Source organism: Carica papaya, chromosome 9 (assembly GCF_054855325.1).
Source record: "Carica papaya isolate Zhongbai chromosome 9, ASM5485532v1, whole genome shotgun sequence".
Classification (NCBI taxonomy): Eukaryota; Viridiplantae; Streptophyta; class Magnoliopsida; order Brassicales; family Caricaceae; genus Carica; species Carica papaya.
Window position 1 is genome coordinate 30,539,250 of NC_142317.1, and position 250,566 is coordinate 30,789,815.

General features: G+C 35.6%; 10 protein-coding genes and 1 long non-coding RNA gene across 27 annotated transcripts; 6 read left to right on the forward strand and 5 right to left on the reverse strand.

The window, feature by feature from the left end:
- Positions 1 to 21,346: 21,346 nt before the first annotated feature.
- Positions 21,347 to 30,963, forward strand: AGO1 (Stabilizer of iron transporter SufD / Polynucleotidyl transferase). Of its 3 annotated transcripts, none has more exons than XM_088211440.1 (22): positions 21,347 to 21,534; positions 22,227 to 22,299; positions 22,471 to 23,129; positions 23,221 to 23,429; positions 23,522 to 23,671; positions 23,756 to 23,889; positions 24,004 to 24,113; positions 24,372 to 24,478; positions 24,573 to 24,711; positions 24,776 to 24,892; positions 26,169 to 26,276; positions 26,383 to 26,454; positions 28,270 to 28,392; positions 28,472 to 28,637; positions 28,722 to 28,981; positions 29,080 to 29,222; positions 29,312 to 29,519; positions 29,628 to 29,763; positions 29,861 to 29,934; positions 30,038 to 30,132; positions 30,358 to 30,389; positions 30,502 to 30,963. In XM_088211440.1, exons 3-22 carry the CDS (start codon positions 22,479 to 22,481, stop codon positions 30,726 to 30,728), a joined length of 3,261 nt encoding a protein of 1,086 aa, XP_088067566.1. In that variant the 5' UTR covers positions 21,347 to 21,534; positions 22,227 to 22,299; positions 22,471 to 22,478; the 3' UTR covers positions 30,729 to 30,963. The 3 variants fall into 3 exon arrangements, with proteins under 3 accessions (XP_088067566.1, XP_088067567.1, XP_088067565.1); XM_088211441.1 differs by lacking the exon at positions 22,227 to 22,299 and having other exon boundaries at positions 29,312 to 29,374; positions 29,456 to 29,519; XM_088211439.1 differs by lacking the exon at positions 22,227 to 22,299.
- Positions 30,964 to 32,101: 1,138 nt separating this feature from the next.
- Positions 32,102 to 37,697, reverse strand: LOC110825587 (sucrose synthase 7-like). Its single transcript, XM_088211442.1, has 14 exons — positions 37,501 to 37,697; positions 36,675 to 36,807; positions 36,434 to 36,588; positions 35,752 to 35,932; positions 35,504 to 35,622; positions 35,211 to 35,427; positions 35,038 to 35,133; positions 34,660 to 34,950; positions 34,400 to 34,566; positions 34,085 to 34,309; positions 33,439 to 34,005; positions 33,180 to 33,318; positions 32,878 to 33,095; positions 32,102 to 32,528 (listed from the first exon to the last, which is right to left on the reverse strand). The coding sequence occupies exons 1-14, from the start codon at positions 37,596 to 37,598 to the stop codon at positions 32,393 to 32,395; spliced, it is 2,742 nt and encodes a 913-aa protein (XP_088067568.1). The 5' UTR covers positions 37,599 to 37,697; the 3' UTR covers positions 32,102 to 32,392.
- A 22,245-nt stretch (positions 37,698 to 59,942) lies between these two features.
- Positions 59,943 to 122,448, forward strand: CSTF77 (Tetratricopeptide repeat (TPR)-like superfamily protein). Of its 4 annotated transcripts, none has more exons than XM_022036151.2 (23): positions 59,952 to 60,444; positions 61,371 to 61,521; positions 61,622 to 61,684; positions 66,949 to 67,058; positions 69,354 to 69,454; positions 79,266 to 79,327; positions 79,456 to 79,596; positions 79,756 to 79,884; positions 80,687 to 80,733; positions 84,616 to 84,679; positions 84,924 to 85,044; positions 85,245 to 85,303; positions 85,815 to 85,883; positions 87,391 to 87,531; positions 87,938 to 88,002; positions 91,611 to 91,707; positions 101,101 to 101,160; positions 101,504 to 101,656; positions 102,723 to 102,789; positions 102,881 to 102,982; positions 119,917 to 120,087; positions 121,005 to 121,226; positions 122,138 to 122,448. In XM_022036151.2, the coding sequence occupies exons 2-23, from the start codon at positions 61,468 to 61,470 to the stop codon at positions 122,299 to 122,301; spliced, it is 2,262 nt and encodes a 753-aa protein (XP_021891843.1). In that variant the 5' UTR covers positions 59,952 to 60,444; positions 61,371 to 61,467; the 3' UTR covers positions 122,302 to 122,448. The 4 variants fall into 4 exon arrangements, with proteins under 4 accessions (XP_021891844.1, XP_021891843.1, XP_021891842.1 ...); XM_022036150.2 differs by having other exon boundaries at positions 59,953 to 60,444; positions 61,376 to 61,521; XM_022036152.2 differs by lacking the exon at positions 119,917 to 120,087 and having other exon boundaries at positions 59,943 to 60,444; positions 61,376 to 61,521.
- A 2,255-nt stretch (positions 122,449 to 124,703) lies between these two features.
- Positions 124,704 to 125,938, reverse strand: LOC110810086 (kinase-interacting family protein-like). The gene has a single exon (XM_022036153.2). The coding sequence runs from the start codon at positions 125,854 to 125,856 to the stop codon at positions 124,987 to 124,989; it is 870 nt and encodes a 289-aa protein (XP_021891845.2). The 5' UTR covers positions 125,857 to 125,938; the 3' UTR covers positions 124,704 to 124,986.
- Positions 125,939 to 142,094: 16,156 nt separating this feature from the next.
- Positions 142,095 to 170,904, reverse strand: LOC110810079 (nucleoporin protein Ndc1-Nup protein). Of its 9 annotated transcripts, none has more exons than XR_015816251.1 (8): positions 170,278 to 170,902; positions 169,920 to 170,144; positions 168,521 to 168,901; positions 149,995 to 150,044; positions 149,750 to 149,837; positions 149,164 to 149,280; positions 148,092 to 148,225; positions 142,095 to 142,502 (listed from the first exon to the last, which is right to left on the reverse strand). XR_015816251.1 is itself a non-coding variant. In XM_088211194.1 (8 exons), the coding sequence occupies exons 1-7, from the start codon at positions 170,797 to 170,799 to the stop codon at positions 148,175 to 148,177; spliced, it is 1,434 nt and encodes a 477-aa protein (XP_088067320.1). In that variant the 5' UTR covers positions 170,800 to 170,902; the 3' UTR covers positions 142,095 to 142,502; position 148,174. The 9 variants fall into 9 exon arrangements, 7 of the variants coding, with proteins under 7 accessions (XP_088067320.1, XP_088067321.1, XP_088067319.1 ...); XR_015816250.1 differs by having other exon boundaries at positions 148,019 to 148,225; XM_088211194.1 differs by having other exon boundaries at positions 148,174 to 148,225.
- On the forward strand, positions 142,315 to 143,370 carry LOC110810077 (Cupredoxin superfamily protein). The gene is made up of 2 exons (XM_022036139.2): positions 142,315 to 142,495; positions 142,941 to 143,370. Exons 1-2 carry the CDS (start codon positions 142,315 to 142,317, stop codon positions 143,156 to 143,158), a joined length of 399 nt encoding a protein of 132 aa, XP_021891831.1. The 3' UTR covers positions 143,159 to 143,370.
- A 12,791-nt stretch (positions 170,905 to 183,695) lies between the features above and the next one.
- Positions 183,696 to 204,234, forward strand: LOC110810073 (Rhodanese/Cell cycle control phosphatase superfamily protein). 3 transcript variants are annotated; one of them, XM_088210706.1, is made up of 9 exons: positions 183,696 to 184,159; positions 184,318 to 184,371; positions 193,914 to 194,063; positions 197,717 to 197,879; positions 200,423 to 200,514; positions 201,348 to 201,451; positions 202,864 to 203,130; positions 203,266 to 203,296; positions 203,915 to 204,234. In XM_088210706.1, exons 1-9 carry the CDS (start codon positions 183,833 to 183,835, stop codon positions 203,933 to 203,935), a joined length of 1,209 nt encoding a protein of 402 aa, XP_088066832.1. In that variant the 5' UTR covers positions 183,696 to 183,832; the 3' UTR covers positions 203,936 to 204,234. The 3 variants fall into 3 exon arrangements, with proteins under 3 accessions (XP_088066832.1, XP_088066831.1, XP_088066833.1); XM_088210707.1 differs by lacking the exon at positions 203,266 to 203,296 and adding an exon at positions 192,248 to 192,693 and having other exon boundaries at positions 184,073 to 184,159; XM_088210705.1 differs by lacking the exon at positions 203,266 to 203,296 and having other exon boundaries at positions 183,701 to 184,159.
- Positions 204,235 to 206,121: 1,887 nt separating this feature from the next.
- Positions 206,122 to 208,329, reverse strand: LOC148240252 (uncharacterized). The gene is made up of 3 exons (XR_015816300.1): positions 207,923 to 208,329; positions 207,642 to 207,712; positions 206,122 to 207,419 (listed from the first exon to the last, which is right to left on the reverse strand). It is a non-coding gene; the product is annotated as an uncharacterized LOC148240252 (long non-coding RNA).
- Positions 208,330 to 215,779: 7,450 nt separating this feature from the next.
- Positions 215,780 to 219,273, forward strand: OCT1 (organic cation/carnitine transporter1). Its single transcript, XM_022036160.2, has 3 exons — positions 215,780 to 216,424; positions 217,058 to 217,771; positions 218,500 to 219,273. Exons 1-3 carry the CDS (start codon positions 215,986 to 215,988, stop codon positions 219,021 to 219,023), a joined length of 1,677 nt encoding a protein of 558 aa, XP_021891852.1. The 5' UTR covers positions 215,780 to 215,985; the 3' UTR covers positions 219,024 to 219,273.
- Positions 219,274 to 219,825: 552 nt separating this feature from the next.
- On the reverse strand, positions 219,826 to 224,867 carry LOC110810091 (arginosuccinate synthase family). Of its 2 annotated transcripts, none has more exons than XM_088211038.1 (11): positions 224,708 to 224,867; positions 223,606 to 223,706; positions 223,208 to 223,266; positions 222,938 to 223,019; positions 222,486 to 222,627; positions 221,729 to 221,777; positions 221,447 to 221,629; positions 221,078 to 221,152; positions 220,793 to 220,978; positions 220,577 to 220,665; positions 219,826 to 220,478 (listed from the first exon to the last, which is right to left on the reverse strand). In XM_088211038.1, the coding sequence occupies exons 2-11, from the start codon at positions 223,670 to 223,672 to the stop codon at positions 219,926 to 219,928; spliced, it is 1,485 nt and encodes a 494-aa protein (XP_088067164.1). In that variant the 5' UTR covers positions 223,673 to 223,706; positions 224,708 to 224,867; the 3' UTR covers positions 219,826 to 219,925. The 2 variants fall into 2 exon arrangements, with proteins under 2 accessions (XP_088067164.1, XP_088067165.1); XM_088211039.1 differs by having other exon boundaries at positions 223,606 to 223,720; positions 224,708 to 224,846.
- A 21,167-nt stretch (positions 224,868 to 246,034) lies between these two features.
- On the forward strand, positions 246,035 to 247,640 carry LOC110810071 (uncharacterized). Its single transcript, XM_022036129.2, has one exon. The coding sequence runs from the start codon at positions 246,584 to 246,586 to the stop codon at positions 247,436 to 247,438; it is 855 nt and encodes a 284-aa protein (XP_021891821.2). The 5' UTR covers positions 246,035 to 246,583; the 3' UTR covers positions 247,439 to 247,640.
- Positions 247,641 to 250,566: the final 2,926 nt, after the last annotated feature.

Below are 250,566 nucleotides of genomic sequence, written 5' to 3' on the forward strand. Positions count from 1 at the left end.
CAAACATCGTAGGAGAGATTTGAGCTTTGAAGTAGGGGATCATGTGTTCCTGAAAGTATCTCCCATAAAGGGTTTATTGAGGTTTGGGAAGAAAGGGAAGTTAAGTCCCCGTTTCATAGGGCCGTTTGAGATTTTGGAGAAGGTGGGGGTGGTTGCGTACAGGGTAGCGCTCCCTCCTCGGTATAGTGGGGTTCACAATGTATTTCACATATCCCTAATACGAAAATATCACTCAAATCCGAATTATATTCTAAGGTATGAATCGTTACCATTGGAGAAGGACTTGTCTTATGAAGAGGAACTAATCCGGGTTCTCGAGCGATAAGAAAGGAAGTTGAGAAGTACGGTGATACCTATGGTGAAAATACAATGGAGACATCATGCGACTGAGGAGGCAACATGGGAACAGGGGGACGAGATGAGACGAAATTATTTGAGACTGTTTGGAGGTAAGATAACAAAATTTGAGGGACCAAATTTTTTTTAGGGGGGAAGTATATGTAGTAACTGAAGAAAGAAAAAAAAGGAAAAAAAAAAGAGGGGGGGGGGGGGGAACGACATCGTTTTGAAAGGGAGAAAATGACGTTGTTTTGATGAGGCAGGTGAGGTATAAATAGGAGACAGGAAAGAAAAGAAAAGAGGAAGGAAAAAAAAGAAAAAAAAGAAAAAAAAGAGAAAACAGAGAAGGGAGAGAGCGGGAAGAAGAAAGAAAGAGAAAAAAAGGTTCGAGAAATAGAGAGAAGGGAGTCGGAGCAGAGAGGAATGAGAAGGGAGAGAAAAGAAGAAAGAGGGCGGTGACAGTGCGATTCGCGGGAGGAAGGAAGATAGAAATGGAAGGTACGGTAATTTTAAGTTTTCTGTTAGTTGATGTGGATTTGAGATTTTGCTGTAGGTGGAGGAGCTGTGGAAACGTGAATAGAGGCGTATGGAGGAGGTTAGACCGCAGAAGGAGAGAGAGGAAAAAATGTGGCGTAGAAGGGAGGTCTGTGAGGGAGAGGTGAGGTCGTGCGTGAGAGAGGGCGTATAGAAGAGGTTAGGCCGCGGGAGGAGAGAAAGGAAGGAGTGCGGTGTGTGTGAGCGCGGTCTGTGAGGGAGAGGAGTTATTATGTGTGTGTGAGGGTGAATGAAGGAGGTTAGGCCGCGGGAGGATGAAAAGAAAGGAGTGTGGTGTGTGTGAGTACGGTATGTGAGGGAGAGGAGTTGTTGTGTATGTGTAAGAGTGAATGGAGGAGGTTAGGCCGTGGGAGGAGGAAAAGGAAGGAGTGCAGTGTGTGTGAGTGCGGTCTGTGAGGGAGAGGAGCTATTGTGGGTGAGTGAGGGTGTATGGAGGAGTTTAGGCCACGAGAGGAGAGAAAGGAAGGAGTGCGGTATGTGTGAGTGCGATCTGTGAGGGAGAGGAGTTGTTGTGTGTGAGTGAGGGTGTATGGAGGAGGCTAGGCCGCGGGAGAAAGGAAAGGAAGATGTGTAGGGTGCGAGTGAGGTGATTTCGGGATTTGAGGGTGGAGTATTTAGAATAGGCCGTGGAGGGGGAGAGAATGAGAGATTTGGGAAGTGAGGTTAATATGTGTAAGGGAGGAAGTAGGGCGTGTGGACGTAGAAAGTTTCGAAAGAGAAAAGAGAGGTCGTAAACCGTGGAAATGAAGTGTCGGTATGGAGGTGTAGGGGTGTCTCTGTGTAGGACGAGGGGATGTGTGGGGTAATTGTGTGGTGTGAGGGTATGGGTCGTGTATAGGTTGGTATAAGTGCTGTAAATTTGGTAGTTGGGAAGGGAACGTTACATGTGTAGATATGTTGAGTGTTAGTGCGTGCTTTATGGGGAGATGGATGTAGTTTAGGTACACAGGATAAAAGTATAAGAAAGTTTCAAGATAAGGTGGGGGAGTAAGGACAGGATGATGTTGTGTTGGGTCGGTAGCATCGGGGGACGCCGATATTGGTTATCGCTATCTAGGAAAAGTAAGTTGATCACCGATGGTGGTAATGGTCGGGAGACTCCGACGAGAATGGATTTGGTCGCTGATATTGGTGACGATAAAAGATGGTATTTTTGTGTGTGTGAGTGGCCTATTAGGGGTCGAGAGATAGGCGGTTTATTGGTGGTCGCCAATATTGGTGACGTGTGTGAATATTTGTACGTTTGGGGTGACGTTTGGGGTGGTGACACATGGTATACATGGTATTTAGGATACTGGGGCACGTTTTAGTCCTGCGTAGTCCTATAGTGATGACAAGGTAGGCTTAGGTTGGGTGATGGGGTACATATAGAAATACTGAATTTCATATTTGATGTATATCATAATTGTAACTTAATTTTTACTTATATTAACTCACCCTATATTGTTCACATATGATGTAGGAATGGAGTCGGGATCGGAGTTGCTGGTTTCTGAGCCTAGCGTATAGAACAACAGAATAAGGATCTTTATGGATAGATTGAATGTGTAAAATTTGGTAGTAGAATTGATAGTATGTCTGTTGATAGTGTATACGGCTGTATTTCACGTGATGTTATATGTGTGATTGCCGATCTATCTTAATTATGAACAATAGATTGTGATGGTGTTTCTATGTGCATGCCTGATTTGAAACGAAATTTCTGTATTTGATCATGAATTTGTTGTAAACTACGCCATTAGAAATAAAAAAAAAACGGGGTGTTACACTTTTCTTCTTCTCACTGGCAATAAAATAAGGGTTCAGAGTAAGATTAAGAGGGAGAGGAGAGGAAGCTCGAGTGGAAGAAGGGAGCAATGACCTAAGGAGTAGGCGAAATAAAGAGAGAGTAGGCAAAGTAAATCGAGGAGGATTTGAGGGAGGCATTTTTCTCAGAGGTTCGGAGAAAGGAGAATGTCTGAAGGAGGACCACCACTGAACTGACACGAAGCTGAAAGCAAGAGGTAAGATATATTTATATTCTAAACCTTGAATTTGAGACCTGTACATTCAAATTCTTTCATCATTATCTTAAATGTTTGTCAAGAAGTGAAAAGATATTAAAGAGAAAGTATTTTGAAATAAGAGAGACAGAAAGAGAGAGGGATTAAAACAACCTAGATGATATACGGTGAATCCGTAAGCATCGGGTGAATTGGGCTTGAAGTAGTGAGAGTTAGGTGGTTGTACTAAGTTATATGAATGAATCTGATGTAAATCCTATCTAATCAAGGTTAGGATGGGAGAAATAAAAAATGCAAGAAGAAATAGGACAATGGCACTAAAATTGGAGAGAAAACAACACAACCTGGAGTATTAGTAAGATTATGACAGCTTGAAAAGAGAAGAGGTCAGCGGCAAGAACAGGATATAGAAAACTATTGGTAGTGAGAAAAATGTAGAGAGGGGAGTAAAGGGATTCTAAACAAAATGATTAAGTAAATACCCAAAAAAAATGGGAAGGTGAATAACAAAAAGAATATACATGAGGATAGGTGGGGAAGAAAAGGGATAAAATAGGAAAAAGGCTAATGAACGAAAATAAACCTGGTGCTGAGGAACTAAAGCAGAGAAATATGGGGAGTGGCCACTCGGTGGTCGCGTTGAACATAATAAACCTATGTTTTTACATATGCACTATTTGTGATCATCTATGTATATGTACCTACAGGAATGATGGGCTCTAGTAAGAACTGTGTGTGACCTGTTATCGGGTCGTGAGGTGTGTATGTATTGTGTGGTAATTTATTGATAACAATAATTACAGAATCTATGTGGCCTATAATTAGGTCGTTGAGCAATTGTGTTGGTTTAATACTTGTTTGATGAATTAATATAAAAAAAATTATGTGTGGTTGTTGAGCTTATTGAGTAGCATAAATTTGGGATTATCTATGAAAGAGTTTCTGATATGAACAAGGGATAAACAGAACTTGTGTGAGGGAAATGGAAACGGGAGTTGTAGCTAAATGGAGCTATTGTGATGGGGGAGTGAAGCCGATAATTAGGGAAGCCATAACTTGCAGATGAGGAAGGTGTTAATTGGGTATAAGGGAAATCAGGGGCTGTGTGAGTGATGAGGAAATATGGTATATAGTTGTAAGTAAATGGAACTGCTGTGATGGGAGTGTGAGCTAAAAATTAGGCAAACTAAATCTTGCAGATGAGGGGGTTATAAATTGAGTATACAAGAAACCAAGGGCGGTGTGAGTGAGGAGAAAATCTGGTATGTGGGAAGAGCATATTCTGTCTTATTTTAAAAAACTGCAGTTTGGGAATGATAAAGCAGGTGGACAATTAGAGATTAGGGGTGATCATTTGGGAAACAAAAACAGAATTGAGCATATTGGTAGAGGGATGAGACTTGTCAAGAGATTGGTAGAATAAGAGTCAAGTCATAGGCTTAGCTGAAGGTTATGTGAACTCTGTTAATAGAGAATGAAGTTAAAGAAATATTACTGGAAATGTATTTCCTAAACTGGGAAAAGAGGGAGGGGAAAGTGTAAGAATACTAGGAGTATTTCAAGGATGCGGGTGATACCAAGCTTCAACTCGTTGGTTTCAAATTTTAAATTTGACTTACACGGCATGTTAGCTCATTACTACTTTATTTACACGTACGGTGAAACAAGAACAAGTTCAAGAACCTCCAATAGCGAACCACATTTCCTAGAGGATACAGAAAGTGTCGATAGGAGTGGTGCAAGATATGACATTTACCCACTTACATATATACATATAAATTGGATTTGAGATATTTATACTTTAGAACGCTTTCTTTTCCTTTTGTTGTGATGGAATATGAGGACTATGCCCTGCATGGGATGATAATGTACATATAAATGGATAACTGTTAACATGTGTATGGATGATTATATCTTGGAATGAGAAGAATTATGTTGTGTTACATTGATTGGTAGTGTAAAGGAACATTTTATATGAGAATGTGCGTACGACTTGACTATTAAGGGTACAAGGTGTTACACGGAAAATCAAAGGTTGGTAGAAATCCTAAAACAACCAATGAAGCTTACTTTTTTTTTAAGTAAATTTATTTTACTTGAAAACATTTATTTCTTACTTACCTTTAAGTTTCCAGATACCATTTATGAAGGAGAAAAAACAGAATAGTAATGTACATCATCCACTATAAGATACCAACAATAATCAACTTATCCATTTACTTATTTACTGGTGTTGCTGGGGGTCCAAAGGGATTCTCACTACACGTGAACCCAATATCCATTCTACTAATTAATTGGTCATCCCCATACCCCGTCCGGTAATGAGTGCCAAACGTACCACCGCCACAATATCCCGTATGGTATGAGCGTGAACAAAACACTTCTCAATCCCTTCCATTATGGGACTTCTCAGCTCTGTTCGACTGAGGGTAACGTCCACGGTAGGGTTTGTTCTATGTACCGGGTCCGTATACCATTTCTCATGACACTCGGTAAGCCTTTTAATTTGATAACATTAACTAACACATATATGTCCACATCATCATCTAGCCACAAAATACATACAACAATCTCATTTCATAATTACAGGGAAATAAAACAATAATTTAGTAAGAAATATAGCTTAATACTCAATAATTAAGGAAATATAATCAAGACATTCATTCCAAACCAATTGACTGATAGGGAAAAAATAATTGAGTAAACTAACAAACGAGAAGACAGTTAAAACCAATGAATTAAAGTGCATGAAGTAGCAGTAAGCAAATCGAGCAGTATAGCAATAAATAAGCAACACAAATAAGCTATGATAATTATACACTGACCGATTACTGGCTCCATCGGTGGCCTGTATTTAATTAATTTGGGGTTGTCAATATTTAAAATTTTTCGTTTATTGTTTATTAGACTTTAATTAACCGTAACAGGAGAAAAGATGATGGATTCTTACACTGGGTCGGTGTTCGAAACACTACATTTTTTATTGCACTTCTTGGTGATTTTCGGTTCCTGGATTTATTGAGTTTTCCTGCAAAAACATAAAACATGCGTCAATTATCATGAAAATACGTGAAAAAAGCCAAAAAAGGGGGTTAACATTCTCACAGGGCCGGTTTAGGGTTCTGGACGGTGGCGCTGCCATGCTCGGGCGCTTGCTCTACCGCCTACAATGGTGCCTACGACAACTGGCTAACGTGGCAGTCCTACGTGGGTATTTTTTTATTTTTTCACGTTTGCCCTAATTTTTCAATTTTATTTTTAAATTGGTCATTCTTTATTTTCAATTTGATCTTAACTTTTGAAAATTATTTTCAAATACACTGAAAATGTATATTTCTTCAAAATTCTCAAAAAAATTATAATAAATACAAAATTTAATTTTATTATTACTATAATTTTAATCATCCTGAACGTAAATCCCATATTCAGGGTGTTAAAGTTAATGTAAAAAAAATATAATTAAAATTATAATATTATGATATAAGGTAGAAACTAAAATAATATTTAAATATTTGTATATTTATAATTGATAAAATAAATAACCATAACTATTTATCATGTTTATAGAGCAAAATTTATAAAATGAGCGGTAATTTATCTAATATTAATAGACAATTAATTTTTTTTTCATTATTTTTTAAATATTAAGCTAAATCATAATCAAATTTTTCTCTCATCCATTCAAAATCTAATTCTCTTACTTGAATCAAAATTTAAACATCTATACTAATTTATTATATGTAATACATGGGCCCAGAATTTGGCCCGGGATTAATTTTAAGTTTAAAAAAATGTATAAAAATATAATTTTTAAATTTATAAATTTTGCTTAATGTAAAATTAGGAAAACAAATAGGTTGAGGATGAAATTAAAAATAATTTTAGAAAAAATTGGTGAAAATTTGGGTTCGGAGAGTATTTTTAAAAGAAAAATAAAAAATTAGGGGTCAAAACGCAATTAAAAAAATTGCATCACGTAGAACCGTCCAGTCAGCAGCCCCGACGAACCGGACCGCGCCGCGTGGTAAGGCATGCTGATTCGGTGCCAGGTGGAAGGCCACGCTGGCAATCCGTATGCTCGCGATCAGACGGCCCGAATGCGCTCCCGCACGCGTGGACGGTCCGGATCCGTTCCCTCCTCAAGCGTGATTGGATAGTCGTGATTAAACGTGATGAACACTCCAGATTCATTTCCTCTTACGATCGTATGGTCAAGATCAAATCGCGATGAACGGTTCAGATTTATTTTTTATTTAAACGCGATCAAACGATCGAGATCAAATGCAATGAACGGTACAGATTTAAGCGAGACGGGTATAAATGTCTCGCATCACACTGAACCCAAATACTAGCTGCCAGCCTCCCGCTGGAAAAAAAGAACCAATCACTGGAGAAGGGAGCCGACTGCTGCTGCATCAGAGCCACCTCCCATTGCCAAAAAAGTAAAAATTCTTTTATCCGCTTGAAATTCGATTCCGAACACCCCCATGGCCAACTCAGAGCAAAAAAATGGCAGATGAGCCAGAAATTGCCGGTAAAGTCCGGTGGCACTGCCGCGGGCAAAACCTGAAATCGCCTCCGATGAGTCCATTTCCCGTTCCCCGTTTCCCGTTTCATGCGATTTTTCCACTATTGTGTTCACCATTCTATTTTCTATAAGTTGACCGAAGAAAAATGCTCATCCATGAAGGTGAGCTGGCGGAGCTGCCGCACCAGAAAATTTTGTCGCCGGTAAATTTTAATTTTTTAACTTTTTTTTGGTCAACCAAGACCCCTTAACGTGTTTTCTTGTAGGGAAAGATATAAAACCGATTGAAACCGACCAAAACTGGTCGAAAACTGTCAGACCGAGGCAAACCACTGTCGCGGGCTGCAGTGCCGTCACCAGAGCACGGCAGTGCCGCCGTGCTGAAATTTTAAAATTCGCCGAAAAAATTTTTTAACACCGATTTTGGATTTTTTTGGGTTTTTTTATATACTTGAAATGTGTTTTAATCTCCACATAAAAATTCAAAAAATCCGAAGACCGCTAGTAAGCGCAGTAAAAAGTTCCATGTCTCGAACACCAATTCGGATAAGAATCCCTCACTTTATTCTCTATTATAAAATTAAAATTTAATTATCAATAATACGGTATTTTGCGCAATTTAGAAAACTTCAGGAATTAATTACAGGTTACTAATGGAGGCAGAACCGGTTATTTATTATTGTTTGTCCTATTTAACTGATTATTTGATTGTACAGCTTTAAATGCATGATAATATACTAGAATTAGTAAAATGATTCAGTTATGTTTTCTTGATGCATGTATTGTTTGTCTTGCATTGATTTACGGTTAAATTGTGAAACTGAAAATTAAATGTAAATAAAAAATTGATTGGTTAAGTGAATGAATGAATGATAGCCTTACTAAATATCTTGGGAGATGGTGAACGGATCGAGTACATAGGGAACCCTACCGTAAACGTCACCTCATACTGGACGGGATATCGAAGATTGGTATTTTTGGCGCTCATACCGGACGAGGTATGAGGACGGTCCGTTTCACCTTCATACTGGACGAGGTATTGAGGGATGGTATTCTTGGTGCTCATACCGGACGGGGTATGGAGACGGTCGATTAGTTGACAATATTGAATAATGGTTCACGCATAGTGGGATATTTCTATGAGTCCCCAGGGATACCAGTAAGCAAATAAAGAAAGAAAGTTACTATTTTTGCTCACTTAAATATAAGATTAGAATGTTATTTAAATTATTGTCTCTATATGTCAATTTTGAAAATTTCGTAAATTGTAAATATATGCAATAAATGATTTTCTTTATGATAAATGAATTTATTTAAATCAAGAGCTCCATTGGTTATTTTTATGATTTTTACCAACCTTTAGTTTCTGTATAGGTGAGTAGTGTGATATTCTTATTGGGCTAGTGTAACTCACCCTTTCATTAAGTATTTCAGATCAAGATGATCAAGATCCAAATACCGATCAATAAGAGGGTTGGGAATAGTTCACCACCCAGACTCCTTCAAAAGCTAGTGAAGGTCGTCCTAATATACTCAGTTGTTTACTTTTCATTTATTTTTTTTATTTTCGTTTGTTCTTTTAGAAAGGAGATTCCCGAAACCTTATTGGGCATTCTTAATTATTGTGTAAGGAATGTAAACCCTAAACTCTATTATTTCGCTTCCGCACTTAAATTCATGTCTTTATTTCTTTTTAACTTCTGAGTCTTTATATTATATTATTTTAACATAATAATGATAAAAATTATCTAATTCATATATATATATCACTTATATTAATATCAAGAGATATAAAAAAATTAATATTTTATTTAATAATTAAAATTGACTACTTTTTAATAATTATTTTTTGAATTCAAGAACATATTATAATATTGAATATATTTAAATATTTTCATATAACTAATTATGACACATGTTCCTCACCTGTTAGAAATTCATAGATTAACATATAATAATTTACATATAAACATTAATTACTTAATTTTTCAAGATCAATATGCATACATATACAATTATATGAACAAATAATGAATTGTATGAAAATATTTACGACATAAATATCTTTTGTAGAAATTTAAACTTTCGAAAAGAAATCAACCAAAAATTTCTTCTCCTTCTTCTTCTTCTTCTTCTTCACCGAAAAAGAACTTTTGTGAGAAAGAGAGAGAGAGAGAGAGAGTCTCTTATCTGTATGTTGTGTCCATTTTTTGTTTTTTTTTTATAGAAGACTAAGAATATAACTTCCTATTTTTTTTGGATGTGGTAACTAACCACAATCTTTTTATTTTGAAATTTAAGTGGTAACTGTTAGGCAGTTTACCATTAATCTGAATAGCATCGGGTTCCATTATGGGTAACCCACTCGATTAAATTCAATATCACCAATGGATTACAGATGTTAAATTTATTTGCAAAAAATTTATAATGCCTCATTTATATTATATTTTAATAATTATTATAATGCCTGGACCTGAAAAGTCGTCCGAGATAATTTTTTCTTATTAAAATATTTTATTAAAATAATTATTTAATTTAATTTATTTTTATTTAATTGAAATTTTGAGAAAAAATAAATTATGGATAAGATTTAAAATAATTTTGAAAAAAATTAGTGAAAATTTGAGTTGGTGAGTGTTTTTTTATTAAATTAGAAACAGGGGATCAAAGTACAAAAAAAAAATTTAGCAATGTAGGATTGCTCAGTCAGCAGTCCCAACGAATTAGAGCACACTGTGTGTCAAAACACGCTAACATCGGTGCCACGCGGGAGGCCTCGTGGACGATCCACGTGCCCAATGATCCGACGGCCTAGGTTCAATCCCGTGCGCATGAACGACTCAGATTCGTTCCCTTATTAGACGCGATCGGATGGACGAGATCAATCACGATGAACAGCTCATATTCGTTTCCTCATTAGACACGATCGGGCGGACACGATCTGTAACACCCATTAATTTTATCATTTTTATTATTATTATTATTATTAATTTTTAATTTATTTAATTTAGTTTATTTAGTAATTATTGAATTTTAATTGATTTATTTAATTTAATTTGATTTAATTTAATAAAAATAATAATAATAATAATGATAAAATTTGGTAAAAATATTATTTGGATTTAATTGAAATTGATTTTGGGAAAAAGGGGTGAAAATTTGGATTCTGGGAGTATTTTTGAAAAGAAAATAGGAAACCGGGGGTCAAAACGTAATTTAAAAAAATTGCACCCCGTCAGCGCCACGTCAGCAGCCACGCCAGCGGCCCAGTCAGCAGCCCTGGCCAACCAGGACCTGCCGCGTGGCAAGGCCACGTCGACCCGGGAACGGGCCACGTGGGCGATCCGCGTGCGCGCGATCGGACGACCCAGATGCGTCCCCGAGCGCACGGACGGCCCAGATCAAGCGTGCGCACAGAGGGCCCAGATGCACGCGCACGGACGACCTAGATTTAATCGCGATGGACGGCCCAGATTTAATCCAAAATTAAATCGCGATCGAACGGTCCAGATTAAATCAAGATGGACGGCTGTGATTAAAAAGCAAAGGGTATAAATAAACCCCCCACAACTGACCATAAAAACCCTAGCCGCCAGCCCTCGCCGGAGAAGACGAACCAGACGTCGGAGGAGCCGGCCGCCGCCACCCGCCGCCGCACCGGGGAGTTTTCCGACCGTCGATCGAGGTAAATTTCATACCCCCGGCTCATTTTTTAATGTTGAGTTTCCATGTGGCCAAATCAGAGCCAAACTCCAGGCCAAACGGCCGGAAAAAATGGCCGAAACTCAGCGGCGCCGCCGCGCCCCTCCTCGGTTTTTGCCTCCGATGAGGCCCTTCCCGGCCTCCGTTTGATACAATTTTTATATCACCGTGATCACCATTTTTTTCTCTACATGTTGATCAGAGCCAAATCACCAAAACACGAACCTCGCCGGAGAGCCGCCGCACCCGAGAGCACTGTCGCCGGTAAGCTTCGATTTTTCGTATTTTTCTGGCCCCCCGAGGGCCCTAGGGTTGTTTTATCGCAGGGACCGATGTAAGTGTGGTCGAAAACGGCCAACCCGAGTTTCTCTTTTAGTTAGTTTGTTCTTTTATACTTTGAGCACGTTTTTGGTTTTAGTGTAAGGGAAGTTAATCAAAATTTTTATTACGCTTCCGCATTTGACCTTTTTAATACACATATTTCATTTTAAAATTCCGGGGCCGTTACAGTTGGTATCAGAGCCAGGTTTCCTTGGACCCATCCCTTACACAATAGTGCCTTAGAGAAATACTCACCGATAGATCATTACTCAACCATTCCTTGTGAATGCAGGTACACGAAAATGAGGAGAGGAAGGCCCCCACTAAACCGAGCGACCCAAGATAATTCGCTTCGGGAGGATTTAGACAAACTATTTGAGATGGTGGAAGCTCTCGTAGCTGCCCAGCAAAGGCGAGAGGAGAGAAGGGAGTTACCCGGACCTCCTCCGCTATCGCAGGTTGAGCCCCCGCTACAGCAGGCTGATCCCGAGCCACCCCGGCAGGAGCCTGCTCCTCCACAGTACCACCCGGCACCACAGTCGCGGTACGACCTGCTACCACAGCCACGGTACCACCAGGCACTGCCACAGCACATTCCAGTACCCCCACCACATCAGCAGGTGCCACCACAGGGCCCCCCAGTTCACCCTCAGCCAGCCCCAGTCCCTCTACCTCGGGACTCCGCTCCTTCCTTGATCGACCCCAGCTTCATAGAGAGGTACAGAAGACTGAACCCTTCTACTTTTGCAGGGGGATCCTCTTTTGAAGAGGCCCAATACTGGCTGGCAGAGACTGAGAGAGCTTTCGAGACCTTGGGAGTAGTTCCTGAGCAGATGGTTGCCATTGCCTCCTACATGCTGGTAGGGGAAGCAGTACGCTGGTGGGAGCTCAAGCGGACCACCCTGCCTACACCAGCTACTTGGGAGCAGTTCTTAGCGGCCTTCCACGCGGGGTATCTCCCTAAACACATCCGACACCTAAAGGAAATGGAGTTTGCTCAATTGGTCCAGGGAAACATGACAGTGTCGGAGTATGCCCGTAAGTTCCTGGAGTTGGGCCGATATGCCCCGGAGACATTGATGGATGAGGGCCGAAAGGCCAGGAAATTCCAGTGGGGTCTCCGCCCGGAGATCAGACAGCACTTACTAGTAATGGAGCTCGAGACATATTCAGCAGTCCTAGCAAAGGTGCAGATCATAGAAAGGAGCTTCGACACCCACCCTCAGCTAGCGGGGAGTTCCCGACCCTCAGCCCCGCTCCGCAGGCCAGCACCTACTGCGCCTGTCCAACCCAGTAAGAGGCCCAGACCCGCCATCCAGGCCCCTCCTCAAGCTACGGGGGCAGCACGTGGGAAGATCTGTCAGCACTGCGGCAGGGATCACGGGGACCGACCCTGCTACCGCCTCAGCAACACCTGTCGCATATGCGACAGTGCCCAGCACTATGCAAGGGAATGCCCGAGGAACCAGAATCAAAGAAGGCCTCCAATCCAGGGCAGAGTTTATAACCTTACCCAGAAGGATGCCGACGTAGACCCGAACGTGGTACATGGTATGTATACTATATCTGGCCACATTGCTCATGTTTTGTTTGACACTGGTGCATCACATTCTTTTGTTTCACATGTTCTTGCTTCCAAAATTTGTGTATCACCTGATAGACTTGATTCATTGTTGCTTGTATCTACTGCTGGGGGGGAGACATTGCTAGGAGAGGTTATCTACAGGGCATGTGCCATGGAGATAGCAGATAGAAAACTGAGGGTAGACCTGATAGGGTTAGACACGGGAGATTTTGATGTAATCTTAGGAATGGATTGGCTAGTGGCGTATCACACTACCATAGACTGCTTTAACAAAAAGGTTGTATTTAATCCTCCCAACGAGGAACCATTTACAAGTTAATAAAATCATTCACTACTGATTTTCCCTGATGGCAAGTTTTCTTAATCCCCAGTGCCTTAATCTTGTATTTTCTCTAACTAGGTAAACCCAAAAAAGAAGTTTGTATCCAAGAGATTCCAGTAGTCCGAGACTTTCCAGACGTATTTTCGGATGAACTGCCCGGTCTACCAGTGGACAGAGAGGTCGAGTTCACCATAGACTTACAGCCAGGTACCCAGTCCATCTCGGTTGCTCCTTACCGAATGAGCCGCATTAAGATGGAAGAACTAAGGAAACAGATCACTGAGTTACAAGACAGTGGTTTCATTAGACACAACGTTTCCCCTTGGGGTACCGGAGTTACTTTTGCAAGGAAGGGAGATGGAACGTTGAGACTGTGCATTGATTACAGAGGGATAAACAAGGTAACAATTAAGAACAAATATATTCTTCCCCGGATTGATGACCTTTTTCGATCATTTACAGGGTGCACAAGTCTTTTCTAAAATAGATCTACGATCAGGTTACCATCAGGTGAAGATAAGAACAGAAGACATCCCCAAGACGGCATTCCGAACCAGTTACGGACACTATGAGTTCCTGGTCATGCCGTTTGGGCTAACCAACGCCCCAACCATCTTTATGGATCTAATGAACAGGATCTTCAGAGAGTTCTTGGATCAATTTGTCATCGTGTTCATCGATGATATCTTAGTCTACTCAAAAAGTAGAGAAGAACATGCTCATCATCTTGCCCAAGTCCTACAGGTCTTCAAGGAAAAGAAGTTGTATGCAAAGTTGAGCAAATGTGGATTCTGGCTTGAGCAAACCGCCTTCCTGGGACATGTTATATCGAAGGAAGGGGTATCAGTGAACCCCGAAAAGGTTGAAGCGGTACTTGGTTGGGAAAAGCTGACAACAGTTAAGGAAATTCGCAGCTTTCTGGGGATGGCAGGTTATTACTGCCGGTTCGTCGAAGGGTTCTCTAGCCTAGCAGCTCCTCTAACCCGACTCACAAAGAATAATGCAAAGTTTGAATGGAATGAGGACTGCGAAAAGAGTTTTTCAGAATTGAAGAAGCGACTGACTACTGCACCCGTGCTGGCTCTACCGAGTGGATCAGGAGGGTATACAGTTTATAGTGATGCCTCCTATCTGGGCCTGGGTTGTGTCCTGATGCAGCATGAAAAAGTTATAGCATATGGGTCCAGACAGCTAAAGAATCATGAGAAGAACTATCATACCCATGACTTGGAGCTTGCCGCAATCATACACACCTTGAAAACCTGGCGCCATTATTTGTATGGAGAGACCTTTCAGATCTATACTGATCATAAGAGTTTGAAGCACATCTTCACTCAAAAGGATCTCAACATGCGTCAGAGAAGGTGGATGGAACTCCTCAAGGACTATGATTGTGATATCTTATACCATCCAGGTAAGGGCAACGTGGTAGCCGATGCCCTCAGCAGGAAAAGTGCAGGCACCCTAGCCCATTTGATGGTTTCAGAATGCAAGTCAATTGGGGCCACGCAACAGGTTCGACTGCGAGATCTGAAGAGGGCCACATATTTGGGCCACCTAGCAGTCCAACCCGAGTTAATCCAAAGAATAAAAGAAGCCCAGTCAGTCGACCCCGCCCTAGTAACCCGCAATAAGGATGCAGAACAGGGAGTGAGTTTAGAATTCCAGATCTCTGCCGACGGATTGATTCGTTTCAAGGACAGAGTGTGTGTCCCAGACGACAGTGAGTTAAAAAGAGACATCATGACGGAGTCCCATAGTTCAAAGTTTGCCATGCATCCAGGAAGTACCAAAATGTACCAAACTATGCGACCTCGGTTCTGGTGGAATGGGATGAAGAGAGATATAGCTGACTTTGTATCTAAGTGCTTAGTATGTCAGCAGGTCAAAGCAGAACATCAACGCCCAGGTGGGTTACTTCGGCCTTTACCGATTCTAGAGTGGAAGTGGGAACATATCACCATGGACTTCGTATCGGGACTACCCAAGGCACGATCAGGACATGATGCTATATGGGTAATTGTTGACCGACTCACTAAGTCTTCCCACTTCCTAGCCATCAGAATGACTGATTCTTTGGACAAGTTGGCAAGAATGTATATCCGGGAGATAGTCAGATTGCATGGAGTCCCAGTGACAGTGGTATCCGACAGGGACCCCAGATTCACTTTTCGGTTTTGGAATAGCTTCCAGCAAGCCATGGGAACAAAGCTGTCCCTCAACACTATTTTCCATCCTCAGACCGAGGGACAATCAGAAAGAACAATTCGTACACTGGAAGATATGCTCCGAGCTTGTGCCCTTGACTCTAGGGGCCATTGGGACGACCATTTACCCCTGATAGAGTTTGCCTACAACAACAGCTATCAAGCGAGTATTGACATGGCTCCGTATGAGGCGTTATGTGGACGCCCATGCAGGTCACCGATTTGTTGGGAGGAAGTGGGCGACAGAAGATTGTTCGGTCCGGAGTTGGTAGAGGAGACCACTTCAAAGATAGCTAAAATTAGAAAGAACATTCAGACAGCCCAGAGTAGACAGAAGAGTTATGCAGACACCCAGAGGAAGGATCTAGCGTTTGAAAAAGTTGACCGAGTGTTTCTTAAGGTCACTCCTTTTAAGGGGATCAGTAGGTTCGGCAGGAGGGGAAAACTGAACCCCCGATTTATTGGACCGTTTGAAATCCTAGACAGGGTTGGTACTGTTGCCTACAGACTAGCACTGCCTCCAGAGCTCTCCAGAGTCCACAACATGTTCCACGTATCCATGCTACGTAAGTACAACCCTGACCCTTCTGATTTTTTGACTCATGAACTGCTTCCACTCCAAGAGGACTTGTCTTATGAAGAAGTACCCGTTGGTATCACGGACCGACAGAGCAGGATACTCCGCAACAGGAAAATATCATTTGTAAAGGTCATGTGGCAGAACCACACGCCCAGAGAGGCTACCTGGGAGCTAGAATCAGACTTTAGAGCCCAATATCTTCATTTGTTCGACCAAGAGTAAGAGGCAAATTTGGGGGACCAAATTTCTTTAAGGGGGGGAGAGTTGTAACACCCATTAATTTTATCATTTTTATTATTATTATTATTAATTTTTAATTTAATTTATTTAGTTTATTTAGTAATTATTGAATTTTAATTGATTTATTTAATTTAATTTGATTTAATTTAATAAAAATAAAAATAATAATAATGATAAAATTGGGTAAAAATATTATTTGGATTTAATTGAAATTGATTTTGGAAAAAATGGGTGAAAATTTGGATTTTGATGATATTTTTAAAAAGAAAATTGGAAACCGGGGGTCAAAATGCAATTTAGAAAAATTGCACCCCGTCAGCGCCACGTCAGCAGCCCAATCAGCAGCCCTGGCCAACCAGGACCTGCCGCGTGGCAAGGCCACGTCGACTCGGGAACGGGCCACGTGGGCGATCCGCGTGCGCGCGATCGGACGGTCCAGATGCGTCCCCGCGCGCACGGACGGCCTAGATGCACACGCACGGATGGCCCAAATTCAATCAAGTACGGACGGCCCAAATTCAATCAAGTACGGACGGCCCAGATTTAATCGCGATGGACGGCCTAGATTTAATCTAAAATTAAATCACGATCGAACAGCCCAAATTAAATCAAGATGGACGGCTGTGATTAAAAGGCAAAGGGTATAAATAAACCCCCCCACACCTGACCACAAAAACCCTAGCCGCCAGCCCTCGCCGGAGAAGACGAACCAGACGTTGGAGGAGCCGACCGCCGTCGCACCGGGGAGTTTTTCGACCGCAGATCGAGGTAAATTTCATACCCCCGGCTTATTTTTCAATGCTGAGTTCCCCTACGGCCAAATCGGAGCCAAACTCCCAGCCAAACGGCCGAAACTCAGCGGCACCGCCGCGCCCCTCCTCGATTTTTGCCTCCGATGAGGCCCTTCCCGGCCTTCATTTGATACAATTTTTATATCACCGTGATCACCATTCTTTTATCTACAGGTTGATCGGAGCCAAATTACCAAAACACGAACCTCACCGGAGAGCCGCCGTACCCGAGAGCACCGCCGCCGGTAAGTTTCGGTTTTTCGTAATTTTCTAGGCCCTGGAGGGCCCTAGGGTTGTTTTATCGCAGGGACCGATGTAAGTGTGGCCGAAAATGGTCAACCCGAGGTGAATCGCCGCCGCTTGCGGCGGAGCCGCCGTGCCGGAATTGCAATATTGGCCGAAAGGGGCCCTGGGTCTAATTTGGGATTTTTTGGGACACGTGCAGATACCAGTAGTGCGCTTCAGTTCCTCGGAAAAAATTTAGGGAAAGTTAGGGACAGCCTGTAGGCGCACTGTAGAGCCGTATTCAGACCTCGAAAACAAGTAAGGATTCCTCACCCTATTTCCTATCACGGTATTAAAGTTCAATAAATGATAAAACGGTATTTCATGAATCAATAGATGTGTGAAATTGTTTAAGGTTGCTAGTGGAGCCCGAGTCTGGTGTATTTATCAGTCAATTGTTGTTTGTTCTATTTTACAGTTTTAAATGCAGTATGATATCTGATATTTTCATTTCATAGTTTCGTGTACAAATATCACTGTTTTATTGATTATGGGTTGAATGACTGAGAACCATATGTTGTGTGTTGTTCTGTGTTGACATAAATTACTAGTTTGCTGGTTTGTGTGTGATTTGATGATGCTGACTGAGGAAAAAGGGAATAAAAGGTAATGTAAATTGATAATTGTATAATGTGGTCAGCCTGACTAGATATCCTGGGAGATGGTGGACGGACCGGGTCCGTAGGGAACCCTACCGGGATTGTGGTCTCTCATACCGGACGGGGTATGGGGACGGCCCTAGAATAAGGTTATAAATGTTAAGGGTTCACGGGTAGCGGGACCCCTATGGATCCCCATGGATACTAGTACGCTGGTAAATGAGGAAAATGTATTGTTTAATGATTGAGATGCAAAGGCGTGGTAAGTATTCTGTTATACAGTTCATATGATTTCATGATGATGACAACGTTATTGCTTTCGTATGTTGTTTTATGAACTTCACCGAGGTAAGTGGACAGTAAAAGATTTTATTATTGATAAAAGAATTTGTTGTAAATTATGCTCAATTGGTCTTTTTGTGTTTTCTACCCACCTTTACCTCCGTGGCGGTGAGATAGTGTGATGTCTTTACTGGGCTGGTGTAGCTCATTCCTTATTTAACCATTTCATATCAGGAAGACATTGTTCCCGAGCCCGTTCCGTAGGAAGACGGTGAAGGGGACGCCTAAAGACTCCGTAGCGATATTTACAGTTTTTGTTTTCGAGTTTCTCTTTTAGTTAGTTTGTTCTTTTATACTTTGAGCACGTTTTTGGTTTTAGTGTAAAGGATGTTAATCAAAATTTTTATTATGCTTCCGCATTTGACCTTTTTAATGCACATATTTCATTTTAAAATTCTGGGCCGTTACACGATCAATCACGATGAATGACTCATATCGATGCGGAATGAGTATAAATACCTCGTGTCGCAGGGGAACCCAAACCCTAGCCACCAACCCCCGTCGGAGAAGAAGAATCAAGCGCCAAATAAGGAGGCTGACTGTCGACCACCGACGCACTAGAGCCACCGCTGACCACTAAAAAAGGTAAAATTTTCTCTTACCCGCCTAAAATTTTATTTTGAGTATCCCTATGGTCAAATAAGAGTAAAAGGGACAACATGTGAGCCAAAAATTGTGGCCAAAGTCTAGCGGAGCCGTCGCAGCCAAAATCCAAAAATTCCTCCGATGAGCTCCTTCCCGCTTCTCGTTTCACGCAATTTTCTGATCATTGTGTTCACTGTCTTTTTTTTATGTAGCTTAGCCAAAGAAGGAACCCAAGTCACAAAGGAGAACCGGTGGAGCCACCGCACCCGGAGACCCCCTCCCCCTTGCCCGCTGGTAGATTCAATTTCTCTGTGATTTTTCGGCTAACTGAGACCTGTAACATTTTATTTTGTAGGGATATGTGTAAAACCAACTAAAATCGGTCAAGTCGAGGTGAACTACAACCGATGATAGCAGAGCCGGCGCCGAAGCACGGCGACGATGTCATGACAGAACTCTTAAAATTGGTTTAAAAGAGTTTTGGACACCGATTTTGAATTTTTGGGGTATTTTTAGGTACGTGACGAGTGTTTTAGATTCTATAGAAAAAATTCAAGAAATTTAGTACCTGTTAAGAGGTGTGTTAGACAGCGCGACGTCTTGAAACACCGATTCGGATAAAGATCTCTCACTCTATTCCTTGTTATGGTATATTGAGGCTTAACGATGTAAAATTTTTTATTTTTATGAAAAGTAAGAAAATCATAAAAATAATTACAGGTCACTAATGGAGTTAGAACTGATTAGTTCACAATTATCGTGATTTTCTATTTATTTTCCTGTACTATCATACTTGCTTGTTATCGTATCGTGCATATTCTTAATTTATAGTTTTAATTGTCTTATCGATTTATCTAGTTTATTCGGTTATCTGATTACTCGATCCCTTGTTATGATAAACTATGTCATCTGCATAAATGTTGTCTAATTAATCTACAAATATAATATGAGATATCGGTATGCATTTGTTGGTTATTTTACTTGATGAGAATCTTTATATGAAAGACTTATTGGGTACCCAGAGAAAAGGCAGACGGGCCCAGTACATAAAGAAACATATCATGAACGTCACTTACGCAGACGTGGGCTAGGAAGTTCCATACCATAAATGTTTGGGAGATATGGTTCACATTTATACCAGACAAGGTATCGAGGCAATGAAATATTTGGCTTCCATTACCGGACAGGGTATGGGGACAACCGGTTAATTGTTAAAATTAGATATTGGGTTCACGAATAGGGGGATATCCCTATGGACCCCCAGAGGTTCCAGTAAGCAAGTAAGAGAGGAAAATTGCCGTCACTTGTTCTCTTATGTGTAAAAATGAAAAATGGTATAGATATGAGTTTTCATAGGTTATTTTTATAAAACTTGTAACGGTATGTATCAAACAAATGTATTATTGTTAAATGTATTTAATTAAAACAAAAGTTTCGTTAGTTATTTTTCTTATTTTTACCAATATTTAATTTTTCGTATATGTGATTAATGTGATGCTCTTATTGGGGTAGTATAACTCACAGTTTTATTAACAATTTCAGATCAAGAAGATGAGTATTTAGATCCCGATCAGTAAGAGGGTTGTGAGTAGTTCACCATTCGGAGTCTCTTCAAGTGCTAGTGAAGGTTGTTATAGAATGCTTATTTATTCATTTTTTTAATTAATGTTTGATTTTTAAAAGAGATATTCTCGTAATCCTATTAGACATTTTAAATTATTGTATAAGAAATATAAACTCTAACTATATTATTCGCTTTCACATTTAAATTATAAATTTATTTTCTTTAATGTTAATGACCTTTATAATTATTATGTTATAAGATATGTGTAATAATATTTAGTGCCACTGCATGTAATTACCTTTTATGAGTTACACTAATTTAAAATAGTATTTAACATCTCTTTTCCGTAAATTATAGTTTCAAACGTTATACTAATTTCAAATAGTGTTTAACGTCTATTTTCCGTCTACCGTCTCCTTTTTGTAAATTATGGTTTAAGACATTATACTAATTTGAAATGATCTCTAACATCTCTTTTCCATAAATTAGAATTTTGGAGGTTACACTTAATATAAGATTGAAATATTTTAAAAAAAATAAAAACATAATAATTATTATAATCTTAGGATATAAGATAGAAATATACAATAATGTATGTCGGATAATATTTAAAAATAGGTAAAAATAATAAATAAAAATCTCTTTGTACACAGAGAAAGAGGATGGGCAACACCTCAGCATCCATATGGCAGTAAAAGACATAAATAAAGGGTAGGCTCGCGGTGACTGAGAGGAGAGAAAGGGTAGGGACGGAGTTGTCATTTTCGTGCACCTACCCCTCCTTTATAAAGAGACTCTGTGAATGGTGAGTTTTTTAGGGATTACAGTTTTCTCTCTCTCCGGGGCAGTAAAGCTGTTGCAGTACTCTTCCCTATTCACTTGCTTTTTCTTTGAGGGCGAGAGAGAGTTTTGTACGCTTGGCCTTTTCCTTTTCCTTTTCAGTTTTACAGTGGACGAGAAAGTGGTTTCCCGATACCGGGTTTGAGGTAAAACTAGTGGTTTTCTTGTATCTGTGGTTGTTTTGATCGTCATTTCTCTCGATTTCACTTGTTTGTTTTGTTTTCTTTTGACGTTTGTGGATCGATCTAGGTTTTCTTCTGAGATTTTGGCTCATTTTTTTGGTGATTACGGACTGTATTTGGTGGATCTGTATTAGTTTTGTTTAGTTGCATGGATTCCTCTATTTGTTTTTCCCGAAAACCTCTTCACCGGCTATCGACAATTTTTCTTTCAAGAACTTTTGTTTTCTGTTGTTGAATATCTTGATCTCGATCTTTCACTGTGTATGTTAACCACCAAATGGTGGTTATTTTATGCTATTTCGCAAGTTTGATGTTGGGGTTTTGGCAATGATAATATAACATGTGCATCACTTAGGGTTTCTGAACTAGTTTATTTATTCGCCCTTGAAATTGGCTTCCCAATGTTTTGGGTTTGCTTGTATTCTTTTCCTTATTAATTTTACGGTGTTCTGTAATTTGTTATATTTTTTCAACAGCAAATACACCAGTGCTTTTCATGTAGTTGATTTTTGCAGATGGTGAAAATTATTATCTGTTTCTGCATATATTCTGCTATTGGATATTTGGTTTCTGTCCTACTTAAACTTGTTCATCAGAGCGAATAATCTTTTATAACCTTCAATCAAACATTTTCTGAAATTGTCTGTGTTTTTTAGGAGTTATGAGAAGCGGTAATTGCTGTGCTATTTCAATCTACATTCCTTGTTCCAACTCCCAGAATTTGTTAGGGTGCTATTCTATGTCTATTTGGTTTTCATCTTTTTGACACCTCTGTTGGTCCTTATGGTGTCGAAGTGTCACCTGAGGCAGTCTTGTATTTTTGGCGCCTATTTTAGTGGTATTGAGCTATTGGCGTCTAATATTGTCTCATTAAGTTTTCTTCATCCATTTCCTGTGCAGACATCACTATGGTGAGGAAGAGGAGAACTGAACTTCCTTCTGGCGCTGGGGAGAGCTCCGAGTCTCATGAAGCAGGGGCAGAACGAAGTGGTCGTGGATCTCAACGACCCACAGAGAGGAGTGCCGGGCAGCAATATGGAGGAGGATACCAGGGTGGAAGGGGGTGGGTTCCCCAGTCTCAGCAAGGAGCACGTGGAGGTTATGGTGGAGGCCGTGGCCGCGGAGTGCCCCAACAGTATAGTGGACCTCCTGAATATCAAAGTAGGGGAAGAGGAGGGCCACCTCAACAAGGAGGAGGTCGTGGAGGATATGGTAGTGGCCGTGGAGGCACACCTGGTTCTGGTGGACCCTCCAGACCACCTGCTCCCGAGCTGCACCAAGCAACCATGCCTGTGTATCAAGCAGTGGTGACTTCTCAGGTTACTCCAGCAGATGTGGGTTCTTCTGGTCTGCCTGATCCTTCTATAACACAGCAATTTCAGCAATTTTCTGTCCAACAGGAAGGTGCTTCCAGCCAGGCTATTCAACCTGTGCCACCCTCTAGCAAATCTATGAGGTTTCCTTCCCGGCCTGGAAAGGGTGTTACTGGCACAAGGTGTATTGTCAAGGCTAACCATTTCTTTGCTGAGTTACCCAACAAAGACCTGCATCAGTATGATGTAAGTTCTATTATCCTTGAGGTCCATGCCTGAAAATGTTCCTACTCCAATTAAATCCAATCTAATGGCTATTGGTCTTAATGCTGATTAGGTGACCATAACACCGGAGGTCACATCCAGAGGAGTCAACCGTGCTGTTATGCAGCAGCTGGTTAGGTTATACAGAGAATCCCATCTTGGAAAGCGTCTTCCTGCCTACGATGGCCGAAAAAGTCTGTATACTGCTGGGGCGCTTCCTTTCACATCAAAGGAGTTTCGAATAACTCTCATTGATGAAGATGATGGATCGGGCAACCAGAGGTTCAGACTAAGTTCTTGTTTTTTTCATTTGTTTTATAATTTTAATAGCTTTAAAATTAATATTAATCATTATATGTTTCCTCTTTAAACAGAAGAGAACGAGAATTCAAAGTTGTAATAAAATTTGCGGCACGTGCAGACCTACATCATTTAGGACTCTTCTTGCAGGGCCGGCAGGCTGATGCCCCTCAGGAAGCTCTGCAAGTTCTTGATATTGTTCTGCGTGAATTGCCTACGACTCGGTATTTGTTGTGTTTCTTCAATTCCCTTGGCATTTATGCCTTCACTTGAGGGTTGTTGCTAACTAGATAATACTGTTGTAATAGTTACTGTCCTGTGGGCCGATCATTTTATTCTCCTGATCTTGGGAGGAGGCAAACACTTGGCGAAGGGTTGGAAAGCTGGCGTGGTTTTTACCAGAGTATTCGTCCTACTCAGATGGGACTCTCCCTGAATATTGGTACAGTATTTTTTCCCTTCACTTTTTGTCATTGGTCTACACAAATGATCATATGTAAGATTGCCTCTCCACAAGTTCCTTAATCTAGACTTGTGGTGTCAACCCATGTTATAGATATGTCCTCCACTGCTTTCATTGAGCCGTTGCCTGTTATTGAGTTCGTAACCCAGCTGCTGAATCGTGATGTTTCTTCTCGACCATTATCTGATGCTGATCGTGTAAAGGTAGGTTTGTCTTTCTCCTTCTTTGTTAAGAATACATAACTTGTTCTCATGTCAGCTTGTTATGTTTCCATTCTTTTGCACTGGCATTTTTTATCTTCAATTTTCTTTTGTTGCTAGTCAGATGATCATTGCAATGCCACTGTTTGTGTCCTTTGCTATGTGAAACCTAATGCATGGAATGCAGCTCATTGGAATAAATACTGTGGATTATAATTTATAGATGCTTTTTGTTGAGTGCCCTACATTCTGTATGAACAGATCAAGAAAGCACTTAGAGGAGTCAAGGTTGAAGTTACACACCGAGGAAATATGCGGAGAAAATACCGTATATCTGGTTTAACATCACAGGCTACACGGGAATTGACGTGAGTATTAGTGACATGTATCGCAAGCTTCTTTTTGCCATTCAAATTCATATGTTGCTTGGGCTTGACATCTATTCCCGAACCATTGTCTTAGGTTTCCAGTTGATGAAAGGGGTACCATGAAATCTGTGGTTGAGTATTTCTATGAAACATACGGGTTCAGGATTCAACATACTCAATGGCCATGCTTGCAAGTTGGAAATCAACAGAGGCCAAATTATTTACCTATGGAGGTAACCATAGAGACATACTCAATGGGCATGTTTTATATGCTTTATAATGAGTTATTTACTGTAGGTTTGCAAGATAGTTGAGGGTCAGAGGTACTCCAAGAGATTAAATGAGAAACAGATCACTGCTTTGCTGAAGGTGACCTGTCAACGTCCTAAAGAAAGAGAACTCGATATCATGCAGGTGTGTTACTTGGGTAGATATTTTTATTTACGGTAATTTTTATAATTTAGTTACAAGATTTTCCTGTTTGTTTATTTAAAAAAAAAATATTTTCCTGTTTGTGTTAGCAAAAGAGTTCACACAACTTTGAAAACAATGTCAAATTGTGCTAATTTTGTGATTTTTAATTTTAATATATCTTTTTGCTTCTTAGTATATTGGACTATGGGAATACTGTGCTTTGGATTAATTACTATTTTTGCCCTATCATGGAAGAATGTCGTTCCGCTTGCCTGTTGGCTTTTAGCATGCTATCAAATGCTTTAATGTTGTCCTTTTCTTTCAGTTATATGTCTGTAGTAGTGATGTGGCTTTCTGGAGTTTGTAGCTTTTGTGGTTTATGCAAGAGGCAATTAGTAGCAAACCTCTCATTTGCCATCACCAAAACCATAAGATTGGGCATCATTAAAGATGGATAGTACAGAACAAAAGCTACAAACTAATTGTACAGAACAATTATAAGATTGGACATCATTTACTGTTATATGTTTGGTTAGACAAAAAGATGGGTAGTACAGAGCAAAAAAAAATCTTCAAGGAACTAATTGGTTCCTTCATTTTCGTGGGACAAAGTTGTTGCCAATATGTTAGGAACTCATTTTTTTTTTTTTGAAATTTCCAAAATTATTATTACATGTATAGTTCGATTCCTAAAGTCTGTCTACTCTTGTATAAATAGCAAATTTCTTAACTTCATTTATTTTTGAGCTTGCACTTATTACAGTCTCGATATAACTATGTGATAATGAAATTTAGTATTTCTTGAGTAATAATTTCAATTATTTTGTAAATATTTCAAAACTTTCAAATAAATCAATTTTGCTAGATTGAAAATCATTTACAGTTATTACTGTGATTATCAATATCGAAAAACTATTTAATATATTAATATATGCAGTATTATTACATTCAATTTCATAAAAGAGTTACAACTAAACATGCAGATGGTGTAAACGGGCACTTAAGCAATAACCATTCATTACTCTTTGTACTTCTGACTGGCCATAAACAGAAACAGTACAAATTTGTTCAGACTTTCCATGTTCACTGGAATACTACCATTGCATTACATGAGTTGGTCATCTCGATTCTCTTCATATACTTCTGTTATGTTTGGATAAAATTTATGTATTTGTTCATGAAGAGTTAAATGCTTATTAAGATGTGCCCATACATATGGTTGAAAGTTTGAGTAGTCATTTATTATTTTTCTAATATGGTTGTTTTAATTGTTTAGACGGTTCGTCATAATGCATACCATGAAGACCCTTATGCGAAGGAGTTTGGAATAAAAATCAGTGAGAAGCTTGCTTCAGTTGAAGCTCGCATTCTGCCTGCACCATGGGTAAATCATCATTTTCTGTTGGTGATTTCATCCAGTTTGATTTCTTTTTCCTTTTTGGATTTTAGTTGCAACTGTTTAAATACTGATCAGATCCTTCTGTTAGTAGCTTAAATACCATGATACAGGTAGAGAAAAGGATTGCCTGCCTCAAGTTGGACAATGGAACATGATGAATAAGGTATCTTCTGCTACAGAATTTGTCTTTGCATTCCTTGGTGCTGCTTCCTAGTGACCAATTCATGTTTATCTTGTACTGAGTTGGATAGAAATATATTCAGTCATTGGTGGTCTGTATTAAATACTTGGAATTACTACTGTGTAGGAAGGACCTTAGTTACTGATAATGTTGATATTGCTGCGCAATCTTTCAACGGGGAATTTGTTGATTTTGTTCTAAACTAGTTTTTAGAGTATGAATCCTTGATAAAGTTGATGTTCATTGCTCAAACCTGGTTCTAACTGGCTTTGAACCTGTAGCACCAAGCTGAGAATGAGCCTTGCCTTGGTAGTGTTTGTTTCTTACAGATAATTAGCACTGATTATTATTGTTATTATTGTTGTCATTGTTATTTTTATTATTATTGTGGTAATTATTATTATTATTATGATGTCAACTTTACAAATAGATGTATGTCAGTGGAGCTGAAAAATATGAATATCTCATGTTACCTTAGATTTAGTTATTGTATGTGACTAGATACATACTATGGTGATGTGCTTGCTTTCAGTATTTAAAAAACCAAATATCTACCATCCTTCCTTGATGACAAAGATTGAGCCTACTTTCATTTTTTATGTCCCTAGCAATGGCTTCATCATCATCAATAAATGGGAATGTGAATATATCTTGCATTTTGTAATGAAATAAAGTGGGTAGCATGGTGGTATGGATATGCTTCCTAAATAAGTAGTTTGTTGTTGGATGTAGAAACATGATTGAGGAAAAAAGCCACAGCGAAAGATGGTGGAATGGGAGAAGTATTTTGTTGTTGGATGTAGAATGCAGTTTGAGGGGAAAAAAGCCACAACAAAAGCTAGTGAATGGGATCTCAATTCTTATTGATTAAGAGGGTCTCTGAGATCACAGTTCAATAATATTGGATTATAGAAATTCTTAACATTGTGAAGTATAGGATATACCTCAAATTTATAGGGACTAAATTACGTATCTCTAAATTGTAAGTTTTGAATGAAAAATGAAATAGAAGCCTGAATTTCCACTGTGTATCATAGTTGGAAAACGGGGAATGGAGTCTCATATGTCTTAATGTCAAAGAACTTTGGAGGGCTCTTGGGGCTTTAATTTGTTCAAAAGCCTAGGATGTAGAATGCAGTTTGAGGGGAAAAAAGCCACAACAAAAGCTAGTGAATGAGATCTCAATTTCCATTGATTAAGAGGGTCTCTGACATCAGTTCAAGAATATTAGATTATCGAAATTCTTAACATTGTGAAGTATAGGATATACCTCAGATTTATAGGGACTAAAATATTTATCTCTAAATTGTAAGTTTTGGATGAAAAATGAAATAGAAGCCTGAATTCCCACTGTCTATCATAGTTGGAAAATGGGAAATGGAGTCTCATATGTCTTAAAATCAAAGAAATTTAGAGGGCTCTTGGGGCGTTAATTTGTTCAAAAGCCTAGAGGTTAGATTCTCCACTACGAGCTTACTGTCCCACATAAATTGCATACAGTGTGGTTCTTTGTGCAGATCCCTTTTCCTTTTATATGATAATTGTTTTGTGGGTTCCCCCAACCCCCCATCCCCCACCTCTATAGCTTGGTTTATTTATTACTATTACTATTATTGTTATTATTATTATTATTATTTATTTCTTTTGGTGGGGGTCTTAGTTACGTGATGTGTAAATGAGTTTACTTTTGGATGGTTATCTCATCTTTGAAAGTTACAAATATTGTCTTGTAAATGATTCTCGTTGTCATCATATTTTTAGTATTATTGCTGATACCATTCTATTGTATCATCGCAGAAAATGGTTAATGGGGGGACAGTGAATACTTGGATCTGCATAAACTTTTCTCGGCTAGTTCAGGAAAGTGTGGCCCGTGGATTTTGTCAGGAACTTGCACAGATGTGCCACATATCGGGCATGGTACGAGACTTGCGGTTATCCTATAATCATTACTAATTAGTGGTTTTCTGGTTCCTGATGGGGTAGTTGTTATGCATAGGCATTTAATCCTGAACCAGTACTTCCACCTATTAGTGCTCGGCCTGAACAAGTGGAAAAAGTGTTGAAAACTCGGTATCATGATGCCATGACCAAACTGCAACCCCAGGGAAAGGAACTTGACCTACTAATTGTCATCCTGCCTGACAATAATGGTTCTCTTTATGGTAGAGGCTACATTCCATAAAGTGCATTATGCAAAAATATGTATATGAAGCATATACACGACAGTTTGTTGTGAAAATTTGCAGGTGATCTCAAACGGATTTGTGAGACGGATCTTGGACTTGTTTCTCAGTGTTGTTTGACTAAACATGTCTTCAGAATGAGTAAACAATATTTGGCCAATGTGGCCTTGAAGATAAATGTGAAGGTTGGAGGAAGAAATACAGTGCTTGTTGATGCAATATCAAGGAGAATTCCACTTGTTAGTGATCAACCTACCATTATCTTTGGTGCTGATGTTACCCATCCTCACCCTGGCGAGGATTCAAGTCCATCTATTGCAGCTGTATGTTCTTTAATACTTCTTTCAGATCTGCACTTTCTGTATCTTGTTAGTTGGGTTATGCATTTTTTCTTAACAAAAGAATTATAATTGAGTTCCAGGTGGTGGCTTCTCAAGATTGGCCAGAAGTCACAAAGTATGCTGGGCTAGTTTGTGCTCAAGCTCATAGGCAGGAGCTCATTCAAGATTTATTCAAACAATGGCAGGATCCTGTAAGAGGGACAGTGTCTGGTGGAATGATCAAGTATGTCTGGATTTACTATTGTAGTTCAATTTGCGGAGCACAACTTGACTAGCTAACGATCTCTTTTGTTTTGGATTTTTGTGGTTCAGAGAACTTCTCATATCCTTCCGTAGAGCAACTGGGCATAAGCCACAGCGCATTATATTTTACAGGTATTGCCATATTCTTATTCTACTACTCGTTGTTTTACTATATTCTTTGCTGCCTTTTAATGAATTAATTTATATTTTCAGGGATGGGGTTAGCGAAGGCCAGTTCTATCAGGTGCTTCTGTATGAACTTGATGCTATTCGGAAGGTGAAACAACTTTTCTGCATAAAGTTTCCCTAACTCCAAAGTTATATGTTGTTGCTCATCTGCATCTGTTGCTCAAATTTATGAGCTGTGCACTTCCCTTTTTTTCAGGCATGTGCCTCTTTGGAACCAAACTATCAGCCCCCTGTTACTTTTGTTGTGGTTCAGAAGCGTCATCACACAAGATTGTTTGCCAATAACCATTCTGACCGCAATGCGGTTGACAAGAGTGGGAATATTTTGCCTGGTAACAAACTCGGTTGGATGATTTAAGAGTGTTTGATGTTGTATATCTGTTTTGCTGAGGTGACACATGTTAATATATCATCCTTCTATATGTGCAGGTACAGTAGTGGATTCCAAAATATGTCATCCAACTGAATTTGACTTTTACCTATGCAGCCATGCTGGCATTCAGGTTGAACCCTGATCTTTTCTTCTAATAATTTGATAATATAAATATAAATTGTAGTTTTGACTATTGCTAAGCATCTTCTTATTAATGCAAAACTTGATCATAGGGCACAAGTCGGCCTGCTCACTATCATGTGCTATGGGATGAGAATGAGTTCACAGCGGATGCATTGCAGTCCCTCACAAACAATCTGTGCTACACGTAAGTCTCCATCTGTCTGATACAATTTGAATATTTGATTTGTCTTATTGCATACCGAAATTATTAAATAAGCAGTTTTAGATGTGCTGATACACTAATGCTGGATGGGATATTCATTATACTTTCACATATGATTTTGCTACGGATTATCTTCAGATGAAAAAATTGGTCCTGATGTTCTTTTAACTGAAGAATCAGGATGCTAATGCTTCTATATACTTGCAGGTATGCAAGATGCACTCGATCTGTTTCAATTGGTTAGTTAATTCTCCCTTGAAATAATTTTTGTAAACATTTTTTTTATTTGGTGTATAAATTTATAATGCAAGTAAAGTTCCTTTTCTCAACCTTCATTTTTCAAATGGACAGTGCCTCCTGCATACTATGCCCATCTAGCTGCATTTCGAGCTCGTTTCTATATGGAACCGGAGACATCGGACAGTGGTTCAATGACAAGTGGCACTATTGCTGCACGAGGTGCAGGTGCAGGTGCAGGTGCAGGTGCAAGAAGCATGCGGGGACCCAGTTCCAGTGCTGCTGTGAGACCCCTACCCGCCCTCAAGGAGAACGTCAAGCGAGTCATGTTCTACTGTTAAAGGAGTCATGAAACCTGAACTCTTTAACTTAAACTATTATCGCAATCGCTTTTGCTCTAATTGGTTGGTTGTGAAAGAATATTTGTGTATCTCATAACATTACAATTGCTTCAAAAAAACTCCCTTGTGTGTGTGAGATTGGGATTTGTATCCTGTCCTGATCCCTTGTGATCTTGAAACTCATGGAACAGCGAACCTTTAAACCTTTAATTGAATTTGGAAGGTTTCAGATGAATCTGTTGGGGAATAGCTGCTTAAGAGTAAATGTTGGCTTTTGGTTTCTTCCTCGGCTAGCTGAAAGGTCAAGGCTGAGCTGAGTTACCACTAAAGCAAGCTAATAAATGGTGCTATTGTCATTGAGAAGGGTATACAGCAAGAGGAGATGGCTATCCAGGTAAGTCCACCGTGATCTTACTTATTTATATCATGATGTGGTTTTATAGACAATGCAGCAATGATGTGTGAGCAATATACAAATTATTGACCATATCATGTCAGCCGCGTGTGTATGTATATATGTATACATATATACATATGAAGAAAAGAATGTCAAAGGAGAGATGATAAAGCGGCATTATATAATGTATTAGTTAATGTGGTACATCTTATCTTTTTAACTTAAATTTATGTAAATAATTAAAGTAGTCTTTTTGAAATCCTATTAAAATTTTTTACTAATTTAGTGACTGCTGAATTGGTGATTAAAAAGACTAAATACATAATTTAAATAATTTTCATTTTAATTTTTGGAGCAATGTGATAAATTTTTTTTTTTTTTTTTTGTAAGTCTTCAGTTTAAATTAAAATTAAATAACATTTTTTTGAAGTTCCTATAATTTTTTTACCAATTTTAACGAATGCTATTTAAATTATTTTTCATTTAACTCAGAATTATTATCGTATAGTATTTTATATAACAAAATTCTTTAAATATATGTGCAAATTACTAAAAAGAAAAATATTGATTATATAATGTTTTTAAACATATTGTTTTATTAAGTGATTATTTTTACTCGCAGAGAGTTTATTGTAAATAATAAATATCAGAATTTGTTGATTCAATAGAATGAGACTAAATAAATTATAAACTACATACATATACTGTGGTCCGCGATTGTGCAGGCTGTAGAGTTTTTGAATCTTCACCCTAAAATTATGGTAATATTGAATATTAAACAGTTTTCTTAATAAAATTTTATAAGTGAAATATAGCAAATATTTTATATATTCTAACACTAAATAAATATGATTTAAATGTATAAAGATCTTAGGATGGGTTGGGTAAGATATTTGAATAATTTTGAATACATAATAAACACATTACTGTTTTGGGGTGAATTCAAATTTTATCTTTTTTATAGTTAAAAGAGTGGTTTTCTTGCATTTTCTTTTTTTTTTTTTATTTGAATTTAGATTATAAACTGAGTTTTTTTTTTCTAACTTGTGGAAGTTGAATGAACAAAAATAAAATAACTTTGCAGTCGGTGAAGCGTAATTGTGATCATCATGAGAAGATATTGGAGGGTTAAAAAGAAAAATTCAATCCTCCAAGAAGGATTTAAGTTTCACTATATGGGCTGCTGATTACATTATTCTCCTACAAGAAGGATGCATGAAGAAATTTATTACCACAATACAGAAATAGGTACAAGATAGAAAAGAAATCAAACCATGGATGACCAAAATAGCTTTGTTAATATGTACAGAAAGTAGAGAATAAAGATGACGAAGCACCAAGAACTGAAAAGCAAGCATAAGCCTCGTAGTGGAAACGCAGGTTCCAGCTGCTCTAAATTCTCACTGTAGAAGAAATTCTAAGTTATTTAAGAGTTAGAAAATAATAACTAATATGTATTTGAGTTTTTATAGATAATTAATGAATTATACTTAATTTTTGGAACCACCACAAATTGAGTATTTCTATTACTCTCTCACTTTTCTTTTTCCCATTTCCAATCAAGTCTTACTTAAAACTAATCTATCTCTTAAAATTTTTCCCAACATATTTGCAAGTTTTAGCCAGCAAGATTAAAAAATGTTAGCATCTGGATTAAATAAAAGTGATTAAAGAAAAAGAAGATGAAAGAAAAGGAGAAATATATATGCACTTTGTTTTCTTAATGAGCTGGTTTTGGGTTTGGCTACATGCCTTGTTGATTGTTGGTTTGGAGATTCAGTTGTCTCTCTTGCTATTTGTTTAATTCCTTCTGCTGGACCTTTAGGTTCTTCTGTGTAAACTGATGCTGGTTTAGGTGTCACCAATGGTGTTTCTTGTTGTGGTTCAGTTGGTTTCGGGAGTTGAGATTCCGTCATCATCTCTGATACCTGTTGTTGGGATTCATTTGTTGTGATCGGTACCTTCTTTGCCTGCGATATGATTACCAAAGATTACGCAAATCAATATTCCGGAACATCTTGATTCAACAATGATTTGTCGAATTATTTTCTCACCAATTCTCTGAATTGAAGATTGTAAATCATTTGATTGTAACGATCTTTGGCTGCCTTCTGATCAAGATTCAACTCCCTCCAAAATCCATACATACCTCCCATGGTTAACACTTTCTTTGCATATATTTTCCATGTATAACTGCAAAGCAACAAAATCACTACATCACTCAAGTTTCTTGTCATGTTAGTGATCAAGTTTAAGCTTTTTATATTTGGTTATCACATGTAAATATAGACATTAATACAGGTATATACATACCATTCGTTGATTCGCTCAAGGCCTGCTGTTGATATGTTGTTCCAATATGAAGCATTCGTCTTGCACTTGTCGAAGAAATCTGCTATCTTATTGCTTGATTCATCGCCATTGTTCGGGTCAATATGGAAACCTGATATGCCATCAACAATAATTTCTGCTGGACCGCCTTTGTTAGTGGCAAAAGTGGGTAATCCGCAGTTCATTGCCTCAATAACTGTCAGGCCAAAAGCCTCATATAACGCAGGTTGAATGAATGCTCCTTTCGTATCTGCAATGCAACGGTAGAGTTCTCCATTTCGGTATCTGTCAGTTTGTGCTGCTATCCATCTGAACTGACCCTTAAGTTGATATTTCTGAATCGAAGCATGCATCTTTTTTATTTCTGCAATTTCCTCTCTGTCATTTGATTTGGATGGATCAAAGAATCCAGCTACAACAACAAGATTCACCAAATCTCTCAACCTTTTGTTCTTCCCATACCATTCGGTTAGTCCTGTAATGTTCTTTACTGTATCAAGTCTTGCCATTGAGAAGATAATTGGTTTTCTTCTGTCTGCAAGATATCCACTGTTGCAAAACCATAATTTTTCTCTTTAGTTAAACAATTGATTCTATGTTATCTGCAAGTAATTGAGACTGTACTTACATGTGCTCATTGTTGTCTTCTCTACTATAGAGTAACTCTTCAATGGCAGGATGGAAGGAGGTTAAACGCTTTTGTTTCTTGGTGTAAGGGAAATAGACAGATTGATCAGCACCTGGAGCAACAATGTTGAACTTTGGATCAAACACGTTGATGCCTGAGGCCACTCGGCAAAGACCAGGCATCGTAAATGCTGTATGGCTTTCATATTGTCCTGGCTTGTCCTTACTGAGCAATACAACAGATAGTTGTTGCATATATTAGGCCTATACGAAAAGGTGGTTGGTTAACTAATTTCGGTGAATTGAAAAAACAAACCTTCCGGCAATTTCTTGGTATGTGCTGGTTATGACGAAGTCAGCTGCATTCATGGCGAGTAAATCAGCATTGAATTGACATGAAAAGTGGTATTTCGTGTCTAATTCCTTCCATTTCACATCTGAGTTTTCGTACTTTGTCTTCTCCAAAGCATGAGCTATAGTTCCCTGGATTCAAATCCACAGATGGTGATGAATGTAAAGCTGAGTGTTACTAAAGTAGAAATACTATACTAAAGTGAAGAAGATAATTGACAGAACCTGAGTTATTCCAAGCTTGGAAGCCACTAGAGATGCCACGAGATTTCCATCACTGTAGTTTCCAATTACGAGATTAGGTTTACATTCCATGTATTCAAGCACCTTACTAATTGTATCGTGAGCAAATCTCTCAAGATATGGGTAAATATCGAAACGGGAAACCCATTGGCGAACAATTCCTTTATCTGTCCTGAATGGAATCCTAAGAATGTGAGAATGCTTAGTGTTGGCAATAGGTTCCAACTCTTGATTGCACTTTGTCCCTCTAGCATCTGGTATAAGCCTTGTTATCTGATCATACAAAATTTACATATAATTCTTTGATATATATTCTTTTCTGGTATAAGTCTTAATTCTTCTATCCTCAAAACAGCTTACCACAAGAATATGAGGCTTCACACTCAAACCTTGCTGCTTAATTCTGAGAACCAGTTCTTCCTCTAATGCTCTTACTTGATCAAGAATGTAAACTACCTGCATACATGTAATGAACATGTAATAAACTGAAACAAGAAAGAAAAAAGGAAAAAGTAAATCGTTCATGCACTAACTTGGCCTCCGGTATCGGGTAATCCAAGTACATCTGCCTGACCAAAGTAGCCATGAGGAGAGAAGATTACAATGTTGAAAATGGTGGGAAGCCTGGCAATTAGATTAGCTAGCTTTGCAGGGTCTGGCGCTTGTAATACATCAGAAAGTATATTCATTGTTTCTTTTGTTCTTTCTGCAGTATCTCCCCATCCTTTCTCAAACCCTAGCTCTTTTAACCTAAAACCAACCTCTTAGTCAATCTTAATCCCCAAGTAATTAAAACCCACATAAGAAAAATTCAATGACTCATTACCTGTGCTCAAAATCCTGATATACTGCGTCTTTCGGCTGAGCTGACACAATCCCTTCAGCCATTACTAGTGCTTTTTGGAGCTTTTTTAGGCTGTTTATATTTTCTTTGATCATCAAATTCTGTCATACAAAAGTATTCTTGATTACTTGCCAACCAAGATTTTGTGATTTATGAGTAGTGACAGATTCAGAAATTAGTATATTGAGAAGAATATAATGTAATGTATAGATGAATGTGATAAAGCTGACCTCCCCTTGATGATTAAGGCCCTGTAAATAGTTGAACAGAGACACAGCAGTGTGAAGGTTTGTGGAAATGACCTTTGAGATGAAATTAAGTCCATCTCCAATGGAAGAAGGTAGAGTGAGTTTAGGAGTAGAGAAGTCAATGCTTCCAAAATCTATTTCCAAACAATTCTCATCATTTGCCCTGCATTCATAAACACTGACCAATTATAATTTGTCTTGTTTTTTTTTTTTTTTTTTATATAAAATAAACCATCTGGGTTGACAGTGAACAGAGCTGGAAGAGATGATTTTTGGCTGACCAAATTTGGAACTTCAGAAATCAAGTAGAATATCTGAATCATGAACACAATCATACAAAATAAAGAGTAAAAGAAGAAAATACAGAAGATTTATGTGGTTCGACAATAACACCTACTTCCACGGACAAGATCTAGAAAAAATTTTTCATTATGATGAAAAATAAAAATACAACTACTAATAAAATTGCAAATTTTAATATACCAAAAAATACTATAGTTTTTTTAAACACTACTAAACTAGTATTCAGAATACTAGTCAAAACAAAAATTAAACAACAACAACAAAAACTTATAAGCGAATCTTTTGTTTATTCACGTTATATTTTTATGCAAACAATCATGCTTATATATTAATTTGAAGAGAAATTTGAGGATATAGATACCAGTTTTCATCAAAAATCATGTCCTTGAACTTCAAATATTGGGAAGAAGTGATGGAATCAACAGCTAAATCTTCAGTGTTAACTTTAACGAATTCCCAGTAACCAGGACTTGGTCTAACAGCAAATGCAACTAACGGCGGTACTACGGCTGCCTCCTGCAAACCCAATTGTTTTCATATGAAAAAAAATGGAGAAGGAAAAAAAAAAAAAAAGAAGAAGAGAAAAAATTTGAGAAAGAAACCTGAGTGCATGATAATACGTAACCAAACAGTCCCTCAAGGATCTTCTCTCTTTCATGTTTGTCATCAATGCATTTCTTCAATTCAATCATCAAATCTTGACGTTTCATTAATCTTTTCCCTTCTGCAACAAATCTTTTTGGATTTTCCCAATAAAATGTTAGACACCCAGAAGAAAAAACTTTGGCCAAAATACACGTACATACATGTATGTAATATACAATATATAAACTATTAGACATCTTTATATATTATGTTGCACTGTGTGGATAATACCCAGAAAATACTTTCCCTAATGCAATATCTATGCAAGTAGATAAAGGCATAGATAAATACTATCTCACCTCACATGATGCATATGTGAGCACATATAAATAATTAATTAAATAAACTATAAGATAGAAAGACAGAATTGTTATGTTAAGAAGAATTGTTTAGTGATTATATTATTATAAATTTTGTATTTGTTCGACGTAGAATTGTATCCCTTTAATTTCTATGATGTTTGTGTTTGGCGTATAAATTATTAAAAAAAAATTCATTTTTACTTTTGTTGATTAGAAGACCAATTTCTTGTGTATTTATGTTAAATTTTCTACTTGTTTTGCTTGTAATTTCAAAGTTCACATGGGTGAGAAAGAAAATGCATGCTGTTTCTATCAGAAGATTACTACTTAAACCATCTTTTAAGTTTTGATAAGGATATATATATATATATATATATGTATATATAAAGCTCATATGGTTGTCTCATATAATTACTACGTAACTAATATACGTATGCATATGTGTGTGTGTGTGTATATATATATATATATATATATATACCTGGCAAAGCATCTCTTAATATGATAGCGTCCCTGCTTCAAGGCATCAGGCATGCTTTCTGCAATTGTGTCTAATCGTTTGAGAGCAACTGAAGCCATTGAAGCCAAAACTTGAGAATTGAATTATTTACAATTTGACCAAGAAATGGGTTCTGTGTTAGAAATGCGTTCCTTTAATGTATATATATATATATGTATATGTATATGTATATGTATACATATCTGGGAAAATTAGTACAAGATTGAATGAGAGATGATCCAAGAATGAAGAAAATTCCTTGGTAGCATTTGTAGGAAAAGAAAGGAACCTTGGATTGCGAAAAGCAAGTTCAGATATATATATATATATATACATATGTATATGTATTAACCCTTTTTCTCACCTCACAAATACTATAAATTATGAATTACTGTAACGATATAATTTATTAATATGCTACTCTGTTTTCTGCTTCTCTTTGTGCTTTTCTTCACATCTAAACTTACACAGAAACGTGCACAGATATCTTTTACCTCTTCCTTTCTTTTTTGTTTTTTTCCCCCATAATTATACTTGGCAGACATGAACATGGTGGGCTTAGTTTTAGGAATATTTTTTATGTGATTTTTTTTTTTTTTTCTTTGAATAAGAGATGAAGTATGACTCAAACCTAATGAAAATATATACAATACTATCTAAATGCGTTAAACTACTGCAAGAATTTTGAACGATAAATTACAGTTATAAATTATAAATTTTTGGTAATATTTCATAACATAAGTAATAACAAATACACTACTTTGAACTGAAGGTAAGCTGTTTATTGGGTTATCAAATGATACAGTAAAAAAAAAAAAAAAAAGGTATTCTAGTAAGAGGGAGGAATAGATATCTTTTAAACAGGTAAACTCTGTATCCCCATTTTACCAATTAATTGGTTTAGTTTTGTTATTGGATAACAAAACAAGATGATTAGAAATCTTTTGTTTTTCAAATCATTCGCCTGTTTTGATTTTGAAAAGAACTAAACGTTATTGACTCATTTAAAAAATTAATAATCCCCTCGTGAGAAAAGCCCTTCTCCTATTAGGCACTAATTTAGTTTTAACATTAAATTACATTGGGTAATCATTTAAATTATAAACAAAAATTGTAATACTCGGACTCGAAATAAATTTTTTATTTTTTAATTATTAATTTAAAATAATTGATTAATTTATTTTATTTTTATTTAAGTAAAATTTTGAGAAAAAATGAATTAAGAATTAAATTAAAAATAATTTTGAAAAAAAAAAAGTAAAAATTTGAGTTATAGAGGTGTTTTTGAAAGAAAAATTGGAAACAACAGATTAAAGAGCAAATAGAAAGTTCAGCCACGTAGAACTACCAAATCAGTAGTCTCGATGAATCGGAGCGCGCCACATAGCAAGGTGCGCTGACGTCGGTGCCACGCAGGAAGCCACGCTGATGATCAGGGTGCCCCACGATTGAACGGCCCAGGATTGGGCCCGTGTGCATGGACGAACAAGAACTGTTTCCTCTTTTGGCGCAATCGAACGGTCGAAATTAATCGCGATAAATGGTACAGATTCGTTTTCTCCTTATGAGCGATCGGATGGACGAGATCGATCGGATGGACAACTTAGATCAACGCGAGATAGTTATAAATACTTTACCTCACACAGAAACCTAAACCCCAGCCTCCAGCCCCCGCCGGAGAAAAAGAACTAGACGTTAGAGAAAGAGGCTGATTGCCGACCGTCGCCGCACCGGAGTTACCACTGACCACCAAAAAAGGTAAAAATTATCCATACCTGCTCGGAATTCGATTCTAAGTACTTCTGTAACCAAATCGGAGCAAGAAGGATGGCAGATGAGTCAAAAATCGTGGGCAAAGTCTGACGGAGTCGCGGCGGCTAAAACCCTAAAATCCCTCCGATGAGCCCTTTTCCGATTCCTATTTCATGTAATTTTTCGATTATTGTATTCACCGTCTTTTCTGTATAAGGTAGCCGAAGAAAGAACCTCAACCGTAAAGGAGGACCGGTGCAGCCGTCACACCCGAAGGTCTCCTCGGCCGGTAGGTTCGGTTTTTTGCAAATTTTTCGGCCAACCGAAGCCCCTAATGTGTTTTCTTACAGGGATACGACCAAAGTCGGCTAAAACTGGTAAAAATCGGCTAAAATTGACTAGGTCGAGGTGAATCGCTGCTGTGGGCGCTGGAGCATGGCGGCACCGCCATGTCAGAACTCTAAAATTGGCCGGAATGAGTTTTGGACACTGATTTCAGATTTTTTAGAGTATTTTTAGACATGTGACGAGTGTTTTGAATTTCACATAAAAAATTCAAGGAACCTAGTACTGTTAGGAGGCATAGTAGACCACTCAACGTCTTGAAACATTGATCCGGGTAAAGATCTCTCACCATATTCTCCGTTTCAATATATTGAGACTTAACAATGTATAATTTTGTATTTTTATGAAAAATTAGAAAATTCTAAAAATAATTACAGGTTACTAGTGGAGCCAGAACTAGTTAATTCACAATTGTCTTGATTTTCTGTTTATTTTCCTGTACTATCTTACTTGCTTGATTTTCGTGTAGCATATAATTTTAATTTATAGTTCAATAGTCTTATCAACTTGTCTGGTTATTTTGGTAATATACCGTCAGTATAAATGTAGTTTAATTGATATATGAATGTGATATGAGATATTAGTATGAGTTTGTTGGTTGTTTGTTGATTAAAATCTGTACATGAAAGACTTGCTGGTTATCCAGGGACAGGACGGACTGGCCCGGTACATAAGAAACTCTACCGTGAATGTTATCTCAGTCGGACAGGCCTGAGAAGTCCCTTATCAGAATGGTTTGGGAGATATAATTCACTTTCATACCGGACGGGGTATCGAGGTGATGAATATTTAGCGCCCATTACCGGACAGGGTATGGGAATGACCGGTCAATTATAAAATTAGATATTGGGTTCACGTGTAGGGAGAATACCCCTATGGACCCCCAGGAGTACCGGTAAGTAGGTAAGAAAGGAAAGTTATTATTTCTCGTTCTCTTATGCATGAAAATGAAAAGTGATATGGATATGAGTCTTTATAGGTTGTCTTTAGAATACTCGTTATGGTAAGTATTAAACAAATATTTTCAAGTTTAAATGTATTTAAATAAAGCAATGGTTCGATTAGTTATTTTTCTAAATTTTTTACCAATTTTTAGTTTTTCGTACCTGTGATTAGTGTGATATTCTTACTAGACTAGTATAACTTACTCTTTCATTAACTATTTTAGATCAAGAGAACCAAGATCCAGATCCTAATTAGCAAAAGGGTTGTGAGAAGTTCACTATTCGGACTCCCTTTAAGTGCTAGTGAAAGTTGTCCTATGATGGTTAGTTATTCGCTTTTCGTTTTATTTTTTTAATTTCTGTTTGTCTTTTAGAATGGACATTCTCGTAACCCCATTGGACATTCAAAATTATTGTGTAAGGAACGTAAACCCTAACTCTATTAATCGTTTCCGCATTTAATTCATGAATTCATTTTTCTTTAAGTTCTGGGCCTCTACAGTTGGTATCAGAGTCGCGTTCCTCGTAACTATTCCTTACACAAAGACCTAAAAATACCAAATACAAACTATCGCTCAACCTTTTCTTGTGAAATGCAGGCATAAAAAAATGAGAAGAGGAAGACCCCCATTAAATCAAGCAGCTTAGGATGGCTCATTTCGAGAGAATGTTGACCGACTCTTTGAGATGCTGGAGAGACTCATCTCTACCCAGCAGCCCGAAAGGAAAGGAGGGAGCTGTCTGACACTCTCCCGCTTCCATAATTTGAGCCACCCTTACAACGGAAAGATCTGAAGCCACCCCAGTACAACCCTGCTCCTCCACCATACCATCCGGCATGACAGTACAATCTGATGCCTCCATTGCATCATCCAACACCACCACAGTACAACTTGATGCCTCCACCGTAACATTCGATACCACCATAGGACCACCCGATCCCTCCCCAACACGATTCAGTTCCTCTTTCATGGGACCCAGTTCCACCTATGATGAACCCAAACTACATTGAAAGGTACAAAAGACTAAACACATCTACCTTTATAGGTGCATCCTCTTTTGAAGAGGCCGAGTATTGGTTAGCTGAGACAAAAAAGACCTTCGCGACTCTTTGGGTGGTTTCTGAAAAGAAGGTTGTACTTGCCACCTACATGCATGTGGGAGAGGCAGGCCATTGGTGGCAGCTCAAGTAGGCCACCCTACCAGGTCCAGTCACTTAGGAATAGTTCCTGATGACCTTCAATACAGAGTACCTACCAAAGTACCTCCGATATTTGAAGGAGATGAAGTTTGCACACCTAGTACAGAGTGAGATGACTGTGTTGTAGTAGACTCAAAGGTTCCTAAAGTTGGACTGATTTTCCCCTAAGAGCATGATGAATGAGGGCAGGAAGGTAAAGAAGTTCGAGTGGGGCCTCCGCCATGAGATCATACAACAACTGTACGTATTTGAGCTTAGTACCTACTCAGCTGTTCTGGCCAAGGCACAACTAATAGAGAGGAACCTTCGCATCTTTCTTCCAGCAGTGGAGAATCCCAGACCCTTGGTTTTACACCACAGACCAGCACCCACTGTACCGGTTTAATAGAACAAAAAGTCTAGGCCAGTGACTCAGACTCCTCCTCAGGCTCTGCTAACAAGACATTGTAGGATTTGCAGCATTGTAGTAAGAATCATGGAGACAGACCCTGTTATCGTCTCAATAATACTTGTCGTATATATGAGAGTACCCAACATTACGCGGGAGAGTGCCCATAGAATCAGAACCAGGTCTGACCTCCTATTCAAGGCAGAGCTTACAACTTAACTCAGCAAGATGTTAAAGCCAACTAGGATGTGATACAGGGCAAACTTAAGAAAGAAGTTTGCATTCAAGAGATCTCAATTGTTCTAGACTTCTTGGATGTATTTCTTGATGAACTATCCGGACTACTAGTAGACAAGAAAGTTAAGTTCACCATAAATCTTCAGTCTAGCACCCAACCTATTTCTGTTGCCCCTTACCGAATGAGGCGTGTTGAAATAGACGAACTAAGAAAAGATAGTGGGTTCATCCGATATCATGTATCTCTTTGGGGTACTGAAGTCACAGTTGCAAGGAAAGGAGATGAGACGTTATGATTGTGTATTGACTACAAGCGATTGAACCAAGTCACGATTAAGAATAAGTACCCCATCCCCAGAATTGATGACCTTTTTTACTAGTTGGAGGGTGCTCAGGTCTTCTCCAAAATAGATTTGCGTTCGGATTACCACTAGATAAAGATCAGGGCAGAGGACATTCTCAAAACAGTTTTCTGAACCAGGTACAAATGTTATGAGTTCTTAATCATGTCCTTTAAACTAGTCAACGTATCAACCATTTTTATAGACTTGATGAATAGGATTTTGAGACAATTCTTGGATCAGTTCATCATTGTGTTTATCGATGATATCCTATTCTATTTATAGACTCAGGTTTTGCAAGTTTTAAGGGAGAAGAAACTGTATGCAAAATTGAGCAAGTGTGGATTCTAACTTGAATAGTTCTAGGACACATCATATCAAGGGATAGAGTATTAGTGAACACCGAAAAAGTTCAAACAGTGTTTGGATGGGAGAAATTAACTTCAGTTAAGGAGATTCGTAGCTTTTTAGAAATAATAGGTTATTACCGCAAGTTTATAGAAAGATTTTTCAGTCTAACCGCTCATTTGACCCAACTCACAAAGAAGAACATTAAGTTTGAATGGAACGTGGACTACAAAAAAAGCTTTACAAAGCTCAAGAAATGGTTGACTTCTTCACCTGTATTGGCCTTATCGAGTAAGACAGGTAGATATACAGTGTACAGTGATGCCTCACACTTGGGGTTAGGTTGTGTTCTGATGCAGTATGACAAAGTCATAACCTATGGGTGTAGGCAATTGAAGAGTCATGAGAAAAATTAACCCACCCATGACTTGAAACTTGCCACCATTACCCACGTCTTGAAGACCTGGCGCTACTACCTGTATGGGGAGATTTTTAAGATTTTTACTGACCATAAGAACTTGAAGTATATATTCACTTAGAAGGATCTGAACATGTGTAAGAGGTGTTGGATAGAGCTCCTCAAGGATTATGATTGTAATATTTTGTATCACCCGGGTAAGGATAATGTAGTAACTGACGCGTTCAGTAGAAAAAGTGCAGGTATGTTAGCTCACATAATAGTTTTTTAATGTAGGGTAATAGGAGCCACACAACAGATACAATTTTAGGATTTAAAGAGAGTTGTATGTTTGGCCCACCTGGCTGTCCAACCTGAACTGATCCAAAGAATAAGAGAAGCCAAATTAACTGATTCCACCATAGCCACCCTCAAGAAAGATGCAAAATAGGGAGTACATTCAAAATTTCGAGTCTCTACCAATAGATTGCTCAGGTTTTAGGATAAAGTTTGTGTTCCTGATGACAGTGAACTAAAAAGGGACATAATGGCAGAGGCTCACAACTCCAAGTTCGCCATACATCCCGAAAGTATTAAAATGTATCAAAGTATACAACTCTAGTTTTGGTGAAGCAGAATGAAAAGAGAGATAGCCGACTTTGTTTCTAAGTATCTAATGTGCCAACAGGTTAAGGCATAGTATCAACGCCTAGACGGGTTATTTTAGCCTTTACCGATCCTGAAGTAGAAGTATGAACATATCACAATAGATTTCGTAATAGGGTTGCCTAAGGCATGCTCAGGACATGATACTATTTGGGTAATTATCGATCGACTCACCAAGTATTCTCACTTTTTAGTTATCAAGATGACTGACCCTTTGGACAATGTAGTAAGAATGTATATCCGAAAGATAATCGAGTTACATAGAGTTCTAGTGATAATGGTATCCGATAGAGACCCCAGGTTCACATTTCGATTTTGATCTTGTTTTCAGCAATCCATGGGGATGAAACTGTCCCTTAGCACCATATTCTATCCTCAAATCAATAGAAAGTCAGAGAGGATGATTCGGACATTGGGGGATATGCTCCGAGCTTGTGTTCTAGATTTCGAGGGCCATTGGGGTGATCACCAACCTCTGATAGAGTTCGCCTTCAATAACAGCTACCAGAAAAATATCGACATGACTCCGTACGAGGTATTGCATAGTCATCTATGCAGATCGCTAATCTGTTGGGAAGAGGTGGGTGATAAAAAATTATTCGGTCCAAATCTTGTGGAGGAGACTATAGCCAAGATAGTTAAGATCAGGGAGAACGTACAAACAACTCAAAGCAGACAGAAAAGTTATGCGGACTCTTAGAGGAGGGATTTAGAATTTGAGAAAGGTGACCGAGTGTTTCTTAAGGTCATTCCTTTTAAAGAGATCAGTAGGTTTGGTAAAAAGAGAAGATTAAATCCCTGATTCATCAGATCATTTGAGATCTTAGACCGGATTGGTATGATTGCCTACAAACTGGCACTACCTCCAGAGCTATCTAGAATTCATAATGTGTTCCATGTATCTATGCTATGCAAGTACAACATAAACCCTTCACACATCTTGTCCCATGAGCCTTTCTTACTCCATGAGGATCTATCATATGAGGAGGTACCGGTAGGCATTGTACAGTATTTCGTAACTGAGAAATTCCATTCATCAAGATCCTATGGCAGAACCATACATATGAATAGACCACTTGGGTACTGAAATCAAGGTTCAAGGCCCAGTACCCTCAGTTGTTCGACTGAGTGAGAGAGTAGCGAATTTGAGAGGCCAAATTTTCTTAAGAAGATGAAAGTTGTAATACTGGGCCCAAAAAATGATCTGAGATAAATTTTTTATTCTTTAATTATTATTTTAAAATAATTAATTACTTTATTTTATTTTTATTTAAGTAAAATTTTGAGAAAAAATGAATTAAGAACGAGATTGAAAATAATTTTGAAAAAACTGGGTGAAAATTAGAGTTCTTGGGTGTTTTTGAAAGAAAAATTAGAAACAGAGAGTAAAAATATAAATAGAAAGTTCAGCCACGTAGAATCGCTCAGTCAGCGGCCTCGACGAACCAAAATGCGCCGCGTGGCAAAGTTCGTTGACATCGGTACCATGTGGGAGGCCACGCTGGCGATCCGTGTGCCCCCCATCAGATGACCCATGATCGATCCCGCACGCGTCGTCGACCCGAATCTTTTTTTCCACTAAAGGTGATCGGACAGTCGAGATTAATTGTGATGAACAGTCCATATTCATTTCTTACTTAGTCATGATCGTACGGATAAGATCGATCATGATGGACGATTCAGATCAAATTGAGATGGTTATAAATACTTCACATCACATGAAAGCATAAACCTTAGCCGCCAGCCCTCGCCGGAGAAGAAGAACCAGATGTTAGAAAAGGAGGTCGACCGTCGACCGCCAACCACCAGAAAAGGTAAAAATTCTCTCTACCCACTCAAAATTCAATTTTGAGTACCCCTGCGTTCAGATCAGAGCAAGAGGGACGATAAGTGAGCCGAAATTGTGGGCAAAGCCAGAGGGAGTTGCTGCGGCTAAAATTCTAAAATTCCTCCGATAAGCCCATTTCTAAGTTCCCATTTCACAGAATTTTTTGATCATTGTGTTCACCGTTCTTTTTTGTGCAGGATAACCAAAGAAAGAACCTCAGCCGCGAACGAGGACTGACGAAGCCGCTGCACTTGGAGGGTCCCCCCCCCCCCCCCCGCCGGTAGGTTCGGTGTTTTTATGATTTTTTGGCCAACCGAGGCCCCTGACGTATTTTTCTACAGGGATACGGCCAAAACCCACCAAAATCGAACAGACCGAGGCGAATTACTACCGTGGGCGACGGAGTCGACGCTGTGCTAGAACCCCAATTTTGGCCGAAATGAGTTTTGAACATTGATTTTGGATTTTTTGGGATATTTTTAGGCATGTAACGAATATTTTGGATTTCGCAGGAAAAATTCAAGGAATTCAATACCGTTAGGAGGCTTAGTAGATAGTTTAACATCTTGAAATATTGATCCGAGTAAGGATCCATCACCCTATTCTCCGTTATAATAAATTGAGGCTTAACGATATATAATTTTATATTTTTGGAAAAAATTAGAAAATTTTAAAAATAATTTCAGGTTGCTAGTGGAGACAGAACCAGTTAGTTCACAATTGTCTTAATTTTCTCTTTATTTTCCTGTACTGTCCTACTTTCTTGATTTTCGTATAACACATATTCTTAATTTATAGTTCAATAGTCTTATCAATTTATCTGATTATTTTGGTTATATACCGTCAGCATGAATACAATTTAATTGATATGTGAATTTGATATGAGATATTGGTATGAGTTTGTTGGTTGTTTGCTGATGAAAATCTGTATATGAAAGACTTGCTGGTTACCTAAGGAAAGGGCATACGGGCTCAATACATAAAGAACCCTACCGTGAACGTTACCTTAGTCAAATAAAGATAGAAAATGACTTACCAGAAAAGTTTGGAAGATATAATTTACCCTTATACCGGACGGGGTATCGAGGTGACAGAATATTTGGCGCCTAATACCGGACGAGGTATGGGACGACCAGTCAATTTTAAAATTAGATATTGGGTTCATGAGTAGGGGGGACATCCCTATGGACCCTCAGAGGTACCAGTAAATAGGTAAGAAAGAAATGTTATTGTTTCTCATTCTCTTATGTGTGAAAGTGAAAAGTAATATGGATGTGGGTCTTCATAAGCTGTCTTTAGAAAACTCATTATGGTAACTATTAAATAAATGTCTTCAAGTTTAAATGTATTTAAATAAAGCAAGGGCTCCATTAGTTGTTTTTCTGGTTTTTTTACCAATTTTTAATTTTTCGTATCTGTGATTAGTGTGATATTCTTACTGGGTTAGTGTAGTTCATCATTTCATTAATTATTTCATATCAAGATGACTAAAATTTAGATCTTGATCAACAATAGGGTTGTAAGTAGTTCATTATTCGAACTCCCTTCAAATGCTAGTGAAGGTTTTTTTAGGATGGTTAGTTATTCGCTTTTCATTTTATTTTTTTAATTTTCATTTGTCTTTTAAAATTGACATTCTTGTAACTCTATTAGGCATTATTGTGTAAGGAATGTAAACCCTAACTCTATTAATACTTTCGCATTTAATTCATAAATTTATTTTTTTTAAGCTCCGAGCCTTTACAAAAGTTCGTTGTTGTTTGTTTCTCTCTAATTAAGACATATAGGTTTATTCATTTTTTCACGCGATACAACTTTGAATTAAACTTTGAATTCAATTCATTTTTTTCCGCACCGAGAATTCGAACAAGGATTTGTACCCATCCAGAAAAAAATATGTTATCTGAATTCTCTATTGATATGACACACTATTTTTTTCTAAAATATAAATAATTAGTAACATTTAATATAATATAGTGGTAACAAATTATAGATCATTGGTTATATTTCATAACATATGTGGTAACATGCCTTAGAAAATATGATAACAAGTTATAATAATTTGATAGTATATTCTATAGCTAAATATAGATAATTGGTAACATTTCAAAGCATATCACTGTATAGTAAATGTTTTAACAAAAATATAGGCTCTTGATAATATTTTTATAATATACAAAAAAATGAAGTATATTTTTTGATAACATTTTGGACATATCTAATAGTAAAATACAAACTATTAGTAACTAAATTCTTAATCCATTACATGGTGCAAATCAATGAGTCTTAACAATTAAAAATTCTATTACTTCATAAATATATACAATTATATTTTGCAAATTTTATTGGTCAAACATATTTTTTCTTTAGTTTTGATCAGTTCATAAATTTTTTTTGTCTTGTTTTTTATTAGCATGATCACTTCACACCATGAGAAACATGTAAAATATAATTATATATACCGATATATAAGAAAATATAAGCCCTTTGGAGTGTTAAGATATAAATAAATGGTAATGAATATAGACAGTTAGTAACATTGGCCCAAGTTATGGTGACAAATAAGTGGTGCCATTTTACATCATATAGAAAGTTGACAACATTTCATACCAAATGTGGTAACATAAATAAAAACTTGGCACCATTACATATATGATGAACAAATATATAATTTTAGTAACGTTAGACCATAAGTGATAAAAAAAATTATAAATTCTTAATATTAGTGTGATGTATGATATAGAAATATAGACATTTAGTAACATCTCATAGAATATATTTTTTTTCAAGCATAACATTTCATAGGATGTTCAAAAATAATATATTGACACTTTGCATTATTTCATAAAATGTGACATATCATTTAATTGGTTAGTTTAATAATTATAACTAGATTGAATTACGAATTATTTTCATGTTATTATATCTTTGCTATTAGAATTTAATGTATTATACAATATATAATTACCATTTTGCTAAAATTTTGTATTAAAAACTACAATTTTGTGATAAAAAACTACCATATTATTAGAACAGGTCGGTTTATTGTCGATGAAATTGGTATTCATCCATGGTTCTTTATATGAATTTTTAATTAAATATTATAAATCCTACATCCTCTTGTAATAACAAATATTGAAGAACAAACAATGTTAATACTTATGAAAATATAGAAGAAAATAAATAACTTATTATGTGTAGTTTTTTTTTTCTTTTTAATCCCTTTAATTAATGAATACTAGCGTAATACCCGGGCCCGAAAAGCGGCTTGGGATAAACTTTTCTTATGAAATTATTTTATTAAAATAATTAATTAATTTATTTTAGTTTTCTTTTATTGAATTTTTGATAAAAAATGAATTGGGAATGAGATTGAAAATAATTTTAGAGAAAAATGATGAAAATTTGAGTTTGGGGTTGTTTTTAAAAGAAAAATTAGAAAGAAGAGGGTCAAAGTGCAAAAAAAAATTCGGCCACATAGGACGACCTAGTCAGTAGCTCCGACGAACCAGAGGACACCGCATGTCAAAACACGCTGACGTCGGCGCCATGCGGGAGGCCACGTGGGCGATCCACGTGCCCAACAATCTGATGGCCCAGGTTCAACCTCGCATGCGTAAACGACTCAGATGCGTTCCCTCTTGAGGCACGATCAGACAGACGAGATCAATCGCGATGAACAGTGTAGATTCGTTCCTACTTTATGCACGATTAGACGGACGAGATCAATCATGATCAACGGCCCAAATCGATGCGGGATAGGTATAAATACCTCGCGTCGCAGGGGAACCCAAACCCTAGTTGTCAGCCTCCGACGGAGAAGAAAAACCAGGCACCGGATAAGAAGATCGACCGCCGACTGTCGCCGCACTAGAGTCACTGCCGACCACCAAAAAAGGTAAATTTTTTCCTTACCTGCTCGGAATTTGATTATGAGCATTCATGTGGCCATATCGGAGCAAGAGGGTTGGTGGGTGAGCTGAAAATCGCGGGCAAAATCCGACAGAGCCAATGCGGGCAAAACAAAAAAATTTCTCTAATAAGTCCCTTCCCGCTTCTCGTTTCACGCAATTTTTCGATTATCGTGTTTACCCTCCTTTTTTGTGAAGGTTAATAAAAGAAGGAACCCCAATCATGAAGGAGAACCAGTAAAGCCATCGCACCTGGAGAACTCCTTGCTAATAGGTTCGATATTTTGTGATTTTTCGACCAACTGAGGTCCCCTAACATGTTTTTTCATAGAGATACGTGTAAAACTGGTCTAAAATCGACAAGGCGAGGCAAACTGCCATCATGGGTGGTGGAGCTAGCGCCGGAGGATGGCAGCATCGCCGTGCCAGAATCCCAAAATTGACCAAAAAAAGTATTGAACATCAATTTTATATTTTTGGGGTATTTTTAGGTACGTGATGAGTGTTTTGAATTTCGCAGAAAAAATTCAGAAAATCTGGTACTCGTTAGGAGGCGTGATAGACAGCGCAACGTCTTGAAATACCGATCCAGGTAAGAATCCTCCTTATTTTTCGTTACGGTAAATTGAGGCCTAATGATATATAATTTTGTATTTTTGTGAAAAATTAGAAAGCCCTAAAAATAAGTACATATCATTAGTGGAGCCAAAACCGGTTAGTTTACAATTGTACTAATTTTCTCTTTATTGTTTTGTACTATCCTCCTTGCTTGTTATCGTATTGTGCATGTTATTTATTTATAATTTTAATGGTTTTATTAATTTATCTGATTTACTCGGTTATCTGGTTACTCGATCTCTTGTTATGATAAGTTACATCATCTGCATAAACGTAGTCTAATTGATATATAAATATAAGATGAGATATTGGTATGCGTTTATTGGTTGTTTTATTAGTGGAAATCTTTATGGAAAAGACTTACTGGGTACTCAGGGAAAGGGCGGACGGGTCTAATACATATGTAACCCTACCGTGAACATTACCTCAGTCAAACAAGGCTGAGAAGTTCCTTACTGGAAAGATTCGGGAGATATGGCTCACCATCATATCGGACGAGGTATTGAGCTGATGGAATATTTGGCACCCACAACCGGACGGGGTATGAGGATGGCCGGTTAATTATTTAAAATTAAATATTTGATTCACGAGTAGGGGGACATGACATCCCTATGGACCCCTAGGAGTACCAGTAAGCAAGTAAGAAAGAAAAATTTTCATTTATTGTTCTTTTATGCATGAAAATGGAAAGTGTTATGGATATAGGTCTTCATAGGTTATTTTTTTAAAAACTTGTAACAGTAAGTATCAAACAAACGTTTTTAAGTTAAATGTATTTAATTAAAGTAAGAACTCTATTAATTATTTTTCTGATTTTTATCTATCTTCAATTTTTCGTATCTGTTATTAGTATAATATTCTTAGTGGGTTAGTGTAACTCACCCTTTCATTAACTATTTCATATCAAGAAGACTAAGATCCAGATCCCGATCAGTAAGAGAGTTGTGAGTAGTTCACCACCTGGACCCCCTTCAAGTACTAGTGAAGGTTGTTCTATGATACTTATTTATATATTTTTTTCTTTAATTACCGTTTGTCTTTTAGAAGAGACATTCCCGTACTTCGATTGGGCATTCTAAATTGCTGTATAAGGAATGTAAACCCTAACTCTATTATTTACTTTCGTATTTAAATTATAAATTCATTTCCTTTAAGGTTTAGGGTTTTTACAGTTGGTATCAAAGCTACATTCCTCGGAACCATTTCTTATAGAAAGACTTAAAAATACTAAATATAAACTATTGCTCAACCCTCCCTTTTGAAATGTAGGTATAAGGATATGAGGAGAGGAAGACCCCCACTAAATCGAGCAGCCCATGATAGTTCTCTTCGAGATGATGTTGGCTGACTCTTTAAGATGCTGAAGAGGCTCATCTCTGCCCAGCATGCCCGGGAAGAAAGGAGGGAGCTTCCTGAGCCTCCTTCACTGCCACAGTTTGAGCCACCCTTACAGCGGGAAGATTCGGAGCCACCCTGGTACAATTATGCTCCTCCACCGTACCATCCGACACTGCCGCAGTACAATTCGGTGCATCCACTGTATTATCTAGTATCACCACAGTACAATCTAGTGCTTCCACAGTATCATCCAGCACCGCCACAGGGCTGCCTGATCCCTCCCCAGTATAATTCAGTCCCTCTTTCATGGGACTTAGTTCTACCCATGATAGACCCAAGCTACATAGAAAGGTACAAAAGACTAAACTCATATACCTTTATAGGGATGTCCTCTTTTGAAGAGGCCAAGTATTAGTTAGCTGAGATAGAGAAGACCTTCGCGACTCTTGGGGTGGTTTCCGAACAGAAAGTTGTATTTGCCACCTACATGCTTCGAGGAGAGGCAGGTCACTGGTAGTAGCTCAAGTAGGCTACCCTGCCTGTTTTAGTCACTTGGAAATAGTTCTTAATAGTCTTTAATGCAGAGTACATCCCAGAGCACCTTCGATATTTGAAAAAAATGGAGTTTGCATACCTAGTTTAGGGTGATGTGACTATGTCAGAGTATGCTCAAGATTCATAGAGTTGGGTCGGTATTTCCTTAAAAGCATAATGAATGAAGGTAGGAAAGTAAAAAATTTCGAGTGAGGCCTCCGTCTTGAGATTATACCATAGATCTATGTATTGGAGCTTAATAGTTAGCATTCTCGCCAAGGCATAGGTAGTGAAGAGGAACCTTCGCATCTTTCCTCCAGCAGTGGGGAATTCCAAACCCTTGGTTTCATACTGCAGACTAGCACCCACTACACCGGTTCAGTAAAATAAGAGATCTAGCTCAGTGACTCAGGCTTTTCCTTAGGTTCTAGTAACAGGACATGGTAAGATTTGTCACAACTGTAGCAAGGATCATGGGGATCGACCTTACTATCGCACCAATAATACCTGCCACATATGTGTGAGTGCCTAATACTACGCGAGAGAGTGCCCATAAAATTAGAACTAGGTCAGACCCTCTATTTAAGGCAGAGCTTACAATCTTACTCAACTGAAGCCAATCCAAACATGATACAGGGTACGTATACTATCTGTAATCACCTTGTACATATTTTGATTGATACTAATGTCTCACATTTATTTGTCTCACATGTTTTTATAGTAAACTTAAATATATTACTTGAAAGACTTGATTCTCTGTTGTTTGTATATACTTCTAGGAGTAGGACACTACTATGGGAGATTATATACAAAACTTGTATCATAGATATAGTAGATAAAAAATTGATTGTGAACCTAATAGAGATTGACACGAGAGACTTTGATATAATTCTAAAAATGAACTAGTTAATGGCATATCACGCCACCGTAGATTGTTTCCACAAGAAACTTATATTCAAACCTCCTAATGAAGAATTATTTATAAGTTAAAAAAAATTTAAATATTATTTCCTCCTGACAAGTTCCTTATTACATATTGCTTTAACTCAGTTGTTTTCTCTACATTAGGTAAATATAAGAAAGAAATTTGTAATCAAGATATCTCAATAGTCTGAAACTTTCCAGATGTATTTCCTGATGAACTACTCGGACTGCCAGTGGATAGAAAAGTTGAATTCACCATAAATCTTCAGCCTGACACCCAGCCTATCTCAATTGCCCCTTACCGCATGAGTTGTATTGAGATAGAAGAGCTGAGAAAACAGATCAATGAATTGCAGGATAATGAGTTCATTTAACATAGTATATCTACTTGGGGTGCTAGAGTCATATTTGTAAGGAAAGGGGATGAGACGTTAAGATTATGTATTCACTACAGGAGATTGAACAGGGGCATGATCAAGAACAAGTACTCCCTCCCCATGATCGATTACCTTTTTGACTAGTTGTAGGGTGCCTAGGTCTTCTCCAAAATAAACTTGCGTTTGTGTTACCATCAGATAAAGATCAGAACAGAGGACATTCCCAATACAACCTTTAGAACCAGGTACAGACATTATGAGTTCCTGGTCATGTTATTTGGACTAACCAATGCACCATCCATTTTTATAGATTTAATGAACATAGTTTTCAGATAATTTATGGATCATTTCATTATTATGTTTATTGATGATATCTTGATCTATTCAAAAAGTAGAGATGAACACACTTACCACCTGACTCAGGTTTTACAGGTTTTTAGGGAGAAAAAGTTGTATACGAAATTGAGTAAGTGTGGGTTCTGATTCGAGTAGACTACCTTCTTTAGGCACATCATATCAAGTGATAGAGTATTAGTAAAACTTGAAAAAGTTGAGACAGTGCTTGGTTAGGAGAAATTGACATTGGTCAAGGAGATTCGTAATTTTCTAGGAATCTTAAGTTATTACCACAAGTTTGTGGAATGATTTTCTAGCCTAGCCACTCTTTTGATCTGGCTCATAAAGAAGAACGTTAAATTTAAATGGAACGAGAACTATGAAGGAGTTTTACTGAACTCAAGAAGTTGTTGATTACTGCACCTGTGTTAGCTTTACCAAATAAGACAGATGGATATATAGTTTATAGTAATGCCTCCTAATTGGAGTTGGGTTGTGTTTTTATGTAGCATAGGAATGTCATAATTTATGGGTCCAGATAGTTGAAGAGTTATGAGAAAAACTATCACATCCATAACTTATAACTTGCTGTCATTATCCATGCCTTAAAGACCTTGCGCCACTACCTATATGGGGAGACTTTTGAGATTTATACCGACCATAAGAGCTTGAAGCACATATTCACTCAGAAAGATCTCAATATACGTCAGAGGCATTGGATAGACCTCCAAAAGGATTATGATGATAATATTTTGTATCACCCATGCAAGGGCAATACGGTAGTCGATGCGCTTAGCAAAAAAGATGCAGGTATGTTAGCTCACTTAATGGTTTCTGAATGCCGAGTAATAGTGGTTGCACAATAGATATGACTTCAAAACTTGAAGAGAGTTACATGTTTAGCCCATCTAACTGTTTAAACCAAATTTATCCAAAGAATAAAAGAAGTCCAATCAATAGATTCCACCATATAGTTCTCAAGAAGGATGCAGAATAGGGAGTAAATCCAGAATTTTGAGTCTCTACCGACGGGTTGCTCAGGTTTTAAGACAAAGTGTGTGTTCTAAATGACAATGAACTAAAGAAAGATATCATGATAGAGGCTCACAGTTCAAAGTTCGTCATACATCCCATAATTACCAAAATATATTAAAGAATGTGACCCCGATTTTGGTAGAGTGGGATCAAGAGAGAGATAACCAACTTTGTCTCTAAGTGTCTGGTATGTCAATGGGTTAAGACAAAACATCAACACCTAGGCAAACTACTTCAGCCATTACCGATCCCGGAGTGGAAGGGGGAACATATCAAATGGACTTTGTGACTGGGTTGCCTAAGGCTCACTCAGGATATGATGCTATCTAGGTAATTGTTGACCGACTGACTAAGTCCTCCCACTTCTTGGCTATCAAGATGACCGACCCCTTGTACAAGTTAGCAAGAATGTATATATATGAGAGATAATCATGTTACATGGAGTTCCAGTGATAGTGGTATCCGACAGAGACCCTAGGTTCATCTCTCATTTTTTGTCTAGGTTTTAGTAGGCTATGAGAACGAAACTATCCATTAATACCGCATTCTACTCTCAAATCGATGGACAATTAGAGAGGACGATTCACACACTAGAGAATATGCTCTAAGCTTGTGTTCTAGACTTCGGGGGTCATTGAGATGATTATCTACCTTTGATAGAGTTCACCTACAATAACAACTACCAAGTAAGTATCGACATGACCCCGTACGAGGCATTGTATAACTGCCCTTACAGGTCACTAATCTGTTAGGAAGAGATAGGTGATAGAAAATTATTTGTCCCAAATCTTGTGGAGGAGACTACAACTAAGATAGTTAAAATCAGGAAGAATATCTAGATAGGTTAGAGCAAATAAAAAATTTATGCAGACAGCTGGATGAGGGATTTAGAATTTGAAAAAGGTGACCGAATGTTTCTTAAGGTCACTAATTTCAAGAGGATCAGTAGGTTTGGCAAGAGAGAAAAATTAAATCTTCAGTTTATCAAGCCATTTGAGATCTTAGACCGGATTAGTACGACTGCCTACATATTGATACTACCTCTATAGCTATGCAGGATTCGTAATGTGTTCCACATATCTATGCTATGCAAGTACAACACTCGGACCCCTCACATATCCTGTCCCACGAACCCCTTCCTTTCACTCTAAAAAGATCTATCCTATGAGGAGGTATCGGTAAGCATTGTAGACCAAAAAAGTAGAGTACTTCGCAACCAATTTTTTTTTTTTCGTTAAGGTCCTATGGCAGAACTATATGCAGGAAGAGGCCACTTGGAGATTGGAATCAAGCTTCAAGGCACAATACCCCCAACTGTTTGACTTAGTGAGAGAGTGACCAATTTGAGAGACCAAATTTTCTTAAAAGGGGGAGAGTTGTAATACCTGAACCGAAAAACCAACCCGGGATAAATTTTTCTTATGAGATTATTTTATTAAAATAATTAATTAATTTATTTTAGTTTTATTTTATTAAATTTTTGAGAAAAAATGAATTGAGAATGAGATTGAAAATAATTTTAGAAAAAAAGGGTGAAAATTTGAGTTCGGGGAGTGTTTTTTTTTTTAAAAAATAGAAACAAGGGATTAAAGTGCAAAAAAAGAAAATTCGACTATGCGGAAAAATCCAGTTAGCAGCCCCGACGAATCGGAACACCCCATGTATCAAAACATGCTAATGTCAGCGCCACGCAGGTGATCTGCGTGCCTAGCGATCCAACGGCTCAGGTTCAATCTCACGCGCGTGAATAACTCATATTCATTCCTTTTTTAGACGCGATCGGATGGACGAGATCAATCGCGATGAACAGTCCAGATTCGTTCCCTCCTTAGGTGCGATCAGACGGACGTGATCAATCGCGATAAACGCTCCAGATCGATGTGGGATAGGTATAAATACCTCGCATCGCAGGAGAACTTAAATCATAGCCGCTAGCCCCTACTGGAGAAGAAGAACCAGATGCTGGAGAAGAAGGTCACTGCCAACCGCCGACTGCTGCCACACCGTGCCACCACCGACTGCCGCTGCACCGTGCCACCACCGATCGTCAAAAAAGGTAAAATTTCTCCCTACTCGCTCGGAATTCGATTTTGAGCATCCATGTGTCTATATCGAACAAAAAAAGACGGCGGGTGAGTCGAAAATTACAGGTAAAACCCGATAAAGCTGCCACAGCCAAAACAAAAAATTCTTCTGAGGAGGCCTTTTATGCTTTTTGTTTGGCGCAATTTTTCGATCATTGTGTTCACTATCTTTTTTCTGTGCAGGTTAGCTGAAGAATAAACCCTAACTGCGAAGCAGAACTGGCAGAGCCGCCGCATATAGAGACCCTCTGTTGGTATGTTTTGTTTTTTCTAATTTTTCGACCAACCGAGGCCCCCTAAAATATTTTTCCGCAAAGATACATATAAAATCAACCTAAAATCGGCCAAAACTGGCTAAAACCAGCCAGGTTGAGGCGAACTATCGTCGTGGACGGCAAAGCTGGCACCAGAGCACAGCAGCACTGTCATGCCAGAACCAAAAATTGGTCGAAAAGAGTCTTGGACACTAATTTTAGAATTTTAGGTACGTGATAAATATTTTGAATTTCGTAGAAAAAATTCAGGAAATTCGATACCCGTTAGGAGGCATGGTAGATAGCGTGATATCTCGAAATACTAATCCGGGTAAAGATCTCTCACCCTATTTTCCGTTACGATAAATTGAGGGTTAATGATATATAACTTTGTATTTTTGTAAAAAATTAAAAAACTCTAAAAATAAGTATAAGTCTAGTAGTAGAGCTGAAACCAGTTAGTTCACAATTGGTCTAGCTTCCTATTTATTTTTCTATATTGTCCTAGTTGCTTGTTATCATATTGTACATGTTCTTAATTTATAGTTTCAATGGTCTTATTAATTTATCTGGTTTACTCGGTTATCTAGTTACTCGATCCCTTGTTATGATAAGCTACATTGTCTGCATAAATATAGTCTAAATTATATGTAAATATAAGATGAGATATTAGTATGTGTTTGTTGGTTGTTTTGTTGATTGAAATCTTTATGTGAAAGACTTATTGGGTACTCAGAGAAATGGCAGACGGACCCGGTATATAGAAAACTCTACCGTAAACGTTATCTCAGTCAAACGGGGCTGAAAAGTCCCCTACCGAAAATGTTTGAGAGATATAGTTTACGCTCATATCGGATGAGGTATCGAAATGATGAAATGTTTGGCGCCCATTAACGGACGGGGTATGAGAATGGTCGGATAATTGTTAAAATTAGATATTAGGTTCACGAGTAAGGGAACATCTCTATGAACCCCCAGGGGTACTAATAAGTAAGTAAGAAAGAGAAATTATCATCTCTTGTTCTCTTATGTGTGAAAGTAAAAAGTGGTATGAATATGGATCTTCATAGGTTGTTTTTTGAAAAATTCGTAACAGTAAATATCAAACAAACGTATTTAAGTTAAATGTATTTAATTAAAGTAAGTGTTTCATTAATTATTTTTCTAATTTTTACAAATATTCAATTTTTCGTATATGTGATTAGTGTGATATTCTTACTAGGTTAGTGTAGTTCACCATTTCATTAACTATTTCAGATTAAGAAGATTAATATCCAAATTCCGATCAACAATAGGGTTGTGAGTAGTTCACTATCCGAATTTCCTTTAAGTACTAGTAAAGGTTGCCATATAATGCTTATTTATCCATTTTTTTCTTTAATTACCGTTTATCTTTTAGAATGGACACTTATATTACCCTACTGGACATTTTAAATTATTGTGTAAGGAATGTAAACCCTGACTCTATTATCGTTTCTACATTTAAATTATAAATTCATTTTTTTAAGGTTCTAAACCTTTACAACTAGGAAGTAAAAGCTTTACTTAATTTTTTTTAATTGCTATTGACTATCTTTTTGGCAGTGTATTATTATTTTTTTGGTGGTGTATTACTTTTTATTAAATTTTGTGTTTTTTTTAAATAATTGAAAAGAAAATTATTTCTTCAATTAGTGAAACACATGACATTACTATACTAATACTATTTTTAATATTATGTATTTAGAATAATACTAAAAATAATAAAAATAATTTTATAAAATCTTTCAAATGAAATTGAATTAATATATTTTAAATTCTCTTGAATTTTTTAAAAAGATTAAATTTGTTGATTTAATAAATTTTTTGGGGATGATACATTAAAATTTTTTTGTTATTTCTAAAAAAGTTCAAATATATCTACACACTATTTTTCTTAGTCTAAATGCAACTTAAACTTTTAATTTCTTTAAATAGTTTCTTATTATTAACAATGTGTCTAAAACTATTAGATAAATGTTAACGTAAACATCAAATTTAAAATATGTGACTGCCATATTGGTAACTATTTTTTGTCTTTCGTTTCTTTTTTTTTTTTGTATCTAAATATTTATAAATTATATAAAATTATAAAAAAATTAATAAAAAGATATAAAACTAGAAAGACATCCCCAACACTAACGACGTTATAATACTTTTCAATCCTCATTTAAACATTTTCATTCAGTTTAGTGATAATTAAAAATACATCATGAATAAAAAGTATACTAATAATAATAAAACCAGTTATGTAATTATTATACTGATACTATTTTTAAAATTTAATGTACACGTTGTATATATTTTTTATCATATAAATGTTTATTTAGGGACATTAAATATGTGATTAATGATAAAGATTGATTTAAAAAATTCAAAAATATAGATTATGTTTGAGTTGAAAAATAATGTAAAGAGTGATTTGGACTTTTTTTTGCATATATAATTATATTTTGAAGTGTCATCCCAAAATTTTCGCATCCTCTTAACTACATTAAAATTTTGTAAACAAGTTGTACAAATCAAATTCATATGTTAATTATCAAGGTGACCGGCTAGGCCGGCGTAGACCGGCCCAAACCGGCCGGTTTGCCATGTCTGGTCATGCCCTCAAGATCACCGACCGACCATTTCAGCCTCTCTTGCCCTCTCACCTCGCTGGCCTCCTCCTCATTCCTGAGTTAAACCTAAAAGATCTTGTGTTTGTGTTTGTTTTCTTCCCCTTTCTGTCTAACAAACAGAGAGATCGTAGGCATTATTTTTTACGAACTTCATGACCCGCTCCTGATAATTGAAAGGATTCACAGCGACTTCAGTCTATACGGAACGTTTCTGCCGGAGGGGTTTGTCTCCATGGAACAGCTACTCAATACCGCTTACAGTGATTTCTTTCACTTCATTGGAACTGGTTCAGCGGACAAGTGGAGTCGAATGTCTCTCTACAATGTAGCATAGGTAGACTGTCCTTCCATAATAACTCACTCCGCAGCCTATCAAAGCTCGCACTCTCTTTACTCTCACGCCTCAGCCACTAGCACACAATTCTTCAGGTGATTTCACTTCTGCTCTTTCGTTTTCAGTGGATTTTTTTTTTGTTAATTTCGGTTTTCATGCCTCGTACTACTTTCATGAGTTATTTATCTATCTCGTGGTTTCTTGGTCTTAGTAGTTCATGAAGTTGTTGAAGTCTCTCTAAATCCAGGTCTTTGATTTTTATTGTTAGCATGTACCTCGATATGCATATGCTACTGTTTAATTTATGAACCCTGAACATGTTCTCAATTTATTTGGTTCAGTTATGGCTAACGGGTGCTATTTTTGTATGAATGCTGCGGAATCCTGCAACCATCTTCTTCTTTGGTGTCCGGTGACTTATAGTTTATGGTCTATGGTGTATAGTTTATTGGGTATAAATTGGGTGATTGGGGGTTCGGTGAAAGATGAATTGAGTTGTATGGAAAGAGAGGAACAATAGAGTTTCAATGGGTGTGTGAGGCATATTGGTATAATTAGAGATAAATTGCTTCACACTTTTGGGACTGTTATTCTGGGTCATGATGTGCATGGGTGGGATGATTTTGGGAGGGTTATTGATGCACTAACTGATTTGTAAATTTTTTTGTATAGGGACAATACCCCCTTGGTGTCATATACGTAATATACATATTTTTTTTATCTAAAAAAAATAATTGTTTGTATATGTTTTTTTTTTTTTTTTTTTTTTTTTCGTATATGATTGTTTATGATTTTCAGTATAAATGTTAAGGATGCAGATTCTGAATTTTAAGTTTTTTTTGTTCTTCTGTAACTGTGATTTTTGATTCCTAATGGATAATATATGGGCATGGGTAGTAAGCAGATTCTGGTTTTTTGGTTTTAGGATCATGTTTGAACTCTAATTTATTATTATTTTTTATATCATGCTTTGGCTTTGTTCATGGTTGATGAATATTTCTTCTTGGTTACACATGCTTAGTGCAGGAATCTGTTTGATGAAGGTGGAAGAGTGAACATCTTTCTTCCCAACTGTTAACTGGATTCCTACGGCCTGAAGTTCTGTTTCTGTGGAATTCATGGCTGATAAATACAGTGTGGAGGCCGCAGAAATCATTGTCAACAGTGCCCTTGTATCTGCACTTCTCAATTTTGCTTTGTTATTATTCTTTCTGTTTCAAGAAGAAGAAAAATAAGTTTGCTGGTTAACTTGTAATGTTTTTTGTTCTGTAGCATTTACCTATTGCACAGGCAGCACCAATATATGAGCAACTTTTGTCAGTATTTCCCACAGCTGTGAGTTCTTTCTTTCTCCCTTCCATGTAGGCTTTTTAGAACAAAGGGAAGACAAAATGTTTGAATCTTGCTCTAGCATACCTACTGCAATTTTCCTATATTTGGTTACGTCTCCATCCAGGATTTCCAGATTGCAAGAGAACTGTGTTTAGATGCTTTGAGCAAACCAAAATTGTCTACACTTTTTTGATGGTTATGTTTGATAAAATGGAAGCCAGATAACTCCTTCAATGAAGTAGCTATCACAAAATAGTAAATACCATACTAGTTAGCATTTTGATTGCAACTTCGAGTTGTACCTACCGGTTTTTAAATTTCATTGTACCAATTTAGATAAATCTCTTTCTTATCATTTACGTTCATTAAATCTTAATATACATATAAAATTATGCATACAACAACAACAACAACAGTAATGACGACAACAACAACAATAAGAATAACAATAAAAAGAACAACAACAATAATAACAACAACAGTAATAACAACAACAGTAATAATATTAATAAATGTAGAAGAATGAATTGTATAATCTCATTGAATATGGGGATCTTATATATACAAATGAATAATAACAAAAAACATTATTAATTACAAAGGTTACAAATATTCGGGGGATGTTATTATTATACTCTTTATCCTAATGAAACTCTAATTTGTATTCTTAACACTCCTCTTTAAGCTAGTGAATAGATGTCATCTATACCCAGTTTGACAATGATCGTCTGAAATACATGATTACTTAATTCTTTAGTCAAAATATCGGTAAGTTGTGAAGTGGTTGGTATGTACAAAGTACAAATCAGCACACTATCCAACTTCCCTTTGATGATGTGCATGTTTACTTCAATGTGCTTAGTTATGTCATGTTGTACTAGATTAGGAGTGATGCTAACTGCTGACTTGTTATTGCGGTAGAGTCTCATAGGTCCATCCCATTGAATTTTCAAGTCTTCAAATCATCTTCCTATTAAAGCTCAACACCTTTTCAGTCGTAGCCTGAAACTCTGATTCTGCGCTAGACCGGGCTACTATAATAAGCTTCTTACTTATCGAAGTCTCTAGATTTTGTCCAAAAAAGTATAATACATAGAGGTGGATCTCCAGTCAACTGGTGATCTAGCATCGTATGCATTATTGTACGATTTAAGAAGCAATCAATTGTTTCTTTTGGATATAATTCTCTTTTCCAGAGTATCCTTCAAGTAGTGAAGTACTTTGTAGGCTGCTTGTAAATGCACCTCTTTGAGCTTGTGCATGAACTGACTCACAGCACTAGTAGCATATGCAATGTCTAACCTGCTATCTGACAAATATGTTAATTTCTCTACTAGTTATTGTACATTTCCCCATATGAGTCTTCTTCTGCTAGTCATAGTTTATGGTGAGGTTTAATGGGTGTGCTAGCCAGCTTGCATACAAGTTGCTAGTTTCTTTTAGTAGATATGTGACTTATCTTTGGGGAATGAATATTCCTAACTTCGAGTAGACCACTTTTACTTTGAGTAAATATTTTAACATTTCCAATTCTTTAATCTCCTCTCTTAGAGTTACTTTTTCCTCCTCATTGTTTCTTGTAGCAGTTATGCCATCTATGCATGATAGGAAAACAATGACTCTCCCTAACTTTGAGTTCTTAATGAGTCGGGTATGATCTCCTTGACTCTGCCTGTACCCCATGGATAACATTACCTTTATAAATCTACTAAACGATGCTCGAGAAACTACATAAGCCTATGTTTTATTTTTTAGAAAAAAGGGACCTATTTAAGCCCATACTATCCCTTTTCAATTTGCGTACTTTGTTTGTATTTACTCCCTTAGTAAACTTGGAAAAAATCTCCATGTAAATTTCTTCTTTTAATTTTTATGTAGGAAGGTATTCTTGACATCAAATTGTTGTAATCGCCAATTGAAGTTAGTAGCTAAGAACAGTAGGATATGTACTGTATTCATATTTGCAATAAGTGCAAATGTCTCTTGGTTGTCAATCCCGTATGTCTGAGTATATTCTTTGGTCACCAATCTTGTCTTCTGTCTCTCTATCGTTCCATTAGGCTTGTATTTGACAATGAATACCTGTTTGCGACCCACGGGTCTTTTCTCTTTGGGCAAGTATACTACTTCCCATGTCTGATTTTTCACGGGCCTGTATTTCAATATTTATATAATTTTTTCACATTTTATATTTTAAAAAATATTTGTCATTTTTCCTTTTCTCACTGGTTAAAATCTCATATAATGTTTTGAGAATATATATTGTATTCAGGCTCATAAGAAATCTTTTGTTATTTGGAGAACATTTTTCAAGGGATACAAAATTTGAGATATGATAGAAGGATGCTTCATTCATTGTCTCATCCTCTTTTTAAGTGTAATAGGTATATCCCTGTAAGAATAAATAGAGTTCTCAGAGCTTATCTCATTTACAATACTCGACGTAGATTCTTGAATTTGTTTTGGATTTAATTCTAGGTTCTTTGTTCTTAAATACACTTGGGATAATCGTGGGTTTGGCTTGGGCTAAGGTTCAGACTCATTTTCTGGAGGTGTTTGTCATATGGTTAGTAGCTCATGAGTCCATAATCCATGAGATAAAGAAAGGTTTCTTTGAGACATTTAAATCATGAGAAATAGGAAATATATCTGCTGTGCTATGAGTCCTATACCTTTAGGTCTTTCGAGTTGCTGAAACTGGGTCCTTAATCGCTCAATTTCTGCCTTGAAACAAGTCTCCATATTCTTCCCCTTCTGGGCCATATGTGCATGTCCTTTCTTGTATTCCTAATCCTTGCTAGAGGTGGTTGGTCTCCATGAAGCTTTCAACACTTTTTTTTGTATGTCTTGGTTTTTTATTGAAGGTATACCCCAAAGATTTTCTCTATTCTCTCTGCTAGCTACTAAGGTCTCACTATGATTAGATTCCTTTTCCAATTTTCGTGGTTTGGAACTTTTAGTTGTCATTCTGGAACGCTCAGTTGTGTGGGATTCAAGTATAAATCTTCTTGTACTTTCCTCTGTACTGCTTAAAGATATTAACTCATTGAGAGATGACTTTTCCTTTCCCAGGATCTAGACTCTCACCTGAATATATGCTCATTGAGCCCTACTATAAGTTGGTATGCTTTATACTTTTCAGCAAATTTCTTCAAGGCTGCTACATTTTGCTGTTCTCCATAATGATACTAGGTACTAATCAAGCTCCTGCCATAACCTTTTTAGAAGGTTTGAATATTTTTTGACTGTCTTGTTGCATTATTTAGCTGTCCACACATCAATGATCAAATTATACATCTAGGCTGCACCTTTTCCTTGGAATAGGTTTCTAGGATTGAATCTCAAATGTCTTTTGTTGTGGGTAGGCACATAATTTGTTTTTTGATTTCTGTAGCCATAAAGTCTAAGAGCCAGATCATATCATAGAATTTTCCTCATCCCAAGCATCAAAAGCGGGATCTTTCGGCTTTGGTCAAGTGCCAAGGAGATGACTTAGCTTTCTTCCGCTCTTGAGAGTGGTCCGAATCAATTGTGACCAACTTAGATAATCCTTCCCATTGAAGCGGTGTAAAACTTGAATTGGTTGAAATTCACCATTAGTTGTGCAGAATTTCCCTTGTAGGAATTTGTGCCGGTGATTTGAGACATAGCCTCTTACATAATTTACATTTTAGGGTAATTAAATTCAACTAAATAAACCAAAAAAATAATGGTCTTATCAGCTGGACAACAATGATGATGTGGCTTGGCAATGGAGGCTGTGAGGTTAGCGGTTGGCAGTGTGGAGTGCTCGACTATGCAGGAAGGCCTCGAGAGTAGGGAGGCTACTATGCAGGTTGGTGTGTGCGGTTAAGCAGGGAGACGACTGGAGTTGGCATGGTAGGGTAGCGTTGCAATTATGGTGGCAGAAGGAGGAGCCACAACTTGCAACTCTACATTTGCTGCCAACAATAAAGGCTGGTGCTGTTGCTTGTGGTTGGCGGCTATGGTGCTGGCGGCTTGTCTAAAGTGGCCGGTTATGAAGACTGGGTTTGATTGGACATGCTGTTTCCCCGTGGTAATTTCCTTCACTTCCATTGTCTATGAGCATGGTGCTTATGAAGTGGCTGGTTATGAAGTGGTCAGCGGCTATGGTGCTGTTTCCCTGTTTTCCTGGCACCAGTCTTCTATTATCTACAGTGGCACTAATCTATAGCATGGGTGGCACTACTTTGGTGCTTATGAATCAATGAATTATATTATACCCTTTATTTTTTTAAAAAGAGGTGTAATTGCCACAACAGTCATGTGTTTCCTTCTCCCATAATTAAGCATGCTAAAGGAACTTGATCCATTTGCTGTTTGATTGTTTTACAAGATCTCTCCTAGAGAAAATAATAAAAAGCAAATAAGGAGAGAAAAGAAAAATTAGCCACAACATGATAAAGCACCTAGTCTCTTCGTAACATAAATAAGAGACCCCTCCCTCCTCTTGAAAACTCACATGTGCCTTGGTTCAAAAGTAGCTAAAAGCACCCCTCTGCAAAGGTAATTTGGTGTCTGGACATGCTGTTTAAATCCCCTTCCAACTATAAATCACATGCTCATAAGAAGTGCATCTCTCTGTAAAACCTGATGCTCCTTGGCTCTTTTTCTTTTGAAGGGTTAATGGAAGTGAAGGAATCTACAGCGGCAGAGTTACCTAGTTTTCTCCTAACAAAGCAAGGAGTATATTGTATAATCACAACATGACATCATAATGGAGAGACATACCAGTATTCGTGAGCTTGCAATAGCTCATTAGTTTTAATCAGATTGTTTATTGCCAGCTAAACAAAAATTTTAACCTTATGGTGAACCTTGACCTTTAAAGAAATTAGTAAAGGTCAAATTTGCAATTGAAGGGTGATGAAAAACCCAAGAAGTAAACATTCCAAGAGATCTGAGGACCAATTCTATGATTAGTTCTGAAACAAAAGTTAAATGAATCTAATAGAGCATGCGAGGATGTTCAGTCGAAGGGCTTTGAATTGTTAAGGTTATGGAAAAGGGGAAGTTCCAAGAACTTTTGTCCCTTCTATTGTAGTAGCCTTTCCTCTTCCTTATAATAGTTTTTTTAAAAATATTCTCTATCAAAATTTTTTGTATTGTAAAATATTGGTCGGCCTGATGCTATTCATTAAACTAAAGTATAGGGGGACGTGATACGATGAGAGTCTATAGAGAGGACTTTGATTTTTCAGCGTGTTGTCTGATACATTGCTGAACTTATTCTTCTTTTTCAACAGGCAAAGTATTGGAAGCAGTATGTAGAGGCATACATGGCTGTGAATAATGACGATGCTACAAAACAGATATTTAGTCGCTGTTTGTTGAATTGTCTTCATGTTCCTTTGTGGTATGGTTAGCATTGTTGCAATAATTTTTCATCATATTGTTCGTAGTTTCATGTTGGTGCTGATTATACTAAATATTTTAAAGGGAAATTATTATTATTATTATATTATTGTTATTATTATTATTGTTATTTAACTATTGTTGTTCTTGTTGTTATTATTATTATCATCATCATACTGCTTGTATATTGGAAATTTAAGTTTGCTTAGCTTGACAAGTAGGTTTTCAGTCAAAATAAACTTAATTTGGACATCATAGGTTCTTGCTTGAAAGGCCATAAAGCTTGAAAGTAGATCATATAAACAAAAGTTCACAATTAAATGATGTATGACAAATAAGAGTTGATTTGCTTGCTTAGGAATTTGGGGACAAAAACCTAGATATGACACTTGGATTTCTTAGGCATCATAACTAAGAAGTATGAAGTATTAAATTAAGATTTTGATTGCATCTTAGTACTAAAAATTGGTAAAAGTCTCAAAATACTTTTTTGAATAACTAAGTCTTTTGAAAGTTAAATTGTAAAGGTATTCATAATACTTCCTAAATAACCTTTCCCAAATAAGATTAGGCTAAGCATATGAATACGTATAAGGTTAGAAAACACTACTACTAATACAAAATAGAAAAATTAAATACTAAAAAAATAAAATTCTAAAGTTACTAAAATATAAAAATAAGCTCCTAAATAATACAAAAATTTTGTATTAAAAAGTTGAGTTGAGATGCAGCTATAGGAAACATTGGGATTAACAGAGGTAGCAGTTGGGAGAACTTGTGGTGGCAAGTGGTGCATTTTTGGACAGATTTTTGCAGCAAGGCCGTGGGAGGTTGCTGATAGGTGGTGGCTGGTGAATTGACTGACGATAATTTAGGGTTTTTTGTGTTTGCAATTTTATATGTGTGCATTCTGCAGAAGAATAAAATGTTGTCTATATTATTGAATTAGAGAGCCCTAATATACTCATTCTTAGGGTAATAAAAGAAAATATACAATTAATTACATGTATGGGTATTGTACTAGTATGCTCCTTTACCTTGATTATACAAAATATAGGTATTGTACTGGTATACTCCTTTGCCCTGATTATACAAAAATATACTTTCCTATTTTATAAGTAGTTGCCAACGCTTTGCTTCAAGTTGATAAATAGATATTGTCCATTCTCATCTTGAAAATTTTCATATGAAATCCTGGATTACTCAACTCTTTAGTTAGCATATCAACAAGTTGTGAGGTGTTGAGCATGTATAGCGTGTAAGTTACACCACTATCCAGTTTCTCTTTGATAAAGTGTCTGTTGGCTTCCATATGCTTGGTTATGTCATGCTATACCCGGTTGTGCGGTATACTAATTGCTGACTTGTTATCCCAGTAGAGTCTCGTTGGCTATTCCCATTCAATTTCAAATCTTCTAGGATCATTTTCAGCCATAAAAGTTTACTCACCCCGTGGGCCATTTGTCAAAATTCTGATTCTGCATTAGATCAGGTAATCATATTCTGTTTCTTGTTTCTCCGCATGACCAGGTTCCCTCCGAGTAAAGTATGGTAACCAGGGGCAGATCTTCTGTGAACTAATGGTTCTACATAATCTACATCAGTGTAGGCTTCAATTGTCAACTGGTTATTTCTTTTAAACATGTGTACTCTTCAAATACTGGAGTACCCTTTATACTTCAATACAGCTTGCAAGTGCACCTCCTTAGGCTTGTGGATGAATTGGTTTATCATGGCAAATCAAGTATATTAGTTTTCCAACTAGTTTTACGGTACATTTTCTTCTTGACATTTGAGTCGTCTTTCACCAATTCAAAATTGTGGTAAGAATCAATTGGGGTACCAACAGATTACTTGCCAGCTTGCCGGTCTCTTTCAAAAGTTCAGTGACATACTTTTGAGGAAGTATTTTAACTTTCTTAATTCACTGATTTCAAATTCTCAGCTCGGACATTACTTGAGCACTGTTTCTTCTTTTTATAATTACCTGTCACAATTATATCATCCAACATACATTAGGAGGGTTATAACTTTTCACGAACTGGAATGTTTAATAACCATGGCAAATCTCCTAATTAATACACAATAAAATAGGAAATAAAAGATAACAAATTAATTCTATTGTAATTCTATAAATTGTGACCAGCAGTAGGTTGGACTCCATTTCAAAGTTATCACCTATAAATTTTTTTCTTTTTAAATCAATAAACTCCTTTTAGCACATGATCTCTGTCTCTCTCTATCTCTCTTCACTTTGTTTGAAAATTTTAATTTTTTCCTGATGTTGGGTTTGTAGGCGTTGCTATATTCGGTTCATTCGAAAGGTCAATGAGAAGAAGGGTGTGGAAGGTCAAGAGGAGACAAAAAGAGCTTTTGATTTTATGCTCAGTTATATTGGTATATATTTTCTCCTTTTCGGAGTTGTTTATTTTATTTTGATTGAGATGCTAAAATGTCGATTCTCTTAATCATCACTAGAGATTTTCATTAATTAATTGATTGTTTACTAAATTCTTTATACTAATTGCTGTGGTTCAATAGATAATTTTTGACCATTTTGTATAGAGCTTAGGTTTTATTCTTGCCTAACAAGAAACTTTAAAAATATTGTGTTAGTAGTGTTTTGCTATGTAGTTGTACAAGTGATAATTCTCTCTAGTGTTTGGTATGAGAACTGGTTGATTTGTGAACCATGCAATCTCTATCACAAAAAGTAGTCCTGGTGATCAAAAGAAAAAAAGTCCTTTGATGTGGTCATGGAAGCGGATGCTAAAGACGTTCTATGGACACCGGGAATGATGAGAAGCTACGCTTCCATCATCTTTTCTTGAATGGAAAAAGAAACATTATTAGATATCAGGATTTGGCAGGATGAGCGGACTGGCATAGAAACATTATTAGCGAGAATCAGATGAACTGGCATAGATTCCAGGAGTGCATTCATTGGAGGCTGGGCAGAGGTAACATTATCAGGTTTTGGGAGGATGAGTGGATTGATGGGGGGAGTCTCATGAGGCAATTCCTGAGGATATTTGCCATTGCACAATCAAAGAACATGGTGATTGAGGAAGCGTATAGGGACCACAGTGGCATAACGGAATGGTTTGTGAATGTGGATAGAAATTTGAATGATTGGTAAATAAGTATGACTTGCCTTGAAATAGGTTAATTCTAAGAGGGATAAGGTCTTTTGGAAGCTGAAACAAAATGAGTACTTCTCTGGTAAGTCATATTACAACTACCTTGTGAGTGATGAGTTTGGGAGGGTGCCCAATTTCCCGGTTCATCAGATTTGGAAAGCAAACGCGCATCCAAGAATTGCCTTCTTTGTTTGGGAGGCAAGTTGGAAATGCATTTTGACAATTGACAAGTTGATGACAAGATGCAAAATTATGATCAATGGGTGCTATTTCTGCAACAAAGCTGCGGAATCTTGCAACCACATCCTCCTGTAGTGTCCTATGCCACACGAATTATGGACAGTGATATACGGGTTTGTGGGAATTAATTGGGTTATGGCGTGTTCTATTAAAGATGAGATCTGGGTGTGGGAAGGGGTATGCAGTGAAAGAGAGTTTGTGAAGTTGATTCCCTTAACTATACATAGGATTAGAAACAAATAATTTCATTATTTTGAGTCCATTTTATGGGGTTATGACATCATTGGGGATCAGGATTTTAGGAATTTCATTGATACATTAATACAACTGTAAATCTTTTGTAAATGGGTGGTACCCCTTTGCTACCTTGTTAATATATATTTTACACTTTTTATCTGAGAAAAGAAACATTGTTAGGGAGAAGAAAAGAAACTAAACAACTAGATGAACAAGAGATCCTTCTGAACAGAAACTAAGGAAAAGAAAAAGAAAAAACTAATATAAAAAATAACAAGGAAATCCAATCACTTTGCAGGTAGTAAAGAAGCATCTCTAAAAAGATTTAGAGTTCTTGCCCATAAAGTAGCAAAATGGACCAATCTGTCCTACAATAAAGACAAGTGGTTAAATCAATCCTTGAATATCCTCATATTTCACTCCAACTGCAATGCCCACAAATTATCAAAGGGAGCACCTCTCCACACCCGACAAACTCTTTTCGCTTTCCATATGAAAGCTAGAAAGATAACATTCAATGGAAACCCAAGAATAACCAAAAATATTAAAAGAACACACCAAAGTCTTGATGCAACTTTGCAATGCAAAAAGAGGTGATTATAAGAATTTTCTGCCTTAAAGCTCGTCAAACAAGTATTTGGAGAAAGGACACAGATCTGCAGATTTGCAAAAAATATCAGTAAGTTAGTCTCTTTAGAGCAGTTGTCCAGAAGCAAACCTTATTCTTAGAAGGAACTTTAGCCTTCTAGAAAACCTTGGCACAAAAGTCTCATTGAGCATAGAGGGTAAAGGTGTAAGGTGTGGAAAAAGAGTCTTGCAAGAAAACAAATTAGCTGACCCTAAACAGATTTGCTCAAGTTTGATGATCTTGAGCTAGAGGAACTTGAAAGGGATCAAGAATGTTGAGCAAAGAAATACTAAGTAGAGAAATAGAAGAAAATATGAGAGAAGAGAATAGGAGAATAGATGGAGAGAAAGAGGGGGGAATAAAGGTGAAGACTTTAGATAGTGGAAAAAATGGAACATTAGATAGATGAAGAACAAGAAAGATGAAAAATACTAGGTAGGACAAGGCATGCTTTCACTAGAATTATAAATTCCAAGCTTATCATAATTGTTGATTAGAAAGCTTTACATGGGGTTTGATCTTAACTAAAACAACTATAGGGAAACAAATCCAAGTTTTTCAGAAGTTATTAATTTAATAACTCAAATCTAAAAGGTGCTATTTAATAAATAGAAGAATAACAATAAATCTTGCAGGAAGTATTAAATTCAATCTCCTTATTGTTGCTTAGATGGTTTTGCATCTCAGAGCCATTCTTGTTAGAGGTAGACCTTGGCTTGTTTCTTGTCGAATAGACTGCTCTGGCTTCTTGTTAGATGTGCTCCAAAAAAGGCGGGGGGGCGGGGGGTTGGCTTGTTGTTTTCATCTAGTTAGAATCATAGAGATGTCAAATGAAGGAATATGTTGAAGCCCTTAGTAAGTCGGCACAATCTCCCTAAGCCCAATCTTTGAGCCTTGAGAAAAGTAAATGGGTATATTGAGCCAAAAGGCTGGTGAAAGTCCTAAGGTCAAGAACAATAACTTCCTCAGCATGCCTTCTAACCTAGGCATTGATCTCTTGTGAAATAGGCTAGCGAGGCTATAGTTCAGCCTTATTACATTAATTCTTCAACTCCTTTGGTGTCAAAGGTTGTTTTAAATTGGGAGAAGCGAGTGTTTATAATAGAAATGTGGTAGAGGATCTTGATCTGATATTGTATCAGGATTGATCCAAGAGCAGATGAGAATATGATTTTCTGCCTAATCTTTGGTTGAGATTGGGAATGGGCGTTGAGGAGCTTGTTGTGGTTTTATCACACTATCCAGGGACATGGATTCTTCATAGTTTCGTGCTTAATAGTGGTTTTGTTGGATGGTTTCAATGGGTCTGTAGATGCTAGTAGAGCGAGGGTAGCCTCTACATAAAACAGGCTGATATACTTCAAAAGAGAAATTATACCTTTGAAACTCTTGTATTCTTTCACCATCATTCTTTTATGATAGAAGCAAAATTTTTACTGAGAAATGAGAAAAAAAGTACATCACTAGAGAATAAGACATCCTTAAAAAAATTACACAAAAAAAAATGGGAATGAGAAAGCAACACTTCCCTAATGGGAAGAGGAAAAAAGTTGATACAATTTATTGGCCAAAGATAAATGTGTCTTCGTTGTGGTGTAAGTCTGATATGCTTGTGTTAGGGCCTATGTGCTTTACCTATAAAGAAGCCAAAAATGTTACCCTCATCCACAGCTGGCATAAAATGGTATGCCTATTGTTAAAAATTAGAGAGTTGCCAGCTGGCAAAATACTCCATAATCTAGCAAAGATAGCACCTTGTAGGGTTTAGCTTCTTTTCTTAGACAATCTTCTTGGATGCAAGTCTTTAGCAATTTACTTCTTTTTAATTTTAATGAAAATGAAAACCTTAACAAAAGCATCACTGGAAAGAAAAAGGGTTATATCATCGAATGAAAAACAATTTCTTGGATTTGGTTTAGAAAATCCAAATCAAGAAAAATGAGACCCCACATATCTCAAGGGGAGTTTGGATCAGATGAACAAAACAAAGAAAATCTCGGATCAATTCTCTCAAACCAAGAAAAAAATATTGAAGTAGATTATGTAGAATCAGATATTAAAATGTAGAAAGAACAAGCAATACAAAAGCAAAACTTTTTTTTTTTGAAATAAAAGTGTGTAGTCGTCAAAACTATCAAAGTTATACCCTAAAACAGTAGAGTCAAAATAGTGAAAACAATTATTCTTGATGGTATTAAAATCTAGTTCTAACCCCTAAAAAATCCGATTGTTTTTTTCCTTTCCAAATGATCCAAAAAATGGTGAGGAGAATGAGTCTAAGTGCTTTGTTATTGCTGCCCAGCCCCTCCCAAGCCAGAAGTTCAGAGATGACAGTGTCCGCCATTATCCAGGAAATTCTCAAGAGCCGTAGGATCATGCTCCATAGTTTGTAGGGGGTATGGCATTGCAGAAGTAGATGATTGCACGATTCTAGGGAATTTTTATACAAGAAGCACCTATTGACAGTAGTGTGTCCTCTTCTCATCATGTTATCCATAATGAGAATTTTTTCCTTTTTAGTTTCCCAAGTGAAAAATGAAATTCTGGGGGGGAGGGGGGCAGGGAGCGCCATAATTCCAAATGATTTTTGAAGGGAAAACCCTCAGCAAATCAGTGGTGTGTCCGATCAGAAAAGAGTAGAGAGAGCTTACAGTGAAATGACCATTCTTTTTTAAGTTCCAGTTTAGTTTATCATCATGATTTTGCAGCTGGATGTGTGCTAGAGTGTGGAGCATGGATTCATACTCTTCCAGCTTCCAATCTTGTAAGTTCCTGAGTACCGGGATGCTCCAAGAGGTAGGAATAAAGAACCAGCAGCCTCATTGACCATGGCCGATTTATTTCTAGCAATTGCAAAAATGAAGGAATATTTGTCTCTTAATCTTTCAGAACCGTACCAAATGTCATCCCAAAAATGAGTTTTGTTTCCATTGCCAATATTTGATTTAGAATACTGAAAGATAGCATTGTTGAGGGACATGATGTTCTTCCAAAGACTGAAACCATAATTTTTGTTTTTAATATAAGAGAGATTATACGGGTTGCCATTAAACCATTTGCAATCTATAACCATTTTCCAGAAGCTGCCATTTTCATTTCAGTATCTCCAGTTCCATTTCCCAAGTAGTGCCTTGTTTAGTTTTACTAAGGGTCTCAACCCCAAACCCCCCATCTTTCAAAGATTTTTTGACTTCCAACCAGTTGACAAGGTTTATTTCTTGCAATTGTCACTGTCACTCCATAAAAGATTACATTGAATCTTTTCCAATTTTTTAACCACTTTTGTTGGAATATTGAGCACCGATAACTAGTAAATAAAGAGATTGGAAAGGGTGCTTCGGGTATGTCCGGCCAACCAAGCAAAACCAGTGGTTTCTTGGTCACGACCAGTTAAAGCTAAAGTTCCATTAAAGAGCGTTTTCACGTGGTAGAACCTCCTTAGAGAATATAAGGTTTTCAGGAGGCTGATCTTGAGCCGCCATCCAAGCATGAATACTTCGGTTTAAAAGAATAGTTTTGGTGCAGAAAGTCTCAAATTCAGGATCTTTTGCTGCACAGGTTTCCTGGGAAAGGAAGTCATAGGCACATAGGTTCAAAGCCAGACCGACTACTCAAAGAGCACACATTCATAAACTAGTTACTAGCACAAATAACATAAAGAAATGTAATCAGCGTTTATTGGAAAAAGCAACACCAAAGATTTGGGACCAAAAACGTTTAGCAGTGATCATTGAATAAATTTCTTTGACTTGAGTTGGGTTAAAAGCACATAATTTATTTGCACCATCGCCATCCTCAAATAAAGTATTTTTTATGATAGGACCATGAATAACGCATAGCAGAGCAGAGCCCAATACACTGACAACTCCCATTATATGAAATGGGTTCAATGTCCAATTGTGAAACCTTTGGAAAAAGAGGATGAATCGAAATATAGCTGTTACACCAAAACTAGACACAAAGAACCAACTAGATTGACCTAATGGGTAAATCAGGAATACGTAAACAAAAACAACAATTGGACCAGAGAATGCAATTGCATTATAAAGTCGCAATTAATTTTATCAAAGCCAGTTTTGCACCTTTGGACAAATTTTTTTCTTCCAAGTAGATAATCTATTATTGAACAATTCAATCACTGGTTCCCCGCACCTACTTTGTGTTTGGTGGCTAGCGGAACCCCTAGATAAATGATGGGCAGTTGAGCCTCTTTCCAACCCAAAACCAAACTGTGATCTTCCCTTGGGAACTGTTCCACAAATCTACCAACTCAGATTTGTACACAGTGATCCCTTTAATCAGATTCAAAGTTTTTTCTTTCTCAATGAGTTGAAGTGACACAGCTACCATCATGATGATAAATAGAGTGAGAGAAAAGTAATCCCCTTCTCTCAGAGCCCTCTTGAGGCATTGAAAAGAGAGAAAGGCCCACCATTAACAATCACAACAAAACTACTTGAGGTGACACATGTTCTTATTCATCTTCTCCATTTAGTACCAAAACCAAGTCTCAATAGCATGTAATCTAAGAAATCCCAATTAACATAATCAAATACCTTTTCCATATCAAGTTTGCATAGAATACATTTCTTGTTGTATCTAATGGCATCATCCACTGTTTCATTAGCAATCAGAATGGCATCAACAATCTGTCTCCCAGGTATAAAGGCATGTTGACAATTTCCAATAATGTTGTTTAATACATTGGACAATCTTTTGGTCAAAACTTTAGAGAATAATTTGTATATGCACCCAATAAAACTTATAGGTCGAAAGTCATTAATGTTCTTAGGTTGGGTTCTTTTAGAGATCATAATAAGAAAGATAGAGTTAAGTCATTAACGTTCTTAGGTTGGGTTCTTTTAGAGATCATAACAAGAAAGATAGAGTTAAGTGATTCAACAAAGGAGCTGTGATTATGGAAGTCGTTGAAGAACTCTAATATATAGAAGCAAAACTTCATTTCTTCTTAAAAAGATATTTGCATTTTCAATCGAGATGGAATGATTCTTTAAATCAAAGAATTATCAATACTATCAAAGTATATTGTCTCTTACTTAAACTGATAAATCCAAGAGAAATTACTATATCTTCTATTCAAATGAGAGAAATGAGTCTAGATATTGGAGGGGTCACCTAGTTAAGACCAAACATTCTAAGGACCTTTGACCACACTTCTAAACTATATCACATGCAATGACAAGTTTGGATGCATTTCTCATCCCCTAAAAACACGTGACACATAGATATGAGAAAAAGCTCAATAAGGTCGAGCATATAGTTGGTGTTCAACCTTTAATGAATAGCTATTCAAGTAATACCTTAACCTTTAAAGGAATCACAGACTTTAAAATACCTTAGCAATATGGAATTGGCTATTAACGGAGTTTTTGGTCAGCTAATCGAAGAAAGATGGACATGTGTAAAGGCCTGAGGGGTCTGGGTCCAAAATCTTGTGTCAAGTTGGGATGATATGGTAATGGGTTTCAATAGCTCCAACAAAGTAAGGTTGTCAACATTCTCTTTATCGGTGAGATTTTCCATCCTAGGAACTCTAAATTTTCCATTCTAGGTCCTCATATACTTGAATGGTTTCATTTGTAAAAGTATGGACTTTACCTTTGTTACCCATGTTCCAGAAAAGGGTAAGTTTACAAGTCTCATACTATCGTTCAATCAGTTTAGTGATTAGTGTCTAAGATTATCATAGAAGAGCTATCCAATTGACTTAGTGAAATCTTAGATGATACTATCTCACTAAACCAGAGTGCTTTTATGGGAGGTAACAAACCCTTGATGCATCTTTAGTGGCCAATGAGGTGGTGGAATATACTCGGGCATAAAAAAGGAGAGGTTTGGTTTTTAGATTGCGACTTTTAGAAAACTTATGACCTGATCAATTGGAGTTTCCTAGACCAGGTGATGGGTCGATGGGATTTGGTCATCAATTGAGGAAATGGATTAGTGGATATTTGTTCTCATGCTCCCTTGTAGTGATAGTCAATGGAAAATCCCGAGATTGGTTTAGAGCCTTAAGAGGACTTAGACAGGGTGACCTACTTTTGCCTTTCCTCTTTACTTTTGTAGTGTACATAAGGAGTTGGATACTGTCAAGGGCTATAAAGAGGAGCTTAGTAAGGGGCTTAAAAGTGGGTAAATAGAATGGGGAGGTATCTCACTTAAATTTGCGGGTGATACAATTTATTCTTGGAAAATGACCATATTTCCATATCTAATGCTTTTGTCATCCTCCATATGTTTGAACACATGTCTAGATTGAAAATCAATTTGGGAAAACTGGACTTTTTGGGATTAATATGGAAGATGATTCAATTAACCATCTATGGAGATTATAAGTGTTAAGAAGTTATCGTGGTGCATTATGTATCTGGGAGTTCCACTACGTGGAAACTTGAGGAGTAGCATTTTCTGAGACGAGGTAGAGAACAAGGTGGCTAGATGTGTAGAGAGTTGGAAGGATGGGCTCTTCTCCCTTTAGGTTGACTAATGCTTGTTTGTCTAGTATATCAGTTTACTTGCTATCTCTATTTAGGATTCCTACTAGATAGCAGAGAGGATTGAGAGTATAATGAAAAAATTCTTTTGGTTCGGCAAGTGTAAGAAGAGTAGAGATCATTTAGTTCAATGAGAGGTTTGTTGTCAATCTAAAAATTTGCGGAATTTAGGCATTGGGAATCTTATATCAAAAACGTTATCTCTACTTGAAAAATGGCTATGACACTTTCCTTAGTGAGCCAACCTCTCTATGGCACATGATGATAAACAATATCCAAGGAGGTGAGAGGATTGACTGGAATGTTCTTGTTGGGGGATCCACAACTCACTGTAGTCCTTGAAAATCCATTTCCTAGTCCTCCCTTTCTTTACTCGACTCACTTGACTACATGTGGGAAATGGATTTAGAGTCTTGTTTGGGGGACACATGGTTGGGAGATCAAGTGCTCGCCACAAAACTCCCTAGGGTTTACTAGTTATCTACCAGAATACTACTTGTGTCTCTGGCTTTGTTGATAGTTCGGTAGGAAGACCTTATTGGAACTTCCATCTTAATAGTAACCTTTTGATCAGGAGACTTCAAATGTCGTGACCTTACTGAACATGCTAGACAACATTCAAATTACCTTCCAACTTGATTGATGGTCATGGATTCTTGAACCTTCTTGTTTGTTCTCATGTAAATCCTTCTTCACATACCTTATTTCTATACCCACTGACAAACAATTTCATATTGCCAACATATTTTGGAAAGCTACAGTCACTTTGAAGGTGAAGATATTTTTGTGAACCGCTATCAACCAAAGACTTAACTCTACTGATTTGCTTCATGTCCAATGCCCTCACCGTGCTTTGTCCCTAATATATTCATTTTGCACTTCAAAAATGGTGAGATTCATTCCCACTTGTTTTTACATTGTAACATGGCGTGGAAAGTGTGGGCTAATCTGATGAATAAATTTGGCTTCAGCTGGGTGGTGTCTCCTACAGTTCGTATTTTTATGAACTCATGTATTCAGGGGGTTGGAGTTAGAAAGGAAGCTTCAGGTACTTTAGCAAGGTGCTGTTTTTACAGGTCTCTGGGGTATATGGCAAGCAAGGAATCAACAGATTTTCCTTGATTGGGCAATGACGATCCATGAGCTCAATGAGAGAGTCATTTGTGATGTCTCTTTGGGCAAAAGCTCCTGGGCACGTGGCAAACATGAGCATCTTAGAGCTATGTCACAACTGGGATGCTATCACGCACACAGAATAAAGGAGATATCTTTGTACACACTGTTTTGAAATTTTTATTCTTTATTTTTTCTTATTGAGGAGATTAACTGATTCTCATCTTTATATTCTTTTCTCTTTTTCTATGCTTTAATAAAGCTTCTTCTTTTATCAAAAGAGAATAATTTTGGAGTAGACTGATGGTGCCTATTTCTGATGCAAACATTGCCAGGAGCAGACATCGCATCTGGCCCCATATGGATGGAGTACATTTCCTTTTTAAGATCGTTGCCGGTTTGTTAAATATATATTCCTTATGTTTTAAAAACAATATATCATTAGTATTTGATTTTGCTGTTAATGGCTATTCACAATCTTTTTATCATATTGCTGTTTTCGGTTTGTTTGTGATGTTATTGCAGGCCGTAAGTCCGCAAGAAGAGTCACAGCGGATGACTGCAGTTCGGAAAGTGTTCCAAAGAGCTATCATCACCCCGACCCATCATGTTGAGCAGCTTTGGAAGGATTATGAGAATTTTGAAAATTCTGTGAGCCGTCAATTGGTAATGTGTTGGGGTGTGAGCTGCATGTGACTGATCAAGTTTAGTTTCTTGATTGCATATTTGGCTAGCTATTTGCTATTATAACCAATAATTTTCTGTATTTGCATTTGCAATAAATAGTTTGATGGATTGTGAACTTAATGATATTTTACGAAGCAGGCAAAAGGACTTCTATCTGAATATCAACCAAAATATAACAGTGCTAGGGCTGTTTATCGTGAAAGGAAGAAATATGTCGATGAAATTGAGTGGAATATGCTTGCTGTGCCACCAACTGGGTCTTACAAGGTAACTGTGCTTTTTTTTTCCTTTCATTCCCTTATTGTTACAATTGAAGAATTGCTGTTTGGAATATAAGTTGCATGGAGTACGTACAACATAGTCCTTTATTATGGGAATACAAAAAACTAATAGATTCTGACTTTGTATTTTGTGTAAACGTCATTCTGTTCTATATGGAGAACATCTTTGGTAACTGACTGATATTTGCCAGATTATCATTATATTTTTGTTTTTTTTTTTGAGAGTTGTAAATCTCTATATATGGTTGGTACGTTTCGTATCATTCTAATATATCCATTTAGTTTGTATCTGAAAAAACACCAGTGCTATTACATTATTTCTTTTTTATCTTTAGTGACTAAAGACAACACAAGTGCATGTATTGTAGCAAGTTTTGGGCTGTTATATTTTCTTAGATGTAGTATGTCTGTCATGAGAAGTGGTAGGGATGGAGCTAGAACATTATGGTTAAAAAATTGTTATGTTCTCAAATCACATTCGATAATGGCCAACAGGGTGAAAATTACTATTTATTATTACTACTGGGTTAAGAAATTATCAAAAGCTATGAAAAAATCATACTTAATTAAGTACATACAGATATATTATTTTTTTCCCCTCAAAAGCAAGTTGATTCAATTGCCCCCAGTTTCCTTGTGGGAGCCACCCTTGGGAAATGGTTCTTCGACCTGTATTATGTAGTTAACACTTCCATTGGTTGGTTCCCTAAGTTATGCTTCTATGTAGAACATCATTTCTCTTTTACATTTGTTAACACAGCTACACTCTTGTTTTCTTTGGCTCTCAGGAAGAGAAGCAGTGGATGGCATGGAAGAGGTTTCTAGATTTTGAAAAGTAAGTATCAAATGATATGGTTTATTACGGCCTACATATAATGTGCAATTTATTCTTGAAAAGTAAGTAACAAATGAACTCCATGTGTGAGAATTATATGGCTTATTACAACCTGTGTAAGACAACTATTAACATGCAAGGGTATTTGTTACAAGTAAATATGTGAGGTGCAAATTTTGAGATTCATTCTTGAATGAATGGTATTTTTGATTAACAACTCTATTTTTATTTTTGTGTTAGCTTTATTTTTTGGACTTTTTTTTAACAATTAGAGAAGAAAAAACTATTAGCTTTAATGTTTAAGCTTTTGTCAATTCTTAGGAATTGGAGGGGCATGTGTCACGATTGGAGAGTAGGTATTTAAAGCCCCAAAACCCTAGGTGACGAGCCAGTTTTTGAACTATTGAACCGTTTCTTCTTCATGTGATGAACCAGCCCAACTCTTCATCTTTCTCTTTCTGCTCGACGCATCCAATGGGAAGATCTCCTTTGCGGATTTCAGCTTCCACGCGACAATTGATGGTTTGAAAGAAAGAATCATGTACCATTTCATGAATATAAATAATGGATTGTAAACAATAATCTATCATGGTATGTAGTGAAGTTAATATCACAAATCTATCTTCTATCTCTCTATCTTTTTCCTCCCTCAGCCTCTTCTCTCCCTAAACTCTTGGTGTCTTTTCTCTCTCTTTGTTATTTCCTCTCTTCCGAGATTTCTCCCTCGCTCTTTCTCTCTGTTATACTTTCTCCCGATCTCTCTATAACACTCTTTCTCTCTCTGTTTTTCTCTCTCTAAAATCCTTTCTCTCTCTTGGTATCAACTACATTTTTTCCTCTCTCTTGATTTCCTTAACATTTTTTAATTTTCTCGCTTAATTTAAATTCTTTTACCGTTCAAAGTCCTAATAAAGTACATGTCAAGGCTGGATCCTAACAACTTGGTGTCAGAGCAAGTTGATTATGAAGAAACTCCTACAAGTTTCGTGTTTATGGTGAAAAATAAGGGTAAAATCATCGTGTCCGAACCTCAAAAAACTCCCAATTTGGAGGAAAATATGCGTGATGTAGACCAAAAACTCTCGGAATTTAGGTTTGAAATGTATGAATCTTAGCAACAAACCCGAATCATTGAAGACCGAAGATTGACTATGTTCAGCCAACAATTGGAATGATTGAACGAACTCTTGTAAGACAACGCACATATAGATGAAACAACCAAAAGGGTAAATCCTTTTGCTTCTGTTTTAAAAATATTGATAGATGAATTTTACCAAACCCTAAAACCAAAGAAATAGGGGTTAGCAGTTCAGATATGAGGGCTATAATCAAACAGGAAATCGTACCCTGAAAATTGAAATTTCTATCTTCAAAGGAAAAATTCTAGAATATGGATTAAAAGATGCAAGAAATATTTTCATGTTTTCAACATTTTTGAAGAAAGTAAGGTGGAAACAATTTCGATGTTTTTGGGACATAGGGCGGAAATTTGGTTTCATGGGTAAGAAAACCTAGTATGTTTGAATGAGAAATATTTGAGGTAGAATTTTGTAGAAGGTTTGGAGAATTAGCTGGAGTAGACATTACGAAGGAATTCAATAAATTGATCCAAGAAGATATCGATCTCCAATATGAAGAAAAACTTGAAGAAATAAGGTCCCTGTTATTAACAAAAAATCTTGAACTTTTTGAAAAAATTTTTATCTACAGTTTTACAAGTGATTTAATGGAGGAATTTAGACCAACTATGAGGATGCACAAGCCCCGCACCTGACGCATTTGAGTTGGCTGTATGGCAAGAATAAGCAGTAGATATCATCGACCGTCACAATAAATTGAAGTACTCTGCAAATTTTTCCAAAGGAAGTGTTTGCATCATTGAAAATTTCTCTAAAATTTAAAATTTTCAAGAAGTAACACCCCTGAGGGGTCCAAATAATTCAGAATTGAGGGGAAACAATCTTTGTGATAAATGCAGAGCAATATACTTTATGGGGCATCTATGTAAAGAAAAAATAGTTATGGCAATAGAGAACTGTGAAGAAGAGGAAGGAGAAAGTGAAGTGAATAACCTTCTGGAGGACGAGTAGTAGGATAATGCAAAAGGTCTTTGATGTTATCTCTGCAAAACATAGCACAGTATTCTTCGAGTAGCACAATAAAAATAAATAAATAAAATATATTTATATAATTTAAAATAAATAATAACAATTTTCTTTGTCAACGAATATTTGGAAGCTGAATCTCGATCTTGAGAACAAGATTGATGCTCTAGGGGAAGGTATTGTTGCACAAGTAAGAAAATAAATAGAGAATTTGAAAAGTTGGAAGGATGCACGAGGAGAACTGTGGAAGTGTTTGCAAGGAATTGAATTATAGTTGGCCGCACAAGTGGACATTGCTAGAATATGAGAAAACTGGAGGGACACGTGTTACGATCGGAGAGGGGGTATTTAAAACCCTAAAATCCTAGGCGACGAACTGGTTTTTGAACCATTGTCATTTCTTAACGCGGCGAATCAGTTTGACTCTTCATCATTCTCTATCCGCTCGACACGTTCGACAAGAAGATCTCCTCTCGATGGTAGATTTTGACTTCCAGGTGTCAATTGACAATTCGAAAAAAAGAGTTATGTACCATTTCATGTATATAAATAATGGATTATAAACAAAAATTGATCATGGAATGTATTGAAGTTAATCTCACAAATCTATCTTTTATCTCTCTGTGTTCTTCCTCTCTTAGCCTCTTCTCTCTTTGAACTCTTGGCCTCTCTCTTTTTCTCTCTGTTACTTTCTCTCTCCCGAGATTTCTCTCTCTCTCTCTCTTTGTTATTCTCTCTCCCGATATCTAACACTCTTTCTCTCTCTAAAATTCTTTCTCGCTCTCAATCTCAACTATCTTTTTTCTCTCTTTCCATATTTCTTTCTCTTTTTCTTTTAATTTTCTCACTAGTTATTTTAAATTCTTTTATTGTTCAAAGCCCCTGTAAAATACATGTCGAGGCCAGGTCCTAACACACTCCTCGTACTTGATTGAGGGTCGGAGATTGATCTCACATTTTGTTTTGGGAGGATAATTGAATTACTAACTATGATCTCTCAGCAGATGTGCATATGATGTGCTTCAAGAGGGATGAATTCCATTGCCACCTTTTCTTACTATGATGTGTGTTTGATATTTGGACTATACTATTGATATTTTTGGCGTGATGTGGGTATCACGGCTTCTCTCTGATTGTTTTTTTTTTTTAAATTTCTTCACTTAATGGTGTTGGGGCAAAGAAGGGAGCTAGGATCCTTTAGAGAGGTGGTCTTTTTGCTGGCATATGGGTTTTGTAGTTGGAGCCTAATGCTAGAATCTTCAAAATTATTCCTTTCTTCCTATTCCTTTGTAGGCCAAGGCACATGGTCTTCTAGGTATATCCCTTGTCCTTGTTGAAAAGGAATCAGGGTCCAGTTTATGTATGGATTTTTCATTTCTTTGTTCTCCTATTTTTTCTAGGTCTTTCAGAAATTGGTGTTTCTTTTACTTGCATTTTTTCTTCCTCTCTTTTCTAATAATACTTCTTTTGGAATAGAAAAAAAGTGATTGCACCCAACCAATGGTAAGTTGGACAAGATCATCCAGAATTTTATAACTTTATAAATTTATAAATTTAATAATTGTTGTTTCTTTTACTTGTACCAAGGGGGTGGTACCCCCTTGGTACCATTGATTCTTTAATACATTTTTACTATTTTATATTAAAAAAAATTTATAAAAAGTTTTTGTTGTGTTCAAATGCATTACTGTAAGTACATGGATGCTGAATTGAAGACAAAAATATGAGGTAGATCTTTCTGATAGATTTTCGTTTATTGAATATTATTGCATTTCAGGGGAAATCCTCAAAGGATAGACAGCACCTCCTCCAACAAAAGAATAATATTCACTTATGAACAGGTATCTGAAATACTTCTATTGATTAGTATAGTTTTTAGAAGCTTAAATCGCGGTTCTACCCTTTGGATTACTTTCACCATAATTTTTCTTTTTTAAATTGTTACTGTAATCAAGTTAAATAATATATTTTTTTAAAAATTTTCTTTGGCTTGTTTGCCATTGTCTTGTATGAAAAGTTTTTACTTCTCACAGAAAAGCGTTCCTTTGGTGAATTGCTTACCATGTTCTTTCTCTGTTTATCCAGTGTCTGATGTATCTATACCACTATCCTGACGTATGGTATGACTATGCTACATGGCATGCAAAAAGTGGTTCAATAGACGCTGCTATCAAAGTTTTTCAACGAGCTTTGAAGGCTCTTCCAGGTAGTTTGAGTCTTTCTTTTTTCCTTTCATTGAAGAATTTTTTAAGTATGCGTGCAATAGCCTCTCTCTCTGTGTTCTTCCTATATCTGGATAAAATGTTCTTGAAGTGGGTATATACTACTAGGGGTTAGTTGCTTCTTTTTCCAGCTTTTCTTTCTGCAGTTTTAACCTTTTGTTCTTACTACTTTTTTGATTTCCAGATTCAGATCTGCTAAAGTATGCTTATGCAGAGGTGGAGGAATCTCGTGGAGCAGTCCAGGTAGAAAACAAATAATGCATCTCTCCTAGAGTCAATATGGAGCCTGTGAGAGTGTGTTACAAGTTTGTGCCAGTAGCCCACTGGTACATCTTGTGCATTTCATGGTTACTGCAAGTATACCAGCTGTATCATGAGGCCCTGCCTGTTCCTTCGGAATGGCCATCCAATGTCTGTTAAAATGGTTTCTGTGTGCACTGCATGTGCATGCTACTGACGAGTGTGCATATGGTGGTACTAGCTTTAGCTCGAGGGTCAGTGTGTATGCACTTGCTGGGATTGTCAATGGCAACTGCTGGTGCTGCTTCTGCATGCTTGCTGCTATGTATGCATGCTTACTGTTGCTGGTCTGTGCCAGAAATAAATGTTCCTTATGTTGAGTCTGTTTGCATGCATTTTCATGTCAACATGAGCACCTGCTGCTAAGATAATCTTTGATCAGGCACAAGAGCAGGTGTTTTTAAGTTATTAGCTATTGGACTTCTAACCTGCTTCTGTTTTTATTTTCTTGTAGTCTGCAAAAAGTATATATGAAAGCCTTTTGGGAGATGGTGTTAACGCAACTGCATTGGCGCATATACAAGTAAGAAACATGTGGGTTGTTTTTTTAAGTTCCTTTATCCATCTTAGTTACTTGGATTCAGTACAAGGCTCTGATGATGGTATATGTCGAAAGGTCTAGTAATGTATTGCTTAAATCTTTGGCTCCTTGTCATGAGTGTCGAAGTATCAAAAGGGTGTCTGAAAATGTTATAAATGAAGGAATGCATTACCAGATCCGAAAACCGGAATGGGTATTTTATTTTTTTTTAGGATCCGACGTTAAATTCTAACTACACACAAGTTCATGGAGCATCGTCCTTAGCTTTTTTTTTCTTCTTTTTTTTTTCCTGGATCTTGTTTCGCCAACAATCCTCTGGTTACCAACAAATGGTCAATAAAATGATGGAAGATGATGCATATGTATTATTTACTTTTACTTCTTTCTCCTTTTGCTTCAAATACACACCATTCTGATGACAACGGCAGGCCATCTCAGTTACTCATATTTTGATTATATCATGTCTAAACGGGTTCCACAGATAAATGACTGGCAGATTTATTCTGAGTAAAGAGCTCTCAATAAAAATATTTTGTTTAACGACCTTGATGAGCTCATATTTTGTGCCCAAATATAGGGAGACGATATGAAATAGTCATTGTATTATAACCTAACTAAAATATGCAGATATGGAAAACCTGCCTTCCTGGTTCATGAGGTCTCTCACTCATTCTCATGAGGAACATGGCAAGTAGGCCCTGCCTAAAGCTGTTCAAAGGCCGCCAGCCCTTACCAGGCTGCTGGCACTGCTAAATGCTCCAATATGAAGCAAGTTCCGCTGAACACGAAGGATTTAGAAGTGTAGAAAAAACAGTTGAAGCAAGAAAGTGATTGGGTGACTATACACGGGGTGGGTTAGTTTTCTGGAAAAGTTGCGGTTAATAGAAAGAGAGGAAACTCAATACCAACACAAAAATTTGAAGACCATTCTTGGAAAAGTTGGCACTTTGAAATTCTGAACTAAGATAGCAAAGAATAGCAGATAAGAATGAAGCTTTTAGTTCATAAGTATGCACCTTCATATATAATTCTGATGTCAGAACATTTATCAGTAATAAGAAAACTAAGTAAAATTTTAAACCTAGGAAAGGAGAAGATGCATGTGGCCAAGAAAGACTCTATTCAGGTCTTGTGGCTATCCTTCCGGCGCCCAGATTGTTGTTTCAAATTGAGTACAAAAAATATTGATGAGTTCTATCTTTTGAAGATCGTTTATGCTTTTATCATTTTCATGAAAATTTCTTAGAGGCAGTGCCTTGTATTGCTATTGTCTGTTCATTTATCTTCCTTTATTAGCCAATTGATGTATGTAACTGATTTTATTGGACATTATTTTTCTTTTGCATTTTCTTTTATTTTTTGGTTACTAAATTCCCTTTCTCATGAATAGGTTCATTTGATTTGACATCAATTCATAATGTTTTCAACGATGAAAAAGAAATTATTCTATATTCATTTAATCTTTATTTTCATGCTGTCCATTCTACAGTTTATTCGCTTTCTGAGAAGAACAGAGGGTGTTGAGGCAGCTCGCAAGTACTTTCTAGATGCACGAAAATCCCCAAACTGCACATACCATGTATATGTTGCTTATGCCAGAATGGCTTTCTGTCTTGACAAGGATCCTAAGGTACTTTTCTTCAATTTCTAGAAAAACATTGGAATTTTTAGGTTCTTGGGGACAAAGAACATATGGACATTTTTTGTGAATGAGTAAGTAGTGAAGAGGTTAAGACCATCAATTTTTGTCTGCTGCTATCTATGTCTTATTGTCGCAACATCCTTTTTGTTATGGGATATATTGAGATGTGCATCTTATCTACAACTAAGAAAATATGGATTGGGAATTGCTGGAATAATACATTCTTTTGTAGTGTAGTAGTTAAGTTACAAGCCTCTAAGGCTTGAACTAGGGGCTATTCCCATTAAAGTTTAGGTTCCACCAAGTTGAAGGATTGCGATGGATAGCTTACACTGCATATAACCAAGGAAAGTTTCATTCAACATGCTTTTACATTTTTTTCACGTTCGTGCAGATTGCACACAATGTCTTCGAGACCGGATTGAAGCGCTTTATGCATGAGCCAGTTTACATTCTTGAGTGAGTGTAAATTTTTTTTCTTATTATAAAATGTTAATGCTTTGGTTGTATTTCTTCTAGGTCTTTTTTGAATTGGTTCTTGTATAATTGGAAAGTCCTACTTATTCACTATAACTACTTATATTAGTTGACTAGAAATTCCTATCAGTTTTCAAGTGGTATAAGTTGGTCGTGCATTTTTGTGAAACAGCAAGTCTTCATCAGAACTCTAGTTTTTTTTTATTTTTTTATTTTTCTTTTCTGAGTGGGCCTTTTTCATCAGAACTATAGTTTGTGAAGAAAAACCCTGTTTGTAGAAGGTGACTAAATTTTCCTTTTTTCTTTTAGTCACGTACAAACTAGTTGGGACCCTTTCAAATATTTCTTTCATTTAGGAGGTAGGTCGCATGAATATGTTGCAGTTCTCTAGTGGGATGGTGTAATGTCATGCCTTCAAATGTAATGTGGCCTATGAAGTTACTCTGGACATGGCAGCAAGTCGTGCAGGTGCAGTTTAAAGCAGGAAACCAGAAGAGAAAAATAAAATAGAGCAAGAAAGTAGAAAAATCGTGCAGGTGCTGGAGGTTCTGTTGGCTGCGCGGCTAGTTGTCCGCACAGTTGGCTCACGGCAAACAGGGTAAAATGCATGGTGGAGGGCAGCAGGGAGCCGGAATGGTGCTGCTTTATGCGGCTGGGTGTGGTAGGGGCCTGTTGGGATTACTTTGCACGGCTGGGTTTCGGCTATGAAGGCTGGTTGCGGCATGATTGACTATGAAAGCCTGACTAGTTGTTTTTAGGTTTTCTTGTTTTTCGGCAGCGAAGGATAGTTAGGGTTTGAAGAGGAAGAAGAAAGTTCTTCCCTCGAAAAATTTATCCTATAACTCTGATAGCATGTAAAAGAGTGTAGAAGATATGATATTTTTTTATTGAATAATACACCATTATTTTATACATAACCTTTTTTTAAGATAAAATTATTTATGCATAATCTTAATTGCCAGAAGAGGAAATCCTAGGAAAATAAGGAGGCTAATCCAATTAGCCTATTCTCGGAAAAAACTATCTTTACAACTAGGAAACAAGTAATGCAATTAGTTATGCTTTCCAATAGGTGGTAAACTAGAGATTGTCTCCCCATGATCTTTTCTTGGATCATAACAAATAGACAAAGGTACCAGAAGCCTTCTCAAATTCAGCGGGTGATTACGACAATAACAGGAAATTTCATCTGGTTAATTGGAATGAGATTAAGAAACTGATTGCTGATGGTGGTTTGTGGCTGAGATCCATCAAAACTCTTAATGGAGCTCTTCACGGATAATGGATCTCGAGGTATTTCAATGAGCCTAACAACATTTGGAAGGACATCATGAGCTGTAAATGGTTTGGAAACAACCATTTTGATGCCACTATTCTGGAAGCCTCTCTTCATGAGATTATCAAGAGTGAGGATTCTCCCCTTTGCAGCCTCCCATGCAAAAAAAGAAATTCTGGGAGGAGCAAGTGATTTCCAAATCAGTTTGTAAGGGAAATTACTCGAAATTCTGCTCTGGGTACCACCGAGAAATCTGTAGAAGGACTTGATAAAGAATTTACCGTTTCTGTTCAGGGTCCATCTGAGGCAGTCATTATGGAGTTAAGCTTAATGTTGAATAGAAGTTGGAGGAGATTTTCATATTCCTGCAACTCCCAGTCCTGTAAATATCTGGTCACCACCATGTTCCATGTAAAAGGATCAGTGTCCCTGTAAACATCCTTAATGAGAGAATTTTTGTCTTTTGCTATGGCGTAAATGAGAGAGAACCGCGTCTGGAAAGGTTCCTTACCATGCCAAACGTCCTGCCAAAAGTGAATGATGTTGCCCTTACCCACATTCCAGTCAGAACCATCTATGACAAATTTAGGGCTGAGCAACATACTTTTCCACATACTTTTCCCATAGGGATATTTACAGGTGTCCTTTGTGTATGCAAAACAATGAGACTTGCAATCACCTTCTTGGTTGGTGTCCGGTTGCCTTTAAGCTTTGGTCTACAATTTATAACCTTCTGGGCATTCAGTGGGTTATCCCCGGGACTGTTTTCCAAGAACTTCTTGCTTGGGAAGAAATTAGAACGAAACATACAAGTCATAGATTTATCCCATTATCCATTATTTGGGTGATATGGATGAAAGAAACAAAAGAATTTTGGAGGACTTAGTTACCGATTTTGATACTATCAAGGATAGATGGCTACATTTTTTTGGTTCTACTATTCTTGGCCACAACGTAGATAGTTTAGAGGATTTTGGATTTATTATAGATATATTTACAGATCTGTAAATTCTTTTCTTTGTTTTTGTATATGGGTTGCGCCCCCTTGGCGCCTACCGTTAATACAATTTCTCTCACTTTTATTTCAAAAAAAAAAAAAAAATTCAGGGGGTATTGGTGTTGGGGCAGTTGACTTGATAAGAAATTTTAATGCTTGGAGGTAAAAGAATATGCAAACTTAACCTAGTGTGTATCTTAATGGGGAAGACTTTCTAAAGGCTTAGATTCACTGGCTTGGAAACTTAGCCCGAAGTGGACATTTTCAGTAAAGTCTTATTAGTTCCCTCTGGCCAGAAGTAGGACTAATGAAAATTTTGGATGGAAATTTGTCTGGAAGGTCAAAGCATCTTATAGAATAGCCCTTTTGCAAGTTGTATCCTTACTTTGGACAATCTAATCAAAAGGGAGGTCATAGCATACAAATGCTACTTATGTAAGAGAGGTACAAAGCATGTGAATGCATCTTCTCCTTTGTTTTTCTTTTTTCATACTGCCTTTTGTGTTTGTCATATAGTCTTATGGGGGGGGTGAATTGGGTTGTGACATGTTTGACCAAAGAGGAGATATGGGCTTAGAGGGCATATATGGGGATGAAGCTATAATAATAATTTAGGCCTTATCCTTTTCGCTACTTTATGGGTTATGTAGAAAGAGAGGAATGGAAGAGTTTTGATGGTATAGAATGGTCATTTAATAGAATAAAAGATACTTGGTTTGAGGTCCTACTTTTTCTATTAATGGTCATGCTCTTTATACTAGTAAAAATTTGAGGGACTTGATTGATATGTTTTAGAGTTTTTGTATGCAGGTCATACCCCCTTAGTGCTTTATAATACTATACTTTTTTCTTGAAAAAAAGCAAGTTGGAACCAAAGCTAATAATTTTAAGTTATGATATTAAATTGATGTAGTACAGTTGACTAGGTTTAGAGGATTGACAACAACCTTAAACCCCGGTGGTTAGACACTCAATTCAATGAAAGGAAATCAGTAGTTCTTGCTTATAGCAGTCTGTTTAATAATGACGAACCACCCATGTATTTATAGTGTTTAGATAGCCTGTTATGACTAGAATCCTTAAAAGGGAATACAGTAAGAAAATAATACAACTAACTAAAGAAAAACTAAAATCCTAACAAAATATAAAGGAGTTGCTAAACTATAATAATCATTGTAGTAGTCCTAAATTAGTAGAAACTATGCGAGATGATCAAACTTCAAGTTCTCTAGTATTTTTTGTTCATCAAGTTGTGTCTCTTCTATGTTAATACTGTAGCTTCTCATCGTTTTAGTTATTTCCTTTTTAATTCTGCAGATATGTGGATTTTTTGTCTCGATTAAATGATGATAGAAATATCCGTGCTTTATTTGAGCGGGCACTGAGCTTGCTACCACCAGAAGAATCTGTTGAGGTATGCTTCCTAATATCAATATCTATAAGATAAAATGGAGTTATAATTTTATTTCTTGTAAGAATGTTTCTAATCTTGGCATTGAAATTTTTGTACATTGCTGTATAAAATTGTGAGATCAATATTGGATGCTTCGTCGAAAAAGTTGATTTAGTATGATTAAATCTAACTACTTGTCGTAAGTATGAGAGACGTTTATCTTAATATAGGATTAAATTGAAATTTTTTGGACAAATTACCAAATTAATTTTTAAAGTTCCACACTTTTTACAATTTGGTTCATGATGTTTTTGTCATTATAACTTGACCCATGATGTTTTCCATTTATTTTATACACCTAATTTTTTTTCCATTTTTTAACGAAAAAAGGTAAAATATTGAAGACATGTTTGGACACTGAAAAAAATAAATAAAAAGAATGACTTTAACTAATTAATTTAGTTAATAAATTAAAATAATATTGACGTACTTTTGTTCTTATTGCTTTATTAATTTAATGGAAGGAAAATAGGTGTTCGAAACAAATAGAGAACATTGGGAAACAGATTATAACAAAAAGAATATTAAGAACCAAATTAATTGAATAATTTACCAAATTTTTTAGTGGGTAAAGCTTATCTCCTTTGTTGAAAGGTATAGAGGTTCTGGAAGATTGTTTCTTCTCTTTACGGTTGAGTAGGTGTGTCCACCCAACACGGAGATTTTTATTTGTACTACATCTTGGGGAATATAGAAATTCAAAGGGAGCACTAGATGTTGTAGAAAGAGGCAATATTTGCTGGTTTGTGGGTCGTTGGATTTGAAAAATGTTATCGTCCTTATTAGAATCTAATTATGAGATTTTATTGACAGTATGAGCTCGTTAAGAAATAATCTAATGATCTCTTGAGTAGGGCAAGTTCTCAAAACTTGTAATTAATTATTCCTCCATATTCAGTCAATGAAATACAGTTTGGTTTTTTAGTACAAGGAGAAATAGCTATCCTGAAGTTATTCTCAGAACTCATAACTATCCAGATTCCTTATCCTAGCCTTACCCTTTCTTCCCTTTTGCCACACACCCTACTGCTCACGAATACAGCAAACAAGATATAGAGAAGCAGTTATTTCTGGAGTTATTTCCCAGAACAGCATTGACTACCCATTTATTTCTCCCTACTTTTCTCCTGCTAACGCTCACCATACTCCATAAAACTATAACAAGTAAACCTGCACATTTGCACCATTATGCAACACTTGCACCTAGCCAATCAACCCATAAACAAGAGATATAATATTACACATTCAACTGTCTATTAGTTACAGAATTTCTTCTGCCTTCTTTAATACACCTTATAGAAATGTGTTATTTTTCTACTTATGTTCTTTACCCTACTTAAAATGACACTTGTCCTCAAGCACAAATTTCCTGCTGCTACTACATTTTCTGATTTTGGCAGTGCTGGAATTTTAGAATTTTCTCCATTGCAAGAAGTCAGTCTTCCACTTTTAACCAGAACAACCTTTTTACAGTGTTGACCGATTAAAACTTTTTATTACAATTAAAACACAATCCTTGTGCTCGCTGATGATTAATCTCCTGAATGAATAACTTCTTCATTGCGGTGGTGCACGGCTCTGGAGGACATCCAGAGCTGTAATATGGTGGTGGCTGTGGCAAAAAAAAAAAAAAAAAAAAACACAGGGTAGATGCACCAGACAGACTGGTGCACCCTTCATACTTGCGGACCAGACTAATGGTGCTTGTCAAATCACTGGAATTCTATAATTATACTTCCATCACAATGTATCCTTCAAACCACTTAAAAAAAATTCATATTTTTTGTTTAGAAATTAAGAAACTTGCCTGCGCTAAAAGGAGTTTGAATTGGCACTAATATTCTGCCACTCTTTCACGCTGTTTTAATTCGCTTAATTTTCTCATTTTGTTTGGACCGAATCAAAGATGACATAAATTTTTGAATTATGTTCAGGACAAAAAGGTTTATCTCTTTCCAATTTAAGGAATGGCAATTGTGCCTCACTCTCTAAATAAAATGAAGCCAATGAAACTTTTCTATTTGCTGTAGTTTTTTTATGTTTGAAAAAATGTTCACATCTATCTACCAAAGAAAGAGGTTAAACGGAACTACCAAAGCATGGAAAATCAAGTTTGCTATAGTGTGGTAGGAAGGGTTTGTTGCGAACAACAATTGGCTGAAGATGAGTGCGCGTTCTAGGAGCTTGTGGTGAGTGATTTGGTTGGGAACTTCCCTCCCCAGGTTCCTTCTTGACAGTTTGGCCAGAGAATAATTCCTGAACAACCAGCTAAAATCCAAACTTTAACTGATGTTCCTCCCTTTCCTCATGATAGGTCTTCAAAAAGTTTTCAGACAGAGAATATAAATCGATCATAATGATTGACTCTAAAATTAAATTGTTATGGTCCTTACTTAGGATTTAATTATGAGATTTTGTTAATAGTATGGACTTGTTAAGAGATAACTCAATAATCTTTTCAATACGGTGAGTACTCAAAGATTGTAAGTTAATTCTTCCTCCATATTCTGTCAATAAAGACAGCTTTGTCTTTTAATGCAAAGATAAGCAGCTGTGCTGGAAGTTATTCTTATAACTACTCATAACTACCCATATTCCTTATCCTACCTTTACTGCTTCTTCCCTTCTACTACACATTCTACTGCTCACCGATACAACACATCAAAATAAAGAGAATTAGTTATACTGGCAATTATTTTTTAGAACAACATTAACTACCCATCTGTTTCTCTCTGGTTTTCTCCAATTAAAACACAATACTTACATTGAAATATAACAATAAACCTAGAAAATCACACTATTATGCAGTAGATACACCTATCTAATAAAACCATAAACAAAACAGATAATACCACATATACAACTATCTACCAATAACATAATTTACTCTTCTTAATGCACCTTATCAAAAGGTGCTATTTTTTCTACTTATGTACTTAAGAAAAAAAAAAAGAACTACAAGATTCCTCAAGCATCGTTTTCAACCGCCTTACATGGTCTTTGATAGGATAGTACTCTTTGTTTCACATTAGGTGAGAGGGTTTTTCTAAAGGTGCTTTACCTTCATTAGAAAGAGATTGGATTCTAATTTTTGTTCTAAGACTTTGTATTTTTGTTTTTGCATCTTTTGTTTCTGTTTCTTTCAATTGCTCAATATCTAATCTTCTCCTTTCTATAATTTTTTTTTCCTCATCAGTTTATTAATAACTTTATCTTGATCTAAGGACTCAAATTGGAAGATTTCAGTGTTCTTTTTCTACTTTTATCTTAAAGGTCTATTAATGGGAAATCTGATTATTGGATGGAAGAATTTAAACGAGTAAGCCACCAACATTCATAATGCCTTAAGTAGTTACTCAATAGTGATTTGGGAAGCCAAGAATAAGAAGAAGCTTTTGTCCCTTGTTCCTTATGCATATATATTATTTTACCAATCGTAGCTGCAAGAGTAAGAGTTAAAACATGGTTTCATAACAGCACTTTAGAAGAAGAATGCTCCCTCTAACTTAAAGTTGTTCGTTTGGATAACTATTCTCAATAGATGTAACGTTAATGATTTAATTCTGGCATGCAGACCCAATAATGCTCTAATTTTGATCGTGTGTATTGCCTTTTCATATGTTTGAGTCCCACGTCTCTTGTTTCTGTATTTTGAGGTGGCTTGGCCGCCTTGTGCTAGTATTTGGTTTAGCACTTTTGCTATTAACTGGGTCTCCTTCCATCTCTTCAATGTTTCACTTCCTCCGTCCTCTATGGTTTTTGTAAGAATGGGGAGAATTTCTGGTAGTGTGTGGATGTTGTGGTTGAAGAGAAATACTAAGCCCACAGAAAATCATTTGCTTTGAGATATGGCGCTTTGTAGCCTCTGTTTGGGGTTGCACTTACTGTCCTTTCAGAGATGTCTCTTCATCTTATTTATAAAGATATTGGTGTTCTGTTATTTATTTATTTTTTTCGTTCTCTTTCTACTTTTTCTCTTATTATTTGTTGATATATTCTCCTCCCCCTGAATAATAATATTCTTCTTTGATATAAAATATAAAAAAAAAGTATGTAATTAGGTCAAAGGACATTAGGATACATATACCCTATAAATTAATATAACCTATATATATAGAATCATGATATTCAATAAAATACATACACAACCATTCTTGATAGTATCAGAGTTTTAAGAAAAAAACTCTAGTCCTCCTTCACAAGCCCTGATTGGCATTCATTGCCGAAATAAGTTACAAAAATCTTAAGGGCTTGCCTCATTTCTGGCCACCACAGGCTAGCTGCTGACGCTCCACAGGCTAGCTGCTGACGCACCACAGGCCTGCTTCCAGCACTAGGAACCAGCCATCATCATCGGCATCAATCCTCCAATGTGCATAGACGGCTGTGCCCACAGCCAGCCACGACTCCTCTTACACCTTGGCATCTGCCTAACTTTCCACACATTTCCTCCAAGCCACTGAACCTCTGTGCCACCTTTGTCCAGCCATGCACCACCTCCTTGCTTAGCAACACTTTGTGTGGTGATTCTATCCAGCGCACTCAACCACCCTCCATACCCTTGCTTCCCTCCGCCAAATCAGTAACATACTTCTTGTGACTTTTACATCTGCCCTTAATTGTCATAACACTGTAAATGTCAGAGGTTACATCCGAAAGTACTGGGATCAATTCTCATGTGAGAAATTCTGCTCAAAATAATAGTGAATTTTAGCCAATCTAAATTGTTTATAGTTTCAATAGGAAGGAATACTTGAGTTGGTAACAATTAATTCGGATCACACTTAAGTGAAAAGGAAAACTCAATCACCTCCTGGGCATTAGACCAAAGTCGGGAGACCCAACTTTTGATATATAGGATGAGGAAGACTCAACGATTATGGTATTACTCTAGAATTCTATGTTACCAGAGATAAGTAAAACTGTCATGTTCTCGTACACATCAAAAGAAGTATGAGATATGACCAGGTAAACTTGTTCCAAAATTAGAGGTGCAACCCATATTTATGATTTAAATATCAAGACATGGTCCACAAAGTAAAAAAGAAAGGCCAGTTATTGAATGCTCTTAACATGTTAAGAGGGTGGTGGCAGGAATTAGGTCATTGCTATAGCCGTACTAAGGATTGCAGCGAGAATGCGTTCCTTCTCAACCACTTTATGGATAAAGACACTACCTCTTAGTTTTTCACAGGACTGAACCAAGAGTTTGATCAAAAAAGGATCCAAATCTTGGGTAAAGACGAAATGTCATCACTAAATGAAGTAATTGCTATTGTATATACGTAAGAGAGTAGTAAATGGATCATGTTAGATTCTTGGCCTACTAATAGCTCAGCTTTGATCTCTAAATGCTCCAAGCATGCTAATAGACAAAATAGTAAACCAAGCAGAAAACTTAGAGCCTAGTGCTGATAACAAGGATAACCTTTAGTGTATATTTTGCAAGAAACCCAAACACACTAATAAACACAAGTGTTGGAAGCTCTATGGCAAGTCTGATACCTTATGTAAGGAGTGGTGATACAACAACACTCCTAAGAAGTTCTGCAAATAGGGCCATGTAGCCAACATAAAAGAGGAAGAAAAAACCAATAATTTCAATAAATTCAAAACTAAGATCAAATGACTTTGACGCAGATTACAGGTACAAATTTGATAAGGCACTCATGTATGCATTCTTTCTCACATGGTTTAGATGCATTGGATAAACCATTTGAAAACTCATTGATAGTAAAGGACCACTGATCATATGACTAATATTTTCGAATACTTTCATACTTACATTCCATCACTCCATGGTAGGAAAACTATCACTGTAACTGACTCTTTAACCACCATTGTTCGCAACGACAATATCAAGTCGAGTCCTACCCTAATTCTAGAAAATGTGTTATATGTTCTTAAGCACCATATAAGGCTTGTGCCAGTAAGTAAATTATCGGAAAATTCGAACTGCGATTTCTTTGTTCTTACCATGTTTTAGGATCTGAACTTGAGGAAGATGATTGGACGTGTTGAGATTCGAAATAGGTTGTACTACTTAGATGCACTTGGTGGATCTCGCTCTGTTATATCTACTGACCCTAAGTACAAGTCTTGGCTCTATCACAAAAGATTTGACATCTATTTTTCTCAGTTTTATAAAAATTTTGATTATGAAAATTACTGCGAGTTTGTGAAACATAAGCATGTAAAATTTCCTACTAGCAATAAAAATAAGTACTTTTTCATTTTCTTTAATTCATAGTAATGTTTGGAGATCATCCCACATTTCTAATATTTTTGGAACTTGGCAGTTTGTCGTTTATTGGTGATTGCACTTGGAGTATATGACTTTTCTTACTTAAATTCAAATTTGATGTTAACCACATAATACCCTAGTGTTGCCCCCAATTTGGAACCCATATAAAATGGTTTAGCACTAATAATGTAAGAGATTTCTTTAATCACATACTTTCATCATTTTTCTACCAAAAGGAGTATTCATGAATAATCGTGTGTTCATACTCTATAACAAGACGAAGTGGCAAAAATATAAGAATGGTTACCTCCTTGCAACTACTAGAGGTCTTTCTATTTCAAAACCATGTTCCGAAATGTTATGGGGCCAAAACAGTCCTTACAACCACATATATTATCAATCACTTACCCTCCAATGTGCTAGATTTTAAAAGTCCTCCTATCACTATCTTCATATTTAACCTAGAATAAGTGGTATAAATCATCTAGTTCCATGAGTATTCGGGTGTGTGGCATTTGTTTATATTCATTCGTCCCATAAGGATAAATTTGTTCCACAACCTTAAGTGTGTTTTTGTGGGGTACTTCACTCTTCAAAAGGGTATTAATGTTACCATCCATCTGTGTTAAAGTTTTATGTGTATGTGGATGTGGATGTTATCTTTGTTGAATAAGATTCATATTTATTAGATTTATTTTTAGAGGGAGCCTATATTAGAAGTTAGGGATACCAAGTTCTTGACTGATTTCATCTACCACCTTACCACATACTCAAACACTATCTTAAGAAAATCCAGAGAGACCATCAAAGAATTCACCCATTCAAGAAATTATACCTGACTCAGGTTCACCTAGGTGCGTACAAGGAGAAAATAAATGAGTTTTAAGCTAAAGCAGGTGCAAGAATCTGACACAAATTCTGAGCTTGATGTAAGCCCTAGAAACCCTACACAGTCTGATAATGATATAACAATTACAATTTATAAAGGAACCAAGGAAGGCGTTAAGTATCTCATTTATCATATCTCACAATTTGTATCATTTGATAAATAAATATTCATAATCTCATAGAAATTTTTTTACAAGCTTACACATGAAGGCTATCCTTAACACTGTATCTGAGGCATTATCAAATGAGAAATGAAAAAATGTCATGAATATTTAAATATAGGCACTAGAGAGGAACTAGACATGAAAAGTGGTGAACTTGCATAAAGAAAAGAAGTCTGTATTTGCAAATAGTTGTTTACAATAAAACAAAAATGCAAATGAGATAATAGATGTATAAAGCAAGACAAGTGGAAAATGGGTATATCTAGACCTACGGGATAAATTATTAAACATTTATTCCAGTAAGTAAGACGAACACAGTGCAAATCTTGCTATTTGTAGTTGCTTATTTTGAATGACAATTGAAAATTTTCGATATGAAAAATATATTCCTGCATGGAGATCTATAAGATGATCTCTATATGGAGATCCTGCCAAGATTTGACAAGGGAACAAGACCATATAAGCTAAGTAAATTGAAGCAGATGCTCTATGGACTTAAGAAATCACCTAGAACATGATTTGACAGATCTACGATGGTGATGACAAACTTGGGATAGAAAAAGGCTCAGGAAAATCACATTCTGTTTATCAAGTACTCTAAGATATGAGTAATTACAACCCTCCTAATATATGTTGATGAAATTATTGTATAGGATATGATGAAAAAAGAAAATTAATTCTCAGGCAATACTTGATTAGAGAATTCAAGATCAAGATGTTAAGTAAGTTGAATTACTTTATTTGAATTGAAGTTGTCTGCTCAGAATTTGGGATCATAAATACATTCATGATCTATTAAGAGATACTTTTAAGATAGCATGTAAGCGAGTTATACTCCTATTGATCCCAATCATAAATCGAGACTAACAAATGAGAATACACTAGTGGATAAGGAGATGTATAAGAGATTAGTTGAGAGACTAAATATATCTGACTCACACAAGACCAAAATGTTAAAGAGAGTATGTAATTGTTAAAAGCTATTAGAGTAAAATACACTCTTATTTAATTAATGTAACTAATTGTATATTTCCTTTTTTATTTTAGAAAATTTGTATATATGGGGTTATGATATTACTTTTGACATAAAATACCTAGGAGATTAGGTATCGGATACACCTAGGATAAGCTATTTCCTATTTTGTTGGCCACCAAACTAATGTGGAATCATGTGCTTATCATGTTGGTCAACCACATTATCAAAGTAAGATGGGAATAACTTCCTTCAAAGACAAAGGTGTTTGCATGGACTGTGGCTCTCAACCGGCTTGTTACCAATGAGATGTTGCAATTATGTGGACCAAATCGTGTTCTTTCACCAAATGTGTGCAGGTTCAGTACTAATATGCCTAACCATATGTTTTTGCGATATGGTACCACATAAAAGTTGTGGACAAGATTGTTTGATATATTTGGACTGATTTGGATTACTCCACCCTCTATTGACTGCTTTTCGAGTTAATCTTCATATATTTGAGAATTGTTTCTCGACACACTCGAACATGTGGGAGCTCATGATGTTTTGGATAAGTATCATAACACTGCGCTTTTCATATTACATAGAAATTGGGGGCAAAATTTTTCCCCAAGGAGTTAATTATTTAATCTATTTTCTCGTTCAGTTCTTGTTATTGTTTCTTGCTCTGTCTCATTGTTTGGAGGATATCTTGTTCTCCATGCTTGTAGTTAGACTAGTATCATCTTAATAATACTTCTAATATATTAAAAAAAAGTTCGGAATACCAACACATGAGATTTTGTATTTCGTGGAATTTTAGCTTTTAGATTACCTTCATTAGAAATAGAAAGTATATTAGTATAATGATTATGTTGTGGCAACTCTGTATATTGCCATTGTTTTTAGTCCTTGCAATTGTCGGTTGGCTTTCTTTTGCTTTTTTTTTACTTGTTCTAAATCCTATTCCAGTATGCTGCACCACTAGGGTGAGAATATATATAGGGATTGTACGAAGATCCAGTCATCTTCTTCCATATTCCAATTCTGATCAGCAATATCATACTGTAACTGGTTCAAATGGATTTTATCTTCTCTTTCAGGTCTGGAAGCAATTCATCCAATTTGAGCAAACATATGGTGATCTTGCTAGCATGTTGAAGGTCTTAAGTTTGTTGTTTTATCTTACTTTATAGTGGTATCCCCTTTCAATTTCGTAGCTCCTTTCCACTTGTTTTGCCTTTTATTTTGGCACTTTATAATTCTTTTGATAAGAAAAAGAAAGAAGGATTTAAGTATAGAAGATAAGAAATCTCCTAGAAAGTTGAAGCAAATTCGAGAAACAAAGAAATGCAACAATGAAGTAGTAGCTCAGTTGTGACAGATAATAATTTGGAGGAAACATATATAGGATAATTATTCCATAAACTCCGAAATCTTCACTTTGAAAGTCTGCTGCTTATTCTTCAATACAGTCAATAAATATTATTATCATTCTTATTCTAGGTTGAACAAAGAAAAAAAGAAGCTCTTTCCCGGATGGGTGAAGAGGAAGCATCGACCTTAGAGGGCTCGCTGCAAGATGTTGTCTCGCGGTACAGTTTCATGGATCTCTGGCCCTGTTCATCTAAGGATCTGGATCATTTGGCTAGACAAGAGGTACTTCTGATGGGAAAATGACATTTTTCCATTCATAATGGAGAATGCCACTTATTGCCAATTTGTTCTTTGTAATTAGGAATATGTTTTATTTGATTGTTCTGCTGTATGAACTGATAAAAAGAATTTTTTTATTTGCAATATTTACAGGATTGCCATGCATGCTTAATGATTTTCTACATGTTTGATCATAAGTTCTATTATTCCTTGGAAATGGAAATACTGTTGGATGAAAATGTTAGGTGCCTCGCATAACTATTCAGTGATTACTTTAGTTTTTTATTTTCTGTAAAAATTCTAACCATTAAGGATCCAACTTATGTGTAGTGATCCAAAAAACATCAGTTGGGTGATATTATTGTTAATCAGACTGGTTATGATAAGATTCATATTTATCTATCTGAAAACTTGGTCCTCTATGAAATTTTGCTGTTGTAGAAGGAACTCCATTACTGATCCTCTTATTATATAGAAATTCACTTTTAATGGGATAACATATGATAGTAAGTTCTGTAACTATATGGCCATTTTCTCCTATTGATTCTTGCATGTGTTTAGTAACGTTACTCTCTTTGCAGTCTGCATTGACTTTTGTGTCTATTGTGTGAAAGACTGCAACAACTGCAAATGTGATAAGACATAACATCTTACTGATTGTCATTGAAGCCCAAGTTTTTTCGGCGCGAAGGTTCTTGGGTTATAAATCAAGCAAATCCTGTTTTTTTTTGTTGTTGTATAAATCAAGCAAATGTTAAGTGCTCTGTTTTGCTTGAAGTGCCAATGGCTGGTTTTTTCTTTTAAATTTCTTATGTTTATAATATGTAGTTGAGACTTCTATATTAATTTCTTAACTTAGTTTACAGGAAAATTGTTAAATCAAAATCAATATATATTTTAGCATTTCTTAATGGAAACAAAGGGTAGTCGCTTAATTTTTTTAAAAAGGGAAATTATTTATCTAATAAAAAAGTAGGGGGAGTAATTTTTTTCTTGAAGGAAAAGGGAAGAAAAGAGACTTTCGTTGTCTTTCTTTAATGTCTTTAATTTTCTTCTACTTTCTCTCCAGTGGCTAACTAAAAATATCAATAAGAAAGTGGAGAAACCAACTCTCTCCAATGGACCAGGGAATTTAGGTATCATTTCTTTTATAAAAATGTTGCCGGACTTTTTGATGTTTATACTGTATTGGATATTCGTGGTAAACTCTGGTATGATTTTGTGTAGATAAGGGTTCTTCACCCTCAATGACCAACTCAAGTGTGTCTCTGAAAGTCGTTTACCCAGACACGTCTCAGATGGTTGTTTATGATCCAAGGCAAAAACCAGGTCACTATTAATAAATTTTTCAGATAAATTATATTTAATAGAAAAAGTTGTTCATCTCATATTCTATAGTATTATCCACTTCACGGGAAAGCTATGGCTTGATAAGGAGAAGCAGGGAATTTAGAAAGAGACCTCTCAAGTTTGAAAAGAGACTAATGATTTGTTTGTTTCTTGAAATTAGTTACGTTTCATTTGATACTTAAAATTTTTTTAGCTTCATGCTTTAAATTCACATGTTTTATGTCTTCATTAATTAAAGTAAGTAAAAATTATGTATTTCTGGAAGAATCAAGCATAAACAAAATTTTTATAAAACACTAAAAGCAACATTCTAAATTTTCTAATGTTATTATTATTTTTACTATCATTCATCTTATTTTTAACAAACTTTTATATTTCTGTGAATAGAATACATATATGTTTAGCATAGTGTCAGAAGTCTTAGACATACCTCTGATCTTGTGAAAGTTTAACGGAGAAGAAGATGAAGAACGAATAAGGAAGAAAATAGTAGAATTTATATTGATTTCTGATGTGTATACAATCGAGAAATGGGCCATTTTATAGGCCTAAATACATTAAATAAATTCATTATTCAAGGCGGAATCAAGCTTGCTGGAGTTCCGTGGTCGGAATCGTGTGATGATGATGATCGGCGTTGTCTACGGGATGGATTTGGAAAGCAGAGGTGTCGGCTATGGAGTCTTGTTAGGGTTGCTCAACCCTAATTCCAGTTGTTCTTCATTTTTCCTGTTCTACTCTTGTGTGCATATTTTCTTTTTGTGCCCTTTTGTCTGTAATAAACTCTAAGGGGTTTCTTGACAATACCTTTTCCTTGATCAGTAACCTTGTCTTTAAGGTTGAGATGCGGGAATTGGTGTTGTAAATACTCATAATCTTTCCATGTGCATTCTTCGGTTGGAGCTCCTTCCCAATAAATAAGGACTTGATCTACGAGTTGATTGTAAGATCTGTTGGAGTTGTATACTGATAAAGTCTTTTGTGGTCTGTGGGGGTAAAACTTGTTCGATTTCCTGTGTGTCGGGAATGTATTTCTTGAGTTGAGACACATAAAAAATTAGGTGAATCCTTGATTCTTCGGGTAGCAGGAGCTTATATGCTACATTCCCAATTTTTTGAGAGACTTGGAAGGATCCATAGTATTGGATGGATAATTTGGAGTCTCGTCCCTTCTTGAGTGTTCCTTGTTTTAAAGACTGTAGTTTGAGCAATACCCAATCATCTATTTCAAAACTTCTCTCACTTTGATGATTATCTGCATATTGCTTGATTATGACTTATTTTTGTAAGAGCTGTTGTCGTATGGTTCTGTTGGCCTCTTCACGTTTCGTTAGGACCATCTCTATGAAGGGTAATGCAGAGTCAAATTCTATAGAGTTGGAGAAATGTGGGGGTGGGTATCCTTAGAGTTCTTGGAAATGTGTCATCTTCAAGCTTGAATGGTACAAAGTGTTATACCACCATTCAACAGTAGCTAACCATTTGACCCAAGTCTTCGATTGTTGGTTAGCCATGTATCATAAGTACATTTTCAGACACAGATTGAGTCTGTCTGTTTATCCATCAGTCTGGAGGTGATATGCAGTACTAAAGAGCAAATTTGTTCTTACTGTCTTCATTAGTTCCTTCCAGAATAAACTGGTAAATATTTTATCTTGATTAGTTACTATGACCTGTGGAGCCCGTGTATCTTGTGTACTGTCTCCATGAAACTTCGGGCTACTCCGAGTACAATGAAGGGATCTCGTAAGGGAATGAAATGCCATACTTGGTGAAACGGTCCACTACAACTAATATAGCGTCCTTGCCTAATGACTTGGGCGATTGTTCAATGAAGTCTATGGATATGTGGGTCCAAGTGTGTGGTGGAACAAGGAGTGATTGCAGTAATTTAGGAGTGGGAACTCGCTCTGTTTTGCAGCGTTGACAGATATCGCATTGTTGGACCCATTGTAAAATTTGTTTCTTCATATTAGGCCAACAGAAATGTTGTTTGACTCTCTCATAAGTAGCTCGAACTCCAGAGTGACCCCTTACTGCTAAATTGTGGCACTGGTAAAGCAGTTGGTTGCGAAGTTCCTTTTTATCGTCTATGACCAACCTCCCTTTGTATCTCAATATCCCTGTTGTAGGGAAAATGGCGGTCTGCTGTTATGAGAAACCATTAGTTCTGATAGCAGTTGTTGGATGAAGGGATCCTTGGAGTAATTGTCACTTAATTCCACCATTCAGGCAGGCATGGGTGTGGAGAGGGTGTATAAGATTTTTGCTTTAGAGTCAGGGGCATCCCTCCTTGGAAGAGCATCTGCTACTTTGTTGGACGACCCTTGTTTGTATTGGATTGTGTAATTTAGACGTAATACCTTCAAAATACCCTTTGGTTGTACTATAGAGGAGATTCTTTAATCTAACAAGTATTTTAAATTGCGCTGATATGTTCTGATGACGAATGAGGTTCCTTCTAAATAGTGCCGCCATTGTCTTACGGCATAGAGAATGACTATCAGTTCTTTTTCATAGACTGACTTTGTTTGATTATTAGGACTGAGGGTCTTGCTTATGAAAGCTATAGGTTGGTTTTCTTGTATCAGGATTGCTCCAATTTCCTTATTACTTGCATCTGTCTCAATAGTAAAGGGATCTCTAAATTGGGGCAGTCGTAAGACCTGGCTTGAAGTCATAGCTGTCTTTAACGACTAAAAAGTTTGCTCTGCTTCTAGATTCCCATTCAAAGGCACCCTTTTTCAACAACTTGGTGAGAGGTTGGGCTATGATTCCGTAATTTTGTATAAACTTGCAGTAGTATCCTGTTAAGCTCAGAAAACCTTTAAGAGCCTTAATCATCCGAGGAGTGAGCCAGTTGACCATAGCTTCAATCTTTCGCAGGTCTGTTTCTACCTCTCAGCCCGAGATGATATGCTCTAGATACTCCACCTCTGTCTGAAAGAAACAACACTTGGATTACTTTGTATATAACCTGTTATCTCAGAGTGTTTTTAGAATTTCGTTCAGATGGATAAGGTGCTTCTGCTTAGTGGTACTGTAAACTAAGATGTCATCAAAGAAGACCAATACAAACTTTTGGAAAAAAACCTTGAATATGTGATTCATGAGAGCCTGAAAGGTAGCGGGGACATTGGTCAAGCTGAAAGGCATCACTGTAAATTCATAATGACCCTAGTGTGTTCTAAAAGCTGTCTTGTGGATGTTTTCCTTCTTGAACTTGATCTGATGATATTCTGCCGTAAAATTAATTTTAGAGAAGATAGGTGCTCCATATAATTCATCAATAAGATCGTCAATGATGGGTATGAGAAACTTATCTTTTACGCTCAGATGGTTTAGTTCTCTATAGTCCACGGAAAACCTCCACGTACTATCTTTCTTTTTGACTAGTAGTACCGATGAAGAGCATGGGCAACGACTGGGGCGTATTAAAGAGTCCTTCAGCATTTATTGTATCTGCTTTTCTATTTCGTTCTTTTGATTGAACGAATACCTGTAGGGTCGAATATTCACGGCAGCATCATGTTTGGACAAGGTGCTTACATGCCGAAGGCTCTGGCTGATGGCAACCCCTGGGGTTCCTGAAAGACATCCTGATAATGTCTAAGTAGTGCTTCTAGTGTTGGGTTGGGCATCTCAGAAGTAAGTACCTTCTCTTAAACTTCCATTATTAGAAATACTGTTCTACCTTCGATTGTTTGCTTATGCTTGGTCCATTGTTTCGCCTTTATTTCTCTTGCGTCGGATACTTCGCAAAAGTCACAATTCTGTGATGATATTTATAAATTTTCATAATTGAATCGTACCTTTGCATGGAGGAAGTCAAACATCATTGAGCCAAATTGCTTCATCTAGTCGACTCCTAATATCATGTCATACCCTTCTAGTGAGATGATGCGGAAATTATAGGTGAACTTGCAGCCTTGCATGGTCCACATCACATCTGGGCATTCAAGGTGACCAGATATCTTTTGTCCGTTGGTGACCATAACTGTTAGGGTTTTACTGCTGACCACCTAATTCATGATCCATGTAGAAGTTCCTTCATTTAGGAAGGAATGTGAGCTCCCACTATCCAGTAGGACCAATACATCATGACTTAACAATTTTTCTCGTATTTTCAGGGTGCTCCCTGTGGTGACCCCTTCTATTGCTTGTAAGGACAGAGTGCTAGTAAGGTCATCGCCAACCACTTTAGCTTCCTTAAAGGTTTTATTCTCCAGAGTCTCTTCTGGCATGATCTCATCCACTACCATGATTGCTTTGTTGGAGCATCGGTGTCTTAGAAAATACTTATCTCCACATTTGTAATAGGTTGTTGATCTTTTAGGATCTGCTTCCTTCCCTGTGCCCCTGAAAGATCTATCATGGTATCGGTTTCTTTCTGATGAGGGAGTTTCATAACTAAGAAGATAGGGATTGCAGAGCTCTATAACTAATTGTTCTTGCAATAAGGCTTGTTCGAATGTTTGGTTGAGTGTTTGTGGCTTTAGTATCTTTATCATGGGTTGCAGCTGTGGCCTGAGGCCACTGATAAAAGTGGATATAAAAAATCTCTTTGAAAGCGTAAGATTATCTGCATCCATAAGAGAATGTTAGTATTCAAAATTTTCAACAAATTCGAGAACGGTAACTATTTGGTATAAATTGGTGAACTCTTCTATAAAATTTTTTCGGGAAGGTCCTCCAAATCGTTAGCATAGTTCTTCTATGAAATATTCCCAATATAGGGTGATAAACTTCGCTAGCCATCTACAATATAGGGATGCAATCTGAACTTTTTGTTCATCGGGAGTGATGTGGACCATGAAATACGTTTCACAATGCCAAACCCATCCGTGCAGGTTTCCTCCTTCAAAAAGTGGAATTTCCACCTTAACGAGTGCGTATGTAACGCCCAAACAATTTGGGCATTTTTGTTATTATTTTATTAATTTTATTTATTTAGTTTAATTTAAAAAAAAAAAAAAGAGCGCCACGTCAGCGGCCCAGTCAGCAGCCCTGGCCAACCAGGACCTGCCGCATGGCAAGACCACGTCGACCTAGGAATGGGCCACGTGGGCGATCCGCGTGCGCGCGATCGGACGGCCCAGATGCGTCCCCGTGCGCACGGACGGCATAGATCAAGCGTGCGCACGGACGACCTAGATACAATCGCACGGACGGCCCAGATGCACGCGCACGGACGGCCCAGATTCAATCAAAAACGGACGGCCCAGATTTAATCAAAATGGACGGCTGAGATCAAAAGGTAAAAGGGTATAAATAGAACCCCCACACCTGACCACAAAAACCCTAGCCGCCTGCCCTCGCCGGAGAAGACGAACCAGACGCCGGAGGAGCCGGCCGCCGCCACCCGCCGCCGCACCGGGGAGTTTTCCGACCGCCGATCGAGATAAATTTCATACCCCCGATTCGTTTTTCCACGCTGAGTTCCCCTGTGGCAAAATCGGAGTCAAAATTCCGGCCAAACAGCCGGAAAACACGGCCGAAACCCAGCGGCGCCGCCGCGCCCCTCAGTTTTTACCTCCGATGAGGCCCTTCCCGGCCTCCGTTTGATGCAATTTTTATATCACCGTGATCACCATTCTTTTCTCTACAGGTTGATCGGAGCCGGATCACCAAAACACGAACCTCGCCGGCGAGCCGCTACACCCGAGAGCACCGCCGCCGGTAAGCTTCGGTTTTCGTAATTTTTTGGCCCCCCGAGGGCCCTAGGGTTGTTTTATCACTGGGACCGATGTAAGTGTGGCCGAATTCGGCCGAAAACGGCCAACCGCCGGAGCACGGCGGAGCCGCCATGTCGGAATTGCGATATTGGCCGAAAGGGGCCCTGGGTCTAATTTGGAATTTTTTGGAACACGTGCAGGTACCAGTAGTGCGTTTCAGTTCTCCGGAAAAATTTCAGGAAAAATTAGGGACAGCCTGTAGGCGCAATGTGGAGCCGTGTTCGGACCCCGAAACGAGTAAGGACCCCTCACTCTATTTCCTATCACGGTATTAAAGTTCAAAAATGATAAAACGGTATTTCTTGAATCAACGAATGTGTGAAATTGCTTAAGGTCGCTAATGGAGCCCGAGTCTAGTGTGTTTGTCGGTTAACTGTTATTTGACCTATTTTACAGTTTTAAATGCAGTATGAGGTCTGATGTTTTCATTTCATAGTTTCGTGTGCATATTTTACTGTTTTATTGATTATGGGTTGAATGACTGAGAAACCGATGCTGTATGTTGTCTTGTTTGGCATAAATTACTGTTTTGCTTGTTTGTGTGTGAATTAATGATGCTGACTGAGGAAAATGGGAATGAAAAGTTATGTAAATTGATAATTGTATAATATGATCAGCCTGACTAGATATCCTGGGAGATGGTGGAAGGACCGGGTCCGTAGGGAACCCTACCGGGATTGTGGTCTCTCATACCGGACGGGGTATGGAGACCCTATGTGTTTTGACGCCCATACCGGACGAGGTACGGGGACGGCCCGTTTCACCCTCATACCGGACGGGGTATTGAGGTTTATAGTTTTGGCGCCCATACCGGACGGGGTATGGGGACGGCCCTGGAATCTGATTACAAGTGTTTAAGGGTTCACGGGTAGTGGGACCCCTATGGATCCTCATGGATACTAGTAGGCTGATAAAAGAGGAAAAATATGTTGTGTAATGATTGAATTACAAAATGCGTGATAAGTATTATGTCATACAGTTTATATGATTTCATGATGATGATAATGTTATTGCTTTCGTATATTGTTTTTATTAATTTCACCGAGATAAGTGGATGGTAAAAGTTTTATTATTGATAAAAGGATTTGTTGTAAATTATGCTCCATTGGTCTTTTTGTGTTTTCTACCCACCTTTACCTCCGTGACGGTGAGATATCGTGATGTCTTTACTGGGGTAGTGTAGCTCATTTCTTATTTAATCATTTCAGATCAGGAAGACATTGTTCCAGAGCCCGTTCCGCAGGAAGATGACGAAGGGGACGCATAAAGACTCCATAGTCATATTCATAGCTTTTACTTTCGAGTTTCTCTTTTAGTTAGTTTGATCTTTTATATTTTGAGCACGTTTTTGGTTTTAGTGTAAGGGATGTTAATCGAAATTTTGACTTTGCTTTCGCATTTGACATTTTTTAATACACATATTTCATTTTAAATTTACGGGGCCGTTACAGCGTAAATGGGAGGCGGGCCGGTTCGGTGCGCGATTGCATGATCAAGTGCGATCCATCAGCTCAAATGGGTGATTTTTAGGTAGGTCGGTTCGGATCGGTTCTGGGATGGGTTGGGTCGAGACGGAGTAATTTAGGCTAGTTTGGCCGGGTTCGTCGTGATCCGGTCCGCTGTATGGTTGGTTCCGGATCAAGGCAACAGGATCGGCTGTAAAAGAGACTCTAAGCCCTTATTTTCCTGCATCTGCGCCGTACAGGAAAGGAAGAAGGCCTCCACCCGAATGGGTCTCAACTTCCTTGTTGTGCGAGTTTCTTTTGGCTTGGTCGATAGTTCTGCCTCGGAGCAGCTCGAGTATCATGCTGAACTGTCTGCATGATTCATCCATGAATGCTGATAGCTTTAAATTGACTTCTTTTACAGTAAGTAATTCGGGATTTTCTGGTTCGATCATCGGGGCCTTCGCCTTTGACCGTGTTCGAGTGGCGATACTAGCGTATGATTCGGTCAGTTTTGGCTCTAATACCATCTCGTCAGAAGCTTTAGGCATGGCTCTAATCTTGTGAAAATTTAATGGAGAAGAAGAAGAGAAAACATAGAAGATGAAGAACGAATAAGGAAGAAAATAGTAGACCTTTTTTATTGATTTTTGATGTGTCTACAATCGATGAAATAGACCATTTTTATAGGCATAAATACATTAAATAAATTCCTTATTCAAGGCGGAATCAAGCTTGCTGGAGTTTCGCGGCTGGAATCGCATGATGATGATGATCGGCGTCATCTACGAGAGGGATTTGGAAAGGAAAGGCGTCGACTGTGGAGTCTTGTTAGGGTTGGTCAACTCTAATTCCAGTTGTTCTTCATTTTTCCTGTTCTGCCATTTTGTGTGCATATTTTCTTTCTTGTCATTCTTTTTGTAATAAACCCTAAGGGGTTTTCTGACACACAGCTTATTGTTTTCTGTTTTTATTTTCTTTAAAAATGAAAATAGGATACAAAATGTGTTTGGTTGTCAGAAAATTCTGTGACAATGAAAACGACAATATTAGAAAAACTTTAGGACAAAAGAAGTTGTTTTTGATGTTTTCATTATTTTATATCTAGAAGAAAATTTTCCAATTTAAACTACCAAACATGTTTTCTAAAATTGTTTTTGTTTTGGTTTTCTTAAATAAAAAATTCTTTCATTTTTGTTTTTTGAAATGGAAACTAAAATTTTTTTTCTTAAGAACCGAATCCAGTCTTAGTTTTTATAGATTATAATTTTTAATATTATAGATTATAATTTTTAATATTATGACTTATACTTAATGCGTTTTACATATTTATATAGCCATAAAATTCTATAGAAATAAAAAGGAAACATTATAATACTAACTCATGTATATTTTGGACCATACTACATAAAATCCTAAAAGGAAATCGAACTAAATCCAAGAACCCTCTGTTGTATGAAGTAATAGATCCGATGAAGAAATCTTGAAGTAAAGAAATTCTATATGCAAAAGAATTTGTCTTAAATTTTTTTAAATAAACTTAGAATTATGTTTCTCTTAGATTTGGAATTTATTGTAAAAGGTAGGAATCTAATATTATAACTTAGTAGTATTAGGATTTTATTTATACAATTTCTTTTTGAAGTGTCCTCTTCTCTAAAATAGTTATTTTTACTTTCCTCATGGAATTTCAAGTTATAATTAAATGAGAATTAAATTGACATCCTGCAGATACCTTTTTGATTTCGTTTATGTGACAACTATTGTTCAATATAAAAATCAAAAGAATTTTATCAATAGACATGTTTTTGAATCATTGTATGATGCCATTATGATTTTATGATGTAGTCGAACCTCAATCTTAGATGTGGTGCTTAAGGGATCCAAAGCAGGATCCTCAATATTCTTCTATTATTTTTCTATTTGTTAAACCTAAATTCTCGATTTTTTTTTTTTAAAATAAAAACAGTATAAAATTAATATCAACAATGGTACCAAGGGGGTACCACCCGTACACAAGATATTTACATATCAATTAATAGATCAATAATATTCCCGAAATCTTCCAGCCTATTAATTTCAGAATTCAAAACCAGGGAACTAAAAATATGAATCCATCTATTCCTAATATTAACAAACTCCCAAATGCTCTGGTATTCCTTTCCTTCCAAAATATAGATAAAGAAATAAGAAGAAAATAAGTTTTCTTTTTACATAAGCATGCCCAAGCCCACAGCTCATCCCTCACCGGCCCCGCAATCACCCAATTGATTCCTAGAAGACCGTACAACATAGACTAGATGCTATAGACCATCGGACACCATAGCAGTACGTGGTTACATGATTCCGCATCCAACTTGCATAAAAAGCAGCAATTGACCAGAATTTTGCCCCTCCGCATCAGCTTGTCGATAGTTGGGATGCATTCTCTACTTGCTTCCCAAGCAAAAAAAGTTATTCTTGGGGGAGCTTTCGTCTTCCAAATCTGTTTAACCAAAAAAATTAATAGTTTCACATCCTTCCCCCTAGTCAAATGCCTGTAGAAGGACTTGACAGAGTAATCCCTTTGTTTCCTTAGTTTCCGCACCAACTGATTTCTGTGATCATTTAACTGAATCTGGGATAAAAGGAATAGTAAGGTGTCGTACTCTTCGATTTTCTAATCATTGAGATTTTTTGTGATGTTCACAATCCATCCCCCACTCCCACTCACCACCGAGTAACCCTCCTCAACCATTGTGTTTTTCGATGATGCAATGGTGAATATCCTTGGAAACTAATATGTCTTTTTCAATTTACTGATCAGGAATAGCAAGGCTCTATTCTTAGAAGTCATATCTGTACAATATCTATGTTCAACTTGTTGAATTAGTTACCAATTTTTCCTTATCAGTTTGTAGCACATCAACTCTTCCTTGTTGAATTTACCCAAATCCCTAACCATTTAGAAAAAGTCGAGAAAAAATTAGGGCACATACTCAGAGCATCGATGGAGAATTGTCAGAAACATGTCACTAATGCCGACAACTTTGCACCTTCCTCACATCATTATCTCTCCATCATCAAAGCCACAATGTCAAACACAAACCACCAATCTATCATTGCCACCCTCCAATTATCTGTTGACCAGTTACTCAACATTCATTGGTGGTAGGAGCCTGATGACTGGACTGAACTCTCACATAGCTTGTGAGTGGGCTTTGTCAATATCTAACATGTTTTAATGGGTTCAACACGACTTGGCCTATCTAGTTCTCTATTTTGCCATCATCAAAACTGGTTCGCCAATTTAGATTAATTTCCAAGTGCTTTAATGCACCCTCTTTGTCTTTGTAGTCCTTTTGATCCGATATGCATGTGCTTGTTTGTTGGAAGATTTTGAATACTTGACAAATGATCACTATGATGAACAATATTTGGCAAGGTGAAATTGATTTTTGAGGTCTTTTATCTCGAGCCTTAGTTCTACATTATGCTTTGCGTTTCTTCTTTCTTCCTTTATTTCTTCAAATCAGGATTAGGGATTCCTAGAAAATGGTATCAGATTGTTGATTGTTAGTTATTCTTTCTACTCATCCACATCTCAACATCCCTCCTTTTCTATGGCCAATATCTCAACTAAAATTGATCATGCTACTCTGTGCCCAGTATCTCTCTCTCTCTCTCTCTCTCTCTCTCTCTCTCCCTCGACCTTCTCATGTTATCATCTTTCTGCTCATTCTCTCTGATTTTACTTCCACCATTTTTTCATCGTCTCCTCTAATATAAATTTTGATCGAACATGGGATGATTGGAGGAGGAATCTTGTTGAGTCTCAAATAGTGGGAGAGCTTCAATGGGAGTAGGATGATCTACAAGAGAGTCGACTTCGGTTGGTCCTAATGTTGAAAATGATGAGCTGCAAATTTTTCCCTCTATCTGTACCTGTTTCACCAAAAGTGAGACTTCCATCATCTTGGTATGACAGTGCTTCTTCAATCATTTATTCTTCTTTTTCTTCATTTAGGAGAGCTCCACTAGGCCCAACAATGTCTCTCTTGCTCTGCCTAACATGAACCTTCCATCAACTTGGTCCAAGGATGCTTCTTCAATATGGATTCTTTTTCTTCTTTTGGGACAACTTCACCAGGCATGAGTTTCCAGCATCATATTTGGGAACAATTCCTTTTCCACAGCTTTCACTTGCAGAAGGCCGTCCCTTGTCTTTAGCTTCGGTAGCAGTTTTTCCTACTGGAGTCCTTCCTCTTGTTGAAAACAATAAGAATTTTATGCTTTGAGGTTAGTGTAAATCCATGAAGGTTGACAAATTTGGAGTTGATAGTCACCCAAGCATATGAAGTTTTATAAAAATGTAGAGTGCTTGAATGAACACCAAACTATTAGGAGATATTCCTCTAGCAAGTGATTCTTTTGAGAAGGGTGTATGCAAGGTGGTTGTGAAAAACTAACAAAGGTTATTGGTCTAGAAGTCCTAATGGTGGTGAAAGTTTTGGTCGAGAATTGTTGTTTCTTTTGGAATCAAATGGGCTACATGTCCGAGAGTACTAGAATACTCCCAATTGACGATTATGTAAATGAAGTCCCTCCAAATGTTTCCAACTTAAAGGTATTATATTTAGATAAAAGCAGAAGATATATTAGAAAAAAGAGAAATAATACAATGCAAAACCAGAAAATAAGGATCTCCTCAAAGCATCATGAAAACCTGAAGAAAAAGTAGATACAAAGTGCTTCCACCCTCTGAGCTATTTATAATAGCTTCCTGATTCCTATGGAGTACTAATGTTATGATAGTATTCATGTGCTTTAACCCATAGGGTTACCAAGAAAGTGGCCCTTTTCCTACTAAAGAATGATGTATAATAGTCATTAAAAATCTGGTGATTCCAAGATATCCATAAACACCATAGCCCAAGGAATAAAGCCCTTCTCCAGAGAAGCTTTACATTGTTCTGCACCCCATCCTGGCAAATAGAAGAATAAAGATGATTGTCCACATTTGGTGAGGTAACCTTTTCAATTGAAATAAATTCATCAATTTTGTCCGAAACTTCCAAGCTGTGGTACAATGTAAAAATAGGTTAGAAAGGTTACCCTCCACTCCGAAGCACATGAAGTAAATGAATAGAGATAGGGCTCGATGTGGTCGACAAAGTTGAACCATATCATGTGTATTGAGCTTCTAGTGAATAGCAATCCATGAGAACACCTTAACCTTTAACGGAACAAGAGCTTTCTGAAATTCTTTGGCAATGTAAAATAGGCTAAAGGGGGGTCCTTAAGTGATATGGTCAACGAAAGATTTGCATGTGTTCCAGTAGGTTCAAGAACTCAAGTTCTGGTGTTGGGTTGAGAGGAAAGGTGAATAGGCTCCAACAAGTCCAATAAGGAGAGAATTTTTGGAATCTCTCTCTTGGATGGGCGAGGGTTATAGTGAAAGTTTCAAGAGGCACTTCCTTCAGCATTCAAAACAAAAGTGGAAATATGGGCATTGTGTCTACTGGATAGGTTATAAAGTCAAGGGGATTCGGTTGCCAACGGCTGGTTCCCCATCCAAGTATCTTCTAAGAACAACACTCTAGTTCCATCTCCTAAATGAAATCGTGTAAGTGGAGCAAACATGGGTTGTACCTGGGAGATGGACTTCCAAGGACGACAGTAAGTAGTGGAACTAGCAGCTATGACGTCCCAGCCATCCCTTCCATTAACACGGACGCTATTGATTACCCTATGCCAAAGAGAGTTTGGTTCACGAGAAAAGCGCAAAAGCCATTTAGCCAGTAGAAATTTATTTCTTATTTAAGATTCTCAATTCGCAATTCTCCTGGACTATTAGATTTACAACATACCTCTGCACTCATAAGATGGTTCTATTCTCCTCTCCTGTCCTGGCCCACAAAAATCTATATTCATATGACCCTCTTATCTGTCAGCAACCCCACAAGGATTCAGAATAGAGACAGAACAGTAGATAGAAATGCTAGATAGACAAGCCTAAATCAGAGTAGCCCTCCAACCTAATGAAAACAATCTCCTTTTCCAACTTTCTAATTGTCTAGCCACTCTGTTCTCCACTTCTTATCAAAAGTTTCCTCCTCGCAGGTTTTCCCTAAAGGGACACCTAAGTTGAATATGGTCCATGATAACCTATAACACCTTATGAATGCCGCTAGATGGTTTATCACCTCCTCCTCAAGGTTAAGACCAATAAACCCACTCTTATGCAGATTTATTCTCAAGCATGAAATGCTCTCAAACAAGATTGTATTATCAACAAATTATAAACGAGAAGCCTCCACCGCATCTTTTCCTACATTGATTCCTCTCACCGTGTCCCTATCCGCTCCCTTAAACAACATTCTGCTCAACACATCGACAACTATAGTAAACAAGAATGATGAGCAAGAATCCCCTTGTCTTAAACCTCTCAAGGTCTTAAACTAGTCTTGAGGTTTTTCTAGTGAATTCAACCACCTCATTAGCAATCAGTTATGCATTAGTAATTTGTCTACCATCCACGAAGGTGCTCCAATTTAGTGAAATAGTGCCATCTAAAACCTCACTAAGTCTTCGAGATAATTTTGTACACAATTGTGATAAACTGATAGGGTGATAATCAGCCACCTTTCCATACTTATCCTTTTTCTGGGACAAGTGTGATCAAGGTGGAATTCATGCTTTCACATATGTTGCCATTAAGGAAATCAAAGAATATTATTAGAAGAGGAGGATTTCGTATTATTTGCAATGGTGCTTGAATAAACTTGGAAGCTATTAAAAGGTTAAACGAATTTAATATCACAGGAGACCAAATTCAATTTCAAACAGAAGTGGAATGGGTTATTGTGTGTACTAATAAACATCCTTGAAAACAAGGATGTCTTCATGGGGAAGATAATGCCAGGATCTAAAATTAATAATTGGAGTTTACTAGAATTGGTTTTTTGTTTAGATTACTAAAAATTAGCAGAATATTAGTTGTGATTAAGTTATTTTCTAATGTATCATATATGTTCGCTGGTCTTTGGTGTTTAGCAAGGAGTATTTCCTGCGAGTGAAGGGCAGTCCGTAGATCAATGAATAATGAAGAGTCTTCATGTGAGTTTAAATGAATGGCAATATTTTCATTGTCAATAGAAAGCCTTCAACTGTCTAGTGTACAAGATCCTCTTCCAACAAATGATGATCTATAGAAACTAGTACATCTTAAAAACTTTTTAGCTTCTGGAGATAAGAGTCTTTGGACAAATCATTTTTTTGATGTTGTAGACTTCAGATTCAAGATGGAGCAGTCAGCCATGTGCAATATCATGAAAAAAGTTGTCCAATCTCCTGTCCTGTGTTACGGGGGTTAAGATTTTTTATTGGATTTAAGGAGGGTGTAAAGGATATAAAAGAAACAATGACCTGGTTCTAAGAAAGAACCATGGAATCCACTTGTTTTCATAAGGGCATCTGCATTAGGTTGTTCTTTTTCTGCATAATCAGTGATTATCAATGGGGACCATTCCTTGATACTGTCAATATTGTCAAGCATATCATATCCTTGGGAAACAGGAATGAATAAGGATTTATATGAAGAAGTTACTAAAGTTTATGGTCTAGCTAATATTATTTCTTATGTTGGAGGTGTCGATACAGAGATAGGGGCTTTTGAGAAGAATAAAAGAGAGAGGAGATGAAATGAAAGATTCTGTGATAGAACTCATTTTGGAAGGAGGAGGTATCAGCTTTGATACCATGTAAAGTTTTCAGCATAGCTTTGCTATGTAAGTTTTAATTCATTGATGATATTTATTTATACAATAGAGAGAGGTCCACCTTGAGGTGGAATTCTATGTAACAACATATAGAAGGTTGTTAAATTATGTATTCTATCAAATGTGTTCTATTTATGCATGAAGGCAGCCAAGACTCTGGAGCATCTTCTTTTATTGAGTCCTTTCTCCTCTTGTCTTTGGTGCTCAACCCTTGAGTTCCTTGGTTTGAGTTGGGTAATGCCAAGCTCCGTGGCAAAAGACATTTGGGTGTGGCAAGGTATTTGGAGTTATAGTTGCATGAAAAAATTCATCTCTCCTATTCCTCTAGTAAACTTTTGGGTTATTTCGAAGAAAAAGAAAAGAGCTTTTGAAGGCTTCGAGTCTCCCTCTAGTAGAGTTTGGGATGTAGGGCTCCAGACTCTCAGTTTTTTGTCTAAGGGGTCATCCTGATGATTTAGGTGATCTAATGAATATTTGACTAACTCGTAAATTTTTTGTATTTGGGTGGTACCTCCTTGGTGCCTTGTTAATTATTATTCTTTCATGCTTCCTCTAAAAAAATTTCTACCATCTATTTGGCTATTGTCTGGATTATCTGGAAAGGAAGAAATAGAAGAACCTTTTAGGATATTTGTTATTCTTTTGACAGAATTCAAGATGTTTGGTTCCAAACTTTTATTTGTTATTTAAGGGTCATTCACTCAATTCAGCGGAAGAATTAGAGAACACCCTTGAAATCTTTATTACCTTGTAAATTCGCAATAGAAGAAACCTGTAAATTCTATCTTTTGTATATTTCTTTTGTATTTGGGTGGCGTCAATGAATTTAATCTTGCCTTATCAAGAAAAGATGATTTGATATTTTTCAAGATCTTTAACCTACAGAGAGTTCTATAAATAGATTATGAAAATTTAAGGTAATTGGGTCTGTAGGGATTCAGCTCAAGGGTGAACATGAGACAATTTGTAGATTTTATCTTACCTATGGAGTTTCATACTCCTATTAATGGTGTCTCTTTGATATTTGGAATTTGATTAGAATTAAAAGAAAAATTGTTTTACACAATCAATCAGATTACTGAATAATCCTTGTTATACTTCCTTGCTTCACTGATCCAAATAATTAAAAGATAATGATCTTCCATCTATGAATATCTTCTTAGATGTCAATGTTTAAGAACACTATGAAATGAATATCAGCATATTCTATCCTGCTTCCTGGATTCTTCTTCCATATGATGAGTTACTAGCATCTCTCTGAACTTTTTGCTGCACTGCTCTTTCTGTCAACTGTTGCCATTTACAATAAAACTTATCCTTTCTGCAATAAATTCTGATTTGGCTTGTTTAGAACTTCTATCATATACTTTTTACTTACCTGAGCCTTCATGGTGGGATACTCATCATAGATTAGTTGTAAGCTTCAATCTAGGTGATCCTTTTCCTTAAGTTCCCAATCTATAATCTCCTTGCTTGCATCTTTCCATAAATTAATTGTGAAGATTTAGCTCTCTTGTCAGAAGTCTTTTCGATGTACCACACTCGGATTTCTCACAGAACAGCGGATGGAGTGAGTTGAAGCTTAATCAAAGCCATTTTCATCATAATATTTGTATTGATTGGTAATTGGTTATATTTTTATTGATTGGTAATTGGTTATATTCTTTATTGATTGGTAATTGGCTATATTTTGGTATTTTATGGTCGGTTGTGTTTTAGGGTTGATATAAGGAAGAGAAATATCTCTCATTTTGGTGATTTCACTAGGATTGAGAATTAGTACTTCTCTATTTAAATATAAAGGAGACGAAAGGTGCTTAGTTTAGAATTCGAGTTTCTTGAGTTGTCTGAAGGACAAGGATAATGGATTGTTTTAACTTCTCAATCATGGATGATGATCTTATTGGATTTTTAGGTTTATTTTAGCATACGTCGTTCTTCACTGCTCAGTGCGTGGAAATGTTTGACTGTAGGACCTGCAATGCCTCCAAGCACCATGGCTCCTGGAATTGCTGCTTCCAGCACCTTTTCTAATACCACGGTGGCAATAGGGAATGATAAATCAACCCATACGGTTGATGATATACTGAAAGCGGCACCACCTGCATTGGTAGCATTTTTAGGAAACTTGCCTATTGTTGATGGTAATCTCTCAGACTTGTGTTCAGTTTTACTTGATATCATTTCAACATTATTTGATTTAGTTATTATAATGCTTTTCCGTCAGTAAACTTAATTAACAAGGAAATTGGACACAATGTACATATGATAAATTCCGAGTAAACATATTCTTACTGTTGATATGATCATGTGGAAATAAATGGAGGCATTCTTTTACAAGAAAATTACTGCTCAAAGGGTACCAAGGAGGTACCCGATACAAAATTTGTTACAGGGATATGTACTAAATCAGCACAGGAGGGGGGAACTTGTAAAAGAAAGAGTACTGTGTTTGTCCATGTATCTAGGATCAAAGCTTGGAGCTTGCTCCGCCAAAGCCCTGGTATTCCTCTTGCTCGAAAGAAGAAAAATTCTTTTTAGATGGAAACAAAAAAGAAAAATATAAGTAAAGGAAATATGTAGCTCTTTCAATCTCTTTGAATCCCAGCACGCTTGCAACTCCATTAGAATCAAATGACCAACAAGTGAAGAGACATCAAGGTAAGTTCCGTTTCGACTAGTTCATGAGGACCAGAAAAAAAAAAGATGGTTGACAAATTCAATGTCTTCCCAATAATCATATCCCATCCATTCTTAGCTTTTGCTGCCAAAAGTTGTCTTCTAGACATCACTCACAACCAAATGATGTTACCTTTGCTGGCACACTCTTAATGGAACATATTTTCTTGTGATAGTATCAGTGTCCTATATACCCAAATTTATATGGAACATATTTTTTTGTCATATCTGTTCGAAAAAAAATGAATAAGAATGCAGCTCAACATGCAATATTCTCCTAGTGGTAAAATTGTGTCATTCAAATGAATGATTTGCTATTTTGCTGTCCCTGAATGATGTTTTGTCCTCGTTTTTAATGTTTATGGTGCCGTAACCTTTTCAGGTCCGACACCAAATGTGGATATTGTATTATCAATTTGTTTACAGAGCAACATTCCATTAGGACAGATTGGTAAGTCAACTACTACAGCAGCTCAAACGCCAGCAGGTCCAGCTCCTAGTTCAAGTGACCTCTCTGGTTCAACAAGGTCTCATCCAATTCCAAGTGCCTCATCTTTCAAACCAACAAGGGACAGGCAATCCGGAAAAAGAAAAGATCTAGTCAGTAAGTTTATCATTCTTAGCAGATATGATTTGTACTGATGGATTCATTTTAAGAAATACTAAATGTGGTTTTAAGCTTTGCTTCCTAAGACCTATATCCAATATAAAAAGGGCATTTTTCAAACCCAAAATGTTTTAATTCCAAGTGCCTCATCTTTCAAACCAACAAGGGACAGGCAATCCGGAAAAAGAAAAGATCTAGTCAGTAAGTTTATCATTCTTAGCAGATATGATTTGTGCTGATGGATTCATTTTAAGAAATACTAAATGCGGTTTTAAGCTTTGCTTCCTAAGAACTATATCCAATATAAAAAGAGCATTTTTCAAACGCAAAATGTATTAATTCCAAGTGCCTCATCTTTCAAACTAACAAGGGACAGGCAATCCGGAAAAAGAAAAGATCTAGTCAGTAGGTTTATTATTCTTAGCAGATATGATTTGTGCTGATGGATTCATTTTAGAAATACTAAATGTGGTTTTAAGCTTTGCTTCCTAAGAACTATATCCAATATAAAAAGAGCATTTTTCAAACCCAAAATGTGTTTGGCATAAATTGACAATTTATTTCATTGTTTGAAGGGCATCACATGATTCAGCTCTGACTAGCTAGGCGTCAAAACAGTATTTCAACTTAAAGTTGTTCGTTTCATCAGATATTTATGCATTGATGCAATTTTATTTTCGCTTGACATTGTATATGAACCTTTTGATTGCAGTTTTTAATTGCCAACCAGGTGCTAGTATCTTGCCACTTTGATCATCTAATTGTTAATAACTATTCGATGTACTTATGAGATTGCGGTAAAAGTAAACAAATTTTCAGGAATTTGCAACTGGAAATATTAATTTCTCTTTTGTCTTGAATTTTGAGTTATACACTATATTAAGTGATGGTCCTATTGTCATTGACAGGGCAAGAAGAGGATGAAACTACGACTGTTCAGAGCCAGCCGTTACCGAGAGATGTATTCAGAATACGGCAAATTCAGAAAGCCCGAGGAGTTTCTTCTTCACAGACAGGGTCAGCCTCATACGGCAGCGCGGTTTCTGGCGATCTGTCTGGTAGCACCAGTTAGTGCATTTTTTTCTCTAACAATAGCAGATGAACTTGCTATATTAGGAATTTTTTCTTATAAAATTGAAGCAACTCTATTGATATCCATGTATGTTAGTTCATATTCAACTCAATCATAAATCTTATAAAACAATTCATTTCAAATTAATCGATTCAGAAGAAAAAAAAAAGGTTCGGAATTAGGGTGGAAGAGAAAATGCATCCTAAGTAAAGCTGAACTGACAAAATTTTATCAGAAAAACAAGAAGTAAATAGAATATAACTAAATAAATTAGGGCCCGTTTGGATTGATTTATATGTCGAGAAAACACTTTTAAGCTCATTGTAAATGGCTTTAACTGTTTAATTTATGTAGTTAAGTTTAAATTATGTTCTGTTTACTTTTCTGCGATTTGCTTTGGCTCTTATTCTTGTAAAAGAGTAGTCTTAAGATCTTATTGGAACTTGTTAATGGTTTTTTGCTAAGATATATGGCTTTCATGACATGGCATTTCTGCTAAAGAACTAATGACTTCAACTCTTAGTCCGCAGTGAAACAAATTTGCCAAGGAGTTTTCACTTGGACACCCACTGCTTTGTATATTTGTCTGTCTCATGTTAAGCACTTTAAGTCAATGGAAGTTAGGGATAGGGATATCAATGGGTCAGGTTTTATAAAAACTCTAACTCTGAATTAACTTTTAATACAAAAAATCGTAATCCAAATTGAGTTTCATACGGATTTACTCATTTAATTTATTTTCAGTCTAATGGGTTTTTGGTGAAATTCGGGTCTGACTTAAACGAGTTTGCCAAAACATAAAAAGGCTGAGATGAAAGACTTACTAGGCTGGAAGAGTTGACGTGGAAGAAGATATGCAAAGACTAGAAACAGATGCAGTGGATATTAAGAGATTGGAGGGAGAGGAAGACATGAAGTAGATGCTGGGAGACTGGTAGAGGAAGATGAGACAATGTGTGGTGCAAGCTCCAGCAGTGTTGCAGTGCAAAAAGGAAGAGGTAAGTGGAAGAGGAAAACTGGAAGAAGAAGAAGAAGAAAACAGAGAGTTGAGGAAGAAGTTTAGTTTTTGAGGAAGGGAGAGATGATATATGCTTTCTACTTCAAAACCTGACCAACACATGATTAGGATTCCAGAAATAAACCTTCTTTCTTCTTTGTTTCCATCGTCAATAGAAATTGCCTCTCAAATAACCATCGAAATCTACCACCAGTTAAAGTAAACATAAGATCAATCAAGCCACCCTTTGTTGTTTCAGGCTATACATTAAAGACGTCAAGCCGATATTGTTAAAACGATTTGTCTATTTCAAAATTTACACAGTTTAATCAAAGAATAATACCAATCAATAAGCTGTATATTCTGAAATTGGTTGGAATATTTCTATGGTAAAATGTAAGGTTCATCTATTGCAGAATTTCAATCATAAGATGTAAGGTTTGAGCATCTGATGATTTGCCGATTGTAGTTTGATGCTATATGGTATGCAAGGCTCTCTACTCTCTCAAAAGAAATAAAGGATATTTCTTCATGTTTTCAACCGATCAATTACATAATATTTTCTTTCCTAATAATATCAAAATACCATCAATATTAAATGTCCAAGCTTCTACTTTTGTTTCTCAAAATTTCTCAATTTCCCATCTCTTCTTACCCAAAAATCATTATTTCTCTAGAATTAAACCCATCATAGTTATTTTCATTTTAAATTAACTCATGACTATTCATTATTAATATATCAAAATTTTTAGGAAGAATTTCTTTATTTCTGTAAAAAAAAAAAATTAGTAAAAGTTGCATTTTCATTTTTTTTTAAATAAATTGCATTTTCAAATAATTTTGGAAATTTAAACATTAATTGTAATAAAAAAGAATTTTAGGAATAAATTGCAATATCACTCATAGTTAAGAGACTACATAATTTTCTAAGATTATATATAATTATATACATACATATACACACACACACACACAAATTTAGGTTAAATTGTTCCGGCCAAAAACATTAATACAAGTACTAAATTTGCAAGTGTGACACATCAATACTGCCGCATAACTTTCATTTGACAAGAGATACATTTTAAGAGTAAAATATAACAGCATTTATAGAAAACTAAAAATTTAATTCAAATTGAATTTGACTTAATCAAGATAATTTAATTGACTTCCATTAATATAATCATTTAATACAAACATAAAAAGTCATTTCTAAATGTATTCCCCCATGAAATTCATTTATTTAATTTTTTGTATATTTGTCAAATTAATATTAAGGATATAGAAACTGTACTTGATGGTAAATATTGTGCTTATCTTCTATATAATATATATAGAAATAAAATTTAATTTAATATATATTTTCTGAGTCGTTTCAATTCACAATTATCTAGTCAAAGAAGTAGAATTTAGATTCCGATTCCAATCTCGATTCATCATCAGTGCCCATCATGCAAAATGAATTTCCACACCCACATTATGTTGATCAAGATGATGATGAAGCCGAGCAAGATGAAATCAGAAATTCATCAGCCAAAACATCAAATTCGAAATATCATCTTAACTAGTAAAGAGCAGAATACTCAGAACCAGAAACCAGAGATGAAATTGAAATTGGCGGTAATAATTAGTATTAGGAGTAGTATACCATGTTTTGCAGGAGTGAGTAGAAGAAGCATGAAGGCAGAATATCAGGGACGCAGCCCGCACGTAAACATGTCCATGTCTTTCAGTTTCTTCCACCAAGAAGAAGAAGATACCTTCTTCTCCTTCACCTGAAAGCAACCAGCCATAGACATCTCACCCTTACTATTGTTGGTCACCCGTGGATAACGCCTCCTGAGCAGCAGCTGACGGTAAAACTCGTGGTTCCTCTTCTCTAGACCATGAATCTGAGCTTCTAGATGCTCGATTTTCCTTATCAACGCACACACTCCATGATCCTCCCTCATGGCGATCAAGCACCTAGCTAGCTCCCCAGCTTTTCTCTTCATCATCACCGCCTCAGACGCCAGTCCTCTGTTCTCCTCCAACAGCGCTGTCACTTGGTATCCCAACCTCACATTCTCCTTCTCAACAATCTCTCTCTCCAACTCCACCACTTCCACCAGCTTTTCCAGCACCGACATTTTTTCCATCGACGATTCTCTAACCAGCGGCCGTTCTCTCTCCATCTCTCTCAGCTGCGTCACCAACATTACATTCTCCACCGTCTTCAACACCAGCTGAGCAACCACGTCCTCCATGTCTGAACCGGTTTCCAATGTAGGAACATTCTGGTAGGAGACAGTGCTCTCGGCATCTGAATTAGCCACGTCGTCATCAAGTTCCCCATCCGGATGAAGATGGTCGGAGCAAACGATGTTTGTTTGACGATTGCGATTCAGGAGAATGACATACGCATCGTAGAGGTCTCGGAGGAGGGAAAGAAGTTGAGGTCGCTTCTGATAATACCATTCGGCACGTTCGGCGAAGGTATCACCGGCTTCATTTTCTTCAACCTCCACCTCTGTCACCAACCTGTTGAATCGTTCTTCCAGTCCTGCCATTCCTTTATCCATCGTCTCTGCACTTAAACAGTTACAGAGTTGTATAATAGCGAAGTGATGATTTGAGGAAGAGAATTCGAATTTCAAAATTGGTTTTGGAAAAAGAATCTCCGAGTCTGAGTAGGCGGGTTAAGTCACTATCATAGGCCAGTACGTTATAAATAAAATTTTTTAAACTTTGATTTAAAAATGAGATTAATGTTAATTAATCATAAATTTAAAATTTAAATATGTATTAAGGGGTGGCTAATTATTATTAGTAGTGTAATTTAATTATTGAAATATTTATATTTAAAAAAGAAAATCTCTGGTGAAAAAAACGAGGGGCAGAGGAAATGAGAATAGAAAGGTCCGTGTCATAAAATCAAATCAAATATTCACTGTAACAAGCCAATACACTGACACTGAGACTGGGCCCCACAGTGTCTGTTTCTTTTTGTTCTGCATACGCAGTTTACTTTTTCTCTGTGGATTTGTAATTCAAACACTTCAAAAATCTGTTATATATATATATATATATTATAAGGCTAAAATACAAACTTGTTTATCTACATTATTATCATTTATTTAACTTTATATACATCTTAATTTTAGGTTTAAATTAATTTTTAGAAAATACTGAAATTATATTTTTTTTTTCTTAATAACAACTAACCTAATTATCAAATGTGTCAAGTAATATTAATTAGATACATAATGTTATTTAATTTATTATTTTTTCATATCAAATATCATGTCAAAATTTTTTGTTTAATTTTGTTTATATCTGATTTTATGTTAAATTAATTTTTCTCTTTTAAAAAAAAATACTCAAATTAATTTCTTTATATTATATTAAATTAATTATTTTCTAAAAATATTTAAATTAATTTTTTATTAATAGGCATTAACATCTTTAACAAGTGTTACATGTCATTAATTTAGATATATAATATTATTTAATTTGTCAAAAAAATTTTATGTTGGATTCCAAATGGAAGTAAATATCGCAATATTTTTAATTTAAATCTGCTGAACCGATCCAAAAATTATTAAAAAGCGGTTCAGATTTAAAAAAAAAACCCACCCGCCTCACTTCACCCCTTTCTCTGTCTAACACCACTTTCTTCTTCCACAATCTCTGCACAGCAAATGAAATGGCGGAGAGCAACCAGGCTATTCGTAGTTGTAGTGCTCTGCATAATGTCGTTCAGGATTATTACTCTTGTTGCAGGCTTGTTTTGGTTGTAGCATCCGAGATTCAGAAGGAAGCTACCTTTGGTACTCAGCAATTTCTTCAGAATGTTACCATCTCGAGCAGGTAGTATATACTGATCTCATGAATGACAAAAACACCACATAAACAATTGTTTTTCATTTAATTGTAAGGATTTTGTGCTTTTGGTTGTCCACTTCCTCCGAAACAAAATAGAAATTAAGAATAAAACAATGCCTCTGTGCGTTAGTAGATAAGTGAAGGTGCTTAAGACCAGTGGATTGAAGCCATTTCCAATTGAATCAAGTGACTAGTTTAAATATTCATGAAACTTGCATTCCACTTCTCCTGGTTATTGCTAAAAGTCCTTTCACAGTCGGGTCGGATCACCATGGGTATGTACATAGCGTTTCTTTGGATTGTCCTAAAGTTTTGTGTTTGGTAGGCCGTTAAAGTTCCAGTACAGTCTTGATAATGTCATTCCTCGAGGAAACAATCTCACATGCTTCATCTATATGACTGAAATTATTGTATTTCTTCCCTAAATTCAAGCTGTCGGTTGACAAGTAATTCTCCTGCTGTCAATACCAAAGGCGCTCACCAGCTAATCGACCTAATGTACTTATCAAAAGATAGTGGGAAAAATTCATTAGTAAATTATATTGAAATCTTTTAGTAGTCTTAAAAGGTGTGCATAATACTGTAATTCTTATTGTTTTATTGTGGATAGTGATCATTCACTTTTTGTTCCACTCTCTTTCTAAAATAATAAGCAAGTTGAAAAAATTAGAGAGAATTGGTAAAAGTTTTTTTGTATATGCTTTATTAAGAGAGGAAGAATATATATATATATATATATATACACATATATATAGAAGAATATATACAATTTTGGCTGTCCAAAATTATGAAATCGTAATTCTCAAACTAATATTAGTTTGAGATTTGACTCAAACTAATATAGTAAAGTAAATATATATAGAATCTGAAAGATATACAAAGATAGAAAATATATATTACAATATATTTCTTAATACTCCATTTCAAGTTGGAGAGTGAACATCATGAAGTCCCAAGTTGCTGTAAAGCATCAAAAATTGATTTTTTTCCAAAGCTTTTATGAAAATATTTGCTAACCGAAATTGCATTAAAATATGAGAAGAGTTTATCATTTCAACTTGTTATTTTTTTCGAACAATGTAACAATCTATCTCAATGTGTTTTTACGTTCATGAAAGATAGGATTTGCATCAATGTGTAGGACTACTTAATTATCACAAAATAATGGTGTAAGAGTTGCTTGTGAAACTTTCAAACTTATAGTATAAAGCACAACCAAGTCAACTCTAAACATGTATTGACCATGGTTCAATATTCAACTTCTGCTGATGACCTAGAGACATTAACTTATTTTTTAGATTTCCATGAGATGAGAGTCTCCAAGAAAAATGCAATACCTTGTAACAGACCTTCTTATGGTACGACAATCTCCCTAATTTGAATCACAATAGGCTTTCATATCAAGATTATTTGTGGATAGGAACAATGATCCTTGACTAGGAATACCTTTGATATATCTAAGAATCCGCATAGCAGCATCTCAATGTGGTCTTTGAGGTTCATGCACAAACTGACTTAGTGTTCGAACTGAGTAGACAATATCCAGTCTTGTGATTGTGAGATAAATCAGTCTACCAATGAGGCTTCTATATTTAGTTGGATCATTTAATAGCATTCCATTTGTATGAGTGAGTTTCAAATTTTGTTTCATTGAAAACTTGTCTATGTGTGCATCTAGAAATCCTAAATCTTGCAAAATATCTAAAACATATTTTCTTTTAGATATAAAAATACATTTCTTGGAGCGTGAAAACTCAATACCTAGAAAATATTTCAAGTCTCCAGGATCTTTGATGCAAAAGCATTGCAAAAGAAAATCTTTAAGGTGTTCATTTCTTGAAGGTCATTTCACGTGAGAAGTATATCATCGACGCAGATAAGGACTGCTATAAATGAATAATCTTTGGCTTTAGTGACAAATGAATAATCAGCATCTGATTGTTGGTAACCAACCATTTGAATAATATCTTAAAACATAGAAAACTAGTTTCTTGATGTTTGTTTAAGCCCATAAAGGGACTTATTAAGCCGATACACAATATTCACCCCCTATCGGCGAAGAACGGGTGGAGTTTCCATATACACTACCTCGTGCAAGTCACTATGGAGAAAAGCATTTTATACATTTAGTTGATGTATGAACCAATTGTGAGCAACCGCAACAATAAGAAGACAACATAAGGTGGTGAGTTTGACAATAGGAGAAAAGGTTTCTTGGTAATCAATACTTTTAACTTCAGTATAGCCTTTAGCTACAAGCCACGCTTTATAACGTTCAATGGTGCCATCAGATCTGTATTTTATTTTGTATACTTATTTGCAATCGATGAGTTTATGACTAGAAAGAAGAGGAACTAAACTCCATGTGTTGTTTTGTTGCAAAGCTCCTAACTCTGCATTCATAGTGTGTTGCCAATGTGGGTCAAGGATAGCTTAAGCATAGGATTGAGGTTCTTTATGGCCTATAATGTTAGCTAAAAAACACAATGAGCAGTAGAAAGACAAGAATATAAAAGAAAATGAGAGAGAATTGAGCACTAGATTTAGAATTTGGTGCCGAGGTAGCGTGATTGACTGGAGTTGACAATATGTAGTCTTTATGCCATATTGGATGTTGCTGTAGGCGAGTGGATTGATGAATAGGGATGAAGTTGAAGGATCTAAGTTGGTAGAAGGAGATTTAGTTGGTTCATCTTGAGTTGATGAAGTAGGGGATGAGGAAGAATCTGCGGTAATGGGAGCAGGTATGGGAGATGGAAATTCTTGGCTATTGGACATATCAGTCTGTTGGGTTGGGGTGGAGGTGTTTTGTGATGGAGACTAATTGTCTGAATAAGTAAAAGAAGGATCAGGTAATACAAAACTGGAATCTAGAGTATTCAAAATTAAAGTAAAAGTGATTTCATAAAATTTGACGTCACAACTAACAAAGAAAATATTATTCTCTAAATAATAAATTTTGTAACCCTTTTGACTAGTAGGGTATCCAACAAAGATACATTGTTTAGCACGTGGTGGCATAACATAACCAACCGAATACTCTCAAGTGACCAAATGATGGTGGACGTTTGGACAATAATTCAAAAGGGGGTTATTTGCTAGATAACAATGGTGATGATAATCGATTTATAACATAAACAGCAGTTAATGCAGATTCATCCCAAAAATTAAGAGATAGATGAGACTGAAATAGTAAAGCACAGGCTACGTATAAAATATGGTGATGTTTGCGTTCAACAACTCCATTCTATTGTGGAGTATAGACACAAGTGCGTTGGTATTCAATACCTTTAGATTGAAGAAAAAAAAATCTCTTCTTGACGTGAATTCAGAACCGTTGTAACCTAATAGCTTTTATGATTGCATAAAATTGAGTATGAGCAAAGGTAATAAAAGATTTTAAAATATTTTGATTTCCATATTTTAATTGCATAAGAAATATACATGTGCATCTTGTAGAATCATTAACAATAGTGAGAAAGTAACGTGGACCTAAATGTGTGGAAATTTTGTGGGGACCCAAAATATCACAATATGATAATTCAAAAAGAGCATGAGTTAATATGAAACTTAAAAGGAAACGAAGTCTAGTCTTTGTAGCCATAGGACAAACACTACAATTACTATCAAAAGAAATATTGTTGGTAGGCAATAAAGAAGAAATTAACTTAAGGCAAATTAGTGATAGATGTCCAAGGTGCAAATGCCACACATTTTGAGGATGGGAAACATGGTGAGAGATTGGTGTTCTTTATATTGGAGACATGTAATAAAGACCATCATGTTGCTTACCTGAGTCAATCATCTTCCTAGTAGCCAAGTCCTGTAAGAAACAAAAGGTATGAAAAGAAATAGCACAACAGTTTAAAGCAGTAGTAAGTTTACTGATTGATATTAAGTTTAATTGAAAAGAATGAACGCACAAAACATTATCTAAATTGATATCTAGAGTGAATGATATAGTTCTTATAGAAGTAATTGGGGCAGAAGACCCTGTGGGTAAATTGACACTAGGTATTGATGATCGTTTTATATAAGTGAAGAGTGAGGAATCTGAAGTCATATGGTTAGTAGCTCCGCTATCCAAAATCCAAGGTTTAGTAAATACATAATTAATTGAGATATTAAAAAAGTGATGCAGGCCTATAGCATTTGCATAAGCATTGTTATTGCCAAAAGTGGAATTTGTAGACATCATAGATAAGGTATGAGCTATTTGTTGAATTTGATCTGCTGATAAAACATTTGTGGGATTCAGCTGGTTGGAGAGTTAATTTGGTTTATTGACATACTGTGAATGAGTTTTTTGCACAGATTAAGAAGAATTTGCCATATTGACAATAGAGAAGGGTTTGGATACAGTTCCTCTTATCTGCTGTTGTGGCTGACCTTGTCGATTCCTTTGAGCTCCATCGTTATTAAAAACTCATGTGTCATTTTTAAATTTGAATCTTTCTTTAATATGTCATCTTCTGTCACAATAGTGGCAATGAAATGTCAAAGTTCGATAGTTTTCAGTAATGTGACATTCTCTATTGCAATGCTCACGATGCTTGTCTTTGGATTCATTTGAGAAGTTACTTGAATAGTTTTGAACTGTAGCAGCAATAGAAAAATTCCCAGTTCATTCTGAAGCCATTTGTTATTGTGTTTCATCTTGAATAACCAGAGAATAAGCTTGGCGTACATTAGGTAATGGAGTCATCATGAGAATATTGGTGCAAACGACGTGGTAGGTATCGTTAAGACTCATAAGAAATTACATCACTCGATCTTCTTCTCTTTGTTCATTATGTGCTTTCATCCGATTGCAAGTTGGAAGAGTTCGATATGTTTCTAATTCATCCCAAAGATGTAACGACCCGGAACTCCAAAGGTGATAAATGATAAATTTAGTGCAGGAGCAAAATAAATAGTTAGGGTTTACATTCTTGCACAATAACTAAATGTATCAGATAGAACTTACGAAAATAACCCTTTTAAAGGACAACTAATAACTAAAGAAATAAATTAAAAATAAACAAACTGAACGTTCTACTCATAACCCTCTTATGGATCGAATTCTGGATCATGGTCATCTTGATCTGAAATGGTTAATAAAAGAGTGAGTTACACTAATCCAGTAAGAATATCATGCTACTCACTGACACAGAAATGAAAGCTGGTAAAAATCATGAAAATAACTAATGGAGCTCTTAATTTAAGTAAATTTGTTTATCATAAATAAAATCATTTATCGCATACTTACCGTAACGAGATTTCCAAAAATAACATATAGAGTCAATAACATAACATATATCATAATTTCATGAATAATCAGTCGGAACAATAACTTTCCCTTTTATCAGCCTACTGGTATCTATGAGGGTCCATAGGGATCCCCCACTACACATGAACCCTATTGTTTTACATTTTCAATTAACAAGTCGTCCCCATATTATGTCCGGTATTAGCGCCAAAAGATACCATCCATCAACACTCCGTCCAATATGAAGGTGAAACGGGCTATCCTCATACCCCGTCCAGTATGAGGCAACATTCACGGTATGGTTCCCTATGTACCCAATCCGTCTACCATCTCGCAGGATATCCAATAAGATTATCGTTTCATCTATCCACTTAATCAAACAAATATCCGTCTACCTTTAATTCCCAGTTTCCCAATTCAACCGTAATCACATAAAACAAGCAAAACATGCATCAAAGGAATACAATCGCATCATCATACCAATTTCAGTATATTATCATGCATTCAAAAACTGTAAAATCAGGCAATCGATTTAATACAGCAAACAATAGTAAATAACTAGTTTCGGCTCCATTAGTAACTTGTAATTAATTATGAATATTTTCTAAATTTTACAAAATACCACATTATTTTAAAATTAGACTTCGATTCTATAACGGGGAATAAAGTGAGGAATTCTTACTCAAATTGATATCTGAAATACTAAACTTTTGACTGCACCTACGGGTGGTCCTCGAGTTTCCTGAATTTTTCCTCGGTGATTAAAATGCGCTTCAAGTACGTAGAAATATCCCAAAAAAATCCAAAATCCGTGTTAGGAAACCTTTTTGGCCAATTCTGAAATTCCGGCACAGTGGCTCCGTTGTGCTATGGCAAAGGCATGGTCACCCGCAGCAGCGGATTGCCTCGAGCCAGGTGTTTTCGGCCGTTTTTGGCCGTTTTCAGCCGAATTCGGCCAGCTTTGTACCAATCCCGGTGAGAAAATACATTAAGGAGTATTGATTAACCGAAAAAAGTAAAAAAACATAAACTTAACGGTGCCGGGGTTCTCCGATGCAGCGGCTCCGCCGACTCACCTTCGTGGTTGAGTGTTTTGTTTGGGTGTTTTGTTTCGTTCAACCCGTAAAGAAGGAAATGATAACTACAATGGTGGAAGAATTATGCATAACGGGAATCGAGAAGGGTCTCATCAAATACGATTTTCGTATTTTTCCGCGGCGGCACTGCCGGACTTTACCTGCGGTTTTCGGCCAATCCACTGGTCCTTTTGTTCTAATTTGGCCATGCGGGTATTTAAAATCGAATTTCAAGCAAAGAATTTTTTTTTACCTCTTTTGGCGGTCCGAAGTGGCTCCAGTGCGGCGCCGGCAACGGTCGGCTTCCTTCCCAGCGGCTGGGACTTCTTATCCGGTGAGGGGCTCTGGTAGCTAAGGTTAGGGTTTGGTGTGAAGAGAGTTATTTATATCTGTACTCTTTTAATCTGGGTCGTCTATCACGTTTGATACGAACCATCTGATCGCGATTAAAAAGGGAGTGAATCAGGAACCGTTCATCGCGATCTGATATGGACCATCTAATCGTGTTTAAATGGGAAGTGGATCTGGATCGTTCATCGCGTTCAAATTTGATCGTCCGATCGCGTCTGGGGAGGGAACGGATCTGGGTCGTCCGTGCGCGCAAGAACGCATCTAGACCATTCTAACATGGGCACACAAATCGCCAGTATGGCCTCCCGCGTGGCACCGCGTCAGTGTGGCTTGCCACGCAGCGCGCTCCAATTCGTCGGGACTGCTGACTGAGCGTCCTACGTGGCACAATTTTTATTAAATTATGTTTTGACCTCCAGTTTCTGATTTTTTTTTCAAAAACACCCCAAAACCCAAATTTTTACTATTTTTTCCTAAAATTATTTTTAATTTTATCCTTTATTTAATTTTCTTCATTTTTACCTTAAATAAAAACTAAAAAATTAGAAAATTATATTTATTAATTAATTTTAACTACAATTAAAACTATATTTATTAATTAATTTTAACTATAATTAAAATTAATTAGGGCATTACAACTCTCCCTCTCTTAAAATAAATTTGGTCCCTCAAATTTGGCTATCTCTCACCTAATCAAACAGTCGAGAATATTGGACTCTGAAGTCTGATTCTAGCTTCCATGTGGCATCTCTCAGTGTGTGATTCTACCATAGGACCTTAACAAAGGAAATTTTTTAGTTGCGGAGTACTCTGTTCTTTCGGTCCACAATACCGATCAGTACTTTCTCGTAAGACAAATCCTTCGGGAGCAAAAGAGGTTCTGAGCCAAGACATGAGAGGAGTCCAGGTTGTACTTACGTAGTATGAAGACATAAAACATATTATGAACCCTGAAAAGTTCTGGAGGCAGCGCCAGTCTGTAAGTGACGATGCCACTTCAGTTTAAGATTTCAAATGGCCCAATAAACCAAGAGTTTAGTTTTCCCCTCTTGACAAACCTACTGATTCCTTTGAAAGGAGTGACCTTAAGGAACACCCGATCACCTTTCTCAAATTCTAAATCTCTCCTCTATGTGTCCACATAACTCTTCTGTCTGCTCTGAGCCATCTGAATGTTTTTCCTGATCTTAACTATTTTGGTTGTAATCTCCTCTATGATATCTAGGGCGAACAGTTTCCCATCACCCACTTCTTCCCAACATATCGGTGATCTGCATCGGTGGCCATACAAAGCCTCGTACGGAGTCATGCCAATACTTGTTTGGTAGCTGTTGTTATAGGCGAACTCTATCAGGGGTAGATGATCATCCCAAAGGCCCCTGAAATCAAGAACACAAGCTCGGAGTTTTTTCTCAAGTGTGCGGATCGTCCTTTCTGACTGTCCATCAGTCTGAAGATGGAATGCAGTACTTAGAGACAGTTTCATTCCCATGGTTTGCTGAAAACTAGACCAAAACCGAGAAATGAACCTGGGGTCCCTGTCAGACACTACTGTCACTGGCACTCCATGTAATCTAACTATCTTCCGGATATACATTCTTGCTAACTTGTCCAATAGGTCAGTCCTCCTAATGGCAAAGAAGTGGGAAGACTTGATAAGTCGATCAACAATTACCCAGATGACATCATGTCCTGAGTATATTATAGGCAATCCTGTCACAAAATCCTTTGTGATATGTTCCAACTTCCACTCCATAATTGGTAATAGCTGAAGAAACCCGCTTAAGCGTTGATGCTCTGCTTTAACCTACTGACATATCAAACACTTAGAAACAAAGTCAGCAACATCTCTTTTCATCTCGTTCTACCAAAATTGGGGTCGCATATTTTGATACATCTTAATGCTTCCGGGATGCATGACAAACTTTGAGCTATGAACTTTTGTCATGATGTCCATTTTCAACTCATTGTCACCTAGAACACACTCTGTCCTAAAATCTAAGTAACCCATCAACAGATACTCGAAATTCTAAATTAACTCCATATTCTGCATCTTTCTTAAGGGCTGCTAAGATTGAATCAGCGGATTGAGCTTCATTTATTGGATCAACTCAGGTTGAACAGTCAGGTGGACCAAACATGTAACTCTCTTCAGGTCCTGAAGTCGTACGTGTTGTGTGGCCCATATTACTTTGCATTCTGAAACTATTAAATGAGCTAATATACCTGCATTTTTTCTACTGAGTACGTCGGCTACCACGTTGCCCTTACCCGGGTGATATAAGATGCTACAATCATAGTCCTTGAGGAGTTCTATCTATCTGCTTTGACGCATGTTGAGATCCTTTTGAGTGACTATGTGCTTTAAACTCATATGATCGGTATAGATCTGAAAGATCTCCCTATACAAGTAATGGCGCAAAGTGTTCAAAGTGTAGATAATTGCGGCAAATTCTAAGTTATGGGTGGGGTAGTTTTTCTCATAACTCTTCAACTGCCTGAACACATAGGCTATGACTTTCTCATCCTGCATCAGAACACAATCTAACCCTAAGTAGGAAGTATTACTATAAACTGTATATCCACCCGATCCGCTCGGCAAGGCCAACACAGGTGCAGGACTACAGTTTCTTTAGCTCTGAAAAACTTCTGTCACAGTTCTCGTTCCACTAGGTTAGAAAATTAACATTATTCTTTATGAGCCGAGTCAGATGAGCAACTAGGTTAGAAAATCCCTCCACAAACTTGCAGTAATAACTTACCATCCCCATAAAGCTACGGATTTCCTTGACCGAAGTCAATTTTTTCCAGCAGAGCACTGCTTCAACTTTTTCGAGGTTCACTGACACTCCATCTTTTGATATGATATGCTCTAGGAAGGTAGTTTGCTCAAGCCAGAACTCACACTTACTCAGCTTTGTATACAACTTCTTTTCTCTGAGAACCTACAAAACCTGAGTCAGATGGTGAGCGTGTTCCTCTCTACTTTTTGAATAAACCAAGATATCATTGACGAATACAATGACGAACTAATCCAGGAATTGTCTGAAAATCATGTTCATTAAATTCATGAAGATGGCTGGTGCGTTGGTTAGTCCAAATGGCACGACAAGGAACTCATAGTGTCCGTACCCGGTTTGAAAGGTTGTTTTGGGAATGTCTTTTTTTCTGATCTTTACTTGATGGTAACCTAAACATAGATCTATCTTCAAGAAGACCTGGGCACCCTACAACTGATCAAAAAGGTCATCAATCCTAGGAAGATGGTACTTGTTTTTGATCGTGACCCTGTTCAGACCTCCGTAATTAATACATAACTTCAATGTCTCATCTCCCTTTCTTGCAAATGTGACTCCAGCACCTCAAGCGGACACTCTATGTCGAATAAATTCACTGTCCTGCAATTCATTGATCTGTTTCCTCAACTCCTCCATCTCAACACGACTCATGTGGTAAGGAAAAACCGAAATAAGCTGGGTGTCTAGCTGAAGGTTTATGGTGAATTCAACTTTCATGTCCACTGGCAGTCCAGGTAGTTTATCTGGAAATACATCCGAAAAGTTTCGGACTATCGGGATCTTTTGAATACAAATTTTTTTCTTGAGTTTGCCTAGTTAAAGAAACAACCAAGTTAAAATACTTAATAATAGAAAAATTTGCCACAATGGAACAAATGTTAAAGAATTTTATTAATTTGTAAATGACTCCTTATTAGGAGGGTTGAATACAACTTTTTTATGAAAACAATCTACGGTGGCGTGATACGCTGCTAGTCAGTTCATTTATAAAATTATATCAAAGTCTCCCGTGTCCATTTTGATTAGGTCCACACTCAATTTTCTATCTGCTATATTTATGACATAGGCTATGTATATAACCTCATCCAATAGTGTCTTACTCTTAGGAGTAGACACAAACAACACCGAATCAAGTCTTATAGGTAATATATAAAATAAATGAATGTGAGACACCAGTATCAATCAAAACATGTGTAAGATGATTATAGATAGTATACATACCCTGTACAATGTCTGGGTTGGCTTCTACATCTTACTGAGTGAGGTTGTAAACCCTGCCCTGAATAGGAGATTTGGTCTGGTTCTGGTTCCTCGAGCACTTCTTTACATAATGCTGGGCACTACCACATATGCGGCAGGTATTGTTGAGTCGATAGCAAGGTTAGTCCCCATTATCCTTGCCACAGTGCTGACAGGTCCTACCGCGTCCTGTTGTTGGAATCTAAGGGGGAGCTTGAGTCATCAGCCTGGGTCTCTTGTTCTGTTGAATATGTGCAATAGGTGCTGGTCTGTGGTGTGGAGCCGATAGCCTGAGGTTCCCCACTGCTGGAGAAAAAATGCGAATGTTCCTCTCCACTAACTGTGTCTTGACCAGAATAATCAAGTAAGTACTGAGCTCGAACACGTACAACTGCTATCTGATCTCAGGATTGAGAACCCATTCGAACCTTTTTGTCTTCCTGCCTTCATCCATCATGCTCTCAGGGGAATATCGACCCAACTCTATGAACTTTCGAGCATATTCTGATACAATCATGTCACCCTAGATCAGATGTGCAAATTCAATTTCATTCATATGTCGGAGATGTTCTAGAAGGTACTCTATATTGAAGGCCGTCAAAAATTGTTCCCACGTGACTGGAATGGGCAGGGTGGCCTGCTTGAATTGCCATCAACAACCTGCCTCTCCCACCAGCATGTAGGTGGCAAGTATGACCCTCTGTTCGGGAGTCAACCCAAGAGTCGTGAAGGTCTTCTCTGTCTCAGCTAACCAGTACTCGGTCTCTTCAAATGAGGATCCCCCTGCAAAAGTAGATGAGTTTAATCTTTTATACCTTTCAATGTAGTTTAAGTCCATCATAGAAGGAACTGGATCCCATAGAAGAGGGACTGGACTGTGATGAGGATGAATTGGATGGCCCTGTGGTGGTACTAGATGATACGGTGAAGGCACCAGATTGTACTATGGTGGGGCTGGGTGATGCGGTTGGGGCACCGGGCCATACTGTGGTGGTGCCGTGTAGAACTGTGGAGGAGCAGGGTCGTACCAGGGTGGCTCAGGATCTTTTCGATGCAGGGGTGGCTCAACTTGTGGCAGCAGAAGAGGGTTAGGTAGCTCCCTCCTTTCCTCCCGGGCCTGCTGGGCAGCGATGAGTCTCTTCAGCATCTCAAATAACCAGTCAACATCCTCTCGAAGCGAACCCTCCCGGGCTTCTCGGTTTAGTGAGGATCTTCCTCTCCTCATCTATCTGTACTTGTATTTCACAAGAAATAGTTGAGTGATAATTCATTGTTTTTTATATTTCCTAAGGATTTTGTGTAAGGAATGGTTTCGAAAAACGCAGCTTTGATACCAACTATAATGACCCCGGAACTCCAAATATGATAAATGATAAATTTAATGCGAAAGCGAAATAAATAATTAGGATTTACATTCCTTGCCCAATAACTGAAAATAACAAATAAAGCTTACAGGAATAACCCTTCTAAATAACAACTAATAAACAAAGAAATAAATTAAAAGTAAACAAACTGAACGTTCTACTCGCAACCCTCTTATAGATCGAGCTCTGGATTCTAGTTCTCTTGATCTGAAATAGTTAATGAAATAGTGAATTACACTAACCTAATAAGAATATCACGCTACTCATCGACACAGAAATAAAAGTTGGTAAAAATCATAAAAACAACTAATAGAGCTCTTAATTTAAGTAAATTCGTTTATCATAAATAAAATCATTTATCGCATACTTACCGTAGCGAAATTTTCAAAAATAACCTATAGAGTCAATAACATAACACATATCATAATTTTATGTACAATCAGTCGGAATAACAACCTTCCCTTTTATCAGTCTACTAGTATCTATAGGGGTCCATAGGGATGCCCCCACTACGCGTGAACCCTATTTTTTTTACATTTTCAATTAACGGGTCGTTCTCATACCCGTTTGGTATGGGCGCCAAAAGATATCATCCCTTAATACTCCATCCGATATGAGGGTGAAACGGACCGTCCACATACCTCGTCCAGTATGAACACTAAATTACCAAACCTTGATACCCCGTCCGGTATGAGGCAACGTTCACGGTAGGGTTCCCAATGTACCCGATCCGTCTACTATCTCCCAAAATATCCAGTAAGGCTGTCGTTTCATTCATCCACTTAATCAAATAAATTTTCGTTTACCTTTAATTCTTAGTTTTCCAATTCAACCGTAATCACATTAAACAAGCAAAACATGCATAAAATGAATACAATTTTTTTAAATTGTGTTTTGACCCCCAGTTTTTAATTTTTATTTTAAAAACACTTTTAGAACCAAATTTATACCCATTTTTCTCAAAATTGTTTTCAATTTCATCCTCTATTTAATTTTCTTCATTTTTACCTTAAATAAAAATTAAAAAATTATATTTATTAATTAATTTCAACTACAATTAAAATTAATTAGGGTATTATAAAAGACTTTTAAGTTTTATAAAATAAGCAGACACTGACATAGTGCCTTGAGAGAAATAAGCCAATGATTTTTGGATTTGATAGATTGCCGGAGCATTTTTTGAGCAAACTGATCTTTGAAATCTTTCCAAACTTGATGAGTTATTTTGGCATGAACGACTCCCTTACTAAGTCATGTTCTACAAAGTGAGTGAGTCATGATAAAATCATGTTATTATATTGATTCCATAAAGCATAATTTGTAGAATCTTTGATTTCTAAAGGTGATTCAATTGTTTCATTGATGAAGCCGATTTTGTTCTTGGTCGTGAGAGCGTGAAGCATGGATTTACTCCGTGATTGATAATTGGATCCATTCAATTTTATTAGAATGAGCATATAATCAGGATGATCTGAACGTGAGTAAAATATGAGTTTGATGAGTCCGTAACAAAAATATTACTGGTATTGGTTGAATGCTGGAAAAGAGATTTTTTTTTGTGGTATTTGATTTTCATCTGTCATGGTTCTAACTTTGCTTTGATACCATCGGAAATACTAAGCAAGTTAAGAAAATTAGTGAGAATTGATTGGAAGTTTTTCTGTATATGCTTTATTGAGAGAGGAAGAATATATATATATATATAGAGGAAAATATACACAATTTTGACTATTTATAACTAAGATTATGAAGTCGCAATTCTCAATTAATAGGATTTGACTCAAACTAAAATAAGAAAATAAATATATACAAAATATGAAAGATATACAAAGATAGGAAATATATATTACAAGATATTTCTTAATGTTCTTCGTCATTAATAAGAAAGTTGTCGATGAATTTAACTAAGAATTACTCATTAAGAAATATTATTAAATTGATGTATCCGAATTTGACTCTTATAAGGAGTCAAATAGTTCAAATTCCTAAACATAGTGACATTAGGAGAAATGCTTCAAGAGATTTTCTGTGTTTATCTAAGTTGGCAATCAATGTCCTTAGAAGAATAACTATTTGCATAGTACCCTACTCAAGTTTTTATTATTTTATTTAATTTTTTTATAAAAACTAGTTGATATGTTACACAGTTCAGTATAAAATATGGTTTCCCTACTTGAAAATATACACAAGAGGTTTACCCCACATCCTTTACAGAGATTAAAACATTTCAAAAAATTATGAGGTTTACTTCTCTGAGAGTAGATATTCAATTTTTTTTAAAAAAAAAAACTCTTTAGAGATTTCAAATTTGGTTGAAAAAAGAAATTGATAATAAAAGCACTTAATTCTCAATGATTTCTTATTTAAAGTAGAAAAAGACCAATAATAATTAAAGACACATTGATGTCTTAGTCCTTACTTACACTACATGATGGCCGAGAGCATTAAATGCTACTCAAACGTTTCAAACACTTAAAATAGATGATTCACTTAAAACAGATGATTCTATGTAGTATTTCAAACCGCGTAAAATTCCTGTAAAAATAAATTGCAAGATTAAGTTGATTTTTCATCCTCCTGTTTGAGGTATACATTTAGAATAAATTCCAAATAGCTTATTTTCCCAAACATATACTTTGATTGAAAAAAATTATGTTTATATACCTCTGAACATATAAAACTGGAAACATAAGAGAAAATTGTACACATACATATATACATATACACACATCTAGAGAGAGAGAGCTTTTCATATAAAAGTAAGTAAATAAAAATGCAGAAAAGATATATTTCTTATGAAAATAGCTCCACAGTGGTGGTGTGACTGGTGCTGGTGCATCACATGCAAAAAGAATCATGTTAATATTAACAATATAACCTGACTTTTTTATGCACACTCCAAAGTACAATTTACATGATTACCTAATCAGGATAAAACCAAATATCATGACCCTCCAAACCCACTTCAAAAATGCCTCTGTGAACCAACACTTCCCTTCCCTACAACCCTACCTATCACCATTTCATCAGGTAAAATTCGAGGAAAAGGAGCTGACAAAAATAAGGGACATAAAACCATATGCTTGCCGATAATCCATACTACAGCATGATTGTACTTTACCTTCTACTCACTACATCCTTCAATATCCTTGACGTGAGAGCAACATCGTTTGTTGTCGGAGATGGTGATGGCTGGAATCTCTTCACCAATTTCACCAACTGGACTGAGGGTAAATTATTTCATGTTGGTGACATCCTCGGTAAGTTCTGCATTCAAATGCACATGTGGGCAAACAATACGAACTTTCATTGCTTCAATGTTTATATTCTACTTGCTGCACTTCAATTCTGAGAGAGTAGGAAGATTTGCTACTATTATAGAATAATAGGGTAATTATTATGTAGTCTTTTCATATTTAGTTAATAAAATATTTAAGTAGGTTGTATTATAGTCAATATCCTATTCCGTAAGATTCTATTCTTTCTTATTCCAGGGTATGCTATAAAGACTCGTAATATTTCTTTAGAATAATGACTAGAACAATATCTTTCAATTTTTCTTTTGGTATATTTTCTTTCCGACCGAAGCAAAAGGAGCTGACTTGATTCAAGTGATTCATACATAAGACCTAGTTTTTACATTAGGAATGATGTTTGCCCACTCTTAAATGTATAACATTGTTGATCATTGTTGCCCTGTGACAGTGTTCAATTACGAAAAAGGCTCACACAATGTAATGCAAGTCAACTCAACTGCATATACAAGTTGTATAAAAGATGCATACATAAGCCTGTCCAATAGTGGAAATGACTCATTAGTCTTATCAGAGCCGGGAGAAATTCAGTATATCTGCGGAGTGGGGGATCACTGTGAAAATGGTCAGAAGCTCACCATTAATGTAGTTCCTTGGATGGTCTCATAGTATGGAATACTGACACCTATGGTCTCAACTACAAGAATAATGTCTAATTACATAGGTCATCACCTTCTAATGACGAACTATAAGAAGTTGCCTTTTCTCTTTTCCAATAAAAGGAAGTTCGTTTTATGGTATAAGGTAATGTGGCAGTTGATGAATTCCAAAGACATCTTCAAATTCTAGAGATAGAATAAAAGGTACTTATTCATGAAAAATGACAAAATTTCCCATTCGTTTGAACTTGGTAATCATTACCAAATTATCGAACATATATTTATGTGCACGTGCACACATTTATCTACAAATGCATCTTTAGTAATTGTATTATGTTAAGGTCCTGCCTTTGGCATCTAATCATGAAATGAGACACATTAGAGAGAAACCCACAAGTATCCATATTTAAGGTAATCTAAGTTTTTAAAATAACTATTCTCCAATTATTGCATAACTGAATGAACACAGAAATATGGAAGAATCAGTTGGCTTCTTCCTGAAATGGAAAATTTAATCACCATGGTTTTCAACTGAAATTTGGGTCAAGATTAATAGGGAAGAGCCAGCTATTTCTTCCTAAAACCTACATTTTAGCTTAAGTAATAATTATGACTTTATTTATTCTCAAAAAATATATGATTTTAGGCTTTCTTACTTAGTCTAATCATTAAATAATTGAAAAATAGAAAAAATCCAAAATGAAAGACATCTAAACAAAGACAGTAAAAGAGTTCCACCCAACTTTCTTTGTCGTTCGCTATTCTCTGTGCATGTGAGTCCCTTTTCAGTCTCTTCAGCTTTGTAAGACTTTCTGTTTTCTTTTATTATCAACTAGATCATGATACACCTCCTTCATAAGGTACTTGTCCTCAAGCACCAAATATAATAAACGAATTCAGAAGTAAACAACCTCCCAAAAGAAAAAAAATTCCAGGTGACAGAAAATAAGAAGTCTGGAGGTCGTCCTTGTTCTGCGTACAGACGTAGAATTCTGTAATTTTATAACTCCCAATGCAAAAGTCTTCAATCAATCTAGAAGAAAATTTGTTTCTCTTTGTAACCAGAATAATTATTTATCCCACAGTTGACTCCAACAAAATATCAGTGTGCACTAGCAACAAAAATAGCCTTCCAGGTATACAAAAATAATTGGTAAACATAGCCAGTAATAGACTGAGTGAAGGTTTCGACCAGTATCATCCAACACTATTGAGGAAGTACAGATGGTAGTGATCGAGAGTTTTTACTGGAGAAGAAACTGGTTGCAACAATTATCTGAATCCAGTTGATAAAGAACCCATCAGAACCAGGAAAATTGAATTTAGAATACTTAGGAGCATATCCTTTACTCCCAAATGTTTCTGCATTGCTGTCGGGTTATTTGCTGCAACAGTTTGTGCTCCCTTCCAGTGGCTCACTACTCTGATCCAAGAGATCTCTGGATAGGCCCTCGACTGGCACAATTATATCAATCAGCCTCTCTCCATGTGAATGCAAATCCTCATGACAAAGTTTGAAGAAAACCTCAAACTGCTGCTGTAAGGCACTGAATTTTCCATTCAGCACCCTAATACCAACTTGTTATGGTACGGCTTTTGGAATCTGGTCATAGAATGAGATACGTTGGAATTAAGATTTGGGGCCCATCTTAGAGAATCTTTGATCTCCAGAGTTAATAGACTCCTAACCGAAGATTTCCATGCTGAATGGATACAAATAAATAGGGAAGAGTCAGATGACTTCTTCCTAACCCTGGAATCTAATCACTATGATCTTAGGCTGAAATCTAGGTAAAAATAAATAGGGAAGAGTCAGCTGACTTCTTAATCCTAGGATCTAATCACCATAATTTTAGCCTTTATTGATTAGCCTATTTAATTGAGTGATTTACCTTTCTCAAATAGCCTGCTTCTTTATATAACTGAAAATTAGGAAAATCCAAAGTAAATAACATCTATATTAGCCCAAGACAGCAAGAGAGTTCAGTGCAGCTCTCTATGATGTTTCCTATTTTCTGTGTTGTATGCAGGTTCCTCTTCAGTCTGTAGATTCTTCTTCGGCTTTGTAAAACTTTCTATTTTCTTTTATACATCGACTGTAACACATTATTTACGAAAATCTCATGCACAAACTAATGCGAGGATTCAATTAACTAGGCCAATATTTGAATATATGTTCTTCCTTCCCTTCAAAAACTCTGCCCCAAGGCTGACCAGGAAAACTTAATATATCATATTTTCATTATTTTAACTCAAAAATAAAGCAGAAATTTTTTTTCCTCATCCCAGTTTTCTCCTATTTCAAGTCTACAATATTGATAATACATACATGAACCACACAGGAAACAAGAAAAGGTATTCTTCCTTCCACTTTAATATGGAGAATTGTCACTTTCTATGATCTTTGGGCCTCTACATCTTCAAGTCTCACACCACAAAGTTTTGCAGATATATACTACTCACACCCCATATCTTCTCAATCAGTGCAACCCAGAAAAATTTTCACAAATATTGAAATTAGATAAAGCATCTCAACCCAATAGAGAGAATATGGAGGTGAAAACAAAAAGAGGAAAAGAGCTAGGGGAGTCTCTCAACAAAAAAGAGAGAGAAGAGATTGGCGAAAACAATGAAACTAGGGCAACTAAATAACATCAGTCTCACAAAATAGATCTGTGTTAGTCCCCTGTTTTGAGACCGACAGGTCTCTTAAGTGCAAAGTCCTCCAGCAAGAAGGACACTGACTTGCTAGGCTTGCGGCCTTCGTGGCCTTTGGTTGGGATCATTTGGGAGAACTCATGATCTCTTAGAAAATTTGTTTGAATTTACAATAATAATCAGATGATCATATTGATGCAAAGATAGCTATCCTACAATCCTAATGAATAATTAAGTTTCTAATCAACTCTTAATGGTAAAATTTTGAGAAAAATTAAGAAACCAAACCAAGGAAAATTCTAACATGAACTCCCAATCCACCCGATTACTGCTGGGTTATCTTTTTTAAAAAAATAAAAGTATAGTAAATATAAACACCGGTACCAAGGGGTACCACTCATGTACAGCACATTTATATTTCAATTAGGTGGTCAATTCCATCCCTAAAATCTTCTAGGCTTTTGATGTCAAGACCAAGAAACATATGCTCAAAAGTATAAAACCATCTATTCTTAATGTTAACAAAAAAAATTTCAATCCTCTCAAAAATTCTTGCATTCCTTTATTTCCACACCACCCAAAAAATAGAACTAGGAATTAGAGATAAGTGTTTCTTCTTTTTGCACAGCCCCGCCCAAGCCCATAGTTCAACTTTCACAGATCCCGCTATTACCCACTGTATCCCGAACAGCCCGTAGATCATGGTCCATAAACTATACACCATTGGGCACCACAGTAAAAGATGGTTGCATGATTCTGCACTTGATTTGCACAAAAAACAACGGTTTACCATACACCAACCCCTTCTCATCAGTATGTCAATTGTCAAAATGCTACCCTTGCAAGCTTCCCATGTTAAGAATGCCATTCTTCGTGGAACATTTATCTTCCAAATCTGTTTAAATGGGAGGGCAGAAGGGCCATTATTCACCTCATTACTGAGTTGCCTGTAGAAAGATTTAACTTGAAAAAAAAACCATTTTTTTCAAGCTTCCAAAACCTTTGATCTGGCTGGTTTCCCAAGTTAACGTTAGACACATAAAACAGCAGTTGTTGATATTCATCTACTTCCTAGTCATTTAAGTTCTTTGTGACTTGCACATCCCATACTCTCTCCCCCCTATTAACCAAATTTGCTTCCTCCACAAACATGTTTTTATTCTGAGCAACGGCAAAGATTCTAGGAAATCTGTCCTTTAGTTTGACATCACCACACCAAACCTCCTCCCAAAACCGAATCTTATCACCTTTCCCAACACTCCATCTTGTGCAATTTAGAAAGTTTTGTCTTTCCATTACAATTTTCTTCCACAGGCTTCTACCATAAGGTCTGACAACACCATTGTTTCCATCTCCCACATTCCCCACACGCCATCTAATCTCCACAACCCTCTTCCATAGACAATTTCCTTCACTATTGTACCTCCCCAAACATTTGCCATGTAATGCATTATTCATTTGTACCACCGATCCTAATCCCAAACCCTTATATCCTCCCATCTCACCAAGTGGTATCTACGTTTATCCTCCTCATCACCCCAAAGGAACCGGCATTGGATCATTTCAATTTTCTTGGCAATTTTAGTTGGAATGGTTAGTACGGAGAGGAAATAAATAGGTAAATTAGTCAATGTTCTTTTAATCAATGTAAGTCGACCCCTCTTAGATAGATAGTGTCTCTTCCACCCTGCAAGTCTCCTCTCAAACAGTTCAACAACCAGGTCCCGGGTTCGTGATTCCTTGAATTTGGCTCCCAATGGAAGCCCAAGATACTTGATAGGCAATTCCACCACTGTACATCCCAATACTTCGGCTAACCTCACCTCATCCCATTACTCCTGGATTTATCAAGAACCCTAACCAGAAGCCACTACTGGACTCGGCTAAATCTGCAAGTTTTTCTCTGCTTTAAATTTCCCATGGGTCCCTCTTTTGTAGACTCAATTGGTTAAATGATCAGAATCGTTAATGCCTGGACATATAACAAATCTATATAAAATAACACTCAACCGAGAAGAATGCTTGTAAATAATGAGGTATGACTGACCTAATTTGTAACAAAATCTAATAGAATACAGAGAAAATTTACAATACAGTATTGGGTGTCAGTCTCTCAATAAATTAGCATGGCCAACTAATATGTTAGAAAACAGGAGCATCGTGATATAAAACCTTGCACTACCCAAGAATTTCAGAAAGAAATTTAATGTACTTATCTAAATCTTAAGATGCAGAGAAGAGTCTACCAGGGTCCAATGCTATTAAACGGGGAAGAAAAGTCAGACCTTCAAACAGCAGAGACACCATAATCTAATTCATGTTATTGATCAATATTTAAGTCAGTGTTGTTTCAGCCATGCTGCAAACCTTAAGGCCTGTCTACTGCAGCAAGTTTCTCCTGAAGCTTCGCAATGCGAGCCTGTAAATATAGCATAAGAGAAGATATAAAAAATTTATACCTCAATACTGGAAGGGTTTCTCTATGTAAGATTTAGCACCACCGAATTTCAGAAGAGAAATTAAAGAAGCTAGAACAGCCAACTAGTAGGATTAGTGGATTCACAAGAAATGAGGCAGTTTACCAAGAGGCAGGAAGAGAAAAGCCTTCAACATCCTAAAGCCTATGCAGTAATGCAAGTAGAATCACATCTTAGTTTAATAAATCAGGCGATAAACCAAAAGTAGAGATTTTAAAGAGAAAAATGAAGTTTCTAAGAATTGATATTAGAAAGAACTTGAATATATATCAGAAGTTTCCAATCTCCAGTTAGGGTATCTTTCTTGGATAGTTATCTAGAATGCAATCGGTCCATATCATCTAGGAATTGCAATGTATTGGTTCTTTCTCGAAGTTGTCGTGCATTCAAATGTCTGTGTTTTAAAATCTTTTTGCTATTAAAGAATGCAATATATTTCTAGTGCTTATTCTTTTTTCTATTTATGAAACTTTATTATTCTTGAACCAATATGTATGTACAAACTCAAAATTACTGCTGGATCAAGTACCAGACCTGATAAATAGTCCAATTGAGCTTCAGACCAAAATAATGTACCAATTACTAAGCCTACTCCCCTTAGAACCCAAAATTAGCAGTTACATATTTCATATCCATACATGGTACCACAATTCGGAAGTGCAGAGATTCAGGCACCTGTGCTCCAACCTCCCAACAGGGAAGAGAGAGAGAGAGAGAATAAATGGTATCAAATGATAAAAGAGAAAAAGGATTGTTTCCTTTTTCATTAGTTCCTTTTTTAGGTGAAAGTCTGACTTGGTGATGCAGTAAGTCGTAAAAAATTTAAGCAAAAAAACAAACCTTTTCAAACTCAGCATACAATTTAGAAATCAATTAATACCTTGAATGATTTTGAACGACGAAGAGAAGGATCTACTTGTAGACATATTGAATATGATTTTTCAGCCAAGTCATAGTGGGCCATTGCCAAGAAAGCATCACCTTGGCATATGTAAGCCTGAAATTTTGAAAGCAGAAAATATATTGTCATGAAATGTGGACGCAACAAGGTTGAGATAACTTTATGAGGAAGTATCCAATTATATTTTATAATCACCACAGAGGAAGTGACAGGCAGCATACTGGAATTTAACATTTATAATTCCATTGCCATGCTCAACTTAACTCAGGTACGTGAATTCAACAATTTCAGGGTTGGTATGCGTGTTATTTTGTTAAATTGCACCTAGAGCAGTAAGATCATTCAAATCCCTTTTGCTTAGTTCTGATGATAAAATGATCCAAAGCTTCTTCAGAATATTCTTTTCCTTTGTAGTAGTGCAGGAGAAGAGAGGTATAGAGATACTGGATTGCTTTAATATAACAGGTGAACAGTTATAATCTGTAGGTTCGCATGCTAAGAACAAATTGAGCACATGCAGTGTAATATATAGAGCCTAAAAATTAAAACAGCATATAAACCTCACCTCAGCGTAGTTGGGTGCTAATGTCAAAGCTTGTGTGGCATCCTCAAGAGCCCCAGAAAGGTTTCCCATCGATAATCTTGCAAGAGATCTGAAAGTATGAAGAAGCTTAATAAATAATTCTTACACAAAACATTATGAGTAGTAGGACCTAATTGCAGGAGGTCCGCAAAATAAACATATGCAGACATAAAGGAACTGCTGAAAATAATTGTAGACTAATTCTTGGATAAACAGAAACCACAAACCTGTATCTGTACATAACATGGATGCCCCCAAGTGGTTCTAAATCAATAGCCTGCAGCAATAACAATTAACAAGTAGTGAACTCATAAGAACCCTTCTCCCAATAAACAGAAAAAAGTAATAAATCAAGGAATGACTATTAGTTTAGTCTTAAATTAATCTTAACTTATTTTACTAATTCTTAAAATAAGATAGATGCTTTAATGGTTGAGAATTATAACGAAAGAAACAACTTATCAGAATATATTGGTATTTCAAATGTTATAACAAAAAAGTAGGTTATGTTCGGAAGAAACGAAGAAATTCAGTTTAAAAAGCATGCACATTTAGTCAATCAAAATTCCTTACAAAATGTACAAACTAATTTTCTAAGAAATTCCCATCCTTGTAGTTAAGTATTTTCAAATGAATTCCAGAAATAAAGCTTCCAACAAAGCCTAAAATGATTTTTTTACTAACTCTTAACTTCAATCTAAAATAACTAGACTAAATAAACTGTGATTTGGTAAACCTGGGAGAGAACTAGCTCGGCCTGCGAGAAATTGCCATTCTCCAGCTCAGACCGAACTCTCTGAGTCAAGGCCAGCCCTTCGAGAGCCTTGCTGATGGCACCAGCATCACAACCTCGGGAGCACAAGCCAAGCATCACCTCGGCCGCTCGAGCCGCCGTAGCACAGTAGCCGAAGATCTGGCCCCCGGGAAGTACCACGAGGTTGGGACCGGCGCCGCAGCGGCCGAGGCAACCACACGATTTCACTACCACTTCTGGTGGCGCCAGTCCAGACAGTGCGTCGAGGATCTGTATAGAGCCTTGTCGACGACATGTACGGTTGGTGCACACCCTGACTTCCTGCTTCTCTGCTTTGATTTCGGTACGGAATCGTTTGTTACTGCCGTTACTGACAATGTCTGGCGACAGTAAGGGAGGAGTGCGGACATGGCTAAGGAAGATTCTGAGAGACATGCTCGCCTGCATTTGTTTATCGGTGCTTGCTGAGCACAGTGGAGGTGACTGTTATTTTACGTACGACAAGATGGGAATTATCATTTGTGATACTAGATAATATAGAAATGAGAAAATCACCATTACTTTTGAGATTTATTTACAAGTAGTTTATATAGATCATATTTGCAATCCACATATAAATATCATCATTCTATTTTTCTGGTAATTATGATGATTATCATCAAATAAAAGAGGCCTAATGGATTATTGACCTTCACTTAATTGGGTTGCCATAACTGATATTTGTTCTAAACAATTAAGGGACTTGACACCATTACCAATTGTTACTCCAAAGTCTAATTTTTAATGTAAGCAATTAAGGAGTTGGTGATAATTTTAAATTGGTTTTAACATTTAAAATTGCTGCAGAAATGTTATTTAAAAATGGTAGAAAATTTTACCTGCTGTGTTCTGATGAAATTACTTACACTGACTAGCTAATCTCAAAAAGGATAAAAGGAAGTAACTTGAAAAATAAAGAACCATAAGTTTACATACATATACATATATATATATATATGTATGTATCCCCTACAGTACTTTTTCACCACCTGTACAGGGTTGAGCTTTTGAGATTTGATGATGCACTTGAAAAGTAACCTATAAATGTTTTACGTCTAATTATTCCGGATAACATCGTTCTTCTAACTACAATTACTGGCACAAGAGTTACTCAATGCCTTATTCTCCATATAAGAAATGGAAGGAATTTGAAAAAAAAAGAATTATAAATATATATATATGTATAAATAAATATGAGATTTTTAATATATAATAGATTACATCCGGACTGAGTCTCAGTTTTTATTCTATATCTGTCTCATATGCATTACATGTAAAAGGTTGTTTATCTATTTTTATACAATCATCCGATTAACCTTGCATTTGCTTGCCTTATTCAAGATGGGTAACCAGATAAGCCACCTCATTGCCCATCCATTGTCTTAATCCGATCTTGTATCAATTAAGAGAAAGATTAGGGATGGGAAACAATTCCAAAGTTTGATGTTTTTGCACGCCCAAAAGGGAGCACATGCCACATCCACCTAATTCAACATGACAATAAAGATTTAGACAGGATCAATTTCCAGAAAAGCTACAACCTAGTCATAATCCAAGTATGCTTCAACATGACAATAAAGATTTAGACAGGATCAATTTCCAGAAAAGCTACAACCTATTCATAATCCAAGTATGCTCTACCCATCATAAAAAATAACATCATAGGATCCCTGATTCTCCATTCAAGCCAAATCAAAAGTAACTGGTTCATGTTCACCCCTCACCCCCCCCTTAACAAAATCACAATGCTAAATAACATCATAGGATCTCCGATTCTCCTTCCAAGCCGAAAAAAAGTCATGCTTCATCTTCTCCTCCCGGTTCCTGGTTAACAAAATTGCCATCTCTTTTTACAGGGTACCCTCCAAACAAATAAGCAATTTTCTTTTTTGAAGAAAGAAAGCAGCCTGGCTGCGAGAGCTTCAAATTTAAGTTGCCTGAAAATCGAGAAAAAGTCGCAGTTTCTGTGCCAGCAGTTCATGTGTTCCAAAAAGAGGTTTTGTGTTAATAACCCAATCTTTGTCTAGCGAGCCTCCTTTTGCACTTGTCATCATCTCATCATGGAAAGCACACACAACACAGTATACTGAGGTTCTTAGAACATCCGCAATGGCATATGCTTTTGAATATTGAGATCCACCTCTCTTTTTAAGAGTTTTGATCTCTCTTCTTCCCCCACTTAACGTAGCCCATTTAATACCGGCAGGCCCCATGAAATGATGAGACGGTTGCAAGTTTGTCTTCTTTCCCATGAATGCTTCAACAGCAAGCAGGCAAGAGAGAAGTGTTGAGATAATAGCAGCATTGCTTCCAGAGAGTTGTGCAACTCCTAATCTGTCTTCTTTGCGGGAATGTGCAGTCACGGAGGCAGCTGCCTGGGCGCACCATGCATAGAGCTGCATGAATCAGTCAGCATCATCAGACAGTTTAGGTTGGTTTCCAGCAAAAAGATTCTAGTGTTTTAGCTGCATTTCTTCAAGGATCCAGAATTCCAAAATTGTAGATGGAGCAAGTAGAAGAGAATAATGCTTATATCTCCAGTAACTAAACGTTTACCATTCAAAACTTAACTCTACTAAATGAATCATTATAAGAAAACTTTTCTTAAGGAAAAAATTATTAATTGAAAAGGCACCAAATGGACGCCATCCAATTACAAAAATATTTACAGATCTCCAAGAGACAGTATCCAAAAGATCTATTATATTCAAGAATCTTCTCGATCAATAATCTCTAATTTCAGTCAATATTATAAGAAAACTTTGATAAATCAAATGTACAAATGCATGAAAGTCTCAACTCATGAGGTGCTTGGGTCAGACAATTGAACCTAGTATCTGAATATGAGCTCATGCCTTAAATTAAAAAAAAATCACTAAACAAAACTGAAAATACAACTAAGCAGCACCTACAGGGATCCTAACAAGAGATCTTAGAGGATTATAACTTTGATAAATCACTTGACATATACTCCAGCAATGCAACCAGTAACAGAGAATACAGAACTAGAAGAGAATAGACAGAGGGAATAAGAGAATAGAGAGAAGAAGAGATATAGAGAGGAAAAAAGAATAAGGTGGAGAAATCCTGCAAATTCACAAGGAATTGCTGAATCAGGTTAGATTTGATTTTGGTAATATCATCATACCTGAAGATCAGGCTACAATTTTCTTTATATATTTCCATCAGAAAAACTAAGATAAAGCCTATCAAATTGCAACAAAACAACCATACCAGAATGGGAATCTGAAGAAATACTAATTTCTAATGCTGGTAATCATTTATTTCATTCATCCTTTGTCAAACCTGAACTCCGAGACTCATCACATTTCCTTGGCTTGACGCTTATAAACCAATAAGGGCTTGGATCCCCTACTACCATTCTCATCTTTTCCCTTGTATTCTTGGGTTGTGACAATTCCTTCTCCTGGAGAAAAAAACCTTATCCTCAAGGTTTATGGGGGGGAACTGCTGTCTCAAGTACTTGGCATCCTCCCAAATATTTTCTTCAGTGTCCAAACCTTCCCACTATACCATAAACTGCTCTACCTGTTTTCCCTTTCTGGTTAATATCCTCTTCTGCAAAATATAAGCAGGCTCAACTTTGACATTGCCTTTGGAAACCATTTTTGGAAACTCTGCAAAGTACTTCTGCCTTCCGAATATATACTTTTTAAGTAGTGATACATACAAAAGAGGGTGTACCCTTACATGGTCTGGAAGCTAGAGGTGATAAGCTACAGGACTGACCTTCTGTAACACTTCATAGGGCCCACAAAATTGGGGGGACGGTTTGAGGCTTCTTTCTCTTGTCAAAGATTGGTGCCTGTGAGGATGAAGCTTAAGAAAAACCAGGTCTCCTTCTTCAAGTTGTCTATTAGTTCTGAGGAGGTCAACATACTGTTTCATTGGATTATGTGAGACTAGCAATCTCCTTTTGAGTAACACTCGTGAAGATTTAGAGAATGAAAATTCTACTTTTACTTATTATTTTTCATCACCATAAGGTGTCAATTTATAGGAAACATACAACCAAATTCTAACAAAACCTAACAAAATTCTAACAACTTTTTTAAGAGAACGAAGAATAACAAAATCTGTTATACCTCACTAACTTTGTGCTTACCTCCCCTAGGCTAATAACAACAAAAATAAAACTGAATTGATTCTTTTATTTTCTACACTCTCCCTCAATTTAGTTTACGTATATGTTGAGTAAACCTAGATTGGATGTTATGTTCCCTTTTTGGTAGAGCCTTTGTTAGGATGTCTGCAATCTGTTGACTGGTTGAAATGTGCATGAGTGTTATAGTACCATCTTCTAACTTCTCTTTGATAAAGTGACGATCAATCTCCACATGCTTGGTTCTGTCATGGTGTACAGGATTTTTGCTCATACTGATGGTTGATTGATTACCACACCAAACTTTCATAGGAATGTTGTTAGCAACCTTTAGTTCGACAAGTATCCTTCTTAGCCACATACCTTCATATATACCATGAGCAAGTGCCCTAAACTCAGATTCTGCACTGCTACGATATACAACTGACTGTTTCTTATTGCGTTAGGTGACCAGGTTTCCCCAAACATAGGTACAATACCCTAATGTAGACCGTCTGTCGTTTATTTAGCTTACCCAATCTACATCAGTGTAGATTCAACAACTCTTTTCACTGTTTGTTGAAAGAACAATCCTTGTCCTGGAGTCATCTTTAGGTATCTTAAAATTTGATATGCTGCTTTCATGTGTTCTTCAGTTGGATGATTTATGAATTGACTCACTGTACTTACTGCAAAATTGATGTCGGGTCTTGTATATGCTAAGTAGATGAACTTCCCAACTAGTCTTTGATACCTTTCTCTGTCAACTGTTTTATTACTGATTTCGGATCCAAGTTTGATGGTTGGATCCATAGGAGTGTCAGCAGGCTTACTTCCTAGTATCTCAGTCTCCTTCAGAAGATCTAGAACATACTTTCGTTGAGATACCGAAATTCCCTTCTTGGATCTATCCACCTCCATTCCGAGGAAGTACTTTAGTATTCTGAGATCTTTAATTTCAAATTTTTTGACTAAGAATTCTTTGAGCTTCTGAATCTCCTCAATATGATCTCCTGTAAAGATGATATCATATACACATATAATCAAGATAGCTTTCTTACTTGAGGTACAATGCTTGACAAATACTGCATGATCAAACTGACATTGCTCATATCCTTTCTGTCTTACTGCTCTTGTGAATCTATCAAACCATGCCCTTGGAGATTGTTTTAGACCATAAAGTGACTTTTTCAACTTGTATACTTTTTAAGGACTATCTGCTAGTTCAAATCCTGATGGTATTTCCATATACATTTCTTCCTCTAAATCAGCATTAAGAAATGCGTTCTTCACATCTAGCTGACAAAATGGCTAATCAAGATTAGAGACGAGTGAGAGAAGTACCCAAATTGTATTGTGTTTGGCTACCGGAACAAACATCTCTTGATAATCTATCCCATATGACTGAGTGTAGCCTTTGGTTACTAGTCGAACCTTATACCGATTCAAAATTTCATCTGCATTGTATTAGTTGTGAAAACCCACTTGCACCCCACTCGGTGTTTCCCTGGAGGTAGGTCAATTAATTCTCATGTTCCGTTCTTTTCAAGTGTCTTGATTTCCTCTTGAACAACCATCCTCCATTCAGGTATTTTCAGAGCTTCATGGATTGTTTTAGGCTCTGATGAGCTACTGTCTAACCTGTACACAAAAGTATGATGTTCCGAAGACAACTTGTCTATTAAATATAGTCCTATATAGAATGTTTGGTGCATGTCCGAGTCCATTTTCTCAAAGCAATAGGCATGTCAATGTCAGTATCTGTAGGAGTAATAGAAGTCTCATTACCTGTCAATTTCATGGAACTAGGATCAACGATGGATTCATGGCAAGGCTTGGATTATTCAGGTGCTTTCCCTTTATTTCTTCTAGTATAGACACGTAACTCACTAGTTGCAGGTACTGTGTTCTCTGTAACTGGTTTTGGTTCAGATTCTTTATGTTTATGTGAGGTTGTAGATTCAGACTCCATAGAGGTTTTTCTAATGGAGGGTGACTCTGTGGATATAGATGAGGTATGCTTACATCCCACAACTGATATTTCTAATTAAATGTATTGGGTAAAATGGTTGGTTTTCAAAAAATGTGACATCCATTGTGTTATAAAATTGATGGGTTTCCAGAACTAGACATTTGTATCCTTTCTAATTAGCAGAGTACCCAACAAAGATGCATTTAAGGGCCCTTGGGTCAAGTTTCCCACGGAGATGAGTGTGAATATGAACATATGTTGAACAACTAAAGACTTTGAGTGGTAATGTGTTTAAGATATGAGATTCAGAAAATGTTTATAAAAGAATAGCGTAAGGTGATTGGAACTTTAGGACACGGGGGGGCATCCGGTTTATCAAGTAAGTAGCAGTGAGAACAACCTCTCCCCAAAGAAATTTTGGTACATGAGTGGTGAACATGATTGATCTAACCACCTCAAAAATGTGTCTATTTTTCCTCTCGACTATGCCGTTTTGTTGTGGGGTATGTACACGAGATTTAGTAAACAATACCATATTCAGTAAAATATTTCTCAACGATGGCTTCAAAGTATTCACAAGCATTGTCGGATTTCAATACTTGTATGGTAGCATGGAATTGTGTTTGGATCATTATATGGAATTTTCTAAAGAGATGTCCAACTTCATATTTTTCTTTTATAAGAAACACTCAGGTAATTCTTGTATGATCATTAATAAATGATACAAACCACCTAATTCCGGTGATGTTGGTGACCCTGGAGGGTCCCCATAGATCGCTATGAATTAATGCAAATGGTTTTGAGGATTTATATGGCAAACTAGGAAATGAACTTCGAACATTCTTAGAAAATTGACATACTTCACACTGAAATGAAATGGAATCTTTTTCTTTGAAAAGTAAGGAGAAAAACTTTTTTAGATACATGAAATTTAGATGTCTTAATCTATAGTGCCACAACATAATATTGTGGTCATTATTGCAGAAACAAAGTTTGCACATACTGCATTGTGAGTTTGTCTTCTAGAAGCATTGATTTGAAGTAGGTATAGTCCTGAGCTCATCCTATCATTGTCAATCATCCTCCCCGAGTCCAAGTCCTGAAATTCACACATGTTATAGACAAATTTGGCAGCACGCTTTAAATTTTCACATAGCTTGCTTACTGATAACAAATTACAATCCAGATTTAGAACATGAAGGACTGAGCAAATAGTTCAATTTGGAAACAAATTTACAAAACTCGTTCCTGTCACTTTTAAGAGGGACCCATCAGCAATTCTAATTGAAAGTCTTCTTTACACTTGCTGTATTTTTAAAATATTGAGGCATCTCCAGTCATATGATCAGATGCTCCTGAGTTTACAACCCAAACCTACCCTTTTTCTGAATAAGCAAACAAACCAAAATTATTACCTTTGTGTGCCACTGAAGAACTGACCGGGTAACTTTTCTTGGACAGCATGCGCTGGAGAGCTTCCAACTATTCAGGACTAAAGGGACTGCTCTCTACAGCAGCAGGTGAAATTTCTTCGGCAGTCACGTGATTTCCCTGGTGCTTGTTTGAGTTTTCTGGCTTAAAGGGCTTCCAATCACTCGACTTGCCATGAAGCTTCCAACACTTTTTGCGTGTGTGCCCGAGCTTTCTACAGTGGTCACGCCAAGGTCTCGTCTTCTTCGTACAAGCATCCAATGCTCGAGTTGTGAGCACAAAGGAATTTACGGCCTGGTGGGTGAGTTCGGCGTCTCCCAGCATGACCTTCCTTCGGCTTTCTTCTCCCCGAATCTCAGAGAAAGCCTCACGAAAACTCGGCAGTAGTTTGATACTCAGCACGTCTCCCCAAACCTCATCGAGGTTTTTGTTCAATCCCAACAAAAATTTGAAGACTCACTTCTGTTTAACAATCGATTTGAAGATTTTCGCATCTTCGGGACAGCTCCATCGATGCTCTTCGAAGATGTCCAATTGCTGCCAGCTGTAGGTCAAAACATTATAATATTGGGTTACGCTTAACTCACCTTGCCGAAGATCGTGAAGAGTCAATTCTATCTCAAAGACGGCAGAGGTGTTCTCCTTGCTGGAGTAGAATTCCTGAGTCATTTCCCAAATATCATGCGCAGTCTCATAGAGAAGGAAATTCTCTCTGATTTCTGTAGTCATTGAAATTATGAGCCAAGACATGACCATGCTGTTTCGATCTTCCATGTATGAGCATTCAGGTTAGTCGTGGGAGGAGGTATGAGTTCGCCAGTGAGATATTCGCCACGCCCCTTACCTCAGATGAACAATAGAACAGACGACGATCATTGAAGGTAATTGTTGTCGTTTAGTTGGTGTCCCGTGATAAAGGACGAAGACATTTCACCCACACCGTTGTTGATGGGTGTGTGATGATAAGAACCCGATGAGACCTCGGGTGGAGAAGACGAAAGCTCACCTGTGGCCATTTGTGACTTCGGCACAGCAGAGATGATTCTCTAGGATTAGGTACGCTTTGATACCATAAAGATTTAGAGAATGGAAATTCTACTTCTGCTTATTATTTTTCATCACCATAAGGTGTCAATTTATAGGATACAACCAAATTCTAACAAAACCTAACAAAAATTCTAACTTTTTTAAGGGAATTAGGAATAATAAAATTTGTTATACCTCACCAACTTTGTGGTTACCTCCACTAAGCTAAAAACAACAAAAATAAAACTGAATTGATTCTTTTATTTTCTACAACTCACCGGTTAGTCTCTTCCAAGAATGAGTCTAAATCCGCGAGTGGAGTTTCAATCTAGTCCATAAAATTAGGTGGGGAGGATCCTTACAGTGCCTGGAAGCGCGACATCTTAATGCTGGCACTGTAGGTGATATTATACCACCACTCAGCTAAACTCAACCAACAAGACCAAGCTCGGGGCTAGAGCAAAGTCATGCAATGGAGGTAGAACTCTAAACATTGGTTTAATCTTTCTGTTTGCTCATCAGTTTGCGGTGGGGTAGAAAGTTTTACCCGAAAAACAGGTGTTGAATAAGAAATTTTCTATCTGATTCGGGTATAGGCAGGTAAAGGTATTGTTGACACGAATATTTTGTTACTTAAATGACCGTGATATTTTTTCTATATAGTCTTACTATTTATTTTCTCCGTAATGATGTAATTATTTACAATTTCTATTATAAGGAAAATTTTTCTATTTGTACTTAGATAGTCTTGTATATATATGAGTCAATTGTATCACCTAAAGAAGTAAAAAATAAAGTGCAAATATTTTTCCTAAATTTCTACATGGTATCAGAACAAAATAAGGTTATTTTAGGGTTTTAATGTCAGGGTTTATTTCAAAACCCTAAAACTCCTAGAATCTTCACAACACCCACCCAAACAGAGTACTAATCTCACCGGCAGCCGACCGCCCTATCCCGGTGACTTTCTCCGTCGTACCCAATTGCCTACTCTGCTCGCGTGTGGCTATTTACATTGTCCTTCGCGCGCATCCTCCCAGTTCATGTCGTTCTTCTTCTTCGCAACTCTTTGGTTCGCGCATTACTTCTTCGCAGCTCACTGATTCGCGCGTCGCGCTGCCATTCTCGCAGCCACTGATTCACATTGACCCTTCAAAACGTTCTGTATTTTGTGCATCAGTTTTTATGCAATGAATAAGCATCACAGATTGGGTCGCATTAGCTCCTCTATTCGGGTCACACCAATTTTTTGTGCACAGTGGTTTCTGGTTTCTTCCGTTCGGTTTCCTCCACCGCGCGACTTGGTCTCTGGGTTCCACGCGCCCGTGCGCCCTCAGCCTTCTCAGCTGTGCAATTGTCGCACCTTCTCTCAGGTTGCAACCAGGTCAAATTCTCTCAGCCTTCTCAGGCTGCTGGTTATTCTTTGGACCAAGTCTGTTATTTTAGTTATTCTTGGTATCTTGGTTATTCTCTCCTTAGATTCGATTCTGATTCCGGTAATATTCTCTTATCTCAAAATTATTTTCGGCTTTTTGTGGTGCTGATCAAGAATTGTGTTTTATCCCTGAAAGAAATATTACTGGGTACTATTGTTGTTTTTAATATTCAAAAATGACATAAGCAAAAAAAGTTATTGTTCCCAATTCTGATAAACCATCATTACAAATCAGTCTCGTCAAGCTTGATGGAACTAATTATCTTTATTTGGTCTAGATCCTATTTACTGTTTATCAAAGCTAAAAGTTTGCAGGGTTATATTATTGGTGATGTGAATAAGCCAGAAATCAGTAGTTTAAAATATAACAGATGGGACTCTGAAAACTACTTGGTCATGTCTTGTCTCATTAACTCCATGCAGCCTCAATTCCCGAACATATCTGTTGCTCGACACCGCCGTAAAAATATGGAATTTAGTCTCTTACATACTCACAAGTGGGTAATAATACTCAAATTTATAAACTCCGAAATAAAGTTCACAACACAAAATAAGATGAATTGACTATCTATCAATATTTTTCTTAACTCAGTAGATTATGGTAAGAGCTCGATTATTATCAAGATTTTGAAGCAGATTGCCTAAGAAATGTTGTCAAATTTCAGAAAATAATAGAAAATGAGCGGATTTATGATTTCTTGGTTGGTCTGAATGCCGAATATGATCAAATACGGGTTCAGGTACTTGGAAAAGATCCCCTTTCCTTATTAGATCAAACTTCTTCTTACATTCAGAAAGAGTAAAGTAGAAGAATTGTCATACTCCACATAGCACTAATTGAGAAAGCTGGGTTAATTGCTCAATCTGATCACTCCAAAAAACCAACGGAATTATGACTATTGTGAGAAGCCAAGACACACTAAAGAGACTTACTGAACATTGCATGGATGACCCACTAGAGGACATGGGAGAAGGAAAGGTGAGCCTATGAGAGCTCAAGCAAACTTGGTTGAAGCAAATGAAGCACCTGACACACCAACAGTTGGAATTTTTTCCACCGAAAAGATTCAGAGTCTAAAGCGTATTCTGTCTCAACTTAACTCTTCAACAACTATTGGTGCATCACTTATGGTAAAACCATGTATTCCTTCTCTCCCTCTTCTTTCCACTCCTAATATTTGGATTATAGACTATGAAGCTAACATACACATGACAGGCTCTTCCACTGAATTTCTAACCTATTTTTCTTGCATTAAAAGAGAAAATGGTCGTATAACAGATAAGATATACACTCCTGTGTCTGGAACAGGTCACTAATTATACTCTGACTATCACACTGTCTTCAATTTTACATGTACCTAGTTTTCCTAATAACTTTTTATCTATTAGTATCATTACTAAAAATCTAAACTATAAAATATAATTTTTTCCTTATTATTGTATCTTTCAGGATCTTCGAACGAAAATGATGATTGGCACTAATAGACTGTAAAATGGCTTATATATCTTGAAAATAAGTTAGAACTTAATTGGGAATCAAGCTACTATTGAGAACAAGGAAGTCAATCTGGAAATACTACAATGGCACTGGCGGTTGGAATATCTTTCCTTTTTTATTTTAGAAAAATTATATCATGTGTGGGGACCTACTCATAATACTTCTTTATTTTGTCATCGATGGTTTATTATTTTTATTAACTGTTGTATTCGATTAATATAGATTTACTTGTTGAAAACAAAAAATGATGTATTTTCATGCTTACAACTATTTCATAAAATGATATATACACAATTTGATGCTAAAGTTAAGGTCCTGATAACTGACAATGGTACATAATATATGAATAGTAGGTTCCGTACTTACTTGAAGTCAAATAAGATAATTTATCAAACAAGTTGTGCCTACACCAGTGAACAGAATGGGGTTGTTGAAAGAAAAAATTGACACATACTGAAAATAGCTCGGTCACTAATGTTCACCATAAATCTACCTAAAAGTTATTGGGGAGATGCAGTTCTCTCAACTGCCTACCTTGTTAATAAAATGCTTTTGCGGGTCCTTGATTTTAGAAATCCTCTAGAAGTTTTGCAATGTACAAATCTTCTGTCTGTCTCCAAAAGTGTTTGGATGTGTTCGTTTTATCCATGCTAGAAATGTGAGCAACCTCTAACCTAGAGCTCTCAGGTGTGTATTTGTTGGATATTCTCCAACTCAAAAGGATTACAAGTGTTATCATCCGCCAACTAAAAAATACTTTGTAACTATAATGTTACGCGTAGAGAATCTGAATTATACTTCAGCTCTACCCCAACACCTCTTCAGGAGGAGAGTAAAATGGAAGAAGTAATGCCCAATTCTGTAACTCTTAACAGTCATATTCAGGAGGAGAACTCTATGTTAGAAAATCTTATTCAAGAAGAAAATGTTGGACGATTGAATAAACCAGACCTGAATAAGTATTCAAAGAGAGATAAGATAGAAAAAGTCATCATGCAATTTATCTCAGGTCAAAAATATTCTTTAGTTCCAGAAGATATAGGTGAGTCATACTTATCTTATGAATTATCTGATAAACTCATTACTCTTAGAAAAGAAACCAGAACTTGCACTAAGCATCCTATATCTAACTTTATTTCATATGACTCTTTATCTCCCTCCTATAGGTCTTTGTCTTATTTGTTTTCTCTGTATCTATTCCACAAAATTAAAAAGAATCTCTAAAAGATCCCAAATAGAGGAAGCGATGATTGAAGAAATAAGAATATTGAGAAAAAATGAAAAATTGGAGCTTATTTCAATTATACAAGGAAAAAAGATAGTTGGTTGTAAGTGGGTGTTCGCTGTAACACTCCGAAAACCTTTACGCTTAATTTGTAATGTGAACCCCTATTTAGTCAAACTTTAAGGTCATTTAAAACTCTTTGATATTCCGTAATTTTAATTTTTCAGATGAATATCATATTTCGTATTTTAAATTCCGTATTTTTATTTGATTGAATAATTCTTAAAATTTATTATTTTATTTTGTCATAAAAAAATTATATTATATTTATTAATTAAATAAATTTAAAAAAAAAACAAAGAAAAAAGCATAAAATCCCGCGAGAAAGGTTCTACCCGTGCGGGCTCCGCACGCCGCACGTGCGGCCAATGCAGGACGTGCCCATTGTGCGCACGTCCCGTCCGTGCAGGGCGTGAAGCGCAGTCTGCGCGCGAGGCATGAAGCACGCAGACGAGCGCGGCTCCATGCACGTTGTCCGTGCAGTAGGTCTACATGGTAGGCCTGCACGCACAGGCCTGCACGCAGTAGGCTTGCGCGCAGCTGGCTAGGGCAATGTGCACTGCCTTGGGCAGTGCGCGCCGCCGCTTTTTGGGCGGCGTGCCTTTGTTTTTTGCGCCGCCATCACGTCGTTTAGTCCATCCGTCAATCGTCACATCACTTCTTTCCCATTGGCTTTCTCTCTCCTCACTAAATTTCGTCATTTAGCGCAATTCCGGCAGTTCTCATTTTCTATAAATAGGGATCCTCCCTTCATTTCCTCATCATTTTCATTCCATTCTTTCATCTTCCAAGAACTTTAGAGAGAGAGAGAGAAGAAAATGCGCAGAAAACATTAAGACTTCGATAAGAAATTTAGTATTTACTTTTAAACATTTTAAGAATTATTTTTAGAGTAAAATTAATAAAGTTTGAATTAATGATTTCATGATTAAATTTGTGTCTAAGCGAAATAATTTTACATGTTAATGCATGTTTTATGATTGTTTATGAACTTATTAATTTGCATGTATAATTTAAATGATTCAATACTTGAAATAAATATCGATATGTGATGCAATTGACGGTGGAAAAATAATTAAGCATGAAATGATGTATAGATATGAAGAATATATATTGGTATTGTCATACATAAATCATAAAGTGTTTCGTTAAACTTTTTATCTTTAAGAGCTTTCTGTTTCTCCCCCATGTGGTCTAAAAAAACGTGAGAGAACCGCTTCCTGTGGATGATAGTGTACCATCTAACGAGAGTGGTGACACGATATGATTGTAGGGGTCATCTTTGGCGAAGTATGGTCGTGACCATAGTTTACATGTCGGACCACTGTGGTTGACACGGTCGTGGTCATAGATCGTGTCATGATTTGGTAAGCCGCAAATGTGTTACTGGTTTGACAAGCTGCAAATTGTTGTTATAAATGAAATGAATTGGTCATTCCACATAGGTAGTCAAAAATCCGTATTGTCCTCAGTAGATGGAGGTCGAAACGAATTCACGAAGAAAGACACGAAAAATAGTGCATATCATGATTTATTTGATTTTCTCTATTTTCAGCATGATATATTTAAAATCTTATGATATTATTTAAATACTGTTTTTCTTACTGAGTATATAAAACTCACCCATTTTCATGCCCCCTTCAGATAAGGAAGATAGTGAGGAACTGATTGCTGATCTACACCTTAAAGTCTTTGAGGATCCCGTGAATTCATAAACCTTTTTGAGTGCATGACTTGTCTTGCACTCTAATGAATCCTTTTACATAATGATAGAAGTGACCTTTTTTACATTTTGATATTTTGTAGTTTGTTACCACTTCTGACCTCAAATATATATAGTTGGGAACTCATATTTTATAAGGGATTTGTTATAAATTGTTTCGCTGCATACATTTAATTATTATGCACTCGTAATCTGTTTTTGTATCTGAAACTCTTATGCCTTAATCAGCATTTGTAATGTCACATTCACTGTAAAACACAAAATAGATAGGTTGATTGAAAGATACAAAACTATACTAGTAACTAAAGGGTTTACTCAAAGTTATGGAGTTAACTACCAGGAAATCTTCGCACCTATTGCAAAAGTGAATACAATCATAATATTATTATCCTGCGCTACTAATCTTGATTGGGAATTACACCAATTGATGTAAAAAATGCATTCCTCTTTGGGGACTTAGAGGAGAAAGTATACATGGAAATTTCATCTAGATTTAAAAATAAAAACACAAGGGAAAGTTTACAAATTAAAAAAGGCCTTGTATGAATTAAAGCAATATCCAAGAGCATAGTTCGAAAGGTTCAAAAGAGTTATGATTTCTTTCGACTATCAGCAAAGTAATGTTTATCATACCCTATTTATCAAGTATTGTGAGGGTATGATCACTTTTCTCATTATTTACGTAGATATTGTGGTGACTGGAGATGATAGAAATGAGATGACTCGATTAAAGGGAATTATTACTCAAGAATTTGAAATCAAAGATTTTGGAAAATTGCAGTACTTCCTGAAAATTGAAGTTGTCATATCTAATAAAGTAATTTTTATCTCTTAAAGAAAGTATATCCTAAACTTGGTAGAAAAGACTGCTATGATGGGTTGCAAGCCAACCGAATCCCCTATTGAAAGTAATTACAAATTACAAACAAGTAATTTATCATAAATTAGTTGGAAGACTCATTTATCTCTCACATATCAGACCAGATACACAAATGCAGTTAGCCTAGTGAGTACATGTATGATTCTCGTGATACTCGTTTACATGCCATCTTTCGAATACTACGATATCTAAAATCTGAACCAGGAAAAGTTTTATTCTTCTTCAGAAATGACCATCTTAAAATAGAAATATTTACATATGTTGATTGGGCTGCATCTCCTAATGATAGAAAGTCAACTACCGGTTACTGCACACTCGTTGGAGGCAACTTGGTTACATGAAAAAATAAGAAGCAGAATATAATTACCCGTTCTAGTGCAAAAGCATAATATAAAACAATGACCCAAGGGATATGTGAATTATTATGGGTACAGAATTATTATGGGTACAAAAACTAATGAAGGAATTAAAATTGTTTTAAAAAGAAAGTCTATCATTATTTTGTGACAATAAACTAACTATTAGTATTGTTCAAAATTTAGTTCAACGTGATTGAACAAAATACATTGAGATTGACCATCACTTCATAAAAGAAAAAGTGGTCGATGGCTTCTTATGCTTACATCATATGCCTTCTAACAATCAGGTGGCATATATATTCACCAAAAGACTTTGCAACAAAACTCTTCAAAACCTAATATGCAAGTTGGGCATGTATGATACCTTTGTACCAACTTGAAAGGGAGTATTGACATGAATATTTTGTTGCCTAAATGACCGTGATATTTTTCCTATATAGTCCTACCATTTATTTTCTCCATAATGATGTAATTATTTAGTTGTAACATAAGTAAATTTTTCCTATTTGTACTTAGGAAGTGTTGTATATATACGAGTCAGTTGTAACACCGAAAGAAGTGAAAAAGAAAGTGTAAATATTTTTTCCAAATTTCTACAAGTATATATTTTTTAATTATGGAGCAAGGGAATGCACATACTCACCTCATACTTGCCCTATTCCAACACTTAGTTTTACCCAAGGGGGACAACAAAGAGATAATAGGTCAAGCTAAACATTGCACACAATACACCTAGAAAGTCCAAAACCGCCTCAACATTAACCTAGCCAGCATTATTTTTGCATGATTGATATGATATCCTAAGATACTTGTAAAATGAAAAAGTGCAAGGACATTATTGGCCATGCGATTACTACTAGAGAGGAAGATAATCGTGTCATCGACAAACTTTAAGTGAAAGATCTCAATATTGTCCATATCAACACTACAGCTTGCTCAAACCCTGAGATAACATACGACTGAAAACATCTACCACATAGTGAGGAGAAATGAGGAGAGAGGCTCTCCATGCCAAACAGCCCCTTTGGCCATGAAACTAAAATTTAGGCTCCCATTAATAATCATTACACAGGAAGAAATGAAAGATAATCACCAATCCAACTCTACCATCTATAATCAAACCCTTTCTACACATAACTCTATCCAAAAAACCCCAATTCAGGCTTTCATAAGCCTTCTAAATATCCAGCTTAAAAATAGTGCCATGCCTTCAAATCTTTTCACCTCCTCCACAACTTCATTAACAATGAGGGATGCATCAAGAATGTCTCCCCCTACAAAGGCACTTTAATTAATGGAAATTAATCAAAAAACCCCAATTCAGTATTTCATAAGCCTTCTAAATATCCAGCTTAAAGATAGTGCCATGCCTTCAAATCTTTTCACCTCCTCCACAACTTCATTAGCAATGAGGGATCCATCAAGAATGTCTCCCCCTACAAAGGCACTTTGATTAATGGAAATAGTATCATTCAACATTTTTACAAAAACTTAAAACTTATGTGGACCTACCTTTTTTTTCGGGTACTAAGGTAATGAAAGTAGAATTTAGTCTGACACCAATTTTCCCATTAATCATTAAAAACCTTCATCATGTCACTTTCAATACAACCTCAAAAGTTCTAAAAGAAAGCAACGGAAAAGTTGTCAAGGCCAAGAACTTTGTTCACAACCAAGGCCCACAAAGCTTTTTTTAACCTCTCCTCACTAAAAGGTCTCTCAACTAGATGAAACTCTTCCAAGAGATTAACACACCAATCAAAGCCCTCTAAAAAAGGAACTACACTTCAAATACCAGCCATTGTCAGTCCAAACAAACATAAAATGTTGCTGAAGAGACAACCAAACACATGAACAAAATTAGCCACAAAAACTTAAATGTGGAAGTGCTCCTTAGACAAATAAGTTAACATCAGCCTTCACCTCTTTTGCTCAATAATATTTTGGACATAAATAATGTTCATTTGCCTGTGAGACATACTGAAATTGAAACAATGAAAAAAGAAAAGAAAAAAGAGAGCAAAAAAGCAAAAATAAAAGGATAAAGGGAGTAAGCTGCTTCAAAGTTGATATCCCCAAGTAATACAACAAAGCTACAGGAACAAGAACAGGTCAACAAAATTCTGCTTCCCAACTCTTTCTGGTAGAAATAACATAGAGAAATACTAGAATTTTAAAATCTATTAATGCACAAGAGAAATTGAACGTAAGGTTAAAACAACATGCAAACGCCTCAAATATCTCCGAACCTGGAAATGGTTCAGTGATTCACAAAACTTCAAATCTGATTGTGGATCCTGCTGCTGCTGCAGTGGATTTGGTTGTTTATAGGTTCCAGCAGAACAACATTCTAAACTTTCGGCCAATTTAGATGCAAGCTGTAACAGAGGCCTCAAACATACAGCTACAACTCTTTTGTATGTCTCACCAGTTTCTTCAAAGAAGGCAGCTCGCCTCCAGGTGTCAACATTATTCTGACAAACCATACAGAGATCAAGATATGCAAGATACTGTAGAAGGGAAGCAGGAGGGCTCTCTTCCAAAGTCGCAAGAAGAAGCTCACTTGGATTTGTTTCAGCTGCTGCTGATCCTTTAGGTGGTGCAAATACACATCTTTTAGTAAGCAGTACCTACAGGAGAATCAATATCTTGTCTAAAAGTAAGGTTTATTGATCCAATAAGAGAAGAGTAAAAAATTATATAGGGGTCTTGATGTTCTGGTATAATCATAACTAAGTTTATCATTTTTTAAATAACAACATAATCCTTTCGCTGTTCCCTGTTACAAGAATTTCAAAAAAAAATTACAATGGGTTACAATATTTTCTCTGTTTCTCTCTATACCCTTACTACTATTCTTTTACCTCCATCATATTACTCAAAACTATAATATTCCTGAACAAAGTTGCTTATTATGTTTATGTTTTTTATTATTTGATAATCAAATGACACATATTAGACTATCTTTTAAAATTTACTAAGAATCTAGACTTCATTGACAGATATATTTTTCAATACAAGGATGAAATTGTTATTTTTTTAAAACCAGTGGAACTATTAGAAATCATATCCATAAAGATTTCTGTATAATTCAGCCAAAAGAAACTTTCTAAAAGAATATGTTGTAAATGAGAAAGACAAGCTACAGAAATCTTTATACGTTTGAGCAACATTCTAGGAAATATTTCAGTAAATGAAGAGGAAACCAGAAGATGCCAAACTTTTATTTTTTATGCCAGAAACAAACATGATAATTTTTTTATAAAAAAAATCACATTAAATTGAATGTGTTCAATAGGATGAAGATGACAGCATTGCACATACAGAAATCATTCTTTTTAGACTTTCAAAATTACTGATGCTCTATTAGCAACATTTCTCTTAAAATCCAATGAAGTACTCAAATGGCCCTCTGTTATAACAAAACCGATAAGCAGACAAGCAACATGAGCACAAATATATATACACCTTTTTGTTTAAAAAAATGGAGATCACTTAAAGAGTTATGTTCTTCCTTAAATAAAATATTTGCCGCAGCCAGAATGCTAACAAGAACAAGAGTCAGGAAATAACAAAATATATGCATACACAGATACATACACGGTGTGTGTAGTACACACAAATATACAAGAGTAATGCTGCACAAACCTTATGTAAGTGGTGATTCAATTCCCAGCAGAGAAGCACAGCAAAAGTTCCCATGTAAAATACAATCTCCTCGTAAATGAATTCCCGCATTGTCAATTGACTTTTAATCTGGTCAGGCAGAAGCACAAGCAGCAGAGCTGAAAACAGGTAATATACCCCAGAAAGTCTTAGAGCTCGCGTAATAGCTGAAGGGAGCCCCATCTTAAAGCTGAAAAAGGGAGGACGCTAATGACACAGGAAAATGAAATCAGTAATTAACAGTGACATGGCTAGAACCCCAAGTTTTCACATGATTAGCTCACACATTTTCTATCACTGTAGCTTATGTTGTAAAATAAAAAGAGAGGGGACGACAGACCTGAATAATAGGGAAATCCAAAATCCATCGTTGCTTCAAGATGTAAAGCAATCCATAGAGGAAGCCAAAGGCAAAACCCCTAAACCCCACCCTCCCAATCATCTGCAATCCGTCGACACCATAAGCACAGCAAACGGAGCCTATAGCGAGGAATCCAGAAACCGCTGCGGCCGCGAGAAACAGCAGGAAGCTCAACGAGAGCTTGGCGCTGGAGCGGAAGTCAGTGGCTGAGGATGAGGAGGGGCGGAGGAGAGCGAGAAGGAGTTGCAGGGGAGAAGCCGCGCGTACTGGATGGGGAGAGGAAAGGAAGGCGAAAGAAGCAGAGAAGAGGAGCTGAGAAATGTTGAAGACGATGAAGGCAAAAATGGCGGCGATAATGGGGGTTTTGGAAGGAGGGAGCAAGGGAGAGAGAAGCAAAAACTTGAAGATGATGAAAATGGAAGTAGAAGAAATGAATTGCCATATTAGAAAACCCAGCTTCCGATTCTTCACTACCATGTCCGGCGACGACGATGAATGCATCTGCTTGATTTCTTCTGGTTTTGATTTGAATTCAGCCTAACGTTCCGATTTCTCTTATTAGGGTCTGAACTCTTGAAGTTGCTCAAAGCAAGCTTGGTCTTAAAAAGATCAGCATGATTCCTCTCAAGAAAATTATATTAGCCAAAATTACATTTTGGCCCAAACAAATTGTAAAATCTGAAATTCTCTCTCTATTTAAAAATATTATCAATTCTATCCCTAAATTATAAACTTTATTAGTATATAATTTAAGAATTTCTCAATTTAATCCATAAGCTTAAAATTTTATTTTTTTTAATATTTTGTAAATAATTAGCAAAAAAATATTTGCATTACTTGATAAATAAAAATAACTTGAAATTATAATATTTTAGAATTGGAAATTGAAAAAATTCAAGAGTTAATTATTATAAACTTTTTCTTTTTAATTAATTTGGGTTATCATTATCTGCATTGTTTAAATAAAATAAGTTAATTATTTTATTAAAACTAATGGACATATATCATGATCTTTAAATTTTATGAATAAAATGTAGGTTATAAAATAATTTATTTTTTATTAAATTTTTATAATTATAAAAAATATCTGATTTTTATAAAAACAAAAGAATATATTTGGGTTTTAAAAAGTTATTGATTAAGTGATAGATAAGAAGATTATACAACAATATATACATACACATTACTATTTTAAGTACATTTTGATTTTATGAATTTATAATTTTTTATTTTATTATTTTATTCTTAAGACCAACTTTTAATTTTTTTTCCTCTTATTTTCTTTTTTCCCTTAAGTTTTTACATTAAATATAACAAGTTTACTAATATGGTGTTAAATCATAAAGTTATCACTCTTTAAAGTTTTTTTATTGAATTTAACAATTTAGCCATTTTTTGAAAGCTAAATTATCGAAAACTAAAATATGTCAAATACATAAATATAATTCATCATATATAAAACGTATTTTGAAACAGCAATATTGTTAAAACTAAACAATTATCTTATTTTTCTTGTATTATTTTTTTATTATTGAGTTATTTTTCCTATGTGATCAAAGACTCAAAGTCCTCTCTTATTCCTCCTTCTTTGGCACACTATCTGCATTTTTTTTCTTTTTTTTTTCAGACGAGATAAATTGCACAACACATAACACGGTACCAATAAGTCGTACATACACACCCTTTTCTTTCTCTTTTACTATGCAGTTTTGGGTCATCGATTGTGTAATAGCCCCAGAAATTTAAAGGAAATGTATATAAAGAATATAAGTGCGGAAACGAAATAAAAGGTTATGGTTAATATTCCTTACACAATAACTTAAACGTACTAACAATACCGAAAATAAGTCATCTAAAGGAAAATACTTGAAATGAAAGACTATAAAAGAAACTAATAAATACCTAGGTATCTACTCGCCGTCTTCTTGTAGATCAGACTCGAGAACTAAGTTCTCCTGATCTGAAATGGTTAAGTAAGGAATGAGATACACTAGTCCAGTAAAGACATTACACTATATCATTGTCACAGAAGTAAATGTTGGTAGAAAACCAAAAACAACCAATGGAGCACAAGTTTCAAGTAAATTTATTTATCAATAATCAAATCATTTACCGTCTACTTACCTCAGTGGAATTTATAAAAACGACCCATAGAAACAATAATATCGTAGATATCATAAATTTATACATAATCTGTAATATAGTACATGTCATACTTTTATATTTCAATCATCAAACAACAGTTACCCCCTTGTTATCAGTCTACTAGTATCCGTGGGGATCCATAGGGGTCCCAAACAATAAACCTTAATACCCCGTCCAGTATGAGGATGAAGCGGGTCGTCCCTATACTCCGTCCGGTATGAGCGCCAAAATATTTAAAGTCTCCATACCTCGTCCAGTATGAGACAACGTTCCCAGTAGGGTTCCCTATGTACCCGATCCGTCCATCATCTCCCAGAATATCTAGTGAGGCTATCAACTTATCCATTTATTAATTCACATAGTTTTTCTACTTTTTTCTTAGTTTTCCGTTTCTCACATAAACATAAATACTTAAACAAGTAACGAACATCCAACAAGGCAAGCATATCATTGGATTCACAAAATCAAGCCATAATGAAGTAAACAGTGATTCATGCATTCAAAATCATAAAATAAATAAATCACATAGCATACTGCATTTAGACAATAAAATAAATCAAACAGGAACTTGACAGAGAAATATGTCTGGTTCGGGCTCTATTAGCAACCGTAATAATTATGTATATCTATTTAATTCGTATAAATACAGTTTTATCATTTATTAGACTTTAATCCCGTGATAGGAAATAAGATGAAAGGTCCTTACCTAATTCGAAGCCGAAAGCCGAATTTTCACTACGCCTACGGGCAGTCCCTGGGTTGCCTGAATTTTTTTTTTTTCAGGAACTGAAACACGCTTACGGTACCTACACATGTCCCAAATAACTCAAAAATCAGACCCAATGCCTATTTGGCCAATTTCGAAATTCTGGCACGGCAGCTCCGCCGTGCTCTGGCGGCGATCCGCCTTGGGTTGGCTGTTTTCGGCCAAACTCGCATTGGTTCCTGTGAGAAAACACCCCTAGGGTTGTCGGTGGGCCGAAAAAACACCGAAAACTGAAACTTACTGGCGGCAAGGCTCTCCGGTGCGGCGGCTCCTCCGGCTCGAGTCGTCATTTGGTGTTTTGCTCCGGTCAACCTGTAGAGGAAGGAACGGTGGTTACAATAATGGAAAAATTACATCGAACAGGAATCGAAAAGGGCCTCATCGGAGGCAAAAATCAAAAAAAGTCGTGGCCAGTGCCGCTGGAGTTCGGCAGTGTTTTTCGGCCAATTGGCTGGTGTTTTGGCTCCGATTTGGCCACATGTGGGTTTAGAATCGAATTCTAAGCCAAGGGAATAATTTTTACCTCGTTTGGCGGCTGAAAAGTGCTCCGATGCGGCGGCGGGTGGAGGCGGTCGGCTCCCCGGTGGCTGGATTGTCTTCTTCGGCGAGGGCTCTGGCGGCTAGGGTTAGGGTTTAGGTGTGGATGAGATTATTTATAATCTTCCACTTTTAATCTGAGCCGTCCATCGCTATTTAATCTGGACCGTCCGATCGCGATTAAAAAAGAAATGAATCTGGACCGTTCATCGCGATGCAATCTGGGGCGTCCGTGCATGATTCAATCTGGGCGGTCCGTGCGCATGCGATCTGGGTCGTCCGTGCGCGCTTTTAATCTAGGTCGTCCGTGCGCGCGAGAACGGATCTCAGCTGTTCGATCGCACGTACGCAGATCGCCCACGTGGCTCCCTTCCGTGTGGCCTCCAGTGTCAGCGTCTCTGCCACGCGGTACGTTCTGGTTGGTCGGGGCAGTTGACGTGGTAATTTTTTAAATTGTATTTTGACCCCCGATTTTTAAATTTTTTTTAAAAATACCCCCAAAACCTAAATTTTTACCCATTTTTTTTCCAAAATTACTTTGAATTAAATCCCTAAAATAATTTTACTCCTTATTATTATTATTATTATTATTCTTTCTATTTAATTAAATTAAACTAAATTAAAACTATATAAAAATTACAAAAAATCAAAATAAAAATAATACCAATAATAATAATAATAATAATTGGGGTGTTACAGACTGAATCAATTCTTTCAGTTTTCATTCTCTTTAAACAGTATAGTAGATGACATAAAAAGATGATTATTTTTTATTCTTTTCTCTTCAAATAATATACTTTTCTTTCTTCTCTTTTATAGTTCTAACTTCAATTTTTAAGTGGGAGCATTAAAAAACCATCAAATAGGCTTATAAGAGGGTAAACCATTAATTACCTTCTCTTTCTTCTTTCTTGCACATTTCAGATGTAGACTTATAAAAATGCATTAAAGACTTAATTGAAAATTAACCCAACTCTCAAAGTGATTACTACTAAGAAGTGGTCAAAGTAAAAGACTTGAAAATTAACTCAAGTTAAAAAGTTATTGAATGTGAAGACATTAAAGAAATTTGGTTATTAACCTGGCAGAATAAACTCAACATATTCAATTTCAATTTTCTTACCTACTTCATTTATTAAATCAAGAGCTGTATTCCAAAAGCAAATGAGATGCCTTCAAGTCTCTCTATGGGCACAACTTGTAAAGAATTAATCTAGCTGTTTTGATCTATCTGTTAAAACTGTGGATAATGTAGTTATGAAGAATTGATTACTCTTTCTCTCTCTCTCTCTAAAAAACCAATAACCAAATAGTTGTCTATGGATTTCTTCTACTAAAAGTGTATGTAGGGTTCTCCTCGGTGATTTGATAAGTTAAAAATTATGAGTTGTCTTACAACTTAAAATTGAATGTCTATTTATAAGGTAGATCATGCGAATAATAAGATAAAAAAATAATCTACTAATTAATGGTAAAAATTACGTAAGAAATTAAATCTAAACTAAAATAAAAACTAGTAAAAATTAAGAAAATTACAATTAAAATAGGATAAATATAATTTTCCTATGAGAAAAAAATTTTAAATGGGGAATATTTTAATTAATTGTGGCTAATTTAGGAGAAGAAATTCTATCAAGATATTTTTCTCTTTCTCAAGTATTTTTCTTTTCCATGAGATTTGACATTTAAGGAGTTTTCATCTTTTTCAAGATAACTTGCAATTTATAAGCAATTTTTCCTCTTGACTGATCTTTAATTGTGAAGATTTTCTATATGATTAGGAAATAAAACTCTATGGGGATTTTTCTTTTTTCATGTATTGCAAAAAATTTTCTTTTTCTTGTTTATTTTTCCCTTACACTTGGAGTGAATGGTATATACTATTATATCCTTGGGTTAACGGTCATGTTGTCTTCTTTTCTTGGGCATCTTTACTGAGTCCAAACCCATCTTCCTCATTGATCCATGCTTGGATAAAAAGTTAGAACACTTGTTGTAATCTTTTAGCTCTCTCCTTTGTGTTAGGCCCACTTGGTATTGAGATATCATCTCCGCCAACTTGATCCATATCCATGCTCACATCGTTCCCTCCCTCTTCAAAAAGATTCGTCCTCGAATTTGGACCTGCATAAAAAAGGAAAAGGTTAGAAACATTAAAGGTTGTAGACATATCATACTCACCTAGGAGATCAATTTTGTAGGCATTATCATTGATACGCTCTAGAACTTGAAAAAGTCTGTTTCTTCGAGTGTCCAACTTAGATTTTCATTGATTGGGAAATCTCTCCTTTCGCATATGAACTCATACCAAATTGTCAGGTTGGAACACTACTTGTTTCTTTCCTTTATTGGCATGTCGTGCATAGGATTCATTCTTCTTTTGGATTTACTATCTGGCCTTTACATGTATGCCTTTAACAAGTTATACTATTCGCTGACAATTGGTATCCTGAATTTCCTGCAAAGGTAAAAGTGTGAGGTCCAATGGAGTTAATGGATTAAAACCGTAAACAATATCAAAAGGTGAAAATCTTATAGATGTATGAATACTCCTATTACATGCAAATTCTACCATATGCAAACAATCCTCCTATGTTTTCAAGTTTCAGCCATCTATAGCTCTTAACAAGGATCATAAGGTCCTATTAACAACCTAATCTAACCATCAGTCTGGAGGTGATATGCAGTAGAGAATAACAACTTAGTATTTAATTTACCTTACAAAACTCTCCAAAAGTGATTAAGGAATTTCACATCCCTATCACTCACAATTGTCTTAGGAATGCTATGAAGTCTCACAATATCTTTAAAAACCAAATTTGTGATATTTATCGCATCATCAATCTTATGGCATGCAATGAAGTGTGTCATTTTACTAAATCTATCAACGACGATAAATATACTATCACTACCTCTCCTGGTCCTAGGCAATCCTAATACAAAATCTATAGATATATCTATCTAATATAGTATACGCATAGGTAGTGTGCATAATTCATGAGGTAGAACCCTATATTGGGCATGCTTACATGCAATGCACCTATTACAAATGCACTCAATATCTTTCCTCATATTAGGCTAATAAAAATGCTCATTTAATATATTTAGAGTTTTAACTACCTCAAAATGCCTCATTAATCCCCCACGATGAGCCTTACGCACTAGTTATTCTCTGAGTGAACAGTTAGACACACATAACTTACCATCTCTAAGGAAAAAACCATTATGCCTATAAAATTTTTGGAATGCAGAATGCTCATATGCATGATAAATAGTGGAAAAATTATTTATCATTAGCATACATCTTCTTAATATGTTTAAATCCTAACAATTTAGAGATAAGTGTAAAAATCAAAGCATACCTGCGAGATAATGCATCAACAACAATATTATCCTTACCTTGTTTATACTCGATTACATAAAATAAAAAAAAAATTACGAACTCGACCTACTTACCATAACGACGGTTGAGTTTACTTTGACTTTTCAAATATTTTAAGGATTCATGATCTGTGTGGATCACGAACTCCTTTGGTAATAAATAGTGTTACTATACCTCTAATGCTCTCAGCAAGGTGTACAATTCCTTGTCGTAGGTTAAGTAGTTCAATAGTACACTACTAAGTTTCTCACTGAAATAAGCCACAGGACACCCTTCAAGCTCAAAAGTTTTGTTAAAGTCATGTAAAGTTAAAATAGGTACAGGACATAATTTATCTTTCAATAAAGTAAAAGCATGATCTTGTTTTTCAGTCTATACAAATTTTATATTTTTTTTGCCAGTTCATTCAATGGTATTGCTATAGAATTAAAATTTTTAACAAACCTGCGATAGAAGCTCGTTAAACCATGGAAACTCCTTACCTCGCTGGCTGATGTTGGAGTAAGTCATTCTCTGATTGTTTTTCCCTTATCTTCATCTACCTCAATGCCCTGTGCACTAACTACAAATCCTTAAAAATTAATTTTTCACTGCAGAAGGTACACTTCATGGCATTTGCATACAACTATTCTTTCTTAATGACCTCAAAGACAGATCAGATTTATTGAAAGTGATCCTCTACAGACTTATTGTAAATCGGGATGTCATTAAAGTAAACCACCACAAATTTACCTAAAATAAAACATGGTTAATAAGTCTCATGAAGGTGTTAAGGGCATTTGATAACCCAAAAGGCATTACTAACCACTCATACAACCCATACTTGATTTTAAAGGTAGTTTTTCACTCATCTCCAGGTTTCATCATAATTTGGTGGTATCTACTCTTAAGATCTATCTTAGTGAAAATAGTAGATCCACTCAATTCATCCAATATATCATCTAACCTAGGAAAATGGTGTATACTTTACTGTAATTTTATTGACAGCTCGATAATGCACACATATCCTCCAAGAGCTATCTTTCTTAGGCACAAGTAACATTGGAACAGCACAAGGGCTCAAACTTTTTCTTACATGTCCCTTACCTAATAACTCATCCACTTGCCGCTAAAGTTCCTTTGTCTCCTCAAGATCACTTTGATAGGTTGGACAGTTTGTAATTAAAGCTCTAGGGATAAAGTCAATCTAATGTTCAATCCCTCTTAATGGTGGCAGACCATCCGAAATCTCCTCCGAGAATACATCTTCATATTCCTGCAAAAGAGGAAACAAAACTAAGCAAAGAAGTGTCAATGTCAGAAAAAATTAGATATACTTCCTTGTACCGAAGTACAATTAAGCTTTATTTCTCACAGCTCGCTCTCCTCACTTCTCTCTCCCTCACATAGAAATATTCTTTTCTTTTCTCTCTCTCTCTATTTTTCTCATTAGGCCTTTTTTATTGTTCTTTTGGGCCTATTTTAAAATCAATGGTCTTTTTTTTAGCCTCTTTTTCTCTTAATGGGCCATTCTTTTTCTTTTCAGCCTCTTTTCTTCATTTTTCTTTTTTAAAATATTCTTCAAAGGATTTCTTGATTTTGATTTGATCATCATAAAACTCTTTTGAAGATAGAGGTATCAAAATGTGTTTTAGGCCATCTAGACATAAAGAGTATTGAATCTTGAATCCGTCGTGATGTACCTATTTATCATACTATCATGGTCGTCCAAGTAGGATATGACTGGCATGCATGGGAACGACATCACAACATACCTTATCTTTGTACTTACCTATAGAGAAGGAAATCTTGACTTACTTGTGTACATGACTTCTCCACACTCATTAAACCAATGTAATCTATAAGGGTTAGAGTGTTTAGTACAAGATAACCCTAACTTGTCAACTAGCTAAGTACTGGCGATATTAGTGCAACTGCCTTTGTTTATGATCAGACTACATACCTTTTAATTTACATGACATTTCGTATGGAAGATATTCTCTTTTTGATCGTTGTCTGTCTCATTGGATTGTATATTTAGGGCTCTCCAGACAACTAATATCTTACCCAGTACTGGAGCTACTATATTATCTTTACAATTATCTAGTGATGTTTTACTATCATCATCATTGTTGTACTCACTGACAGTCTCTATCTCGCCATCGTCTCGCAGTAACATAAGGTTTTTGTTGAGGTATTATGACTCGATGTGTCCAACTCTAAGGCACCTAAAACACTTAATAGAACTTTACCTTTGAGTAGTAGTAGGTGGTTTAGGATTACCTTTAGATTCACTAAAGTTGGGCTTGTCCTTCATTTCTTTAAGTTTCTTTCTTTCTTTTTTTTAGGCCATCTGAAATAAAACTAAGGGGTAGAATGAGAATTACTTATGGAGGAACCTCTATATTTTACATGTTTCTCAATGTTCATAGCCATGTGTACCATCTCACCTAGATCTATATAGTGATGCAGTTCCACAACATTGACAATCTCACTATTTAGACCACTCAAAAATCTAGCCATTGTGGCTTTTGGGCTCTCATAAACTCTGGCCTTGATCCTTGCCATCTTTATCTCCTTACGGTAATCTTCCACCGAGAGGGATCCATTGGTCAATATTTGGAGTTTCTAGTGCAATTCTCTATCATAATAAGATGAGACAAATCTTTTTTCATAATAGACTTCATTTCTCACCAAGTGGATACAGGTTAGTTTCCATCTCTTTTCCTAAGGGCGGTCACTTGATCTCACCAAACGAGTACATAATCTTTGAACTCGACTACTGCTAGCTTTATTTTCTTGATTTCACTATAGTTGTGGCAATAAAAAATCAACTCTACCTTTCGTTCTCACTCGAGATAGGTTTCTACATCATTCCTTCCTTTGAACGGGGTATCTGCATCTTTATGGATCTGATGTCATCATTTTCTCTCCAGATTTATTTTCTACTAACTTCAATATTATCGCCATGTGACTCATCATTATTCTGATGGTGTCGGCGTTGGTGTTTGGGATGATTACGGTTCCTTCCTCCATCTCTCTCATCCATGCTTGTTATACCTTCAATGACTAAGCTCAGTCTGTTATGCATGTCATCCATCCTAGCCTTTGTGTCCTTCCAAGGTCATAGGTCGGTTGATTTTACTAAGTTGTGACATATATGCAAAAAAGATGTTAATGGAAAAAAAAATCACTCCCTCTTAATCACTCGTGTTTACCTCTCATGTCTTCTTCTGTTAAGTTGAGTGTTAGAATTAGATCTCTTGTATTAAGACAAACAATGTGGTCTTTTAAGACTCTGTAAAAAATCCTATAAATAGATCTTGTTCTCTAAAAGTTCATTAGTAAGTACACAGAATAAGAATATATGATGCTCTTATGCTTCTAGCTAAGTAGTTAAGATACAATTGACCACTTAGATGTATAATGGAACTAAAGAACTTAAGAAAGAATGAAACTAAGAGTAGAAAAAGAAAATTATGGACTTAAAGCGTCAAGGATCTGATTAATCCCTATGAATATAATCAAAATATTATACTTAATTATTCTATCCTAATGACGGTTATCTCTATGGCTCACTTGAGTTTCTGTGATGCAAATACTAATGCAAAATATTAAATGTAATATTGTAAAAAGAACCAATGAGTCACAAACCTATCTCTTTTTTTTTTGCTCTCTGTTTTTTTCTCTCTATTTTTTTTATAGATTTTTTTTTTTCAGAATCTCTCTCTAATTTTTTTTAATTATAATAACACTGTAAAAAACTCTTAAAAACAAACTAAATGAATTAAAAATTTTGTGTAACGAGTACTAATTTTATATAAGAAAATAAATATAAATAGTAAATCAAAAATATAGTAGATTTATCAGTAGTTTAAGCTCTGATACTAACTTGTACGGAAGTCGGAATCAACAATGAAATCCAAAACTTCATATATACATCAACAATCAAAAACTCAAAACCCTAAGCAAACTCTCCCTACTTGACTCGGACTCAACAGATGAATGAAAACTAAGGTAATTGGAAAAAAAAATAAAGAACTAGAATTGAAAAAATGCCATGAGACTTACCTCGATAAGTGATCCCAATTCCTATCACAACAAGTCAGTTGAAGACCCACTCACTCACTCTTGCAAGCTTAAAAGTTTAAAATAAGAATACATGAATTTTATTAATAAGCTAAAGATTCTGAATTGTCTTACAACTCTAAATTAAAGGTCTATTTATAGAGTAGGTTATGCGAATAATGAGAGAAAAAATAATCTCTTAATTAATAGTAAAAATTAATAGAAAATTAAATCTAGACTAGAATAAAAAACTAACAAAAATTAAGAAAATTACAACTAAAAGATGATAAATATGATTTTCATATGAGAAAAACTTTTTAAATAGGGAATATCTTAATTAATTGTGGCTGATTTAGGAGAAGAGATTCTATCAAGATATTTTTCTCTTTCTCAAGTATTTTTCTTTTCCACAAAATTTGGTATTTAAAAAGCTTTCCTCTTTTTTAAGATAGTTTGCAATTTATGAGTAATTTCTCCTCTTGGTTGATCTTTAATTGTAAAGATTTCCCACATGATTAAGAATAGAATTTTTTTTTCTTGTCTTGCCAAATTTTTTCTTTTTTTTTTTGTTTATTTCCCTCTTGCACTTGGGGTGAATGGTATATACTATTATACTATTAGGTTAATGGCTATATTGTCTTCTTTTCTTGGGCATCTTTAATGGGTCCAAACCCATCTTCCTCATTGATCCACGCTTGAATAAAAAGTTAGAAAACTTGTTATAATCTTTTAGCTCTCTCTCATAAAATGAGCCCACTTGACATTGAGATATTCTCTCTGCCAACTTGATCCATGTCTATGTTCACATCAGATATGCTATCTCAGCCACTAATAACAGGACTTTACTTGTCTGCTGTAATAGAGATTCAATATACATACATAAAGAATATGTCAACATATATGAACATGATCCAAATTTTTATGATATAATAACTATGGTGAAAATGGAGAAACGATCAGAGTTTACATTGAAAGATGGCTTACTCTACTAAAGATCACAATTATGTATTCCAAGAAAAGTAAATCGTATATAATGGATGCGAGAGGCTCATACTTCAAAGATAGCAGAACACTTTAGAGTAAATAAGACTGTATAAAATCTTCAACATTATGTCTATTGGCCTTGGATGCAACAAGATGTAAAATGTTTTGTTAAAGAATATGTGTTATGTAGTGCTTCAAAGCCACAAATAGAAAGATTGGGCTTTACACACCATTAAGAGTTCTGAATAGACTATGGAAAAACATCTCTATAGATTTCATGGGAGGTCTACCAACTACTAAACAAGGATATGACTACCTATATATAGTAGTAGATAGATTTCCAAGATGATAATATTTATAGCATGCAAGAAGGCTATCACGGGAGAAGAAACAACAAAACTTTTCTTCAAGAATATCTGGACACATTTTGGGTTACTAAGTTCTATTATTTCAGATCATGATAGTCATTTTTTTGGAAGTTTTTGGAGATCATTGCAGTCTATGATGGATACAAAGTTGAATAAAAGTACATCCTTTCATCCTCAAATTAATGATCAAATTGAAGTTATCAACATGACCATTGTCCATCTTTTACGGGGGTATAATGCTCGACACCCGAAGATTTGGGATGAGAGTTTACCATATCTAGAATTTACCTTTAACTGAGCGATTCATATCTCCACTAATAAATCACAATTTGAAGTTTGTCTTGGCTACTTATCACAAAGTCTATTTGATATTGAGTTTATACTTGAGTCATCATCAAAGGAAGTGCAAAAAAAGAATTGTCCCAAGAAGGCTTAAAAGTTCTTAGAGTGCATCAAATGGTCCATGGTTAAGTATAAAAGCAGTTGCAGAAAGCTCAATAAAAATATAAAGCTAGACATGATCGACATAGAGTGAAAGACAAATTTCAAATAGGAGATCTAGTATGACTACACTTGGAAATGAGAGATTAAAAAGAGAAGGCAAGAAGTTGAAGCTTATTTGTTATGGTCATTTTAAGATCCTTAAAAAGATTGGTGATAATGCATGTCAACTAGAGTTACCTAGCTACATGAAAATATACTCTATGGTCAATGTCGGAAATCTAAAACCTTTCGAAGCATCAATGTTAGATGATGAACCTGGAGAAGTTATGCCTTCAGTAGAAGTTATTTACTCATTTATAGAAATAGTTCTATATTTCTCAACTAAATTTCATGATTAAACTAAATTCAAATATGCAAATAAGTTACTATGTTTGAGACTTTAATTCACCTTTAGAGCTAATTAAATTCAACACATTCAATCAAACCATGCTATGTATTTTCCCAATTATAACTCTAACAAAAAGAAAAGAATATGTTTTTAAAACTTAACTCCACTTGTTTAATCTAATTCTATAATCATTTCTTGACTAACAATGAAAATATTATATATATATAAATATATATATAAAATTCTATATCATTTGAAGTTTGTGCTATACTGAATTTTTTAGAGAACAATTCTTACTATTTGTTATACTTCATTTTGCAAAGTACACTTACTAATACTTAAAAAAAGGATGTAGGTGGCGACTGGTGAGTGGTGAGAGTTCGATACCGTATCTGTTATTTCTGTAACTTGAGAGTTCCAACCATTTCCTCTGCTCGGAATTTCTGTGCCCTGCTGCACAAAAATCACCATAAATGAAGGGTTATGGTGCCCTTCTTTCCGCCGCTGCTTCTACTTGCATCACAACACCATTCTATTCCTTCAACAGAAGTAATAATATCACTCTCCTGCAATTCAAGCCCCCTTCTCCGGCTCTAACCCGCCAAAAACAATTCCTCTTACTCCAGACCAAGCAGAGAAATGGAGATTGTAATTGTGCCACATTTTCACTTTGCAGTGGAGCGGAGCCTGCGAGACATGTTGCTGGTGATGGTGATAACTTTATTGTAGTGAATTTCTATTGTTTTGTGTTCATTAAAGACGCTCAGAGTGAAGTCGTCAAGCATCTTTCTTTCATGGAGGTTTTTATCCGCTTTTTTCTTTTGTTATTTTCGCTTTTACTCTTGCAACACTGATTCGGTTCTTTTAAACAGAATATTGGAGAAATTTTAGGTTATACATGGATGTGTAAAAGATTGTTAGTTTCATAAATCTCAAAATCTTTATCGTATACTTCCAGGGCCTGGATATTCGTGGTCGGATATATCTGAGCGAGCAAGGAATTAATGCCCAGGTGCTGGTTCTTTTTTCCCCTTTACATCAAAGCTTCTATTTTCCTTTTGGCATTTTCTTTTCTGGGTTAGCGTAGCGTGTGGATGTGTATGAGTCCATGAGTGTGTTTAAATTCTTTGTTATTTTAGTGCTGGATCTCATGGCACCGTTTGAATTTTCGTGATGGTACATAAAGTGGGAATTTCTTACTTGGCCAGAAATCTGACTTCCGTTTGTTAGTGACAATGTATTTTCTGAATGTTTTGTGCTAGTTTACACTGTTGATTGAATGAAGCCTGGGAGAGGAAGTTGAGCCTCATGTGGAGGAGGATAATTGAACTATTATTAGTATAATTGTTTACAGTACTAAGATATGTTTGAATTTAGATTCTATATAGAATGGGATTTATTATGATGCTTATTTTATTAGTTTGGTCAGGCTTTTTATTTAGCTTATGTGATGAAGTTTTAAGCACATTAGAAGTTGTTTGCCTAGGAATCAGTTTTGGATTAGGAATAGTTTTTAGGAAGCTGTAAGTATGTAAGTCCAACTTCATTGAGTTCAAGATTTTTAAAATTTCTGGTGGATTTCATTTAATATCCTAGTGGAATCTAGGTTTCCTAAGCTTAGTAACCATTTTTTTTTTGAAATAAAAGTGTGAAGTTGTATTGATGTTAAAGTGCCAAGGGGGCACAACCCATTTATAATGTATTTACAAATTGATTAAACTATCGACAACAGAATCAAAATCATCAAGACATGTCCCAAAATAATAGAACCAAAATAATGAAACCAACAATCAATGAGTTTGTTAAAATCAAGTTCTATTCCTTCAAAAGCGTGATTGTTTCTCTCTTTCAAAAGGACCCATATTATGGTGAGTGGGATTAATCGTATCATTTTTCTCTTGCTGTTGATGCCTTCCCATGCTAGGAGTTTAGCATGAATGTTGTTGTTCATGATCCAAGACAGCCCCATAAGACTAATAATGGTGTTCCATAGGTACTGTGAAACCGAACAGCCTAAAAGTAAGTGGTTACAGGTTTTTAAATTATTTTTACATAGGAAACATCTATTGGCAATCGTGAAACCTCTTTTTATTAGGTTGTCAAAGGTAAGAATGCGGCCTTTTGTAGCTTCCCAAGCAAAAAATAAAATTCTCGGAGTAGCACCCAATTTCTATATTATGTTGGAAGGGAAGCTAATGTTGTCTTGATTAAAATTGCCCGTCAAGTGGTTGTAGAGAAATCTGACAATAAAAGTACCATTTTTGGAAAGTAACCATTTTATATTGTCCTCCCTGTCATAGACTTGAATTGAATATAGAGTATGTAGTAAGGATAAATATTCCTCTAACTCACAATCTTGTAAGTTTCTGAATACTAACACCTACCAAAAGTCCTGATTGTTAAGAACCGTAATATTTTTAATCAAAATATTTTTGTTCCTAGCAATAACATAATAAGAGAGAATATTATTTAAAGAGTAGACTTGTCATGCCAAATGTCAAACCAAAATCTTATTTTGTTGCCCTTCCCAATAACTCAACTAGAGTGTTATAGAATAATGTTGTTTAGTTTCCAAATGTTCTTCCAAAGGTTCGAACCAAATGTGCTATTTTTAATTCTAGATTGATCATGATAGTCACTGTTGAACCATTTGCACAATATGATTGATTTCCATAGGCTATTATTTTCGTTCCAGAATCTCCAAATCCATTTTCCAAGAAGGGCCTTGTTAAGTGTTGTTATAGATCTCAAGCCCAAACCACCATCTTTAATAGATTTCTTGATTTCTTTCTAGTTTACAAGGTAGGTTTTCCTATTATTACTATCATCATCTCCCCAGAGAAAGTTGCACTGAATGGATTATAATGTGTTGGCAACACAAGTTGAAATGTTGAATATCGAAAAGAGATAAATAGGGAGATTAGATAGGGTGCTTTTAATGAGAGTTAATCGTCTTCTCTTTGATAGGAATTTCCTCTTCCAGTTAGCAAGTCGGTTTTGAAACATATCAATGATCGGATCCTAATATTTTTTATCTTTGTATTTGACCCCAAGGGGAGCACCAAGGTATGAGATGGGTAATTGAGAAACTTTGCAACCCAAAATCTGCGTCGGGGATTTACCAGATTGAGAACCCTTCATCATCAATTCAGATTTGTGAAGATTGATTTTTACACTAAAAACCACTTAGAAACATAATAAAGTGCATTCCATTAAAATGAATGAGCAGATGTCAAGATGACAGAAAATGAGAGCGTCATCCGCGAAAAATAGATGTGTTAATTCAATTTGATTGCCCCTGTGTCCCATAGAAATTCCTTAAAGCAGTTTAAGTTGTTTGGCCCTATCAAGTAATTTATTCAAAGCCTCCATAACAATAATGAAAAGGAAAAGAGATAGTGGGTCACCTTGCCTTAAACTTCTCAAAGCAGTGAAAAAGTTAGAAGGGCCACCATTCACAATGACTGCAAAGCTAGTAGTAGTATGCATGTTATAATCCAACATCTCCATTTTGTCCCGAAACCACATCTTTCCAACATATGATCAATGAAGTCTCAATTTACATGATCAAAGGTTTTCTTAATATCAAGTTTGTATAAAACACCTTGTTTGTTGTTCCTAATGACCTCATCGACCGTTTCATTTGCGATAAAAATAGCATATGAAATTTGTCTACCATAAATAAAAGTATTCTATGAGTCGCCAATTATCTTGTGAAGAATTGTAGATAATCTTTTAGGCAGAAACCTTAGATAGTAATTTATAGATGCACCCAATGAAACTAATAGGACAAAAGTCTCTAATATTCTCCATATTAGTCTTCTTTGAGATCATAGCAAGAAAATTAAAATTGAGTGATCTTACAAAGGAACCATGATTATAAAAATCATTAAAGAAATTCATGATGTCTTGTTTAATGACATCTCAAAAAGATTGAATGAATTTGAGATTGAAATTATATGGCCCTAGGACTTTATTGCCATCACAATCTTGAATGTAGTCATAAATTTCTGTCTTAGTGAATTTCATTTCTAGTAGATTTCGGTCACCATTATTAATATTATTAAAATGAAGATCATCAAGACGAGGGCGAGAGAAAGAATTTTTAGTATATAACTTATGAAAGTACTCACTTGCCCCATCTCTCAATTCATTATTGCATTTGAGAATGTGCCCATCAATGTTGAGTTCATCAATGAAGTTGATCCTTCTCCGGTAATTGGCCAACATGTGAAAATATTTTGTGTTCTTAACCCTTTTTTTGAGCCATTTTTCTCTAGATTTTTATCTAAGAAATTACTTCTAGATGAAGTTTATGTGCCAGATGAATTTTCAGATTGCTTCGTTTCTCTTTGTCTTGAGGGGATAAGTGGTTTTCAGCCTCCAACCTGTCAAGATTATCAATTTCATCAATAATACTTGAAAAGTCCTCTTCATCTTGCTTAGCAGTGACTTCGGCCCAATTTCTAATTTCTGCCTCTAAGATCTTCAACTTTTGAGCAACTTTGTAGGTAGCTGTACCCCTAACAAGAGTGTTTCTCCATGTGTTAGTCACTAGTGATTTGAATTTTTCATGCTTGAGTCATTTATTGTCAAGACGAAAAAGGACTGGTCCCCATTTGATACCATCTGAAACAAGCATGATGGGAAAATGATCCGAGATGGGTCTTGGCATGAGTTTTTGAATTATGTTCGGAACAGATGATAAGAGATCAGCTGAAATGAGAAATCTGTCAATTCTGGAGAATGATGGCTGATCTCTCAAGGTGCTCCAGGTCCATTTCCCACCAGCTAGTGGTAAATCAATTAAATCCATATTGTTGATGATAAGAGAGAAAGTCTTCAATTTCAGAATCTGATGAATGATTTCCGGATCTCTCCGACCTTCTTAGAATCATATTAAAGTTACCACCAATGATTCCTTTACACCCCTAAGAGGATTTAATTTTTTCCAATTCCACATTCAGCAGGTTTCGTTCAGAGGAGTTGCCTCAGCAATAAACACCAGAGAAATACTAGTTGTCTCCGTTGGATAAATTAGAGAAAAGACAAGAAAGAGATGCATCATCAAGCATGAAAGAATGGTATAGGATTTTGTCTTTTCTCCACATAATAATGATACCACCGGCAGCACCCTTTTAGCAGGCAGAGAGCACCAACCAGTATCTTTAAAGCTCCAGATACTTCTGATTATCTTCTCGTTGACCTCACTCAACTTTGATTCTTGAAGACATATTATGGATGGTTTCCATCTGTTAAGGCGGCCCCTTATGACTTCTCTTTTGCGGGCGTCATTTAATCCCCTAACATTCTAAGATAGAATTTTGTCTAACATCATGAAAGAGTTGAATTCCCCCCGCTACCCTTGCTCTTGTTGTTCCTTCCCTCTTAGTTTATAGTTGTCTGTAGTCTCTTGAGTTCTCTTGAGCCACCCACTTTTTGTTTCTTTTTACTTCCACATGTTAATAGTCTGCCCTTAAAATGATCAATAACATGTTCTTCCAAGTCAGTAAAATATGGCTGTATTCCATTGTCACTATCAAGGTAGGAGACACCTAGAGAGGTGCTGATGCAGTGCACATTATCTAAAATCCAATCGGAGAGTATTTGAACGTCATAAGACTGCTTTCCTTTGAGTATTCTGTCAAGAGAGCTGATAACTTCTACCAAGTTGTCAACTTTAAAGAATTGTAAAGGAGGGAGAGAAGACTCTTGATGAACTGGAACCAATTCCATACCTGACAGTGGGGGGTTTCTCATTTTCCAGGCTAATTAGCAATCTGTCATTGGAGAAAGTTTCTGCTGACCACTCATTTGAGGTAATTACTGTTGCTGCTATATCTCCATTTAGTTGCCTATCACAGTAAGAAAATGAAGAAGACATGGTCTCGGGTGGGAGTGTCTGCACAACCGGGGGGGGGGGGGAGCTTCTTTTCTTTACCCTCCATTCCCATGTCACTTTTTCATCTTCTTTTTTGGGCTGGGATGTGTCCAAATGGGCTTACTTGGTCCAGCTTGGTCTGTCCATTTTTCTTTCTCAGCCCAAAACAACCTGGACTTCATAAATTTTTCTTTTTGCTGAAGGGGCCCATTCAAAATTTTCTTTTTCTGCTGCTTTTAACTCACGGGACAAGAAACGTTGGTTGCGGCTTTCAGTGACGGCAGAGGCAGTTCTTGTGTGAGAACCATTTTGAATTTGCAACTTTTTGGAGCAAGCTTTCGGGGCGGGTGGAACCGTCGTGACCAGAGGAGGACCCGAGTTGGAGGACAGTATCACCGTCGCAAATGATTTTTTCTCAATCACTGCTACGGGGATTTGGAAGCTGCATTGGCAAATCAGGCAGCCAATACTGAGTGCGGAGGGTTTTGTGGGATTCGAAACAGATTGAGAATTTATGTTGTCTTTCTCCGTCTTCTTCTTGAAAGGGTTAACCAGAGATACTTAGGCCAACTCGAACATTGAGAATTTATGTTGTCTTTCTCCGACTTCATATCCATCTGGAATGAATATCCTTTTTGTATGGTTTTCCATTTCCTCCAAAAGCACCAGAACTCTGCCACGCCAGTTCCATAACATGACGAAATACAGGTGGTGATGTCTATTTTTGAGGTTCTTACCCCAAGAGGCCCCTCCCTTGTTCCAAAAAAATTCATTCAATGCGTCCACTATCCATGCGACTTCAGTTTTGTTGAGGGAGATAGATAATCGATTTCCTCTTCCGTTTTCGCTAATCCTTAGACTATCGAGTTTCTTGCCTTCACAAACAACGTCAAAGGATTTTCTTCCAATGAGTATGAATCGTCTGGAGTTTACCGAGTTCATAGTTTTGTTAATCGCAGGAAAGATAAGGCCGACCCGTTTTTTCAGTGGGTTTGTTGGTGAGTTTGGGTTTTGGGAAGAAGAGAAGAAGAAATTATTGGGTTAGAGATGAAAGGTGTTTGCTTCAGCTTAGTATCCATTTTATAAGCATGAAATCTATCAGGTAACCCTTTTCAAAGCTTGACTCCATCAAGTAATCCTTTCTTAAATAGAACGAGGTAAAGCAGATTACTTCATGCTTTTGTGCTGCCTTGTACACTCAAATTTAACTTTTAAGCAAAAGGAGTGATATGTTCTCCACTCTCGTGACTTGTTGCCTTGGGAGACAGTTGGGGTGCCAATTAACAAGCTTTCTCTCTTCTCCTCCATGTAACACCCAAAATATTTTTTTTTATATTATTTTTATTTATTTTCTTTTTTTGTATTTGAATTTTTTATATTTTAATTTAATTTAATTTAATAAAAATAAAAATGATAAAATTGGGTAAAAATATTATTTGGATTTAATTGAAATTGATTTTGGGAAAAAGGGGTGAAAATTTCGATTTAGGGGGTGTTTTTGAAAAGAAAATCAGAAACCGGGGGTTAAAACGAAATTTAGAAAAGTTTTGCCACGTCAGCAGCCCGGTCAGCAGCTCCGGCCAACCAAGACACGCCGCGTAGCGAGGAAACGCTGACACGGGACGAGCCACGTGTGCGATCCGCGTGCGCGCGATCGGACAGCCCAGATTCGTTCCTGCGCGCACGGACGACCCAGATCAAACGTGCGCATGGACGGCCCAGATTCACGCGTACGGACGGCTCAGATTCAATCAGGCACGGACGGCCCAGATCGCATCGCGATGGACGGCGCAGATTTAATCACAATTAAATCGCGATCGGACGGTTCAGATTTAATCTTGATGAACGGTTGAGATTAAAAGGTAAAGGGTATAAATAACCCCACCCACACCTGACCACAAAACCCTAGCCGCCAGTGCCTCGCTGGAGAAGAAGAACCAAACGCCGGAGGAGCCGGCCGCCGCCACCTGCCGCCGCACCGGAGAAGTTTCCGACCGCCAATCGAGGTAAATTTTCTCTCCCTGGCTCGTTTTTCGATGGTGAATCCGCCTATTGTCAAACCGCCACCGGCCAAACGGCCGGAAAACCCCGCCGAAGTCCAGCAGCGCCGCCGCGACTCCCATCTGTTTTTGCCTCCGATGAGGCCCTTCTCGGCCTCCGTTCGATGCAAATTTTATACCACTGTGATCACCGTTCTTTTCTCTACAGGTTGATCGGAGCCAAACATCAAAACGCGACTCACGTCGGAGGAGCCGCCGCACCCGAGAGCACCGCCGCCGGTAAGTCTCGGTTTTTCGTGACTTTTTGGCCCACCGAGAGCCCTAGGGTTGTTTTATCGCAGGGACCAATGCAAGTTTGGCCGAATTCGGCCGAAAACGGCCAACCCGAGAACCCGATACTGTGTTGTCTTGTTTGGTGTCAATTACTGGTTTACATGTTGTGTATGATTGGATGATTGAGATCAAGGAAAAAGGCAAAATGGATAATGTGGACAGCCTGACTAGATATCCTGGAAGATGGTGGACGGACCAGGTCCGTAGGGAACCCTACCGGGAACGTGGTCTCTCATATCGGATGGGGTATGGAGAGCTTATGTGTTTTGGCGCTCATACCGGACGGGGTATGGGGACGGCCTTGAAATCAGGTTATTAATGTTAATGGTTCACGGGTAGCGGGGACCCCCTATGGATCCCCATGGATACTAGTAGACTGGTAAAAAAGGAAAATATGTGGTTTAATAATTGAAATGCAAAGGCGTGGTAAGTGTTATGTTATAAAGTCTATATGATTTCATGATGATGATAATGTTATCGCTTTCATATGTTGTTTTCATGGATCTCACCGAGATAAGTAGACAGTAAAAGTTTTTATGTTAATAAACGAGTTTGTTATAAATTATGCTCCATTGGTCATTTTTGTTTTCTACCCACATTTACTTCCGTGGCGGTGAGATAGTGTGATGTCTTTACTGGGCTGGTGTAACTCATTCCTTATTTAACCATTTCAGATCAGGAAGACGTTGTTCCCGAGCCCGTTCCGCAGGAAGACGGTGAAGAGGACGCCTAAAGACTTTATAATTATATTTATAGTTCTTATTTCGAGTATCTCTTTTAGTTAGTTGTTCCTTCATGTTTTGAGTACGTTTTGGTTATTGTGTAAGGGATGTTAATCAAAATTTTTATTACGCTTCCGCATTTGAGATTTTAATACATACATTTCATTTAATCATTTCTTAAATAGAACGAGGTAAAGCAGATTACTTCATGCTTCTTTGCTGCCTTGTACACTCAAATTTAACTTTTAAGCAAAAGGAGTGATATGTTTTCCACTCTCGTGACTAGTTGCCTTGGGAGACAGTTGGGGTGCCAATTAACAAGCTCTCTCTTCTCCTCCAGTTACATGATCCGTTTGCTCATCTGTGGACTGGGATTGATTAATATTTTATTGAATTTGGTAAGAAGCCTTAGAACAAGAATCTTAAGAGATTATCAAATAGCTTATGGTGATTTTCAAATTCTGCAAGCACATGAAAGACATTTATATTCTTGACAGACCCTGTGCTTTTCGTATTTTCCTTCTTTCCATTTTGAAGTAGGGTATGACTGTTTTACCACATTAGATTGTTTAACTACCGTGCAGAAACTGCATAATGCTTTGAGGCTTACAGGGTTGTTAACGGGAACATGGTTTGGTTAATTAATACTAAGAGGAACTTGAATGATTGGGAGGTTAAAGAGTTTGAAGACTTGATGTCTACTCTTGAATCTGCACAGGTGTCGGATAGTGATGATCAGGTGGTGTGGAATCTGGAAAAAAAATGGAATATTTTCAATCACTTCATACTATAAGTTCTTACACGAGATGGGTACTGAAAACAGAAGACTATTTCCTGCTAAGCTGATTTGGAAGACTAAAATTCCTCCACGCATTGCTTTTTTTGCTTGGGAGGCTTGCTGGGAAAAAATCCTTACTTTGGACAGGTTGAAAAGTAAAGGCAGAATTATTGCAAATGGTTGCTATTGCTGTTTAAAAGCTGTGGAAACTTGCAATCATCTTCTACTATGGTGTCCTACTATTTCTAAACTATGGTGCGGGATTTATGGGTGGTTAGGTATCAATTGGGTAATTTTGGGTTCAGTTGGGGGAGAGATTTGGGCTTGGGATGGTTTATATATAAAAAGAAACATTGCTAATCTTGTCCCTTTAACCCTTTTTTGAGTTATTTGGAAAGAACAGAATAGAAGTACTTTTGATAGCATAGAGAGTAGTTCTAATAGATTAATGGATAGATGGATACACCTGTTTGGGACAATTGTGCTTGGTCATGATATCATTAATGATGAGAATTTTGGGGAAGTCATTGATGCTCTAAATTTTTTGTAGAGATTTTGTACATGGGTGGTACTCCTGGTTTTGGTACCTTGTGAATAATACTTTATATTTTTTATTTCGAAAAAAAAAAATTGTTAAAACTTGGCTGTTTTTAATGGAAAACTTTTGCCTTTTCTTCCCTGCTTGCTCCCAAAAGGTATAGCATGCATTAATTAGTATATTAGATTATTAACTACAACGGTACCACCTCAAGATTAGTTATTTTCTTTGCTTTGTTATTTTCTTTGTTTTTTCAGCATGTCTCTTGATATTTCCTTCTGACATTCTTTGTCTCTGTGCAGTACAGTGGGCCATCAAAAGATGCTCTTGCTTATGTTGATTGGTTGAAGGAAGATAATAGATTCTCTGCCATCCTTGTCCAGATATCTCCTGCACTAAATCGGCATGCCTTCCCAAAATTTAAGTTGCGGTACAAGTCCTCGCTAGTACAGGCAAGCTAGTTTCTTGAGCATCCTGTTTCCAATTTTTGGATAATTTTTTTATGATTGTAAAACATTCTTTCACCTTTTATTAAGAATTCTGGGACATTCTAGTGCTATATTAGGGTTTATAAACTAATTTCCTTGTGCAAGTCTAATTGTAATACTGGGTTTTGTTGCTTTCCTAAGTCATCCTTGCCAGTTGATAGTCATTTCATCATATGGTTTTTCCAAATTATCATTTTTAGAGGATGTTTAGCTCACTTTATTTATAACTGCTTCGAAAGATGACCCCACTCACTCCTACCGCCCTGTTTGGGCAGTGTCAGGAACAACAACCAAACTCGCTCCTACCATCCTGTTTGGGCAGTGTTAGGAACAACTAAATAGTTCCTTTTGCAAGGTGTATCAGAGAAAAAATAAAAAATAAAATATTAGATGTATTAATTATGTAGGTTTTATTATGTGTATACAAGGTAATAAGTGAGGTAAGTGTTAAATTATGTGTAATATGGGAGAATAAACCTTTTAAAGGCAAGAGGCGCAGAGTAGGCAATTCAGGAAAATTATTTCCAGAATTAACAGCTGTGGGTAACTGCACTTGTATGCTAAAACATTCTGTCTTCTTCAAGGACAGATATCTATGAAGAATTATTTCAAGTAGAGTATTTCCTTACTTCTCTATAGATTATATGGTTTTCTCTCTCTCAAATGAACCCTTAAATTTTAATCTAAATCTAAAAATAGGTAAAGACAGAAGAACCAAAAAGAATGTTTCTCTTCTTACTATTTTGTTGTTCATTGTCCCATAACGAGATCCATCACTAGGGACCCTAACAGGCAGGTAATCGCGTAAATTCAAAGGGTCTTGTGGTTGGTATAAGTAAAAAATAATGTATTCAGTTTTTCTTCTTTCTTGTTATACTATATGCTTCTCGTGTTTCTTTTTTCGAATCTTCTAATTGAAGGTTCTGGGATGATGTCGTATTCTGCTTCTCCTCTTAGTAATACTTCTTCTATCACAAAACAAAGTCTACATTCGTAACTGGCATAGAGTGGGTACTGGTAAAGCTTGTCTATGTCATCTAACAATACCTGCCGACCTTGTTTATATCTTTTTTAATTGTTTTGAGAGTAACAATTAATATTATATATATAGGTAGGAAGATGGTCCAACCCATATACAAAAGTCTTTTTTCTTGGGAAATAAAAGTGTGAGGTTTGTATATTAATGAGGTGCCAAGAAGGGCACTGCCCATGTACAAAATTTTATATGTCAATTAGCATATATACAATGTACCCAAAATCATCCATACAATTAAGGTTGTGCCCTAAAACACTAGAATCAAAATAATAAAACCAATTGTCTTTGATGGTATTAAAGTCAACTTTCTTCCCCTCAAAAGCTCGATTATTGCATTCTTTCCAGATAACCCAAAATATAGTGAGAGGAATGATTCAAATAGCTTTTTTCCCTGCTGCTGGTACCCTCCCAAGCCAACAATTCAAAACTGGTCGTAGCTGCCATCACCCAAGATAAGCCTAAGAGACCCAAAACCATGGACCAGAGTTTGTAAGATAAAGGGCAACCGAGGAGGAGGTGATTACAAGACTCAAGTCTGTCTTTGTGAGGACCCATATACAAAAGTTTATAAATGTCGAAATATCAATTACGCCTCCTAAATCGTCCAAAAATATTGATAGGACAATCGTTTATAAAAAAACTTAGGGTTTGGAGACAAATGTCCTTGATTTTACTAAAAGAAAATTCTATTCCTTGAAAACCTTTCTATTTCTTCCCTTCCAGATAACTCGTAAGGTAACTAGAGGGATAAAGCCTAGATTCTTGTTGTAGCATTTATCCCATGGATGCCTCTATGCCCAAGTCTCCTCTTTTGTTGAGCCAGCAATTACACAATTAATCCCCAGAAGACTAGCCATATATCTTTTAGTTATTTTCCCTTATTACTTTTATATATATAATTACTGTTGACATCAAATATTATTATTACGTTTTCAATTTTATATTGATTTGAATGGTTTATTATTAAATATTTTTTTGAAATATAACTTTCTTATTAAATATAAAATGGTTAATTTTAAATATTGTTTAAACAAAATAGATGGCCAAAGGAAGCATGTTGGCGGGTTTGGTTGATTGGGGGGGAGGGGGTTCGTGGGGGCATTACCCACAGGACGGGGTGGATAAGTAAATATGTAACTACCTAGGCATGTAGCAAGTAGGGATAAAGAGTTATGTTAAATGGGATGGATATGCTATTTGGAAAGATGAGCTTATTAGCTGTATTAGTTTATTGACATGTTTGGTAAAGATATAGCTTATAAGTTGGGTTGTTCATTAACAAAAAAAGCACTTTAGTAATCGGAATAACATATTATATATAACGATATATATATATATTTAAATTTTTAAGTGTTATTTTAGTCTTTTGTTTGGTTAGTACTTAATGTGTTTCAGAGATGTTATATGCTCTATAATATAAAAGTTACAGATCAACAGTTTTTTTAAACACTATTGCAAGAGATCTTGTAAATCCTCCAAAAGTATAGAGAGAATGATTTTTTGTCAGAAAACCTAGAGTCTGGAGACAAACATCCTTGATTCTACCAAAAGAAAATTATATTCCTTGAAAGGCTTTCTATTTCTTTCCTTCCAGATAATTTATAAGGTAACCAGAGGGATAAGGTCTAGATTCTTGTTGTAGCATTTATCCTTGTGGATGTCTCTCCATGCCCAGGTCTCCTCTTTTATTAAGCTATCCATTACCCAATTAATCCCAAATAGGCCATATACTTTTTAGTTATTTTCCCTTATAAATATAGTAGAGTGTTGGACATTAAATGTTATTATTACATTTTGAAATTTTTATATTGATTCGAATAATAAGGTTTAAATTAAACAGATGGGTAAATGGAGTAGGTTTCGGGTTTGGTTGATGGAGCGGGTAAATAGGGAGTAGAAAAAATTACTCCACCTACAGAACAAGGGTGGATAAGTAAATATGTATGTGCGCAGGTATAGGGTGCCTATAGATAAATGGTAATGTTAAACAAGGCGGATATTGGCTACTGTTTGGTAATATTAGCTTATAAGATATATTAGTTTATTGACATGTTTGGTAAAAATATAGCTGATATTTTATTCATGAACAAAAAAACATTTTGAAGAGGAATAAGAGATATTATATAAAGATATAACTTTTAAATTGTTAAGTGTTATTCTAATCTTTTACTTTGTTATTACTAAGGGTTATTGGAGATGTAATAAGCTCTATGATATAAAAGTTACAGATCAGCAGTTTTTTGAAAACAGTATTGCAAGAGACCAAACATGTAAACAACTTTAAACATAATTAGAGAGCTTATAAACTGTTGTTGACAGAAACTATCTAAGACAGACATCCTTTACTCATGTTATGATGACTTATGGGCAATGAATATGCACTTTCTTGTTAGTTCCATTATGTCTTTTAATTGGTGGCATTTGAACAAGAACCTCCTATAGTTTGATTATTTAAACTCTATGCTCAAGTAAGTTCACTAGTGACAAATTCTTCATTAAAAACATCAAAATGTTTTTAGAGATTTCTCCTCTTTCTTTTCCTCCTTAGTTTGCACATTATTGTTGCCTCTTATTTGTCCAGTTTGAAGGGGGTATTTCACACCTTCCTTTGCTTGATTCTTCATTACGAGCAAAACCTCTAGCACCATCTGAATGGAGAAAGAGAGTAGAAGCTGCTAATGACATTGACAAAGCCCCAAATTCAACTTTTAATTCCAACTGCATTATATTGGATGTGCGAAATGGTAATTATCTTGCTTTTGCAATTTCATAAAATGAATATTCACTGGCATCTTTATGTTCATGTACTTATGGGTTACACATTTTTTACTTACACATTTTTAGTATTATGTGTTCATCTGTTCACCAAGTTGTATGAAATCTATAGAATAGTGGTAGAACATTGAAAAGCAAGGATTAACCACGTGATTCACCACCAAAATGGCTATATTGACAATCGACAGTTATGATATTTGACTCTAACACTATTTTGGATTGAGGGAAGTAAGGAAAAAGAAAAGAACATGAAAAGTTTACCATGCTTTCTTGTTTGGATAAGCGGATAAAAATTAATAAAGAAAAATAAAGAATATAGACATCATTCATTTTTTCCTTAAAAAATCTATTATTTTGTTCCTCTAAATTGTGGGGAAGAAAAAGAGAAAGAAAGGAAATGTTTATAGTTTTTTTTTTGGGAAAGAAAATAGAACAATATATTCACAGGCACAAACGGGGTGCAAGTTAAAGCAAATTTACAAGTTAGTCAAAATATCAATCAGGTCCAAAGATCCTCAACCGTTAAAGATGATGATCCTTAATAAAAAACCTTAGGCTGGAACCAATGATCTATGAATCTATCCGTATCGATTCAATGTTCTCAAAGCGCTCATATTTCTTTCTTTCCATACCCAGAGTAGCCAAAGGAATAGGGTTTGTCGTCTTATCCCTCTTGAACCCATGTCAGGCCCTAATCTCATCCCTAACTGAGCCAACAATCACCCAATTGATGCCCAACAGACCATAAACTATAGATTACAAATGATAGGTAAAGGCAACACAACATGATATGATTACACGACTCTGCATACCTCATGCATAGGTACCAACAATTAACCAAGATTCTATCCTTCCTGATTAGCTTGTCCAGTGTAAGAATACATCTAGTAGCTTTCCAAGTGAAAAAAGCCGTCGAATGAGCAAGAAGTATGGTGAACTTCATTGTCTATGTTCTTGTGCACTTATTTTTTGGTGGCTAGATGGACCGTGGTTTGCTTCTTTGGAATCCGTTATTGATGCAGGGAGGTGTTATTAAACATGGAATTGGGCTAAAAGGGAGCTTTTATAAGAAACGAGAACATGGAAATTAGACTCATTGGCTACTTTCTTATGTCGTGTATTTGCACAGGAAGAGAGAATTGAGCATTAAGGGCACATTTAGTTCCCTGAATAGAATAAACTGGAATGAAATAACTATTCAATAGAGATGGAATAATCTTGTTATGGTATTACAATTGTAATATGATGTTGGGTTGGTAACAACATGATTACTATGTTTGATTCAATAGTACTAGAGGTTACAATAAAGCTCTAACAGATTGTGCATGACTGTAATACCCCTCATTATTTTTGGTGTAAAATATAATATAATGCACTTACATCAAATAGGACATATAAGTTAATAAATTTACATATTTGTTACATAATAAATTGGACATTCTAATTAAAAAATCGTAGAGTTTCACTTATTTTAATTTGATCGAATTATGAAATTTCATATAATTTTGCTTAAGAAGTCATTAGAGCTTGCTGCATTTATATTATCCTTTGGTCACTTTCTTAATTTCATAAAATTAATAAAATTACTATTACATATTTTAATTTCATAAATTTAATTTTATTTAGTTATTTTATATTATTAAAATTATGAAATTCTGTATAAAAAATATTGATATTCTATGCAATTGTTAGGCTAATGGATGTTATATAGTCCTAAAGCTAAATGGTTGATTTCTGTCTTGACTGCAACTCTGATTTTCTACTCATGAATCAGGATTAGAATTCTTTAGTAATTAAAATTTCCAAGTAATTTTGATTAATGCAACAAAACAATATATGAAACTCCATTCCTTTACTAGCTGTGACGTTCTCTGCGTATTTCTACCTTATGCAAGTAGTCAAACATGCCATTGAGGTTATGAACTTCCTATGAATGGTCTGGATCTCAGCTATTTTAAGGGATGTCTTCTCTTCCTTCTCCTTTTTAACATTTGTTTTCGGGGATTTTCTGGTAGTTTGTGTTCTGATTAGTTGTTATTGGCTCTTTTTTCACCCCCTATCTATTAAGTTATCATGTATTTGCGTTATCCTTTCTTATTTTACATTTTTTTTTTTTCAATTTTTAGATTCTCCAAGAGAACCTCATAAGATAATCTCAAATGTTTTGAAAGATATTGCTGAATGAGATATATCATTCTTAACTGGATCTTGATTTTCTTGAGAAGTCCTGGATCTTGAGTTATTGACCAATTTTCACCAAATTATGAGAGTTTGATGTGATTATCTGTCATAGATGTTGGTCTGCACTGACTCTTACTTGGGGCATCTCACCATAACCATAGGGCTAAGATGGTGTGGTGGTTGTCTGCTTTTTATTTTTTATTTTTCTGAATTTTAGTTTGAAGCTTTTTCATGATGGTTAAGATGTTATATTTTTCTATTCAAATTGAAAGCTTGTTATATTCATCTTTTCTGCTCTTGAGATGAGGATGACAGAACTTTGTATCATAAGGTTATGAGTGGGATATTGGTCATTTTCGTGGGGCCCAACGACCTGATGTTGACTGCTTCAGGAGCACTTCATTTGGGCTATCTAAGAGGGAGGTATGTTTAATCCACAATTTGTTGCCAAATTTTTTCTTGATTTTAGCAAATTAACTTCTAGCATGAATTACAACCTTAAATTACAATGACAAGAAATAGATTCCCTTCTTTTTGTTTTGTTTGTTTTGTTGCGTTTTCTTTTATTTGTTTTGCCTGTTAGTTCCTATATTATTGTAGATGTAAACATGGTTATATTACCTATCTTGCAAATTAGTTAAAGACATAGTTTGTTTAGTAGTTGATGCAGGAGGTACTGAATAATTTTGGGATAAGACCTAGATATTACAGTTAGTATCATTTAAAATTAAATCGTGTTGACAAGGGCTGCCTTCATTCTTAAACTTGCCGTTGTGCCAATATGATTTTTATCTCGATCATAAGATAATGTTTTCTGAGTTTTACATATACCTTGTTATCCATTTTTTCACAATTTATTTAGCAATATATCATAGGTTAATATGAATATATAATTTTTTTCTTCCTTACATGTGTGTTTTCCTTGTTATCAGAGGGCTGAGAAGGTTATATTAATAGTTAGCTATCTCAGCAGATGAATAAATATTGTAGAAACTTAGATGTTTGTTGTGTTAATCCCCACCAAGCTTCAACAGTTGACCTGCTATAATAAATGGTTCACCCAGTTGGCTTCTCAGCATAAACTATAGGTACAATGAAAGGATGGGCAAAATTTAGGATTGCCCACTTTATTAGATCTGTCTGGAAACATGTAAAGGCTAAATTTAGGCGTAACTATTTTTTTTTAGTTAGAAAGGAACTGTTTTCTGGTCTTTATAGCAAATGTGCTTCATTTTGCTATATTTCCACATGTCCAGATTTCTGCTTCAGATCCTTTGGCAAATGTTGATAAGGAAAAGACCGATGTACTGATGTATTGTACTGGAGGTATTCGTTGTGACATATATTCTACCCTCCTAAGGTACCCAGTGTTTATTTTAGTTTCTCTTTCTTTTTCTTTTCTCTCTAAAGTTTTCATTTCAGCCAAACAGACCACTTAAATTCTTGCCGAATTATGACTAGCAATCAATTTAGCTATAGTTAGTAAATCGGCCATGTCATTGAATTGTCCAAGGCATTGGACATCGTTTATTGATTTATTAGTTTGACCACTAGTTCATTGGTCGAATCACTAGATTAAAAAAAATTATTTAGAGTATATCTCAATAGTTTGTAACATAAAAATATATAAATATATAGATATTGTGATAGATAATTTACTTGCAAACTAAATAAAAATTAAAAGAAAAGTGAAAATGATTGAATTTTATCATCTGAATTGGTTAATTTTGATTGAACTGACTTGTTTTTTAGAAAGTTTTATTTATTTTTGTCTGGCTTTGACCAGTTCCTTTTGCTTATTTGATGTAATTTTAAATGAAACGACAAGGTGTCCAAATTACTATATGATATTCTATCTGCTTTTAAACAACTATGATTTTAGCATATGAACATAGGCACAAGCTTTATCTGTAGATCAGATGGGGCTGCAATTGCAAGGCATGTGCTAGGATCTCTTTTAGAGAATCTTAATTATATTCGTGATTTTAATTTTCTACCAATTTGCCTATTTTATAATAAATAATTACTGTATATTTTATAATATTAAATATAAAATAATTTTTTTTTATAAAAAAGAGAAATTGACGTGTATCGATTCCCAATTTTAATTTTTTATGTACTGTTCTAATCCAGAAATTAAAAGAGAAAAATGGAGATGAAGAGAAATATTAATACATATTAATTAGATTAAAGATTTTTTATATTTTTTATTTAGGAACTTTAAATATTTAATCCTAATCCTATTACATATCAATTATATTAAACATTTTAGTCTTATTTAAATCATATTTCTATATTTATTTTTAAAAATTATTTCAAAAAATGAGAAAATGAGACGTAATATGTTTCCAATTTTTCTTTTATGTATATAATCGATAAAATATTCTAATTTCTGCTAATAGAAAAAATTTATAAATATATGCAGGTTTTTTATTACTAATAAATGAGTGAATACATCTATTTGCTTGGCTTTTAGCAGAGAGAGTCAATCAAGACCAATGTGATCTGGATATATAATTATTATTGAATATGAACATATTTTTCTCATGTATGCAACAGAGTAAACTTTTAGCAGAGGGAATCAATCAATGCCACCGAGAATTCGGATATATGGTTATATATCCAAACATTAAGATATTTTCTCATGTATGAAACAGAGTAATGTGCAGACTGGTCTCTAGATGTAATTAGAGCTATGGCCTTCTGTGATGATTAGGCTCCACTTTTCTGGAGATCTCCCGCCCTTTTTGAGATATTAGTTTCATGTGGCAGACAGCGGGGTTTTAAGAACTTGTACACCTTGAAAGGAGGCATTTCTCATTATCTTGAGAAAGAAGGTCCCGCTGAATGGGTTGGTAATTTGTTTGTGTTTGACTCCCGCCTTTCGCTCCCACCACCTGCCTATAACCCAGAAGCAGCTGGTGAAGCCAACAAAAGTCAACAAGAAGCCTTGTTCGCAAGATGCCATGTCTGTGGTTCACAAGTTCAGGAGTTGAGACATCGAAATTGCGCAAATCTTGATTGCAACCTGCTTTTCCTGTAAGTGCTCTTTCCCCCTTTGGGTCTCATCCAACTTCAATTTCATCGCAATCTGTCAGAAGGACAAGAAAACTATTTGTGATTGATGAAAAGTCATTTCTTCTTGGTAATGTTTTCTCTTGCATATGGCTACAGGAAATCAAAAAGAAGAGTTTTGAACAAGATGGTAAAAACACTTTGAAGAATTAAGTTTATAGTTCTTTTTAATTGTTATCTCTTCGTGCTCTTTCCTTTTCTTTTGTGCTTCATCCTTTCGTCTTTAAATAAGTAAAGAAATGTATTGGTTGGCACATGTAAACAGCTTTTTTGGAACACATGGACGATAAGTTTCATTTTATTTTCAAATGTATCAAATAGGATATTTATTTAAAAATAAGTTTTGATGTTTCGAATAAGTTCGAATACTTAAACATATTTTATGAATTTCACTTGAATCAACGGATTTGGAAGGACGGAAATTAGAGTACAATGCACATTACTTCTTTGCCTTTTTTCCCTCTTAAGTTCTGAAGTTCATTTCTCAATTTTGTAAAATCTGACAGAAATTGAAGCGCACCTGTTGAATTCCATATAGAAATCTTTGTGGCTCTAAAATTGGAATGGAAACATAAACCCGAGAATATGCAAGCATATGACCTACAGTTTTTTTATTTCCAAAAAGTGATGCGTTTTCAAGTTGAACCGAACTCATCTGCTCCTTTCTCAGTATTTGGACTTTAGGAACCTAGTACTACTTGTATAACTGATTGTCTTGAGTCTTGGTCATGGCTGTTTCTCCTTTCAGATGCTGTGCACCCTGCATTGAATATTTACGAGGATGTTGCTGTTTGGATTGTACAACTGCAGCTCGACTTAGACCTGTTTTACCTGGACATCAAAGATATCGGAAGTGGCATGAATATCGTGATTTACCGGTGCAAGGGAAGCGATAGTTTTGACCAGATAAATGAGAGGTTTGAATTGGTAATATGTCAGATGTCTATTATTATGTGTATTTAAGGTGTCATATTATGTCATATATGCTGTTAGAATAATCAAACACAATTTCAAAATTTTAAAATGAATTAGCAGTAAAGACTGAGTCTCTATTCATTATCGTTTTAACTTGCGTCATGTTTTCTGATGAGATATCTTTTGTTTTCCTAAACTGCAATCTGCAATGTTCTCTGGTTGGGCAAGCATGTGATCTTGGCATCAGATTACTTATTTCTTTTTCTGTTAGATTATTAAGAATAGAAACTTCAATGTATTTCATAATAAAGAGAGTAAAAGTTTTTTTTTTTTTTAAATAAAAAGAAATCAGTATATTAACATATACCAACAAAAACGGAGATACCATCCATTTACAGAAGAATTTATATTATAGTTACGGATTCAGACGATATTCTCAAAATTCTTATAACAAATAATGTCGTGATTTAATAGGATAGACAAAAAAATTCAGCTAATCTATTCTTTATCTGAGAAAAATTGTATTCTTCACCCTTAAAAAGCTCTACGATTCTTTTCTTTCCACAAAACTAAAAAAAAAAAACTGTTAAAGGGATCACATAGGTTATAATAAATTGTTTAATAAATAATTTTTTTTACGTTAAAGAATGAAGAACCAGATAAATGAGAGAATACATAGGTTCATAATTGATCAAATATATCAGTAAATTCTTAATATTGCATCTGGTTTGAACTTATTCTAGTTTTATTCAATTTTCAGATCCTGGTTATTTTATCTATAGAATATTGTGCGTGTTTATAAGATGCAATACCTTTATCTACGAGTAATTGTATATGCTACTTCTTAAATATATCAAAAATTTAGTTTCTCTCAAAATATAAGATAATTCATCAAATACTTATTCTATCCATAAGTAAAATTTGTGTCAATAGAAATTATCACATTCTCATAACAACTTTCTAATATATCTAAATGCTATTCAAATTCCTAATAATTTATCTAAAACGTTATCTGATCAAAAATGAAAATATGTAATCTTGTGGATTGGAGTAATAAGAAACAAAATATGATAACAAAACGAACTATGAATCCAGATTTTAGACTATTCTATAGATTACAAAGCATGACCTAAGGAGTTTGTAAAATATTATAACTGAAGATAATTATAGAAGATTTAAAAAGATTAAATGGGTAAACTACTTTGTATAATGAGATTTCCGTTAACATGTCTCACAATCTCATGCAACATGACATAACAAACCATATTAAAGTAAATAAATATTTCATAAAGGAAAAATTAGATAGTGGATTGATTTGTGCTTCATATATTTGATCAAGTTGTAGACGTGTTAACAAAAGGGCTTAGTAGGGCGACATTCCAATGGCTTATCTATAAGCTGGAAATTAAAGATGCATATTCACTAACTTGAGGAAGAGTGTTGAATAATTTCTCCATTTTCATCTTAACATTAGGAAACAAAGCTTCCTAAAATTATGTGATACCTATTACGAAATTTCACTTATATGAAGATTTAATTTGATTTCTTAGTTTCATATTTGTTTTTCTAAAAGCTATGTATAGCAATGTATATGTTCATTCTCAGTATATCTTCATCAACTTTTGACTTTTTTAATGTAGGTTCTAAGAAAAAAAGATGTGTTTTTTTCTTCATTATCTCTAGTTGTGTTTGTGCTTGTCTTGATGTTGTTAGTCAAGCAATTAGTTGAGAAGACTGGTACGCAATAAGTTATTGAGATCGATGAGTTATGCACTAACTATTATGTACTCTACATATTCTGAGACAAAATAAAGTAAATAAAAATTATAAACATTAAGAGTAGGTTTTTATCTTATTTTACTGTCTACTTCTGCTTTAAATATGAGCTCTCTAAAATATTTGCAGGTTACTTTTTTTGAAGTCACTACTATTTCACAACATTTACTTTCTTACTTTTTATGTTGAATTATTAGAATAACTTGACCAGTCCTTATGTAGATAAAGAATTAATTCTCTCACGTGCTGTAGCAGCCCCGGAAATTTAAAATGGAAATTATATTATAATTATTAAATGCGGAAGCGAAGACAAAATTTCAGTTAACATCCCTTACACGAAAACCAAAAACGTACTTAAAGTATAAAAGATTAAACTAACTAAGAGAGAAACTCGAAAATGAAACTATGAGTATGACTACAGAGTCTCTAGGCATCCCCTTCGTCATCCTCCTGCGGAACGGGTTCGGGAAACCTGTCTTCCTGATCTGAAATGGTTAAATAAGGAGTGAGCTACACTAACCCAGTAAGAACATCACGATATCTCACCGTCACGGAGGTAAAGGTGGGTAGAAAAACACAAAAGACCAATGGAGCATGATTTATAACAAATCCTTTTTATTTATGATAAAACCTTTACCATCCACTTACCTCGGTGGAATTCATGAAACAATATAAGAAAACAATAACATTATCACAATCATAGAATAATATAAGCTGTAAAACATAGCACTTATCACGCATTTTGAAATTCAATCATTATACAACATATCATTTTCTCATTTACCAGCCTACTAGTATCCATGGGGGTCCATAGGGGTCCCGCTACCCGTTAACCTTTAACATTCATAATCAGTTTCCAGGGCCGTCCCCATACCCCGTCCGGTATGGGCGCCAAAACCATAAACCTCAATACCCCGTCCGGTATGAGGGTGAAACGGGCCGTCCCCATACCCCGTCCGGTATGGGCGCCAAAACCATAAGATCTCCATACCCCGTCCGGCATGTGAGACCCCAATCCCGGTAGGGTTCCCTACGGACCCGGTCCGTCCACCATCTCCCAGGATATCTAGTCAGGCTAACCCCATCATACAATTATCAGTCTACACAATCTTTCATTTTCCTTTTTCCTCAATAAGCATCATCAATTCACATTTAAGAAAGCAAATCGTAATTCATGCCAAGCAGACAACATACAGTATCAGTTCTTCAGTCTTTCAACCCATAAATAAATAAAACAGTAATATATGCACTCGAAACTATAAAATGAACACATCAAACCTCATAATGCATTTAAAGCTGTAAAACATGCCAAATAACAGTAAATCATAAATCACACTAGACTCGGGCTCCATTAGCAACCTTAGTCAATTTCACACATGCGTTAATTCAAGAAATACCGTTTTATCATTTTGAACTTTAATACCGTGATAGGAAATAGGGTGAGGGGTCCTTACTTGTTTTCGGGATCTGAATACGATTCACAGTGCGCCTACAGGCCGTCCCTAATTTTCCCTGAATTTTTCCCGGGGAACTGAAACACACTAACGGTACCTGCACGTGTTCTAAAAAAAAACCCAAATTAGGCCCAGGGCCTCTTTCGGCCCAAATCGCAACTCCGGCACGGCGGCTTCGCCGTGCTCCGGCGACGGCGCCGCCGCTGGCGGCGGCGAGTCGCCTCGGGTTGGCTGTTTTCGGCCGAATTCGGCCACACTCGCAGCGGTCGCTGTGAGAAAACAACCCTAAGGCCCTCGGGGGGCCAAAAAATACGGAAAAACGGAGCTTACCGGCGGCGGCGCTCTCGGGTGCGGCGGCTCTCCGGCGAGGTTCGTGTTTTAGTGATTCGGCTCCGGTCAACCTGTAAAGAAAAGAATGGTGATCACGGTGATATAAAAATTGCATCAAACGGAGGCCGGGAAGGGCCTCGTCGGAGGCAAAAACCGAGAGGGGGCGCGGCGGCGCCGCTGGTCTTCGGTCGCGTATTCCGGCCGTTTGGCAAGGATTTTGGCTTCGATTTGGCCATAGGAGGAATCAACGTGGAAAAACGAGTCGGGGGTATGAAATTTACCTCGATCGGCGGTCGAAAATTTCCCCGGTGCGGCGGCGGGTGGCGGCGGTCAGCCTCTGGTTCGTCTTCTCCGGCGAGCGGCAGGCGGCTAGGGTTTGTGGTCTGGTGTGGGGGTTCTATTTATAACCCCTTGCCCTTTGATCTCAGCCGTCCATTTTGTTTTAATCTGGGCCGTCCGTTTTTGATTAAATCTGGGCCGTCCGTGCGATTAAATCTGGGTCGTCCGATCGCGCGATTGATCTGGGCCGTCCGATCGCGCCCACGCGGATCGCCAACGTGGCCCGTTCAGGAGCGACGTGGTCTTGCCACGTGGCAGGCCCCGGTTGGCCGGGACTGCTGACCGGGCCTGCTGACGTGGCTGCCGACGTGACTTTTTTTTTTTTTTCTCCTCGGTCCGGGCGCTACACGTGCTGCTCTCTTCAAATGTGAGGGTGAAGATCTAATAGATCAAGCAAGGGGTGAACAATCTTAATGTATTATTCTAAACTCTATTCCTCTATTCACTTATATACAATAGCATGCTTCAAAGGAATTCCAATAGAATTTTTTAAAAATACAATTATGACCTCATCCAAATGCTTGGTCTTAAATTATTTGGAAACTTGGGTATAACCTAATCATGTGAATTATTATGTTTTTTTTTTAATATTTTGAAATAATTATTATATACTTATACTTTAATTATTAAATAAATGACCTGAATTATTAATAAATCATAATAAATTATAGTATCTTCGACTTATTAATATGTGAATTATAATTTTTTTTTAATGAAAATTAAACATTAATCATTGAGATTTATTGATACTACCAATAGGGGATTAAAGATTATATCAATAAAGTTAATATTAATCATGTCAACATATTAATATAATATAAAGTACTTTTGACACCATGCAGGCAATGAAAAAATAGCGAGCTTGATAATATGTGGTTACGATTTTATGATCAGTATAACCTTAATTTATATCCTTAAGTAATTTTTTTTATGTCCATATATGTTATATCTAGTTAATTTTTTTATATACGTATGGATAAGATTTTCAAATGTGAGTATATATATAAGTATTCAAAATTATTCATAAACTCTACTTTCAGTACTTTTTTTATTTATGTTTCTATATTTTTTAACATGTAACTATTGTTAGAATTTTTTTTTTTTTTTTTTAACTTTTAGTTTGAAATTAAATTTGTTTTTAGTTACTTATAAGAATACGCCTAATATCTTGAATTAAAGAAGACATGTCGATATTTTTTTCTAATCTTAAATTACATTTAAAATAATTATTATGACTCTATATTTAATACTTAAATAGATATATTATAATGAATTTTCTATAATTATAAGACTAATCTTAAGAATATATAATATTATGACATATCTAACTCTCTTAGATCATCAAAAATTAATAATACTACCTAATAGTTAGGCTAATAACCAAAATTATCCATACCAACACACTAGATTTTATAATATAATCAAATTTTATATGTAAAGTTTATCTAATTAGGAAACTTACCCTAAAATTGTAACATATATACATATATATATATATTAATTTAATGATGATTGAAAGAAAGATGGCCTCATGAAATCCGTGGCCAAGAGAAACTCTTGTAAGTGAAATGATAAGCAAATAAAGGTGTCTTACTCGGAATGCCACCTTTTTCTAATGCATTAACACCTCACTTCCCACTTTTGCACTAACTAATAATCAAATTAGAATACTAATTTAAAATAATTAAGATAATAATCCCACTAAAAAAGTAAAATAAAATACTAATAATTATAAAATTTTAAAACAAAAAATAATGCTTATATACGTGTCCACATATCCCCTCTACTCCACATTTTTTGGGGGCTAATACAAGTAATTGTTTGTGTTTAATTTTTAATTAAAATGAAAAAGAATATTCTTGGAATCTCTTTAATTATATCCTTTCTATTTCTCCACCATTGTTGTTTTTAATTCTTTCATGTATATGTACATAATTGGTAATGTTAAAAAGATAAGTAAGACAAGGGAAGATGAGAGAAATAGAAATGATGTGTTGTTATTGTTTACTAAAACAAGTATTGCGTAGGAGATGAGAATTTCTTTCTTTAATCAAAATAGGAGATGAGAATTGATAAATCAATGAAATAGGATATCTACTAATAGAGGTTTGATTTTATGTATGATTTGACAGGTTCGAGTTTTTTATTTGGTTAATTTTCGTTTTGGTGTTGCGAGGTGAGATATTGCCATCCGTCGTAATAAAACTTTGTGATTGTAAGCTATTAAAAATATTGTGAAATAAAAATAATTTTAATATAAAAATTAACATATTTACTTTTTTTTTAAAAAAAAATGTTATCAATGAATTACTTAAATATAAAGTTCATAAATATGTTTATTAAAACACTATTCACTTTTTACAATACAAGTCATTTCTCAAAACTTTATGTTTCAATTTTTGATTTGATTTTTATAATCAAAAGAGAAAAAATGTGTTATGTTTTTTTTTTTTTAACTAAAATCACTTATGTTCTTTAGTATTTCGCCGGAGTTTATAGTGTTGTGCTTTATGATTTTAACATCATTTTATGTGTTATGCTTTCTGGCAATAGAAATTGAAGTAGAATAAGACGATGACCAAACAAATGTGGAGCATTATCATGTTTATAGAGCAAGCTTGTTTGTTATGGCTCCTTACCCAATTCAAATCGAAATGAGTTAATTGCGATTATGAGCTAGGCAATGTATGGAGGAGATTGTTTGTTCAACATGTTGATGGCGTGACTTGAACATTTATGTTAAAAGTCTAAGTTTTTAGATACACTCAGCAAGCTCAATCTCTACATAAAATAATTTCTAAAGAATTATTCAAGTTTCCTTTTAACCGTGTATAGAGATAAAAAAGCTCCCTCATCTCTACTTATGAAGATCGAATCATCAATCTTCTCATACCAAGTATTGTCTAGTGAAGATACATAGTGTTATTTGTCCTTCAACCATGGTAATTTAGATTTATCCCTCTACATGTCTTTCTCTATTTTTAATGACCTCCATAATTTTACTCTTTGATCCCTAGTTCTTCTCAACCTTACCTCCTAACCACCAATTGTACCTACTCATAGATGCCCTATCAATTGAAACAAAGAGACTACAACTTTATCCGTAGATACACCTTACTCCAAGATATAATATCCACTTTTAACCTCTCTAGTTTTATTGCTAAATTAATGCTCGAATAGCCTCTAACTTTGTACTCCTCCCACATGTCTTAAGTAAGATTCATAAAGTCGGTCTCTTTTAGGGTCATGTTGAAGTGTTGAATGGTTTTGGATCTTAATCTACATTCAACATAAATAAGCCCATTGGGTAGTGGTCCAAGATACCTTCCTCAATGCTAAATTGGTTCCTAGTGTTAAAGATCCATAAAAGCTCCTATATACTAAAACCTATCTAGCCTACTTATAAAAGGTAACACTATAGTATTGGATCATGTAAAGGTCCTATTGCTTATAGGGATGTCAATCAAATGTAGATCTTATACTAAACCACCTAAGTTTGACTCTCCCTCAAATTGATCCCACTACTAATATTTTCTATTCCAATAATATCGTATTACACCCTTTACATATAACAACTCATCCCTATCGATTATTTCTTGTATAACATAACCCAAGCTTTTTCTTTCTCCTTATCCTCGCATGGGCCAAACACATTTACACAAGAAAACTGCAAACTAAACTAGCTCATACATCATTCAATAAGATAAATTATATTCAATCCTCATCTTCTCGACCTTTAACATCTTACTAGTGCACATGCATAACAACTCATCAGTCGTTCTCTCAGCTAAAAAAAAAAATCAACATCCTTCATGTTTTACATACTAATCAAAGATATTTCTACTAATCTTGACTTCGTTCCTAAAGTAAACACTATCAAATGCTTAAGCCTCCTAATTTATGTTTGAATGACCGTAAGTTTTTCTCTTTTTCTAAGCCCATTCATATGAGATAATTAAACAAACAATTATATTTTATAAGACATAGTAATTAAATAGACACACAAAATTATGAAATAAACTACATATCTTCGTATGGCAATTTACAACAAGCCTCCCACTCTCATTACTCAAGCTCTATTATTATTTTAATAGCCTCTTCCTTCTTGCACTTGAATATTATATCTAAACTGGCACTAAGAATCCTACCTCAGTCTTTCTTTACATAACCCCATTACTATTCTCGATATAAAAATTCGTGGTCTCTTCAGAGACTGAACCCTCTATACTTTTAGTCAATGTTGACTTTTTTCTTCTCCTTCCAATTCCATTAGCCAAAAAGGCTTTTGAGTTCCGTCTAGCTCATGCAGACATATTCTATATACACTTTTACACTCTATTAGACTCAACTATTTTTCTTATATATTATTTATGTCTCCTTAAGTTTTTATCCAAAGCCAATTAATTTAAGATTTATGAAACTCTTTCCCCACTTTTATCATCCTCTAGCATGACTTTTCTTTTTTTTTTTTCATTCTTTCTCCTTTTACTCTCTTCATTCCCATTACATTTGGCACTCTTGGTGAAGAACCTCCAAGACCATATCCCTTATGTCTATGATCAACGAGTCTTGTTCCATTGGCTCACTTAGACTTTGTCATAAAAAAATCCTCAAGATCACGATCAAAACTTAACTCATTCCTTATTTCAGCCCATCTAGCTCGACCCACTTAGAGAACCTATTATAAATAAGTTCACCATATTATTGTTTCTTGTTAACTCTCTATTTTTATTTCCATCATCCTTTTTGTTGTTTTATATACTTGTCAGAGTATTGTCCTTTCATCCCCATACACACACATTATTTTTCATAACGTTCAACCCCTCTCAATGCGACCTTCAGTTCTCCATCTCATCATCCTTTTTCTTGTTTTTGGTAATATATCTTCTCTACACGAGTTAAAGATCTTGTACTTCTAGTGTCTCTTCACTTGTTTTTTTAACTTCTTTTTTATGTTTATTTCCAACTAAAATAAATGAATCTTTATAATGGTTAGACTCTTATTCATCCTCCTCAATACACACAGTAAAGGTCTTCATATAAAAAGGAACATCTACCACCCTAACAAATTTTGAAGTTAGTGTATTTTCTACCCTATGCTTCATATTGTCGCACTTCTCATGTTTTATATCGTCATGGATTTATAAGAACTTCCCTAAGAAATTTCTATCTTAAAATAAAGCCTACTATTCTAGACATATGAAAGGACACTTATAAATTTCATCTAAGTCTTGTTTATGCTCTCTTTTATATATGGGCACACCTTCCTAGCATATCTATTTCTCTACACTTTTCATACTCCCACTTTTCCTATTAGTCTTTCTATGGTCTCCTAGTTGTGATATATCAACTACCATCAAAATCTCTTTTTATTTCTTTACATCAAAGACCTATTTATCCTCTCTTATAATGTTCTCTTTAATCTGTTGTAAATTATAGTTTCCTTCATATCAAGCCACTACATATCTCCTCAGTTATCGTACCTCGTCTTTTAATTAAAACTTTGAAATTGGAGCATCGTAGCTCACCAATTAAACCCTCTAATGGCTAAACTTATGACTATTAAATGTGTCCCTAAGCAACTCCACATAAAATGTTGCCTCGTTTGCCCTGTTATCATTCTAACCTACCTCAATCATCCCTATCATGTATTCTTAACTCCTTTCTTGTAAAATATTATTCCATCCCCTTGCTCTAAACCTATTTTGCATCCTTCCCTCTGCTGTAACTTTTACCACCTATTGTTCTCCCATAAAGAAGTCATAATTTGCTCTTTGTACTACCCTCTTTACTTCCTTGATAGACACATACTTGACATATTCAAATAAATTCATGTATGAACCTTTTTCTTTTTTATATACATATGAATTAATCCCTCACTAAGCTATAATTGTTAAATTATTGCACTAGATTATCCATCTTAGTACTTCATAGAATATTATCAACAAAACTCAAAACAAGATTTTTCATCCATTTCGTATGCTTTTTGAGTCCTTCTTATGGCCATTCTCTTTGTAACTTTCTCTAAACCTCTTTTATGATTGATTCTCCATACTTGACTCTTTATTTTTTAGATTATGATTTTTAATCACGAAAACAAAGAAAAACTTATAAGAATGTTAGACATGTATTTACTTGTTAATTAAGACATGCATACTTAGAGGAGCATGAGTAATAAAAGGTCAAGGAATGTAAAGAAAAGCTTTATTCATGTAAAGGGCGATCATAATTCACAAATTAAGCTCCTCCTGCAACTTGTCTTTTGCAATGCAATAAGAATTAAAACAATATATAATTTTATTTAAGGGTCTCTTATCACAATAGTAATTCTAGAACTCAGAATATTTAGCCACAAAAGATAGTATAACATTTTAGACAAGTAGACCTTGGTAGAACCTAGAGGTTAGATAATCCATGGTCCATTTTTTCTTGTGGAATATGCCTCTATGAGATGCTTTTATATCTTCAACTTCACAATTATATACATATGTTTTTTCGTACCTCTTCATTCACTGCTTAACTATTTTTATTTAGGTTTATTTGAACTTAATGAGGCACCTTTTAATGTCCATAGAGGCTTGTATCTGTCATGATTTTATCTTATAGTAGGTTTTCCTCCTGTATTTACTTGTTTAAGAAAATGAAAGGTAAATATTATTTTACTATATTGCCCAAGGATAATTCTATCTTTTATGACTTGAAGTCCCATTGTGAGCCCTAAAAAACTAATTATTTTTTATTGATTCTTCAAAAAATCTAACCCAGACTTGGCTCAAGAAAATAATTTTATCCGAATTATGTAATATAAAAGATTTTAAAGTCAAGATTAATTAACTCATTTGTTTTCACTATATAATCATGTAACTAAACTTAACTTGTAATGTATCTATCATTATTGCTTGAACTATATTTTTATAATTACAATCTCTCAACCATAAGTTCAATTACAATAGGTAGTACTATGAAATTAATACTATGTATCCATACATCTCATTATTGTAGGATCAGGAAATCCATCCATGCATCTCATTATAGTTCTTCATTTCACTACTTTCTCATCAAAATTAATCTCTTTGTGAAATTAGTCGAAGACAATTTACCCAATGTTAACAAATAGGTAAAACTTTTTCTAAAAGAATCAAAATTTGAAGCTTATTATAGAGATTCGCCTACTTACAGAATGTCTCCCAGGAAAAACCCATTAAAATTCTGAGTCATATTTCAACAGGTTTTCCACCAGAAAGTCTGGGTTCTGCATTATTAAAAATAAACTCATACATATCTGAACGAGTCTTTCTTAAAGTGAAGTGTATTAAATAGCTCTGCTACCAAATACCACCACCAAATGTCTGCACCCCACTCCCGTATCACCATCTCACCAACAATTTGTCCAATATAGTTAAAGATATCTATCTATATATATATATATATGTATAATGGGTAACTGGTAGTAACCCATATTCACCAATTAATCTACATATATATATATATATATATATATATGTTACCTCTAGTTTCACTTTATTTGTTTGGTATATTAAAACTCATTAATATTACAACTTTCTGAAAAGAAAAGAAGAAAAAACAAAAACAAAACGGACTCACTATTGTTTAAATTATCGAGAATATTACGTACAGTTAATAGACTGCTTCATATATGTGTGTATATATACATGCTTTCGTTATGATTAATAAAGTAATAATATATATACACACTAATAGTAATGAAAGTCCATGTGGTAACTTCTTGTCTTCACGCTTCCAATGTGCTTTTCTTCTATCTAGCAAACCGCTGAGGTAATCACTCACGAGAACCACTGCCATACATCATGTGCGTGCATATATATACACACATACAAACCCATATTTCCTGCAAACAAAAGCATTTTGCGTGACAGGAAAAAAACAAAGAAACGTTGCTCACCGTTCCACTATCAAAAAAACTAACCAACTCAATCAAAAACCAAAGAAACTAGCAGAGAGAGAGAGAGAGAGAGAGAGAGAAATGGATCAAGAAATGCAAGAACTGGTAGAAACTGAAGGAAATATACATAGTGCGGTGGAAAGAGGAACAATAACATCAAACCATGATGAATTGCGGCTGACAGTGGACGAGGTTGTCGAAAGACACGTAGGGAATTTAGGTGTCTGGCAGTTGATGCATGTGATGGTTGTGTCGGTGGCGTGGATGTTTGATGCGCAGAACACGTTAGTGACGATCTTTAGCGACGCTCAGCCGTCTGGTTGGGAATGCGTAGACAAGAAGGTCTGCGGCGGAGGGGGCAAGAGGGAAGGGTTGTCGGCGGTGTGTGGTTTGGCGGCTGGAAGTTGGGAATGGATTGGTGAGAGTAAAAGTTCTACCATTGCTGAGTGGTCTCTCATTTGTGACCACAAGTTTCTTGCTGCTGTTCCTGCTTCACTCTTCTTTCTTGGTTCTTTACTCGGTATAGAATTAATTCTTATCATTCTCTTTATAAATTTTATGATAGATTGTGTTTGTTTTCAATTTTCTAATATTTAATATGGTTAATTGTTTAATAAAAAATTAGAATTAGAGTTCCTGTTTTCTTAGTATTTTATTTACCTTTTTTTTTAATATTATTGAATTTTGAATTTGAGGGATGACAAAAAAATATTGAATTAGTAGTGGACAAATCCTATGTGATGTTACTCATTACCACTTTTTAAATTGAGTCGATCAGATCAGAGTTAATTTTTAATTAAAACTTCAAGTTACATTGTGATTCTGAGTTTAATTTTTTTTCTTTGGTTTGAGTCAGCATAACTAGAAAATTCTGCTTATCTGGGTCTTAAGCTAAAACTTTTGGGATTATGATGTACAGATATATATGTATATGATTATGTAATCCATGTTTTGGTTGGCAGGGTCTAATTAAAAGATCTAGTTAATCTTTAATTAAAACTTGGAGTTACATCGTATTTGAGTTTATTTATTGGTTCGAGTCAGCATAGCTTAAAATTCTACTTATCTGGGTCTTAAGTTCAAACTTTTGGGATTATGAAATGCGTGTAAATATATATATAATTATTATATAGTTGATGTTTTTGTTTGGCAGGGTCTGCAATGTACGGCCGTCTAGCAGATGCCTATCTTGGTCGAAAGAGAACTCTCTTCTTGTCCTGTATCTTGACCTTCATAACCACTTTCTGCACATCTTTCTCCCCAAACATTTGGGTCTACTCCTTCCTCCGATTCGCAAATGGTTTTTCAAGATCAGGAATCGGAATTTGCTGCCTTGTTCTCTCCACAGAAGTCGTTGGTCGTAAATGGCGTGGTCAAGTTGGTCAATATGGTTTCTTCTTCTTCACAGCAGGCTTTCTTTCTCTTCCTCTCATCGCTTACTTCTCAAAAACTCACTGGAGAAATCTTTACAGAATCATTTCTCTTTTTCCTCTTCTCTACGCTCTTGTTTTCTACCCCTTTGTCTCAGAGTCTCCCCGTTGGCTTCTCATCAGAGGACGCAGTAGTGAAGCCCTCCGTGTTCTTGAAACTTTTGCGAGACGAAATGGGAGACAGCTTCCCCATCAGCTAACCCTAGTTGACCCGTCCGGAACTAAAGTTGAGAATGGGAATACAGAGAATAAGAAATCATCAGAGAGTCTGTGGAAAACGAAATGGGCTGCTAAAAGAATGGTGGTGGTGATGGTAGCTGGGTTTGGTGTTGGGTTTGTCTACTATGGAGTACAGCTGAATGTTGGGAATCTTAAGTTCAATCTCTACTTGACTGTCGCCATTAATGCCCTTATGGAGATTCCTGCAGTTTTCATAGGTATATATTATTTTCTTGTAGTAAAATTTTATATATATTTATTATTTTTTTGATAAAAAATTATATATTTCTTAATAAATTATAAATAGACAATTATAATAATATAATATAAAACATCATTTAAATCAGAATATATATAACAATATGATTTAAACTCATAAATTCATAAATTCATAATCTGATAATTTGTTAAAATAAAATTATTAATGAATATATATAATAATTTTAACTAAAAATTTATATATTTATTAATTATTTATATATATTTACTCATAATATAATTATTAAAAATTAATATAAAAATTATAATTTATTTTATTAGTTAATTTAAATTTAAATAGGATTTATTTTTTATTATATTTGATTTTTATTTATTTTTTTAGTTATCAAAAATTTATCTTTTAAAAGATTTAATTCGTATTTATTCTTTATATATAATGTAATTAATAGTATTTATTTTTAAGATATTAATTTATATATAAATTTATTTAAAAATTATATTAAATTATTAATTTTACAAAATAAATAAATATTCAAATTTTCTTGACATGAAAAAACTCCAATAAGAAACAGGAAAACACATATTTACTCTAATCCAGAGTCTCTCAAATCTGTTGTAAAGAAATAGATTTATCAACTATATATACATATATATATATATATATATTATAGTTGTTAGAGAATTAAAATAATCAATCATTATTTTGTTTATACTTTTATCGAAACAGGAAGTATACTGTTGGGTTTCACTAAGCGACGGCTGCTGTTTTCAACGTCGGCTTTTATTGCCGGCGCTTCATGTCTTCTCTGCATCATCTTCACCAAAGGGTCTGGTTCTGCAAGGGGTTGGGCTCAACTAAGCATTGAAGCAGTAGGTTTCATGGCTGCTTCCTTAGCTTTCGACGTTATATACATTTACTGTGTGGAACTTTTCCCCACCAACGTGAGAAACTTCGCAGTGTCGCTTTTACGACAGGCTTTGATGCTTGGAGCATCTGTAGCGCCATTGTTGGTCGTTGTTGGTCGTCTGAATCCATCCCTGTCATTTGTGGTGTTTGGGTGTCTGTCGTTCTTCAGCGGAGTGTTGAGTTTGTGGCTGAAGGAGACTAGGAATTCTCCTCTTTATGAAACCCTAAAGCAGCAAGAAGAAGAAGAAGAAAAGTTGAGAACTGCAACGTTACGTGCATGTAATGAATCATCAGGATTGGAGCCTGGGGATAATGCGTTGACAAAAAATGGTCCTCGATTGTGATCTTCATGAATATTTGGTTTGATGGAAGTGTAAATTTCAATAACCTAAACTGGGTTTGTTTTTAATAAATAAAAACAAAGTTCATCAAAAGTTTATGGGGTAGAATCAAACAAAATTGATTGCAGAAACTGGTTTGCTTCCATCAGTTTTTGAGTTAAATCTAAAGGAATCAGAATATTTTATTGGTAATTGTATGATATAATATAATATAATTTATACAATACAAATCAAACAAAGAGGGTTTCTTTCACTATAGTTATTGTGTAATATAATCAATAAATAGATATAATTTATTTGTTATAGTTATTGTATGCAATACGGCTGGCAACAAGTAAAAGAACTTTGAAGAGTAGATGGTGGGAATATTTTTGGGCATGGTGGATTATATTGTTGAGTTGTGATATGCTTTAGTGAATAAATAATACATTAGTATAATATTAACCAGAATAGAAAGAAAATAAAAATGTTGAACTTAAATAAATAAATATTTTAAGCCTTTTATTTTTTATAAAATTTATTATATATAACATGTCTATGCAATGTGTAAGTATACTCTTATTATATAAATAAATATTAGTTGATTAAGCACCCTTAATTTTTTCTACTTAAAAAATTGTATTTTATTTTTCATTAAGCATCCAAAGACATTTTTATTACTCTTGATTTTCATGCATGGATGAATATGAAGATCTTCTATTTTCTCTTCCTATTGGGTCAAAGTGTTTTGATCCATTGGGATCTTGAACAAAGGAGGGAGAAATCAAGGGAGGTCTGACAGAAGAAAAGTACATCAACCAGTAAATTGGGATCTTGAACCTGAGTAAGCATTGCATATATAAATATAGCCGAAAGTTCAGCCAGCAGATCAATGTTATCACACAAATGACACAAAATTGTCATTATCACATACCCTTATCAAGCATTGCCCTCACTCTCATTGGAAGGCCATAAAGCCGAATGAATCCAGCAGCATCAGCCTGATCGTATATTTGCCCACTCTCAAATGATGAAATATCCTGCCTGTAGAGGCTATATGGACTCTTGCGACCTGTTACAGATACAGATCCTTTGTACAACTTCAGAATCACAGAACCAGTTGTCGTCTCTGTAATTTTCTCCATGAAGGCATCCATAGACTCCCGAAGTGGGTCAAACCACCTACCAGCATAAACAAGCTCAGCATACTTCAATGCCAGTGAATCTTTTACTTGCATTGTTTCTCGATCAAGCGTTAAGGATTCCAGCTCACGTATAGCAGCAAAAAGGATTGTTCCACCAGGAGTTTCATAGACACCACGGCTTTTCATTCCAACAAGCCGGTTCTCAACTAGGTCAACACGGCCAATTCCATGTCTCCCACCCATATCATTAAGTTCAGAAAGAAGCGTTGCTGGGGAAAGGTTCTTCCCATTGACTGACACAGGAACCCCAGAAACAATGCCGATTTCAACGTATCTACAGAAACAAGTCAAAAGAAAGGACACATAAGCTTGTACTCGAGCTAACATGCGATATCTTGCAGTAGTTTAACAGAGACTGGGAAGGGAACTCACTCGGGTTCATTTGGTGCATCTTCTGGGTCAACAGTCATCATATACATGTCTTTCTTTGGTTCATTTGCTGGGTCTTCCAATATGTCACCCTAAAATGTCATGCATTTGGATGCAAAATTTAACTCATAACGACACATTTTTCGAATATCTTTTTCAGTGTAGATACAGGAACATACAATTGATCACGACATTAGAGAAAGAGGAAAGTTTACCCACCTCATGACTCAGGTGCCATAAATTCCTGTCTCTGCTGTATATTGACTTCTTCGTCACTGGAACAGGCACGTTATGCTTCTTTGCATATTCAATAGCATCTTCTCTCCCCTGAATATCCCATTCTCTCCAAGGAGCCACAACATTTAGATCAGGATTGAGGGCAAAGAATGTTAACTCAAAGCGAACCTGAATTCATGGGGTCAGTTAGGCAGCAAAGAACATCCGAAATGATGCATTATGTAATGGGGTACTAGAATATTAAAAAAGCTCAATCCCAAGGCCTGCCTGGTCATTTCCTTTCCCGGTACATCCATGAGAAACAGCATCAGCTCCAACTTCTTTAGCAACATCCACCATTGCCTGGATTGATATACCACCCCCAAGGAATAGCAAAAAGATAAACCCTTAGTTCCTCAACTCACATGATAAATCAACTTATATCAGAACAATGTGTTTGTGTGCATGTAATTTGAAAAATAACTGATCCCGTCACTCAAATGAAAAATGGAACTGTGGACATACAAAAGATACCTTGGTCAGAGCAAATATACTTCTCTAAAGCAACAAGAAAATAACAAACACTCATTCATTTTTCCAATATCGATCCCATATTCATCAATCAGAACATAAAAAATTCTAACAATAGGAACTCACTTTTGCAATAACAGGACGGGCCATAGAAGTGCCCAGCAGGTATTTCCTTTCATAAATTGCACCAGCTCGAAGGCAGGGAAATATGTAATCTCTTACAAATTCCTCTTTCAAGTCCTTGACAACCAATCCAGAAGCACCACTTGCTTTTGCTTTCTCTTCTAAACCCTTTAATTCATGCACACCCTGCACATTTAGCATTTCTTATTCAGTATTAAGTATCAAAACGCATCCACATTAGTTTAAGACTGTAAATCAAATTAACTAGCACCAAAGTTAACATACTTGACCAACATCTGCTGTGAAGCACACAACCTCACAACCATAATTCTCCCTGTAAAAGAGAAACATCTGCAGTGTTTTACAAATATACATCACATCAAAGAATAAGGAAGTGAAAACGTCAAAGTGTTAACTGTAATATAATCAAGAAGAAGGTATATGTTGCAACAGCTCCACAATAACAATTTCGAACCTTGGAATAAACTAAAAGAGAGATTCTGAAGTCTCAGCCAACCAGATTAAAACAACTACAACAACTCACCAATGGAAAGAAACAATGAACTAGTACTTGGGTTGGCTTGTCAAAGAAGAGAAAATTGGGATGTATGGTTTTACCCACATCTACACAGTTACATATCTGACACTATGATTGGAAGAAATGAGTTCCAGGAAAATTTTGGAATTTAAATTCATTTTTAGATAGAATGTGATTAAGATTTTGGATTTGCAAATAATAACAACTTTCTGTTTTGTTTAAGAGTCAAATATTGGAGGGATGTGATTCCTGTTTCTAATTTTTAATGACTCAGAGGAAGAATCATTTATTTTTCATTACTTGAATCGACTTCAAATAACATCTACTAGTAATTCGGGCAAAATGGAAACATAAATTACAAGAGTTATAGTTTTAAAAAGGTCAGATGGGTTTTTCATTTCAGTGCAGTCTATGCCCTCTTTTTCATATTTATTCATATTTTAATTAGTTCCTTAAAAAAATATTTTTATGAAATAAAAAGAATTAAATAAAATAATTACCCACCTTAACCAGGGGACAATAACAGAGGTGTCTAAACCTCCACTATAGGCAAGAACAACCTTATTTAGCTTGCCACGGAGACCTCCACCCTTGGTAGCTGTGGAAGATTCCATCTCTCTATCACTGGACAAAACAGCTTGTATGACTGCAATTGAAGATTATATTGCTAACGTCATTAAATGCAGGACACTTAAAAATTCTAGATCCAAAAAGTAGCAGAGGATGGCATGAATCCTACTTCCGACCTCCTAACTACACTGTGGATAAAAAAGAACTCAATTTGAAATAAGTAAGCAATGAACACAGAAATTTGGCTAATAAAATGCTTCCTAGTAAATTACCAAAAGTGCACAATACATCAATGATTTTGTTAGAACAGAAGCAAAAAACTAAAAGAAGCATCTGCTAGATAATAAAAGAAACCAACGAAAGCTTTGAATAAGTAACTACATCACCTTGCTTCTCATGGGCCCGAGTAGCAGCCATAGTTTTACTAATCACAGCGATGCCAGAAAGCTCACTCCCCCTCACTCCTAACTGTCCCGTCAAAAAATATAATGATCATAAATAACAACAATGTAACAAGCCAATAGAAGAGAAAAACTAAACCAGTGTTCCTTTTTTGGTCTTAAGATAAAACCCAAAACTTCCAACATCAGTTGAGCATTTTTTAGAAAATAGGCAAATGAAAATTTTATTATAACATCATTATCAGTAAAAAGTACCTCTTGGAATGAAGAAATCTTCCTGGGACAAGCTACTTTATCATGGCACCGCAATGAGCCTGAAAAAAGAATAAAGAGAAAAAGGTACTCAAGAAACCAGAATAGTAAAATATAATATTATTTGAAAAAAAAAAAAGATTCCACGATTAAAAAAGTTCCATTTTGGGGTAATTTTCAAGCACCTCAGTTGAAACTATGTACTCGCGCAAACCAAACCAAAACAACCAGGCACTTTCAAAACCCCATTAACAAGACAACAACACTTTAGTGAAGAAAAGAAGAGTAGAGGATATCAAATATAAAAATTTTAAGCAGGAAAGAGACAGTACACAGAACTGAGCAAAACAGACAAATAAACCAGAAATCGAGCAGCAAAAAGAAAAAAAAAAGAATTCTACCTATTTTTGGGCATTGAAAAGCCAGGTTTGCTTGCGAGTAGGATGATATTGAACTCAATTTTGCCATGTCTTTGTCCTTCAGCCTTCTACGTCGTCTCTTTCTGTTATGCTACGACTTTAACAGAGAGAAATATACAGAAAAGAAATAGAGAAAAACAAAGAGAAGGAAAAATTATCCAAATGTGATTCTGTATAAGGACATATTCACTATGTCCCAGCACCTGGGCAAAAGAATAGGTGGAGCCATCAAACTGTCACAACAGTGACATGGGACAAAACTTGAAAAAAAATGATATTTTAAAAAAATTGGTTTTAGTGTCACCACGATCCTATTGGAAATAGAATCAGAAGTTACAGTACCCGCTGATCTAAATAATAGATTTTTAAGGTCCGAAGTAAAACAGGATATGGTATGTAGCACCTACCACAACTAATTGATTAAACATGATTTGCAAGGAACTAATGTTCTAACTATGTACAAGTGTGTGACATTGATATCCAGTTCTAACATATTCCTGTAATCACATTTACAAGTCACAGGAATGGAGAACGAAAATACATAAAAAATCAATGAAAGAAAATAAAAAAGATATAAGGATCAATTCCTTATGACTCCATGTACTCTTTTCCCCACGTGGTCTTCAACATTTCCCAAATTGTGAACCTAATCTTTTTCCCCTGACTCCTGAATTCGGTTCATTTTCTTTTCTTCCCTTTTTATTATCATTTTCTAAACCTTCTTAAATTCAAGTGTTAAGCTTAATTAAAAATTTAGATGACTTAGCCTAGTTTATTAATCCTCTGATACTGATTATTTATGGTCCATCAGAAGAATATTGATACAGTAATTGCCAGTACCCACCATCTACATTCAGAGAATCAGTATACATGGCATTCCAAATTCCATGATCATCTGCTCGCTTTAAACTCAAATACATGCATCATAAGTTATTATCCAAACATAGACTTAGATAGCATGTTAAATCACATCGACATACTCTAAATATTAATCATAATGTACTTTGATCTAAATCTAAAACTGAAGATTAAAAGCAACCTAAACACCAAACTGAAATCTAAACAATTCTTAATATGCTTTTACCAATTATCGGTTAAGCGCCCCCTGAACTTCTGGATTCTGGAGTGTCCTACCTCCCCGGCTGCAGCTTCAGTCTTTTGTCAGTGAAATAACGGGAAAAGCCCCGAGAAAACCTAGCTTCCGACTGCCTCTAAGGCTTACTAAGCGATGACATTTAGGGAAACCTGCTGATGGGCTGAGCTGGATAGTTTGGGGACAAACCCAGGCTATCAGGCTGGGTTTTTGTTTGGACTAGGTTGTGGTCTGTTGGGCTGGGAGATTTTGGATTAAAACCCAAAACAATGAAGAGGAAGATTTGTCGAACTCGTCTCACTTGATCAATTGGCTAAGTTATATACGTTAAAAAGATAGTAGGGTTACATTGAATTCCTTGAGATATCCAAGGTTCACGTCTCTGTCTTTTATCGAGTGTTCACTCTATTATGACAACCATATTGAACTTTTAGTATTGCTTACCAAACTAATGCTAGCCACAAACTGAGTGCACTGTACCAGCATTGAAGGATATTTATGTGCATGTATGTTGGATAACCTTACAAACAATCAGTCAACAATCAAGCATTAGTATGTCTTATTAAGAAGCACTATACGGTAGGTATGGTAGATCACCAATATGTTGGGAATAACTTGGGGAGAGATGTTTTATTGGTTCAGATCATAATGAACATGGCAAGAGTGATAAAAAAAAAAATCTTTCAATAATATACCCGTTCCTCTTGAAAGTAAACTCTTACGCAAGATTAGCCACAGGAAATGTCGAACCCGTTCAGCTCCCGACTAAGTCCACGCGAGCTTCCACCTGTTATCTTCTGCAAAAAGAGAAGATGTATCAATAATCATATTATAAGCAGATGAACAGTAAACTTACCATTAGAAGTGAGCCCCCAATAGGCACATCTATTCTCAGGTCATCACGCAGGGCTCTGATCGCGGTTAGGAGTAAATAAAAAAATTATGTAGATAATTATTATAAACGAGATTTAAAGTTTAAAGTAGTTTAACATGCGTTAATACATGTTTCACTATTAAAATATATAAATATTAAGATTTAGTAAAAAAGAAAATTTTACGAGATAATGAAAAGATCAGTGCAATAGCATATTAGTTAACATTATTATTGGATTTATCTCGATTTCATAACATATTTCGTATCTCTATCTTAAACAAAATATATATGAAACTCATTACGTGTAATTCCCTTTCAACTTGGTTAATTAAAAGAAAATTTATCTCAGCAAAAAATAACGTATAAATATTATAGATAAATAAGATGAAGCATTAAAAGAACAAAATCATTCCTTCAGTGGAGATAAAAGTATCAAAACCATTCAGCAAAAAAAGATACACGAGCATGAGAGGAGGATACAAAGACTTCATACTCGTAACTTATTCGTCTCATCAAGTTAAATGGTGTGTGTCATATGGAGGGGAAAAGGATACGTACACACGTGTATGTGTGTGTGTGTGTATGTGTGTGGGTACATATACATAGCTTATACTCTTCTTCTTTTCTTTATCCTTTTTATCTTTTTTCCTGGAGCCACCATTCACACCACAATTTTTCTTCCTGTTAAAAAAAGAATTTCTTCTTCATCTTCCACTATTTCTTTACCTTTCTTCTTACCTTCCCCTAATAAGAATAAACAAATACATTACCTCAATAATTTTCTACCAGCAGCGAACCACCACTAATGGCAGAGAGTCGTCTATCTTTTTAGGCCAGCTTTACGCAGCTATTGGCCATTTATAAGTTACAAAAACTTTAGATGGTAATACAAATTAGTGTAAAGAATGTATTAATTTAATTACGTACAGAATTTTGCTTTGACAATTTATGAATTATTTAGTTTGAAGTATAAGTTAAAGTTAATGAATGGAATTTATCAATTTAATTAATTTAGAACTTTGCTTCAGCAAACTAGGAATTCATTAGTTCCATATGTAGTTCTAGTGTAGGAAATGTTTTAGTTTAGTCAATCTAAACTTTGTTAGTTTAAATTACGAGTTTGTGGAATAAATGGAAATTTATTACAATAATGACTTTTAGAATGTATATGTAGGGATTATTGATAGTACGTAGTTGATTTTATAGAAATTTAATCATTAGTATTTGGATTATTGATGATATATTTATATCAATTTGTATCTTTTAATTAACATAATGACTTTTGATTTATTGAAACTTGTTGGTTTTCCGTAGGTTATGGTGGGTATGTATGATATATGGTACATGCTGGTTATATTGTCTCGTTAATTTATGAATAAATACATTCTTTAGTAGGATAATTACTTACTTAAATGAAATTTATGAAAAACTCAATAGAATTAAACATATTTATAAACGTAAAGAATAATCGAGGATCGAGTGTGTACTGTGTTAATAAAAAAAAAATTTAGAATCAGGTGAATATATAATTGATATGATAGAAAAAAAAAAAAAGATAATCACACGAATATGCCATCCATCTTTAGAAATAAGTGAAACAAAGGCCAAGTGTGCCATATATGTTAGGATGGAAAAGATATGAGTGTCAATTGCGCTCGTACTTATTATAATTAAAAAACGATGGTTAAAGCAGTCATACATTTACGAAATATACATACAAGTATTTTACATTGGTTAATTTGTGGCAATCTGAACTCTCATTCAGAGTTCTGACCTTACGCACACTACATCATGATAAAATAATTTATAGAAATACTTCGCGCAATAAATTTTAAAATAATAAAAGTACATTCATTATATATTTAGCTCAAAATATCTAGTATCCATGAAATATATCTAACCTCTAAAATAAACACTCATAAAAAGAAATATTTAACATTAAGTACTATTCGAATTAAAATAAAATTTGAACAATCTTCTCACAAGTCCTTCACTGTTCAGGAGCGGGATTATGGGTTTTCCAATTTGGAAGAGATGAATAATAAATAGAGTGAATTTACTATACTCAAAAAATATGTAAGTAACCAATAAATAATAGAATAATCTGTCTAAGTTGGTAGAAAATATAAAATTACCGACGGAGATTGTTCAAAACACATTTCTCTTTAATTTAGAAAATATGTGATATTTACACCTTAACTAATTGACCGAACCTTATAAATCAGTTTATTCAGTAAACATTTAGAATCTATCATCTCAGTATCATGACTTATGGCATAAATAGTTCAATAAATTGTATAATTTAATATTTAGTATCATGATTTAGACAATAAATAGCTCAGTAAATACTAATTTAGTGTTTCAGTATAATAGACATTACACATGACTTCCTATTCGTTCTTATCGATTTATATCCTAATAAAATAGTTTCAATGCGTAATGCCATTTCTGTAAGTATTAATGAGAGCAGTAAGAATCATTTCTACCACGTGAATATGTTACAATTTCGTTCACAGTTTACAGTTTGCTGTATATAATATTCAATTCACAGTTTTTATCGTTTTGCCACATCTAGCTAAAGCCGTATATATGGATAGGGTTCACCACAGTCACATACCAAAAGGCTATACACACACCCACCCCTCGGTGATACTAGTTAAATGGGTTTTTCAAATCTTTTATTATCTATCTATTTATTTTATCTCACTAATAATTTTTTTAATTTTTATTATTTAATATATTCTATACCTATAACACGTATATTGTAACCATTTATCATCCTAAACTCTTTTATATATTCTTAATATACTTTCAATTATATAACAACCAGTATATATACGAATTCAGTTACCAAAATATAGCAAAACAATTTATCAGTAATTTCAGTAGTGAACATAAATAAAAACACAACAATTAGTAGAAAAATCGTGTTGCCTAATCACCAATTATTAAATGTCACAATTTTAATATTTTAAAAAGATTAAACTACAATTGTAAGCACTTACGCACTTATTTGATTTTCATTTAAATCTCATTCGTGAAGTTATCCCTAATGTACAAGATCAATCTATTACAGTGGTATTCGTATCGGGTTAGTAAAGAGCTGGTTATTCCATAATTTCAAACACCGTGTCTGGATTTGTTCTTAATTATAAACTAGATATGTAACTTATTGTATTAAAATTAAATAGGATTAATAAATCCTAAATTTAAAATACTAAACCACAAGGGTTTTTTGAACTCACCTACCCAAACCAAGTCCTTAGAGCTCACCCCACGCAGCCACCAGAAGTCTGTGCGCCTCCACACGCCCACCACCAGTTGTCGCCACTCGCCCTAGATCACGGTTGTGGAATGGCCAAAATTCACTGCAGAATGCCCCGCGCCCTCGAATCCGGCACAAATATGATGGAATCGCATTGAAAGGAGCTGCAGAACAATCAAATGCGCCTGGAATCGCCGCGCGGACGTCTCCATCCTTCATTTCTCAGCCGGTGGCAGAGGCGTGTACGCCTCTGCCCCTTCTCCTTCCCCAATCAAAGGTGAATCCCTCTAGTTTTTTTTTTCTTACCTAAAATGGTGTCGTTTTGGGAGTTTTCTAAAACGACGTCGTTTTGAGTCTGTTACATAATTACTTTAAAATGAAATTGAAATATTTTCTTGAACATTATACACGATGCATGTAAAGTGCCTTAATTGAATTATTTATATGTCACGAATCGAAATAAATTGAACTACTTTTTTGAAAGATGATTTTATTACTATTGATATATGAAATTATATTCCATTTATTTATGTGGTTGGATGACAATAACTATCTTACATTATAAAGAAAAATATGTATATGTCTAGATAATATATACATATATATACATACTTTTACATATATGGAAAGATATGTAATTGAATGTCCTAATAAAATGATTGAATTTTTATGTATGATATATATTATTCATCGGGTGTCATAGTTCACCAGCATTCACCTATCCAAATTTATAGGAAACGAGTTGATTTTGCACCACATACCTAAATATTTTAGGAATATATAATTTTTATTGATTCAGTAATATTAGTTGAACGATATCTTATGATGTTAACTTGGACATTATAGAGACTGAAAAGTTTTCGGAATAGTTTAAACGAAATTGCTTGGGTTCTTATAGAAATAAGATTCTTCTAAATGAGTTTAGCTTATTAAACATTTGTGAATTTAATCCATACTTAAACATAATTTTCATATATTTAATTTTGTAAATTTGTGAAGATAACATGTTTCCCATAAGAGTATTATATATACTTATGAAGAATAGTTGTAATGTTCATCCTAATTTTAAGTAGTCAATTATACAAATCTTAATAAAAAGATGATAAAAGTTCTAAAAGTTGGTGGAGTTCGTAAATAAGTTATACAAGTTTCATCTAAAATTAGTAAAAAAATAACTTTATAATTAAAAAAAAAAAAACACCATTTTAGAAATTAAATTAAGATTAACTTTTCAAAACAAAATTTTATAAAATTAATAACCATTAATTTGTGGGGTTAAGTGTTAAGTGTTAAGACCCCACGAGTCTTAATTATGGAAGGAACTTCTTAACTTCCAAGTTGCTATTTTTTTTCCTTTGTTTTTTCAGAGACAACAGAAATGACATCTCAACTGTTTACGTGCATGTCCCTTCCATAAATAATATCTCCATTGAAATGAAGCTACCTGAGAAATTTCCAAACAGCATCCATTTCATGTACACCGGATATACCCAATCCAGTTTTTGTTCTCTTTCTTTGTATTATTTCATAAATCCAATTAATTAGACACGATGCTATTGGTGCATTGCATAATACATGTACATAATAATTGTTAGGCAAAATTATTAAGTAAAATATAACTTGATGTAATTTTTTTGAACTTGAAATAGAAGAGATTACCATACCTTTTATTTTTATTAATAAATTGACCTTTTTTTGTACACTTACCTTACATTTGAATATAGTTTTGTACTTACTATATTGTTTTCAACTACTAAAACTAAATTTATACTCCGTCGTATGAGAAGCGAGTAATTTACATCTTAAGTAAGGAATTTTTTTGAGAAAATTTCTCAATGTCTCACCTACTAAATTTGATATACAAGTCTGCATTTAGTTAATGATAAATTAATCTATTTTAAAATTATATATATATATATAGTATATATTATGTTATATTTGAATCTTTCTTTTAGAATTATCTTTAGTCATTATTTAGTTGGATAGTTAGTCTTTTTATAAGAGTGTGAGTTCAAGTTCGATTATATATTTCGTTTACATTTCTTAGAATGTTGTTTTATTATTGGTTGTGTTACTATTTATATGTAATCATCTAATTATAAAAATGTATAAGTTTTTACTCAAAAGTTTTAATTCAACTTTTATTATTAACAATTTCTTCGGACATAATAGTTAAAAGTTATGTTGATAAGAGAAAGTCAAGATGTGGAATAAACCCAATATTTTTTTATCGATTATAGTTAATCATCATCACATACTGAAATATCACTTGACTTAATTTTTACTTCTATGAATCACACAATAAAAGAATAAACTCTCTCGTGACCTTTTCCATAAAGAGTGAGATAAAAAAAAAAGAGTTAGATTCTAATTTTTTTTATAGAATATATATTTATTATTTTTATAATAAATTACCTTACAGTAACTGTTATTTACATTATATTTAAAGCGGTACTAATTCTATATAAATATGTGTGATACATATAAAAAATTCATAAAAATAAATAGAATAAAATGACGACTGCAATGTAGCACCCGGAAAGGAGAAGAAAAAAAAAAAAAAAAAAAAAAAAAAAAAAAGGGCGGCCACGTCAGCAGCCACGTCAGCAGGCCCGGTCAGCAGTCCCGGCCAACCAGGGCCTGCCACGTGGCAAGACCGCGTCACTCCAAAAGGAGCCACGCTGGCGATCCGCGTGGGTGCGATCCGACGGCCCAGATCAATCACGCGATCGGACGGCCCAGATTCAAATCGCACGGACGGCTCAGATTCAATCAAAAACGAACGGCCCAGATTAAAACAAAATGAACGGCTGTGATCAAAAGGCAAGGGGTTATAAATAGAACCTCCACACCAGACCACAAACCCTAGCCGCCAGCCGCTCGCCGGAGAAGACGAACCAGAGGCCGACCGCCGCCACCCGCCGCCACTCGCCGCCGCACCGGGGAAATTTCCGACCGCCGATCGAGGTAAATTTCATACCCCCGACTCGTTTTTCCCCACTGATTCCTCCTATGGCCAAATCGAAGCCGAAATCCCGGCCAAACGGCCGGAATACGCGACCGAAGCCCAGCGGCACCGCCGCGCCCCCTCTCTGTTTTTGCCTCCGACGAGGCCCTTCCTGGCCTCCGTTCGATGCAATTTTTATATCACCGTGATCACCATTCTTTTCTCTACAGGTTGACCGAAGCCAAATCACCAAAACACGAACTTCGCCGGAGAGTCGCCGTACCCGAGAGCGCCGCCGCCGGTAAGCTCCGTTTTTCCGTGATTTTTTGGCCCCCCGAGGGCCCTAGGGTTGTTTTCTGACAAGGACCAATGCGAGTGTGGCCGAATTCGGCCAAAAGCGGCCGAAAACAGTCAACCCGAGGCGACTCGCCGCCGCCAGCGGCGGCGCCGTCGCCGGAGCACGGCGGAGCCGCCGTGCCGGAGTTGCGATTTGGGCCGAAAGAGGCCCTGGGCCTAATTTGGAATTTCTTTGGAACCCGTGCAGGTACTGTTAGCGTGTTTCAGTTCCCCGGGAAAAATTCAGGGGAAAATTAGGGACAGCCTGCAGGCGCACTGTGAATCGTATTCGGATCCCGAAAACAAGTAAGGACCCCTCACCTTATTTCCTATCACGGTATTAAAGTTCAAAATGATAAAACGGTATTTCTTGAATTAATGCATGTGTGAAATTGCTTAAGGTAGCTAATGGAGCCCGAGTCTAGTGTGATTGGTGGTTTACTGTTATTTGGCCTGTTTACAGCTTTAAATGCAAAATGAGGTTTGATGTGTTCATTTTACAGATTTGTGTGCATGTACTACGTTTTTATTAATTATGGGTTGAATGACTGAAAAACTGATACTGTATGTTGTCTGTTTGGTATGAATTACGATTTGCTTGTTTAAATGTGAATTGATGATGCTGATTGAGGAAAAGGAAAAATGAAAGATTGTGTAAACTGATAATTGTATTATGGGGGTCAGCCTGACTAGATATCCTGGGAGATGGTGGACGGACCGGGTCCGTAGGGAACCCTACCGGGATTGTGGTCTCACATGCCGGACGGGGTATGGAGATCTTATGGTTTTGGCGCCCATACCGGACGGGGTATGGGGACGGCCCGTTTCACCCTCATACCGGACGGGGTATTGAGGTTTATGGTTTTGGCGCCCATACCGGACGGGGTATGGGGACGGCCCGTTTCACCCTCATACCGGACGGGGTATTGAGGTTCATGGTTTTGGCGCCCATACCGGACGGGGTATGGGGACGGCCCTGGAAACTGATTATGAATGTTAAAGGTTAACGGGTAGCGGAACCCCTATGGACCCCCACGGATACTAGTAGGCTGGTAAATGAGAAAAAGATATGTTGTACAATGATTGAATTACAAGAGGCGTGATAAGTGTTATGTTTTACAGTTTAGATTATTCAATGATTATGATAATGTTATTGTTTTTCTCATATTGTTTTCATAAATTCCACCAAGGTAAGTGGATGGTCAAAGTTTTATTATTGATAAAAGGTTTTGTTGTTAATAAACGAGTTTATTGTAAATTATGCTCCATTGGTCTTTTTGTGGTTTTTTACCCACCTTTATCTCCGTGACGGTGAGATATCGTGATGTTCTTACTGGGCTAGTGTAGCTCACTCCTTAATTAACCATTTCAGATCAGGAAGACATGGTTCCCGAGCCCGTTCCGCAGGAGGACGACGAAGGGGATGCCTAGAGACTCTGTAGTCATACGCATAGTTTTATTTTCGAGTTTCTTTCTTAGTTAGTTTAATCTTTTATATTTTAAGTACGTTTTTGGTTTTTCGTGTAAGGGATGTTAAATGAAATTTTGATCTCGCTTCCGCATTCGATATATTTAAATACTCATTTCATTTTAATATTTTCCGGGGCCGTTACATGCAAAGTTATATGCATGTTCATGGGACTCATGACAATAAAGCACATATAATGGTGGTTACCAAAAAACACTAAGTAATAAAATTTTTGGCAAGCCACCCACTTCTACTATTTTTCTCCAAATAATTATAGCGTATTATCATTGCTTTACTAGCAATTGCATGTGTCTTTTCCTAACATGCTCTACAAAAAGTTAACAGCCACTAACAATCTTGAATAAATGAGAAAATGTCAACGTACCTAATTTTATCTTTAACTTTTTAAAAATGTTAAAATTGCGCAACGATTTTTTTAATGTTTAAATTAATCATTATTTGTTAAAAATGTTTGAATTAATCCTGAATCGTTAATACACATTGACATCGTCAAAATAGTGGCTACATTTTTCGTTAACATGTGTAAGTGGATTTCACTTCACCAATACGTGTTCTCTAGGATTTCGAAGGAAAATGAATGATTAGGGGACCATGATGGATAAAGGGTTTCAAATGAAGATGTCCTCTAAGGCATAAATGATAGAGCGAGTGGATTATTAGGGACAATGGTGGAGGAAGGGTTTCAAATGAAGGTGTTCTCTAGAGTACAGACGATGGAGGAAATGGATTTTTGCGGACAATAGTGGATAAAGAGACCTTAAGGAAGATGTTTTCTAGGGTTTGGAATGAAGGACAATAACAGAGGAAGGATTTTGAAGGAATGTCCTTTTTAGGCTATAGATAGAAGAGTTAATTATTTGAGAATAAGGAAAATGAGGAGAAGGTTTGGCACAAATTGTCCCTCTTTTTATATTAGTCCATGTGATGTTCCTGACATGGCATCTACGTGGACATCTACTTACATACATTAGCAAACATATGTGGTTTATGTTCACATATTTAATGAGAAATAACAATTAAGGATGCAATCTGAATATTTTCGAAATTAAAAGTTAGTTTAAACCTAAAAAGGTTCATGGTGCAACTTGAATATTATATAAAAGTTGAGGGTAAAACTATATATCTTAGCTAATAACAAACTTAAGGGCAACTATCTTATGATCATTTTTAGATATTTTTACTTTCACTATTCCTCTTTAATGTTCTCTTCTTACATTTACTAAGTTAGGTATCATAATGAAATCATAAGATAAAATCTAAGATACTATTTTACTCATCTATATTTGCAGGGCTCGTAAATTTCTCTTAGTGACCCTACTTCTCTTGTTGTCTTTTTGAGGAAAAAAAATAGGAATGGGGGTAACATGAAATGATATGAAATAAAGAAAGTGATGTAGTAGGACTTGTATAATGAATTTGAAATGAAAGATTTTGGCTCCTTAGAGTATTTTTTTTAAATTAAAGTATCCAAATCTTTAAAAAACAAAATTTAAATTTTAAAGGAAGTATGTATTAAACTTATAACAAAAGACTCGGATTATAGCATGCTAACCAATAGACTCACCACTAAAGGAAGGTTCAAAGTTATGCATTGAATTAAACTAAGTATCAGTTGATAAAGCAAGATATCAAAACCTGAATGAAGGGTAATGCACTTATCACATACAAGATCAGATCTCACTTATGTGTTGAGTATTATTAGCCAATTTAAATATATCCCTAAAGAACAATATACGAATGTCATTACGCGTATTTTGAGATATTTGAAGTCTACTTCTAGAAAAGGGAATATTGTTCAAGAAAAATATAAATTTTTAAAGCATAAAAAGACATTGATGTTAATTGGGCTCAATGAATAGATGATAGCGCGATCAACTTCTAGCTACTTTATATTTCTAAAGGACAACCTCGTTATATAAAGAAGTGAAAAGTAAAACATTGTTGGTCGATCATGTGCTGAAGCTGAATTTAAAGGTATGGCGATTGAACTTTGTGAAGCCTTATGATTAAGATTACTTTTGCAAGATTTAGTTTTTTCATCTATGCAACCAATTCAATTGTATTATAATAATAAAGATGCATGTGCTACCGAGCATAACCCGATCCAACATGATCAAATAAAGCATGTTGAGGTAGACAAATTTTTCATTAAGGAGAAGTTAGAGGGAAATATTATGGAATTACTTAGAATTCGGTTTGAGTATCAATTGGGTGATATTCTTGTTAAAGCAGTCTCAAGTTGAGTGTTCTCATAATTTCTTGCATGTTGGGCACGTGAGACATATAAGCACCGATTTAAGGGAAAGTGTTAAAATATATTCTCCAATAATTTAGGGATTATACAATTAAATTAATTTAATTTTATTCTCGGTATTAATTTGATTTTATTTTCTTCATTGATTTAGGAATTATATCTTATTTCAAACTCCATTACACAATGTAAAATTCTTGTAAATATTCTTGTATTAATTAATATGAGCAAAAAAAAGTATACATATATATATATATTATTTTCAAGTTATGGATGATGCTTAATTTAATATGTATAGTTATTGAGATATCATATGATGAGAAGAAACTAAAAAACTAAAAAAAGAAAAAAAAAAAAAATTGGTAAAAGGGTGGCCAAATCTTCAAGACAAAGCTACAATTCCAAATCATATAATATGCTTAGTGGGAGTAGGAGTGTTTTTGTCCTACCAAGTCTAGAAAAAATTAACCCCTAGTTAGTGTGCAATCTAAAATATATATATATATATATATGTGTGTGTGTGTGTACATGTATACATATATATATATATATTATTACCTTAATTATTAAACAAACAATTTTAAGTAATTATTACTTGTGACCCCCTCGGCAAAAAGCCTTACAAACGGGACGCCGCCAGGTGGACACCCACCATATTCATTTTAATATGTAATATAAAAAAATGATATATAAATGTTAATAATTGATAAAGATATATATTGACAAACTTAATATAAAATTATAATTTAATTTTCTAAAAAATATTATCTTACCAAAAATTTATTCTTTAAATTAATCTTCATTAATTAATACTTTCAAATTGTATAGAAAACAAAACATGCAAAATAAAAAAAATTAAAAAATTTTTGGTTAAAAATTTTTCAGTTATATAAAAAAAATTATGAACTGAATTAATTTATAAATTCAAGGTTCAAACCTAAAAAGAAAAACTTTTAAAACTCAATTATAACATAGTTCATAATTTAAATATTAAAATAATAATTATCCTTACCAAATATAAATTTTTAAAAAATAAAATTCAATTGTTTCAAAAGTAATCTTACCTGCCTCTGGGTTGGCATAGAATTTATACACAAACATCTCTAATTTTTAATTACAAAGAACTCATTAATTAAGCTTTCTATTTGTCTTCCTCATCTTGAAATCAAACCCAGTTCCCCTTATTTCTAAGCTATTTCACTTTACAAAGATTTGGTGAGTTTGAATTATATACATTATATATATATATATATATGCATATCTAATAGTCAGGTAAGAGTGTAAAAAGTAGTTTTGAGAAGAGAGAAAACTATTGTTTTTACTCCTAAACAATGCTGGATTTGCAACAAAAATCAATGGACTGAATTAAATATAGTCAAAGCTTTTGTGTTAATAAGAATCTATTGGTAATCATATTTATAACTAAAACCTAATCTCATTGATTATTTGAATTTTCATGGTATAAATACTTACAACATTTTATTTTTTTTTTAAGATAGGAATATGACTTAAATTTGTTATCTAAACTTGATCCTCCCAGTAATTAACTCTAAATTCTATCCATAAATATATATAGCTTGTTATAAGTTTTATATTCCAAAATAAGAAAATCTAAATATATCATATCACTTAAAACATATATAATTGTTAAAAACTCATGAAATTAACATATAATCCACAAATCAATTCTGTAATTAATTTTACAATATCATTTTATATAACATCACTTGTAATTATATTAACACATCACGAACATTATGTAAAAATAAATTCACATTATATTTTTATTAATATTATTTTCATCAGTAAAAATAATTACATAATAATATTAAATAAATTACTTGTTCTCAAGTATTTGTTCATTTTAGGGAAAAAAGAAAGTAATATAATAAATATTAGAGTTTTGTGTGTTGGGTAAGTTAGAAAAGGTCTACTTTGATATTTAAGGAAAAAAATATATATAACTTGTTTATAAGTAAGAAATTTCTCTCAGTTTAATTAATACAGAATCAAGTACATAATATCTAAAATCTCTTACATCTTTTAAACATCTATTACATCACATTATATATTTTTAGTTGTATTAGAATGCATAATAGTCTCTTAATTTTAACTGATGTTGGATGAGTAGGATAATATCTAAAAATTTCCTAAACACTTCTACATCTTGTAGTTTTATATGTGTATTAAGTTAATCACCTACTTCTAATGATGTCTATCTAAGATTATTACATTATGCTAAATTTACTCATCGATAAACAAAAATCTAGTAATACAACATATGAAACTCATAAATAGAAAAACTAGCACATGTTTAGAGGTATTTTAATATGAAAATTACATATAAGTTTCAAAAGAATAAGAAGATGAAAAAACACATTAAACCTTGAGCTCCATCTTCTCACCATATCTCCTTCACATACGCCAACAACTATAATTTATTTATTTTTAAGAGTATCATGTTCTGTTAATATAACAAAAAAATTTAATGACTTAACTAGTGTAATGTGATAATCCATAATATAATTAAGTACATTATAGGAATTGGTGCAAGTGTGAAAGTGTAGGAACTCATCGTCTAATAGTTTTTTGAACCCCTAGATCAATAAGTTAAAAGCTAAAGAATTCTTAGACAGGGAAGATATAAATGCATGAAAAGTCCTTCCTATTCCCAATATAAACTCCTAAATCATTAAGTTAGAAGCTCACAATTTCACATCAAAAATTCTCTTGTATAGAAGTATGATGCGAATTAGACTCGATGATGCAATTAACTACCGGAGTTGCAGTCGCTGATAAACCTATCACCCTCTTACTTTTCAGGTCTAGTGTGTATAAGTCACTCACATTTTAATTAATTTTCATCACAAATTTTGTAACGGCCCCGGAAATTTAAAATGAAATGTGTATTAAAAATATCAAATGCGGAAGCGAAGTCAAAAATTCGATTAACATCCCTTACACTAAAACCAAAAACGTGCTCACAAAATATAAAAGATCAAACTACCTAAAGGAGAAACTTGAAAGTAAAAGCTACGAATATGACTATGGAGTCTTTAGGCGTCCCCTTCGTCGTCCTCCTGCGGAACGGGCTCGGGAACAATGTCTTCCTGATCTGAAATGATTAAATAAGAAATGAGCTTCACTAGCCCAGTAAGGACATCACGATATCTTACCGTCACGGAGGTAAAGGTGGGTAGAAAATACAAAAAGACCAATGGAGCATAATTTATAAGAAATTCTTTTATCAATAATAAATCCTTCGCCATCCACTTACCTCGGTGAAATTCATAAAACAGTATACGAAAGCAATAACATTATCATCATCACGAAATCATATACAAACTGTATAACATAATACTTATCACGCCTTTTGTAATTCAATCATTACACAACATATTTTCCTCATTTACCAGCTCACTAGTATCCATGGGAATCCATAGGGGTCCCGCTACCCGTTAACCCTTAACACTTGAAATCAGATTCCAGGGCCGTCCCCATACCCCGTCCAGTATGGGCGCCAAGACTATAAACCTCATTACCCCGTCCGGTATGAGGGTGAAACGGGCCATCCCCATACCCCGTCCGGTATGGGCGCCAAAACACATAAGATCTCCATACTCCATCCGGTATGGGAGACCACAATCCCGGTAGGGTTCCCTACGGACCCGGTCCGTCCACCATCTCCCAGGATATCTAGTCAGGTTGACCACATTATACAATTACCAATTTACATAATCTTTCATTCTCTTTTTCCTCAGTCAGCATCATCAATTCACATACAAACAAACAAAACAGTAATTTATGTCAAACAGACAACATACAGCATCAATATCTCAGTCATTCAATTCATAATCAATAAAACAGTAAAATATGCACACGAAACTATAAAATGAGGACATCAAACCTCATACTGCATTTAAAACTGTAAAACATGCCAAATAACAGTTAACCGACAAACACACTAGACTCGGACTCCATTAGTGACCTTAAGCAATTTTACACGTTTGTTGATTCAAGAAATACCGTTTTATCATTATTGAACTTTAATACCGTGATAGGAAATAGGGTGAGGGGTTCTTACTCGTTTCGGGGTCCGAACACGGCTTCACAGTGCGCCTACAGGCTGTCCCAAATTTTCCCTGAATCTTTCCCGGGGAACTGAAACGCACTACTGGTACCTGCACGTGTTCCAAAAAATCCCAAATTAGGCTCAGGGCCCTTTTTTGGTCAATATCGCAATTCCGGCACGGCGGCTCCGCCGTGCTCCGGCGACGGCGCCGCCGCAAGCGGCGGCGATTCGCCTCGGTTTGGCCGTTTTCGGTCATTTCCAGCCAAATTCGGCCACACTTGCATCGATCCTTGCGATAAAACAACCCTAGGGCCCTCGGGGGGCTAAAAAATGATGAAAAATCGAAGCTTACCGGCGGCAGTGCTCTCGGGTGCGGCGGCTCTCCGGTGAGGTTCGTGTTTTGGTGATTCGGCTCCGATCAACCTGTAGAGAAAAGAATGGTGATCACGGTGATATAAAAATTGCATCAAACGGAGGCCGGGAATGGCTTCATCGGAGGCAAAAACAGAGGAGGGGCGCGGCGGCGCCGCTGGGTTTCGGCCGTGTTTTCCGGTCGTTTGGCCAGGATTTTGGCTCTGATTTGGCCACAGGAGAAATCAGTGTGGAAAAACGAGTCGAGGGTATGAAATTTACCTCGATCGGCGGTCAGAAATCTCCCCGGTGCGGCGGCGGGTGGCGGCAGCCGGCGTCTCCGGCGTCTGGTTCGTCTTCTCCGGCGAGGGCAGGCGGCTAGGGTTTTTGTGGTCAGGTGTGGGGGTTCTATTTATACCCTTTTGCCTTTTGATCTCAGCCGTCCATTTTGATTTAATCTGGGCCGTCCGTGCGCACGCTTGATCTGGGCCATCCGATCGCGCGTACGCGGATCGCCAACGTGGCCCGTCCCCGGTCGACGTGGTTTTGCCACGTGGCAGGTCCTGGTTGGCCAGAACTGCTGACTGGGTTTGCTGACGTGACTGCTGACGTGGCATTTGTTTTTTTTTTAAACCTATTTAAATTATTTAAAATAATATAATCAAATTTTTTTTTTATATATTTTCCGGGCGTTACAAATTTGCATTAATTAAAAATGCATATCTATAAAACTAACAAGTTGATCATCAATAGGTGTACAATTTCGACGATCAAATTTATCTCATTATATGTGACTTTTTTTTCCTATTAAAGAAAATTTAACCTATCATCCCTTGCTGGGGAGGAATTTGTATTATATATACTTTTTTGTTAGAGATTCAATCACTTCCTACGAAAATAATAGTTTAGAAACTATTACATTATTTTATTTCTATACCTCAAGATCTTGTTAGAGATTTACCATAGTATTATTAGGTCTATGTTATTTCATACTCTAGCTCTAGCACATCAATATCATTCCATGGTGTTTCACCCATGCCTTCATTACTTAATCATGCATGATTTAGTTTTTCTCACCACGACAATGCTTTTAACTAGATTTTTCCATGACTCTTTATGTTACTTATAGCTTTGGCTTATGAAAATTGTCTACAAAATTCTTTAAAGTAGAGGAGTCTGAAACTAAGATAACCTTTTTTTTTTTTTGAGAAGAGAGATTCCTAGCAATGTCATTCAAGTGCTCTATTTCTATCTGCATCTAAATATGTTACCTATAATTTCTCAAGGTTTAAGTCTATTGAGATGCCTCTTAGGTTATTAAGATAGCTTTTAGTTTATTACTACATGTTTTATATTACTATCCTTTATTATCATGTTTAAAGCATTGTTTATAGTGTTAGTTGTTTTAATTTGATACAACCAAAAGATCAGCAAGGATCTCAGTCAAGAATCCCAAGTATCTCTGATTCTGGTATCATGGAAGCAAGCAGAACTCCCGCAAGATCCGGTTAAACTGTTCAGTATCAACTTCTCTATTTTTTTATTAATTATTTCCAGCATTATCTTATCTTTTTATTGAGATTTTTTTGGTTGTTACTAGCCGTTGTGCTCCCTGGATAATAGGGAGAAGTTGTTGTTTTCCTACCTATTTAAAGCCCCATCAGATTATTGATGAGGCAAGAATAAAATTAACAAGAAAATTGTGGGTTTTTCTATCCCAAAAATAGTAACTTTTGTGCAATCCTTCATGCATTATTATGGACATCTATCATTTTGGTATCAAAGCCATGTCTCACAAGGAAAGGATTGAGAATTGGGAAGAAAGCATCGAAAGACTACAGGACAGCTTTAGCCGAGTAGAGCTTTGGAGTCGTTGATAAATTCCACCAAATAGAGGATACCCTCAAACGATTAATAGAGACTCTATTAATCAACCGTGAAGGCTCCAGCTGCAATACCCCAAACCGAAAAGGAGGAACACGACCAAACCGTGATGAAAGAGCTGCGCGAAATTACGGTGGCCGACAGCCATTCTTCTCCAAACTCACCAAGTTGGAATTTCTTATCTTTTTTGGAGATGATCTGACCGAATAGCTCAACCGCGTCGCACAATTCTTTGAGTATCAAGGAATTTTCAAAGAATAGAAAGTCTAACTAGCTTCTTTCCACCTGGAGGGCGAAGCCAACCAGTGGTAGCAATGGCTTCACCAGACTTATCAAGAAAAAGGAAGAGTGGTGACATGGACAGGATTTGAAGAAGAGGTCTGGGCTCGTTTTGGGCCACCCGAATGTGAAGACTTCGATGAAGCCCTATCCAGAGTAAGGCATATCGGGCCCTTACGAGATTACCAAAAAGAATTTGAGAAGTTAGGCAATAAAGTGAGAGGCTGGACTCAAAAGGCTCTGGTGGGTACATTTATTAGCGGGCTAAAGCCTGAAATTGATGAAGGTATTCAGATGTTTAGACCCAAATCCTTAAAAGAGGCCATCAGTTTGGCCCGTATGAAAGAGAAGTAAGTGGGTCGACAGAGAAGGTTCAATCAGGTCGAACGTAACCCGATCAGCCCGTCCCCAACCCTAGCTGCAGATTCCACCCCGAAGTGCCTCTCATGGAAAGAGATGTAGTGACGTCGAATGCAGGGCCTCTACTTCAACTGCAACGAGAAATTTACTGTAGGCCACCGCTGTCGCCGAGCTCAAGTCGTACTCTTGGAAGGGACTGAAAAAAAAAAGAAGAAGAACCGAAAGAAGAAGAGCCCGAAATTTCCCTTCATGCTTTCATTGTGTCCACCACAAAAATGATGCATGTTGCTATAACTATCTACAGTCAATGCACGTCATCCTTATCAACAGCGGCTCGACTCACAACTTCATCAGTGTTCCTGACTCAAGCCTTCTCGGTCAAGGTTGCGAATGTAGTCCGATGAGATATCATGGATGATTTGTAAATGTGTCGGTTAACATCCAAGGTACACTCTTTCATTTGACTTTTTTTAATTTACCATTAACTGGTCTCGATCTTGTTCTTAGAATTCAATGGATGGAAGCATTATGAGCGATCATGTGTGATTGGGGTTGGATGACCATAGAATTCCAGTGGGGTGGTCGATTGCGGCAGTACGGGGCCTTGACACTCCACCTTTCCAGATTGCTTTAGCTGAAGAAGTCACTAAAAGCACGCTTCGACACTCATCTCTGTTCGCAATGTATCTACAGACAGAAAACAACACCTCTCTGCTCCACCTCCATCCAAATATGCAAGCTCTCTTGGATCAGTACTAGGATCTCTTCAAAGATCTGCAATCCGTTCCTCCTTGCCGAGACATTGATCACTGCATCAATTTGAAGGAAAGGGTTGAACCCATCAATGTCAAACCATACAGGTATGCCTATTTTCAGAAAAGTAAAATTGAAAAAAAGGTGAATATAATGCTTGATTTAGGGCTGATTCGGCCAAATACCAGTCCGTTCTCCTCACTGGTGCTATTGGTGTGCAAAAAAAATGAAACTTAGAGGTTTTGTACCAACTACCAAGCCCTCAATTCAGTCACCATCAAAGACAAGTTTATCATCCCTGTAGATGACATGCTGGATGAACTCCATGGAGGTGCTTTCTTTACTAAACTCAATCTCACTGTAGGTTACCACTAGGTCAGGGTACATCCAACAGATATTCACAAGACGACTTTCCTCACTCATAGCGGTCATTATGAATATCTCGTCATGCCATTTGGACTTTACAATACCCCTTCCACCTTTCAAGCCTTCATGAACAACATCTTCCGCCGGCACTTCTGTAAGTTTGTTCTAGTTTTTTTTTTTTTTTATGATATCTTGATATACAGTCCCAACTAGAAATTGCATCTGAAGCAGATTAAACAGGTTTTTGACATCCTCCAGCAACATCAGTTTTTCATCAAGCTAAAAAAATGTGTCTTTGAGCAAAAGGAACTTGAATACTTGGGGCACATAGTCACATCGCAAGGGGTCAAAGTGGATCAAATCAAAATTAAGGTAATATTAGATTGGCCTCAACCAAACAACATCACTAAGTTGAGAAAATTTTTGGGTTTGACAGGCTATTACCAGAAGTTTGTTAAGCAGTATGGAATTCTTGCTCGGCCCTTGATTAATCTCCTAAAAAATGAGCAATTTGGGTGGTCCGAGGAAGCAGAATTAGCTTTCCAAAACCTCAAGATTGCTATGACCATAACTCCTACCTTGGCACTCGTAAATTTTAAAGAGCCATTTATCATAGAAACTGAGGCTTTTGGCTGTGACATTGGGCCTGTCCTCACCCAGCATGGGCAGCCTATAGCTTACGTGAGTCGAGCGTTAAGCGTTACCAAACAGTCATTGTCGACATACGCCAAAGAGATGTTTGCCATTGTTATTGCCATAAAATTATGGAATCCGTATTTGAAGGGCAGAAATTTCTATGTGCACACGGATTAGAAAAGTTTGAAGTATTTGTTGGACTAACGAATTACAATCCCAGAAGAGTGAAAGTGGTTCTCTAAGTTATTTGGCTACGAATATGAGATCGTGTACAAACCAGAAAAAGACAATTCTGCCGCTAATGCTCTATCTCGTAGGGAAGATAGCCCCACACTACACGCTATCTCTATGCCCAAAAATAAATTGTGGTAAACATATGAGCGAGCAAGTTGGACAACACACTCCTTGTCTCTATAAACAAGCATATAGTGACCTTCAAGTTTTGTTTTTTTTTTAAAAAGTTTTGGAGCTCAAGTGGACAAAGAGAAAAGATTGACAAGCTTAAAGGAAGAGGCATGAGTTACTAGAGAGAATAATGAATATAAAATAAAGAGATATAGAGTATAGAATTCCTTCCAACCATTTTCATATAGTTTTGACTCGTAAATACGTTTTTAATATAAGATTAATGAGAATTGTAATACACTTATAACTAGAGCACAAGAGTTATGATATATTAAAGTTAGTTTTAACTTCAATTTTTAAGATTAAGTTGAATAACACTGATTATTATTATTACTGGATACGAAATTATTTTTGATGTGTTACTTAACTACTTTATTCATGTTAATTTTGATATCCTACTTGTATCACGTTATATCACATATTAATATCATAGGAAGATGTAATCAATATTAATTTAAATACTTTTGAAATTTATTAGAAATTTGTAAATAAGTTTTACTATTTCTAAATTTATTCTAACTATATCTATTAACATATCTTAAAAACATTGTTTGAAAATGTCCAAAACAAATAATATCTAATCACCCTAAGGAAAGATGCACTATTTCTATCAAACAAAATTCAAAATTCAAAATTCAATTAAAGTGTTGTCGCATCAACAGAAAGATCTTTATAACCATCACAAAAAGTAACCACTAAAACTAAAAATGATCCTTCTTGTATTTATCTCTGTATGAAAATATAAGACGAAGATAAAGGAGCAGACGGGAACGGCGGTAATGGTTGATTAAGTTTGGTTAAATTATTATTATTATTATATATATATATATATACACACACATGTATATACACACACCTAATCATATCAAATTTTCAAAAATAAAATAAAATACAATACAATTATTAACCAGGTAGGCACGAGGTCATTATAAGTTTGGGAATGAATTGATCCAACGGTTGGGATCTAATGGAAGGTGAAGAAGTTGCAAGCACATAATATATATATATATATTCATTCATTATATCTCATGTTCATTGCATATATATATATATATATATAAGCTTGGCCCTTACCCTTGTGTTATTATCAGTCGTGAAACTACAGACTGGGTGGCTGCTCTTTTCCCTCCACACCTTTACAGGTGTTTATATGTTAATTGCTTTTTCTCTGTTCATCATACACAAGCTCAGTTACCCCTCAACACTGTAAGCATTCCATGTTCGTTGAATCTTCTTCATGCTACTATAGCGCAGATCTTGTTGCAGACTCCATTAATGATCTTATTTTTTGGTTGTGAGATCTTTAATACAGAAGCTAACTAAGTTTGTCTCTGCTCTGTATTTGATCAACTCACTGGATATATCTATTCCATGGCTGTTTAGATCTCCTGGTTCACTTTTTCTTTTAACAATCAGGGTAAAGCCCCGTTAATGTTGCAGACAATTAATGCTCTTATTTCTGGGCTGTGAGATCTTGAATTCAGAGGCTAACCCAGTTTGTTTCAGATCATCCATGGCAGTTTAAGGTATCCTAGTTTTTTTTTTATCAACTGGGTAGGACCTGTTAAGAGATTATTTAGCAGAGTAATTGGTGCGGCCATGGGAGATCTGGTGGAGAGAGCAATTTTGAGATCAAAAGGATTTGAGAGCGGTTTATGGGCTGCAAAGCTAGGTTTCATATGCATTGGGATTGTATCGACTGTAATTTTATTCAAATTGGCAGTAATCCCATACGCAGTCGATTTCATTTTCTCTTTTCTCTCTGCAGTTCCAACTTTCTGGTTCTCCATTAGAGCCTGGCTTTCTCCTCCATACATTTACATTATCCTCAATTTCATTATCATCACTATTGCTGCCTCTTCTTCTCTCCATCACCATAATCACCCCAATCAAACCAAACGCAGTAAAGCCCAAATTTCCTTCCATACCCACCTCAACCGCAGTCGCTCTGGTGAAAACATCTGGAACGAAACAACAACAGAAGAAGAAAAAGGAGGAGGAAGAGATGAGGATGGGGAAGAACAAGTAGAAAACCCAAGTTTGTCAATGGACAAACACGACGACGTATCGGAGGAAATAAGCTTAAAAGGAGAGGAGACTATGGAGACGCTTGAGGAGACATGGAAGATGATCACAGAGGGGAAGAAGAAGAAGGAGAGAACACTGAAGAAAAGCGACACGTGGGAGACGCCGCCGCCACGCGTGGTGCTCAGAACAACCGGTAACGTCGAGGAGGAAGACAAGGACGCGGTGGCTTGGGCGCAGAGGGAGCTGAGGAAATCGGAGACGTTCAATGATACGACGTCGTTAAGAAGAGAGAAATCGATGAGTCAAGATGAGTTGAATCAGCGAGTTGAAGCGTTCATTAAGAATTTTAACAAGCAGATAAGGTTGCAGAGGGAGGAATCAGAACAGCGTTTCCTGGAAAAAGTTAAATCAGGGATTGAGTTTTAGTTAGTTAATTAATTAATTAATTAAAAGTTTGTGTTGAAGTCTTGCAATGGCTACTTCATAATCTGTAAATGTAAATATCATAATCAATCCTTCTCGCCTCTCTCTCTCTCTCTCCATTTTGTAATCTTCTCCATGTGTTGAAAAGTATCTACTAGTAGAAGCACAAACATCAATTAATTTTTTTTTATTTTTTTATATTCCATGATAAGATATATTATACACACACATATATAATTCTTGCATTAATTAATAATAATAATTTTTTTTTAAAAATTTAAATCAATGCTAAGGTTTGATTTATGGTATATAATAGAAAACTTTTAAATGTTTTTTAAGATAATAATAAAAAAATTTCATCTCAAAATATTTTTAAAGGTAAAATTAAATTAGTTATCCAATTTTAACATTTATTACAATTTAGTATCTATTATTTTTTTTTTGTGTGTTATAATCTAGTCTCTAATATTTTTTATTTATTTCAAACGTTAGTTTTACTTAATTTTTTTTAACTTATTATGCTACACAGAGAAAAAATATACATAATTTAGTAATTAGACTTAGAGCCACGATTATGATTATGATAATTCCACATGTGTAATACTAACTTATAGCTTTCATTACTCCATATAACAAAAATAGTTTTTTGTAGGATTAAAAGCTCACAAATACTTATGAATACCCAAAAAAAGATACGTTGCTTACCATATAAAATAATTAATTTCATAAAAATCTTTAAACAAAAGTGCGATTGCCTACAAAATAAATATTTTTTGATTTGATAAACGAGATTAAGTCAAACATTTATGTTATAAAGTGATTGATAAGATAATGTTTCACACTGTATTTATATTTTATTTTTATATGAGATATAGTAATTACATAATAATTATTTTATAAAAAATATTAATATGATTTTAAAATTAATTGTTATCAGTATTTGTGAGTGTCATAATCCTAACACTACCGTGAATTATTATGATCTATAAAACCTTATGATGGTGATAAGCAACATATAATAATTAATATTTATTGAAAACTTTAAGTGCTATGACGCTTTTTGCATTGATTAATTTATTAAATAATTATGGATTGTCCAAATTACTCTTTAAATAATTATTAAAAATTGGAGATAATTTTATTTGGATAAACAAAAGACATGATTTGGATATTTTTGTAACAACAAAAAATGGAGAGAATTTTCTTATAGAAATAAAAAAGACAAGGGTAAAATTGTAATTTTGTATCAAAGATTAGGCAAGAGTTTTAAGGAAGGGCATGAAAGTAATTTCCTCTTGAACAAAGTATTATATACCTTTATGATTTGAAGGAGATTTCCTTGACAAGCTATATATCCTAATAGGTATTATACCCCTAGTTACATAATTATACTTCTTTTCTTACTTTCATGTGATAATTTTTCAATATTTGTTTATGACATCGAATTCTAACTTTTGAGAACTTTAATTATTATTTTTTTATAAAAAAAAAAAACAACTCAAGTATCGAATTCAAAGAAGGCATTATTTAAAAAGATTTATTTTTTAAGTACAAAAAAAAAAAAGTATGAGTTACAAAAATTATTTTTGAATTTATAAAATATTTTCATCGCTCTTATGTTTTGTCCACTAAAATTAAATAGAAATTAAATTTAAGTAAAGATATAACGTAATAATGAGAGTTTAGAATAAATGAGATAAACATTCTAAATAAAATATGATTTTAAACAATACTTGATCAATTATGTTATTTGATGATGCATATAGTTCGATAAATTAAAAAAATTCTTTTATAAATATACACATTCAATATTATATCACATCAAATCTTTTATTTTTATATAAATTTATTGATAAAATTAATATAAACAATATTTTATATCAATAATTTTTAATTATAAAAATTTCGGAGAAAGCCAACAATAAAATTAATAACTCATTCTCCCTTAGTTCACCAAAGTATGGTTGGTGGCCTTTACTTATTTAACTACGGTTATTATAAATTAAAATTTTAGATAATTTATTTTAAATTATTTGTACTCTGAATTTCAATTGATATTTTATTTCTATTTTTTAATTATTTTGAATAACCAATCATTCAAATATTTTGGTATTCCAAGTTTTTTTAAGTATCCTAAAAATAAAATTATTTTAAATTCAAAATAATTTTATCACGACTATTAATTTTAGTAGTACGATTAATTAAATCTATAATAAAAATATTATATTATTTTACATAAATATTTTTAATAGAACATTTAACTTCTTATTTGCTTATTTTAATCTAACAATAAAAAAAACAATGACTGAGAATAATTTGGTTGATTGTAAAAGCATTGTACCTAATGATTCTAACAGAAGAGAATATTAATGAACTTGTTTGCAAAGCTTAAATTAATGTTGTTGGGTGAGACCAACTACTGGCTATGGAGCTTCCTCTGTTAGTTACTAAAACGTCTCATCCTACATATATATATATATATTAAATTTTAAAATATTTTAATTAAACATAATTCTAATAATTTGCTCAAAAAATTTAAAATTTAAATATATTATGTATTTATTGATATTTTAATTTTAAATATTAAAGAACACATATATTATCTTGTATATTTAATATTTTAATATGTTATTTTTATAATATATATAAGACATATGTATTATTTATATATTTATTGTTTTAATTTTTAATATTAAAAAATATTAATTGATTCGGCCAAACCATATAAAATTTTTTGGAATCGTCTTCTTGAGATAAATTATCAAATTAATTATATCCTATAGTTTATATTAATTTATTGAATTATATTAATCATACATGTTATTAATATTCTTCTAAAAATATATAATTGGTCAATATATAAGTTATATTAGTTCTTGAGTGAATTCATATTAATTAAACGCATCACTAATGTTATATAAAATGTAAATAACTAAATTAATTTTAAAATATTTAATTTTTAATATACAATGTAGCTTGATATAGTAAGACTTACACTAAGTTTTATATATGTATGTGTGTATATATAAAATTATGAGCGTAAAAATAATTAAAGACATAAATAACATGAGCCCAATTAGGACAAATATGAGCTTATACATAATCGTCATACAGCTGTTGCATGTATAATT

What these genes read in the sequence shown, in the direction of transcription:
- AGO1 (XM_088211440.1), top strand. Translation starts at nt 22,479, where the DNA reads ATGGTGAGGAAGAGGAGAACTGAACTTCCTTCTGGCGCTGGGGAGAGC. An exon ending in GCATTCTGCCTGCACCATGG is followed by an intron (nt 26,277 to 26,382) that starts GTAAATCATCAT and finishes TTCTGTTAGTAG; the next exon opens with CTTAAATACCATGATACAGG. An exon ending in TGTGCCACATATCGGGCATG is followed by an intron (nt 28,393 to 28,471) that starts GTACGAGACTTG and finishes TGTTATGCATAG; the next exon opens with GCATTTAATCCTGAACCAGT.
- LOC110825587 (XM_088211442.1), bottom strand. Translation starts at nt 37,598, where the DNA reads ATGGCTTCAGTTGCTCTCAAACGATTAGACACAATTGCAGAAAGCATG. An exon ending in TACCCGATACCGGAGGCCAA is followed by an intron (nt 35,134 to 35,210) that starts GTTAGTGCATGA and finishes ACATGTATGCAG; the next exon opens with GTAGTTTACATTCTTGATCA. An exon ending in TGAAGCCTCATATTCTTGTG is followed by an intron (nt 34,951 to 35,037) that starts GTAAGCTGTTTT and finishes TTGTATGATCAG; the next exon opens with ATAACAAGGCTTATACCAGA.
- CSTF77 (XM_022036151.2), top strand. Translation starts at nt 61,468, where the DNA reads ATGGCTGATAAATACAGTGTGGAGGCCGCAGAAATCATTGTCAACAGT. An exon ending in AGCTTTGAAGGCTCTTCCAG is followed by an intron (nt 85,045 to 85,244) that starts GTAGTTTGAGTC and finishes TTTGATTTCCAG; the next exon opens with ATTCAGATCTGCTAAAGTAT. An exon ending in TGATCCAAGGCAAAAACCAG is followed by an intron (nt 102,983 to 119,916) that starts GTCACTATTAAT and finishes GTTTGACTGTAG; the next exon opens with GACCTGCAATGCCTCCAAGC.
- LOC110810086 (XM_022036153.2), bottom strand. Translation starts at nt 125,856, where the DNA reads ATGGATAAAGGAATGGCAGGACTGGAAGAACGATTCAACAGGTTGGTG.
- LOC110810077 (XM_022036139.2), top strand. Translation starts at nt 142,315, where the DNA reads ATGCTTGCCGATAATCCATACTACAGCATGATTGTACTTTACCTTCTA. An exon ending in TCATGTTGGTGACATCCTCG is followed by an intron (nt 142,496 to 142,940) that starts GTAAGTTCTGCA and finishes GCCCTGTGACAG; the next exon opens with TGTTCAATTACGAAAAAGGC.
- LOC110810079 (XM_022036141.2), bottom strand. Translation starts at nt 170,799, where the DNA reads ATGCATTCATCGTCGTCGCCGGACATGGTAGTGAAGAATCGGAAGCTG. An exon ending in AATCACTGAACCATTTCCAG is followed by an intron (nt 157,734 to 168,520) that starts GTTCGGAGATAT and finishes TGTGAATTTCAG; the next exon opens with GACTTGGACTCGGGGAGGAT. An exon ending in GAAGACAAACTCACAATGCA is followed by an intron (nt 152,957 to 157,637) that starts GTATGTGCAAAC and finishes TGATTCATGCAG; the next exon opens with CTCTATGCATGGTGCGCCCA.
- LOC110810073 (XM_088210705.1), top strand. Translation starts at nt 183,833, where the DNA reads ATGAAGGGTTATGGTGCCCTTCTTTCCGCCGCTGCTTCTACTTGCATC. An exon ending in AGCAAGGAATTAATGCCCAG is followed by an intron (nt 184,372 to 193,913) that starts GTGCTGGTTCTT and finishes GTCTCTGTGCAG; the next exon opens with TACAGTGGGCCATCAAAAGA. An exon ending in TTGGGCTATCTAAGAGGGAG is followed by an intron (nt 200,515 to 201,347) that starts GTATGTTTAATC and finishes CCACATGTCCAG; the next exon opens with ATTTCTGCTTCAGATCCTTT.
- OCT1 (XM_022036160.2), top strand. Translation starts at nt 215,986, where the DNA reads ATGGATCAAGAAATGCAAGAACTGGTAGAAACTGAAGGAAATATACAT. An exon ending in CTTTCTTGGTTCTTTACTCG is followed by an intron (nt 216,425 to 217,057) that starts GTATAGAATTAA and finishes TTTGTTTGGCAG; the next exon opens with GGTCTGCAATGTACGGCCGT. An exon ending in GATTCCTGCAGTTTTCATAG is followed by an intron (nt 217,772 to 218,499) that starts GTATATATTATT and finishes TTATCGAAACAG; the next exon opens with GAAGTATACTGTTGGGTTTC.
- LOC110810091 (XM_088211038.1), bottom strand. Translation starts at nt 223,672, where the DNA reads ATGGCAAAATTGAGTTCAATATCATCCTACTCGCAAGCAAACCTGGCT. An exon ending in TTTTCAATGCCCAAAAATAG is followed by an intron (nt 223,267 to 223,605) that starts GTAGAATTCTTT and finishes TTCTTTTTTCAG; the next exon opens with GCTCATTGCGGTGCCATGAT. An exon ending in GATGCACCAAATGAACCCGA is followed by an intron (nt 220,479 to 220,576) that starts GTGAGTTCCCTT and finishes TTGTTTCTGTAG; the next exon opens with ATACGTTGAAATCGGCATTG.
- LOC110810071 (XM_022036129.2), top strand. Translation starts at nt 246,584, where the DNA reads ATGGGAGATCTGGTGGAGAGAGCAATTTTGAGATCAAAAGGATTTGAG.